The sequence below is a fragment of the Denticeps clupeoides genome, chromosome 5 (genome assembly GCF_900700375.1).
Source record: "Denticeps clupeoides chromosome 5, fDenClu1.1, whole genome shotgun sequence".
NCBI lineage: Eukaryota > Metazoa > Chordata > Actinopteri > Clupeiformes > Denticipitidae > Denticeps > Denticeps clupeoides.
The window spans coordinates 29,171,934-29,456,533 of record NC_041711.1 but is presented as its reverse complement, the minus strand read 5'-3'; the positions used below and the strand labels follow the sequence as shown (position 1 = coordinate 29,456,533).

Sequence of the window (284,600 nt, the reverse complement as noted above, 5' to 3'; positions counted from 1 at the left end):
TCATCTCTTTACACAGCTGTGCAAAAAAATGAACCTCATGCAATAGAAGAGATGACCATGTAGATAAAGATAAAGACAAGATGGTTTGAACTCACCTTGCAAAGTGAATACCCCTCATAAAGATGAAATCTTCCCTGCATGAAGACACAAGACTTGTCATTCAGTTTCCCAAAGACCAGGCGTCCCTCGTGACCAGACACTGTGGGATAAAATTCAAATGCATATACACATGTATGCATGCACGCACACACACACGCACACACAGACTAACGCTGCCTTGTGACCCTTGTATGGTTCTTCTGTTTTGAGATTTACACATTATAAGACACATTTTGGGACCTTTTCCAAATCTCAACCCTTTTGGGATTTTTCGTCCTGCAGCTCTAATTGAAATATTATGTTGGACTGTGAAATATACAGGTGTGTAACTCAGGGCTAAATTCTCCCCTAAAGAGAATTTATTACTTTATCCTATTGTCATGCAGAGCTTGTACCGTCGACCCATTGGCAGGCCTAATTTATCTCATGATTCATTACTCAGCAAAAGGACCATCTACAAAATATAAAGAAGAGAAAAAATCCCAGACGAAGAAGGAATAATGTGGAAGCAGGTCTCATTCATTGTGGTGGTACAAATCAGCAGGCAAGAACTGTATGTTAATGTAATGTGCACTGTATGTAAATTATATTAGGCATTTAAGCCGAACAATCTGTTAAATTAATTGTGTTGAGGAGAATTCAACTAAAAAATGCATATACAGGCCCTTATAAAAAATGGTTGGCTAGATTTTCATGTTAAATGTTATAGTTTATTTTTATGACCCCAAGTTCCATCTGAACAGTTTTGGACATTCACATTCACTGTGAAACCTTCTTTGCATTTTATGGCGGTACTTATGCATTGTGTCATTTTTCCTCTTTCCAAAAAGGAGAAATGAGGCACGTATGCTCATTGCTGAATTTTGCACTCAGTACCGAAACTAGTCCAGTAACAAGGAGACAAGGAAGTGACATTTTATAGACTGAAGAATCAAGTCAATCCAAGTCCATCAATCATTCATTTTGTCAAGACTTCGTTTTTTTTTTTTTACCAATCAAAATTTCAAATTCATTCTTTAATGGAACATAGGATTAGTGACAAAATGAATGATTTGAATGAGGAAGTATTAATTGTACATTTTGTACATAGTTGGCAGGTTACACCAGTTTACTATAGAGGGTGTGTAATGAGAACATCAATGAGAAAACGCATTCAGAAAAATAAAGATGGCCTGAGGGTGCTGGCCAGAGATAATGCAAACACAACCGTGAGTGCTGCCAGTGGAGATTTTTTTTTGACCTATTATAATCAGGACCTGAATAATTGCTGCCATTTTCTCCCTGGCTTTCTCCCCTCTCCAAGCACTGATAGATGGAGCTGGGATTATCAGAGGGGGGTATTACTCGCGCCATGAAATGTATTCTATAAAACATTCCGAAATTAATGAGGGCATTAACATTTTAATGAGCTTGTCCTGGTTTATGCCATGTGTCAAAACAAACATTTCATTAGAAAACAGTAAGCTATAATTATAATTTATTTGAAAAAAGCATCCAGGTATTTCCATACAAGATATGTATGTCTGCTTTTCTGAATGTGGTAAATAAAGGTAGCCTGCTGGCAGCATCTCAGGATGCTCATAAAAGCGAGAAAACTTCTCTGGTTACTCTGGTTAGGGAGTGATGTTGAAAGGGGACAGAGCTGAACTATTCATCAATTAGTGATCATAATGAACAGCTACTAACAGAGGCGCCTCAGCAGGGTCCCCCTAACCAACACTGACAAGTCAAATGAACCAGAGGATTGAATGTAAGTCTGCTTCACAAACAGAAATTAAAGAGTTGATTAAACTTCACCCCTTTTAAAGGCTGTTTCATTTTGATAATATGATGTAATAAACCGCACATCATACCCTAATTGTCTCATTCACCTAATTACACGTATGCAAAGAAAATAATGGTTTGCAAATTTGTCACATGCATCACTTGTTAAAGAATTACACATTCACCTCTGAATCATAAATATTTAAAAATGCCCAAGATTTCATAATAAGACGCCCCATGGCACATATTACGGTCTATTTTTACTCCGGTCACAATCATTTATTCATAGACAGAGTTCACTCATTTCTGGTTCATTTGGGTATAATTTGTTAGTCATACAACATATTTTAAACCCTATTGATCTCAAGGGCTCAGCATAATGACCCTGAGCTGTTGGTTACATCCCTTTAAAGTGAGAAGCTCTGTGGGCCTGCCCTCATACATTAATTAGCAACATCACACTCCCTGATCCTATAACAGTTAATAGACGATCATTTCAAACACAGTTCCACATAGACAACAGACAATAGGAGATTCGTTTAGGCAACCAGTGAAATATATGAACTCTGTCAAGGCACGACAAACTGTTGGGGTGAGGTTGGGGTGGTGGAGGATGAAAATCAGCATCATCAGTGTTAAAAGACATGTCCATTACTTGTGCTTAATGTCCTGTGGAATCAACTTACCAGTGCAAACGGGGAAATTTGGGATGTCTTCATATCGAAAAGCCTGTTTGCTGGTGAGGTATTCGGCAAGCAGACCCAGGCCCGAGCCGCACACCACTGCGATTTTTGGCCTGTAACGCGTCTGGCTCAGCAGCCAGTCAGAGGTGCGCTTACATTCATCAAAGGAGCAGCAGCTGCCATCCACAGAGACGCAGTGCATGGAAAATTCGGAACGTCAAATTAATATACAGGAACACATTCAGAGAAACAAAAAACACTGGCCAAGTGTGAAATAAAACCTACTGCACTTCTTTCCACAATTGTCAGGAGACCTTTGTCATCTGAATCTGATCTTATTCAGAAGAAATTATCCCAGAGCATTTCAACAGAACGCCGATTTCATTAAGACTGAGACAGTTTTAATTCCCACTGATGTGATTCACTGATGTGAATAAACAAAATGATCGTTCCGGTTAAATTAGCTCACAGAAACGTTTAGTCTCTAATAAAGCAAGAACAGAGGCAAATGAAAATGAGGAAAACAGTTTTCCAGAAGCTGCTGCACACTTATGAATTTACTATTCTTAAAAATGAGGCCTGAACAAAAGACACGTCAACAGACTCTACAGACTCCTTAAAATCAAATATATCCTTAAGATAAATTAAATGCTGTCGAATTTAACACATTCATCTGCGGCACGAATGAGCTCCACAATGATTTGTTTGTGCAACTACCAAATGTGCAATAGAAAACAACAAGAGTTTCAGAAAATGATAGGATTTACCACGAGTTATCACTGATGTGCATGATGCCAATGTGTGGAGTTGGTCAAAAGCCCAAAAAAAGAGAGCGCACCACAGACCAAGGAGTAGACGTTGAACCCTGCGCTAAAGATAATGAGGAGAACAAGAGTGGCTCCTTTGTCACTGGTTGAGTGAAAGGATCTCTGGGAAAAGAACAGGCTGTACCATACACGATAGGTGCGCCAGAATTAAAGGTACAGGCATTTATTTCACAACCTCAGCTGTGTTGGAAAAAAAGTCCCCTTAATTATGGAGTAAAATAAAAAAAAAACTCTGCAATTGATCAATTGATGCATAACTCCAGCATGCATTAAAAAAACACAGATATAATTCAATTAAAGGACAGGAACATTTTCAGATTTCACAGTGAATCAGATTTTTTTTTTCGTACAGCTTTGGTGTGAATCTAAGGTTACTTCTTCCCAAGCACCTTTAGAGACAAAACACTCATCGTCTCTCACATCCAGTGCAGCAAAAACAGTAAAGGTGTTTCGTGACTGATCCACTTTGTGCTGCACTCTGTCATGCCATATCTTGACAAATCTCTTTTTTCTTGGGTTCCCAGACATGGTTGGGCGTCTTTGGCTCCAGATTTATGACTTAAGCAATGGATATATTAAGTTGTCAAGCAGGTTTGATTCTGGCTAATGTAAATTTTGACTCTTTTTTTCCCTTGTGTCAACTAACCAAAAATCAATCTTTACAGTTCATGTGCAAATATTATTAACCAGAGTGTTTGGTGTTGGTCCATTTTGAATAATGCAGTGCAGATCACACAGAGGCCGGGATTGTAGCTATGCTCGTTGCTGTGCAGAAAACCTTCTGGTTGGGCAGATTTGGAAAAATTGTGGGTTAATCTGTGTGCAGGGGAGAAGGTGATTACATAAACACAATATTCACCACATGGAAAATCCTTCTGATGCTGCCTTGCAGATGGGCTCTGGTTTGAATTCTTGACCCAGATAATGTGGTTTCCATCTCCACCATGCAATATGTAATAATGACATCTAATCACTGTTATTATGAAAAACTTTGTTCATTATGCAGTAATGGATTTCAGCTATGTTTGTGTTATTATATTGTGTAATTATGCTACATATTCCTGTAAAAATGGAGGAATAAGGTAAACCCTACAAATCTATCTGTTGGTGTTGAGTACACTGAAAAGTGAAATCTGAAGTCCAAGGTTAAATCTGTCAATCAGTAACAGCAGCAGACATAAGTTTATGTAACAATGGCTGTCTATCGGTGTGCCAGGAGCAGGAAGCACGTAGCCTGGTAAGGTAGGGAATTTGGCTGGAGTAATCCAGGGGAGGCAGGCGGCTGATTATCCAGATGGATCCTGAACAGATGTTTACGTATGTGAGTGCTTTTTCTAATGAGCCCAGCAATTAGCATCCATCGTTTGACCAGAAACACTCCAGGCTTTCCATTTTAGTTCAGTTGACCCTAATCTTCCTGGTCCAAATGTGGTGTAAATCAGAGATTATAAACACTGATGCTACATTATTTTTGACTTCATTATCTCAAATATCTTTTATGCTTAAAAAACCCATTACCATGAATGCTGACATAGATCAATAATATCCGTTTGTAGCCCTTTTGTTTTATCAGACGTCATCTAACACAACTCATGAAGCTGGGGCTCATGATTGCATGATTTTCACAGCATCATCAAATACAAATATGATCAAATAAACAATAAATATATAAAGGAGACATCAGCATAGCATAATGCAGAACATCATACAGAAATGTCAAATTAAACAGCAGATTACGCCAAAATGGCTCTAATGTCACCATGTGACCATGAAACAGGAAAAACTGGCTAATCCATTAAATCCATCTATTTTTCACACAGTGATAGGACTAGAACAGGACTCACCTCAGCTCACCTCAGAGCCACAACTTCTGACGTGTTTTTATTCTATCTTTATTGTATTAAAGACAACTTTTTAAAAAATTATTTACCCTTGTATCAGGTGTTTAACAAAATATTGAAGGGCATTGTGCTTAAAGCATTTCATTTTATTCTGGTAGCTATGTAATACCAAGAATAAAAGATTATTCTTACTTGTACTGCAGGGAAGAACATTTTAGTAGAGTGGATTGATGAGTCCCAGGCAGAGAGATCGTGGTGTTTAATTTAATGCAATTCGAACACCTTACACATATTAACAATAACAATATTCCATACAGGTTCTGACTGGTTTGTTTTTAACAAACCAGTTTTAGACAAACCATTATTCAAGTTGAATTTGAACACCTTTCACATATTAACAATAACAATATTCCATACAGGTTCTGACTGGTTTGTTTTTAACAAACCAGTTTTAGACAAACCATTATTCAAGTTGAATTTGAACACCTTTCACATATTAACAATAACAATATTCCATACAGGTTCTGACTGGTTTGTTTTTAACAAACCAGTTTTAGACAAACCATTATTCAAGTTGAATTTGAACACCTTTCACATATTAACAATAACAATATTCCATACAGGTTCTGACTAGTTTGTTTTTAGAAGCAGAATATGTGTGAGGTGTTCAAATTCAACTTGAATAATGCAGTTATTTTGGTATGCATTTTTATATGTATCAGGAATAGGAATGTAACACATACTGTAAAGTGGTCATTTAAGTTGGCATATTGTTTGGCACAAAGAAGAAAGTACACAAGTGACACATCCAATCAGATACACTTACCACACTGACTCCCCCATCAGTGATGCAAGAGTAAAGAGCAGAATTTATACCAGTCTAATGTTGTGCAAACATCAATTTCCCCTCATGACGACCATCTTGCTTAATGTCACAGAACAAGCATTACATTTTTGCTAGAGATCTCAAATGATCCTTGAATAGAATTTTCTGTTGCTAAATCAGTTTTTGGCCCCAGTGAGAGGCCTGCATGGTTCCCCGGGGAAATTGCTTTCTGACAGGCAAATGTGAAATACTAGTTATTTGAAGAACCATTCTTTTAAATTCACAATGTATTGTATTTTCTCATATACAGATCAGCATTTGCCACCATCCTGATTTACGTGACCACTAAATGACCACTTTCATCAGCATAAAGAATGAAATAAGTCTGATTGCATAAGTGGTGTGATTTACCGAAAAAGAGTAAAATGTAATTGACATCTCTGGCCCTTTGGAGGCCAGGTGGATGTTATAGGCATGATATCATGGGACTTACGTGGCATTATTTTTCAAGAAAACTTCACGAAAGTCTCTTAATTAAGATGAAACCTTACAATTAAGTCTTAAGTGTGAGTTAAATTATCAGTTTTTACTATGGTATTTAGTATTCAGCATTATACTGTTATCGTCCAAACATGATCCACTCTGACTAATCTCTAAAAGGTAAAGCAGCTCTGCAGTGATGATGTGCCACCTCAACATTGGAGAAGAACCTGAGCCTCTTCAACACTTGCACAACATCATGACAATGCTTTAAGATGCCTCCTGTTTTTTTTACTTTGTGGTGGTCCAAAGAGTAAAGTCAAAGGTCAAAGCCCACTTACTGCTCCTGCGTGTCACATCAAATTTGTTTTTATTTCAAAGCTATATTGTTGTGTGTCATTCAAATTGCAGCAGACTGGCAAAGCTTCATGCTTCTGGAAAATTCACCAGGAAAAGAAAACTCTGACCTCTACTCCACATTTGAGGCTTTAATAGATTAGATAAAAATGAATAGTTGGCACTCAGTATGGGATTCAATATGACAAACTCGTCATGCAGGGCAGACAGATTAAATAGGTACATGGACCACAAATTTGTATTAGGTTGGGGTTATGGCAGAATGACAGAAAATAACATCATGCCTAGCTCAACATTCAGCTTGAATCAGGTACAAGCAATATGCCCGGAATGTAGCCATAACTATTGCCGATGAGGCAGAGATGCTAGGTTTCTTTTTACGACATGAAATCATGTGATGACAATTTGATTGATTAGACCCTCATTCTCATTATTTGTTGTATACAGGTTGATGACTAAGGTAAGATATAATGATTTAGCATCTAATTAGAGCATGTTAACCACAGTCATCTGACGTGATCTGAAAAGCTAATCGTACAATAATTGCCATAGACATGCCAAAATGTTCTCTCAAATAATCAATATATACAAAACCTGCTTCTGTCCAGCCTACAGCCCTTCACTTCCACTGTAGACCACAATTCATTTCCATCAGTGTGCTACAGCTAATTCCACTGTGTGATGCTCTCCCAAGATTTGCAGCCCTTCATGTCACATGCAATGGCTGATGGGCCCATCAAAAAGAAATGTGGAGGTCAAACTGCAACAGATTTCTGTGTGATTGTCACTGTTAGGCCCGACAGTTTAATGATGGGCTGGGGAGACATTAAGCACATCAGCCTTCACCAATCTGACAGCTGTGGAAGTTGATCTGAGGATCTGACCCAAGAGTCTGTAGGAATTCTTCACATCTGTATTTACTGCTAGTGAGGTCATTCAGACTTTTATTTTAACAGTGTTGACTTTAATGAGTTTTTACTCATCTTCATACAATTTGCAGTGAAAGGTGTCCTATCAAAGATGTGTATTTTCAATTTTGTGCTGTCAAGACATAAATGCATTTACATTTGCCATAGCATATAGATTTGACATAGAGCCTAAAATTGGGCCACTTTCCATAAAATACAATGGATTTGGCAGCAGAAACATTAACAATACAGCAAACACTTAGCTAGGTTTCTTAGCCACTATTAACTGTTTATGCTAGTTAGCTAGCACAGAACACTAGATTTCAAATATCTCACACCAGAGACAGAAAAGTTATTAAAAAAAATCGGAATGTTTTTCGGCAGTAAAAAAATATCCAGTCAACTTGTCCCTTACACATGGTTCACATTTACATTTAAGGAGCGACTTACAACGAGTTGTATGATCAATGAAGTGATCAATTCTGGTTCACCCCCAACTATAAATACAATCTTTTTATTCACTCTGTTTCTATGCATAGGTAAGACAATAAGAAGGTTACAGTTTAATCTAAATATTCTCTAAAGAGGAAGGTCTTGATCTGACATTTGAAAATACTCAGTGACTGAGCTGTTCTGACCTTGAGGAGAAGTTCATTCCACCACCGAGGGACCAAGACTGAGAAGAGTCTAGATTAATGTCTTCCTTTTACCTTCAGAGATGGAGGGACCAGGCGAGCAGTACTGGAGGCTCGGAGTATACGAGGTGCAGTGTGAGGTATAACGTGGGCTGTGAGGTTGGATGGTGCAACTCCATGTTTGGCTTTGTAGGCCAGCATCAGAACCTGATGCGTGCAGCTACTGGGAGCCAGTGGAGGGAACGTAGCAGAGGGGTGGTGTGGGAGAACTTGGGAAGGTTGAAGATCAGTCGTGCTGCTGCATTTTGTATGAGTTGTAGAGGTCGGATGGTACATAGTGGTAAACCAGCTAGAAGGGAGTTACAGTAGTCCAGTCTTGAGATTACTAAAGACTGAACCAGTAGCTGGGGGGCCTGTGTTGACAGATAAGGATGGATTTTTCTGATATTGTAGAGAAGGAATCTATATGAGCGGGAAAGGTTGCTGATGTGAGTCGAGAAGGAGAGTTGGTTGTCTATTGTTACTCCAAGGTTGCGGGCTGTTGTAGAGAGAGCTGTGAGTTGTCCAGGTAAATAGCAAGATCCTGATGTGGTGAAGAATCTGATGGAATGAATATTGTTTCAGTTTTGGTGGGATTGAGGTTGAGGTGATGGGCTGCCATCCAAGATGAGATGTCAGTTAGACATGCAGAGATTTTAGAAGCAGCATGTAGACCTGCGGGAGGCATAACAGTGGCTACGCAGCTCCTCGTCCAGGCAATGGTCATCTCCAAACTCGACTATTGTAACTCTCTCCTGGCTGGAGCCTCTGCAGTCACCATAAAACCACTCATCTTCAATCAGCCAAAATACACCCATGTTACACCTCTTCTTACCTCTCTCCACTGGTTCCCAGTAGCTGCTTGCATTGAGTTCAACTCCTTGATGCTGCCTACAGGGCTGTAAATGGAACTGCGCCCTCCTACAATACTACCTAGCTACACTCCTGCACGCTCTCTCAGATCGGCAAATGAAATGAGACTAAAAATTCCTTCTTCACGGGGTCTCCGATTCCAATCAACTCTGTTCTCCGTTGTTGTCCCTGGCTGGTGGAACAACCAGTGCTCCACACGACTAGCCGAGACTACCACCACTTTTAAGAAGCAGGTGAAAACCCTCTTGTTCAAAAAGTATTTCAGACAAATCTAACACTTACACACGCACATGTGTACACATTGAACAAAACAATACAAAAATATATATATGCATTATAATTTTTTCTTCGTCTAGCACTTAACAATCTCCGAGCATGCTCTTTGTTGACAAGTTAGGCCTTATCAGGGCTCTTAGTTTTGTAAACTCAAAATTCTATAGAAATCGAATGAGAATTGCTAGTGTCTTCCTCTTGTAAGTCGCTTTGGATAAAAGCGTCTGCTAAATAAAGTAAAGTAAAGTAACGTAAAGCAGTGGTAGGATAATCCATGTGAGGAAATGACCTCATCAAGTGATCTTGTGTAGAGGGAGAAAAGTAGAGGACCTAGTACTGAGCCTTGAGGGGCACCAGTGGAGAGTCTACGTGAGGCAGAGGTGAATCCTTTCCAAGTCACTTGGTAAGATCGCTCATCAAGGTATAAGTGATAAGTGATGCTTCCTAGTAATGTTTCCGAGCATGGATATATTCTTTGAGCACCCACCACCTATTCTTAATAAGATTGAGGTCTGGGCTCTGTGCGGGCCACTCCTGGATCTTGGTTTTGGTATACTTCAAGTTGGACTAATTTTGATCTATGCTTTGGGAGCACCACACACACTCTTTGTGTTGCGATGAAGAACTCTCACAACTTCCTGAAAACAATGACTCCAAAAGAGGCCAGGTCAGCAACAATCATATTGGCAGAGCTCCAAGCTGACATGTCTGACTATTGTCCTCTACCGATTTCTCGAAATCATGCGCATACGGCCATAAGCACCTACTATCTTCTTTCCCATTACATGCAAAGTACATTTAATGCTTAAAAAGTAATGGTTAAAATAATATTTGTGAACTGTGCATGCTTTTGCCTACGTTTGAGTTCATTAAAGTGTATTTGAAGAATGACTTGAGTAACAAGATGCATGCTTCCATTCAGAGTGTGTGGCCCTTTTGTTCTCGAAATGTCAAACACTTAAAGAATAACTGCTGCAGAGTGGCCTTTTCAGAGACAGGTCAAACTCCAAATTAAATCATAATGAGACACACAGCAAGGTGGACAAGATCACGAAAGATTAAGCCATTCAAGCATTTTTAAAAATCCAGAGCAAAATATTCTAATGAATTATTTTCTCATTTAATTTCTAATTTCATAATCACACTAATTTAATGCCAAATGTAGCTGACTTATTCATTAACATTCTATATACCCCAACATTACTAAATTATTCCGTTTTAGTCAGTGTATACTTTAATCAAGATTTACTCTGGTTGTAGTGTATGATCTTTTGCATTTTGTGTGCTTTTAGTATGATATTGAGCATCATTGTTGTTTGCGTGTGGTTGTTGACATAAAAATGGTATATTTTATATTTTACAGCTTTGTACAAAGTGACCTCTTCTTTTATATATCATTTATTTTCTAACATAGAGAACTATTTCATTCTGTTTCAACCTTAATTTGCGATTATTTGTTTCTTTACAGCCTAATAAAGATTTTTTCCCAGGTTGTACACAGTGTGGTTTGGAATTAACGTTTTAGATGGTGGTCCTCTGGTGTGACACCCAGGGGCCACTGGGCTTACAAAGCTGGTGCTGCTGCACCTGATTATGAGGCCCTGATCAATCCAATCTGAGGCCAATCAGCACAGTTGATCAGGGCTACTTAAAGGCCATGGCTGCCGCATTAATGTGGATGAAACTGACCTGGTGTTTGGTTCATGTCCTTTTTGACACACACCGGCGGGTTAATTTTAGCTACTTTTGTGTTTCCTTTGTTTTACAATAAATTCCCTTTTCATCATGTCCCATGTCTGTGCCTCCTTCCCCATCTGAAGCCAAGCCATGACATCCAGGAAGAGGCTTCAGTAAAACTCTTCTAGTAAGGTTACTGTAGTTTGGTTATGCTAGTTTGTGTACAGAAATGCACTGTAAAATCAAATGTCAGGTAATATTGTAGTAACCATTTCTTATATGGGTTGATCATTTTTAGTTAGGTACAGTGGACACAGTGGATGAGATCAGACCATGAGGAGGCAGGGCTCCTCAAATCCTCAAATCATCAAAATGTAATTGGTATGTTGGAATTATATGTTTGTCACAGGGGGAATCCGATGACGTACTTGCAGACATACTATGGGCGTGAGCATAAGCCGTCGTACCGGTAGAGGACACTGGGCGAGCGGGGCAGGAGGACTGGGGGCGCCTGGCCGGCGAGGAATGAGGACGCAATGGACGTGCTGCGCCTGGGGGGTAGTAGCCTAGTGGGTAACACACTCACCTGTGAACCAGAAGACCCAGGTTCAAATCCCGCTTACTACCATTGTGTCCCTGAGCAAGACACTTAACCCTTACTTGCTCCAGGGGGGACTGTCCCTGTCACTACTGATTGTAAGTCGCTCTGGATAAGGGCGTCTGATAAATGCTGTAAATGTAAATGTAAATGCAGCGGGGAGTCAGTTCGGGATCTTTGGGAAGTACCGGGCCAGAGGAGAACCGGAAGACGGCGGGTTTCAGGATGGTCCGGGATCTTGGACTCCTGTCTTAACCGATGGGCCAGGTAGGTTCAAGGTCAGGGGCAGGCAGAGGTCGTAGCCAGGAGGTTCCGGTCGGGGTCCTTTCGTGGTTTCCAGGGGATCAGGCAATTCTCAAAGTCGTGGGCAGGCGAAGGTCGTATTTCAGGAATCACAATTATCTTGGGGCGTGGGTGAGAGAGCTAGCGTCTCTGGCGAGTAAACTCATACAAAGAGCGGGCATGTCTCCTTGGGGTTACCTCACTTTTATACTTGCCACCGCCCGCTTCCATTTCCTCTTCCGGGTATTCGTCTCCCAGGCTGGTGAGGCGCCCTCTAGCAGGCTGGAGGCGCGTTGGCCATGACAATGTTGGTAATTGGAAGGTTCAGACAATGCAGGCAGTGTAGAAAAGTGGAAGGAAAGGGATTCAGAGAGAGGACTTACTGTTGCAAGGTATGAAGGGGAAAGAAAGATGTAAAGCTGTATAGCGAATGAGAGATCTATAGAGAAGACCAATAATAACCTCAATGTCATATAGGTGTACACACTAGTTAATTCAGATGTGATGAAGAGGGTATGATTTAAAAAAAAATAGACAACTGTAGAAGCATCACTTATTCCACAGCCTTATTGTGATAAAAAAAAAATTTCCCCTCAGAATTTTACACATAACAATCCATAATGACGTTTGATCCATACATGTGATTATATGTATATTATATGTGCAAATACCTTTTAGTACCTTTCTTTTCTCACGGCGTGTGTCCATGCAATGTTTTCATGTAGGGTGACCAGCGAATGGAGCGGCTGAGGTGGCAGAAAAGTGTTTCATTTTTTTTCCAGTCCGTCCTCCACTGCACTCACACCCAGTGTTATAATTTCACGCGTGGCCAGTCACACGCCTCGCCTGATAGTGGCTGCTGCTCAGTCCCCTCACACCATGGTAAACACAGGTGTCTGCTGTCTTCAGAAAGTGAATGAGTTAAAGTACACTTTCATCAAAATGTAAAACATGCAAGGCATTCATCTGATTTCAAAGCAATAGTGATGGGATAAAAGATTTATTTCATGCTCTATGTCTGTCAATTTTCCTTCCTAATGATGGACAGACTATTTAAAAATAATAGCCCTTACTATTTTGAGAGCACAGTTAATGGGTGATTGACAAATTCATCCATTTTAAAAGTTGGATGGTCTCATGAGCCTCTGCAAATGAGAGAAAATGATGCAATATGTTTTAATTAGTGGTTGCAAAAATGCATGTGTCTTTTTACATGAGGTGAAAATATTACAGTATTTGACACAAATTTAAATGCAGGGGTTGATTTCTGTTCTTCTGATTGCCCTGACTACCTGAGAAAGATATATACATGATTCTGGTGTTCTGCACATATGCCCTGGTGGTAACTGGTTCTCTAACCTAAGGTGTGAATATTTGTTGACGTTAAACGTCCAGTAAAGACAGCAAGCACAAAGGGAGCGATGAGGAGAGTGGAAACGGGCCAGTAATTACCCACCTCTTTGCCAGCAGGATTCTTTTCCAGCGGCATAAATAAATTTCAGCACAGATTTAGCTTTTGTTTATAGCGCATTGTTGACGGAAGGGCAGACGGTATTGGAATGAATGAGAATCCAAAGCAGGCCGATAGAAAGTTCAATACCCAGTTAATGAGTGTCATGGAATCCACAGATTAAAGTGATAACGCAGTGGAGGGATTGCATGAGGACTTCGCAAGCAATTTTAGAGACTTCATTATGTGTCAACACAGTCAGTGCTGATCTGGAGACCCTACACATAAAACATTTTTAAATACAGGGTATGGCCTGTATTTCTTGACTGAAGATGAAAGGGATTCAGGGAAATAAGGGTTTCCTATCGCAATAGGAGTTTATCATTCACTACTGTTAAGAGGACGAGCAGAAACTTAATATCTGCATGGCTATGGATCCATATGCATGAACATATATTGGATTGTTTTTTACTGAGCTATTGTGTCTTCATGTCTGTCTTATGATCATTTGACAGTGATTTATGATTTTAATGCCAAATAATAGCACAAAGTATTAATACAGACTGAGAAGTGTTGTCACATTTCTTTGGTTAGAGGTCAGAACAGAATAATGTATGGTGTAAACATTTCAACATTTCAACTAATTGAAAATGTCCTGGCTGGTGAACTGGGCCCTTTGTGTGAAACCAGCCCTCGACAGTGCTGAGGCAGTAGCTTTGGTACAGCAGCTTGCCTGCAAAATGACATTAATGGGAATGTAGCTCTTGAGGGCATGGGGTCATTTTAAATGCCTCATTCTTACCTTTCACTTGGTCTTAGTTTCAGTACCAGACCTGTAAGCTTTCTGCCCTAGAGCACAAGTGTCAACAGTCTGATCTTGCAGAAAATGTAACCCATTTCCTCAGAGCTTTCTCCCAACACTGAGGTCTTTATTTAGAAAATGAATTATTGTGAGGAGTCAAGGCCAAGAAAAGATAAGATAAATCTTTATTGTCATTGCCACTTCTCAAGGAATAATGAAATTTAAGGTGCAGTCAGTGTGAGGCATGTAATTAAGACAGGAAATAAGAACAAACACATAAAATAGTAGTAACATAATATATTGTCATGATCTGGTCCGGAAGGGGCGACTCTGGGTCCGAGATTGTTGTGTTGCCAAGTATCCTGACTGTATAATTGTATAAAGCTGCCCAGTTCGTCTCTGTTTGCTGTCGGATCATTTTTACTTGATGTCTCCCCTGTACTGTTCACCATGTATTAAAACCCTGTTTTGTTACATTGTGCGTATGCGTCCTTCTTCCTCGCCATGTCCAATCAGCGTGACATATATGCAAATTACCCCGGGAAAAAATATAAGTACAAAAAAATATAAATTTATGTGCTGATATTATCAGTGAGAAATAGAAACTGAGGCAATGATGGAATGGAAAATACTTCAATCAGTTTTTAGGTTTGAATATTTATCATTGCACAAGTCCAGACAATTGGGCCCATCCTCCAATTAAAAAAGATGCTGCTTTTAAAATTTTATTACACAAAAACATTATAAATTCATCTTTTGTTTTTGAAGTGGAATGTAACAACATACACTGCAAGTGTAATTTAATGGATGTGAAGCCTACGTACAATTTTTTACAAACCCTCCTGGCACCTTTACAAACTTTAAAGTGAATGTGAATGTACTAAACACATACCTGATATGTTCGTTTCATTCAAAATAAAATATCAAACACCAGTTTGTTGCATTTGTGTGAAGTATTTTTAATGTTTTTTTTTATAATAATATAATAATGATTTTAGTGTTTTAAGTAGAGAAGAGAGATATTGATAAAAATATTGTTTGTCTAATAGCGAATTAACAATTAATCTTACTGAAGCACTGAACCAAATAGGTGACAGTTTTCACTGTTATAATTATGAACAATGAGGAGGAGCCATCTTCTGGTGTTTATGAACCAGACTAAGATCATAATCATGAGTCTCTTAAATAAAGATGAATATAGAAGCTGGTTTATCTCAAATCGTTCACAAGTGATCAACATAACTTTTTGTAAACTTTCAAGCTGTAAACTGATCATTTGTATCCTTTTGACAATAGAGATTTCAGTTCTGTAGTCTGTCACTAAGAACGATTTTTGGTCTTACGTTCATGTTCCTTAGGGATAACAAGTTCATGGTGTTAATTTTGCCACCAGCCTTTTTGGATGTACTCAAAAGAAGATATTACACTTATCCACATTGTTGATTTCCTGTTTCTTCCAAGACTTTTTGACCGTGCTACTCTGTGCTTTCAGGACACCTTCCTTGTTGACAGCTTTAGCTTATCAAATCCAACATCAGTTGATCTCCATGGCAACAGGTGTCCCGCCTGCTTTGAGTGGAAGGTTGACCATGCTCATCCACTTTATCTGGTGTAGCAAATCCAATAGCAAGTATAGTCCACATTTAGTGGGTTAGACACTTGCCTATGAATCAGAAAATGACAGGTTCAAACCCTACTTACTACCATTGTGTCCCTGAGCAAGACACTTACTCTGGATAAGGGCATCTGATAAATTGACATAAATGTAAAACGTACTTTAAATGGGAGCATGTATAACTGTCACCTGCAGCAGCCCACGTTCTTCATGAAAGTCATGGTGTCTTTGGTCTTTATGTTGTCTATGATGTACACTCCATGTGGCTTTTGGCATCGGTGGAAGCCTACTTCATCTCTATCATGCCTGTCCTCAGAATATATTGTCCTCCCTCATGAGTGGCTATTTGCTTTCTGATGACCTGTGTAGGCCTATGTGCTCATGTGATCCAGTGCTGGCAACACCAACATTTGCCCCAAACGGTTGGTGGTTACTATACCGGAGATCATTCCTGGTACTTGGGATTCTATAACTTTGATGAGACGATTCATGACATACAAGATCGGGATAATGGTACAACCAACAACAATTGCCTTCCTACACTGACTGTTGCCTTGATGTAAAAATGGTGGCACTGTACTGCACCAAAATAGCTGGAAAGTGGTAAGTCTAGCAAAAAGTGCATCAGAAAGAGCGAACATCATTTGTTCTTTTTTCCTTATCAAAGACAGCTAACTCACTATTGAGACGGCACGGATGATAAACTCGTCTACTGTCTTGGATCAGCATTTTCCACTTACATGCTGTGCACTAATGATTCATCACAAACTTGGTCCCAACACTGAACATTTCTACTCCTGCCAAGTCGATGCCCCCATGCAACTCTGTGCCATAATGTCCCCGGTGACCTTATAGCATCCAGGAGAGAAAAGAAGTGAAGTTATGGTAATATGCCCACGGAGGCTGAAAATCCAGAGCGTCATGGTAATTCTCACCTCTCTGTCATGGCTGCAGTCAGTAAGCACAAAGTGCTGATGCAGGTCCTTCACAAATACACTGCTTGTAACAGCAGCTGCGGAATAAAAATGAGAATCAATTCTGGAAGGAGAAAACAATTGAAGCGCTATTTATTTCCCCAGTGTAGCGGAATGAATCATAGAGGTGTTTCATGCTCAAAATAAACAAAATACATATTTTATTGAGATTAAGATGTCAGGATTAAAATATGTGATTAAATTCCCAATAGAGCTGAATGCTTCTGTATAAATGTCAGTGACCCCACAAATGTGGTGCAGTATGGTATATGTACATGAAACGTGACAGTGAAGAGAAGTGCACAGCACATGGTGCACACAACAAAGTGTGTCCTCTGCTTTTAACCATCACGCTTGGTGAGCAGTGGGCAGCCATGACAGGCGCCCAGGGAGCAGTGTGTGGGGACGGTGCTTTGCTCAGTGGCACCTTGGCAGATCTCTGTCTTTATGGCTGGTTTTAATTAGTTAGTATTTTGCATTTTAATGAGGTTCATCATACACGCTAATCTAATTTTAAAACACTGTCAATAACAAATAATTACTATTGCTGACAGCCAGGTGTCTTTGTTAAACCACAGAAATAAGGTCAAATCAATTTTCCAAATGAAAATACACAAACCCACTTCCACTTTTTTACTACCCATCTATCTGAGCCAGATTGAAGAAGTGAAGTGAAGTGGACTGCAATCCCATAGACGAAGACAAAAAGATTATAACCAAAACACAAATATCAGCACAATAAGAAACAAATGTATGAGTGCATCAGTGAATCAACAGAGAAATGTTCAAAACAGGGAGAAGTAGCAGCCATATCTGAGCCTCCAGGTTATAATATTCAGCTTGAGGTGGCAGCTGCTGCTTGGCCCTGCTCTGTTGGAGAAGATAATAATGCTCATTCGGATTCTCAGGCTGTGCTGGCACGAGAGCGTCTTTGAAGGTGTGCTCTGAGCTCCATCTAGTGGATGCAAACGACACACAAGGAGATGTAATCCAAAGGGCCGCCGGCCCTCACAAGTGGGTATGAGCAGCTAAAGGTAACCTGAAAGTCCAGTATACAGACTAGCCCTTTGCAGGAAATATTAAGAGTCCCCTGGATTGGCTTCAGGGTAACATTGTAAATAGGATCACAAAAACATGTGAAATCAGATAAATTAGGTTTGCAACTGAACACTTAATTACATAGAATTTATCTAGTATTTAGTTTCAATTAGCTGTATCAGCAGACTCAAAAGAGAAGGTGCAAAGGATTCCCCAGTGATCGCTGGTAAAGCGCCCACATTTTAACCTTTCCAGGCCGACCAGCCTCATGCTCTCCGGTTTGATTTTGGCCCCGTTTATGGCTGTCCTGATGTAAACACGGTCAAACCGCAGACGGGCGGGGAATGGTATTTCCTTGTTGTCATTGGTCACTGTGTCCCAGGTGTACCTACAGTTCTCAGGCTCTCCAAGAACCTCCCATACATCAGAGATTCCTTCTGGTAGACCTCCTAGCTTCTTGACCTGTCACAACAAGCAATATGTAAATACTCAAAGGAACATGAGAATTATTCATTTGGCATTTTGAATCTTCAAATAGCCTGTAAAGAACGGAACCAGAAGCATTAAGTTATTAAATGCACTAGAGCAGAAAAAAAGGAAGATCAACCTCCCAGTCCCTCAGGTTTGTGTCTCCTCCAAAAATGACAGTCTGGTCATCTGACGTCTCTCTCATCTTCTTCCAGACCCTGCGCAGCTGGTTCATTCGCTCCTGTGAGCTGGTTTTGCAGCTCTCCAGGTGAGAGGTCATCACACACAGCTGGTGACCTGAGAAGCTCAACTGACAGGAGACAGGGAGGTCAGCACAAAACTAAAAGAAACCAGAGCCTGCAGCCAGTGGATCCTAAAATCTGGTACTTGTGAAACCACGAAACATCTCAATTAGTGACAATGACAGTCTCTTTGTCACTCTGGCAATTACTAACAGTAAAAAAGGAGGACAAATTATTTTGATTTGATTAAAGGATTAAGGACCAAACGAAGACAAAAGTGTTAAAAGCATTAATGATCAAGGTTGGATTGTAATTATTTCTGTCTTTCATGTCTCTAAAATACACCCATATATCTTCATGCAACTGACTTGTGCCATAAGCAGGTTCCGAGACATCTCCGTAGTCGGAAAATTCACAATGCTGCTCTGCTGGAGTTGTACTCTGGACTTCCTCAGCAGCACACCTGTAAAGTACCCGTCTGTGTTGCCTGGAGTGAAACGAAACGAGGAATCATGTTATCAGTCAGATTACCCCCTGAGATGCCATTACTGCATTGCTATGATGTTCACCTTGAAGAAACTCATAATCAGGCAGGACCTGCTGGAGAATCTCAAGATATGGCGGAATGAGTTCCTGCAACAGAACAACATCCGACTTGACCCTACAAAGAACAGACCAATATAAATAAATATATGCCAGGAAAAAAAACATGATAATACTTTTTTTTTTAGATGTATTATGGGAAAAATATTATTTAATTGGCAGGGTCTTAGATTAGTTCAATTAACAGTAAATAAGCCCCTCTGACATCCAGACTTGATTCATTTTAATATTGATTATGAGCTAGAAACAGAAATAGAAAAACATCCATCACAATCCCTGCCCAGGACGTACTTTCTCAAGTATGAGAGCAGTTTTGAGACACGCTCTCTCAGATCCTCAACATCAAGGCCATCTATGTTCCAGGTTAATACGGTCAGACTGCTCGGGTCTCCTTTCTCATCTTCTACAGAAGGTTGGTCCATGGGACGTCCCAGTGACTGGTCTGGCAGTGGCTTAGCTGGAGAAGGCTTGGCGGTTTCTCTCATGGCATACTGAGCTCCAGGAGTCTGGGTGGAGGCGTCTCTTGTTGAGAAGTGTCGTGTTTGCGTTGCTTGGGCCTTGCTGCTGTTTGTGAGGAGTGTCTCAGTCTGGGTTGACTGGGTAGACCAGAATGTGGGTTCCTGCATGTTCGGAGAATGACTCAGTGACCTCTCGTTCTCTGTACTGCATTTCTTCCTCCTCTGTCTTCTTTTTCTAGTTGAATTGCATTGGCTCCTGCCATTTTTCAGTGCTTTTGATGTTTACTCCTGCATTTATTCCCATAATGTCAGTGCTATTACTACAAGACAAACAGAATTCCCATTTATACAATATATCTGCACAAAACACGCTAAAAGACACACAAATATATATATACAGACATACACATGCATAGACCTAACTTGGAAGCCTAAGTTCAAGAAATCAGAAACCAAGGGCACTGGACCCTGTCATGCTAGGTACAGCCATAATCCACATGATGCATCTGAAATCTGGAACCCCTGACAAATGGACATCATCACAGTGAAATATTCTGTAACAGCTGTTTACCTTTGCAATACAGGACCATCGGCTGCTTCAGCCATGTTTATGATAAATGTCTGAAAAATAAATTGTGAAATGCTGACATCAAATGGATAATTAGACTGCACTACTATTTACAATTTATGTTGAATATAACATTATTGTAGTTAACGTCATTGTTGTTGTTCTAGACGTATAATAAATGTATCAATGTATTAACATGTACATGTTATTTTAATTATTAATCATAATAATTATTCTTTCTATTAATGCTGTGGTTGTTATGGTTGATTATAAATATAGTATTTTACCTAAATTATCTAGTAAGAGTTGATAACAGTCCATTAACTGTAGGTTTAGATCTGTTTAGATGTACATTGCATATCGGCAGTTCAACTCAGGTCACTACTTACACGTCAGCAGCCGGCGGTCAAAAACAACCATCTATCAATAGGAATGATCGCTTTAATGCACCATCTGCAACACAACTCCAGATCCTGCCTTTCTCTCTGTCCATTCGACTTTAATCTAGGTTTCGATTCCCAGTGCTGGAGGGGCGTGAGCGTGTCGGGCGTCGTGACGTCAGATCCGCCTGAGCGTGTGTGCTTATGTGTTTATGTATCTCAGCGGCCTCGCACCTCCCTCTATCCCCCATAACACACACACACACACACACACACACACACACACACACACACACACATGATAGCAGATATAACGCCTAAAATAATTTAACTATTTATCCACCCATCCATCTTTTAACCTGCTTCTCCGGCTCCGAGTTGTATCTGGTACTTTTATCAGCACACTCACACACGCACGCATACACACACACAGAACTATGAATGAACACATGTGGCGTTATGTACTTAATGAAAAAAGTGGAGACCTGGCCTCCACAGTCACCGGACCTGAACCCAATCCAGATGGTTTGGGGTGAGCTGGACCGCAGAGTGAAGGCAAAGAGGCCAACAAGTGCTAAACACCTCTGGTGTTGAACTCCTTCAAGACTGTTGGAAAAGCATTTCAGGTGACGACCTCTTGAAGCTCATCGAGAGAATGCCAAGAGTGTGCAAAGCAGTAATCAGAGCAAAGAAACTAGAATATAAAACATGTTTTCAGTTATTTCACCTTTTTTGTTAAGAACATAACTCCACATGTGGTCATTCATAATTTTTATGCCTTCAGTGAGAATCTACCAACGTAAATGGTCATGAAGATAAAGAAAACACATTGCATGAGAAGGTGTGTCCAAACTTTTGGCCTGTACTGTATAGGCGAGTTGTACATAATTCACTTGCAGAATCAGCTAACACCTTCCGTACTAACACATTTACAGCATTTATCAGATGCCCTTGCAGTCAGTAGTTACAGGGACAGTCCCCCCCTGGAGCAACTTAGGTTTAAGTGTCTTGCTCAGGGACACAATGGTAGTAAGTGGGATTTGAACCTTGGTCTACTGGTTCAGTACTGGCACTGGCCAGTAAATCGATTTGTACATACGTCTACACGATCAATGGCTATAACGTGTTACTACTATAAACAGTAATAATTCGCCTAACCATATACCTCTAACTCTAACTTGAATAAACGCAACCGAATATGTACTTATTTGTTTTTATTCATTTATTCGATTAAAGAGGTCACGTGTGTCCCTTGAGAGCCCGACTAGCATCACGCGTCGCGGCTCAGCCACGTGTCCGGATCCACCCTCCTCCGAGCCTCGCATCCAGCGTCACCGCTGCGTCTGCCGGCTCCTCGCATCCCGACAGACGATGCGCCTCGTTCTGCCATGAAGGTGAGGGGACGCCTTTTCCTGGATATTATCACGTCTAGTCACTGATGTCTTAACGGTCTGATATGATGATGATGATGATGATGATGATTGTTATTATTGCGGTTGTGTGATGGTAACATTATGTCTGCTGTCATGTCTTATCATAATCGGTATAAACTGCACTGAATCTCGTGATCATGTCGAGCGTCATTATTCCTGTGAACATTTACAACAGGGTGTTGCTTATCGACTGGGCTGTGGCCTCCATGGCAACAGGGAGCGATTTGGGGATTTCATGTTTGCACACCCGCTGCTATTGTGATAAGTGAGCTTTGTGTTTGTACGGTTTGCACAGTTTTATCGGCAGACTGGTTTAAAATGGGTGTGGATTTACTTATCTATTTATCCATCAGTTCATTTACCTGAAAGTTTAAAGTGTTTTATTATTACGGTGCATTAATATTCTAATGGAAAAGCGCAGAGATTTTGAAACACAGATCTCATAATTCCCATTAAACACTGAGACGACCACGAGTTACTTGTATATTGCTGATACAGTACATTTAATTTTTCTGAAATCAGGTTAAATAATTAGAATATATTGCGGCTTTCGGCATTTTAAAGGTCTTGCCTGTTGTAAAATAGCAAAGGTCCTTCGTGGATTTTGTCTTTGTACTTCCTTTGCACGAGTCACCTTTCACTTCGTTAAATGATATTTCCAGCAGCTCTAGCCTCCACAGCCTTTGGTGAGGGGACGAATTGGGTCGACAGTCTCCTCTGAATGAGTCATTGCGTGCTGTACTCATCCCCCTTCGACAGGATGGATCATCAGCAGACTGAGTGACTGTGCAGCCCAAATGTCAGAGCTTTGTGGGTAAATGTACTGCCAAGGCCCCTGCCATTGCGATTAAGGCCTAGTCAAAAGCAGTGAACTTTGTGAATTTGTGTCGCTGTCTTGTCTTTTCTTCCCAGAGAGACACACAGATGCTTGCCTGGTACTTCTGAACAGCCACCCAGCAAAAATGGGAGTTTTACTGTTCCTCTACCCACTTCTGCACATTCTGAGAGGTACAATGCAAAATCTATTCAATATTTTTGGGTGGTATTTATCATAACAATATTACATTTTCACCTTGTAAGTGTTGGTGTTGTAAGCATGCTTAGTAAACTTCTCCAACCTGTTAAGAGATGTGCATTACAGTCCCCAAAATCATGTGTAGCTAAATCACCATAACAGAATCACTCCTGACATTCATAATTTTTACTTTCACATTGCTCCTCACCTGCAGGTGCACTGGCAGGGCAGTGCTGGCAGGGGGCATCCTACTCAGAGACCATCATCTCCCCAGACCTGAAGAGTCGCAGTATCCTCCGGGTCCCGGATATCACCTCTTTGGCCCAGTGTGCTGGGGCCTGCTGTGACCTACCTGGCTGTGACCTCGCCTGGTTCTTTGAACGTCGCTGCTATGTCCTAAACTGTCAGCGCAAGGAAAACTGCGTCCCCAAACAGCGGCCAGGCACAGACTCCTACATGGTCTTCCTGCAGCGAGGCCCTCCACAGACCCTAGTGCTGCAGTCTCTGGTGCGAGGAGAGCCGTACCGATGGCCCCATGTCAACAGACACCATGGAGCAGAGGCCCCCTTGAAGCACCTGGCCCTGTTTCAGGGCGTTCAGGATCTCGACAATGCTGACCTGGAATACCCAGAGAATTATAGGGCTGCAGAGGAGGAAGAAGAGGGTGATGTTATGGAGGGGAGGGATTATTTGAAGGAAGGCCTGGGGCTTCCTGAATGGTCAGACATCCAGGGCAGAGAGGGGATGAACGTGTCGGATGCTGAGGAAGTTAAGAATAAAAGTGCTTTGCAGGACCTTATGGGGATGAGCTCCCCCTCAGCCATGCAGAATGAAAGTGGACAACAAGTGCATACAGGCACCACCGTGCAGACCTCAGCTGCTGTGCCAGTGAGTGTAAGTTATCTTCTTCTAAGGGTGGTGGTAGCCTGGTGGGTAACACACTCGCCTATGAACCAGAAGACCCGGGTTCGAACCCCACTTACTACCATTGTGTCCCTGAGCAAGACACTTAACCCTGAGTTGCTCCAGGGGGGGACTGTCCCTGTAACTACTGACTGTAAGTCGCTCTGGACAAGGGTGTCTGATAAATGCAGTAAAATGTAAATGTAATCTTCTAAAACCTGAGAAATCAGCACCACAGACAGCAGCACTGAGTTATTCATTGATGTACATAGTGGTGCTATGTCCTTTCATGTTTCCTTTTTAGGGACTAAAAAAATCAATACAGCTAAAGAAAACAAGGCAGGTTTGTGTTAACTTTTTTACAAGAAAAAATGGTCTTTTTCCGCTCTGTTGACTAGGAGCCTGAAAATCAACTAAACTCACTTCCGAGCCCTGAGGCGTTGACTCTTCCCCAGAACGTCACCACAGATCTTACCCAGCTGAGTCAAACGAGGAGGCCGACTCCCCCTCATCCTCAGATGACAGTTCCTACTGGCACACCCCAGGCGGCGATCATAGAGTCAGGTACTGCTGCACTCGGCTGTGCTTAAGCTCCTATTACTGTTGTTCCTGCACAAGACCGACCTCTCGCCACCACATCACTGCTGTGCGGGGAATTGTAATACTTCCTTTTTTCTTCAGCCTTACAGGTGTCCATAGGAGACCCAGTCGACTTGACCCTGCCACTAAACACTGTGGTTCTGACAGCCTGCGCTACACCAGAGGCTTCAAAAGGTACAAAATGCACAATGCTATATGTCACAGTGTTTTTTTTTCTTTCTTTTTGTAATTCTATTTCCATTCTTCTTTAGAAAGCCCCTACTTATATGACTGGAGCTGGGTTAACACTCCTGAAGACCACAGTGGGGTTATGGATGGCGAAAACAGCAAGTCGGTCAAAATATCAGGGGTATAAACTGCTACAGTTACTACAGTCTACAGCCCTCTAAAACGTCATGTCCTGTGATCAGTATTAGTGTGTCAGGCTGTACTTTGTTTGAATACATTTTAAATATTTGATTTGCGGTCTGTGTTGTGCGGCAGCTATCTGAGGGCCTTTACACAGTGAAGGTGAGTGTGACGGGCCAGACCTCTTTTGGAGAGAGCTTTGTAAACATCACAGTGAGCTCAGGTATGTGGTTGCATGGTGGAACGCTCTCAGGATCCATTTTGCTTGGATTCCATTAGCACATTATTGACCCGAACTCCAATTTTTGTGACAGGTCGTTTGAACAAGCCCCCGAAAGCCATAGCCTTTCCAGAATGTCAGGGTCTTCTTCTTCCTGCTGACTCGACTGTTGTCAATGGCAGTGGTATGTATTTAAGTTAAATTAACAAGCATGCTGTAGTAACAGTGATGAACGTGTCGTTTTAGTCCTTCGCTCATCTTTTACTTTGTCCATATTTACTTCTCACAGAAAGCACAGATGATCATGGGATTGTCAGGTTCCACTGGGAACAGGTCACCGGCCAGTCACTAGGGAACTTGACCTCTGCTGAAACACCGGTTCTACACCTGCGGAACCTGATCGAGGGAGAGTATACCTTCAGGTGTTAGTCTCATGCGTAACCTCTATATTGTCTGTTTTTCCATTATGTATTGTACTGAGACATCAATGGCTGGCTTTCATTTTCCATCCTGTCCTACTGGTTTTTATACTCGTGACAGAATCCCTGGTGAATAATTGAATTAGTTCTGACCTAATTAACTGTGTGACCTGGTTTCTCTGCAGGTTGACTGTGACCGACACTGAGGGGTTGACGGATTCCACCACGGTCTCAGTTAGAGTGACCCGCCCTAGTCAAGACAGTCCTCCCGTGGCCAATGCTGGTCTTGATGAGGTCATCACTCTGCCCCTAGACCACCTGATTCTGAATGGAAACATGAGCAAGGATGACCTCTCCATAAGCAGTTACCTTTGGACACTTCATCCCAACAGTCAGGCCAAAGCAGTGACTCTGCAGGTGACTCCACATTTTCCCATACACCTAATAACTTGCCATTATAGAGCAGTGATGGGATGTGACACCAACCACGTATGGTCCAAATCCACCCCCGGACCTTGAAGTGTAGAGTCAAGATTCTTAGGAGGACAAGACGTAGAAAACTTTTCCATCACTTAATTATACTATCTATATTCACTATCACATTTGCTAAAATATAAAGGTATAATTGTGTTATTCATGTGTGGCAGTAAACAAAGAGTTATAATGGCAGAAGGAAGACAGTCCTACACACTGCAGTATTAAGATCAAAACCAGATTCTATTAAATAGAATAACAGCAATGGGTTTTCATGCCTAATTGTATACCTTACATATGTTGTAGGGTGTGAGAAGTCCATTTCTTCAACTGTCTGGTCTACAGGAGGGTCAGTACACCTTCCAGCTGACTGTTGTGGACTCCGGCGGCCAGGAGAACTCCTCCACAATTACAGTCACTGTGCTGCCTGGTAAATGCAAATCTTTGTTTAAAACAAAACTAGAAAGCTCATTTGTTCCAGCTGAAGCTCGAGTGTACACTATAATGAATCTTTAGGGAATGGTATGGGTTTTAGGGAATGGTATGGGTCACTAATATTAGATGAAGAATCATGGGATCAGCCATTGCTGTTAACACAGGCTTTTCTGTTCTTTCTCTTAATGAAGAGAACAGGGCACCAGTGGCTGTTGCAGGGTCAGACAGGCAACTGATTCTCCCTGTGAGCAGCGTTACACTGGATGGTAGCAGCAGCTCTGATGACCAGGGAATCTCCAGCTTCCGCTGGGATGTAATCAGGTAAAAATGTCCCCATTCACGTATTTTGTTCGTTTTAAATGGCCCCGTGACTACTGTGGTTTTGTCTTGGTCTCTTGCTGAAGTGGCCCGCCTGGTGCTAAGATTCAGGATGCTAACAACGCAGCAACTGTGGTGACAGGCCTAAGAGCAGGAACCTACAAGTTCAAGCTAACTGTGAAAGACCAACATGGCGCAGCAGACAGCGCCTTCCTCGCTGTTACACTTAAAGAAGGTAAGAAGCCCAGCAAAAGACATTCAAATTAAGGAGCATTGCTTTCTGATTCGATTATTTTTGCCTTCCTGTTTCGAATGACCTTTTAGCCAAAAGTCTACCTCTTGTGGCCCACGCTAGTGGCAGCCACACCTTGACACTGCCCAATAACTCCCTGGTGCTACGGGGTTCTGTGTCCAACAGTGGCCCGGCCAACATGTCCTTCCTGTGGGTCAGAGACGATCAAAGCCCCGCTGCAGGGGTCAGTCATCTTTCTAATTTCTCTCTGTTTTTGCCCCGGTGGGACATTTCATCACACACACATTAACATAACTATCATTCCAGGATGTCCTGTACAGCTCCGAGCACCAGGCCTCCCTCTACCTGGCGAACCTGGTGGAGGGAACGTACCTGTTTCAGCTGAGGGTGACTGATGCTCGGGGACGTTCGAGCTCTGCGACTGCCACTGTGGAAGTGCGCCCTGGTAAGAGATGCTTTGCCCTGTGATGCCATTCATATATCAACATGTGGCATGGAGCAGAGTATGTGATGCAGATAATGATCATGAATGTTTTGTAATGAAGTTCCAGTGAATACTGAACATATATTGTGCCCTTTTTTTCATGACAATGATAAAAACATAGAAACCTGAATATGGTTTTTAAGCTTAACATAAGCTAATGTTTCACAATTCCAGAAGTAATGATCTGAAGCATTTTTGTATGGGTTCTACGCTGTCTACTTAGACCCTCGCGCGAGAGAGGAGGTGGAGCTAGAGCTGCAGGTGGGCGTGTCTCAGGTGAGTCACCAGCAGAGGGACACCGTGCTTCGGCAGCTGGCCGCGCTGCTGCATGTGCTGGACAGTGACATCGCGGTCAAAGGCCTTCATGGCCAGTCAGATATCAGGTAATCATTCAAACAAACAGACACACATGCACACTTAAATAAAGGGCCGAACAACTGAGTCGAGAAGTGATGCTGATGAATTTAAAAGATACTCGATTATTAATCACAGGAACATGACAGGGAAGTGGAATCGGCTGCTGTGGCCTAAGGCCTAGCGCAGCACCATTAGTGCAGGACAGTGCATGCAATATGTCCTCAAAAATACAGTAGCGCTGAATATATCAATACTACAGTGTGTGTTGTCTGTCACCTGCTGAGAATGGACTTCGACTGGGGGGAGGTGTAGTGGCAGGAATAGTTAGGCTGGTGATAGGTCCTTAACCGGGTGTTTTTTTTTTAGGCCGTCTGGGTTATTGTGGGAAGAAGACTGAAGACATGCTTTTTGGGGGAAAAATAGTTGGAGGTTGGATGTTGCTGAGGAAGTTCTGTTCCAGAGTCTGAAGTGGCATGGAAAAGTGGCATGGAAGTTTGAAGCTGGGAGGGGAGCTTTAGCCAGGTTCTTGTTTAAGCGGCAGTGAAGATGCCTCCTGTTACCACCCCTGTTTGCCTGTACAGTTCTCAGCAATAAAGATTATTCTGGTGTTCACCTGACCAACAGTCATTGGCCCATTTTTTCCCACTGAGTCACCGCAATATGCAAAATTTCAGAATTAAATTAATTCTAAATCATCCAGGCTGAAGCCATTGTGACCCTAAAACAATTTTGTGCCAAAATTTTGAAATATTTTCAGTCTGGATACCACTTGACCAATGAAAATACCAGGTCAATCAAATGTGTGCCCGTACATGGACTGCTTCAGGTTATCTGAAAAGATTTTATACACATTTAGGCTTTCCTTTTACATAAACACTATTGCTTGGTAAAACAGTGAGGACATTTGTCTTAACATGAGTTTCTTTAGGAAGGAGACTCAGGGTATTTAACAGCTCTATTGCTTTGTGTTTGTTTGTGCAGCACAGTGATGAGGTTCTCAGTCCAAGGACTGGATGGAGTGATTCCTGGGCCTAAACTCACCCATTTGCTGAGGACCCAGCTGCTGAAGGAAAAGACAGACTTTCTGCTATTCAAGGTCCTCAGGGTCGACACTGTCAGTGAGTGCCAATCAAGTTGTTAATTGTTCTATTGCCTATTGATCGGTTCCCACCAAGCTGACTGCTTCTATCCAGCAGATTAATTACCAGTACCACAAACCATAATCCTAGTCATGGCAGAGGTTTTCACGCTTTTTTCATACCCCTTTGTCATGCCACATCAGTTAGGAGAGTTTAATTTGTAAAATGATTTAACATTAATACAAGTTCCCCTAACCTGTCTATGGTCATGCAGTGGCTAGAAATGGCTGTAAGTGTATTGGTGTCATCACAAGGGGATATTTTTCTGGAAAAATGCTGATGCGACTTCCTGTTGGTGCCAAACATTGTGGTTGGTGAATGGCATTTAGTATTTACAGCTACAGACACCGAAACAGCGCATTCTGTGGAAATCTCATTGTGGGACGGGCTGGAAGTGGCTGTAATTCTGCACTCAAACTAAGACTCATATAAAAAGAAAAAAAATTAATGTTAGGGGACCTTTAATAATGAGAACATAAATACGGCTCAATGGCCTAAAAAACACATACATAAAACCAGGACGTACACAGCACAACATACACGCTTTACTGGAGATTGTGGGCCAAACACAACTGCCAATGAATTCCAGGAGCTTCACAGCATTACACCCTTAAAATACACTGATTTCATTTTTTTTTTTTATCAGAAACTTTGCTTTTGAAAGACAAGTTAAAACACTATTGGTATTTCATTTCTGTGTAAACCCTAAATGCAAAAAAAGTTTATAAAAAACTTGTTCTTATCTACTGATGGACGCAATGCTTGTCTTGTGCTGGTGATTACATCTGTATCAGTGTGCCTGCTCCACTGCTCTGGCCAAGGCCAATGTGACCCTGTCACTAAGCGTTGTTCCTGTGACCCACTCTGGATGGAGAACCCTTTCCGGCGACTTCTAGACAACGAAGAAAGCAATTGCGGTGAGATGTTTTCAGAGTAGTGGTGATATCACTTGATGGTGACAAGCCCACCATTAAATAACAAGTATACTCATGAATCGAGTAACGTGTTAATGTGCTCTGGTTCTGCAGAGTGGAGCGTGCTCTATGTCATTCTCACTGTCTTTGTGGGGGTGGTCCTCATTGTCTCCGTCAGCTGGGCCTGTTTTTGCTGCTGTAAAAGGTACAAAAGTGATACAGAATCTATGGCCTAATAATGTGATAATTATCTTTGGTTAATATAATAGTATATAATGTAAAGATGTTTTGGTGGTATCTTTAAGATAAGATAAAATAGGATAAATGGAAATGACAAATAAATAGCATAAAGACTATGCCATTCAATTAATATAACTGTATACTATACAAATAATCAGGAAATATAACCTTCTCATTCAATGTGCTTTCTTTATTTTCATGACCATTTACGTTGGTAGATTCTCACTGAAGGCATCAAAATGAACACATGTGGAGTTATGTACTTAACTAAAAAAGGTTAAATAACTGAAAACATGTTTTATATTCTAGTTTCTTTGCTCTGATTCCTGCTTTGCATACCCTTGGCATTCTCTCGATGAGCTTCAAGAGGTCGTCACCTGAAATGCTTTTCCAACAGTCTTGAAGGAGTTCCCAGAGGTGTTTAGCACTTGTTGGCCCCTTTGCCTTCACTCTGCGGTCCAGCTCACCCCAAACCATCTCGATTGGGTTCAGGTCCGGTGACTGTGGAGGCCAGGTCTCCACTTTTTGTTACATGTTTTCATTCATAGTTTTGATGCCTTCAGTGAGAATATACCCTTGTAAAATAAAGAAAACACATTGAATGAGAAGGTGTGGCCAAACCTTTGCCCTGTACTGTATGTATGTGTAAGTGTGTGTACAGAGTGGATATATACATGTATTACACATGAGAAATTGCCATGGAGTATTAGATGTGTGTGTTTGTTAGTCTATGTAGTCAATGAATGTGTGATCAGCTGCAAGGTCTTTGTTGTTGAGTCTGACAGCAGTTGGAAGGAAGGACCTTATGATATAATGTTGATAATGTGTTTTTGCAATAGGAGCAGACGCACAAAAGTGAGGAAGAAAACTAAGTACACTATTCTGGACAACATGGATGAGCAGGAGCGGATGGAACTGAGGCCAAAATACTGTGAGTTCTTCAATAAAAAGATCCTAAGGTATGCAGTAAAAATCATTATCACACAAGCTAATTCACGACATGGCACTGGTCTCCTCCAGATATCAAACACAGGAGCACAGAGCACAACTCTAGCCTCATGATGTCTGAGTCTGAGTTTGAGAGTGAGCAGGACACCCTGTTCGGCCACGAGAGGTCAGAACGGCCCAGAAACCGCTGCACTGGGAAAAATGGAGACGCGTTCAACTTTCGCCCTGTAGATGGGTGACAGCCGGCCAGTCATGGTTTTAAAATGATATCAACCAGCGAGTGTGACTGACGATTTGGAGATCGCTGCAAGTGGCACTGCGACTTACACAATCAAGCTGAATGTGTGGACTCCACGTGTTGGAGACTGCCAGGGATGCTGAATGTAAATAGGATTGTCTCCACACATATCTGACTGGGTTCCTGTGCTAAAGCTAGTCAGTTGTGAATTGCATATTTCCACAATTGTGTGCCATTTTCTTGTTTGTGCAGTTTGTTGTACGCTGGATAGATCTACATGGCTGCCTCGGCACATGATGTAATTATGAAATGGCTGAATACAGTTCCACAAAGCTCTGGACTTGACCTCAACATATATATTTAATAGATTCACAGGGCTACAACTTCGGTCAGTTTAAAACTATTGGCAAGTAATACAGTAGGAAAGCATGCAGACAGTTATGAACAGTTATGCCTCTTCTGTACAACTTATAAAAGCATTTATTTCTCATACTAGTTCCTTAACATTATTTTAGACATGACCTATAGAAAAAAAGTCAGAGTGATATAACTGATATATTCAGAAATATTTTGTAATTCTAACTAAATCGGATATTTGCATTTACAGTACAGCATGGCAAGATGTTCAAATGGTTGATAATATGAAAGGTCATATTATAACATTGTCTCCTTTGGGGTGGTCAGTGTCTAAAATCATGAAGCTTCTGATGGCAGAGCTCCATTTTTCAGAAATTAATTTTATCCAAATGTAAGAATTCTCAGGCATTTTGTTTACTATTACTGGATTTATGTGACTATGTTTTAGGCTCATTCCCAAATCTGTACAACTTATGTTCAAATCAAATATTCAAATCAAGACATATAAATAAATGAATTTCTAAATAAGCGTAATGCGTGGCATATCTTCCCTAGAACTGGATTCATGCATTATCAGAGCAAGACGATTGAAATACTCTTAATGCTGGTGAGGAGATTTCCATTAAGACATTAACATGTTTTCTCTTTGAAATGGTCAATAAAAGAATTGACAAAAATGATTTCTACAATTATTTATTTATTTTTAATTACACAAAGACAGTGTTTTTAAAAACAGCAACACAAACTTAAGATGACAAATGAAGGACATGGTTTGGCAACATACTTTCATCATATGAAAATAATCACGTTATTATTATCAGCAGAATAATGCAAAAAATAAACAAGTAAACCATCTCATTCAATCTAAGTCAGATCGTTACAAAACGTATAACAATTAATACAATTAATGATTCACATCATATGAGACACAGTGTACCAGTACACACCAGTAGCTCTATTTTAAGTAGTTAACTCTATTAGCCCATTAATGTGCTTTGTGCTTATATTCAGGTCTGCTGGTCATCTAGATCTCTGTTCTAAATGTAGCTATTGTGTACCCATAGTAACATGTTATATCTACATGCCAATCTGTGGGTATTAAAGAGGGTATCATTGTATCATTGTGACATATCATTTACCCTATTTTAAAGAAATAGAGAGAAATCTTGAAACCATGAAATCTGCATTAAAACCATTAATAGGTTGGAAGAGTTAAGAACATTTCACTCAATTTAGACAAAGGTCTGAAATGCTGGAATCACAGTGTTCTGTCACAATGTTCTGATTACAGGATGATTGCTTTTTTTATTGGATGCTCTGATTTTGTTTTTAAATGTCTTCCTCCACTGCACATAAAGGGTCGGGGTTAGAGGGTGAGACCCCCAAAACACATGTACTTCACATCCAAGTACTCATCAATGCCATACTTGGAGCCCTCTCGCCCCAGGCCAGACTGCTTGACTCCACCAAAGGAGGCCTCTGGGGTGGATAAGAGACCCTCGTTGACCCCCACCATTCCAACTTCCAAATTCTCTGCTACTCGCCAAATCTGGCTGATGTCTTGGGAGTAGAAATATCCTGTTCAACAATTAAATAAATGGGGTTTAGCTGCACTTTGGAGAACCAGACCACCAAAAAAAACATCATTTTGAATGAACAAACCTGCAAGGCCAACATCAGAAGCATTGGCAATAGAAAGAGCTTCCTCCTCTGTGTTGAACCTGCCGAAGAACAAGACAGCAGGAGAAGACAATTGGATGTGAATATATCCAGCATTCCAATTTAAGCAAATAACCCGATGTTAATGCCGGTCTACTTACTTAAGAACAGGCACTAATGGCCCAAAGGTCTCTTCACTTGTGCACAACATATCAGTGGTAACATTGGCCAAGAGAGTAGGTTGCATGAAGGATCCCTCCAAGCGCTTCCCACCCCTGATTATGGTGGCTCCCTGAGACACGGCATCCTTAATCTGATGTTCCACCTGAAAAAAGTACAGATTTACACCAGTTAACAAGTCACTTGTATGCTGAAGGAAAAGACAGACTTGCTGCTCTTCATTGGGGCAAATCGCATTGCCCATTAATTGTATGATGGACTATTGTTTGGTCCCCACCATGGCACTAAAGTCATAGAGAAGGCACTGGCTTGAACCAATGCTACATCTAAACTGTACCCACAAAGAAGGCAGAAAATGTTTCATTGATTATTATACCACAGTTAGGTGCAACCTAGTGATATTATTAAGTATCAATCAAACAGCTCAATTTGTCGTTTTTTCATGATGTGAGCAAGGCACCTTCTCAGCGGCGCGGATGTTTATGAGAGGCCCCTGGGTGGTGGTGGGCTCAAAGCCATGGCCCACTCGAAGTTCAGCATCCATGGCTTTGCCTAGCTTCTCCACAAATGCATCATGGATCCCACTCTGCACCAGGAAGCGGTTGGAGCAAACACACGTCTGCAGGTGACGAGGAAAAAAAAAAAACTTGCTAAGCATCGATGGTGCAGGTCAGGGTAAGTGTCCAGGTGCCACGGAGGAACTCTTACTTGGCCTGAATTACGGAACTTGGAAGCCATTGCTCCAGCAACAGCCTTGTCCACATCTGCACTGTCAAAGACAATGAAGGGGGCATGTCCACCCAACTCCATGGACACTCTCTTGACTGTACCTGCTGCATGTTTCAGGAGAATCTGATTCAATGGAATCAAAGACCAAAAGAAAGAGATGAGCTGTGGCAAACAAATGATAGTTTCATTAAGTTCTAAAATGTTTTTACCTTGCCAGTGGCTGTGGAGCCAGTAAACGAGACCTTCCTAACAAGAGGGTCTGTGCATAGGACCTCCCCCACTGAAGGGGTTTTCTCTCTGGAGCAGGGCACCACATTAAACACCCCCGGTGGGATCCCGGCTTGTGTGGCCAACTGCAGAGGAAGCCGTTTTCACTCTGAACATATAATATTCATCCGAGCATGAAAACATATGTCAACACTAACCTCGGCTAAAGCCAGTGCAGAAAGGGGCGTGTCTTCTGCTGGTTTCACCACAACAGTGCAACCAGCCGCCAGGGCTGCACCCACCTTCCTGGTGATCATTGCACTGGGAAAGTTCCACTGCAAAACACATTTGGAGCAGGAGCTTTATATTCAGCACACACACTCACACACACTTTTGTTGCTACACTGCATTATACATAGACACACACTAATGCAGAGGACACATTTTGTACACTTGCTAAGTATCACACTGACAAAAACAGTTATATGGAGATACTCACCGGGGTGATGATGGAGGCCACGCCAACTGGCTGCTTGATCAGCAGGATTCGACGGTCCTTTGCAGCAGGAGAGACGACGTCTCCATACACTCGACGAGCCTCTTCTGAAAACCACTCTAAGAAGGCGGCAGAGTATGCAATCTCACCGAGAGACTCCTTCAAAGGTTTCCCCTTATTTAGTTAAAAAAAAAAAAAACGTTGTTATAATCAATACCACAATTTTCAGTAAAATTATTATTTAACATTAATTACATTGTATAAATAATTATTATTCAGTAACATTATGAATAACGTTCAATGACCCGTAAAGCATTAGGATGACAGCGATAAGCACATAAATGAAACACCATCTCAGATCACTTTAAAGGGACCGTTACTCACGCATTCTGCTGTGATCAGCTTTGCAAGGTCCTCCTTGTGTTGTATTAAGAGATCGAACCATTTCCGCAGGAGACCACTCCGCTCCTATGATTTGGCAAACATAGGATCACGTGGGTATATTCAAGAGACCAAAAAATAATAATAAAATAAAATAAAAGAGGCTTTCAATTCATTGTTTCATTATCATATTTCCTGTGGACATATGGGGTGTGTAGAATGATTAGAGGAAAGTTATTATTGTTGTCATTTTAAACCGGACCTGGAAGCCTTAGATTCAGCACACACACACAGAGCAACTACATTAACTATATTCCATTTACATTTACAGCATTTACCAGACGCCCTTATCCAGAGCGACTTACAATCAGTAGTTACAGGGACATGTCCCCCCCTGGAGCAACTTAGGGTTAAGTGTCTTGCTCAGGGACAAAGTGGTAGTAAGTGGGATTTGAACCTGGGTCTTCTTGTTGATAGGCGAGTGTGTTACCCACTAGGCTACTACCACAACAAATGTTGCTGCTCATATCTGCTGTGTCTTGTTCTCTCCCCGCACTGCTGAGCGATGGAGAGGACGGAGAGGGGAAATAAAGATGTCTGGTCTTCATTTCGAAAAACACAGCATCACAATCGCTACTGCCTGACGTCACGCATGCGCAGAGCAATATCATAGTAGGCCACTGAAATGTCATGTTTTAGGCACCGTGGGACAATGTTACGCACATTTATTTTCATATAAACACGTTAAAACGTGGAAACCAGAATGCAGCAGAGTGAAAAGTGCGGTGTTGCGAGTACCTTGGCAGTCTGGCACTTCCACGACTGAAAGGCTTTATGCGCGGCTCTGACGGCGTCCTGCGCCTCTCGGGCTCCGCAGTCGGACACCTTCGCCAGCTCCTTCCCCGTGGCCGGGTCCAGAACCGGAAACGAGGACGCGGCGGACACCCAGCGGCCATCGACGAAGCCCTGGCTCCGGAGCAGCTGAGGGGAGACGCCGAGGCTGTGGTGTCCGCGCAGCGCGGTCTCCAGGCCCGCCGAGACCTGGCGGAGAAAAGCCGCACCTCTCAACTGGCAGAAGGCGCCCATCGCCCGGGCGGAGCGCTGGCGAAATTTTACGAGACCGGATGAGCGGGTCGCAAATCTGCTGCCTTGCGAGGAATGCGCATTATTTCGCGAGGCTACATTTGGCTCGTTTGGCACCTTTCTGTTCCACCTTAAAAAAAGAAGCCTGCAGTTCCACTAAGCAGCCAGTAGGGGCGCGTCCTTCTTTCTAATCTGTATTTTTACATTTACATTTACAGCATTTACCAGACGCCCTTATCCAGAGCGACTTACAATCAGCAGTTACAGGGACATGTCCCCCCCTGGAGACACTCAGGGTTAAGTGTCTTGCTCAGGGACACAATGGCAGTAAGTGGGATTTGAACCTGGGTCTTCTGGTTCATAGGCTACTACCACTTTAAAACAAAATTTAAGACAAACTTCAGCTCTTAATTGATGAAACGCTTGATTTCTGACCACACCCAATAAGACATGTCAGCATGTTCCTACTTATTGATTATCGTTTTGCTTATGCCCTAACCAAGGCTCGTTGTCCTGCAGAATTCCTCATTCGTTTCCAAACGTAGAGAATCTGATAGAAGTTGTAAGCAAAACACATGGCATGAATAACTTTGATATGACATTTGATATTCCCTGAACCCTGAAAGGCTTCCTTTCCTCCATAAGCAGTGGTGGCCTAGCGGTTAAGGAAGCCGCCTCGTAATCTGAAGGTTGCCCACTGAGTAAAGCACTGCTCCCTGGGCACCTGTCATGGCTGCTCACCAAGGGTGATGGTTAAAAGCAGAGGACACATTTCGTTGTGTCACCGTGTGCTGTGCTGTGTATCACACCAGATTTCTACCAGAATACTCTGGCATTTTCAAACTATGTCCCCATTGTTATGGCCTGTGCATCAATAGAGGCCTCCTTCCTCCTCCACCTTCTTTATTTCCAAACGCCTAGAGAATATTTTGCGAATAATTAATAAATGCATTAAAGGCTGCAGTAATATTTCTCATAAACCCATAATCTGGTCCTGGTCACTCCCAGAGTCTGATTCTCTAGATGGATTGAAATAAACAATCCGACAATGTAATTATGAAGCAAAGGAAGACTCTATATATCTCAGGGGTTATAATAAAAATAAAATAAAAAAAAATAAATTCTGGTACTCTGGCCTAATCAGTATATTCTCCTGCTGTCGGATCCTCTAGACGTTTTGAAATAAACGACCTAAGGAATTATGAAGGAAAAAACCATCCTCGCTTCAAATGTTTTTTTTTTTTTTTTAAGGTGGACCGGAAACCCGGTTTGCACTGGTTCCTGAAAGCCACGTGATTCCCCACAGCCTCGCCGACACAAAACGCTAACAATGTCACCAGCCCACGGCATAAACGTCGTTACGTTACCGCGTCCTCTTGCTCCATGTCGCGGTCGTGGAAGCGCGACTCTGATCCAGCAGCGTCCAGGAGCCGCGGCAGCAGCAACCACGACCGAGAGATCCACCGCGGACGTTCACCAGAACCCAGATCAGCGCTCACATCGAGTTACATTCATTCGGTTTTTACATTTACAGCATTTATCAGACGCTCTTATCCAGAGCGACTTACAATCAGTAGTTAATCAGGGGTTAAGTGTCTTGCTCAGGGACACAATGGTAGTAAGTGGGATTTGAACCCTGATCTTCTGGTTCATAGGCGAGTGTGTTACGCACTAGGCTACTACCACCCATTCAGTGGGTTCTGCATTTTATACGGACTTCCACTTGTGCTATAATTAATATGATTAATGTACATTGCTTTACTTTTGTATGAAAAGGTGAACGGCACTCAAAAGACACAGATGAGTGTTCCTAATATCTGGCAATCCTTACAAAGTAATGAAGATCATAACACATTATAACACCCACATAACATCAGGGTAAATACATTCTGAAAATCACATCACTTTAATTGTGGATATTTACTCTGGCGAAAGGGGAGTACAAAAAAAACAAAACAAAACAAAAAAACACTTGCAAAATAATTCAATAAAAACAACAATTTATTCACAACCAGTGATATAAATATACAACTTACAGATTTAAAGGTTTACTCAGAAGAACAAAAAACATACAAAACGTATAAAATGTTTCATAAAAAAAAAAAAAAACACATTGGAGTGAATGTGTCCAGGAGGCTATAAACAAATTAACTTTTGAAGCATTTGCATATTCACTTTCTTCATTTCTTAAATGAAGAAGAAAAAAAAGAAAAAAAAAGAAAACTGCTTTAAAAGGCATTGTCCTGTCGTTCCCCTTCAGGTGATCAACTGCAAAGTAAATAAATAGATTAATAATTCCTGCTACTGTCACATTCACAATGATGAGAAGAATAAAAAAAAAAAAAAAAAAAAGACAGCTATGATAATTATTCTCCAAACAGAATGCCAATTTATAAATTTATAAGTCAAGTGAAACCTAAAATGAGGTACTTACGCTTTTTACTGTGTTCTTGATGTACTCCTTCCTGCTGGTGAGGTCAAAATCGGGGTACATATCATAGACCTAGAAGCGAGAAAATCTGTTCATTCTGTGTGGAGTTCAGAGTCGGTAACCTGACACACACACGAGGGCCACAAATAACGACTATTTGGATAGTCATCAACAAACCAGATTACAAATGGCTTCTATTTAAACTTTACAAATTAAGATGTGGTTATTTAAATTAGGTGGCAAATAATAAAGATAAGAAAAATACTTCACTTACAAACATAGTTTTAATAAAGTTCACTGCTGATATTGTAAACAAAACGGTCCATTTTCAAACGTAAAAAGAAAAGATGGATAACTTTTTTTTCTGTAAGCCAAGGATAGCATATTAGCAGCAGTAAAACGGCGCAAATCTCCCCCCAGGCTATTTCAAATGACAGTTTAGGTACACCCCCCACATAAATCCAAAAATATCTCACTGACAAAAGAGTTCACTGCAGCAAAGTGGGATAAGTACGCTGCTTCTGGAAGAGACAGCGGTCCATCCGCAACGTAAACATGGTATTGTGCACTGGTCATCTTGATAATGTCATGAGAAATTTTTTTTTTAAGTTGTTGCGAAGCCTGAATAGGCATTTCCTTGCTTATTTCCATTCACCGGGTCTTACGTCCGTTTTAAGGTATAAGTGTGCACAATTGGTTGAGAGAGCTGTCACTCAGTTTGACGAGCGCAATTTTGAGTATAGGACATTTCGTTAGGCAGAGCACATGAGGGGAAGCACGGTTTAAGATGGAATCTGATCACCACTGAGGAAAAATAATCCCAAAATCTCATTAAGGACATCTGAATGTCATTAAGGACATTTATTTTGCATGATTTGGAGAATGAGATTCATTTGCAAGAGCCACGCCCCACTGTACTAGTTTAGTGACGGCCCGGTAAATGCGTGCAGGTTGCGGTTACAAATATGAGCGGTGAACGTTGCCGGTTTGAATCTTGAGCCGCCAAGGTCAAGATTCCACTGAGCGAAGCACCGTCCCCACACACTGCTCCCCGGGTGCCTGTCATGGCTGCCCACCGCTCACCAATTCCTGTTCAACCAAATCGACACTATGGCTGATAAATGCTCTGCCTCTCATTACATTCCACCCACACCCTACAGTACAACACGTCTGGCGACAACCTAACTCGTCGGTCACTGTCACAATTGTCGACTTTCGTCAACAACGTTGAGTAACCGTAGCACCCTTGAGGTACACCCAACGCGACCGCCACTTACTTTCTTGCAGATCTGTTTCATTGTCACTTCCTCGAGGTTGGCTTCCTTCAGAAGATCCTTGACCGTGTTCTTTATCTGGTCGTCACTTGGCGGTTTCTTAATCATCTTGATCAGCGGCTCATTGTCATCCGAACTGTCTTCTGGTTCTGGTAAAAAAACCAAACAGATCAATATGACTGACACGCAACAGCAATAGCAGTTTCGCCCCGAGCCCAGTGGATGCAGTACCTTGGATGGGCTTGCACTTGTTCGTGCTCTTATTGCTGCTACTGTCTGCTTTCTTTGTTTTGGCTACAGGTTTCGCCGGCTTCTTTGACACCACCTTCTTGTTCGACTGAGAGAAATACGAAAAACAGTTTTCACTCAGGACGCAGTGGCACGGCCTGAAGTTCTCCATTTACCGATCAATGTTTCTCTTACTTTCTCAAGCTCACTGTCATTTCCATGGTCATCATCGTCATCATCAGACAAACCGGACTTTTCTTCGTCCGCCTTTTTAGCTGCAGGTTTCCTTTTAGAAGGAGCGGCTTTCTTTGCGGAACGTTCCGTCTTCTTACTGGCGGCCGCCTTTTTGAGAACACCTGGCTTCTTCTTCTGTGCCACTTTAGGCTTGAGTTTAAATAAGAAATTGTAATACAAACTTTTACTTTGCTTTTAACAAATCCTCAACTAGGTTAAACATTTTTCATTACCTTTTCATTATCTCCATCCTTATCTTCTTCATCGTCAGATTCAGACCCTTCTTCTTCTGATGTGTTCTCTGAAGATTCTATCTTCCATTCCTGCACGGATGACTTGTTTGCCTCTTTCTTTTCAGGCTTATCTTCCTCCTCCTCCTCGTCATCATCACTGCTTGAATCTGTGACAATTGCCTTTGATTTTCCAACTAGTTTTGGCTTCCTGGGGCTCTGTGAATCCTTGTTCACTTTTCTTTTGGTGTCTTTCGCTGTGCTTTTCTTCTTTTTCTTTCTCACCGGTACGGACTAAGACAGTTCAGACATTACATCTACGGCACCATATATCTGGGAACGACAAGTTTGGTGACAGACACACATACCTTTCTAGTGTTAACAGGCTGCATGAGGAAAGACATAATCCGATCAATAAGGATGCACTGTTTTCCACTCCTCTCAATGTTGAGAACCTGACAGATGGTCCTCAACACGCTGTTTGTATACCTGAACAAGAATAAATTAAAAAAAAAAAAAGAAATTAAAAAGGGTGGATGCAATGTTTAAATGAATGTTTGAATTCAGCACTGTAGGACTGGCTATTAATATACTTCATTAGGATCTTCTTCTTCCTGTTGTAAGGCTCGCTGTCTACCTCGAACAGAAATCCATTAAACAGTCGGAGATTCTTCTTCATTGACGATGCCTGATAAGATAATAAAATGAACAATGTTAAGAGTCTAGTTTAAAAGTCAGCTTAAAAGGACAATATCAGCCACAACATTAATTCACCACTGACTAGTCAAGTATATGCTGCTTTGTTTAGTAATCAGTACATGATCTGCACTAGCTTCCCCATTCATTCTGAAGACAAATTAGAATAGTAGAGTAGGGCTGCACGATATTGGGAAAATATGCGATATGCAATATTGTTGTTGAATATTGCGATAACGATATTTCTTGCGATATAACATTTCCCTAGAGAAATGCTTTTTAAATTCTTATTATCAGCTATTAAAAAAAATCCTTTATATATGTAATGATCATACTAAAATAAACAGGTAATATATATTCAACTGATCTAATTAAATCGAATTCAGGCTAAAAAGAAACAATATGTCAAGGAAGTTGCAAACATTTAGACCTCAAAACATTATGAATGACTTAAAACCCTCAGCAGATATTCTGATTTTTTGTATGTTGTTACCATAGACCTGCCAACACAATATGAATTGCTTTCAAAGGTTCCTTTTTATTTACATGTAACCATACAATCATCAAGAGTGTCTTAAAACAAAAGCATCTTTTAAACAAAATATTTCCTTGCCTGTTTATATATGTGTGTGTGTGTGTGTGTATATATATATAAATGGAATAAGAAAATACTATTAAACAAAGTGTACAGGTCTTAAATAAATTGGTGTGTAGTGGAAACACTCCAACATCCACATAAAAATTAGGAGAAGAAAAACTACCTCCCTTTTTGTGGAATCTGGAGGAGTAGGTATTGGCTGTTGGCGCCACATACTGGCTTCCGTTCAATAAAAAAAAAAGTGTTATTACGAAACTCTCATGATTGAGCCAGTGTCTCCTTTCCAGACCTCGCCGCGACGGCTTGTCACAATAGTATATAGCATGAGATTTGGGACGCAGCATATATCTCATTTATTGCGTATACTAATATTGCGATAGCGATAATTTTCCGATATATCGTGCAGCCCTACAGAAGAGGCTGCAGGCACTGATAAAACAAGTGATGCTCCTTCTTCTGCGAGAGCTGTCCTAGTCGCTGACTATGGGGTGGAATGTGTAGGATGTTACAAGATCATCTCAGGATCAGCGAGGCTGAACGCAGGCTTAAAAAGAAACTCACAATTGAGTTCCAGAACATGAAAAGAGTGCCGATGTAGCTACCTGCTTTGGGTGCTAAATTCAGTAAATATCTCTGCAATACAATCTCATCAACACTCCTTTCCCCTCCAGTCCTCCAATAAGGTAATAATGTATTTTTGACCATTAAAAACAAAACAAAACAAAAAAACATTTGTTTATATATATTATACCTCCTCATATGTGTATAATCAAGAAACCATTCTGAAATACTCACTGCTCCGGGTCGGTCGAAGAGAATCTTGTGAAGAGGTTTCAGCAGCACCGCTTTAAACTTTCCGATGTTTAAGTTGACTTGTGCGATATCGCCCAGTTTCTCCCCAACACCTAAACAGGTCAAGCAAAGGCGTGCACACTTTACAACGTAAACTAATCCAAATGAATGACATTCCTACTACACCAACACCACCAAAAAGAAACACCAATAAATAGCTACCATTTTCAATTTTAAGTCTCTCTTTGGGCTTGCCGAGCTGTACATCGAGCCTCTGGACGGTTTTCTTTTCTCGCTTCCCTTCAATGATCTCGGCCTCATCTGGAAACACAGGAGCGGGTCACTGTCTGAACTCACGGTCACTGTCACTGTCTGAATTCGGGCCGCCAGTGTCCACACGCGTCACTTACACAGCCCGAGTTTGGGTCTCTGCGCCCGCGGGCGCCCTGCCCGCCGGTCCGCCTCTCCGTCGCCTCCGGCCGGGGCCTGGTCTGCCATGTCAGTCTCCTTGCCAGCATCCGCTGACATGACCTGGGAAGAAGAGCGGGACTCTGGCTCAGCGGCAGAAGTCGGATTCCAGCGGGTCGTGCGAACAATAAGAAATTGGCGCGCTGCGGTGTTTACATGTCGTTAGCCGCTTAGCCGCCCACGCCGGGCTCGCCTGTTCCGGGGCCACGCCGCTCGACTAAAGCGGCAGCCTCTCGGCGCTTTGCAAGAGATTTAATGTTGTGGCTGGAGGGACTGTCCGGCGGAAGAGGAGCGTGCGGACGCGGTGGCGGACGGCGCGTCGGACACGGGGTCCGACTCGCTAGTCAGCGCCGTCCCGCCCACGCGTAACGCGCACATTTTCACGGGCGCTCGGAGAACCGCCGCACTCGCCGAACGCGGCGGCTGCTGCTCTCCCGCTAGGCGCCACCGCGACTCGAAGCGCGGAGGAGAACGTGTGTAGTAACTACCTTGTCACGCACGCAGTTTTCAGCGGGAAGAGAATTCAGGCAGTTTCAAAATGGCGGTTAGACGGAGCAGGCGGGCTGCGATAGAGCGAATCGGGAGCGGCGTTGTGACGTCACTGCCGACGCCAATCATTTTACACGCGCTCGCTCTACACACACACACACACACACACACACACACACACACACACACACACACACACACACACACACACACACATATACATACACACACACACATATATATACACACACGCACACACATACACACACATATACACACACACACACGCACACACATACACACACCTATATACATACACACGTACACACATACACATATAAACATACATATATACACACACACGCACACACATATACACACATGCACACATACACATATACACACAGATATAAACACGCACACACATATACAGTTACATTACATTTACAGCATTTATCAGACGCCCTTTATCCAGAGCGACTTACAATCAGAAGTTACAGGGACAGTCTCCCTGGAGCAACTTACGGTTAAGTGTCTTGCTCAGGGACACAATGGTAGTAAGTGGGATTCGAACCCCGAGTCTTCTGGTTCATAGGCATGTGTGTTACCCACTAGGCTACTACGACCCATATAAACATACACACACATATACACATATATATATACACACATACACACATACGCGGTAGCACAAGAACAAACGAAGACAAGGCACTGAATCAAGCGCCCAGACCACCTCCAGAGTCGATTGAAGAGACCACCAGAGATCCTAGTCCCTAGCAATGCACTGCTGACGAGATGACTTAGCATGAAACGAACCAGAGGGACACCACAGCCACCACCACCGTAACAGTTAAAACCTCAGGGTTTTCAAATGGACCAGTAGCATAATAATAGACATGCAATTTACACCCTGACACTGGACTAAACAACTACTCTGCACTGTCCAGTACCTCCAAACATGGACAGATGCTCTATACTACACTTTGGACCTTTCCACCACTACACCTGTTGGGCTTTTTTAATTTTCTTGGACAAATCATCACAAACCCTGCACTGTAACCACTTGCAGACTCACTCTACCCTGGAAAGGTGTCCTGCTCTGTATCACTCCTTCCCAAGGGTTATTCCCTCTTTTTCTCTATGCTGAAGTTTCTTTTGTGTGGAGTTTTTCCTTGTGTGCAGAAGGGTCAAGTGTAGGGTCTGTTAAAGCCCATTGAGACATACTGTATGTGATTATGGGCTATATAAAATATAAATGTTGTTGTTGCTATTCTATTCTATTCTATTCTATTCTATTCTATTCAGTTGACCAGTACTTACAGAGACACCGGGTTCAAATGTTTCACTTTCTGGTATCAGACACAAGGTGGCGCTGTAGCACAAGAACAAATGAAGTCAATGGATTACTGCGGAGTTCAGATTTTTAGTTTGAAGGTATTAAACGCTACACGAGATCATGGTTCAGTAAAACAACGTTAATAAGCAATGTCATATGGTCCATGGTTTCGTGGGCTGCATGATATCAATGAAAGCCTGATGATATAGTTTAATGGCGCGTTATCCAATATGTTAACACGACGGTCCACGAGAGGCAAAAAAAAGTAGGCATATTAGTGTTAATCATTTACGAAGCCTCTAATCTATTTTAGTTCCGAGGGAAATAATCGACTCCATGTGATGGGGATGAGGACGATCAGCGGCGAATTTCGGAACTCCGTTGCCTAGCAGCGCACGACACGTTTTTAAAGCGCAGCGCGTCGCACCTGAGCGCAGATGCGCCGAAACGCTCGGCGATGGACGCCGGACTACCGGTGGACCTCCAGCACTCACGGACATCCGCTTCGAGTCACATAAAGAGGACTGGACCATGGGCGCCAACTTATCTTTCATCTCTTGAGGTGAAGGTACGACGTTTTACGCCACTTGCGTGCATTTTCCGTGGCTTAGAACTTTCCAGGCTCCCCGTCTGCGACTGTATGGAAATGTCATTGCTTGGAAACGATCCACTCCACGTTTGACCCGATGCAAAATGTGCGTCTTTGTGCCCTGCGTGTTGTTTTACTGTGTTCCACCAATGTAAATGATGTAAAAGCCTCCTGCCTGGACACCCCGGCAAAATACAATCATCGGCACGATCGCGCTATTGTACGTGCTGTTTTCATTTTTAAAACACTTTTCAATCATTCGTGTGGGCACCAGGAAATATGACCGTTTACCATATTTATTCACATTACCACGACACGCTTCGTTATTATTAGTCTGTTTTTGTGCATCCCCTACACTTTGGCTTCCTTCTGATATTTTGGTAATGGTGTTGAAATGATTGTATTCAATATTCCGGCCTGATACTTACAACAACAACAACAACATTTATTTCTTATACATTTACATTTACAGCATTTATCAGACGCCCTTATCCAGAGCGACTTACAATCAGTAGTTACAGGGACAGTCTCCCTGGAGCAATGCTCAGGGACACAATAAGTGGGATTCGAACCCGGGTCTTCTGGTTCATAGGCGAGTGTGTTACCCACTAGGCTACTACCCCTATTGCCCAAAATCACATACAATAGGTCTCAATGGGCTTTGACAAGCCCCACACTTGACCCTTCCGCACACAAGGAAAAACTCCGCACAAAAAAACCCCCACCATGGCAACACCAGCAAAGGGAATTAATGATTACAAGAATAGTAGCATCGGTTCAATTAATTAGGGAGAGCAGCTAAAATATTTAAATCTCGACAGGGCGCTTTGAGGAAGTAGGACACCGCCGGAGGCTTTTTTTCATCTGACGCCTGATCAGCCGCTCGGCAGAGGAGTCGTTCAGCGAGCCGCTTCTTTCAGCGCAGGGAACTGCATGGCTAGTCGTGAATTCTCCTGCGCAGACGTACGCAGACTCCTGGGGGGATACGTGACACTCGTTCCACCGCTCTGTTCGTCCTGAGCCACAAAGCCGCAATGGGTGGCTGAAAATCAACGCCGTGCCAGTTCCTCACATTTATGCATTTTCTTTCTTTTCTTTCTCCACTGAGGGATCACGCGTCCGCCAGCGCCTCAGAATGGCCTCTGGTTCGTCTAGTCCGGCAGAATACTACGGGGACAGTGGCTCACTGATGTCCCTCGACTCCAGCGTTTTCTACAGCGAGCCCCCGCCGCCCAGCGACGAAGCCGTGGACTTCTTCATCATCAACGTCGGCGGCAGCCGCTACATCCTCTCCCACGAGCTTTTGGCCTCCCACCCCGAGACCCGCCTGGGCAAGCTGGCCCTGTCCACCCGTGACTCTGCCATGGACCTGTGCGATGATGCAGACTTTCTGGAGAACGAGTTCTTCTTTGACCGCAACTCCCAAACGTTTCAGTACGTAATGAATTTCTACAAGACGGGCCACCTGCATGTGAGGGAGGAGCTGTGTGTCGTCTCCTTCCTGCAGGAGATCGAGTACTGGGGCATCGATGAGCTGCGCATCGACCCCTGCTGCAGGGAGAAGTACTATCGCCGGAAGGAGATGAAGGAGACGCTGGATGTCCAAGGAGAAGCGGAGGTCATTGACGACGAGGACGAGGACTTCTCGGGGGTGATGTGCCAGGACCTCCGACAGAGGCTGTGGGACCTCATGGAGAAGCCAGACTCCTCAACAGCTGCAAAGACGTTTGGAACCTTGTCCATGTTTTTCGTAGTGGTCTCCATTGTGAACATGGCCTTGATCTCGCTGGACTTCCCTGTGCTCGGCCCACCTTTCCTGGACACGCTGGAGTACCTGTGCATCGTTTGGTTCACTGGAGAACTGGTGCTGAGGTTTATGTGCGTCAGAGACAAGTGCAAGTTCAGCAGAAGTGTGGTGAACATCATCGACCTGCTGGCCATCTTGCCCTTCTACATCACCTTAGCAGTGGAGAGCCTCCACGGGGGTTCTACAGAGCTGGAGAACGTTGGCCGTGTGGTGCAGGTCCTAAGGCTGATGAGGTCACTCAGAATGCTGAAGCTGGGCCGTCATTCCACAGGTAATGTGATTGGATTCTTTAAGGTTCTGTCATTGTTCACATGTTCTGTCACTCATGATTAAACTGTTTGAACTGATCTGCATATGAGGTGTGCTGAGATATGTGCGTCATTAGAATGATTTTGATGCTAAGCTTCAAGAAGTAAATGGACGTTTCCTGCACGTGTCCTCAGTCTTTGTTCGGCCACCATCACCGTAACTCCTTCACTTGATCTGAAGTCTTGATCACTCTAGGTGTGATTTCACATGAATTTGCTTTTGTTTTCCGCCCTCTCAGAAACCACAGATTTGTAGGGTGTCAGTGATTGTTGTCCCATGTCCAGGGTCTCTCATCACTTAAGACTTTAACTCTTTCAGAGCTGTGAATATCAGCCCACTTTAATCGTATTTGTTCTACACAAAGCTCAGCAGTTTGAAACACCCAAACACAGTGGTCTCGAGGCAGGTTATTTTTCCCAGAATACCCAGGGGGTTCCCAGGGGACACCAGTTAAGTGGAAATGGAAAAACAATATATACCACAACACATTTATTAGTTGTTATGCATCTTTAAATAAAAAAAGCATTGGGAAAAAAAACAATTTCTACATGACAACCCAGAGTAGCCCATTTTTTTGTATGTGCAAAATAAATGTAATAATTCAGATTTAACCTGTTTCCTCCGGAGTTTAGGAGGCGACAGACCTGCCACCAGGAAAACGTCCCCGAACCTCGTTTGACTGCCTTTGACTGCTTTTTTTGTGGAGCACTAAAGATCCCACTTTGAGTTACAGCCACAGAATCATGAATAATGAAAGAAAATGATGTCACAGCTGTAACAGGTTCCACGTAGTGGGCTGTGCACATCAATCCCGCTTTATTCTGCAAGGATAAGAAAAAGTTTATGAGATCTCTTTCCAGAGGGACAATTGGATAAAATGAGGCTCTGGTTTAAGAAAGCTCTTTATTAGATATGAGGTGAGATTCGCTCTCATCTTCAAATGAACTACATGCTCCCTTCCAGCAAGTGTTAGATTTCATGAGACCCTGGAGACAATATATTTAAAGAGTCTTTTTCATAGCATTGCAGCAGTTCACCGACATTTACTAAGTCCATTATGAGAGTATATTACATTGTACGTTCCCCTGAGCATTGCCTTGCTTTTCTCGCAAAGAGACTGCACCATAGTTACAGAGAACAGAATTTAATATTGTCCACCACATGCTCCCTTCACATTTCATCAAAAGCAGAGTGAACTGGAATGAACCAGGATAAAATGAAAAGAAGAGACTAATAAACAAGCAACGTAACAATAAATAAATGAATTAAGTAGTTAAGTATAGTTCTGGGCATTCAGACGTCCTGATACCTTTCATATGAATCAGAACAACAGAATCAATTTTGAGAAAAAAAACAAAAAAATCGTAAAAGTTGTCAAAGGTGCCCCCACTTTTTGGCACAGCAAGATGTGGGGGCACCTGATGAAGTGACAAATTCAGTAGGCTGATTTACTTTGCATTTGCCAGTAGAACAGCATGACAAGAACTAACCAAATGTGCGGATGCTACATTAATAACAGCCCGTTCACATGCTGAGAACTCGGGCATGAATCTCCAACGCGGCAGAAACTCATGATAAAATGTAATTTTGGGGTGTGAAGCCGTCTCCCCTCTGTGTCAGATCGCTGTTGAACAATTTTCCTCTTAACCTGATGCAAGATTCACACCCCATCAGAGCTGTTAAAATGAGACGAAATAGCAACATTTACCTTTCTGAGGATCAAAGTCGTCATTACACAAAAACTATTAAAAGTTAACTATATTTAAATATATTCAATACCCAGTGCTGTATAGGGACCTGATGATTTACATCATTTTAATTTGCACTGACCATTCATTGACCCCCATGCCCTGTGGATATAAAAAACACCCATTTTAGTGACCAGCTGAACAAAAAACGTCAACTTGCAGAACATACATAGTTCAGTGCACTATGCTTTCCATGGTGCAAATGTTTTCATAATTCACACATTCAAAATCTCGACTAAGCTCCCATTGCCCTAAAAATAGAGATGACTGAAATATAGAGGGGTAGTGGCCTAGTGGGTTAGACACTCGCCTATGAACCAGAAGACCCAGGTTCAAATCCCACTTACTACCATTGTGTCCCTGAGCAAGACACTTAACCCTGAGTTGCTCCAGGGGGGAACTGTCCCTGTAACTACTGATTGTAAGTCGCTCTGGATAAGGGCGTCTGATAAATGCTGTAAATAGATGTTTTGAGGTCAGGGCTTTGTAACACACTGAACTAAGAAGTGCTGTTCCTCCTTCATGGTTTTTCATCTCAGTACTGATCTTTGATTAAATGTGAGAGATCTTCTTCAATCCCCTTTAATCAAGGGGACCCCCTGGGGAAAAAATTAGCAAATGGACGGGAGGGGATGTCAAGATCTGTTCCTGACTATGAACATGTCCGTCATCAGGTCTCAAGTCTTTGGGCATGACAATTGCTCAGTGCTACGAGGAGGTCGGCCTGCTGATGCTCTTCCTCTCAGTTGGGATCTCCATTTTTGCCACGGTGGAGTATGCTGTTGAGCATGACGTGCCGGAGACCACCTTCACCAATGTGCCCTGTGCCTGGTGGTGGGCCACCACCTCCATGACCACTGTGGGCTACGGTGACATCCGTCCCGACACGGCCGTGGGCAAGGTCATCGCATTCCTCTGCATCCTGTCTGGCATCCTGATCCTGGCACTGCCCATCGCCATCATCAACGACCGCTTCAGCGCGTGCTACTTTACGCTGAAGATGAAGGAGGCGGCGCTCCGGCACGGCGAGGCGCTGAAGAGGCTGACCCGCAACTCGGCCTCCGACGTGACCGCGCTGGGCGTCAATCTGCGAGACGCCTACGCCCGCAGCGTGCTGGAGATGCTGCGGCTGCAGAGCAGGGAGCGGGCCAGCACGCGCAGCAGCGGCGCAGATGATGTGTGGTGGTAGGGCAGCGCTGCACCATCACTGTACAGAGTCCACAAAAAGAGATCAAATTACTTCGCAACTGCAGCACAGGTACAGCTCATGTGTGCAGTTAACTCTGAACATACAGAATTTTTGTAAGAAATGAAAAATAAAATTCTCCTTCCTGAGATCCTAGCCATCATGAAAAAAAAAAAAACATGCAAACGTACACAATACATTTCTACATTTTTGCATGATATGACAAACGTATTATGTTGCATGAATATTATACTACTGTTTTTCAGTGTTGCTTTTAACATTTTAAACATGAATATGTGTCACAAAAACAGTTGCATAATAAAGATGCTTCTTGTCCCCTGTCCATGAGCTGTGGAACTACAGGCCCTTTGAAAATGTCACAGACGCCTCTTGAGAGGTCAAGGTGACCCGCGGCAGTCAGACAGCTTGCAAAAAGAAGCTCACTGCATCTAATTTAGGGGTCACGTGCTGTTTCCTTTACCTGAATGCATTGTTATGAGGACAAAAATAGGCAGAAGGGGACATTCATGTTTTTACAAAAGCTTTCATCTTAAAAAGTGTGAAAGTGTCATGGTGAGCACAGACAGATGTTCAACAATGAACACAGTGCTCGTACGTTTCAGCTGCTGTAGCATTTCTCAACATTGTAGTTTAACGGAGGTTCATTTGGAGCAATCTGAGAAACGCTTTGAGAAGCTGAAGGACGCCCCCTGTGTTCCTGACCAAATCTGGGTCAGAGTAAAAATCCTCCAGACAGTAACTGCACAGCAAGATGATTTTCAGCATCCTCTTTTCCACAATAAGGAAAAGGTTTTCATTCTGGCAGTCAAATTGCTAATTTAAATGAATTAATTTACGCTCCCATTTACTAACGAATGGCCACCAATGACCAGATTTACACAGCAATTACAGTTTAACAGAGCTTACAGCACTAAAGTCAAAGTGCCCGAAACATCCAGACGCATGGAGAGTCATTTTGTGTTGCGAGTAATGACACCAAATGTAATAATTTCACACTGTCGTTGATACAACACAGTAATTTCTACTGACCATGATTCCATGTTTTTCTCAAGAAAAAAAAAAATTATAGTAAAACTAATGAGTGGTAGGTGTGTGCAATGTTACTTGCAAAAGCATGCAATGGATAACAATACATATGGAAACTGTTTTTTTTTTCTCTTAACAGAACAGAAAAATAATGCATATCAGTAAGATGAAACATCCAAAAAGTAACATGAAAACAACACTTAAATTAGGGCAGCATAACACTGATTCATGTCCCAAGCCTATTTGTGTCAGCTATCAGTCAGAGAACTTTAAAAACAGCCTTGGCTGACAGTTGCACATCCTTACACTAAACGGATGCCCTAGATTTCTGCATTTGGAATGATGTTTTAAAATAGGTTGGAATAATCACCAGATTTCTGCCCATATTTGTAAGGATTCTGTCTCTCTCTCTCTCTCTCTCTCTCTCTTTCTCATTCTCTAACACCATTGCTCAGTTCTTCAGGTCATCTGCACCGCGCCCTTTAACCTACTTCACAAAGCGCTGTCCAGTCCTAGCACTTCAGAGAAATGAGCTTCATATAGACCAGCTTCACCCTGCTCCTTTAGACCAGCATTTTTAACATGGAAACGTGGATCCGCTTTAATGAATACTGCGCTCTGAACACTAAAAAAATATTTATTTTGCAGGAGCTCTGTTCATTTGTTTATTGGATTTATGATATCATGATTCGCACAATAAAATTATTCACCGCAGGAGAGTAAATATGACAGCTGAATAAAATTTAACAACAAACCTGGAGCGTGTTGCAAAAAACTAATACAAGCAACTGCATTCAAATAATCCAGCTGGTTCATATATTTATTGTAAAGAGGTTTTTGGCCCATCATATGAGGGCATTTACTGGAGTTTGCTTTTATTTACAGTGGGGAGGCCTGTGCTATTGTGTTATGGTTACAGTATTAACCTGTTTGGCATTCAGATCTCATTTAGATTTTTTGCAACAGATTGATTATGTGGAGGCATAATATAAACTGTTTAAACTGCAATGGAAGTTAGGGCCAGGATGGAAGACAGCCTGCCTATTTCATTCTCTCCCGGCATAATTTATTTTACCATTCCTCTGGGCAACAGAGTCGATGTTAAATCAGAGTTACACATCCTGGGGCCAGCAGCTGTGTTTACCGTGGAAAGAGTGGTGCCAGGGGGAGACGTCTGGGAATAATTCTACCTTATTTAACTCAAGCAGTAGTAAAATGAAGAATAGACGTCTTCTCGGATGAAAAAAAAGAAAGAAATTTCAGCAACCAATGAAGCTTCATTCAGTTTAAAATAATGACAATTAAAATATACTAAATAGAAATGTATTCCATGCATTCTACTAACATTTCCAAAATATATCATTTACCAGGTAGCCATGAAACAGCTATTTTCACCTCCCTTGTAACTTACATCATAATAATGAAAAATACTTCTTAGACAGACCCTGTGAGACCAGGTATTAGCTCACAAATGGGTCAGGGTGGCGGGGGACAGGTAGAGGGGACTACATCAAAGACAGACAACTGCACAAGGAACAGAGGATATTAATAATCCCTCTGCACGCAGACACAGGGCCAATAACATGAATAATATTATAGGAGACATGCTTTTGATTTGTTCAATAATCAATTATAATTATTGTGTAATTTTGTGATTATGACTATTTCATACTAGACAACTCTCTTCTTATACACAACCTAAACAGACAACTTGCCAGAAAATGACAGAGAATGAACCTCAAAGATGACCAGATCCAGAAGATGCCATTGATGTAACATTTGTGCCTCATATGTAACATTTACCCTCATAAAGGCCAGACTCAAGGTCTAAACATACACTTATACATAACATATTGCATAAATGTACAATACTTACTTAAACTCACAAATGGCATACAAATGTCAAATATCTATATAGCATAATTAAAAATCATTCAAATGTTTATGTCAATTAGAGACATAAATTTATACACAAGGTTCCTGAGTGAAGCCTGAAACGTGGGAATATTAGAAGTCACTAATTAAACTGGCACTTTCCCATCTTGGATACTTCAACAAGAGTCTAAGAGCAGCAATAGAAAGATAGATTCAAATCCGCGTATACTGTGAGGTATTAATATTTAAGATTGTTATATAAGACATACAGACAATAGAGATTAGACTCAGTAAATATTGTTGTTTTCCTGTGTGGATTCATGCTGCATGTATAAAGTTGAATCATGTAACTGGTCCTTCCAGGCAACCTCAGCTCAGAGCAGGTTGCATGGTGTTTTATATAACACTTCCCGCACACATTAAGAGAGCTCATGAGGAAATGCTCCCTGAGGAAAAGCGCAGATGCATGCTTTCTTTACGATATTTAATGTTACTGCTTTTACCTGTGAAATGTACCGGTCTAGCCATTTGGACCTTCTGTGCTTCTGGTCTGTTTGAGCATGTCCGTGTATTTGACTGCATCAGTGATTAGTGTCTAAACAGGTATACCCTTGGCATTGTCCTTGGAAGAATTTACACACATATGTCGGTCTGTTTAAGATCAGATGGAAAGACCACTGAAGCATCACAAAAGTTCTTTTGTCAGTCAGGCGATAAAAAAGAATTCAGTTAACTTTTTAATAAAATGCCTAAATGGGAACAGAATAGACCAGAACATACAGCACAGGGCATAGATTTGAACTGACATAAAACACAGCAACAATTCAAGGTAGGTCAGGCTATTAATGCTTACAAAAGGAGTGCAAAATGGAATATAATATACTATGTAATTAAGTCATGGAATACTACTACTACTAATACTAATAGTAATAATGCCAGTGCTCCTTTCAGAGTGTGAGGGAGAGGAAGTTAAGTGGTGTAGATGGTTTGAAGCCGATGTCTGAGATCTTGGAATGACAGGTTTCCCAGCCTCACTGTGTTTGAGCAGCGGTAGGAGTTCTTTAGGACTCCTTACAAAAAGCAGCCTCGACTGATCCTCCTTGGTGTTTCAAGAGGTGAACAAATTTAAATAACTCATGTCAATGAAGCGGCATAAAACAAACTAAAAACCGGCACAAACGAAACACGAGAGTTGTAACTGGATTTTAAAACTCCATCAAGAAGGAAATCCAACACAGGTCATAGCAAAATATGTTGGTGGTATAGAGGAAACTGGAAAATTAGAAGACCAGACCATGGAAGATGTCAAAGCAAGATGAAAACTGAAAGGAATGTGGCTTGAAAACAGAAAATGCTCAACAAAACAACCGAACAACAAGTGGGAGGAAACAGGAGTCTTTTGTGAAGGAACTGTAAGAAACTGACTGAATGAAATGGGATTATTGACAAGCCAAAAACAGAACAGAAGGAAAATGAGGTTAAACTGAGATAAAGAGATGGAGTCATGGAGAGTGAAACAATGGATGAAAGCGATGAATTATGAATCTGTTCTGACCGAGATGATCCTACAATTTTTGCCTGCTGTTGTTCTAAAGAAACAAAGATGACGCTCATTAATGGTTTGAGGTGCATGTTCCGTAAATGACAAATGGGATTATCCCCTCAACAGTAAATGCAGAGATGTTCACTGAAAAGTTGCTGACAGTAATCCAGCATGATAATGCGCCTTCCTGCAAAAGCTTTTCCTCAGGAGAATGCATGGCAGCAGACTAGTTCATCAATGATAGTGGAAATTTAGAAACTAGTCCGGGATAAAGCTGGGCCGACGCGTTTATTCTAGCAGTGTGATGGGCGAGGCCGTCTCATACATCATACATCCATGGCGCTGGTTCGTGAACTGCTGCAGTGGGATGTGACCACTGTGTCCAGCCATTCCATCACTACAGAAGGTTGTGGCATTTCATGAGCACTTGTCGTGAGCACTGTACTTTAAAACAATGATGCAATATAAAGATTTATACTTGAAATATGTGTGTATGTGTGTGTGTGTTCAGTGTGTAACAGTTCAGGTCTGTGTGTAAGGTTGAAGTTTCTTGGGCAAGGAAAACGTTGAAAAAAAAAAACCCACTCTTGCGCAGAGTTTCATCCATTTATTAACTTCTGGTATATTATCCTGACTACACCTGGTTGAATGACTCTGTATGTTCAGACTTAAGACAATACAGAGGTCACACGTTCCTTACGGTACAACATCATTCTGCTTTTTCGGCAGCAGGAACATACAAAACTGGGGACATGTCTGTGGAGCTTATTGACAGAAGATATAACCACATTTTCACATGATTTCTGCAGTTATATAACTACTATTAGCGTGAGTCCAGATAAAGTTGTTTTTGTAAAATGGTTTAGCGGTTTAGTCCAAAGGACATACATTCAATTATGTTACACAATTTTCATAATTTTATTAAGATCATTGAAATGTAAAATGAAAATTTTTAAGACTAAGCAGTTTCTGAAAACACAAACAGAGTTCTGGTGATTTTTTTTTTTTTTTTTTTGTGGATTAGCCACTCAAGCCATAAGAGGAACTAATTAGTGGTTTTGTATGAAACATGGCAGAAGAAACATGGCTTTCCGTGGGCTCTCATGTGAGTCACCACATCCCTCATGTTTTCGGAAAGGGATTTGCAGTTTGAGGGGAGGATTTCTGTGCCAGCTGGGCAGAGAGCAGAAGTCGTCTTGTACATACCGTGGCCCTCCCTTGGGCTGAAATCTGAGAGACGGGCGTGCCAGAAACATTCATCCCCAACCCTGAATGGCACATCATGATGGAAACCCAAAATTATCTTACGTACCTCAGCAAGAGAAAGTTGCCTTTCAGCTCATTTGTCTATCTTGAGGTGGTAATTCTTAGTCAAAGACTTGCCCCCAAGACTGGAAAAGACAGTTTGGGATTTATTACAAGCTCTGATCAATTATCCAGCATAATTCTGTAGCATAAATCTACCATCCGGCCCCCAGTGAAATGTAGACCATTGAAGGGGAAAAGCAGGGTGGACACGTAGAAAGCTAGACAATTATCGAGCTGCAAATGTGTTGCACTGGAGTGATGCCCATGCGTCTGGAAATGGGCCTGCGTACAACGATTAGCCGAATAAAATGTTAATGGGGACTCCTTCAAGAGTCTTTTTACTGGACCCGGTTTAAAGAGCGCTTGTTTACTTTGACGGCTTCTATTCGTTTTGGGATTTGCAGTGGAGCGGAAATGAATGAGATCATCTTTTGAAGCCTATTAGCCACTGATATTTTGACGCTTTATTCCGCCGGCAGACAGGTGTAATAGTTCCCTCCATGTCCGACCGCTATCTGATCTAAAAGACAGTGAGGTGGGTGTCACCTCACAATGGCCACTGATTGCAGGTAAAATGTTCGCTCGGCCGGTCAATGACGTTCTGCTCGGTTTTAGGAGATTTTGGCTTTCCAACCAACACTGAGATCGAGTGTGAGCTCTGACTTTAACACAGCACAGAATTGTCCGGTATTTTAGAACATTGGCACGTCTAGTACAGGCAAAGCAACGCGTGAGAGGCGTTTTACAAGAAACCGTTTATCTTTCTAGCGTTGCAGCACTTTTATATATTATTTTATTTCTGTAGCAGCTTTCTCTCTCTTGGCTGGTCTAGCCATGGGCAAGAGCAAAGCTGGAACATTATGAAAACCCATCCAAGGCCCTAACGTTTTTCTTTTTTCTTTTCTGTTTCTTGTTTGAATGTCGTTTTACATCCACTCGTCCCTTCTCGTCTAAAGGAAAGAAGGTCAGAGCCACGTTGTTTGTACAAACCCTTGAAAAAACGAGGTTTTACAGCGTCCCCTGGCGTGCAGAGGGGGAACTACAGCACATTACCTGCTTTCAGCTGTCTCTGTAAATACATTACACGCGTCATCGTCATCGTCATTGTTTTTTTTTTTTTGTTAATGGAAGAAACCCTGGTTAAGAAACTGTCTAAATGTGATTGCTTTCAATTGTGTTTCTGTGGGTGAAACAGTGGGTGTGCATTAGAGAGGACGGTCTGCTGGGAGACTTGCAAACGGATCAAAAGATCAGAGAATCAATCCGAGATCAAATCGCCCATTTCAGTGCTGCGATCAGGTCTAAGATGGGCGTTTATGACCAGTCGCAAGATAAAAGTGGAAGAACCAATACACATGAAATATGGATCGGTTGCATATATCTGTGTTTACTATGTGTTTTAGTGGTGCACACAACGATGCGTGTCCTCTGCATTCAGCCCATCACCTTTAGTGAGCAGAACCGTCTCACGCCTCGACTGTTCGGTATCGGATGTGTTTTGTGTGGGCCTTTATTAATAGACATGTGCACTCTCCACTGAGATGAGCCCTGACCCTGCCCCACCCCACCAAAACCCTACAACGTCTAGGCGCACGGTGGCGTCCCCACCCTCCGGCGTTCTGACGTCGCCCGTGGGGGGCGTGGCCAAGGTCTCTGTTTCGTTCTAAAACAACGTTTGTTTACGGAACCGCGTCATTTCTTTTTTTACGTATTTATTGTAAAAATAAAGGGGGACGGAACAGCAGCTTGCAAAAGGGAAAAAAACACTTTATTAAAGACACCGAATCCCTGAAAAAACAGGAATAGAAAATACTTCGTTGCGAAGCGTACATACTCAATGTTTCAGAGGGGGGGGGAAACAAAAACAGAAAACGAACTCCACACCGGAATCCGAAGATTAAGCACCACAGCGTGTCATTGGTGGCAACCCCCTCGGTTTTTTTTTTTTTTTTTAAACAGAAGAGATACACACGTTCATCCCAGACCTAGAACACACAGAGAACGAGAAAGAAAACAGCCAACGTTGGTCTTGTGAAGAACCATTCAGACCCCCACGTCGAATTCAAACGGAAAACGACAGACGCGTGACGAGGCGTCGGTAAAAACAGCACCGGGGATCGGCTGCCAGACGACGAACAGGCCCCGGCCGCCCGCAGTTAACATAACTGCCGCCGGCGTAACAACGGAGTACTGTGGTGAATTGTAAACAAGGCCGTAACGCAGCCCTCCCTTTTTTTGGTGTGTGTGCCGGTTACCAGCTACCAACAGGTTGGGGTTTATAATTAAAAAGAAAAACCGACACCGATGGAGATTTAGCCACATGCGCTTTTCACCAATGGTCGAGTCACAGTAATACACACAAATACAGACGGGGGTCTTGCTAGTTTCGTACACAAACGTGTCCGTCTGTGTCCTCCTTGCAATAAAGTATTTTTTTTTTATATATATATAGAAAACGGACCCATTCGTACAAACAACTCAAACCCACATCCTGTACATCATGTAAAAAAAAAAAAAAAAAAACTAAACAAAAGAGAACATATTAAAGGTGACACGTCCTGCCGGCTAAGCATGTCATGGCTGGCAGGGTTACAAACTAGATTATTTGAGTCATTTTGAGTTCCAGATTGCATCGTTGTTCGCCGTAACACAATTTCATCCATCCGACGGATCATTTGAAGTCCTCGCCAGCCGGCCGTTCACAAGCACTGCTGGCCGTCAGCGGCCTTCGAATGGTCGCCACGTTCCGACGCAGAAAACTGGAGTCGCCTGACGGCCTCTTTTATCAAGTTGCCCGACAGTATCAACTCCTGGAGTAGCCGGTGCGGGTCGTCGTCGTCGCCCGTGATGCCAGTCCTCTTTCGGTTCCAGGTCCTGACGTGGTCCCACTCCTGGTCGCTGGAGCCGGGGATGTTGTACGGGCTCGATCGGCTGCGCTGGCCGCGGCTGCGCAGCCGCATGCAGCAGCCGGCGCGCCGGTGGTGCTGGGCCGCGGCGTGGCCGCCGCTCTTGCTGCCGCAGGTCTGTTTGACGTTGCCGTGCAGACACGCCATCGCTTTCTGGTTCGCGCTATTGTTGTGCAGCTGCAGCGCCTCGCCGATCTTCGTCACCAGCGCGTCCACCTCCTTCGAGTCGACGGTAACGGACTGTTCCAGCAGGATGTAGTTCTCCTTCCGGCACGGCATCTTGGTGCCTGTATCCGCGGTCCGGGCTCGGTCGTTTCTGTTTTTTTGGGGAATGAATGAGAGCGCACGGTCCGTCTCACCCGTCACCACGCTGCCCGACAGAGAACGACCGCTGGGCTTGATTTGTAAACAATAGGTGACGCGGAATCCGGAACGTACCACTCGCGCGGGGAGTGCCGGTTTAACTTACAGTATTCCGCGAGCCCAACCTTATTTAACTTTAACGTTTAACATGGACGCATCACCAAGAAACGGGTTTTACGCCGTACTATTAAGTCACCTTCATTACATTTCTGTCTAAATATACGAGCGGGACGAGCAGGACCCCTCGTTCGTAATGGTTCAGCCCCTGAAGCTGAAACGCGGGGCCATTACATAATTGTAACTGCATGTGCTCAAGGAACCGATATAACTGTAAAACACCGAAACCCTTTAATCAACAGTGTGGTCAAATGGCTTTATTGGCTCGCTGTGTTCGTTTATCACCTCATCCGGTTGTTATTGCGTACTGTAGAAAAAAACTGCTTCAATGAGAGAACAGCAGTTACGCCGAATTGCACGTTTCCTTTGCCGGCTTATGCATGTGTGCGTGCTTTATTATTATTATTATTATTATTATTATTATTTTAGTTTCACGGATCCGCTTTCACGGATCCACATTCGAGTAGTGACATATCGAGTTATTCTCGGCGGTGTTCCTGTGTATTATTAGCGTTCGTGTAACTCGGCGAGCCAAATTAGTGTCGGATGCGCCGATGGCGCGCACATTTAATGGCCGGCCCGCCGACGGACGTGTTGGCTCGAGGGAGCATCAACGTGCCCGAAATGTACAGCCTGTACGCGGTGTTCTCGGAATCGCGGTTCTGCCGCTTACATCGAAGGCGTGTCCGCCGGGGCCTCGGTGCCCTTATATGGAGGCCAAACATGGCCACGTGGTCTGCGCGCGCGGCGCTGTCATGGTGATGTAGCAGCTAGCATCGCAATGCTAACAAAAAAAAGACAAGCCGAACCGTTTGTAAGAGAAATAACATTAGAGCCGCATGGGAGTTCGTGAACACCGGACAATGGCACAATTAGGCTTTAATGGAGTAAATTTAACGCCAACGGCTTCACGTCTCTCAAATTGTCGAGAGTGATAATGGACTTGGATGCGCAGTAGTAGTGCGTGTACGCGGGCGAGTGGGGGTGATGCTGTAGTACGCGTGTGTGCCTCTGAGGATCAACTTTATCGGGACTTGGAGCACTGCCACAATGGAGGAGGGCAGAGAGTTCATGCCTCCAGAAAAAAAAATACCCACAGTGCTGTGTTCTGATTATAACAACACAGACCGTGGTAGTTTATTTACTCTTTGTTTGCAACAAGCCTATATGATCATGTTCGGAAATTCATACGTTTTGAGGCCTCTTAAGCTCATTTCCTTTAAAAGGCCCAGTGAGTGTATGCTTAGATGTTGCCGCACTCGCCACTTCCTTCACAGTTCAAGTAAACACAGACAGTGATTACTAAGAAATTATCTTTCTCCTCCAATTTTACAGAGCACACGAGGTCACATGAAACAGCATTCGACGGTTTATTTAATCACACAGAGAGGCAGACGCTTGCTGCCAGAACACACTCGTGCTTGGACACTATCTGTCTTAATGTCTTATCTGATGCTGTATTAATTGTATTAAGACTGCTCTGGGATAGTTACTACTGAAAGGAGATGGGCTCTCGTGTCTAACAGCGCTGCCCAGAACTTGTTCCTTAACTGCATTTTGCACATGATTGCAACATGTGCCACACCCGGCAGTGCTTCCTTTAAGCGCCTCCTTGAGACAGCAGACCCCTCCTAGTTCACCACGTTGACAAGACTTCACTGTATATGTATGAAGCAACGAGACCGTGCTGACAACCGGTACAGTTACATAATACATGCATACATAGACCTTTAGAATACCCTTTTACAGCCAGCGCACCAGTTGTTGGCCCTGTTTTTCTTCCCCCCAGTGAATGGCACAGTCTTGTGGGGGGAGGGGTATGAAGGAAGTCAGCATAATTGATGGTTATTGGGGTTGTTAAAGAGCAAGTTCCAACAGCTGGTCTGATAAGGGTCATATACAATATTTTATGTACTTATCGTAGGGACACATGCCCTCAATAACCTCACTCTCCAGTGGAAGATGGAGAGGAGAGGAACCTGGTGAGAAGTGATGCAGCAGCCGTGCTTTTACTCTATGTCTCCTACATTAGCCACGTCCCCAAAGGAGTTCGCTTCTCAGAAACTTCTCAGAAATGAACGGGCCTGGCCGAGACTGTTTATATTGCACAGACTTTGCGTTCATCTGGTTTAATTCAGTTCCAGCTGAAGCTGGTGGGTGAACTGAAGCTGAGCTATAACACATTCGTTTGTCCTTCACATGTAGGAAGGCTGAAACGTGGACATTCTGTTTGTTGGCTTTGTGGCTAAATTATTAATGTGCTTCAAAAACAGAGTGGTTTCTGTGTACGTTCATATGTTTCAAACACAGTGGCTATGCACTTGACTGTATTACCTGCACTTGTTTAATCCACTACTGAAACAAATTTTGGATATTGTTTAATGTGGTACATTAATGTCCACGATTCACCTTTGATTGTCATTCAATCATTAAACATATGCCTACCAAGAATGCCATCCATAAGAGAAAGGGTAAACAGAGGGTAGAAAGGAACTATCTGTGCCTGCAGATTTGTTGCCCTGTCCTCTTTTTAGCAGTCGGGGGAGAATAATAGGCCTATTGAGTGTCTCTGGATGGGGGGGGCAGATGCACTTTGTAGTGGATGTGGTGAATACAAACTCAACGAATGATACAGTACACTAGGCCAGACCAATCGCTCTCTTGCTCTGTGTGTTTGTTTCAATCTGCAGAATCAAAGGCATTATGAAGGGTAAAATGTAAAAGTCAATTTACATTTTTTGGTGAGAGTAGAAATCAGAAATCGGTAGTGCCGATATGGGTGTGAAGGCTGGGCCAGATGTGGGTGGTGAGTGTGGTCTTTATTTCTTTCAGTTTGACTGAATATAATAAAGCTGGGAATGGGTTCCTGAAGATTTACATTTACATTTACAGCATTTATCAGACGCCCTTATCCACAGCGACTTACAGTCAGTATTTTACAGGGACAGTCTCCCTGGAGCAATTTAAGGTTAAGTGTCTTGCTCAGGGACACAATGGTAGTAAGTGGGATTTGAACCCGGGTCTTCTGGTTCACAGGCGAGTGTCTTACCCACTAGGCTACTACCACCAGATTCACTGCTGATGCTTGGACAAGTGTGACAAACATCTATTTTGGAAGGAAAAACAGCATAGCCTAGTGTACTATATTCTAGCCCCACTGTAAGATCAGACAGGGCTCAAGTGGATTGTTTGTTTGCATGTGTGGGTGTGAACCCGATCGAGGTGGGGGTGGTGCTCTATTTTATCACCAGCCATCAGCGTGTTAAGGGTGCCACATGGTGTCATCTTCTTCAGACAGAAGTAGCAACACATGCAACTCGACTCAGCAGGCCTGGGTGGGGGCAGGGGATGGATTAGGACCAAGCTGTCTTTAGGGTTCCTTTCTTCTGTGGCTCTCCTTGTCACTCTGCTGTTGTAAATCCTCTCCAAGCTAACTTTGGAAGCTGTGATCCTGAACTGTGAGATTACAAATGTGCACCGGCAGCATGTTCGCTCTGTGAAACATGCCTCAAGTCTCATATATGGATAGTGTGAAAAGAAACAATTAGCTATATGTGCAAGTTATGATCATTTCTAGGGAAAAATTATATGAATGTGTTACGCGTCTTACTTTGTTGAGTCCAATTACAGCACATAATTGTTTTGGCTTTGGCCAAGGCCACACTTGTCACAGTCAGTTACTATTTCTGAGAATCCCGGGCCTTAGGGGTGGGGTGGGGTGGGGCACGTGTTTCACAACTGCCCTGGTTGGCCCGTGTGACTGAGCCTCTGCCGAGTGTTTACGCTGCCTGCTCCTTTCTCTACTCCCTTTTTCCTTGACCCCGCCCCCATCCCTCACCCCACCGCCCTCCTGGCCAGCCTCCAACCCAACCATCGGGTCTAGCACTGGGACTACAGCCATTTATTTCGGAAGCATACTCCTCTGCTGGGCGTGCTCTGTCCCAGCATGCCCTGCTCAGGCCATGCGGTGCACGCGGTGTGTGTTCAGTGTGCTTTGGACAGTAACACCTGTGCCAAACATAACAAAGTGTGTTGAGAGCAGTCATGGAGGTCAAAGGTGGGGGCAATTAAATCATTGAGTGAGCATTTTGAAATAGTACACTGACTGCTATTTTAGGGTGTGTGTGTTTTCTTCTAAGAATAGGAGGAGTGTGAACACAAAATGAAAGAGCGATACGATGCAATAATGTTGCATAGTCATATTAAAGGTAAAGAGTGAGATACAGTTTTAGCACAGATTATAAACTGCACAATGAATCAGACTTACATTTGCTGTCATGAATTAATGCAGTGGATGCTTTAGTTGTAATAACAACCAAGTCACTCTCATTTTGATGATTCACATCTCGATAGAGAATTTGTGTCGGTGCTTAAAACACAGACAGATCATATTTGCACTTCTACCAGTGTCCTCCTCATCTCTATGAAAATTATTTCCTTAGATATACACAAATAGGCAAAAAGATAAATGTCTTTGAAATGTTGGTGTTTTTTTTTTTTGCTGTCGCACAATGATTGTAATTGGAAAGACACAGATCTGATTTTCCTTATTAGTTATGAATTGCTAAAACATTTAGAAAACATACAAGGAAAATTCTCAGCATCTTTGTGTGTCATCATGCATCTGCAGTGTCTAAGATGTATGATATGTATGGCATTTATGTATGCATTTATTATGTATTGTACTATATTTGAATTATGCCACACACACGCACACATTCTGTGTTTACCAGAGATGACCTCCCATTTCCTATTCCAGAAAGATATTTCTTACAGTCTGTTACTTTTATTGTGGCCCACAGCTTTGAGCATTTACGTAGCCCTTCCATAATTTGGTTGGGTGACGGTTGGCATAAAAATGAAAACGGCTTAATTCCTTAAGCACATTTTGACAGTTTACCACACATGGCTGAGGGCTGAGAGTGTGTGTTTACACGCCAAAGAGCACAGTAAAGATCACATAATAAAAATGATGAATTGGCATTTTTGAACATTTTTATATCCTCATGGTCACACCAGCACACTTCAATCTGTGCTTCCACAGCCAAAGATAAGAACAACAATATCTACCCTCTCACCTACATGGAATAAACTCCACGCTGGTTGCCTGTTTTAGTTCAACAAGCTCTGTGATTGGGTAATAATTTGTTTGAACACAATGTTGGCCAAGGCCTGTGCTCTTTTTAGATAGTCATCCTGTTTTGTGCTGTGCTGTGTGTGACAGCGATGAGTCTCTAAATATTCCTACTCAGACGACACACAATGTTTACTCATGCTTGTGCACATGTTGCATTCTCCCAGAACCGTGAGAATCTGTGCAGTATACAGTATACATCCTTTGATTATGTGAATAATACAGCACAACAAACAAATGTACTTAACTATATCATGGGCCCAATAAACCCGGCACGATGGTTCTGAGATACAGAAAAGAGATACCGAAAGTATTTCCTACTGTCACTAGAGGGCAGAAGATACCAAGATTCTCAGCTGTTCTGTGGTTCGTTCAGTACTCCATCATGCTTTCCTGTTAAAAACATGTATTGTCTGCATTGAGCAAGGCATATTTCTAATATATTTCATGTTCATATCAATCAGTGAGCTCTGTGTTTGTAAACGTAAACGTGTGGACCAGGAATTTTGAGAAATATCCACTTATTGCAATTTCAGGGTTGGATGCCTCCTTTGGATGCAATGGACACATGCTGTTTCATGAATAATGCCAGGATGGGATGCAATCTCATCTATGTACTGATATGAACCCAGAAACTGGACATTGTGTTGCTGATTTGTGAATATGTCCTCATGTTTTAGGTCCATGTTTCTTTCTTTGCCTATAAGAAATGAAAAGTATGTTTTAAATGACCAAAATCTTCCATGTTTGCGTGTATGAACTGATGTAAGTTGGTTCTGCTTGTGTGAATACAGAGATCCTTGAGTATGACCAGTGTTGTTTAAGGTTTCGCCCCTGGCTCGCTCGACATCACCTCGGTGCCATAAATAACCTGGCTCATTCCCAGCCCTGTCGCCATCCGGCCAGCTTCAATCAGCACCATCCGTAATCGAAACAAATGGGCTGTGAGAGCCCATAAGTCCAGCCCACCCAACACATTTGCCACGGTGTGGACACAAAGGTCTCAGAGATTTTTAGATCAAGATTAACAACTTCTCGCTGAGCAGCCATAACATCAATTTTGCTTTTCTTCCTATATTATGTTTTCTTATAGTTTTTTTTGTGCATACTAATAATTACTATTCACAAACTAGAATCTACTTTTGTTCTGACTTGAAAAACAACACATTGAAATGTTATCTAATATTATAATAGTGATATTATCATCTTTACTACATTGTAAGACATATAGGAAGTGGTAGTGGGTGGTAGTAGCCTAGTGGTTAACACACTCGCCTAAGAACCAGAAGACCCAGGTTCAAATCCCACTTACTTCCATTGTGTCCCTGAGCAAGACACTTAACCCTGAGTTGCTCCAGGGGAGGACTGTTCCTGTAAATTCTGATTGTAAGTCGCTGTGTAAATGTAAATGTAAATGGAAGCAACATTAAAATATGCTCCAGCCAAATGACTGGGGAGTCTGGACACGCCTTTTTTTGTCTGGTGCTTGAAGTCATGACCTTTTGACCCTAGCTTCCTTGCCTAATTGTGTGTGCCTTCTCTTGTTTTTCACACATATTTCAGCCAGTATGTCAGCCTGCATCATGTGTTGTGTACAATTATCACATGCAATCATCAGCATTGCTCTACAACAAGTGATTGGCTTGTAGACAACTAAAAAATTTTTTTTCATTAGTTGTCTGAACCTGTAGCTTTCTTTCTTTCTTTATTCTGTCTCCAGCTTCCCATCTCTCCTGCCCAGGTATCCCCTTGTTATCCCTTCTCATCGTGTACTAGCTGCTGTTGCCCCTGGGTGCTGCAATGCCAGCACAAAACTCCACCCATGAAAGACCGGGCTATTTATAGTGAGTGCAGATATTGAGCACAATGGCATCAAAGCCAGATGCTTTCCCCCCTTTCTGCATCTTCCAAATGTCTGTCCCGGTCCCCTGTCCCTGCTCTGTCTCTCTTCCCTTTGGTAGCTTTAGAGAAGAAGCGCATTCTCTTTTCTAATGCGTTAGTTTAGGTTATAATGGTTTTTGAATTCGGCAAATTTCTTGCCTTTTCCTTCCTTCCTTGACACACAGCTGAACATCTAAGGAGATTTTGGAACAATGTCTAAGACAGCATTTCCACATCCAGCATTAACCCCAAATGATGGAAAACCCTCCAGTTAAAAAACAGGGACCATAAAATCTGTGACAAGGAGCACTGGATCTGTTGTTCCATGACGGCCGGCCCTCTCCCACAGGCTAATTCAAACGACTTGACGTGGATTCCTGTCTAGATAACTCTAAATCCCGTCCGAACTCACATAGCAGGAATCTGGCGTAGGAATTTCGGCAACTCCTTCATCCAACATCTCAGAAGCCTCAGAGGCCCCCGTGAGTGGCATCCCTGACATCCGAATCAGTGCTCATCACTGGGGTCTGTGTTCTAGCTCAGTTCTGACAGCGCAGGAGGTAGTGGTGGTGTAATGAAGGTGCTGAGCTCTTTCTGCTGTGATCTAATTTAGTTTTGGAACTGGGTGTGATAACCCGGAGATTGGAACAGGCACCTGCCGCACACTTCCTCTACACCCGTGTCACTGTCCGTCAGCTTGACGTTCCCATGTTCTTTTCATCCACCTGTCTTCCCATTGCTCTGGTGCAGTTTCTCCTTGCGTCAGCTTGTTTTACTACCTGTCTACTTCTACTTTGTGTTGTATTTTTTCTCTCACTCCCTTTCCCATGTTGTTTGTAGTGAAAGCCACCAAGCCTCAAACCTCAAAGGTGTCACATCAAGTGGCTCTTCACTACTTCTCACTCTCGTTTCCGCATATATAGTCTTGTCTCTAGAGAGCCAAAGTCCTTATTTAATACTCTTAACCACATGCACATTCTGATTTTTTTTCAAACAATGTCAATTCGGAAGCCTTAAGTCCTGTGCATTACTACAGATTATATTAATACAGACTGCACTGGACACAAGAGTCCACCACTGTGCTCTGTCAGATTAATTGTCAGTTGATTTGGTCTCACATATCACACTTTAAGTGATCCAGCAAAATTACAGACATTTATGTCGTGCATTCTGATTGGCCAGTTGGCTCATTTCAGTTGGGGGTTGTAACTGTGGATGGCTTTCAAGGCCTCATCAAAATAAACCAGCCAAAACTTCATCCTGAATTTCCAAACAACTGCAGGCCTCAATTTTATCCAGCAGAATGTGAGTATGAAGCCACACAGCCATAATACCATTGAGGGAGGAGACTCATGCTGTCTGCAATGTATGAACATGCTTTGGTGTTCATAGCACAAACCAATCCCACATCAACAGCAAACAGGAGAAACAGGAGGACAAAATGGAAAGGAATTTATTTACGTCAGAGCACACAGTATACAATACATTTAGCACCAAATCCATATAACCTCAAAGGTAGCGAGGATGAAGCCCCTGCCACATAATGAGGGCCAGTGGTGGCCTAGCGGTTAAGGAAGCGGCCCCGTAATCAGAAGGTTGCCGGTTCGAATCCCGATCCGCCAAGGTGCCACTGAGGTGCCACTGAGCAAAGCACCGTCCCCACACACTGCTCCCCGGGCGCCTGTCATGGCCGCCCACTGCTCACTCAGGGTGATGGGTTAAATGCAGAGGACAAATTTCACTGTGTGCACCGTGTGTATCATCGTGTGTGCTGCTGTGTATCACATGTGACAATCACTTAAAATTTAAAAAAAGCAGGTTATGTGGGGACAAAGACCTTCATTCTTTGAAGAAATGTCCCCTGATTCAACGATGGAGGGTAAGTCTTCTGACTCAAAGAACACCATCCTTGCCATGAAGCATGGGTGTCAGATTACTTGCCTGCATGATGAAGAATCTTAAGAAATCAGATTAAGTTACAGCCTGCCAAATGGACAGTAAACCCGGGCAAATGGTGGCAAAATGCATAAAGGACAGCATGGCAACACTGTCAGGCACTAACCTTCTGATCCACTGGGACTGTGTGAAAAAAACTGAAATAAACCTCTAACTCTCTCTTGCTCACATTCTTACAGCCATCCTGTAAGAATGAGAATTTAATTATTCAATGTCCAATGTTTAAATTGTGCGTATGTTACCATTCGACTTCAACTGAGGCTTGCACATGTCCCACATAGTGTTTGTTGTGCTATTGGAGTCAGTCACTCAATGACACGAAAATGGGAGCTCACAGGACAAACAAATTCAGCATCAGATACAGAGCAGACTCAGGGGGGCTCGGAAACCCACGTGAATTATGCCTCCATAAAATGACAACGAGCAATCCATCCGCTGTCCAGGAGGGAGTGTATGCTCTGAGTCCGGCCTGCCAGAAGTGATTGGATTCTCATTGCAGGAGGTGAAGGCCAAGCAACACAAAAAACCCAGACAGCCTCCTCCGGGTCTGGCCTCGGGGGACAAGCTGATGAGCTCATCACTGTCAATAAGGCAGATACCTCAGTGCCAGAGTTTGCGCAGCCAAATACTTAAAACCAGTCAAAGAAGTGAGTTGAAAGGATTGTGCAACACAGCATCGCATTATAATTATACCCTCAGTGATTATATAGTGTTATCATACATCTATAATTATAGAGCTTTGTTCATAAGCGGATGAATAACTTTTATAATCTGTTGTTTAGACCTGTGGTCACATCTACAGCGGTCACATGGGTTTATAACCGGCAGGGGGAGACAGAGACTCACTCTGGATTTTCCCCCCCCCCATCTCCCTTGCTAACTCATTCTCTGCCTGTATAATTATAGATTCGTGTTGCACACTGGCCACCATATCTGCCTTGCCCAAGGCACAGAGTTAGAGAGAGAGAGAGAGAGAGAGAGAGAGAGAGAGAGAGAGCGAGAGAGTATGCAAGGACAGCACACTCACAAAACACATACAAACATAGTTCAGGCATCTCACTGCTGCTGGAGTTGGATTTAAGTTTTCTAAGCACATTGGAGAGGCGATGTTAATTCTCCATGTCAGATTGGTGGGATTTTCAGAGAGTGCATCATCCACTCAGCTTTTGATTTATTACTGCTCTGAGGGGTCATGCTTGAGGTGACTTAAAAAAAAAAAAAACATAGATACACACCCTTACTCAGAATCTTGTACTAATATTACTATTACTATATTATTATATTGGGCATCAGACATATAATTTTCTTAATAAAGTGAATTTTCAACGCAATGCAATTGTGCTACACATGTGTATAATTTATTAAACATTTTTACATTTTACATGGGTACAAACATGCCAACACACACTCACACTTAGGCCACTGCATGAAAAAGAGACTGCAGCAGGGGCAGCCCCAGGTCCAGACAGCCGCTATGGCTCCCTGTGGGTGGAGTGCAGGTGAGGGGTCGCATTTGCAGCAGGGTAGCAGATTTAGGTCGCCGTTCTTGATGACACAGCAGGACACAGTGTGCTCTGCAAGAACCCCATCAGCACTTTGCCACCAAGTTTGGTATCTGGTGCAGGAGGCTAATACCCCTACTTAACCTCTGTGTAATATGCTGAATTGCCTCATAAGATTACAAGAAAGACTTAAATTTGAGGCCAAGTGATTGCCATGGTTGGCGAGGCTTAAATTTGAGTTGCTCCTGTCCTACATACTAAAATCCAGAGTGACTTAAATTCACAATCTGTCCCCATGGGGCCAGCAACATAGGCTTAAGTGTCTTGCTTGCAGCATCCGTGGTGGCAGGAGAATTTTTAAGAGCAAAATTTGAACTATTGTTTGTTGGCTGGTTGTTCGTTGTCCAGCAGGCTTCCAGTCTGAAAGGAACATCTGTCTACTGCGCTGTCCCAGGCCCTATCTTGCAATAACTGGCATGTGTATGAGCCATTAAAATGCCTCCTGATCCTGTTCAGAGTCCATGCAAGCAAATGGAGCATGTCCAGTGCGGCAAGAGAGTCATTGTAGGCATGATGTGACACAATTTGGTCCAAAACAAAATGGAACGTTTTACCAATGCTGCATATATGGGTATATATTCAAAACATTATCTATTTTATAAGGGGCTGTTCTTTTTTTACTTCCCCTTTACCACCTTTCATTTGCTTTAGCTCTTTCTCTATCCAAACCTTCCCTCACCTCAACACCTCCATCTCCACTACTCTGAGAGGGTCCAACCTGTGTTTCCAGGGGTCCAATAGAGTGTGAAAATGTATATTCTGCTTCGCTCTCCCCTGTCAGGGTTCAAAAACAATTCTTATGAAGCGGAGGGAAACAAGCAGGAAAAAAATGAACTTGGCCTGTTCGAGCAGCAGAAAATTTGTCACTGCCAGCAGACGTGGCCAGTGCGGTGAATCTGGTGGGCTGTGCAGAATGCTGATCTCCTTCACTCTCCCTCATGCTCCTGCTTTGCTTGTTTGGTTTTCCTTCGTCTTGGTCTCGTTTTTACCACAGGCTTTGGGATATATTTGGGTAACAAAAGAGGAAAAAATATCAGTGCTTGATGAATTAATGTTCATATCAAGACTTTCAGTAAAGCTGAACATGTCTTACTGAATCAAACGTTGCACAGAGCAGCTACATCTGGCTTTTTGAGCTGAATAAATGTGCAAATGTCCTTAAAGTAAAGATTTTCTTTCTTCTGGATTTCATGATTCTAGAAGCGACTGATGAGGGGACTGTAAACGGAAGAGTTTGAACAAAACTGTATGTCTACAGTTTTACTATTTTACTAAGGTGTAGTGAGGTCAGGGTTAGGTCACAGGATGATTAAAATGACATTATTCTATGCATCCACAGTCAGTAATGTCTCTAACCTATTATCTATGCAGTGGTAGCTGTACTTGATATGTTATGTAGCTCCTCATTATGCCAGCTCTCTCTTTTTTTGGATTTCAAAACAACGTTTGCCCTGCTTCACAGGAGCGAAAGTCATCATGGAAGCAGATTGCACTACAATTAAAACTGTTTAAAATTCTGCGCAGTGCTAAAGGATAAAAGGATTTGTACACCTTTTTAAGCTGGTCATGTGGTGATGAGTACTTTAGCACTTTGTGTGTTAATTTTTTCATGAAATTGTTACTATTGGCTGAGGAGACATCATGAGAGAAAACTATCACGTGGTTTGAATGTGGTGGCTTTGAATGGACTCTGAGCACATACACTCTTCGCAATGTCACATCTCCTAGTGTGCACACAAGTCACCCATATAGGGCCCCAACTACCTCTACCTACAGTACAGGCCAAAAGTTTGGACACACCTTCTCATTCTGTGTATTTTCTTTATTTTCGTGACCATTTACGTTGGTAGATTCTCACTTAAGGCATCAAAACTATGAATGAACACATGTGGAGTTATGTACTTAACAATAAATCACTTAACAATCATTTTACACTTACACAAATATAAGGTGAAATAACTGAAAGCATGTTTTATATTCTAGTGTCTTTGCTCTGATCACTGCTTTGCACACTCTTTTCATTCTCTCGATGAGCTTCAAGAGGTCGTCACCTGAAATGCTTTTCCAACAGTCTTGAAGGAGTTCCCAGAGGTGTTTAGCACTTGTTGGCCCCTTTGCCTTCACTCTGCGGTCCAGCTCACCCCAAACCATCTCGATTGGGTTCAGGTCCAGTGACTGTGGAGGCCAGGACTCCACTTTTTGTTAAGTACATAACTCCACATGTGTTCATTCATAGTTTTGATTCCTTCAGTGAGAATCTACCAATTTAAATGGTCACGAAAATAAAGAAAACACATTGAATGAGAAGGTGTGTCCAAACTCTTGGCCTGTACTTTATATGATGTCATTAGACCCGATAGACATGACCAAGACAGTAGCCTTTTAACTCCATGACCTGACACAAATTTCAGACTGCTCAATTTTTGAATACTAGTCGAACATTTCAAGATGACTGGCATAATTTTGAAATGCTGGGATAGCAGATGCATTATTAAAATGGATACCTTCTCCGTCTGTTTCTTTCTTTCCTTCTTTCTGTGTTCTTCAGATTTCAAAACAACCCCTTGTCTTTGATCAGTGCTGCACAGCAAAACCTGCCTACCTCTGCCTCATTTTTCATGTGTGTAGAGAATTCAGCAGATACAGCAGGAAATAAGAAGCCCATTGATTATGAGGTCAGATCATTACTTCATTGTTTCATCATCAGCGGCTCCTGTTTTCGCACGTCTTGCCTTTGCTGATGTGCCTCTTTTTGGCCATATTTCTCGCGTAAAAAGTGAACGCTGCCGGGGCTGCGGCGGAAGGTGCACGTTGTTGAAGGCCAGAGTTGCCTGATCTTTGCAGTGGACATTACGCAGCCATTATTAAAAGACCAGTGTGTCGTCTCTGGCCATGTCCACTGCAGCAGAGGAGAGGATAATTAAACACAAAAAAAGCAAATAACATAAAAAATGCAGCAAGGCTGAGTTGTACCCCCACCAGCTGCCAGCATCCAAATGAGACATGTTGGCATTTAAAATGTGGGGTGAACGGCCCAAAAATCCAGGAGGGTACATGAATAATGAAAGTGGAGAAAGTTCCGTGTGTGTGTGCTAGTTCCCTTTGTCATCGTAGCAGGCAAGGTCACGCTTTCAGCTCGCAGCTCACTCTGGCAGCTGTGGCAATCTCAGACTGCAGCCCTGGCGTCTCCTCCCTTCCCTCATTATGCACCTCGGGCCCTTCTGGGAGCCTCGCTCTTTCTCTCTTTCTTTCGCTCTTTCTTCTTCGCATGCCCTTAAATATAAATGTATTTTTTTTATTGTGTTTCTGAACAACACATCCTCCTCCCTCTTTCTGCTCTGCAGCAGCATGGGCCATTAGAGAATTGGAATCTTCCTCCTCATCTGGCTGCGTCACCACACCCCTCATTAAGGCCAGGACAGTCGCCTCCCTCCCTGTCTGTGTGTAGACCAAGGTCATGGAGAGGTTTCATTTCCGGGTCATTTTTGTCAAAGTTTTGCTTCATCCTCACATCTGGTGCTGTTTCAAGAAAAAGGCCATAGAAGCACTGCAAATGAGTCAAGTTAAAGAGAAGAAAAGCAGAAAGAAGTTGCTTCGTATCAGGGTAGGCAGAGGTGTGACACCTACAGCAGCAGCATGGCTGCAGATGATGCTGCACTTTTGAGAAGACATTTAGCAAGGGCCTGCAGAGGCACTATATTTAATCACTGAGATCGCCAGGTTAGGTCTAAATTGGGGAACAGATGAGGGCTGGCAAGGTCTCGGTCACTCTGGGTATTTTTAAAAATGTGAGCTGGACACATCTCCTGTCCTACATGCCACTGTTAGAGTTATCCGTCTTATCCAACACTTATAAAACAGAGAGATATGACACGAAGCAGTTGAGCTCTCTTTTTACTTGCAAGGAGAGCGATCAGAGACGACCATGCCTCCAAAAGCTCTGCCGTCTCTTCCGCTTCCTCTCTTTTTATTTAATAAAGGGCGGTACATTCATCACAGGATCACACCATATAAGCTTATAATTTGCATGTAGGGTTGTCTCTTGGTAGACGCTCCATCGCAAGGTCTTCTTGTTTTCTTGCTTCGCTGCGGCTGCAGGCCTCCTCTTATCAAGTCGCGGTCATTCTGTTCTGCAAACAACCTTTAGCCCACCAGTTTCTCATCCAAGAGACTAATGATTAAATATAGTGCGCATATTAAAAAGAATAATACAGTTTAATACATGTGAGATATAAATGTCAAAAAGGAAATAAAAGGTAATTGCATGATAACTTATATATATTTTCCAACAGCCAGTTTGCTCCAGTTGGGTTCAGTAGGGTCCTGAAGCTGACCTGGAGCACGGATCCATCAGCTTAAGTCCTTCGACCTCGTCATGCCTAAAGGTTGTGACAGAAAGACCTGACCGCGCATTTGGACGCAGCCGAGTCGTGACTCGCCGGGAGGACGCCGCCAGCTTCCTTGTCCCTGGCCAAAGCTGGCTTCATTTTCCGCAGGGTCCCGACCCCTTCCTCTCAGTCCCGTGTCTGGTGGTGTTGAAGGTGAGGAGCGGCCATTCAGCAGGGCGAGCCGGAAATTGACCGTGAGCGGCGGGTGCCTGCTGACGTCGGACGAGGTGCCGGTACCACACTGGCCTGATGCCATCTGTGCAGGACTACCACCGCTCGTCCATCGTGAATACCGGACCAGTCATTCATTCATTTACCATTCATCTCAGCTGTTCATCTTTTTTCTTCTTTTCTCATCTCGTCTCAACTCGATTCTACTCGCCTAATCTCATCGTCCACTTGAATCATTAAGACTAAGTGTATGGACTTCCCTCCCTCCTTCATGGACTGCTTTGCCTGGCCCGCCAGGGGTCGTGCCTAGGAGGGGGGGTACTGTCATGATCCAGTCCGAAAGGGGTTACTGTGAAGCTATTCTGGTGCCAAAAGAAACCCAGTTTATCTGGGTACTCAACAAATGTACTTGAGTTAAAGCAGAGATACAAATGTATTTGCTATCAAATGTGTTTAAGTACCAAAAGTAAAAGTATTATGGTTCTAATGTTCAATTATTAGTTTTGTAAGAGAGCTCTTACTTAATCAACAAATTTTAGTTGAAAAGACTGTCACTTTTAACACAGCCTTTAAAAGAAAGTCTATCATTTGCCTGACATTTCTTAAAATGATCATAAGCACAAAATATTAAATATGAACAATTTCCATTAGGTGAAACACAGTGACTATTGAATACAAGTTTAGTTACAAACCTGGCTAGGTCAGATTTACACAAGACTCAAGGTAACATCAGGGGTGGGGCTTGCAGTGTTTGTAGGTGTAGTGTTTAGCTGTTAAACGTGAAGCTGCTCTAAACCCAAGAGAAATGCTTGCTTTATAGTTGTGTCATCTTGAAAATCTTTTTTTTGCTCTGCCCATTTTAATGATCATCAGCAAACATACTACTAACAGCAAACATATTTCTCAACTATATATAATTACATTAGATAACATTACAAACAATAACTTTACTTATAATCCACTGTTTATATGCTTCAATTATATTTTAGAATGATAACATCTTCACCTTTACATGCTCTTTGTGGAAAATGAATCTGGGATTCATTTAAAAAGTCGCAGATGCACACTGACATTCAGTGAACAAAAAAACATCAGAGATAGATTTGGGGGGATATAGGATAAGAAACAATTATGCAACAGTTATGTCACTACATAATGACTCTGTCAGGCATCCGTTAGGGCAGGGAAGAAAAGATGTAATTGTTTACAAACAGAGCATTTTAATCAAAACATGGCACATTGACATCGACATACACATCACAATAAAATACTACGACTGGATCCGGACTAGACACAACCAGGACATTTATAAACATGACAACAGGCGCACAAAATCAGGAAATTAGGAACACGCCACTAAACATGAAACTCCTGCCCAGAACCCCAAAACGTTAGGATTTTTGACAAAATCATGCATTTACCTTGAAATGTAGTGGACTTAAAGTAAAAAGTCTCTCCAAATGGAAATACATTAATAAAGTACAGATTCATGAAAAAAAACTACATAGCACTCACAGACACATAATGTATGACAATAATCAACAAATTGTACTGTACAGCACAGTACAGCAAGTGCAAGTGCAATGTGAGGCAGTCGCTGTGCTCTGAGCAGCCCATCTGTGTGTGTATTTGTGCTTGTTCTGTTGTGTGTTGTGACCATTGTATTTTGTTCACATACAGTACATCAGATAGTGGCGAGTGCTGCATCTGTTTGTGTGTACAGCTTGTTGATCTGTGTTTGCGAGGAGCAGTAAGTGTCTGTCAGCATCTGAGAGCAGCAGCAGGTCTGGTGCAACAGCAGGTCCTGTTGCTGCAAACGCAGCGCAGAATCTGGGTCTGAGCTGCTCAGAGTAGCTGATTTAGCATCTCTTCATCAGATTATCCTGAAAGCAGGGAGACGCTACTTTAACAAAAGCGGGAAAAGGTGTCTTGCATGTATTAAACGCCCCCTGCTCTGTAATATGCTGGAATTCATCCGTGCTGCTGCTAGTCCGGGATTGGAGGACAGGATGTCCAGCAGCTGAAGAGTTAATGGCTGGAAAAGCAGGAAGCACACCACTGCGTGTAATGATAGGATTAGTGAATGGCAGAGTGTTGGGATAGGGGCTGAATGGGGCTGAATTTTCTTCCCTCTGCCATTAGGTATGGTTTTATACAGAGGAACCTCCTCTGATGTTTGCGTCTCCATGTGTAGTCGAAGGCTGCGTAGCTTAGTTCAGTGTTTGAGATTGTTTTAGTACATACACCAGCCAATTATATTGTACCATAACTAAGTTTTGGTTGAATTAGCTGCTATTATCTACACTTTAAAGGCTAAAATGACAGGTCATTTACTGTTGTGACTGTTGGCCATATTAATGCAATTTGACGGCCCCATGCAAAAGGCACTTGTTTAAATCGTATATCACAAATAAAACCCAGATATTTCTAAATAACATTGTTGAAATATTTTACTATGGACATATGAGACTTGGAGGCCTCTGTCAGTCACGATTGAAAAGAACTGTCTCAAAAAGATCATTTGTAGATGTAATACCCTGTTCTGGATGTGCTTTGCTTGAGCCTTGTTCAAATTAAAACTTGGTTTAAGTCTTGGTTGCATTCATGTTATTTAGACCTAGCAGTGAAACAGCGATGATAGTGCCGGTGCTGTGTTGGCAGTAGAACAACATATTGAACATACATTTATCATATGTAAACAATTTAATCTTAACATCTGGCACTAAAGCCCTAATGCTAGAAATCAACTATGAGAAAATATGAGAACTAAAAATGGTACAAGAACTGATAAAAAGAGTAGTTTCAGTGACAAGCAATAATACATTAGTAAAGTACAGATTCATTACATTTACATTTACGGCATTTGGCAGACGCCCTTATCCAGAGCGACTTACAACGTGCTTTCAAGTTACCATCGATGAAGAGATGAAGAGATCAATTCCGATTCATGAAAACAAACTACATAGCACTCACAGACACATAATGTATATAGACAATAATCAATAGTAATCAATAGTTTATTTTAGCATAGCTAATGCTGAGCACATTTTTTCTTTTTGGTATGTTGTTTATTTATTTATTTATTTATTTATTTATTTGAAACGCTCCAAATGAAATTGACTATTCATTGTTTTCTTTTTATCTTCCCAAGGAATAAATTGAATGGGGCATAAAAAAATAAATATAAACTACATTAAAAAGTGATTTCTGCTTGCAGGGGCTGTAATTTCTCATTTCAGAATTTTTGTGTTGCTCCTTGTTTGGAGCCACAGTTGTAATGAACATCCCCAGGACATTTAGACCCATGCTGGTTTGGGGGTTGGGGGCTGTCGTGTGTCACTAGGCATTCCCATAAGGCTTTCTACACATGCATGCACATAATGTGTGCGTAGCACCTAACGCAACTCCACAGAATGTTGCTGGTTGCTGACCTGGTGCTTCCTGGGTTGAACTAGTTTGCTGAAGATATTTGTGGTACTTAGGGAACGAAGGAATCATGCAGCGGGGAGAGGAGAGACATAAAAAAGCGAAGCTGAGCGGTGCTTATGACTGGCGCAGCTGAGATTGTTCTGCAGAGAAAGATGCTCATACAGCCTCTCTTTGCCATTTAATGCTGCTGTTTGTGGTTTGTGTTTTTGGTGCTCCTTCTCAGGTGAATACTGAGTCCTCAAAGTGTAAGAGACGTATAAGAATATGACAGAACAAAATGGAGATTTTGTTTGGAGGGGATATGCTTACGTGTTTGCCTCTGTGCATATGTTTTAGGTACACAATGAGTGATCAGGCAGTGGGAGGGGCTTATGGTCCAGTTGCGTATGTCCTTAAAGATGGGTTGTTACATAAAGGTACATCCTGAATGTGTCACTTTTAAATGTCTCTTTATCTCTGTTTACTGATGCACTGCTTTCCTCCCATCTTCCCCCTAACCCTCTTCAAGAATGACACTTAAAAAATGAAGAATTTTAGTTAGTATGAATTTCTTTTCATATTTGTAATCAAGTCTCAGGGTGCCCTCTCCTCAGCATAGTGGCATGTTTTCCCACTTCTGACGTGGTGTTATTTGCAGAAATTGCACAGAAAATTCAACTGTTAGCTAGATTAGCAATAGGAGTCCTTGATTATCATTTCCTACATCCTGTGGCGTGCCTCCAATCAGAAGGGAAGCACCTATTGTGTCTAGTTGCTTAGAAACAGGACTCCAACATAGACTTTGTGACAAATAAAAAGCTTGTTATATAGTTATGCAACCGATCCTCAAGGATCTGCTCAATAATTCATAGATATTATGGTTGCACACTGGGCCCTCATTTCGCTATACTTTTGTATTCAAATGCCTCAACCTAAACACATGCAAACCTGTATTAATTTTACATGGGCAGAAATATAAATATTTTTATTTAATGTATTTTAATGTATTGTGGCACTGTTTCACAGCATCCTGATGCTGGTAAGTTGCAGGCCCAAAAGTTAAGAATTGTGGGCCCAGGATGACTGGACACACACAGCTAATGCCAAGATATCTGTTTATGGAGTCTTAATCAATCCAAGCTCAATCCAATTAGGCTAGTTTACACATGTCAAACTCGGCCATGTCTCGCAAGATCACCTTTAATGGATCTGTTGTTTGGGCCTGGTGATATGACGCACTGGTGGCGCACGGGCTGCGGATCCCATAATGCAGTGCACTGAGCGCTCTACAAACTGAGTTCACACAGCACTTTGATGATTTTGAAGGAGTTTGAACCCATTTGCCATCAACGTAGGAACTGCTTCTGTACAGATTCAGCTTCGGTTTGAAGATCAGCAAGGCAACTGAAGTGCTGCATTGTGGGATATGTAGTTTTCGTGTGGTTGGCACTTTGTGTCGCTGGGACATAATGCAGTGATCTCTTGGGATGTGGTCCGTGGGCCATGAGCCTGACACCCCTGGGCTAGATTGATCAGGGCTCCACAAGAGCAGTCAGTCGGCATCTGACTGTCGACACTGACCTTATTTACATGTGGTTTATGTTCACTTTCCAACTGTATATGTTGCACACCTGCAGCTTAGTTTTTGTTTTATCGTGTTCCCTTTTTTTGAGTGTATTAAATATTCGTTTCCCAAAATGTCCTGCTTCTGTTCTTCTTTCCCTTCCAACCCCGAGCCATGTCAAGAATGCTCAGTTGTGAGAGATTTGTTTCTCAGCAGTCATCCCCATTTAGAGCCTATTTTTAGAGGGGTGGTTGATGTAGCCAATGTCTGAGTAAGACTTTTTGTTTCTTTTCCTTTTTTTCTTTTCACGTTTTTGTCTTTTGTCATGTGTTTTATCTTTGCTTCTTATTTCATTTTTAGAGTTTTTGGCCGTGACTCATTCTGTTCACAATAAAAATTTTGAGCTTCACCATTTTTTTTTGCCTCTCAACTGCCTCATTCCACCAACCTCATAGACCCCCAACACTCATGTATATTTGAATTTATTGGTCGAAGTAATTTTGCCACAACGTAGAGAGAATTGCTCTGGACAAATGCTACGTGAGGCAGACCAAAATAAATACGAGGTAGAAGGTGTGACATGCATGTATGTGCCATTGGAAGGAAATAATGAATACTGTCAGTTTTTAGGAGAGAGGCCATGCGTGTGGACATGGCTGGATACATCTGTGGTGCGGTGAGGGTGCAGTAATGTGTGTGATTTTGAAGGTGTGAGACGTGTGTGTGCCTGGTGTGACTGCTACGTGCCGGCAGCTTTGCTGGATGGACACCATTGGGGCTGCTGCTGTGTGGGTGTGCTGCTCACAGCCCCTGTGGCTGAGATAACCACTTTCACTCCAGTGGATCTGCTGTGACAACAGGTATTAGGATATGATTTTGCTGCTAAGGCTAATGGAGCTCAAATGCACTGGCCCTGAGCTAGTCCCCTGACTGTCTGTCCAATCACATCAGGTGCTGGCTGGTGTCACTGTTGCACCACTGACCCTGTACAGCCCATACAACATGCTAGTGCTCTAGGTTAATTGCCAAACCTTGCCTTCATGTTCATGCTCACTATGTTCCACATCAAAGCAACAATGGTTAATCAGGCTATAACATGTTTGTTGAAAAATGATCTAACTAATGTTAATAATGACTGACATTGGTTGGAGGGAGAGGAATGATGGATGCTGAGGGCGAAGGAAAAAGGAACAGAGTGTATTTGGACCATAAACAAGGAATCATTAAAATGAAGAATCAGGCCACCATGCCTTGCGCTAAAAAAAGGGGGGATTTCTTCTCTGTTCAACCCGCTGTGTTTGGCTGTTTCGGCACCACTGAGAACAGCTCTGTAGACTCCAGATCGCAGAAGGCTTTTGTAGGGGAGCGGCGTAGACACACGAAGCCGCACCTGGCACTTGTTACACTGGTCAGGAACCCTATCCGAGGAACCCTAACCCTAACTATGAAGGGAACGTGAGAAGGAACCCACAACCCGGAAGAACGAGAGAGGTAATAGCAAGTGCACACTACGGAATTTGGATTAATCAGGAGCCCCCAGCTACCAGCAGCACGACATGCACACTCAGGGGAGAGGGAGCATTCCATGGGGGGAAGCTGGTGTGGATGTGGACTATCAATTATTTCCTAATTTGGGGTTGTGGTGGTCCACAATATTTCCTTGGAGTTCAGTAAGGCTGAAATCTGGTGACTGAGGCTCATTTGATTTGGACACCCATCCGTAATACAAAGATGCTCGTACCATATGCATTGGAACAGTCTGGCTGCCCTCAGGACAGAAATGGTTCATCAAAGGATACATGAGATTGCTTACTATAACTTTGTATTCATGTAAGTGTGACCAGCAAAATGTCTCTTGCAGGACAACAGCATCTACACTCATTATTTTTCATTACCCTGTTATTCAGGTTGGTCTTTTTTTTTTACCCATCTGTACATGCTGTAATGTAAAAGAAGAAGGCAGGGTGAATAAGACGAAGTGTGCAGTTCCACTGATTTGACAGGGCAAATGGAGGCACCTCTGCATCATGCTGGAAATATCCACGAGTCATTAGGGGAACTGTCAGTGTCCGTCCCTCTGCACACACGTTGGTCATTGAACCACTAAGATCCTTCAGTCACAGCAGTGTGAGTCATTATCCTTCCAACCAAAGCAGACATGTGGTGTATGACTCTAACAGTTAACAGATGGGTGTCCTGTCAGTCTCCTTCCTCTGTCTTTGTACCTGTCTTCATGCACATCTGACTGTGTGCATGTGTGTGTGAGTCTTTCTAAATTAGAGTGACAGTTTTACCCCCGAAGACCCTATCCCTCTGATCCCCAAGCCTCTGTGATTCGGGATGGGAGCCCAGTTTAAACATGATGCTCCACGCTATGACTATGGAGTAAACGGCTACAACATCTGGGCAGATGGCCCTCCCCAACAGCCCTACAGACATCAAATCATCCTGCATCCAAACTCAATTAAACTGAAGAGAAAACATCTTTGGGAGAAACGCTCTCAACTTTCACCTAGTGATGCTGCTTCCACCAATCTGGCACTGCTTTGGATCTACACAGCAAGCAGGCAGCAAGCAGCAAGAGACAAAGATCAAGGCTCCAGATGGGTTAACCCAGTCTGGAGTCACAGGGTATTGTCCTTGACAACTGGGGTGGACTCTTCCTTTCATCTAAAATGAAATGCTGTCACATTAAAGGGGAATAGAAAACAATTGTATTAAAAATTATTAAACGCGATGGTGCTCAATTTTAAATAATAAATAAATTGAACAAAACAGTAATTCTCTTTTTTGCCATCTTGGAGTGTCAGACTTTGTTATTAGCTTTGATAAAAAGATAAAGCTGCCTCATAAGTCTTTGCTGATGAATGGTTATTTCTGAAATATGTTTTTAAGTCTAGCAAAATTGCTTGTCGTTGGGGCTTTTTTCTAGCGGGTGTTCAATGCAGTCCATTTTGTGGGCAGTATTCAAGCATGAACTTCAATTTACTTTTCATAAAGGGATTACGCCGCCAGTTGCATTACCTCTTCCCTGCGTCTACCTTTTACTTGCGAAGCACAATTGCATTTTGATTTCCCAGCACCCATTTAGGCCCTCCAGATTCCATTCTCCGTCGAGCGCCGTGATTCAACTTATTCTGAGTAATAAAAGTGCGGCCAGTGCTGTAATGATTACTGATAGATCCCAATCCAAAGCCAGGGTCAGGAGGTTGAGCGGGTGGAAAAGTTTGGGGCCGTGTTGACTGATTGATGCTCTCTTCTCTGGACGTAATGGTAAGAAATGACTTGTCGGTCTGTCAGCTTTCTGCAATAGTCCGCGATGACCAATTTATTGTTTCAAATTCAAGTTCTCCTTTCTATGTTCTTAATTTGCTTGGAATGGCAACTTCAACGCACAAAATATTTAAAGCATTAGGTGGACGCCCTTATCCAGAGTGGCTTACAATCAGAAATTACTGGGAGACACAAAAGAATTGGGTTCATTTCTAGAGACTAATGTAATTAGCAATTAAACACCCAAAAATTCCATATTTATACTATTACATTTTATTTCAGGAACCTTATTATAAAAATATAAATAATAGCCTAGAATACCAAAGTGTACCGTTTTATGAGCTCCCTCTGAATGTCTCGAAGGAGTGCTCATTTACCTTTCACCCCAACTTCAAGGTTAACCCTTTGGCCACTGAAAGGTGACCCAGGCATCTAATGAGACAGACAGAGGTTCCCACTGTAGGCCAAGATAAAGCATGGGTTAAATGGCTAATCAGGCTTGTCACGGACACCTCTACACCAGGGTTCAGCCGATCTTGTCGGAGCCAGAGCAGATGTTTTGTATTACTGGTCATGGGGAGAGCTGTCACTAGGACATCAGAGGGCACTCTGTGACCACGTGTTCTCCTGGAATGCCCTGGCCTCCTTGCCCCGGCTGGACGTGCCACTCTATTGGCTTTAAGATCCAGCCAGCAGCAGGTTGATGCTGACAGACTCAAGCGCTGCCTGATTAGCCAACTTCCTCTGAAAGTCTGGCTCTTTACCTGATGTCAAAATAACGACTGGCTCGTGGAAATAATTATGCCCGATGAATCGGCCGCATTGTGCCTTCGCCTCATCACAATAATTACTGCCTTCCCCCTTTCCCCGCTCTCTCCAGCATTGAAGAATTTCTGAAATTTCCTCCCAATGGTTGGGTTTGTTTTGACTTTCGCTCAGCATAATTGAATTTGTCACAGGTGTCAATCAGAGAGCCTTGCTCTCATTACGCCGCAGAATGCTAACGGCTCGGGCTGGAGAGGTCGGGTAGGAGAGGAAAACCGCTATTATTTGCTTGTTTCCGTGCCGGGGTTTTTGGAGGAAGGCGGATTTATTTTTCACGAGCCTGCCACAGGCTAGGTGTGATTTACTGGATTTTTCTCTACCTCACTCATCTGGGCAGTGACTGACAAACACTGTGGCGAGTCAGCCCCAATGCCACTTAATCTGAGACGTTTTACGAATCATAATGTTTCCTCCCTCCTGCTGGGCTTATTTTAGCTCCAATGTGTCTGCTCAAAAATTGAGCAATCCAGGGAGGAGAGTTGCATGTTGGCTGAATGAATTTGTGAAATGCGCTTGGGTTGGACTCGTAAGTATGCAGCCTGGCATGTGCTAGAAAATATTTATTTAGTAGTTCTTAATGGGCAATGATATGCCCTACTTGTAAGTGTTTCTAATTAAGTAAAAAGATTTATTGCACATGATGTAAACTTAATCCAAAGCAGAATTTGTTGCATTGTATTATACTAATATAAACTGCAATAAGGTTATGAATGTTTTTCATTCAGACCACTCTTTCTCTGAGTGTCTGTCTCTTTTTCTGCAAGTTGACACCAAACTCCTTCTTGTGGACGCATATGACCCAGATCCTCTGCCTTAATCCCAGAGGTGATCCGCTGCCTTCACCCTCAGACCTCCTAAAGGCAAGTCCTCATGAGCACCACTCTCATTTCCACGTGTCGATTCACACAATTACCACCGCATGTGGTCATATTGCAGCAGAGCCTGTCACCCTGTTTTCCAAATCTCCCATTGCGTCGATCTCTCTATCAATTTATCTACTTAGCAGACTTTTACTAAACAACTTTTACAGAATTGTTTAGTGACCATCAACATGGGACTCAATCGACATGGAAATGAAAATTTGAATCATCGGACCAGAACATGTTCTCCCAGTTCTGGTGTGTGTTTTTGTGGTGGACACAGGTCCGCATGGGCATCCTGACCAGTCTTCAGCTACACTGCCCCCTATACAACAAACTCTGTGCTCCCCACATGCATCAAAGATCCTTGGCCACTCATGACCGTGTTGATTACCTATTTTTTATATATTTTTTCAGTGCTAACAATGTCTGTAAATTGTTTCAATATCTGTAAGTATATTGTCACGATGGCTGGACATGGCGAGGAAGCAGGACGCATACGCACAACGTCACATGACAGGGGTTCAATACGTAGCTGACAGGACAAGGGAACATCACCAGACCATGACCCGACGACAAACAGACACAACAGGGAAGCTCTATACACTCATATAATTATACACAGGGGAACACGATCAGGGAACATTACACATGACTAACATGAAACTCCGGGCCGAACTCCGGACCCGGAGTAACCCCTGCCGGACCGGATCATAACATATATGTATGTGATTATGCAAATTCTACATAATGTGTCTCTTACACATATAACTTCTGAGCATATGTCTGGGAGTAGTTTGTTTATTTTTACTTTATATATTTCTGTATTTCCACACATAATTGTTCATTGTGCCATTATGGGATCAGGATGGAGAAACATTTCATTCTTACTATGCTAATCCGCTATCCATATAGCAGCCACAGAATTTCTCTGTATAACTCTGAGTATCAACATCATGCCTCATAAGTGCAATTTGAACCTTTTTAGCTTGTTTCCTGGGAGCCTGGAAAAAATGGATTTGGGAGAAATCCAGGAACATGAAACAAAACCCACCTAGCTAAACATGCCGGGAATAATCTTTTTTCACTGCTGCACATGGAAATTACAATCTGCTGGCTTCCTGTGCTATTTATGTGTGTGTAGTTGGAGACACAAAAGCTTGTGGATGTCATCAGGACAATGCATGAGCATGCAGAGACAATCCAGCGCTCCTGGCTGTACTTTGTACGAGCAAAAAACTTTCTATTATTAGACAATCCGTTTAAGATGATCAGTATTTTTCACTTGGAGCAATTAGATAGATATCTTCAAGGGTTTGCACTGGAGGTGCACAGAAAAATAAATGTCACGTTCAGAAAGCCCTGCCCTGAAGTCTTGGCACATTTCCTACAATGTACAATACGTCCACTGAGCATTGCAATTCCTGTTTTGTCTGCTTTCAAGAGACAAGAGCATTCCAGTATATTGTTTACATCTGCAACTTTTAATTTTTGCATAAAATCGCATAAAATGTTATTTGGTTGGTCTGTTGTGTGTTTTTATTTATTTATTTTTAATATATATTTCTACATGTAATTGTTCATTGTATGACCATGGATTTTACAATCGACTTATAATCAGTAGTTACAGGGACAGTCCCCCTGGAGAAACTCATTAAGTGATTTTGAACCTGTGTCTGGGTCTTTGCCACTAGGCTACTACCACACCCAAGTACAAAATCAATGCCAGATCAGTGTGAGTTTCTCAGAGGCGAAAGTTTTTGCTTTGCTGAAACAATGCAGGCTGGTGCCAGCCCGGTCTGGTATTCGTTATTCATTACAGGTACAACAAATGATCGTTTGTCTGCAGCGACGCTCACTGTCACAAGTTGTTAGGCATTAACCAGTTCCAAGGGGCCTCCTAAATGGAGCGGACCGAATTAGAAGGTGCTTTTCATTGATTGCAATCAGAGAGACCAGGGAGATTTCCACCGCAGTGAGTGAAGGAGACGCAACGGAGCATTGATGTGTGTGGGAGAAAGTGTGTGTGTGTTCAGGGTTCAGGTACGTGTGTAGCTTGGGGGTGAGAAACAACGCTGATTGCTGGTAAGATGTGTGATCTGTGTAGCGCTGCAGGCGGGTGGCACAGGCCTGAAAGAGTTATTTACCTGGCTGGGGCCTTGTGTCCTTGCAGTCGAAAACGGCGGCCTCTGCTGGCCAAAGCTGACATCAGTAGATGTAGAACAGCACAGAGATGAGCTTTGCTTAAACATGCTTACATGCTTTTGAGCAGTGTAATTACAGGGAACACAAAAATAACACATCCTAGATCTGAATGCAAGAACAATTCTTATTAAACACTTTGTTCTTTACATAGTTGAATGTGCTGATGTACTGGCCTGGTAGGACTTCCATGCTCTGGAGACTACACTGACAGACACAAGAAACCTTCTTGCCACAGCTCGCATTGACGTGCAGTCCTGGATGAGCTGCACTACCTGAGCCATTTGTGTGTGTGGTAGAATCTGTCTCATCTTACCACCAGAGTGAAAGCACCACCCGCATTCAAAGTGCCCAAAACATCAACCAGAAAGCAGAGGAACTGAGAAGTGGTGTGTGGTCAGCACCTGCAGGACCACGCCTTTATTATGTTGTGTTGTGTAAGTGTTCCCTTTATTTTTTTTGGAGAAGCGTATATTAATCACACCAGTTTATTAAAACACTTTAATGTAATGATGTGTCTAATTAAGTTAGAGTTATTATATGGAACAACACTGAAGACATGTGTTTGGAGTGGTAGTAGCCTAGTGGGTAACGCACTCGCCTATAAACCAGAAGACCCAGGTTCAAACCCCACTTACTACCATTGTGTCCCTGAGCAAGACGCTTAAGGGGGGGACTGTAACTACTGATTGTAAGTCGCTCTGGATAAGGGTGTCTGATAAATGCTGTAAATGTAAATGGATTAGATGAACACCAAAGCACTTAGCCAAAGATCAGAGGTTTTGATAAAACTGTAAAGTAAGTGGCACTGGCATAAAAAGTAGAAGTATGAACTATGTGTAGAAAATGAAACAGTCATTGATACACTGGGTACATACGTGATTCGATTCACGTGTGTCAACTCCAGAACTCCATACCTGCTTCGGTAAGGGAGCCTTTGATCAAAACAGCCCATCTGTCACTGCCTGGCTTAGTCTTGTGTAAATCTGGCAATGCACTTGAGGAGAAGGACATGGCGGTTTGACAGGGCCATGCACAAGCCTCCATCAGGCAGATGACCATGGAGAGTGATGCATCAGCTCAGAAGATTGATGAGTGGACTGTTCTAGACAGAGAACAGGGTTACAGAGAGCATCTGTAAAAATGCTGGCTTGGTCTGCATATAGCTTATGCTCTTTAAACTATTTCAATTTTAAAATGTTTGTGACATTAACTCAGATCAGGTCCCTGGTTTTCGTGTTATGTGTAATGTATATTACTTTATCTGTAGACTTTAATCTTAGTATGTGTTCAGATCTATGTTACAAGACACACAACTCATCCCTTGAACTGGGTATAAGTACAACCACAAAGCTTCAGATTCAGCTTGATGCTGAAAAGTCAAATTTAATATGTACAGGTTGCTGCATCAAAGATGCTTAAGGTATTGAGGTAAAATTAGGGAAATGAGGGAACTGATGATAAAACTGAGAGTTGGGTCTTAGGCAAGAATGCAGGGCACAGAACGAAAGAGACACTGCTAAAATCATAGAAATGTTAGTTTTAAGGTTTGATGCAATTAAATTTATTCTAGCAAATCTTTTTTTTTTACTGGTACTGAGATTTGCTTTGTTGGAAAAAATTGATGTCATGATGTCATAATCCCTTCTAAAGGTTACTTGAATTAATTATATGTTTTTATGCATTCTATGATTTAACTTATGCCTAATAAGACTGTCTGAAATGAACATTGCCATCTCTGTTATGAACAGACAGATTGCAATATTAGTGCTCCACAATGCAATGGCTGCGTATTGAGGCATGATCCAGCACTTTGTAGCAGGAAAAAGATAGGTGATGTTTAATGAAATGTGAAGTCAGCTCTCCATGCTTCTGACTGACAGCATGTAAAGCCTCTGAGTGGAGATTGAAATATTATGCTGGGAACAGTGTTAAGAAACATAAGGACTGAGGCTACCTGAAAAAGACAACTAAGTTGAAATAAAACCTTGTTTGTCAAAGTAAAGTGATCTGAATATAACCAGCCACAATGTTCATACAAAAACAGCACACCAAAAGGCAGGTTTAAATTGAACACGAAATGCTGGTGACATTGGCCACATCAGTTAAAGAAGCAGAAATCTTGCTTTTTCAGGTGAAGACTGCTGAAATAGCTGAGCATTCTAACATGGAGAGACAAGGCTGGGACTCAAACCCAGAATGCAAAGCCCTTTACCTAAACATGTTATACATAGCATATTATAGATTAATATTTTACATTCATTTTTTTTTATTATTTAGTTTGGCCATGCGAAACCCTGAAGAAAAATGTCGACATGATTTCCTGTCTGTGCCACACATTATGGTTGGTGAATGGTGTTGATGATGTAATTTCAGCAAATGCTCGATCCTCCTCATTTACATTTAAAGGTACGGCAACCTTCTGATTATGGGGCTGCTTCCTTAACTGCTAGGCCACCACTGCCCTGGGGGACCACTAAGGGGACCACTAAGACGTATAGAAAAGCAAAAAAAAAAAAATATTAATAGGGGGGGGACCTTTAAGCAAGTGAGTATTTTGATCTTATCATCAACATATATTCCAACTCCATATAATTTTGAATGCTTATTGTATTGAAGTATTTCAGGTAATGTGTGTAATGAGGGAGGGTTTGGCCTAAAGAGATCAACAACCTATATCAAGGTGTGCATAATTATTAGGCAACTTCTTTTCTATTAGCAAAATTGGCAAAAAGAGACCTAACAAACATTTTAAAAAATTGTATAGCTATAAGTCTTTCATAGGGATGATCACACAATTTTTGTTGCAAATAGTCTTCGGCCGGTCTGTGTGTTTACATCAACATGGAATAGTGCAAGAACCCTGTGCTAGTCTCTTGCTAATGTTCATGGTGTGGAGTGTGACTGTGAGATGCAGAGCCTTTTGTTTATCACGGGAATTCACCTCGGAGCGTACGTGTGTGCGCCGGACTGTTCCTTGTCGCCGGAGATTTCAACCGTGCCAATCTCAAGTCAGTTCTCCCTAAATTCCATCAATATGTGGCGAGGGAAAAGTGCACCGGATCTTGTTCACAGAAACATCGCTGGTGCATAATGGGGCGGAGCCCTGCCCCATCTCTCATTTGGAGCCTCACTGCCAGACTATGCAATGGCTTCTTCCCACAGGCCGTCAGGCAACTGAACACTCAGGGTCTTTCCTTTTTGGACTGACACAAACACACTTTATGTCAGTATGTAACTATGTTTAATCGTGTAATTGTTACATGTAGCACCAGGTTCCAGAGAAACGTTGTTTCGTTTCACTATGAACATGTATGTAGCTGAAATGACAATAGAGCTCAATTTCAACATCATCTTAGTTACATATTATAAGCCATATTAAAAGTCAATGAACTTTTTTTTTACAACTAAAAAATTAAACAGTTGGAAGAATAGCCATCATTATTATTTTTTTTTGTAATGGTTATGTGTCTTTCATTCAAAAGAAGAAGCAAAGGTCCATGTACTGTGTACTGTAACGATGGGGGATTCCACCATGTTCTCAGCACGCATTGCGTGCGTAGTTCGGTTATAAGTAGTGGGACCAGTGGGGAGTGCAGGTGACCTGTTGAGTTGGTGGCATGAAGGGCTACTCGCTACGTTAAGTAGCCCAATCAGTGCTGTTTAAGGTGAGTAGTGCTTGGAAGTTAAAGAATTCTTCAAGTAGTCCTCATTCTTCCATTCAATACAGAATTCTGTTCTATGCATCATGGAAGAACGAAAGGCCGAATGCAGCAGCTCAGAAATGTCAAGGTAGTTCATGTGGTAAGCCAGGGGTAAGCAGCGCGGATGGGGAATAGGATATTCATAATTCTGCCGGCGTGAGCTCTGATGTAAAACAGATTTGCGGTGTCCACGCGGACGCCCCTCACACTCGGCTTCCTTCGGTGCTTTGTGCTCGTTGGATTAGGGGAGCCTTTGTGTATCATTCCACATCACTGCTCCTTCCAGCAAGAACCGAAGAGCGGTAGGAAAATAAACGCTCCCCGGGAAGGTGAGGCGCTCTCAGCCGAACCCTCGGCTCCAGACACGTCTCGCACAAATGCAAGCCGTGCTCACGTAACGCTGAATATTTATTTAAGCGAGCGCGCAACCATTTAAACCAAAGCCACCATATCTGGAGCCATGGGAATGTATGAATTCTGCAGCGAACACGCGTGTGTGTGTGTGTGTGTGTGTGTGTGCGCAGTACGCCAAGGCGGATTTAAAAAGAGTGAAACGCACCTGGCCTTTCCTTAACATTTCCACTTGTGTTAAGCACGAAGGTCCAATCACAGGAGTGGCTGCACACAGCGCAGGGATACGCCCACCTCAACTTTCCCGGAGAAACCCAACGCAAATTATAGCAATTTGCCCCGAGAGTGACTGCGACGGGGGAATTGATTTCTAGCCGAGTGCCATGTCACACGCATTCACGCCAGTCTTTCATCATATTTTGGTATGCCTCTCTGTGGAGAATGTGACAGGGATGGCGACGGGAGAGAAGCAATCTTGTGAACTTTTGAGTTTTTCTGTCTAAGGTCAACACAGCCGACAAGCCCTCTCGCTCTCTTTCTCTCTGTCTCTTTTTTTCCTGCATGACTGTCGCACTCAATCCCTTTCTTCTCTTCAGTCTTTTCTGTTTGAACGTCCCTCACACAGACACACACACACACACACACAAGTCCCCCCCCTCTCTTTCTCTCTCCCTCTCATTCTCTTCCCCCTTTAATCTGATCACTGACAGTCAAATTAATGCCAGGTGAAATCCCATCCCTGCCTGTCACATAATTCAGCTGGAATGATGCCTGTGTTCCCGTGTCCCCTCCCGGTGCGAGGAGAAACGTCTCCACGCCGACCGTGTGTGCAGGTGATCGCCATGAATCGGGAAGCGGCACAAACGCTTGTTTCGCTGCTGTTCCAAATTACACAGTCACAAGGCAAGTGGGCATTTTGAGGGTTATCTGTGATGCAGAACGCAGTGCAGACGGTCCACCCAGAACGTTAACACGACTGAAGCATGAATGTTTTGAAAAGGAAATGTGAGTGTAAATATTCTCATGTGCACAATTATTAGACAACTATCATTCTGCAGAATTATTATGCTACTAAACGGAATTATACAATTTGACAATTTCACCATTTTTTTTTTACATCCGTTAAAATGAGACTTATTGGCTCAAATTTCACAAATAAACATTTCTGTAATTCAGTGACCAATATAGCCACCCTTCTTCTTTTAATAACAGGAATCAGTTTTTTCCTGCTGTAGCTACTATACCTTCCCAGACACAGTTCAGAGAGGTGCACTGCTTTCCAGGACAGTGAATCTAACAGTTGAGGATAGGGATTAGGTCTGGTGAGGAAAGGGACCATGTCAGTATTCTTTCAGCTTGAAGACCTTTACTGGCTAGCCATGAAATGGAGTACCAAGATGCATACACTGGAGCATTGTCCTGCAAAAAAAAAACATGGTTTTCATGAAAGATGTGGACTTTTTCCTGTACCACTACTTGGAGAAAGTGTCTTCTAAAAAAATGAGTTCATTTTGAGACCTTCTAGAACCCAGAAAGGTCCAACCTTTCTTTCATTTCATGGCTGTGTATCACATGTGACAATCACTTCACTTTAAACCTACACATCTTTAATGATACTAGCCTACTGTCACGTCCATGGGGGCATGACGCGCCGGGTGAACGGAGAGGAGGACGAAGAGTGACGAAGAGTGACGAGGAATGACGAGGAATGAAGGACGCTTTCACCTGACATCACGAAACCGGGGTTTAATTAGTGAATCACAGGACAGGGGAGACATCCGAGACATAGACACTGGTGAACATGGAACATAACGTTAAAGACCTGACAGCGGACAGAAACGAACAGGGCAGCTTTATACAATTAACACAGGTGAAAACGATTAGGGAACATTACACAGGACAACAATGAAACTCCGGTCCGGATCCTGTTCCGGACAGGAGTAACCCCATTTCGGACCTTCTGCCCTACTGAGTCAAATTGGAACTCTGTGCCTGTTACTGATCCAGCCACAAGCCCATCCATCTGGTCCATCAAGAGTCACTCGTACCTCATCAGTCCGTAAAACCTTTGAAAAACGTGTCATGACATTTTAACTTGTGTCTTGTTCAGTGGGGGTTGGGTTTCGGCCCTCCTTATCTTGGCTGTGTGTCTGAGCATTGAACACCTTGTACATCTGGGCATTCAGACTCGCAGGTCTGGAATACGGTGGTACTGGAGGATAAAGGGCTACTTGTAAGTTCTCGCTTGATTCCTTGTTAACTTGCGTTAACTTGCGTCTTTTTGCTCAGTGTGGTTCACAGGCCGGCGCCGAGGGTCTTACCGCACGGCGCTGCATTCCTGTTGTTGATTTATGTCTGGCTAAACAGGTATGAAGATCAGATATTGGCTACAAACCACTCATGAACGTCTATCCTTAACTGCTTAGTCGTGTTGCTCTGGCTCACAGCTGCTGGGGCCGATCTGGGGACTCACCCAGGGCGGGGTACCAGTCCACTGTAGGGCACACACACACACACACACACACTATTCACTCACACACTCACACATACAGACAAGTCACCAATTTACCTTCATGCCCTCAGGAGGAGCCCGGAGACCCCAAAGCAAAACCTGTGTCAATACGGGGATGCAAAGTCTGCACGCGCAAGGTCCGAGCCCATCTCACAACCTTGAAGGTGACAGCTTATTGACAGAAAATAGTCAAATTATTGAGGCGGATGGGGCTCCACATTCCCCCTTATTTAAATGACAACATACCATGGTGTCCCTCCAGGTAGGAGTATTGCTTCATTATTATTTGCCAGCAAGCATGATGCATCATATTGAAAACAGGAAGTTATTAAGCATTTGAAACGTGAAAGTGAAGTGATTGTCATTGGGAAACACTGCAGCACAGCACACGGTGACACTACGAAATGTGTCCTCTGCTTTCAACCATCCCCCTTGGTGAGCAGTGGGCAGCCACGACAAGTGCCCGGGGAGCAGCGTGTGGGGACGGTGCTTTGCTCAGTGGGCACCTCACTTTCGGATTACATAGCTATAACAATATCGCATTCCACAAATAAATGAATTGTATTCTACCACTGTTAACCCCGTTCGAACCAACCCGCCCTGTTATAACGACAGTAACGAGCTCCGAATAAGCGCGGCTGCCCCCAACGTGCGACACCACCCTTACCGGGGGGGGCGGAGCCCTGCGGACGGCTCGTCGCCGATTGGCTGCACGTTTTGGGGGCGGGGACAACAGTACCACATGGAGGTTGTGCCGCGGCGTGTCAGCGACTGGAGCGCCGCTGCTCTTGAGTGATGCTCTTTCAGCGGACGCCACCAGACTTCACACTTTCTTCTAAATTTATTTCATGTTGTTTGTTTAGTAAAAAAAACAACTTATTAAAGTGTGTAAAACAGTTGGCTTTTAATTAACAAAGTCATCAATTTAATGCGTGTGCCAAGTTTCACACGGAGCAGGAGTGACTGAGAGCGGTTCATTTGATGGAACCATGAAAGCGCACCGAGGCGCCCGACATTTTCTCCCGCTTTTCGCCTTTGCTTTATTTTGTGCGGTCAGCGCCAGACGCCCGGCGTATCACGGACAGATCGCGGAGGACGCGCCCGTGGGCTCCGCGGTGGAGGGCTTACTTTTGCCGCGGCGGGCGGGCTGCGCGGACTCGGACCCGGGGCGGGACGCGGGCCGTCCCGCGCTGCGTGGCGCGGACGCCTCGCGGTTCCGCCTCGTGGCTCGGCCCGGGAGGGGGTTCGCCGTGCACACCGCCGAAACTTTGGACAGGGAGTTGAGGGCGAGCTACGCGCTGCGCGCACTGGTGCCGGGGTGCGGCGCGGCGGAGCTCCGCATCCAGGTGCTGGACGCGAACGACAACGTCCCCCGGTTCAGCCCGAAGCACCTGCGCGTGGAGGTCGGCGAGCTCACGCCGGTCGGGACCGAAGTGGTCCGCTTGCGCGCGGAGGACGGGGACACGGGGAGGAACGGGACGGTCCTGTATTACGCGTCCCCGCCGAACACCTACCTCCACGTGGTGGCCGAAACCGGCCAGGTGGTTCTCGCCAGCTCCCTGAAAAGTGTGCGCGGCACGACGGCGCTCATCTACGCCAAGGACCGGGGCGACGTCGCGCTGGGGAGCGAGCCCCTGGTCCTCCGCGTCGCCGTGACGCCCGCCGTCCTCGCCAAAGCCAGGAGTCCGAGGGCGGCGTCCGAGGACGTCCGCTACGCCGTCACCGTGCCCGAAGGCGCCAGGGCCGGGGACGTGGTCTTCACGATCCCCGACCAGAGGTTCGAGCGCAGGTGGTTCGAGCCGGTCCCGCGGCCCGGGTCTCCGGTGCAGGTGGAGCGCGACTCGGGCCGCGTCTTCCTGTCCCAGCGGCTGACGGCGGGCGCCGAGGTCGCGGTGAAAGTGCGGAGCGCCAGGGGTGAGTCTTCGTGTCGGAGCCGCGGGAACTTGTGGAATATGAGCTCTGGCGAATTGAAATGTTCATACTAAAAGGAAAAAAATGCCATGAATCCATGATTGTTTAAGTTATTGTATAAATGTATAAAGCCACTCCAGGAAGACCAATGTCCCACATGCTGGTCTGTGCAGGTGATGGAAATTGTACATGGTCAAAGGTGTCCTACAAGCTGTATAAAACCACTGAAACATGCACATTTTTACTCCCCCGGCAGCCTATGTCCCTGCTACCACGATCAGAAGTGTTTATTGCCGATGGGTCCTTCCCTGGCCAAAGAGAATCAAAGAGTTTTGCAAAATAAGCAAAATGCAGACATGCACAAATTTGCAACTGTACTCTGACATTTGCATTCACTTGTTAACATGCTTCAGGGATGAACGCAGCCTAATGCTTCATTGGATCAAGCTGACTGGTAAAACGATTTGCTGTGCCAAGGCACCGCGGTTTTGTTCGTGGTCGTGGCGAGGCCTGTTGAAGGATCCGATCCGGTCAATCACAGAGCCTGCGTCGACTGTTTGTTTGGAGGAATTAGGTCTGTTTACCCATGTGGACGGAGCAGCAGACGGAGCACATGTGGGCCAGCACCTCCTGGCCAGTCGGCCAGGGCGGGCTTGTTCAGGTGGAGGACGTGAGGGTTTGTTTATGTAGCACAGGGCCCATTCATCACTGAAGCAAAATGGCAGAGAAAGCCTCTGACAGCCTGGATTCAGTCGGGGTTTGTGCCTGTTTAGTGGAGGAAGATGAAATATCAAAGATGAATTATGAGTGTTTACAATAAAAAAAAAAAGCTTACTGGGTAAATATTTGAACCTTGGCGGCATACAGGCTCATTAATCATCATATTTAGTCATGCGGTAGCTTGACTAACATAATTTGCCTTGAGCTGATGACTAGGACACTGCTGATCTAGTCGGCTGATTTCATACGCAGTGGGAAAAATTCCGACGTTGACACAATGGTCAGTGGCAGAGTGGTGGGCTGTGCTTATTTCTATATCATATTTCAATACATTTCTGTCTGTTTTAGTTGAGGGTACTGAGGCTGACATCATATTCTTGTCACACTGATCTTTGTGTCTAAGGCTCTATATTGAGTTATAATTTCATTATTGTCTACGTGGACGCTGTTAAGAGATAGAATAATAATAAAACTTTGGCAGTAAAACTCCTGAACAAGGCTGTAACTTTGGTATCCTGTTTGGTCTCTAGATGCACTCATGGATGGATGTTTCCCCAAATACACATGTGGGGGAGACAAGCCAATGCAAAGGTCTTTTGGGACATAATTATTCTTGAAACGTTGTCTAGCGTGTTCTGTGTGAGGATTTTGAAGTGTAATGTTTATTTTCACCTGATCAAATGGGAGCTTTTGGATGAAGTGGTCCCATCTGTGTGCGCCTGGCTGGATGCTCTCCCACTCTGCATCACTCCTCCCTCTTTGTCTTTGAATTCTGACACTCAATGCAGCTTCTGAAGCACCTTCTGCAAAAGTAGGACAGACATATACTACTTTTTCTTTAAATTCCTTATTGTTGGAGCAAAACACTACTGGCAGAGCAACACACACAGATAATATTTCATTTTTGCATTTTAGTTCTACTCTGTCCTATTGCTAAGACAGTTATAAAAAGTTTTTGATTACTATACACTGTTTGCATTAAGGATGTGCGTTGTGTTTATTTTTAGGTTGACTATATATGCATGTGTGATTCACCCTGGTGTCAGATAGCATTTAATTAACAAGCCACTCGTCCAGTAGCTTAGAAGATTGCTCTGCAACCTTTAAAATTATGATGCAGTGTGCATTTGCGTGACTGCAGGGCAAAGCTTTAATCCTCCCGAAGGAGAGCCCTGTGGTGCTTCCATTGGCTTGGCAAACACTCATAATGGCTGGGGCGCAGTATGGGTGGAGAGATATTTGGCATGGTTCATCGAGCTATTACAAGCATTTCATTCCCACCCCGGAGGTTTTGGTGCACACGTGGAGGTTTGAAATTCACACAAGCAACAAGTTAGTCTTTGATAAAAACAAAGAGACTGCGATTAGCTGAAAAAGAACAAGTAAACCAATATGATGAAAAATGACAATTCTTAATTGTTATGAAAGGCCGGGTGAAAAAAATCCCATACTCACCAAAAATTGCCACAGACTCCTCAAATCATCTTTCTGATAAATCAAAGTATTGATCCTTACAAAGGATGCAAGAAGACAACAAATTTGTGTTCGTTTCCACTGTTTCTAATGGTATTAACCAGAAAAAGAAGGCCCCTCCTACTATAAAGCACATGGGTGGAGCATTAATGTCCCATGATCTTTGGGGTAATTTGTACATGTCAGTGTCATGAATAATACATTAAATGTCCCCTGATATTAATTTTTTCGCATTTATATCAGCCTTTGTGGCCCCCTAATACTGTATTTGAAGTGTCTTATTGAAATTCAGCCTTGGTGCAGAATTACAGCCACTTTGAGCCAGTCCCACGATGAGATTTCTCCAGGACGCGCCGTTTTGGTGTCTGTAGCTTTAAATGCTAATGATTAGGAGAGTGGTGGGACGAGGAGGAGAGTGGCCTATAGAAGTTGTGAGAACACCTTTCACCAACCACAACGTTGTCTGCATTTCTTCCATTGTGCCGCTCTCTGAACGGCAAAGCAGAATGGCCAAAGCACTCTTTACACCTGTCGCCATTTCTAGACACTGCAGGTCCAAAGACAGGCCAGGGGAACTCTTAGAAGAACATTTGAACTATATCTTCACATTAGGAAATAGTGCAGATAAGTGTGTTCAGACATTTGCGCGCTACACAGACTTCTTGGAGACCAGGGTCACCGGTACTCAATACATTTTTAGTTAATGAAGCACTAATGACTTACAACCGAATATGGACTAAATTAGGTCTGTTCAGACTGAAGGCGAGTGGGTCTTGATCCATCCCACCCTCCCGCCCACTTATTTGATGCTGTTGTCCTGCTCAGGCCCAGCACTTGCTGCCATGATGAAATAAATGGCACAGCCGGTAAATGACACAGAAATGAAATGACTGAATGCTTTCAATTCTTCCTCATGTCAAACATTCATGTGTAGATGGATTAAAAAAAAAGTATGTATGAATATCTGATTGGTCAATCAGCTGGACTCATACAACACTTCAAAGAGCAATTTTTCCTTCAAGGCAATATCTGAGGATAGGAGCACCGAGTTGAAGGCCGCCTCGCATGTGACACAAGTGATTTATAAAATGTGATTTCAATCAGTTCTCCAGCCGAGCTGGAGATATGTGTAGATGCCACTTCTAAACGGTATGAGAAGCAATCGTATAATAATCCATAGAGACGGAGGTTTTTTGTTTCCTTTGCCTACAAACCATCTTAACTTTGTCACAAGTTTCTCAGGTGTTCTCTGTTTACTCCGTCTTTGTTCTTCCAGGAACGGCTACACTCTGCTCAGGGTTTCGGTGGCAGCGTGTGATGGCCGAACTCCTGATGGAGCTTCCTCTGTGACGCGAGCTCCTCTCAACCCCCAATTATCTTTCAATCCTGCCTCTCTCCCCTGCTGGCCGCCTGACATGATGAGTGTGCTGTAGGTGTAATTAGGCCTTGTGCCCTTTTGTCTCCCACGTGCACTCAGTCACTCACAAGAGCGGCTCCCCCCCACCGCGCGCCCAGACTAGCGCTCAGGTCCGCTGTCACCTCCTGTTAGGCTGCAGACACCCGCACCAGCCAGCGAGGAGCTGGGGGACCAGCAATAACGGCCTCGGTGGGACGCGGTGGGCCAGGACGTTAGATGTTCGCCGACGGGAGTCCAGGTCACTGGTCAACATGTCTGAACTGGGCGGACACTCTGTAACTAGCTCTGTGTCTAGCAACTCTGTGTCTAGCATTTACATTTACATTTACAGCATTTATCAGACGCCCTTATCCAGAGCGACTTACAATCAGTAGTTACAGGGACAGTCCCCCTGGAGCAACTTGGGGTTAAGTGTCTTGCTCAGGGACACAATGGTAGTAAGTGGGGTTTGAACCCGGGTCTTCTGGTTCACAGGCGAGTGTGTTACCCACTAGGCTACGACAACCCAATCGTAGCCTAGTGGGCTCCAGTCGACTAGCCGAGACTACTACCACCTTTAAGAAGCGGTTGAAAACCCACATTTCAGACAGATTTACACTTACACACGCACATGCACACACACTGCACAAAAAAGAAAAAAAACATATACACATACATACATACATACATACATACATACATATACACACACACACACACATATATATATATACATTTGGATAAAAGTGTCTGATTTTTTATTATTTGCTGATTAAACGTGGCCAGTGTGATTCCGGGAAGCGCCCTCCGGCCACGTTATCCTCACCGTGATTCACTGTGCGCCAAGGTAGAGCGACTCTGTGGGGAAAACGAATGTGCCGGGAGAAGGAAGTGCTCTTTCCGTGAATGTCACATTGAGATGACAGGCTGAATACCCGATCCTGTTTATTTTATCCGCTCGGCCCGGCTCTGACTCGGGCTCCGGCAGGACCCGCGGCGTCCCGGCCGTTCTGCTTTTAATTCGTACAATTAGTCCCTTTTCACATCTGCTGCGTCGGGGCCCGAGGACACGGCGAGAAGTGCGCGCGCGTGTAGATGTCCATTATACCAACGTGCGAAACGAGGGGGATTCATTCTGGCTGTGCGCGCAAGCCGGCGGGGGTGTGTGTGCGCATTTTAAGGCAGGGAACGCTGCAGGATGCGGAGGAACGGCACCATTACAGAATAGCTGCGAACGGGGCCCCGGAGAGCCGCCCCTGGTCAGCTGGCATCAGCGTGCTCCGAGGGGGCAGCGTGGAAGAGGGGTGGCTGCGGCCGAGGGCCCATCAGGCCGATTCGCTCCGTCCCCCTATACCTGCCTCCCTGTACCCTTTTAGAAACTTTCTTGTTCCCATTCTTGCTACTCGGCTTGATTAAGTGAAGTGATTGTCACACGTGATACACGGCAGCACAGCACACAGTGCACACAGTGAAATTTGTCCTCTGCATTTAACCCATCACCCTGAGTGAGCAGTGGGCAGCCATGACAGGCGCACGGGGAGCAGTGTGTGGGGACGGTGCTTTGCTCAGTGGCACCTCAGTGGTACCTTGCCAGATCGGGATTTGAACCGGCAACCTTCTGATTACGGGGCCGCTTCCTTAACCGCTAGGCCACCACTGCCCCAAACATGACGCGTGCTGAGTGGGAAGCGCTGCTTTGTTACAACACCGCGTCCGCTGAGAGTAAATGCAGTTCGCGGCACTGTAAATGAGGGTACTCTATCAAAAGCAGCCCCATGCCGCTCGCTCTCTCTCTCTCTCTCTCTCTCTCATTCCCGTTCTGTCCATCCCTCTGGCCCTGTCTGCATTTTCTGTGTTTGTTTTGATCCCTTTGTCCACATCCTGTCCTCCTGGTTAATTGAACTTCATGCCACAGCAGAGAGCCCAGCCCACCCTCGTGTTATAATAGGTTATTGACAGGGTACACAGGGTGGCCCAGGGGATGGCATTTTTAATGATGACACAGGACAAGGTCGTCGGTGTCCCCTACCAAAACCCCAGCCCCCCCCCACCACCACCACCAAAACAGCAAGCGCTGCGGTGAGCTGTTTACTGGGGAACTCGAAGCATCCGCCATCACTTTCACTGCCACTTTTGATCTTAATTGTTGAATTTGACATGCTTGCAGGGATTTGTGTTAATTCCCAGAGAGCAGCAGTGTCACCGTCACTCTGTATCTCTTCCCTGCCTTCCATCATCTCTCCTTCTCTAGTGTTGTAGTTTTTTTTTTTTGGGGGGGGGGGGGGGGGGGGGGGGGGGGGGGGGATCTCTCGCTCCCAATTGAAAAAAAGGAAATTGCACTTGAAACACTTTCAATTTAAACAACGCTGATCTGGGATTTCAGCGGAAAATTTGTTTATCAAAGCTGGCGATGGCTTCTGTGAATCCAATTGAAGAAGAATGCGAAAAAGGATAAAGGCAGCGGGAAAAAAACCAAAAAAAAACCCAAAAACAGCCAGCAGACAGTGAGGCATTTAGAGTCCTATTCCGGCCTCGATGCACTTGCTTCCATTAAGAGATCAATGAAAAATGGATGTCCTCTTTCATGTGGAGGCCGAGGCTGGTGGAAACACGGCATGTGTGAAAATTTAGCTTTGCCGCAGAAGTACATGAGGGGCGGTTTGTTGCAGTTGTTGCATTGTGCGAGGTGCGATGTGGCTCAGGCTGCAGTTTAACCAATGGCTTTTTGTGAATCATACGGAACGCTGGACACTTATTCCACCACCTTTGATTGATGCTGGCCGGGAGGAGGAGTCGAGGTACGTTACACTAGAGTTACAGTCATGGGGGAGTCTCTCCACGCGGCTCTCTGTCATGCCCAAACCTGGTTATTCCACGGGCCTCTGCTTTTAACCATCACCCTTGGTGAGCAGTGGGCAGCCATGACAGGCGCCCGGGGAGCAGTGTGTGGGGACGGAGCTTTGCTCAGTGGCACCTCAGTGGCACCTTGGCAGATCGGGATTCGAACCGGGGCCGCTTCCTTAAGGCCCCCACTGCCCCACCAGGCCACCACTGCCACCACTGTCTCACCAAAACCCACCAGGTTTAAGCAGATAGGACTTTAATTAGATCGTTTAATATGTTCAGTCCACTGCTCTTTGGTGGTTCTTAATCCCACCCGGTGACTCCCGCTTGCTTATCTTTGTCCCTGTTTAACCCGAGTGTGTGAATGGAAGCGGGTTTCTCTGGCCATTGTTAGTAATGCAACTAGGCCGGAGGCATGACCCAAATAGCCTATGAACACCTGGTCTTCTGAGCTCAGTGCTCACGGCTGGAGGCACACCTGCACCATGGAACCATGTACAGTCACCCCCCCCACCCCACACACACACACACAGATCCTCAGAGTGTATATTTTACATATATGCACTCCCCACTCTGTATACAAAAAAACCACACACACACAGAGGTACATTACAATGTAAATATTCACACGCTTTACTCTTCCCCTTCCCTCACCACCCCAGCTGTGTTCAGAGTGTGCAGGGTGTGTTCAGAGAGTCCGATGGCCTAATGAATGTAGGGGATAGCTGGACTGCACATCAACCCGTGTGGAAGTTCCTGGACTGCTGAACCGAGATGGGAAATCAATATTATGTAAGGACAGAAGTTGAAATCCCTTCTGTGTTATTACTGATTTCATGCGGGACGGCAATACAGTCAGAGTTCTATTTGCATACTGTTTCGGAGCTCTCTTTTTGAAATGCCAACTTCAAAGGGGAAATAAAGTGGCAGAAAAAAGGGCTCGTTTAAAGATTTAAAGGCTGCAGAAATCAATTAAGCAAATATGCAAGGAGCTCTTTGCATATGCGCGGCAGAAAATCAACAAACAAACGCGGCTAGTTGGAGGGTTCACATTCAATTCAAGGCTTTCTTTTGGAGATGTGAGCAAACAGCGCCGATTCTCCGGCCCGCCCTCTAATTATTAAATCAGCACACAGCATCTGAGTTGAGTTTTTTTGTCTGTCTAGATTAATCTAGATTAATCATCAATGTTTTGAATTCACATGAATCACATCTCATTTGCATACAGGTTTGAAATGACTTTATTGACCATTCAGGAAGCTCGAATTTCTGTAAAAGGTTAACACAAGTATGAGTTCTAATACTGATGACTTAACATTCCAAGGCTAAGAAATTGCCAGAAATTCTTTAGGTGCAGGTGAACAACTTTTTATAAAGACAGCTCCAATTTCACCCCCTTTCTTGCCTTGTATTGCAGTGTAGTGGTCTTTGGCGATCTGTCAAAACTACACACTTTATGAATACTGTAGTCTAGTTTTAGCCAATTACATTACATCTGAGTATTACATTGACATTTTAGTACCAACAAACAATTTGTACATTTTGAATGATGACAGTGTCCCATGACTGCCAACGAAGAAGGAGAAAAGTAATATTAAATGAGTAATTAAATCCTAAAAAAGTTAGTGAAACACACTCTGGAATGCACACCAAATAAAGACCCGAATGAGAGTTTCACAGAGGAGAATGCTGTCGAAAAACTATACGTTTGTGAGAGTCAGGTCACAGTGGATACAAACACAACCAAGGACAACCAAAACTCTTTGGCGATAGCAGTTATACTAATTCCAACAACCATTGTAATAACAGCGAAACAAGAGCAAATCCAAGTTGTGCCCTATTCTCACTGTCACTTGAAAGGAACGTTACAAATATGTTTTAATGTTGTAAATTTAGTTGTAGCTGGATACTCTACCGTCAAAGAATAGTAATTGTTTTTGTCATTGTATTACATAGCATAGCACAGCACAGCACATGGTGCACACAACAAGAAGTGTCTTCTGTATTTAACCCATTACCCACACTGTGCAGGGGACCAGTGTGTGGGGACGGTACCTTGCTCAGTGGAACCCTAGTGGCACCTTGATCTTTCAGGATATGAACAAGACTTCGATTATGAGTCCATTTCCTTACCTGCTAGGCCACTACTGCCCACTGGAAAGGTCTAGAGCATATTTCAACTGTGGACCAAGGTGAATCAGAATCAGTCCCTCCAGACCAACATGTGTTGAGGTTTGGGCAACTGGTCTGAGATGTTTCTCAGGTAGTTGTACAACACAAAAGCATCTTCTCTCTGCTGCAATTTTTCCCACAAATCTGTAATTATAGCACTATTATCACAGTACTGCGGGCTGGATGAATGACACTGGTGGACCAGAGGGAATGTAGCCTAGGCACAAAGCTCCAGCACCCACGCGCCCTGTTGCGTCTCAAAGGGGGGGGGGGTGGTCAGTCGTGTCCCATCACCTCTGTCCTCTGTGTTTTTCTCCCTCATCTTTCAGTACTCTTGTTCCCTTTACCTCTACAACTCTTCCAACGTCATTCCTCCATCTCTCTCTCTTTACACTGCTCAGTCCTCCCATCTCGCTCCGTCACCCCATCACTGATCTGATCTGCTGGCTGGGCCGGAACTCAGGAGGACTTTTTGCTGCACAGCCGCTTCCCTCCAGCACACTCATTCCCTGCCATTTATGAGGCGGCGAGGTAATCACGTTGCAGCAGGGGCTGCATCTTCCCTCTTTATCTTGAGTGTCAGTGTAAATGAATCCCCAGCTCCTGGCTGCTGTCCTCACACGTTTTTCCAATCAGCCCGTCACAGTGGAGGGCTAATGACGGGGCATCTGTCTGTCAGCTCGCACCAGTCAGCATTCGGCGGCGCAGTGAGGCAATGTACTGTCCAAACAGAACCATATGGCAGTCAGCATGGCGCAGCAGCATCAAAATGGTGCCGCCTTAAATCGGCACCGTATGTATTTATTATCGCAGACGTGATGCGAGATGAATGAAAAAAACACGTTGGCCATATTGAGTCTGGTCAGCTTTACACAAATGAATGCAGAGTACATCAAAATGCCCCACCCCCACCCCCAGAACAGACCGTTTATCACTAGGGGCCATATCCAAATGCATGGGCGAAGTGCTCTGAAGACAGACAAACAGCACGTCACTCGACCTGTGAGCAGGTTGTATTTTTATGGAGTTTTCTGTCTCTGTATTTCATAAAAAGGGTGGTAGTAGCCTAGTGGGTTAGACACTCGCCTGAGAACCAGAAGACCCAGGTTCAAATCCCACTTACTACCATTGTGTCCCTGAGCAAGACACTTAACCTTAAGTTGCTCCAGGGAGACTGTCCCTGTAACTACTGATTGTAAGTCGCTCTGGATAAGGGAGTCTGATAAATGCTGTAAATGTAAATGTAAATGTAAATGTCATACAGTTATTTTTTTAACGGCCCGGCTTCCCAGCAGAACACATCACATTTAAACAACACGTGCAATAAAGTGCACACATTACAGCAGCCCTTGATCAGGGCTGGGGTCTAGGAATGGACCAGAAATGGGGAAAGAGGGGTTACCACGTCAAGCAGCCTTATGCCGGTGTTTTTATGGTGTGTAAAGGGTTAGGGTTGATTTATGGATGGGTGGAGGAGAGGAAGGTAGGACCCTTGAAGTTTATTCCAGCCCTCCTCCTGCACAGTTAAGATAGGAGATGGAAGACTCTTTGTCTTCACCTGGACTTCAAAAAACGACCTCTGACCCCCTTCAGCCACTCCTGCCCGGGATCTGCTTACACTCCGTGCCTTCTGGCTGCTTGCTCGGGTCTCCTCCCTGTCTCTTAATCACAGGAGCGTGGGCGCGAACCGCGATTCATGGAGCAGTGGGTCTGGGAGCTGCCGATTCAGGTGAAGTGTTTGTCTAATGGAAACACAGCGGTGTTCAACGTGTACGTGCCTCCTGTGGAGATGTTCTTGCTCTTGTTTGGAAAAATCGATGTACTCCTGATTTTGGGTTACAAGAACTAAGCTTTTATTGCGTAAGCCAGAATGGGGGGAAAATAAGAAACCTAAATCAGAGAATAATGAAGGGAGCCTTTTACACCTCCCATTGTAATTGGAGGCTACTTGGTTTAAGTGAATGTTTTACATTGGTTTCTGTTGGACAGCTAGAAGTGATTGGCTGCCTGTCCATCCTGGGCAGTTTCTCCGTGTCTCCGCACAGAAAATGAAAGAGAGGGCGAGATGAGGCCTGGGGAATTTATGCCTCCTATCACAATCCTTTCATCTTCTAGTGCACACTGAAATAATTGAAAAGCATAGTTGTCACCATTTGATAGCACTTTTTGAATTAGACAAGTCTCTGTCATCAATAATTCAGTGTTCAAATGAGATGGCATTCATTACAGGGATCAGGGATTTTCGTCTCAAGTAGTCTAACTTTTTTTTTCTTCTTCATTTTTTTGTGCCTTTTTGCACACAGGGGAGGGATGGCTTACTTTTTAAAATGTATAATCCACTTAGTTAGAACAGTACATTAAATATGAGACTTATGGAAGCAGGACCTTCCTCTTGTCTTTCTGCCCGCTGGATGCAAACCTATTAAAAAGTCTGTTAGACACGCTTCCTGACGGGCAGCAGCCATGAAAGTCCCCGTCCACGTGAAGTTCTTTAATGTGCAGTCTTGCATTGGCCATAAAATACGGTCCTCGTGAGAACCAGATGAACAGAAGCTCTCTTGACCTTTGAACCTTTCAGGTGTCAGACATTGCTGGCCCTCTGGCCCAGTTGTGCGAGGGCGTCGAGGGAAAGGGGTGAAATGGGAAGCCCAGGGATATTTTGTGGTTGAACGGCTAGCTCTGCATGGGGGAACGGAGCCTTTTTTCTGCTCTCCGCCACAGTCTTTTGCTCAGAAAGCGTGTTAGTGCTGGGGCTGGAGAGCTCTGTGGCTAAAGGGCAAGAGCTGCCTGCCAGACAGAAGATCTGAAGAAACCGAAGTCCCTAACTCAAGCCTACATTAGTCTAAATTTGGCTGATGAAGTCAATTGGAATTAAATTGATGACTGATTCACAAATGTTATATTATTATCATTAATATTATTTAATTAATAGACACTTTAGCTGACTGAAATGAAACATGCATGTCCTTAAACATGCTCGTGACTAAAACTCAAGTATATTTTCCTATAAGTTTCTGTTTGAGGAAGACACTAATTAGAACTAAAAAGTTCTTCATATGACCTCTGAAGTCTACGCCCCATCTTTCTTATCCCGTAAAAGAACGAGATGATTTGTAGGCATAGAGAACCTTTCAACTCAAAGCAGAACCATATGGGAACAATATGGCAGTGAAAAGAGTTTCCTTAAGATCAGAACTCTTGGCCATGCTCAGGTCTGAGTGGATGCCTCCTCTTTCATGCTTTCATTCTCCTGTGTTCTCAATTATCAGAATGCAGGAGACAATCTTGCTGTAGTATTAGATGTTGATATAAGTCTGAATATTGGAATGAATTACAGTTACTGCTACATTATTCCTGTCAGATCTCATATATTTATTTACACCAATCAAGTTTAATGGGTTATTTATTACAGGAAACAGGATGAGACTGAAATATAAGGTCTGGACCAATTAGAAACTGATTAGCTATTTTAGATTTGAATTTTTAAAATCGAATAGATTTTAATGTAGCTTGAGCAAACAAAGTCTCAGTGTGCAATCGGAGTAGCTTACACGTTTGTCACTATGATAAAAGATGTGAGGTGTTTGGAAGATCCCAGCTAAACCCTAAAAATATATGTGTTCCAAATATTCTAGTTTCTGACAGCAGGTGCATCTCCGTGGAGCTGCAAACCGGCTGCCAGCAGTTGCTAGCTGTAAGATGATTCTCTGATTGTGGTTGTTCTGTGCCCGGCGTGTGTGTTTATTGTGCTTCTTGTCAAACCCCCAGGTGTCATGTTAGATAGACCCGCACAATACTGCTTTCCATAACTTGAAAGCACAGCTGATCTTTCATCTGTTTCCTCATTCTTTCACATTTTTCACTGTTCACAGTTGTAGTGGCTGTAGTAGAAGCGTGAGGGATGGCTCTCATGGCATGTACATACCCGTACCTGTGTCCCATACCTTGAAATAATTATTGCTCACCCACTTAAAGACAACGTTTGCTCTGCATCTCCATGTGTAATTTGTGGCTTGGAAAGTGATAGGATCAGAGTGAACGTTAGTGACTCGATTGTGTTACAGTGGAAAAAAGATCCCGGCTCATGCAAAACACACACAGACACACACAGACCCACTGCAGGAGGTGACAGATGTCGACTGGAGCAGCAGGACATAGGCGGAGCCCAGAGTTGACAGGTCACCTCTAACACCAACCCACCCATACATTTGCACAGACTTAGTTTAATTAAGCAATGAATTGAATGAAAGTACAAACACACACACACACACACATGCACAGAATACACACAATCATCTCTGGCTGCATTTGTTTCCTGTGTGTATGTGTGTGTGAAAAGTGCCACCCCAATGTGTGTCATGTCCACCGGCTTAGATAATACTGTGCACTAGTGTCTTTGTTTGCACTAACGTGTGCCCGTGAACGAGGTTCTGCATTGATTAGGTTCTCCCTCCACTTTCTCAGTTTGGGGAGATGAAGAACAGAGGCGTTTTTTTTTCTAGCAGACCTCTTCCCATTGAAGTCCTCCTTGTTTACCACCTCTGTTAAACACATGAGTCTTCGCGCACTAAAAGCAAGACACATACACTCACGCATAAGTGTTCACTTTTTGCTTTTATGCCAGTGGTCAGGGGGCATACGACCAGCAGCAGCATTAATGACATTTTCTGGGGCGCCAGATGAGGATTTTACTGCCCAAAGCTCCCCGGAGTCAACAGAGCGGCCAGATAACAAAAGCTCGGTAGCAAATAAACTCAAGATCCTCTTTCATTATTTTTCCGCCCACTAAAATGGACGTGACGACGCGGTCTCCAAAAAAGATGCGTGAATTAAGTTTTTTTTCTTTCTTTTTAACACCCAGAGGAAATGACAGATATGTAAGACATTTTTTTTTTCTTTTTCTTCTTCCTAAGCATTCACTTTTAATTATGGCGTAGCAGTCAATTTTCAGGTTGAACTGCCGAAAAGAGCAGCATGAAAATTGCCACAGAGTATTTGGGGCGTTATCTTGGGCAAGGTTTAGCTGAACACACATATTTGCAGTGAGTAACAAGTCCAACCTTTGAAGTCTTCGCGCGAGGGGCCGTCTTTGATGTTCTCAGCCTGCCGCATTTCTGCTGGGAGACCTGACAGTGAGGAGCTCGATGGAGAAGACATTAGCTCCCTCCTGGCCCCGAGTGCAGCGAGATAAAAGGCAACGTGCCCGTTCCGTCTCGCCCAGTAACGCAGCTGCCGTGCTTTGGTTTAAGCTGGGTCGCACTGGGCTATAGGGAGCAGACAACTGAGCTGGGACAAGAAACTGTGTTCTTCTTTTGAAGCCTACAATAAATACAATGCTGTCAGTTCTGTTTAACATACGTTTGGAGTGAGTAAGGTGCCAAGTGAATGCTTTTTCCACTCAGCGTTCTTCCCATAAGCCTTTGCTCATTGCCTGGGCTTCAGACAGGTCCAGTCTGATTATTAAATGTCAGCAAATGCATGTCAACCACATTTATTTGTTCATACATCTTTTAAGACACATAGATTAACATTCATTGCACCTCGCGGCCACTCAGCTAGCCAGAGGTTTGGCACATATCTTGCAGAAAAATAAAGGATGCCTACCATAGCAGGGCTTTGCCACCATAACTTTAACCCACGGTCTCAATAAAGTATGGCAAATCCTACCATATATCTGAAATTCAGTATTAAATCTGGTAATGAAATTAGCATCAACCTTTGCATTATATTAAATTTGATGTGTGTTGCAGAGAATGTTCACCGGCAAACATATTAGTTTTACTATTAGTTTTGAACTCTTTTTTCATTAATATATTTGAGCCATGCATTTGAATCCCCCCACCCGTGCCTGTACTTTTACAAACTCTTACTGATCCTCAATGCTCCACTACAAGCTTCCATTTCTGATAGGCTCAGATTCTGCTTGTATTACCCAATCATCCCATTAAATCAATCTAGTGGCATTTTCATACTAAACAGGGATGGGATGATGAACTCGCATAAAAGGGACAAAAAAGCTCTTCTGTCAAACAAATCCAGGTGGCATCAAAAAAGTATAACAATGCGAAAACAATACATAAACTGAGCTCAAAGCTCAAAAAGGGCGAAATAAAACTGTAGTGACGGGAGGATGGGGGATGAAAAGGATGTCAACATGTAGTGAAATCCATGTTGAAGACGTTTACAAAATTACAAAGCAGACTAACGGCAGTTAAGTGAACACAACAAAATGTGTCCTCTGCATTTAACCATCACCCTTGGTGAGCAGTGGGCAGCCATGACAGGCGCCCGGGGAGCAGCATGTGGGGACGGCGCTTTGCTCAGTGGCACCTTGGCGGATCGGGATTCGAACCGTCAACCTTCTGACTACGGCGCTAGGCCACCTCTGCACTGTGTTACGATGTTTGTTGTAATGGTGCTATGAGCTGTGTGCAGGATGTTGACTCCAGCTTTAGTCATGTGTGTGGCACAGCGAGGTGCATTGAGCCTCATCAAGATGCAGCTTGGCGCGCAAGGTACCGTGTTCCACTCGTGCTTTTATTTGTCTGTTTGTTTGCTCATCTAAGACTCCATCTCTCCCAGAGTCCCCTGGCATGAACTGGAGTTTGTCTTTTCCTCTGTATCTGTATTCCAATTCACTGCACCGCATGTGTGTGTGTGTGTCTGCATTTGGCTCAGCATCCTTGTTCGTGGAGATCCTGGAGAATCCCTTGGTGATGAATTGTTTGGCCGGAGTTTGAAGCGAACATTTATGTAGCTGCTCAGTCCACTGGCAATTGCACTCGATGTTGTCTGATGTCTTTATCACGATTTCCACAACTGTAATTTTTGACAGGCTTCCAGAAAATTGAACATCCATATCTTGTTTGTAAAGTGCTCTTGACCCTCATGAAGCTTCACCTGTGGAGATGTCTGTTTGTTCACATGGACCACTGGAAGCACGGAGGTTCATTCAGGCCATGTATAATTTACTGAGAATGGCAAATGATATGTCCAACAGGGAATATCTCTCACTCACTCTCTCTCTCTCTCTCACACACACACACACACACACACACACACACACACACACACAATTAAAGATAAGGGTGGTAGTAGCCTAGTGGGTAACACACTCGCCTATGAACAAGAAGACCCAGGTTCAAATCCCACTTACTACCATTGTGTCCCTGAGCAGGACACTTAACCCTGAGTGTGTCCAGGGGGGGACTGTCCCTGTAACTACTGATTGTAAGTCGCTCTGGATAAGGGCTCTGGTAAATGCTGTGAATGAATGTAAATGAATGTAAAGATAAAACACAAATATGGTGGCTACTTTGCTGTTTAGCCAGCTCAGCGAGGCTTGTGAGGATGCTGCATCCAAGCAATGATGAACAAGGTCATTATTGTTACGAACAGGATGTGTGTAAAAGAATATTGCTTGCCAGAACCAGTTCGAAGTGGAGCGCAGATTTAATTTCAATTTGAAAGATCCATTTTTTTTATTTTAAGTTTTGCATTAACCTAGTTACAACACTTATTACAACTCTAGATGCGTTTCTAACCACCTGTGCATGTCTGCATGGATTGACACGTTACATTACATGTGCATGTTTGTATGTGTGATTGTCCGCCGGCGCGCTGTGTACTGTCTCCTCCTGCACAAAGCCTCTTTTTCCCCTCTTCTTTGTGGATCCTCTCCTGCCTTGTTCTGACACTGATCTCTTTCATGCCGCAGCAGCAGAGAGCAGGCACATCTCCATTTCACAGACCCCGGCATCAGACCGAGGTTGTGTTGTGTCCAAAGACCTGCCAGATCAAAAAAAAAAAACCCGACTCCTCACTTCTAAAAGCACTCCAAAGCTGCATGACGATACCGAGCTCGGGCAAGCCCCGGAGCGCCAAAAACTGCACACCAGTCACCGCCGCCATGCCGAATTTTGGCATGAGACGCCCCATTCCAGACACTGACAGGCCTCTAAGTCTAAGGCCTCTCTGCCTGAGTTCGTAACGCGGCCTTCGCTGTGATGTCCTCAGAGAGAGAATTAAACTCGGCTTTGCCTCTTTTGTTTTTATGTTTCGTGGGTTATTTCCGTCGGATGTGTAAGAAAGCCCAGCTGAGGAGTAAACCTTCAGCTCTGCGCCGATGTCTGGCAGGGAAGTGTTTCTGGAAGGTTCTTAATGGGAGACAGGTTGTCCTTTCATGATGACAAGAGCTAATGTTGTAAAAAGATTTACTGACTTTGGGGGATTTTGGGACTGAGTGTGTTTGAAGATGATGAACCCAGACTGGGATTGGCTGTCTCAGTGGTTCACTTTCACTGGTGAAGATGGTGAGGACCCATTCGCATGACATTTACAAAACACTGAACATAAGCACACATAGTAACCTCAGACAGGACACACCGCCAACATGACAAGACAAAGACATGCTACGAACTGCACACACTCGGGAATCGAGGCAACACTGTCCACAGTAAACTCTGGTCCAGACATGGATCCGGAAACATGGGTGTCCATGACACTTCCACACAATGCACAATCACACAGGACACCCAGACATGCATGAAAACTAGTCGGTGGTTTGCATTATATTAAAGCTTGTAGTCCACTGTGTGTTGCAGAGAATGTTCACCGGCAAACTTTACAATTAGTTTTGAACTCTTTTACATTCATTTCAATCCCCCCACCCGTGCCTGTACTTTTACAAACTCAGTGACGATTCTTACTGACCCTCAATGCTCCACTACAAGCTTCCATTGCTGATAGGCTCAGATTCTGCTTGTATTACCCAATCCCTAGTCCTTGCACCCCAACAAATCAATCCAGTTGTTTTTTCATACTAAACAGGGATGGGATGATGCTGCATTTATCACAGCTCGCATAAAAGGGACAAAAAAAGCTCTTCTATCAAACAAACCCAGGTGGCATCAAAAAAGTATAACAATGTGAAAACAATACATAAACTGAACTCAAAGCTCAAAAAGTGCACCAATAACACCCGGACATGCATGAAAACTAGTTGGTGGGCTTCACACAAGTGTATTTCAAGATCACTTTTCTCCTAAACCTAAATTTGTTGAAATAAAATCCACTTCTGCTAGATTTTTCCAACAGACTGTAAAAAGTGTGTGCACTTTGTAATTAAATTATGTTGCACGGGAGCCGACTACACTTGTCACTTATACTGAGTACACGTCACACATCGCCATCATTAGCTTAGCATTCCCAAAGAAACACAACTCACCGTATGTTCCGTAAAGGTTCATTTATTAACTCCACAACAACAGTGAGGTACCCACTGCTTCAGCTCCACTATTCAACCATAATTTCACACAATTACGCACGGGGAAGAGATATGTGCGATATGTCTTGTGGGTTATGGAAGAGTGGATTGTGAACATGTGTGTGTGTATATTGCTGGAGTCACCATGATTGATGACCACCTGCTCACCCCATTACGAGACGGTGGTGGGGTGTATTTAGGGGGGACAGAGTAGTAAGGAGAGGGGCTTCGTGTCTCAAGGTCAGGTTGGTGTTCGGTTGACTCGATGTATTGTTGTATTGTTGTAGCAGCTTGCTTTGAGGCTCGCTGTGTACTGATGTTTTTCTTTTTCTTCAGATTCTTGTTAAAATCTTTGAGCACCTTCCCTGCACCTTGTTCCGGGTTTGGGCTCTTTGGTGGCAGCGCAAGTGAAGACAGGACACGTACGTCCCTGCTTCACACAGACCAAATGCTAAAGTAAAAGAGGCTTGGCAGCCAGGCCGGGCTCATTTCATCTTTAATTATAAAGTACAATGGAAGAACTCTGCAAGTAAACATTCCAACTCAACTTCATTAAACTGCACATTCCACCTCCCCCGTCTTTTCCTCCTGTTGTTTCACTTCAGCCGCTGTGTAACACACTTGACTGGGCTTGAAACAGGGAGGATAATGAAAAGGGAGGGATGGGGGGGTGCTCGCACACACACACTCGTTCGCGAAGGAGGGGACCGCTTCACCACCCACACCGCGGGTCAGGAGGGTCACCCGGATACTTGCCATGCGCGGCTGTGGGGCTTGAGAGAACGTCTCAGGGGTGATGAGTGAAAGGGGTCCACTTCCAGTTACAACGGTGGTGGCCTCAGTTACAAAGGAGCTTGTGGGGGGTGGAATACGGGTTGTCCAGTGTGTTTTTTAGCGCTGATGCCAGTCGTTAGAAATCTAGGCGACTGATTTATTTAACATGAAACTTGAAATCCAAAATGAGTGTACTGTAGGCCCAGATGAAAAGAATAATGGCCTTTTTAGTTATTTAAAAAATACAAGAATGAACTAGGTCATCTCTGGATCTGTCAATTTACTAAAAGTAAACAATGAAGTGAACTAGTTCTATAATAATTGTTCTTTTTCAGTGTGAATTGGCAAAAGATGTTCTTCATTTCCTCATCTGCACCTTTTATCATTTGAATTCATATCATCATCGCCTGTATGTGATTTGATATCATATTTCAGTAAGTGACACTGACTTGCATCCACCGGATTTGCCTTTTTTCTTCTCAATTTACATAACATTTTACCTCCGTCAGCCATTTCTCCCAAGTCTCTGCTTATCAAGCAGATTCTCCGGGCTCTGGTTTTCACAAGCGGTTTGGATCCAATGCAAGTCAATGCGCTGATCGCTGAACTGGGATGCCCCCCGTCTAAAGTACCTAGCCCACCTCGTCCTCCTCCCCGTGACTGTCCTGGATTGGGCAGACAGGTCGTGGCCACTCGCTGTGAACCCCCAGCCTCTGTCCTGTCGCGAAACGCTGCCGCGTGCGGACAGGCCGCGGCGGCGGTCCCAGAGCAGGAATAATCGAATGTGAAACTGGGCCGAGAAGCCGCGCGACAGTCCGAACAATCCGCCGTGACAGGGCGGACGGGAAACCGCCCTCGGGGGGGGGCGCCCACCCTAATCAGGTGACCGCCGGCTCGTTCCACATGACCAGCTACACCTCCAGGGAGCCGGTTCACCTTAGTGACTGGGCTCAGGTTGTGACGCGGTGGAGGAAAGGCCGCGTTCAGATTCGTGTTTGTTTGTCCCAGCGGCGCAAGGACACGGGGAAAATTGGCAGCGCGGTCAATCGTCCTGAGAAACACACGTGTTTACTTATTAATGCCGTCACATACCGCTCCTCCTGAAATATGGATGCCCTGTTTTGAAGAACTAAGAAATGAGTGGAGGCGGGGGGGAAGGATCATTCGCTTGCGATGCCTGTTGGCTGGCGCCGGTGTGATTTGTGCTGGTTTGATGGCACGCACGGAGCCATTGTCACCAGCGCTGTGCGGCGCTGGCCTTTGATCTCCACCGGAAAGAGCCGGATCGCTGGATTCTTTAAGAGACGTGCGGAGTGAAAAGGCGCGGCTATTCGCTATTCGCAGGTTCCCTCATTACAGCCTGGCTGTGAGCTTTCTGGTTTTTGTACAGAATTTGCGACTGTGCCTGTGTTCCGAGCGGAACAGAATTCAGCCGTCAAGGCGGCCCGTGCAGATCCGAGCAGCCTTCCGATGCGAGAGTCCATTTCAGGGCAGGTGCTGATACCGGCTGCCTTTCACCGGAACAGGATGCGGGAAGCGGTGGTCAGCCAAGTCTGACGGGAGAGCGCGGGATATGTTACTTATTGTTCTTTCCTTTAAATAAAGAGAGCGCCACTGTAGGTCCAGAATGACGGAATCTTTCTCCAGTGGTCACTGGGCAAGATGTGTATATATGATTAGAGGCAAGCTAAATTTATTCTAAATTATTTTGATTATTATAGAACCTTTATTACAGTTTAATCGGTGCAAGACGTGCAGATTTCCTGGGTTTTTTCAGAGTGTGGGCATGGGACGGCGTGTAGGGGACTGTGACAGGCCGTTTAGAGACCTGTGTCAGGAGCGCGTTAGTTCTGCTCTGGCTTCACTCACACAAGCTGCCCTGCACATGGTGACTTTTACACTGACATGATTTTTTTTTTAAGATACTTTTAGAGCTGGTTAGGTGTTTTTTTTTACCATGAGATTAAGCAGCGGAGTTATTTTTTTATTTGATATGAAGTCATAATTAATGTAACGTAAGATAATCTTCACTTCTTCACTTGTTCACTTCATCATTTTCACTTGTTACAGCAGCACAATGTGAAAATGATAAAAATCTTATGTATTTATACTCTCTAAAACAGGTTGAGCAGTGTTATATTAACCTACTGTTAAAAAAAGTTGGAATTATATGCAGAATTATATGCACCTTGCTCTACAGGTGAAGTGCTTTGTAGGTAAAGGAGATGCTTAGGTTCCTCATGCTTTGTGTACGAGATGATGGATGGAAGATAGCTTGGCATCTAACTGTATTAGATGTACTTAACATTTCAGAAATGTCAAGTACTTCGATGTGCCGGGTGCTTTACTGAAATTGCTGTTTCTGGCATGGATTCTGTGTAAAATCTAAATTCTGCGTGGATGGAAAATGGAAAGGCAATTCTCTCCCCAGAGATGGCACTTACCTCTGTCTGTGGAACCTTCTGGAATGTTCTGCCAGCTCTGACGTCCAGCCAGTTGGCCAAAGAGGCACGAGGACAGCCGACAGGATCCTGCAGCTTCCATGCTGTCCCTGCCACTTCCCATAATACACAAAAGAACCACACTGGTTGTCACATAAGAAAAAAAACACCAGACCAATAACATCCCACAACATGCACACACACACAAAGACACATTAAGTCCAAATTTTCTGTGCTGTGTCCAGATTCCAGCCTGGGGACGTATTGCACAGCAGTGCTTTATTTAAGCTGAAATCTGGACCTGACTGAATATTTTTTTAAAGTAAAATTTTAAAGGGAAGTGATTGTCACACGTGATACACAGCAGCACAGCACACAGTGCACACAGTGAAATTTGTCCTCTGCATTTAACCCATCACCCTGAGTGAGCAGTGGGCAGCCATGACAGGCGCCCGGGGAGCAGTGTGTGGGGACGGTGCTTTGCTCAGTGGCACCTCAGTGGTACCTTGGCAGATCGGGATTCGAACCAGCAACCTTCTGATTACGGGGCCGCTTCCTTAACCGCTAGGCCACCACTGCCCCATGGACATGGACATGAGTGACATGAAGGAGCGGCCAGTCCTTTTTACTTTTACGACTCGCTGCTCAAGTTGTCTAGAGTGACAAAAACCCGAAGAGTGACCCTCTATCCACCTTTTTTCCCACAATGTGGCATGGGAATTCAAATTTCTGCATCTTCTCTGTCTTTCTGCTCAACACTTGAGACGCCTGTCCCTACCTTTGGGAGGAGATTCGATTTTGACCCATCGGATCCAGACACCCATCAGATCTGTGGATGGATGTGCTCAGATCAGAGAGACCCGGTGTCAGAGGTGGCATTAGTGTCCAGGGGTGTGCCTGATCAAGCCCATATGCTCTGGCCCCTCTCCATGGGCTCTGCAGCGACCGCCGGCACCAGCTGAGGGGATGCCTGACTGTGTCGTGAACTCTCAGCGAGAGTTGCTTTAATGACCTGTCATAGTGCTTGTTTTGCTGGGGGAACCTGAGCCCGAATATGTTTGTTATTAGCGTCGGCGAGAAGAAAGGAGAAAGCCGGGCAGGAAAAGAAGAAGAAAGGGAATACCAGAGCGGAGCAGGAGGTGATGGGGGTGCTGCCTGCAGGCTGTGTGTGCATCAGCAGGCGTTAGGCGGGGGTTGTTTGGCTGAGGATGTATTTGTGCAGGGACCCCTGTCCCTTGCTATGTGCTTTTTTCTGTGTGCGTGTAGAATCTGCGTGTTAGGGGGGTTTTGTACATGCAGGAAGTAACCGGCTCCACGGGGAATAGGTCACAGAGGGCTTTGGCCAGCGCCGCCTGCGGAAGCATCTCAGTGAGCCATGAAGGAGCAAATAAGCCTCGCAGGACCGGCTGGACGTGGCCCACAATGTGCCATTATTTCTCCCACATCAGGGAAGGGAGGGAGCAGAGCAAAAAACATCTCATTATGCGGCTATACGCCATTCCTGGCACCCGACGTTAACATGCCAATTCGTTTTTGGTTTAGGCGTCGTTCTAATTTATTTTAAGGTGAGTTGTGTGTAAGTCGGCCGCCATCATTATGCAAACCAGCATGTGTCATTGAAGCAGGCAGAGATTTGTTACCGCTGTCACGACTACGGACTTACGAGGGAAGGAAGCGCAGAGGTTTGACATACTGGGAACGGGGTTTTATTAATACAAACAATAAAGAAATACAAATAAACAGCGGCGCGGTGGCCGAAAACGATTTAACTTAAATAACGAACTGAAACTAACCCGTAGGCGTGTGGCGATTGCCAGAACTCAAAACACTCATAACAAAACCAGGTCAAGTTCGTGCAGAGTCCACGAAAATGCCAGCGACCCCGAACGGGCGGAAACTTCCGGCATTTATGGGGCGTCAGGATTAAAGTCAGGTGTGGAGGCCAGCTGCAGGCAATCCTGACAGAGCCCCCCCTCCAAGGGCTACGTCCTCGGAGCCCCAACAGTACCATCAGTGGAGGCGGCGGGGCGGACGGCGGCAACCACAGGGCTCCTGCCCTGCTGTATCCTCCCCTTGGAGGACCCGGTCCCTCGGGCTGGCTCCCCGGCGTGGTCAGGCGTGGCGGCCACGGTCCCTCGGGCTGGCTCCCCGGCGTGTTCAGGCGTGGCGGCCCCGGTCCCTCGGGCTGGCTCCCCGGCGTGGTCAGGCGTGGCGGCCCCGGTCCCTCGGGCTGGCTCCCCGGCGTGGTCAGGCGTGGCGGCCCCGGTCCCTCGGGCTGGCTCCCCGGCGTGGTCAGGCGTGGCGGCCCCGGTCCCTCGGGCTGGCTCCCCGGCGTGGTCCCGCTTGGCGGCCCCGGACCCTCGGCCTGGCTCCCCGGCGTGGTCCCGCTTGGCGGCCCCGGACCCTCGGCCTGGCTCCCCGGCGTGGTCCCGCTTGGCGGCCCCGGACCCTCGGCCTGGCTCCCCGGCGTGGTCCCGCTTGGCGGCCCCGGACCCTCGGCCTGGCTCCCCGGCGTGGTCCCGCATGGCGGCCCCGGACCCTCGGCCTGGCTCCCCGGCGTGGTCCCGCATGGCGGCCCCGGACTCCCGTAACCTGCACACAATAATCAGGGCCGATCCATCTGGGTACGTGTGGGCCCTGTCTCCACATGTCCCCTCTGACACGTCTTGTGTCACCCCCCTGCACCGCGCAGGGAGATTGTCCCAGAGCCTCCGGCGACTGTTCCAGGCACCCCAGGCTGGTGCCTTCTGGGACTATGCAGCCCCTCTCGCTGCACGGCCCTGGTGCCAAGGGGGGGGCATTGCCAGACCATCCGGCTAGCCCCTTCTGCGTCCGTTGGGACAAGCAGGCCCTCTTCCTGTCTGTCCCAGCTGGGTCCTCATGCCTACCCGGGGGCTCTATGGCGCTCCACCCCTCTGGAGGCAGACGCAGGCCCATGCCTGGCCCGCCCTCCTCACTGGCTACCGGAGGACCCAGCTCCATCGCTTCCCCACCTCCCCTCCCCTCAGGAGGAGTCCCCAACCCGAACTGCACCCCCCCAAAAAATTCTTTGGGGAGCACCCCCCCCGGCTGGACTTAGGGGTACCTTGGGGCTTGTCCACCTCGCCTTGGACCAGCACATTCGGGTCAGGAACCTCCTCCCTGGGGTTCGGCTCCGCGGCTGGGTCGCCATCTGGTGGACACAAAGAGGGGAAGTGGGGGCGACATACGGACACATATGTCACACAGACACACACAGACAGAGACAGACAGAAGAGAGGGTCGTCTGGCTCCCTCTCTGGGCTCTCCAGGACCTCCTCAGGGGGGCACAGCCAGGATCTCGGGAGGTGCGACCTTCTCGTCGCCCGCCAGTGCTTGGTCTTCTTGCCCCGGATCCTGACTGGCGCTGGACGTGGTGGAGGGGCAGAGTTCGATCCCTGGCTCAGGCTCTGGCCGATCAAACTCCGCCCTCAGTCTCTGCTGGAAGTCCCGAAAACTGCTGTCTGTCTCTCCCTGTTGCCAGAGGGCTGCGCTCCAGCCCCATGCTGACCCAAGCAGACACGAGAGGATGGTGGTGGTCTTATCAGTGTCTGCTGCCCCACTGAAGGGTCCCGGGACAATTGGGCTGTCCCACATGGGGCTGGGCACGTTGCTGGAGATGGTGGTAGGTGTGTGGTGTGGAGGGGGGTGGACGTCTTCTCCAGCAGGTGTGGACGCTGGTGCTGCGCTGCCTTTTCGCTGGGGAACGTCCGGGCAGAGGGAAGGCGGGTCGGCGACTGGAGCAGGAATGGAGGGATTCCCTGCGAGGCAGTCCCGGCAGCGCAGTTGCTGGCTGGCGACATCCCGTCGCCCTCTTCCACCAGCTTTCCTCACACTGCTGGGAGGGACGTGGGTCTCCACGGACCTCGTGACGATCCTGGTCGTCGTCCGTGTCAACCTCGTACCCCCGGAAGTCACATGGGTCATCACGGACGCCGCGATGATCTCGGACGCGCACGCTGGGCGGAGCCATCCCGGCACCGACCGCCCACCGAAAATCCACGTCATCATCGCTTTCGTCATCCGTGTCCTCCCACCGGTGACTCCGAGGGTCGTCCACCCTGCGGACATCCTGGACCCATGGCGCGATAAGCTCCCATGGGCAGTACTCTGGCCATTCGGGCTGGAGGCTGCCCACCTCCTCGCTGGAGGAACGCCGTCGTTGTTGTTGCCGCTTCTCACCCCCCTGGAAGTGACGTGGGTCCCCACGGACCTTGCGACGATCGCAGACTGGCGCGATGGGCGGAGCCCAACTCTCGTCTCCCGTGCTCTCGTCGTCATCCGTGTCGTCCCAGTCCACGGGGAGCCTTGCCAGCAGAGCGCAGAGTTCTTGGCTCGACATGCCGAAGATCGTGGGGGTCGCATCTTCTGCGCTCGCTGCCCACGTCACTTCCTCGCTGCTGCCGACGCCAACGTCCTCGCTCCGCCTCCTCACCCGCCGACGTTGTCGCTTCCGGGTTTCGCGGAGTTTCCCGGGGGTGACGTCATCACGCGGCGCCGCGTACCACGGCTTCTCGGGGAGAAAACGCTCCACCAGAACGGGCGGCGCGTCTCTCCCCTGGCGTCCGCGTTCGCCGCGCCGGGCTGCGTCCTTCGCGGCGTTTCTTCTCCTCTGCTTTCCACCTCTGCGCTTTTGGGTGGGTCGCTGGCATTCTGTCACGACTACGGACTTACGAGGGAAGGAAGCGCAGAGGTTTGACATACTGGGAACGGGGTTTTATTAATACAAACAATAAAGAAATACAAATAAACAGCGGCGCGGTGGCCGAAAACGATTTAACTTAAATAACGAACTGAAACTAACCCGTAGGCGTGTGGCGATTGCCAGAACTCAAAACACTCATAACAAAACCAGGTCAAGTTCGTGCAGAGTCCACGAAAATGCCAGCGACCCCGAACGGGCGGAAACTTCCGGCATTTATGGGGCGTCAGGATTGAGTTCCGGTGTGGAGCCCAGCTGCAGGCAATCCTGACAACCGCATGTTTAATTGATTTCATACAGAAAAATTACGGAGGAAAGCGGCTTACGTGCTCCTGCTAGCTACTCGGGGGAAGAAGAAAAAAAAAATGTAACGCTGTCCCAAATAATTACAGTTGCTGTTCTCTCTCGGCTAACCACCCACCCCCCTGCCCACTGTCCCCCTTCTCCCCACCCGTCCTGTGCCAATTACAGTAAACCCCAGCCCAAAATACCAGGCCTTGTAACAGGATTAACGCGGCGCATTTAAGAGGGAGAGGAAATAATTAGTCTTATTACTGATAAAATTAATCAGGTTAACAGCCCAGCCTCATTATGTGTTTTTGGTCCCGCCTCTCCCACTCTTCCTCTTTCACTCTCCTCCTCTTGCCTACTCTCTCTCTTTCGCACTCATTTTAGATGATCTCTTGGAAAACATCTCCTCTACCCACTCTCTCTCGCAAAATCTCTCTGGCTGATGGGATGAGGTATTGGTGGTGTGTTTGTGTGTGTGTGTGTGTGTGTGTGTGTGTGTGTGTTTATGAGCGAGTGTGGGGCAAAGCAAACAGGATCATTGGGTGGACCGACCAAACGTCAGAGTTAGTTTAGTTTTTAGTTAAGTTTTTTTTTAGTTCACCGTTTTCATACTCTCACAATGTGCAATTTCATAATATTGAGTCTGCAAATCAGTTGGCTGCACACAAGGAAGATTCTTGCATCCTTGAGTCCTGGTGACATTCTTGTGTCACCTGAGGACCATCACAAGCCCTGCTGTGACTAATAAAACCTTCAAAGTGCTTCTCTGAGTAGTGTTCTGTTTGGACACTGATGACAGAGGTGCGTCAGAGGAAATAATGGAGCAACAGCAAGTGTAATAAGGTTTGGTAATTGTTGGAGTTCTGTGGAGAGTTGAGAGAAAATATTAAGAAATTTAATATGGGTGGTAGTAGCCTAGAGGGTAACACACTCGCCTATAAACCAGAAGACCCAGGTTCAAATCCCACTTACTACCATTGTGTCCCTGAACAAGACACTTGTTGCTCCAGGTTGCTCCAGGGGGGGGACTGTCCCTGTAACTACTGATTGTAAGTCGCTCTGGATAAGGGCGCTTGATAAATGCTGTAAATGTACATTTTTATACAATGACAGCCGTTTAAAGCCACATTAAGCCACATTTATTACACATAAATATATAAAGTAATGATTTCAGCAATATGTGTGGGAGAGAGAGAGAGATGAAAGCTCAATGGGGCAGTGGTGGCCTAGTGGTTAAGGAAGCAGCACCATAATCAGAAGGTTGCTGCCCTGCTCACCAAGGGTGGTGGTTAAAAGCAGAGGACACATTTCGTTGTGTGCACCATGTGCTGTGCTGCAGGGTTTCACAATCACTTCACTCTGCTAAAGAATGCAGAGCCCCCCCCCCCCACTCAAATCAAGCCTGGTGACAAGCACGGTGCTGCAATATACTCTAAACTGGATAAAATATTCTTTCAAGCGACTCCTAAATTGATCTTTTTTTCAAGGTAAACAGCCTTCAGCGAGAGGCGTTATTGAAATGTGCTCTGAAATTTGTTCCTGAAAGATGATCCCAATTCAACCTCCTGTGCCTCCGACATTGACGTGCGGCGGATTGAACAGCATTCAGCAGGTGGAATATTTCACAAATTATGCAAGCAAACTGTCAGCAGCGCTGGTGAAAGCATGTTTCTCAAGTAAACATCTCAATGCAGTGTTGGAAGCGAGGATTTGGGATGTACGGAAGCTGTTGGTTTTATTTTTTAATTTGAGTACGGATGGCTTTAATCTCAGCCACTTGGATGGTATTGCTTAATAGTGTTTTAATGGATGAGCTGTGAGCAGCCAAATCCAATCAGTCCTGTGTAATCCGGTTTGCCTGGATGAATTTGACACCCCTGGGGCATTACACAACCATCCCATACCAGGTCACCATGTTGTCTGTACCACCAAAAACTGTTCCAGATGGACAGAGCTTGTCCTCATTTATATAAAATAATAATATGTTTACCAGTGGGCAGTTTGTGAGTCTGTTTCTGCCTGTGTCTGCACATGTGTGTCCATATTGGCTTGACAGATTTGAGCATTTGGCGCTGCAGGATTACTGGGGTCTGGATGACAGGCCTGTCTGCGCCCTGACGCCGTCATCCTTCTCAACTTTCTCCCCTTTCTCTTCCCTGTCCAACCCTTCTCCCATGTCGCCCATTCAGCAGGGTGCCCTCTGGCCCTGGGGCGTCACTCAGGCTTTGAGGGTTGGCGAGGGGTGTGAAGCAGGGGCTAATGGCCGTGACTGAGTAGGGAGAGGGCAGCCGTGGGAGACACGATGATGGACAGCAGTGTCTCATCGCCTGCACTCACCTCCTACTTCTTCCCAGCCAATCACAAGACGATGGGACAGGAAGGAGGAGGGGTGAAATGGGTGTTAATGTGGTGTGACATCCCTCTCCACCAAACATGAGTCTGGACCTACAACCTGCATTTTGCCAACAGCCTCGATATGTGACAGTCTGATAGTCTAGCTGTCAAACAATTTGACACATACACTCTTTTGTGAAGTGAAAAGTGAAGTGATTGTCATTGTGAAACACAGCACAGCACACGGTGATACAACAAAATGTGTCCTCTGCTTTTAACCCATTACCCTTAGTGAGCAGTGGGCAGCCATGACAGGCGCCCGGGGAGCAGTGTGTGGGGACGGTGATTTGCTCAGTGGCACCTCAGTGGCACCTTGGCTGCTCGGGATTTGAATCGGCTTGCTTAACTGCTAGGCCACAACTGTCCTGGTAGTAAACAACGAATTACATTTACAGCATTTATCAGACGCCTTCATCCAGAGTGACTTACATCAGTAGTTACAGGGACAGTCCCCCCCTAGAGACACTTAGGGCAAAATGTCTTGCTCAGGGACACAATGGTAGTAAGTGGGATTTGAACCTGGGTCTTCTGGTTCATAGGCGGTTCATTGTGTTACCCACTAGGCTACCACCACCTCCAGAATGAATAGTATTAGTAGTATTAGTATACACATAGTAAACAACATGTAGTAAAGAATGCAAAATGTTTTATATTTTAGGCCTCATTTGGCTGCATTCCCTTCACTCATGTAAATGAGAGGTTAGGATGAACATAGTGTGCAAAGCAGCCATGAAGAACTCTAAAGAATCTTGATTTATGAACCATGATTTTTTTTCCTGCATGTCTTATAATGTTTAACTGGTGCATGTCACATACTTTGGCCAGGAAGTTGCAGTGCAACACGAAATTCTCTCTTTTTGATATGTATTTATTAATTATATATTAGATTGCACTTAGAGGACTGGTGCAAAGCGAGCAGGTTTGTGATTTTGGCTCCTAATGGGGGTGATGCCTCTGGAGTGGTGCAGGTGGGTAGACCTGTTGTTGCTCTGTGACTTGGCGTGGGCCGTGACACATCCCGCTCTCTCTCTCTCTCTCTCTCTCTCGCGCGCGCGCACGTTCTTTTTAATCCTTCGCTCTCTGATTCTCACTCCTCCCATTCTCCTGTTCAGTCAGCGAGTTTGGGGGAGCACTGTTCCTCCTCCTGGGTCATTACTGGTGTAATGTTTCCATGCCAGTGACAGAATATGCTGATGGTGTCTTTAGTCGGCCTCAGCTCTGGCTCCCACTGGAATTGCGGCGCTCCGCAATATCGGCTGCCAGAACACAAAAAGGTTTTTGCCCTCAGTTTAATTAAAAGAATTAAAAGCCTTGTTTCCACACTGTAGCCACCGCTGGCCTGATCAATCCTCTCCTGAATTGTTCTGGCTCTGACTAATTGTTTCACGGGGCAGTGGCCAGATCAGAGGGCCACTGCAGTAATTGGCAGAACAGAGCCGGAGACAGAGAGCTGCAGAGGAAGCGACAGCAGTTGAAGTCGCCCCAAACTTTTAAGGCACCGGCAGAATATTCAGAATGTGAAGAAGTACGCGTGGAGCGTGCTAATGTTGTCACACTCGAATCGAGCTGGCACAGGGTTAGGTTCGGGGACACAATGTTAGGAGGTGCGACTTAAACCTATTAATCCGTGGATCATATTTACAAGAAGTTACAATTTGGCAAGGGGAATAGATATCCACATAATAATATTAGAATGTACAGTGGGTATAAAAATTGTACACACCGCTGTTAAAATGCCAGTTTTTTTGTGACCAGTCATTTCAAACGTTTAACCTGTTAAGTCATTTGGCATCAATTTATACAGAGTACCAGATGTAGATACACTTTCTGAAACAGAAAGTGGAAAATGAAATTGGAAGAAGGAAAATGTGCATTTTGAGAAGTACCAAATGAGGCAGTGCAGCGATGTGGACTGCACGGTTTCCTTGAATAATTTATTGTTTTCATCAATGTCACTTGGAATGATGCGTTTGTCATTGCTATGTTTACTTGAACAAAAATGACAGTGGCTTTAATTGGCCCACTTGCAGAAGGATGTCATCTAGGAGCCTTGTCCAGGGCTGTGGCAGTATTTTGAGGCTGTAGCCCGTGGGCCTCTGGGCCTCCATAAGTCCATAATGTCTTTTATATGGCCAAGGCTATATTGATTTCTCCTGCAATCAAGGCTGAGGAACATTTCCCCTCGTATTCATTATTGAACCCCCCAGCTCTTCGAAAGCTAGTGGGGACTGTGTATAATGAAAGGAAACTGTGTCGGAGTGGCACAGCAGCCCTGCCTATCGCCATTCAAGCCACAGTGATGAATAACCACAGAGCTGGTTATCAAATTGAAGTTTTTATTTTTATTTTGTTTGGTAGGAGCAAGCCCAGTGACTATGTTGTTGCCCCTGGGGTTAATTGCCTCAAATTGTGGGAGGTTGTCCTGAAATCCACCATCAGTTCTCCGAAGACCTTGAGACATGGCCCCTCACCCCTCACAGAGGACCTGTACGCCCCTCCCTCCTTCTCTGATGGAAGCCTCTTCTGATGTTTGGGAGCTCCTCCTGTTCTTTAGCTATTATTCAGCCCTTGTTGTGCTGCCAGTGCTCCCAAAGGCAAACACGCATCAATCATGGCTAATTCCCTCTGTAGAATGAAGATAAATTATACACTGCGCTCTCACTGCTTTAATATATGTAAAATTAAGTATGGTGTCTCTGGGCTTCTGGTGAAGGTTGTGGGCCTATTACATTTATTTTTCAGCTAATATGCAAACATATTTCTCCCCTTGTTATGAAAATTTAGATTTAGGGTGAAACAGGTATGAATTTCATGCTCCCTCTCCCCCCTCTCCAGCCCTTAGCTGAAATATGAGATCTGGAGCAAACAAACAAGCTGAGCAGGGAAGGTAAATGAAGTGTGGAAATTTCTAGACGGACGTAACCCCTCATACGCTTCTAACAAGGATCTTGCATTTTTTATACTTTAAGGTGAAATGGATTTTTCTCTCTCTCTTGCTCTACCACTTCCTGGCAGAGTTATGGAAGAATAATTGATAGGTAAAAAAATCGAGTGAGGGAGGGGGAAGGGAGTCCATTTAATCATTAGGACTGTTTTTGTTAGGACTCGCATGACCTCACTGGAGGTGTTGAATATTAATAGACTCAATTATAAAACTTAGGAGAGCTTTAATGGTCTGGTCCCAGAGACCTGGAGACCTTCAAGAGCGCTACTCTTCCATGGTCCATCTCTCTCTCTCTCTCTCTCTCTGTCACTTGTGTTTTTGAAAGCCGGCAGATTTACTAGGATACATTATTCCCGCCTGTGTTTGGTGGAAATAATACATTAAAAGATCCCTGTAAATGACAACATGTTTTGAAGAGTTCTGATTCGGTAGGAAACCTGCAAGCATTACACTGCCCCTTAATATCCACACAGCTCTCCCAGTAACACAAAGGTTGCCACATGACCGACTGTGCCGCTGTAAACGAATTAAAAGGAAACTTTTAGGTATGTTGTTACGGGCAGTGTTTCAGGAGGTGTGACAGTAGGAAAGCACTGGTAATGAAGAAGATATTAAGAAAAAACTGCTAATGCAGATGGATGGGCATCCGCCACAGATATCAGGCTGTAATTAATCAACGGCAGTGGAAGGAAGCGTTGGCGGGCGGGCCCTTCGAAATGAAGACGCTTGGAGTGTCTGTCCTCCCCGTACAGTGCACTACATAATTCATGATGCACCTTGTAAATGTGTAGCCTATTATTGGACTATTCTAATCAGATTTTGCTTGTCGCTGATGTACAATAACACATGCATTAAGGTGCAGAGGGTGTGTGCAAAAGTTGCACCTTTTTTCATATATCTAACAAAATTATGGGCTCTGGGCTCAGAATATAGCATCTTATTAATTCCACACATTAGTGAAGTTGTCATTAAAACCAGCAAGTGCTCAAGCTCCAGGAGGGAGAACTATTAACATAAAACTCTGTCTGCCTCTCTTTGCCTCTCATTACTGTATCTCTCTCTCTCTCTCTAACATCCTGCACTCTGATTGAATTGCAAATGTTCCGTATGCCAAAGAATGGGTTTCCACCTGTCCATGCTCCACCGTCACCACTAGTAAAAAAGTGCTCCACATGGTCTTTCTGTTTTTGACAGCTTGAGACAAAGTCGAAGCGCAATTACAAAGCAAAATGTAGCATGTATGACATTTACATTTACACCATTTACGCCCTTATTGAGCGACTTACAATCAGTAGTTACAGGGACAGTCCCCCTGGAGACACTCAGGATTAAGTGTCTTGCTCAGGTACACAATGGTAGTAAGTGGGTTTGAACCTGTATCTGTCATTTCAGTTTTGTCCCTAGCTATAGGGACAGACCTAAGACTATTCCATAAGTCCTCCTGTGTCTGTCCCAAAAAAATGCCATTTTGAGCATTCTGCTCTATTACAGCCCACCATTCACGGCAGGAATTGGGAGGAGTCCAGTCATGGGCTGATGAGGAGCCACCCTGCAACATTACAGAGAGAGAGGAGGAGAGAGAAAGACAGACGCACATCACACCCATAATATGGTAGGGCACAACGATCTTGGGAAGAGCATCAGGTCTCAATCGCAGAGTCTTCCTTGTCCAGCGAGACAGAGAGCTTCCCTGGATGCTGTTTACTTCACAGCTTCAACATCAAGTGGAAATGTTAAGCACACTGGTGCCACCCGAGGACAGAGGAACTGAGAGATCCTTCGCCGGGTTGAACTCCCTGGGCATCTGGTGCCAGGCCAGGATGAAGACCCTGCTGTATCAAAGGCTACCTTTAGAGAGATTGCCTCATTAGAGAACATGGCGCTCCATGGATTCTTTAATTATCCTACATGTACAGATCAATTATTTGCTCGAGAGAGATTACTGCAGCCTTGATGGCTGCCCCCCACTTTTACAGTTTTATTGGACGTCTGTGTCTTCAAACATATTCCAGTGTGAAGACTGGTTTGCGAAAGGAAATTACAATTTCAACGAAATGAAGAACGATCCGGGAGTGAAATGAACTATTTTATCAGCAGAATAAGTTGGTCGAGAGATGTGTGAAGGATTTGTTCCCAGCAAGTGCCTTTGCGGTTTTAAATAGGTGAAATCCACTAGAGCTTTTAATTTGTTTCATGAAACACTTCAGCATTTGTCAGATATCTCTATAAGTGAACAGCAGTGAGTACAAAAAAGAAAGGAGAGAAAGCAAGAGAAAATAAGTGTGTGGAGAGTAGGGGAGGGTACAGATTTTTCCTATTTGGTGGCAGGAACAATGATACAATATCTGTGTGCAGCCACACTGCTAATCACTGCAATTCCCAGGGTGGAATCCAGAGGCTGTGGTTTAATCCCAAATCTCCACGGGCTCAAGGCCTCAAAGTTCCCCGCTCTCTGAGAAAAGGCAAGGAGGGAGAGGGAAGAAGATGGATGGAAGATGGGAGCGAGATTCAGAAAAGCTCTTTTAAATTAAGGCTAGACTTGACTTTTTCCCATGGTGCCTCTCTCTTCCTGAAGAGGAAGCTAGTTTGGTGACTCTTTGAGATTATATGAGATTTACGGATTTGCTTGTTATTTCTCATGCCCCCCTCTATAAGAAGGTCCCAGGATGGCACCAAAAAAAATGTAAAGCTCTGAATATTTTGACCCATGTCCATGGTCAGCTTAGCGCCCTTTATTTAGCCTCTATTGGAGACTATTTATTCAAACAATAGGGCTAAATCTTCTGCTGTGATCACTGGGCCATGTATTTGGTCCTGAGGGGTGTGATTGTGTGGTGAGTGGGAAGGACGGGAATCTGTGCATTACAGCTGAGATGCTAAAAGGAGCGCGACGTGGCTCTTCAGCCCCCAACCCACCCGCGGCAGCAGGTGCTCCTTCCTTTATCTTAAGTAAACACAGAAGGTCTGTTTTCACCATGTCGGCCATATTGGAAAACATTGGCATTCATGGCACGCTGTTAGGAGCCGCTGTTTGTGTGGGCGAGCTCAGTGGGTCGCCTCGGGTCCCAGAGCCCAGGATGTAGCACCTCTATACAGAGCCACTTGAGTGGAAAATCTTGTTGTGATGGAGGCTATTTCACCTGAAAGGCACTTGGAGCCCCAGCATTAGTGCTTTAGAGACAGCCCCCTGCATTTGCCCCCCCCCCCCCCCCCCCCCCCCCCCCCCCCCCCCCCCCCAAAAAAAAAAAATCTCTTCTACCTTCTTCTCCAACCCGACCTCGAGCGTTCATGCTCCATTTGACTCCCTAATAAGTGATTAAAGGCACATGCATGCACATACAAGCATGCACACACACAAGGGAGGGCTCCTCCAGCCTTCCAGGCAGGCTGGGATCAAGTGCGTGGGGCATCAGCCATTCATCTCTCCCTCTCCTCCATCAGTACTTTTACACAAACAGCTCAAATGACTAGAGCGCTATTCCCTGTGTCCTCCATGCTGTTTCATGTGCTGCATTCAGGCTCTTGCTCTTGATTCATGTGGGTGCCCGGGCCCCAGCAGCTGCTTAGTGGAGGGGTGATGAGAGATGAGGAACGGTAGTGATTTGCTCACAGCCCTCTGTGATCTGGGGCTGCATGGTAGCAAGGAGCCACCCAGACATATCATGACATATTAAAGATGAATAAAAAATGGATCTAACCAAGCGGCACTCAATACCGCTCAGCATCACATCCGCTGCACCGGAGAATCACAATGAAGCTACAGTGATGCTTTGGTCAAGCTTGGATGGTCAAGCATTTAGATGGTCGGACAACACTTCAATGCACTTGATTGATAGAATGGCTGGTTTGGTTGCTGAATTCAGACTCCTTCAGAGTTGCTGGATCTGTGTACACTTCAAAATATTAAAAACTCTGGCGCCATTTGCTGCCCAGATTTTTTACAGAGATCACAATCAGGAGCCAGGACCTGGAGCCAGGACCTGGCTGAGACAGTTCCTGGGAAGCTTGTATCCACACCCACAAAGAAACTCTGATTGTGTGTGTGTGTGTGTGTGTTTTAAAGGAATTTCCTGGTAAAATTCATGAATAAAGTATGATCCCTGGCATTAATTTTTCATAGTTTTATTTTTAATGCTGAACAAAAGTTTTCAGATATACATAATTTAAGTGACAATTTCTGTGCTTTAAATCCAACTGTTTCACTACCGCCCAAGAAATGAGGCGCTGAGAAGATTAGTTGGTAAAGAAACCATTTCCAAAATAGTTTTCACACATGGGACCTCTGTTGTAAATGTGAGGTCTGTTAAATTATTGAGACAGGGTCTTAAGGGTGCTAAGCAAATTATCGGAGCTGCTATAGAATGAGTTCCTTTCTGTGTTCTCACTCCGTCTCTTTCTCCCTCGGTCTCTATGCCTTGTTCATTCTGTCTTTGAGGTAAGTTTACACAACACGAGGCGGAGAGAAATTGAGCCAGTTTATCGTATACGGTTTGGTATATTGAGCATATCTTCTTTTTCATTTTCGCTCATCGTTATGCTGTTTGGCCCCGCTTGTCTCGTACCTCTGACGGTGCATTCATTGTTTCAAATCCACTTGCTTATAGAATGCAAGGGAAAAAAAGGCAGTTGATCAATGATCTTGATTAATCAGATGGCTATGTCAAGTGCAGTGCTTTGTCGGGGGGATGTTGTCATGGCAACAGATGGGCAAGCTCTTACACCGCGGCTGGCAGGGCAGTGGGTCTCACGTGGAGTGTAGCACCGGATGTGTCGTTTAAGCCCACCATGTCTGAGAGGAGCATTCGCCTATCTGTCCGCATGCTTAACGGAATCCACCGCTTGCCCAGTGCCGCCTCCTCCTCCGCACAGTGGCTTAGCGCAGCTCTGTATTGAAATGAGCTGTCTTAACCCTGACTGCGGGAGGAAGATGAGGCGCTGAGGAACTCACCAGACCGTAAGACCCTGCATCTATTTATGGAGGAGGCCTGACAGACCTGTCTCTCCCATCAGATCCAGCGTTACCTGTCCTGGGTTCCCAGCCTAGAGGAGTGTGGCTGATTATCCACTGGATTTTGAAAGGAAGGCAGCGGGGATACGGCTCCAAAGGTGCAGTTTGGAAAAGTCTCCTGTGGTCTTTGTGGTTAAGAGATAACTTGGCTGCGGGAATTAGGTTTCCACTGAAGATAAATAAACCCAACTATGGAGAGGTGGCATCAAAGGGGTAGGGTTTGATGTTGACCTGAGATCTCCCTGCTGCAACAGTGGGATTGATTGGATTTCCATGAGCAGACTGGAAATCAAATAGGTTGAGGCTGCTGATCTAGGCAGATTGACCTCGCCTTTGGCTCCAAAGCCATTGCCATTACAGATCTAATGGCAGTAGGCTCCTGTTTTTATCCTTCCGTTGTGGAAGGAAGTGAGATTATGCGTTTACCACCTGAAAGTTCCATCATTCACAAACAAGATGATGTATGAAAGCTGTTAACTAGATTGAGGGATTTGCTTCAGCGTTTGCTTATTTGATCGCTCATATTGTGCTAATTGCCACACGGCATGGCAGGGACCATCTGGTGAGTTATAGCTGCTGCTGACTAAGTGCCATGGAGCGAGTGTTGGAGAGCATAATGTAGCGTCGCCTGGCAGTGCCAGCTGACTGTGAGGCTTTGTCGAAGCGAACCGCAGTGTCAAGCAAACACAAGGCTGTCTGGGGCTGTCCTGATAGTAGAAGGTGAGGGGAAGGCATGTGTGTTTTGCACCTCCACTTGACAGAATGGAAGGAGACGTCCACGGCCCATAGAGGGCTGTAATGATCCCAGGTCTGAATTTAAAGCCAGCTGTGATAATGAGGTAGCCCTCAGAAATAATAGCTCTGCTCCCTCGATCAGCAATGGGTGCGTGCTGTGTCGCCCACTCGACCCACGGCTTCTTTTGATGGCAGTGTATCACTGATCACGTCATAATCTGCCCCGTCTTAGACCTTCTTGCTGCGCAGGACTTGGCAGGGCAGCTCTAATTAAGTTTTAGTGTCGCCTAGAAGGGCTCACTTGATCACCAGTAGTCCAACTTTGAATTTGGATGAGAAGAATTGAGAAGAATCAACCCTTCAGTGTGTCTCAGAGATGTCTGATCCAGTCACATGTGGTTCAGTGGTCTGTTGGCCAAGTTCTTGTTTAGAGAAATGTGGGACTTAGTCCAATCCAGGCACGATTTCCTCGATTTCGCACGATTTAACAAGTTAGTTAAACGATTGTGTCATACCAAAATTTTCTGTTTCCAACAACTGTGTTCCATACAAAAAGATAAACCTAGCCATAGCCACCAGCAATAACAGTTATCACCACTGAGAGGTGAAGTGTATAACACTATTTATCTGTTTATAACAAAGGCACCTGGCAGTGGGTGGCCAAGTAGTTATAGCTAGATATCTGGATCATACTATCTTGTGGGATATTATGTATTCGGCCAAAAAACAAAAATGGTGAACCAGCATCATGGTCATGGATGGCCAAGACATGCGGCTGGCCTGTACTGTCAAATCCAATAGAAGAGCTGCTGTAGCTCAAACTGCTGAAGAAGGCTAACGCTGTGTCAGGGTGCCACTGCCAGATGTGCATGCAGAGCAGGAGCACAGAGCGATGGAAGCAGGTGGCCTGAGTCACAATTCTCAATCCATTCAACCATCTGTGGGATGCAATGGAATAATCTGCTGACTGGAGCCATGTTCCACAGTCCATGCCTTGATGTGTCAGAACGTCAAAAGGGGGACCAACATGGTGGTCATCATGTTATTGCTTACCGCTGTATGTCTCATTGTTTTTGCATAGATAGTCATTTAAATGTGGCTGTTGGTATAGATCACACTAGCAGCTAACATTTTATATGTACACATATTTTTTTGCCAAACAAAAGTCCTCAAAATGTCAAAGTTTGCAAAGATAAAGAATACAACGATTTGTGACAGGGACTCCTCCTGAATTTTTCATAGCAGCAATGCTGAAATCCTGTATTCATTATTTTCATAGGATCTCAGCTTCACAAACTTGTGTCTGAGAGTGTGTGTCAGGGTCCCAGGGGGCTTTGAGTGTGTGTGTGTGTGTGTGTGTGTGTCTGCTGCTTTCAGTACTACATTTATGTGTAGACATGGGAACTGGGAGGCAATCAGAGGGTCACGGTGAATTGCTGCTACTCAGGAGTACCCTCAGACGACGAGACAGCGGGTTCTGCCCACTCATGGGCGACTGCTTCTGGTGCACTTTATTGAGTCCAGAAGCACATCCACAAATAGCCTCAGGTGAAAGTGAAATATTGGTAAATTTAAGAAAAAAACATTCTTACATTGGTACGTTTAGTCTATAGACCTACTAAATATTAAAGGGCTGGATCCCATCTTTAAAGACTAAACTAAATGTCACGGTCTTGCATGCTATAAGGCATGGACAATGAAGTGCAAATGATTACACTTCTAACTCTCAGCTATCAGCCATGAATAGGCAGAGTGTCAGTAGGAACATAATTGGAGCTCTGAGGAGGTGTGTACAGCATAATGCACAGATGTTTGCTTTGCAAATAAAAAAGTTTCCAGAGCAGAAAATATAATTATATCTGAGCGTCTCTCCCATCTCCAATGTACTTTTATTTGGCCTTCATTCTCTCTCTCCTTCTTTCTCTCGCTTATCAGCAATGAAAATTGTGCTTAATTAACAGTGTGCCTTCAGGACCCTGTGTGTGTGTGTGTGTGTGTGTGTGTGTGTGTGTGTTTGCTCTGTGTGTAAAAGTGGGCCAGTCTATAAGATCGTTAATTAGGATGCCGAATGCCTCGAGTCCATCGACTCTGGTGCATGGAGCAGATGGGAGGCAGTGGTTCCCAGCCTCTGGAATGGGGGACGTTTGGACTCCTGCCTCCCTGCAGGGCTGGTCAGCTGTTCTCTGTTGCCCAGGGCTGAACCTCATCCCTCTGCAGCCCATCTCATTCATTAAAACGCATTCGTCCTTCTCCAATCCAATATTTAACCTTATGCAGTTTGAATCACACCTATGTGTTCACATGTGCAGGAGTCTACGAATGTGTGCACTAATGCATGGTTTTTATATTAACTTACTTTTATATACTTTTTAGCTCACATTATTTATTTTATTCTTCAAAGTGAAGTGATTGTCACATGTGATACACAGCAGCACAGCACACGGTGCACACAGTGAAATTTGTCCTCTGCATTTAACCCATCACCCTGAGTGAGCAGTGGGCAGCCATGACAGGCGCCCGGGGAGCAGTGTGTGGGGACACCTCAGTGGCACCTTGGCAGATTGGGATTCGAACCGGCAACCTTCTGATTACGGGGCCGCTTCCTTAACCGCTAGGCCACCACTGGCCACCATTAACAATTAAGAAATTGTTGCAGATGATACATATCACACACCCATTATGCAGATATATAGATGAATCCAGAAGTATTATTCAGTGTGACTAGTGTGCATATTCAAGCCTGTCTGATGGAATGTCTGCCCACATATTTCTTTCTTGCTTTTCTCTGGAGGAATTTAAAATTGCTGGTTGTGGAGGAAAAAAGAAGAAGAAGAAGAAAAAAATAGACAAAGGCCCTTGATTTGAAATCTTAATTATACCCCTGGAAATACTTGTCATCAGAACAAACAATGATATATACATCACTGAGTAGTTAATTGAGCGTGAAACGGGGTCTCTTTTAATACTGTGGTGTGAAATAAAAAACACTCAGCCTGGCTCCCGTGCGGCCTGCAAGGACGGGCAATTATGTGTGAGCGCCGAAGCGCTGTTTAGATGTCACAAAGACTTAACCTGCACAGCGGAGACCGGACTCAGGGGACACCTGCGCCGCATGAGTCACCATGACAACCTCCCCCGCGCTGTCAATCACACAGACACCTGCGAGCCTCTCCCAGCGCTCACATTTTTCCTCGCTTTACCTCGCTGCCATGTAATCGGGGGGTGGGGGTCACATGCTGACCTATGGTCAAACTCAAGCGCGTACATGCAGGGGTGGGTCGGATGGCGATACCGGCCATCCATCTGTAAAAATCCCTTTCCTCCAGACACGCTCGCTCCCTGAGCCGAGACCTCGAGAAACAGCCGCGGGGTGACAACTCTCCATTCGCGGCCCTCTGTAGTGGGCGCAGGTTAAGTGTGGCTCTTGTCTCCCCAACTTAATTGCAGAGCCATTGTTGTCAGCGATTGCATGCGACAAAGGCATCTTTTCTATTCATGTATTCAACAATTAGCATCATCATGTCTCATCCGGTTCTCTCTGTCTCGGTAGCTGTCAGTGATGCAACGGGTTACGTCCTGTTTCCCTTTACATGCTGATATTTGCCCGAGGACCCGAGAGGCTTCAGTGTTTCTGGTCTGTCTGGCAGAGGCCTTATGATCACTTGAATGCGTTTTTAAAAACTGCCCCTTCTATATCAGTCCTAAGCTATTCCTCGTTGTGCTTTTTTTTACATAATTTTTTTTTATCAATTCACAGACTCAGAAGGAGAAAAAAAGGAAACCGAAAGCAATTGAAAGAGACGGGGAAAATTGTGCTGTCCTGAAAATATAATTTCCTTTTTTCACCCCCTCTCCTTTTTTTGTGTAACAATCCGTGACATCTTTTCTATTGGCATTCAAATGAGAACAGAGCTTTGGACATTTATATTAAATTCAGCCACGGTTTATACATAGTCCACATTATATCCGGCATTTCGCTTCATTGCCATTTGGGCTTAGAAGGATTAAAGCGGCATAAACAAACGCATGTAGCGCCTGCGCCTTCTCCGGAGCTTTTGTCTCCTTTATCTCCTCGCAAAACACCGATGCTGGAGATCCGGGGCGGCTTTTGCGCTCTTCTGGCTGCTGTTTTTCGGGGTGACAGGCAGTAGAACAGTCGCTCTTGGTAAACGAGAGAGCCTTTTTTTTTGTTTTTCATCGAGCGGGAGAAAGGCGCATCCAAAAAACTCCCCAACGGCCTTGTTATTCTTGTCTCTGCGAAAGGCCGAAAGCGGCTTCCCCCAAACAGACTTCACAGAGCGAAAATCCGATCCCCTGTCGCCTTTCTTGCTGCCGCCGGTTCCCAGAAGGCTTTTTTAGCTGCCGCTATTCAGAACTGGACGCTAAGTGGTGGGAACAGTGAGGCTCTGCTGAAGAAGGTCTGCGACCCCCCCCCCCCACCGACCGGAGTGGTACACCCTTCCGCTGAAAGCCACGATCACGGCAGGGGGGGTGTTGATACAGGCTGCAGCCAATTACCTTCTCAGGTGTGTGTGTTGGAGGTCAGCTCTTCATCTGAGCAACATCTGGAGACCGGAGTGACATGCTGGTGGTCTATCCAGAGGAGGCCAAGACCCCTGTTGGGAGAGGCATAAATTCCCTCAAATATGTGCATGTGTGTGTGTGTGTAGAGTAGAGTAGAGAGAAGCCTCCCAGCAATTTCTGTAATTACATAAAACAAAACATCGGCCAAAAAAAATCTATTCTATAGACCGGGGGTCCTGCCCCATGTCTGCCCCACCCGGCCCAGTTAATCAGCAGCTGGTGGCAGGAATGTGATAAAAAAAAAAAAAATCCATCCTGCCTGTTGTGTCCTGATGCCTGGGCTGACAGACACTGGTCTAAACTCACTTATTAAGTTCAGGGTCGCGGGGGGAGCGGGAGCGCAGCGATCTCCCTGCCCGGCACTCCGCAGGGACAAGGCTGAAAGGGGAAGAAACACACGCATGGCGCAGTCAATTCCTCCTTCCCTGTCTCGTGTACATTTACAGCGTTTATCCGACGCCCTTATCCAGAGCGACTTTCAGTCAGTAGTTACAGGGACAGTCCCCCCCTGGAGCAACCTAGGTTTAAGTGTCTTGCTCAGGGACACAATGGTAGTAAGTGGGGTTTGAACTTGGGTCTTCTGGTTCATAGGCGAGTGTCGTGTACTGTGCTTCACGATCACCCAGCCAGCCTCGGTTGTCCTCTTAGCAAGAAAAAAACCACCTGTCTACATCAGCTCTGCTGAGCATGTCAGAAGTGTGGCGTGGTCCGTCAGTGCCGATTGGTGATGGCCTCCGCGCTGAAATCGCTCGCTGAGCCACGTTTAAGGCGGCCGCTGTTTAAACTCATTTCTCACTGCACGCGTTAAACGCACTCGTCAGGCGCGCTGCGTCTCATGAACCGGTATTATTGTGCAGGATCCATGCGCATCGGCGTGGAACTCAGACGACTGTAGAATTTGAATTTGAAAAAAAAAAGCAAATCTGGTGCGGCTCGTTGGATTTACATGCATTTCCATATGAAATGCGAGCGTGTTTGTTGCCGTCTGCCTCGGCGCGATTCCGCCATTCCCTTTGTCTAGTCCATCTGAATGCCGAGCAACGCTGAGAAGACAAGTGTGTGTGTGTGTGTGTGTGTGTGTGGTTGTTGGGGGGGGTTCGAATGGCTTGTAAATAATAATGAGACCTCGCCGCTTTCTCCTGATTCGGGCGTCAGCTTTGTCTCAGGTTAACACGGGCACCTCGTGGTACCTTCAGAATTGCGGCGCAATGGACCCTCAAGACAACGAAGCACGCACTAAGCGCCTGACTGGCAATAGCTGTCAGGGGTTCTACCAACCCCTCTTGTCCCAGTCCCCCATCCCCTGCACGGTTTTTTTCTCACCGCGAGTCTCTGCTGACAACTTCCAAAAGCTGTGGGCATGAAAAGGCAGGAAACAGGAAACAGCGGTACCGTCCCCCTTTTCGTCTCCTGGTTGCGTGAGATGTCAAAAGCAACACGCCGCAAGTCTGAAAAACAAACAAGGCGGAAAAAGGGGGTGAAAAAAGACGGTAAATAATAAAAAGGAACGCACAGCCCAAAAACAATATACAGCAGATATTTCTGTCTGTGCAACGTCCCCTCGCAGCGTTGTTGCTTTCTGTTAGATCTTCATAGAGCGTCGTGTCAGAGAGTCTCGCTGTCTGTCAGAGCGTGTGCTTCCAGAGAATATGGCGATGCTGTGTTATACAGAAATGGTCCCCTTATCCACCCATCTTCAAGGTTACTTGGCAGGAAACCGTGGTGAACCAGAGGCTCTTTATCCTTTTCAATTGTACATAAAATAAGTTACAGTTGCATTTAATAGATTGGATTGGAATGGACGGCTGCGTGTTTGTTTGATTGGTGCGTTGATAGGGTGAAACATCCACAAATCAAGGAGGACTGTGGTATGAACAGAAAAAAAAAACCTTTTCGAGTCACATCACCAATATTTTCCAATCATGTAGATTCCTTCTCCACAATATCAGACGGATCCGCCCTTATCTATCAGCACAGGCCACCCAAATCCCTGTTCAGTCCCTAGTAAGACTGGATTACTGTCCTTCTAGCAGGTCTACCTCTGAATGGCAGCTGACATCTGCAACTAATACAGAATGCAGAGGCACGACTGGTCTTCAATCCCCCCAAAATTCTCCCACACCACCCCACTGCTGCGCCTCCTCCACTGGCTCCCAGTCGCAGCCCCCGCATCAGATTCAAAATACTGATGCTGGCCTACAAAGCCAAACATGAGGTAGCACCATCCTACCTCACAGCCCTTATTACACCTCGCACTGCACCTCGTATACTCCGAGCCTCCAGTACTGCTCGACATTTCTTCTTTAGACAATACTTAACTAACTCTTTCTTGTAATCTGTCTAATGTAATAAAAAATCACGTTTTAAGATGCTCTGCTCAATGCTGTGAATGAACATGTACATTTAAACACAACAGTTATGATTTCATTGCTGTTTCAGCATTAAAGACATTTCGTTTACATGATTTTTATTTATCATTACCCGTCATTAAATTCATGTCCTACCCTGTTTCTGCAGGTGACGAGTGGTACCTGTGCCATCTGACCCTGAGTGTCCCCAGCCTGTCTGACCTGCAGTGGGCCATGTTCCCGCACCCCTACCTGGCTGCGGTGGAGCCTGATGCGGCGCCCGGCTCCATCGTGTACCTGCTCAGCGTGCAACGTGGCGGTGTTTCTGTGGGGATGCCACAGTTCTTTCTGGTTGAGGGTGAGTTTACAGGCCGTGTCCCCATTATTGGCCACGGAGACCGCATGCGCGATCTGGTGGTGGAGAGCGGTGGAGTGGATAGGAACGGAAATGGAAATGCATCGTGGAAATATCATTAGCTGCTGCACCCCTACAAGCCAACGCACAGACAAAGGAGCGGTCGGAAGGCGGTAATTATCCCTGCTTCCGTCGCGTGGTGACTGAGCAGGCTTCGCTGCCCCAGATGTTGTAAACAGTGCGTTTGTTTTTTCATTCTCGTTCTGAATTTCAATTACAGTCAGGGAGTAGCGACACATGTAGCGCAAGCAGAACATCGCTTTGTTGGCATAGTAATCACTCCCCGATGCTTTTATAATGGGGAAGGAGGGGGTATCCCATGTGGAAGCTGCAGCTAGTGGGGACTGTAGGATGGGGAAAGCCACGTCTTTGTTTTGAGCTAAAAACTCGGTGTGGCCTGGAGACGAGTGGTCAGGATTGACTAGGTCTCATCTCCCTCTTCACTCCATTTTACACTTTTGCTCTTTAGGCCATTAGAAGATGCCATAAATGTGATCAGTGATATAGTCATCATGGGACCACTACATTTACATTTACAGCATTTATCAGACGCCCTTATCCAGAGCGACTTACAATCAGTAGTTACAGGGACAGTCCCCCCTGGGAGACACTAAGGGTTAAGTGTCTTGCTCAGGGACACAATGGTAGTAAGTGGGATTTGAACCTGGGTCTTCTGGTTCATAGGCGAGTCTGCTACCACTAGGCTACTACCACCCACTCCCAATCCAGACATGCATATAGATTATCACTGTTACAGTCGCCCACTACGCACAAGCTATGTTTTATATAATGCCTGCAAGTGTTTCCCATAAAAATTTGTAAAAATTTCAACAGTCACCTTGAGTATAGAAGCTCTAACATCTAAAAAAAAGGTTTCAGACGCCACTTGTCAGCCTAAGTTAGTCGGATTGGAAATGAGTTGCATCACAGAGCCAAGCAATTAACAGCTGGGTGGCAGCAGCTAAATGTGCCTCAGTACCGTCACGGCACCATTCCAGATCAGCCTCAGGTAGATCTGGAGAGCCGGGGCTCGGCTTCCACAGCGGCCGTGCGAGGAGGAGGCAGCTGGTCGTGTGGCAGGAGAGCTGCAGCTGTGGCTTGGTTGGGTTAAGCAGCTGCCTTCCTCCTCCTCCTTCTCCTTGGGTGCTGCTGTTTTGCCCGTGAGGGAGCAACATTCGGGCTTATTGATGTCTTTAAATCGTCCTTCAAGAGTTTGTACCCATGGACACATCTGGCAGATGAGGATCTCTGCCTGTGCCCTGCCAGTGTGTGAAAAGACCTCAAGGCTCTGAAAAGACAGCGAGGCCTTTTCCAATTGCTCATGATCTCTCATCCCTTTTATCCCGCAAAACAATTAAAGGAAAAACTTGATTTACTAATGTCAGTGTAAGGCCATTCACAGCATATTTCTGAAAGAAGACTATCAAATGTACAGTACAGGCCAAAAGTTTGGACACACCTTCTCATTCAATGTGTTTTCTTTATTTTCATGACCATTTACCTTGGTAGATTCTCACTGAAGGCATCAAAACTATGAATGAACACATGTGGAGTTATGTACTTAACAAAAAGTGAACTAAAAACATGTTTTATATTCTAGTTTCTTTGCTCTGATTCCTGCTTTGCACACTCTTGGCATTCTCTCGATGAGCTTCAAGAGGTCGTCACCTGAAATGCTTTTCCAACAGTCTTGAAGGAGTTCCCAGAGGTGTTTAGCACTTGTTGGTCCAGCTCACCCCAAACCATCTCGATTGGGTTCAGGTCCGGTGACTGTGGAGTCCAGGTCTCCACTTTTTGTTAAGTACATAACTCCACATGTGTTCATTTTTGGCCTGTACTGTATGCTCAAAAATGTTACCATCATTTGGACATGATCAATGTTGTGATATTGTAATATTCTCTTGCGTTCAGGAGGGGAGGAGTGCTTCGAGGTGGACCGGAACTCTGGCGAGGTCAGGACGACGGGCCACCCGCTGAGCCCCAGTAAGGAATACGTTCTCACAGTACAGGCTGCGGACCCCCAGGACAGGAGGGGTCATTACACCACCGTGTCTGTGCTGGCCGGCTACCGCCCACCGCAGTTCACAAACATCTCCTACACAGTCCTCATCCCAGAGAGCACCGCTGTGGGCCAGCCGTAAGTACTACAGCCTACAACTACATGTGAGTCTGCGCGAGTCTGAGCAAGACAGAGTGTGTAATGTGGTCATGGGGGAGAATGCATGTGTGGTTATGTGTGTGTTTGGCAGGAAGTTAAGGTGAGGGCTTCACTGCCATTTTGGCTCTTTAGATGGGAAGCAGAGGACTGTGTCTTCATCACTCTGTGTCATCTATTGAATGGATAGATGTGGCCTGAGGAAGATCAGAGGCTGTGAGGGAGGAATGGAGCAGGGAAGGATGCTGAGGGAGGTGTCGGAGGTGGAGGGTTGAATGGAGGACATACATGCATCGTTTTTTTGTGTGTGTGTGTTTGTGTGTGTGTCCTCGGGCTGAATATTTTTGGTAGTGTTCAAATTCAAAATATTTATTAAAAGCAACTTCTGGAAAACCATGAAGAGCAATGTTTGAACCTGCCCCCTCCGGCTCTGGCACAGAGCACAGCGCATTAATCTCTGCACCTCTCCATGTGAGCAGGAGCACAGGTAATCAGGGAGAACGTTCCTCCGCCATCTCTCTTTCTCACTAGTGAGGAGAGACTGCTCTTTCCTCATCATCTTCTCAAGCGTTCAAGTGCTCCAAGCGTTCAAGTGCTCTACTAAAAACCACTGGAGTCACAGTGTCTGCAGATACTCTGTTTTGAATAGGTGAGGAGGGAAGAGTAAATCAGATTCTTCAAAATGGATTATTGCCACTATATATATATATATATATATATATATATATATATATAAGGAGTATTTATAAAGAGTATATATAGTGGCAATAATCAATTCCTGATTCTCTCCTTTTCCATTTGATAAACCAACGAAAATTCATATTCATTTTATACCAATAATGGAGGAAGATCTATAAAATGAAAATATGAAATGCATGCAAAAGTGAGTCAATCTGCCAATATAGTACACTCTAAATACACTTACGTTTTATTGAAATATAAAAAGAAGTGTTTCATATCAACACAAAAGACCTTTTTATAATTAGACTATAATTTGACTAATATCGAGTAGCAAAATGTAAATGCACATATTGTTATTAAAAAAAAAAGAAGCTGAAGGTCCTACTTAATCTAACATTGCTGGTATTTTTGCTGATGTGTGTTCTGTGTTGCTCTATGGCAGCATGGCGGTGGTCCAGGCTGTCTCCTTTCAGAAGAAGACTCTGTCCTACATGCTGCTGATGAACCCAGGAAACCTATTCAGCATCAACCAGGAGAGCGGAGCGCTGAGCCTGACCCACGGCGTGGACTACGAGAGCGGCGTCCACCTGCAACATCTGCAAGTGCGCGCCGCCGAGACTGACACGGGCCTCAGCAGCGTGGCGGAGGTATGAGATATCACACACACATGCCATACGTGGACAAATGAACACTGTGTCACTTTACACTATAGACCCATCAAATACTTCACACACACACACACACACACACACACTTAAAGAGACTTGCACAGGAATATAAACCACCACTACAAATGACTGATGACATGTCTCTTTTTCTCCGACTCTTATCACACACATACACACGCACAAATCAGCAGCATCATGTCTGCGCCCAGGATCCTGGATCTTGATAGTAGGTTACCGTGCCTCATGGCCACCAGTTCCCTGAGCCCCAACGGTGAGGGACTCCTTAATGACAAATCCCAACCGCAGGAGGGACGCTAAGGTGCAGCTTCAGCCCTGAGTGTTAATGCCAGGCATTACAGAGCCCTCCGTCCGAGACGGGATCATCACGTGCGTCTGTGGGGAGCAGGACGCTGCGGTTCTGCGCGGCTTCTTTCTGTCGGCTGGCCCTGCTGGTTTGACTGTGGCATTTCGAACACGGTTCTTCAATCTGGAGATTGGCAGCTGGATAGTTTCCAGGGGTGTGTGTGTGTGTGTGTGTGTGTTTGTGTGTGTGTGAGGTGTCTGTAATTGTCATGGGCACTACCCTGTACTCAACACGTGCCATCTGTGGATAAATATCTTCTATCTCTTTCTCTCTCTCTCTCTTCTTCTCTCTCAAAACAAGGTTAATACCACGAAATTCTAGTGATGAACAATTAGCCTGGATGATAGGAATTGAAAGTGGAAAGTGGAGTGATCGTCATTGTTATACACTGCAGCACAGCACACGGTGACACAACAAAATGTGTTCTCCGCTTTTAACCATCATCCTTAGTGAGCAGTGGGCAGCCATGACAGGCACCCGGGGAGCAGTGTGTGGGAACGGAGCTTTTTTCTCAGTCGCACCTTGGCAGTTTGGGACCCGAACCGGCAACCTTCTGATTACGGGGCCGCTTCCTTAACCACTTGGCCACCACTGCCCTGTGACCATGTTATCTCAAGTGACCATTTATGAGCAATAGGTTTCTGTTTAAACAGAGATATGGAGATTGGATGCCATTTTATTGGGATGCCACTCATCCAAGCACAGTGTGGAGTGACTCAGTGTCCTCTCAGTGTCTAAGTCATTTAAGTAACATTTTGGACATTAAATATCTTTCTGCATTTCAAACCTGTTTTGCGTACCAGGCACTTGGTTTGACATCAAAGTACGTTGGTAGAATGTTACACTAAAACCACACAAAAAGCTCGATAATAATGAGTTTTCAGTCAAGGTTGGGTTATTAAGTATGGCAAATATGGCACATTAACAACAACATAAGGACTAGACAGAATCGTAATTCCTTTGATGGAACAGATGTTCGTAAAATAGAATGTAATCAAGCGATAAACACCCAAAACTTAAAGGTCTCAGGGAAGGTTTTGACCCTAGCTCCTGAAAATAATAAAACACCTCCAGGGAATGCTTGGAGAAAACATTCACATTAGACAGGAACCTACAGAACAAAATAAATGGAGCTTTCTGGAAACTTGCAGAAAGTTTGTCTTTATCTCGGGGCTTGTAACACTCAGCCATGACCCAGACCCTCTCCATCCTTCCCCCTCTGGCGGGAACGGTCATCCATTTTTGCGTTCTGGGCATTGTGTGAGGGAGTCGGGCTTCACGCTTGGCCCCACACTGTGTTTGCGGTGCGCAGCAGACAGACGCTTCCTCCCTCGTGGCGGGTCTGCTCCTCAGAGATAAGACGCCCATCAGCATGACTAACTTTTACCCTCCGACTTCAGATCCCCTGACTCACTAGTCGTCTTTATTTCTTCCTTTCTCCTCACACACACCGGTCAAGGGATCCTGCGGACCGGAGCTGATCTGCTCAAAGCAGGAGGAGCGTCATGCTAATGGCTGTGATATGACAGTGTCTTTATTCAGATAAGCTCTTCACTGGCCAGTAGACAGAGATACAACCAGCACAGAGAGACGGTTTTGAGCTGGTGGCGGGTTGAGATGAGAGTGTTGCTGGACTCCTGGAGCCCTTCAGCATCTCTTGTGCTGAATCAACATCACTGGTGTCCACCCACATGTTTTGTAGGTGTGGGTTCGGTCTGATCTTTAAACTGTGTATCAATCAGCTGACAGTCTGCTCTGTGTGCTGCTAAACTAAGGGTTTAGTGTGTGTGTGTGTGGTTGAGGCTGCAGCTGTTTTCCTCTCCACCCACGACCTCATTTTCATGAGCCCCATCAGCACGCCCCAGATAGCCAAGTCACCAATAAACGGATGTAGTCGGAACAGGCGGCGTAGGCCAGCCGGAAGCTGAGAAGCTGAGATTCTCTACTCTGCTCTACCTCTCTCCCCTCTGCAGGTGGTGGTGCACATCACCGACGAGAATGACTGCACTCCAGAGTTCATGCACGCCATCTACAGCCGGGACAACGTTCCCGAGGCCACGCCTCCCGGAACCTCCCTCCTGCAAGGTGAACAGAACGACTCTTTACTGATGGACATTAATAATGGGAAAAAAATCTCTCTCTCTCTTGTTTCCTCCGGAGTGAGGAAGGTGCTCCGGTAGCACCTCTCCAGTGTAATTAAAATAATTCATTATGGCAGGACTTTCAGGCCTGCTAGAGGCTCAGAGGCAGAGGAAGCTCCACTTTCTCTCACCATCCGCTCAGTCCCAGCGCTGGTTACTCAACTGCAGACTCCCTTCCGTTGCTGGACAGCATGCCGCCACAGAACAGAGTAGATTTGTCTATGTATGAATGGATATAGCGTGTGCATGTATGTGTATGTACTTACTGTGTGATGCTTTTATTGCATGAGTCCACAGGGTTTCTGCTTTATTGTCTGTGTGTACACAGCATGTGTGTGCGTGTGTGTGCGTGTGTGTGTGTGTGTGCCTCTGTTAGCATGCTGCCAGCAGTGTGGTGAGTTGTGAGCGGTGCTGACCCCCGCTCTGCAGTGATCAGAGCCGATAGGATGGGGCTGTGGACAGGGACAGAGGAGAAGCTGACCTCCTCTAAGCATGGTGCTAATGGGACCCAGCCAGCCGTGGCCCCCGGGTCCACCCCACGATCCTATCGCAGTAATTGAAAGGGTTTCGCGGCTCTTAAAAATGGATGATGTGTTTGGTTTTGATTTTTCTGGGAGGGGACAAGGCTGCTACATACACAAATACACACACACTGTCACGTTAAAATTGTGTTAGGACTGTTTTATTGGGAATTTAGAAGTAATAAAAAATATGCTAAATTAATAAAAAAGAGGGAATTTTAGGCAAAAAAAAGTTAGGATTGGGTAGGTGACTGGGCGGTTCTGTTTTCGTTTCTGGAAGTTGGGAGAAACCGTACAAAAAAAACAACAAATTGACACACAAATGCACACTTCTAACACTAAATCTGCAAACAAATGTAAAAACAAAACTTTTGTGAAGAAAACCCGTTTTTGAAATTTTTGTCGCCTTCTGGTCCTTGCAAGGGTATGTGGTTGTAATTGAGACATAACAACAAGGAGCGTGTTTAAAATGAAGTGATTGTCACATGTGATACACAGCAGCACAGCACACAGTGCACACAGTGAAATTTGTCCTCTGCATTTAACCCATCACCCTGAGTGAGCAGTGGGCAGCCATGACATGCGCCCGGGGAGCAGTGTGTGAGGACGGTGCTTTGCTCAGTGGCACCTCAGTGGCACCTTGGCGGATCAGGATTCGAACCGGCAACCTTCTGATTACGGGGCCGCTTCCTTAACCGCTAGGCCACCACTGCCCCACTGTACGTGTGTCCGTACATATATACAAAATAAACACCAAAGCAAGTAACATTGTAAAAATAGGTTCCTACAATATTTCAATGTCAATTTTTGCTTGTGTGTGTGTATTTGTCTGTGTAAGTTTGTGTCACTGTCTGCATAAGTGCTTGTCCATGCATGTTTGTGTGTGTGTGTGCATTTTTTATGCGTGCTACACTTTTTGCATGTGTGTGTGTGTGTGTGTGTGAGCAGATTTGTCCATGTGCATGTATGTACATCTGTGTGAAATAGAGCTCAGTATGTGAATGCTGCTGATATAAGACTGTCACAGGAATTTCATTCTGACTGAACGAGGGTCCTGTGAAAACGAGAGAAACGGCTCAGTAAAAACACACACCGTTCACACCAAGAGCATCACCAGTGACGAATGATCTATCTTTCACTCAACAAAACTCCCCCGCTCAGTGTGGTCTAGTGGACGGCATGCTTTGTGAAGCAGATGCACACATTTGGATATTACAGATGCATTCATGAAATTCAATTATGTTTACATATTGCTGCGTGGAGCAAACAAATGAACGACTCCTCCTCTCCAGGAGCATGCAGATGGAATAATTTTTTTTCTTCATATGTACAATTGGAAGACACCTCTATGCTTGGACTTTTATTTTTCAGAACAGGAAAATGCAGGCGGCACATACAAACACCAGCTTTGCTTATCAAATGCGGCCTGTTGTGTTTTGCGAGCGCGGAGGAAGCGCATACGGAGCCCCGACTGTACGGCAGCATGCAATCTCGGGCCGGGAGAGGAAACGGCAGAAGGAAGGAGAGATTATTATTGTTTACCTTAAGTCAGGATTATGCTGTAAATTGGGACCACGCTTTTAATAGGCGCTACCAGGGAGTATGTGGATGTGGTGGTGGTGGTGGTGGTGGTGGGGGGGACCCGCTCCAATTATCTCCGGAAAACTTCCCAGAACGGATTTAGCGGAGCAGCAGTGCAGACCCCCGAACTCACTCAGGCTAACCCCACCGCACACACAAACACACGCCGCCCCTCTCTCATATTTAATTTATCCGCCACTGCAATGCCGGCGTGCGCATTAAAAATAGTAATAGCTCGCCTGAAGAGATTTTATATTAGTCGGTGTATTTTTAATGAACCTTCTGTTTGAATCCTGTCCATGAGTCTTTGAGTCATATTCTTACATCAGCCGACACATGCAACACGCGCACACGCTCTAAAAATTTTACGGCTCCATCTTCCAAAAAGTCCCAGAAAGCTTAAGGTTGTGGATGAAGCTGGTGAGTGGGGAGAAACGAGAGGAGAAATGGGTGGATAGGGGTTGCGTGTGTGAGCATCGGCACATCTGCAGGCTCTGCACTCGGTATTTGCCTTTGAGATTAGGGGCCTTCATCTGCCTGCAGCGGAAGTCGGCGCAGGCCGGGCGCGGTGACAGCTTGCCTGAGGTGTAATGAAGGAGACCCTCTGACTCTGGCTCCCTGCCTAATGACAGCAAACCCTTCTTTGAGTTTTACTTTTGATCTGAGCGAATCAACACCAGCTTTCTCGCCCACTCTGACAGATGGGCTCTTAAATTTATCAAATAAAGCGTTGGCCTACCCAACATAGTTTTAATTAATATTGGCTCTCTTAACGTGACAGAGTGCTTACTATAAAGAGAAACACTTACTGTCTGGAAACCAGTGGAGTCAGGCCTTTGCACCTCAGCCTGCTGTCTGGAGTTACTGTTCTTCAACTCACAAAAAAACTATCGATACCTATGGACGAAGTGCATGTGGATTCCTATGAAGAATCAGAGGAGGACGATCGGTTCTTCAACCTCAGCAATCTGGCACAAAGCAGGTTGAAGGAGGCACCAGTTTCAAGGGGCAGTGGTGGCCTAGCTGGTAAGGAAGCGAACCGGTTCAAGTCCCGAGCCGCCAAGGTGCCACTGAGCAAAGCATCGTCTCCACACGCTGCTCCCCGGGCGCCTGTCATGGCTGCCCACTGCTCACTAAGGGTGATGGGTTGCAGAGGACACATTGTGTTGTCTGCACCGTGTGCTGTGCTTGCTATGCTTCACAATGACAATCACTTCACTTTCACTAAAGGGGGAACCTGAACTTATTCTCTGGTGTTCTCTGTACATTTTTGGGTGCAAAATGTAATGTAATCAGAATGGCAGGATCTTTTTTGTTGGGGTGGTAAAAGCACAATTTTAAATATACTTAAAATCTTAAGTATACTTAAATATACATAAAAACTCTTTTTTTGGGGACATTTATCTACAAAGTATTCAGAATAATAATAACATAATAAAACATATGCTTGATATTGTTGCTTGGGCTTGCTAATTAGGAGATGTGAGCTTTCATGTTAGACATTTTTGGACATGTACATTGTTGTAATGATTGATGGCTTTTATGCATTATACTTTCATTATTGTGTGATTCACTATTACCAGTGACCACACGTTTTTCCAAATATATTCTACACATCTTTAAGTTATAAATAAGTGTGGATTTGTTGAAAAAGGGTATTGGCTTTTCTATTTTGTCTATCCTGACTTTTGGCTAAGGTGTGAAATGAATATTTACGCATGACTGTGCCGTGCCATCTCTGTGGCAACCCTTTTTGATTCAGGACAGTTCAGGACATGATGAGTCAGTTGAGTGTCTGCATTTATTTTCAGTCTCTGATTGGGGGCAGATCACCACCAAGGTTACAGTGACCATAATTCATCCAAGGTGGAACTAACTGTAATGTTCCTTCTCTCTATTTCTGTCTCTCCCTGTTCCCAAAATCACAGTTCTGGCCAGGGACTGTGACACCAACCTGAACGCGGAGATCTCCTACTTCATCCAGAGTTCGCACTTTGACATCTCAGCCAACGGCGTCGTGAGCCCCCGTCAATGGCTGGACTACGAGCGGCCGAACCACATGTACGAATTTGTGGTGGTGGCTGTGGACAAGGGCACCCCGCCCCGGACCGGCACAGCCTCCATCCGCATCCGCATGGCCAACTCCAACGACGAGGCTCCCGTCTTCTCTCAGTCTCTGTAGGTTCCTCCTTTCAAGGTTTTAAGATGCTTTACTTGTCACATACACAGTCGTGAAAAGTAGTCGGTTGAGTCTCTTAACACTGAACCGCTGTTGTCTGGCTCATTCCTTGCGTTCAACACTTAAACACAGTCTTGCGGTCTCCCGGCAGTGATTCCTGGAAAGGAGCTTACGGTAGTCGTTTGCAGCCAGCACCGATAAGCCTCGTCGGCTGGCATCCGTAAAACGTAGCCAGAAGGGGGTGCGGGCATTTAGACAGACCCAGCGTCATGCCAGCGGTGCAGAAGGCACCATAAGGCAGTATTTGAGGTTTGCTCGGAGCGAGGGTTAGTCTGGAACACCGGCGCTCCGGGTGAGCCCGGACTCTGGAGCACGCCGTGGCGTGGTAGTTAGGGAGCGTCATGGGAGGCGCTTCAGACAGCTTGTGTGGGAAACAGATGGTGGGCTTGTGAAGTGCTGAGGCTGAGCTCTCTGTTCTCTGTCACTCTCTCCCCCTCTCGGCCTCTTACCCTCCCTTCTCTCTCACTCTCACTCTTTCTCTCTCTCTTTCTCTCTGACATTTTTCTTTTCATCCCTCTGTTTTCCCCTCCATCCATTTTATCCTGACTCTCATCCCTTCTCTGTCTCTCCTGCCTCGTAGATATAAGACCTTCTTGTCCGAAGACGCTGGTCCGGAGACGCTGGTGGCCATCGTCCATGCCAAGGATCCAGATGGGGACGGGGTGACGTATGCCATCACTGGGGGCAACGAGGACAGCAACTTTGAGCTGGACAACCAGAAGGGTGGGTAGTATTTGGCATGGTGGAGGGACATCAGAATACCCCGAGGCGCACACACACAAATACACACACACACACACACACACACACACACAAGAGGCTGGATGGAAATCCGGAAAAAGGTTGCTGTGGTAACTGGGACAGGGGATAAAGCTGAGTTGGAGCCCTTGGGGAAACAAATCTTTTAACAAGGACATCTAAACTCGACAAAAAAGCACGGCCCCCCGCCCCCACTCCCCATCCCTCTCTTCAGTTAGCTCGACGTTTTTGTTTGGCGGTTCATTGCTAGTCTTGCTAGTCTTTGTGAGAAAAACAAAAGCCCTTTGCATTGTCTTGATACAAACACACACACACAAACACACACACACACCTGCCTCTACTTACTTCCAGCCATGTAAAGAGCCAAGTTGCGCGTGTGAGTGCGTCTGAAAGGGTGTGTGTGAGTGTTCGCTTCACAGTCAAGGTTACTTTTGTCTGCAATCTCCAGTTATCGTTTGTTTACACGCGCCTTTCGCCTTGGAGGTGGAAACGGCACCTTATGCCGAGCTCCTCGCCGCCTTATCACCAGCGCGGCACCTCGGCTCAGCCGCTCCACCACCCATCCCATTACAGGCCAACAAAAACAGATGGCCCCTGGCTCCCTCACTGTTAAATTGTAAAAAGTTGTCACTTCAAAGACTTAGCGGCATTCTATTTTCTCCCCCACTCCCTCCCGCCACCACCACCAGCAGTTTATTTATTTCTGCTCTGCCGGTGCAGCGCATGGAAAATGCATCAAAGATGTATGGCAACCGCGGCGCCGCTGGTAGCAGACTGTAAAAAGGGTGTTGAAGAAAGGCAAATGTTTTCCTTTGTGTGCACGTCTTTGCTGTGTGAGGTGGATGGGAACGAATTCCCTGTGCTTTTCCAGGAATCATCAAACTGCGCAAGAGTCCCCCTCCGAATCTGCGTGGGCCGCAGTATGTCCTCAACGTCACGGCGACCGATGACAACGCTGCGGGCGGGCCGCTGCCCCTCAGCAGCTCTGCGCAGGTCATCGTCGGCATCAATGACATCAACAACAACAAGCCCGTGTTTGACAAGGTGAGAGGTTCTTTGAACCCTAAATATTACCTCCTCTGACATCCGGTGAGGTTTCTTGTTAACAACAGATATGAGGACGTCAATTAAACCTAAACTGCATTAGGTGCTGTTTGTCCAGTCTCATAGCTTTTGTATGCAATGGATAAAAATGTGTCCACACCCCAGAAGACCCAGGTTCAAATCCCACTTACTACCATTGTGTCCCTGAGCAAGACACTTAACCCTGAGTGTCTCCAGGGGGGACTGTCCCTGTAACTACTGACTGTAAGTCGCTCTGGATAAGGGCGTCTGATAAATGCTGTAAATGTAAATGTAAAATAAGTACAGTTTTTGATTCTCTGCCGATATTCATGCACTACTTGCAAAAATTGGTAAATAATTATTATTTTGTGGTATACCTATGATGAAACATACAGAGCCCTCCATTCCTTGTAAGTGGAATATATCAGCAGTTTTTCAGATGTCATAAACAAGCGTGTAACAAGAGTTTTAAGTGAGTGAGGGTGAGCAAATATTGACTTTTCAGCATGGGGATTGACTCCTACCCAAGAAGACTGAATTAAATCAGAAGGTGCTTCAACAAAGTATTAGTTTTCATTTTCTAATAAAACTGCCATGTAATGTTGTCCTATACATGTGAATTAATCCATATTGCAGACATCACGAGGCTTATACCTGTGTACTGAACATCTGAATTGTTGGATGAATGGGTTCGATTGTTACATACTAGACTGCTCATGGCCTCCCAACAATCGAATGAAGACAGTTTAGAGGCGAGGAGGTGAAACGTGTGATGAAAGGGAAGTGAAAGGAAGTGAGCCTGAGAAGGAAAGAAGAGAGAAGGGGACGAGATGGAGAGATAGAACTTGAGAGAGTGGGCTGTAGACAGCTGGTGCTGGAACATCTGAGAGGTTTTTCTTGGGCCCATGGGGAGCAGCTCCACTGAAGCCTGTTCAGGGCAGGCCAGACTGAGGAGTTGGGGAGGCCAGAATCCTCCGCTTGCCTCCAGGCTTGGGGCTGGAGATGAATATTTCAGTGGGGAATTACCCAGAGGCACTGTGGATGCATATGAAAGAGGAGCACTAAGTGTCCCCGTGAGGAAACATCTGGCTGCTCTCCAGCCCTCCTCCTCTGGATTCGGGTGGCTGACCGACACACACTGTGTGTGTGTGTGTGTATGTCCCGGCTTCCTTGTGACAGCAATGGGACAGCGAACTGGGCCACAGGAACCAGGGCATCAATCCTTCCCATCAGCTCCCTGATAAAACCCCTCTTTGTAGTCAATAAGTTGCTGCTTGTTATTCCTAATTGTGCAATAGATTATAGACTATCTGTTAAAGCATTTTCCCTGGATAAACCTGGAAAATCCCCAGCTAAGCTCCAGCATTTACAGAAAAGCGTCCTGCACACAGAAAGCAAATTAGCGGCAGCGAGACCCTGCACTCTACGCGAGGTCCTTTCTATGGCTGTTGGATAGAGGCCATGCAGTATTGATCCAATTACTTGATTAATCACCCAACTTTGACAAGTCCTGTCCTGAGCTTCACGATGCCCGGATTTACCCTGAGCTATCCAGACAGTTTTTTTTTGAGGGTGGAAAAGCTGCAGTGAATTACAGAAAGGGCGTTCCAGAACAGAGCTGGTCAGATACGGTCAGATACGGTCAGATGGATTCATTTACTAATCTGTTTTAAAAAGTGGCAAGGAGTAGCATTAGGAATATATGGCAATGAAAATGTTGTGAATAAATATTTTTATCTAATTATTAACTGTATATTTGTATATGATAAAAAGTTTTTGTTTGAGGGAAAAAGATGCAGTGCTCAACTGAAACAGTGGTCAGTGGTCACACGGCACAAAAAGTAAACCCAAAAACTATTTGAGCTATATTTTCAAGGTGCTATGGGCAGTTGTGCGTCAGTTAGTGACATCCCCTCCCTGTATTGGCACGAATACTTTGTGTTGCTGAACACCATTTGCTGACTTGTTCGTAGGTGTGAGTGTGGGAGTGAATGGTGTGTATAGTATGTGTGTGTTTGCCCAATGACCCGGGATGGACTCTTAACAGCCATGACCATAAGTAGTACTGCTCAGTTATGGAAAGTTAGTTTAGTAGACATAGTGCATGGAACTTGTTCAAGTCAAGTATAATCTATGGATTAGCATGATTAAATAAATATTGGTATAATAATGCATTGCACCTCAAACACAATTTTTTATTAGATTTTAATATTAATATTGATTAATGTTTAAAGATAATATTGATATTGATGATTGAGATCTTATCAATACTATCTGACTATCTTAATAAAAACTGTCAGTAGACGTCACAAACATAGACAAAACGTGCAGATATATTATCATTGCATTTATTATTAAGGAGTAATATGACATTCCTGAACCCATCCAATGTGTTATGTCCTCACATTCTCACATGAGAATGGTGGACACATTGGTTTTTAATAGCAATTATGGCACTAGTCATGACAGGGATGAGGACAGAGATAAGTGAAAGTGAAGTGATTGTCATTGTGAAGCACAGCATGTAGTGCACAATAAAACATGTTCTCTGCATTTAACCCATCAACACTGGTGAGAAATGGGCATCCAGGGAGTTGTGTGTGGGACGGTTCTTTGCTCAGTGGCACCTCAGTGGCAATCTTTTTTAACGGGGCAGTGGTGGCCTAGGTGTCACTGAGCAAAACACTGTCCCCACACACTGCTCCACGGGCGGCTGTCATGGCTGCCCACTGCTCACTAAGGGTGATGGGTTAAATGCAGAGGACAAATTTCACTGTATGCACCGTATGCTGTGCTGCTGTGTATCACAAGTGACAATCACTTCACTTTTATCTTGGCGGTTCAGGATTCGAACCGGCAACCTTCTGATTACTCGTTTGCTTCCTTAACTGCTAGGCCACCACTACCCACATGTGACCAGCAATCTGCATGTGTTCATGCGACAGTGATGCTATAGAATGCTATAATGATTTGGAGTAGTTGAATATTTGAATGTGAATAACACAATGAGGAGCTTTGTTTCCATTGTTCCCAACCCTAGTCCACAGGAAGCTGAATGAATCGGGGACTGAAGTTCATCAAGAGCAGCTTCATTTCCAGCACCCCAGCACTCCATCCATTCTAATGATGCTATTTGTCCAGCTGCTATAATCTGAGATCTTAATGTTCTTTTTTACAAACTTGCTTTCCTTCTTACTTGCGGTTTAATTTGCAAGTGCCATATGGGTAGCAGTCGCAAGTCAGGCCACAAGTGATCATTCAGACAGCAAATATAATGATTTAAATTACACATTTTAAGTGATTTCCTCTAGAAATAATGCAGGTGCTGAACTGCAAAATGACTGTTGAGAGTTGCACATTTGTTTGCAGACTGTAGTCATTTAGTGCTGTCCTCTCTTTTCTCAGTGCCTCAACTACAGTGTTAACGCTTTGGTCCTGGAGAACCAGCCCCCCGGGACATTTGTTTTGCGTGTCCATGCTCATGACGCTGACATTGGGGTAAATGGAGAAGTGAAATATGGGATCATGCAGCGGGACGGAGCTTTGTCTGGTTTCACCATTGATGTTGACACAGGTAGAAACCCAATGATGCTGAAACTCGGAGACGGATATTGTTCCACTTGAATTCTGACTTATTTTTCAACCTACACGTTGCATTTTTATTGTGCTGCTTCTGAATTTGCATATGGCCTTTGGCCGCAGGCGTGATCACCACCACCACGAGCTTCGACCGCGAGAGGCAGAGGGAGTACACCCTGTCCGTCACAGCGACTGACCTCGCCCAGGAGCCCCTCATCGGTATCTGTCAGATTATGGTCCTCATTGCCGACCAGAATGACAATGACCCAAAGTTTGAGAACAGCCGCTACCAATGTAAGTTCTGCTGCTGCTGTGTGACAAGTGTGTCTGTCACAGTATTCACACATGCACCAGTATCACACTTTTGTGGAAAGGGTTGTGACCTCTTGTATTTACTGTATTTCATACTTTTCGTACTTTACTCTATATAAGTGTTAAATGTTGGCTCAGTGTAGAGATTTTGGATGGATTATTTGTATTAGTTATTTTTGAAGACAGTAAACTCTAAAATCATTTCACCTTTTTTATTAAGGCTGATGAGTCTCACGAATCCACTTTAACTGTCAGGCAAGTTTAGTGCTCTAACATACTTCAACGTACTCATTTATAATGATCAGATTCAATTTCGATGTTTGCGTCATAATGTCTCTATTAGACCTGATCATATAATTGAAAAGCTCGAACTACTAAGTGATGCTCTTTTAGTTGTTTTTTTTTTATTTTCTGTCACACAGCCAGCAGGGGCCTACTAAATTTGATATTGTGCTGTATTTAAAGTTTTATTTCATAAATCACAACAAAAGGTCTCCTCAAACCCTGCACAATTTACAGGCCCTGATAGGGAGAGATTGAAAAGTTCATGCTTGACTTCCTTGCCAATCGTTAAACATTTAAAAGTGGCCTTGCTGTATGACATTAAGCAGCAGCTGCCTGCATTTCTGCTGGCTGAACGAAATTTTTGATCAGACGGAAGTGATGGCGATTAATGTTTAAAATCTCAGTGGATTTTCCTAGAGGCTGGAATAGCAGCAGGCCGGTCACTGGTATACTCTTTGAAAGCACTCTGGAGTGATGAAACATTTGTCCCTATCGCAGATTTGTATTTGTTTACCAATGCAAATATCCGTTTGATAAGTTTGATGTCAGAATTCCTTTTCATCATATCAAAATATGTGTCTGGTGTGGTTTATTAACTATTTATCAGGGAGATAGAAATGTTTCTAGGACACGCAATCATTTCTGCAGTTATTTAAATTTTTGATGCCATCAAGGCTTTTCTGCCTTTTTGTTGCCATTGTTTTGGCTGCCACCATCTTTTTTTGACACGTTAACCCTTTCCTCATCCAGACTACCTGCGTGAGGACACCCCTGTGGGAACCAGCTTCCTGCGGGCGGCTGCTCACGACGATGACCAGGGTATCAACGCAGCCATCACTTACTCCCTGTCCCAGCAGCAGCCAGCCTACTTCCGGATCAACCCCGCCAACGGCTGGATTTACGTCAACCACCCCATCTCACAGGTACCAGTTGACCTCTGAACTGTACACCTGCTTCTGCCTTAACAAGTTCTCACACAGTCCTTACACAGAAATTGTTCGGATGATGATGAAGATTAAGACCTCAAGAAGACTGTAACACATAATGCTGGAAAGTCAGTTTATATTAGTCTGCTTGCACAGATGATGCTGCTTTATTTGTTCTGAGCTTTTAGGAGACACCTCCACTTCCCTTCTCCTCCTGCTCCCGCATTCTGTCTCTTTCTCAGCATGTGGAGATGAACAATCCACAGCTGGTTGGTCTAGTACAGGTGTTTCTTTTCTCCTCCCCCTCGGTGTGCATATGTATGTGTGTGTGTGTGTGTGTGTGTGTGTGCGTGGGTGTTTGAAGACGTGTGTATCTTCTTCCTCCTTGATACCCTCCTCAGAGACCCGTGTTCACCTCTGTCTTTTGTTCGCTTCCCATTGCGTTTGCATATTAAACATGGCAGAGCTCTGAATAGCATGGACTCTCTGTCTATATTTATCTACATGTCTTTACTGGCGTTCAGGTGGTGCTCTATGCACAATTTGTTTATGGAAAAGATTTCCAGTGGTTGGTTGTCTTCCTCCAGGCAGCTGTGACATTTTATAAGGTCTGTGCTGTACCTGCTGTGTTTTTTTTGTTTCTCCTTCATTGTTTTTTAGTTTCTAGTGTGGTTCCTCGACTCTGCTGCTAGTCAGCATGTATATCTGTCTCTGCAGAAATGTCAGCTTTCCGAGTAGGGGCTTCCAGCATTGTCACTCTTGTACAGGTTATGTAAAATCGAAAAGGGCCATCGCTTGACATTAGGAGGCATTGCCTGACATGCTCTGTCCTGGAAAAGCAGACTGTCCATGATACTAATTTGCCTGGGTTGTCATCACATTTCCTCATCTGTCCCATCACAGGGGTGATGGAGAAGGGATTTGTCTCTGTATAGCGAACCGCATGAGATCTTCAGTCTCAGAACACAAGCCATAGCCTTCAGGTGAAGTGTTACACAACCTGAAATATTTATGCAGAATTCCCATCCAACACCTTTTAGCTTTTAAGTTGTCTCTGTCCTGTTTGACAGAAATGATTCTGGACGTGGCCCAGAGTGGAATAGGGCCGATAGGGCCCCTCCCCCATCTCTCGCGGCGTCTGTCAAGCAGCCGCTCCTTTTCCTTCTGTCTCGGCAGGCTTAAGGCAGCATGATTAGCTTGGTGTGGGTCATTACGGCGGGTGCGGGTCGGGTGTTTTTCATCATGCAGGAGTTGTCACCTCGCATCCCCCCATTTATCAACAGAGATCGGCGCGGTGAAGCCAGTAGATGTCAGGCAGGATTATCTGCCCTGCTTCAGATGAAAAAATGAGCTTCATCACTGGCTGGCCTCCTCCACCCCCTTCCTCGATCACTCATTCAGGCTTTTTTTTTTTCTTCATTTTTTGGCTGACTTAAAAAGAAGCAATATTTGGAATCCTGGTTAAGTTTTTACTGCTGACTCAACTTCTGTCAGTAGTTTTAATATTAATGACACAGAATAAAATGTAGTTAAAGGGTGCAGTTCTCTTTCTTTTCCTTGGCATTGGCCTTGAAGGTCAAATTAAGAAGCAAACTCTGTAATGGCATTGAAAAAAAGATCTGTACCTCCACACAATATGCTGTGGAAGTGATCATAGTAATAGTAATATCCTATTAATATACTATACTTTCCTATTAATTTCCTTTTTTCTGTTTTCTTCTGATGATCATTATCACCTCATAGGGTTGCTGAATTATTGAGAGCTGGTGGGGATATGCAGTGCAGGGAGTGTTAGTGCTAATGTCACATTCAGTATTACGTCAATAAGAAAGCTTGAATAAAAGCACTGATAATCTGTCTACATGTAAACATGGCCTGAACATGGCTTTGAGACTCATATATTGACAGGAGGGGATTTGCATTATTATTCACAATATTACACATAACAAAGAACAACACACTGTTACTTAACTAATAAAACAAACAAATATTTAAATATCAAATATTCAAATATAAAACAAACAAATATTCAACACTAAGAAAGTCAAATGCATTGCCATTAAAACTGCTGGATGCCAAGATCATGTGTGATGGGATCCAATTCTTATGGTCTTCTTGTTCTCGCTCTGGCAGACTTCACGCATCAACCAGCAGATCATCGCCACGGATGGGGGCAACCGGAGCAGCTCTGTGGATCTGACTGTCATTATCACGAATGTCCACAACCAGCCTCCACAGTGGGAGCAGTCTGAGTACTGGGTCACTATCCCTGAAAACACTGTCAGGGACACTAAGATTGTGGTAAGTGCTATAAATTATTTACAATAAAGTTGAAAGTAACTGGTTGTTCACAAGCAGGTCTAATTGTCTTTGTGCACATATTTATTGTAATATGTGCAAATATGCACAACCATTAAAAGTTCAAAAGAAAAAGTGATTTGAATAGAAAAACGACCAAAAAAATTATAACAAAGTTTGAAATAATATAGTTAAACACACATTTGTGGGTGAACAGTCCAACTGTTTTCAGCCAAACTAAGATCATTGAAAAGGGTTTTCCAATAACCAGATATTCCGACTGAAATTTCCAGCTACAACATGTACAACATGTACAACAGCTACAACTCGACAGGAGTTTTGACCAACTTGATATCATTTTAATGAATTTTTTACTCTCAAAAATAAGAACATTTGTAAATGGCCTAAAAAGTAGGGTATATGTAAATACATTGTGTAGCAGAAATATAATGTCCATAGTTCTATCACACTATCAGGTTGTATTTTGGTATAAAGGGCTATAGTTGAAGTTGAGCTTTATTGTCATTTCAGCTATATACATGTTAGACAGTACACAGTGCAGCGAAATAACGTTTCTCTGGAACCTGGTGCTACATGTAACATTTGAACTATTAAACAAAGTTACATACTGACATAAAGTGCACGTGTGCGACACAGATAAACTGGGCTACATAAAGTGCCAAAGACAACAAGGAGACAGACACCACTAAACTAGTGGAATGAAGAACAAATGTGAAAAGTAAAATAGTGCAAATAGTGCTGTGCCAAGTGGAACAGTGCGATAATAGATAATAATGTAGAGGTAGTGTGTGTGTGTGTGTCAGTCCAGAGTGGAAAGTTCCTGGGTTTTCAGGTGTTTGATGGCTTGTGGGTCGAAGCTGTTGCACAGTCTGGCAGTGAGGACCGGTACCTTTTTCCAGATGGTAAGAGGGTGAAGAGTGCATGTGAGAGGTGTGTAGAGTCCTTCACAATGCTGGTGGCTTTTTGGATGCAGAGTGTGTCCTTTAGAGAGAAGAGACCCTCCGATGATCTTCTCAGCTGTCCTCACTATCCGCTGTAGGTCTCAGGTTCCGATACGGTGCAGTTCCCAAAACAGACAGTGATGGTCAAAATGCTCTCAATAGTCCATCTATAGAAGGTGGTGAGGATGGGTGGTGGGAAATGGGCTTTCATCAGCCTCCACAGGAGGTAAAGACGCTGCTGGGCTTTTATAGACTCTTATTTTCGCACTCATTGACTTGTAACTTTCCGCCATCAACTTGACTTCCATTAAGTGGTGCACCAGCAATCTCTGAGATTATATTGCAGATTCACTGGTTTTTGGATTTAAATGTAGAAACGTCTCAATGTATTACAGTGAATAATCTAACTTACTGTGTTATTACAGCATTGACAGTGGATGACACTTTGTAATTAATAATATTCATATTGGGAATAGCCTCCTGTGTAAAAATTTTCAGAGGTGGTACCACTGAGGTTTGTGATACAGTCACAAACTGCAGTCGGATTCCTTTCCATGACCTTTTGTTTCTACGAGGGAACCAAGGCAGAGTCCTGGTTCCCTTGAACTTTGTCTCATACTTCATTTAGAAAGAAGCCAGCATTCAGAGTTGCTTCCCCACAAGCAGCCGATTCATCAGTAAAAAGAAGGCCATGAGGAGCCCTCCCGTAAGAGACTCATTTCCCCCTCATCAGCATCTTTCTCTGGGCCCTGCCAAACATTCTGCAGCATGCACAGCCTCGTGTATTTATCACACGCGTCTGAAACAGCACATTGCCACATTGCTCCGAGTAATTCTCCGCTTTTATGTTTTGTGCGCGGTCAGAGCCGGGTTGATTTGCAGTCTCTCCAACCGAAAGTGGGGCACGAAAGCGGAGTGTTAAAAAATGCTAATGGCTAATGATGAGAGGGAGGGGTGTATTGGAATGGCTTTGTCGAAAAGTGTCGAAGAGTGTCCTCATTTGGCTTTGCTTGTCATTACCGATAATTTGTTTGCAGAGCACTTAAAGGCCTCTGCCCACAGTTGAGGGACCAAACCCGCTCCAATGACGTTCGTGTTAGAACTCGGTGTGAACCGGAGAAAACGAGCACAGAAAGGAGAGACGTGGAAAAACGCGTCTCATTTCTATACAGGGTAGACTGGGGGGAGAGTCCTTAATTGTGGTCTTCATTTCCTGGCAGCTTTTCCTGACAGATAACAAATGCCAGTTTAATCCACACGCAGAGCCCAGTTCTTTACATATTTTAATGCACTCATATTTTCTCTTTGTCTTCAAAGAAAGAAAGGCAGAAAGAAATAATAACAGGCAAGGTGTAGTTAAAATTATGGAGGAAACCAAACACTGCTAACACTAATGATATGCAGTGACCATTTCCTTTGCAATAACATGTGCTTCATTGCCTCACATTGACTTTGCACTAAGACACTTTAAAAGGTAGGTATAAATTGCAATTATAATTGGTTCTAATTAGTAACTGCTTCTAAAAACCTGAATATCAATAATGTGGTGATATCGGTTCTGTTAATGGTGTTGAATACTTAATGAAATAAGCAACTGAATGGAATAACTGAATATAGCTTATCATCAGACTTTTGGACTAGCTTCTAATTGTCTTACAGTCATGGTACTCTAATCCTTACTGGTAACTGGAAGAAACACCAGGTGACAAGCAGGTGACATTTCAGCTGTTTTACTCGACTCCAACAGTTCCGTTCATCGGCTGATATCGAATTTTAAATAATATTATAATACAACAGACAGACAGCATTAGCTATTCTTAATGTGTTATTTTTCATGCAGATTCATAAAACAACCAAAAGAGAAAACAACCCCCCCCCACACACACACACATACAAAAAAAAAATATTCAGAAAAAAGGTAATCTAAAATTAGGTAATAATGGATGAAAGAAAGATTTTACAACTTTGAAGATCAAATAAACAGCATTTTTTAAATTTACATTTCTGACACTGTTCAGGACATGAATTAATGAAAAATGACTGCCAAATGAAGCAAACCTTATCAGGGCTGACAAAACAGAACCAAACAGCGGACTGAGTAGTTTCCTCGAGAGAGCCTGCCTCCTTCCCAGCTGTAATTATCGGGGTAACCTGCTGTTGTTTAATATTAGCAGCACCAATATAATCTGGTAAAACAATGCATGGGGCTGATGGGCAATGAGTGCTTCCAGAGACCTTGCCCTATCATTTAATCAGGGTTGCATGCTTCCATATTGTGACCAGCTACTGGACATGTCTCTTTCACTTGGTCATCAAGCACTGACCACTGAGTTGAATAACCGCCATGCAGTTATTTCAATTTTTAGTCGTATTGCTTATCATGTTTTTGTTATTATGTCTTTTGACAATTGTGTGATAATCGGTTTCTAATGGCAGAGAAATTTAAGTTACTATCATTCATCTCTTGTGTAAGATGGGAAGTCCATGACATTCTGCTTTTTTGTCTTGCGTAGAGGTTCAGTGTTCTTTGTCAAACGGCCTTCCCCCGAACAAGAGGCGTAAAAAGCCATTTGTTTGAGGTCCCCTACTTTGTCTTTGTCGGGCTACGACACCCCCCAATCAGGAGACGCCAAGGGCGTGACAGGGCGGAAACAACCAATGGACACTTGTGGACACTTGGCACTTCTTTTTCCTCTTCGTCGGGAGCTGGGCCGATTTCCCCCCCAGTTTCTGGGCCTTTGCCTCCCTGTTTCTCCTGGACCAGGTGACCTCTCTGTAGCTTGGCTCCTGGCTTTTGTCTTTCTTCCGCTATCCCTTTCTCTTTTTATATTGGGATTTTCTGTAACATTGGTACCTTTTTACATACAATATTTACATGTAACTACAATAGCAGTCTAAAGGTGTTAATACATTAGAAACTGTTTGTTCTTTTAACCTTTATTGTGCCTCTTTCTGCCAGGTAACGTCAGATTGGAGTGGTTTTACTACAGTGCTTTCAGTCCTGTGTAATGTTTCCTTACGTCGGGTCTTTGTTGTGTCACACGTTCGCCAGTTGCCGGATGCAGGGACGGGTTATGGGTCGTGTGGGCCCCTGGGCAAAATGTTCGCGAGCCCTAGTTACTAGTTGCTGGGCTAGTTGCTACATCACCATGCCACTTGTGGGTAAAAACTAGTGCAGTGTACCGTGTTGTAAAAGCAGAATTGATGTTGACAAAATCTTTTGATGCTTTTTACCTCGGAAAATGTGAAAAGAAGGTGGCTTAAGTTGATCCAGTAAGTTGGATCTCAAATTATAATCAGTACAGCCTAATGCCATTACCTCACGTTAATGTTAGCACCAGGTTACCCATCTCTGTTTAGCACACATTATTTGAATGTCATACAATTCATGCTCTAAATCAAAGCACTTTTGCTAATCATCCCATTTCTATTCAGCAGCCTGGTTATTACCATGGGAAAAGGTTGGTCTCTCCCCATGATTTCCGCATTGCAAGTTCTCCAATGTGAAAAAAACTGTTTGCGTTGCAAATTGTTTTGGGCTAGGGGCCCCACAGGTCCCCTGCACCCCAACGGCCCCTGGGCAGCGGCCCCGCTGACCCGGTCCGCAATCCGTCCCTGGCCGGATGTCTCCCCTGTCCTGTTCTACACTAATTAAACCCCTGTATCGTGACATTGTGCGATTACATCCTTCTTCATCGTCCAGTTTCGTCATCATCTCCGTTCACCTGCCTCGTCATGCCAAATGGTTGTGACAGGGTCAGATATGGAAACCTCCACCCATCTTCACTACATCATAACTGATTGTCTACCCCTGCTTGAAAGTTTTAAAATAGAGTCTATAGACCAACTTTTATATGCCATATTATACCATACTATATTTTATTTATAAAGCACTTATAAATAAAACACAACAAATTAGCTGACCGAAGTGTTGTACATTAAAGAAAAAAAAAATGTATTCCATTACCAGGGACATGACCAACATGGACAACATGTTCATTAAAAATAAAGCGAAAAAAGATAGAATAAAATAAAATAAGAGAGAACATGCAGCAATTTTGAGCAATTACCGTTCATTGTTAATTAACATGCCCACACTCAGGATTGCACACTCGTTGATGCAAACTTGTGCCCAATAATATGACCTGATGAACAAAGCTGTTCAGAACAATTCCATGAGGCTTTTTTTTCTCGCGTCTAAGTACAGTATTTACTCCCTGGTGGGGAGTAACTGTTGCAGCTGATGGTTAAAATCTGTTCTGTGCATTGGGAGCTTTTGCAGTAATTTATCCTTAGAACTCTAAATACAAATTAGGCTTGTTAAACAGTATAATGCATTCATTAGCAACACTGAGCCGCCTTGTTGTGTGCAGTGTTCCTATTCATCCTCCCACCATCCCCTATCTCCTCTATCCACCTATCTGTCTATTCGTCTCCCTAATTAAAATTTTAAATATCAGTTGGCTCATTGTGGAATTATCTTAAGGAATGATAATTAGCCAGTTTCAAAATGCAGTAATTGCAACCTTGAGAAAGTAATTAAGAGGCCTTGTATTCATGCTTTGATGCCATAATAATGGCAATATCATTCTCATCATGCTGCACAGTCACGTATTTGGTGCAGGGTGGGAGAAATGAGAAGGGTTAATCAGGTATGTCCCGGGGTTCAGACACATTTTTATTGAGGGAATTGGTTCATTTTTTTATATTACATCATGTATGTTAAACAGGATGAATCTTGCTGAAGAAACAATATTCACTTGAGTGCATGCAACATGGGAAGAGAGCTTCATTGGGACAGTTGCCTGGCATCCTGGGAAATGTTTTCCAGCTCTGGCGTTTATGCATTGAGTGTTCTCCACTCAGTTGGAAAGCGCCTCTGAGAGCTTTTCTGTGTTATATCAGTGACTGGTATTTCCCCCATCACTGCCTCTACCCACTCAGGAAGGGTAAATGACTTCCAGGGCAGCACAACCATTTACAGCTTTCAACACCCTGAGATGTTGCAGTCTTTAGAAAGTAGAGGATGAATTTTACACAATGTTTGTTGGAACCACACAAATGTAATATTTGGGTGAGTGTTATGTTATGTTAGCATCTGATCATCTAAATGATTTGTTAATTTAAAGTGAAGTTATTGTCACATGTGATGCACAGCACACTGTGCACACAGTGAAATTTGTCCTCTGCATTTAACCCTTCACCCTTGGTGAGCAGTGGGCAGCCATGACAGGCACCCGGGGAGCAGTGTGTGGGGACGGTCCTTAACCGCTAGGCCACCACTGTCTGTGTAGAAGAGTCTGTGTAGATGTGTGTCTGTCTGTCTGTGAGAAAATGCTGTCCTTTTACTTCAAGTGATTTTTTTTTTCATATCATGTCATTTCATTTAACCTGAGAATGTGAAGTTAAAAAAAAAAAATTACATTGCAGTACAGTAAATCTCAGAACCTGGGATTAGGCTTTATTGAACAAGAATATTTAGATAGAGCTTCTGCTCCCACAAACTATTAGACTCTGCATAAATATGAGGAATTGAAATATAATGAACATGTAGTGGCTGGTTATGGTATTGATTATATACTCCCACTGTGTGGATGCTATGCAACTCGCCTCCAGCGTTTGGCTGATCCAGCCAGCCACCCTGTGATGGTGAAGGTGGTGAAGTAGGTCATCATGTGGGTGGGCAATCTCAAGCCAGAGAGCCCTGACCCATAAAAGCAGGAAGCGGCCAAGTTCTGGTGGAGCAACGTTACACGGGCCGTGGCTGGACGACCTTGCCCTGCTACCGAGCTGCAAACTTGACAGCTGAGCACCGCATCAGCCACGGCTCAGTGAACTTCCAACTCGACCCATCATTCCCACCCTCCCTCACATTCTCTTACTCCCTCTCTCTGCTTACTGCTGCTCTCGGACATTAACAATTGTTTGAAAGCTTGAATTTCTTCCATACCTCAATGTGGCCATGTATGGTGTGGAAAAGTCGATGAAACTGTCCTTTGCTCTGGACTCAGCATCCTGTATTCCATCGGCCTTTCCAGCAGTAACTGTTGCACTTCTTTGTTTAACGCTGTTTTTTGTAGTTAATCGGGGGGGTGAAATGAGTTGTGAGGATAGCTTTGGACTCTTGAGGTTACAAAGTTCTGAACTTGGGCAGCTCAAACCTCTGCAGCATACAGAAAACTGACATCTTCAAAAAGAGTGCCCGTCTATTCACAGAGCTTTTAAGTCATAAATCATATCTCCTGTTGTGCTTCATGCACTGGGAGGGGGGAGAAAATCCTCAGGCGGTTTGCCTTCACTTGAGCATCATATGAGCAGTGGGTGACATCAAAAGGTGCGAGACCATGTCTATGAAATCTCATTGGTGAGGGCCTTTGTAGCTAGGTTGTGTTCTACAGCGATATCTCTTTCCTCTGTCACTTCCTGTCACTTTGGTTTCTCTCCCCTCCCTTTTCCCTGCCTCCAGAAGAAAGCGTGGCAAATTCCAAAAAAAAACTCAGGCATGAAGTTTCGATTAGGAAAGAGTCCAGGGACTACACTGAACATCCACAACATTAAAACCAGCACCATGGCACAGGCACCCGGGCATAAGCACAAGACACTTTTAGCTCTGTATGTTCAGACTCAAATACTCAGATTGGTGCATTTGAATTGAACACTTTGAACTTTTTGTCGTTCTCCTCAAACCAAACAGTACTGTCCACATGAATTACACAACCCAATATATGTTTCAACAGACCAGGCCTCCTTCCATTGGTCAGTGGTATTATTTTCACTGTTTCCTGGTTGTCCTTTCTTGGACCACCCCACCAGTTCATTTTCAATTATTTGACCCTTGAGTTACTTAGATCCTCAAAACTGCCCTTTTTCCTCTTTCTAACATACTGCCTTCAAGAACTGACTGTTCATTTGCTGTTTAATATATCACTATGGTAACCAAATTATCAGTGTTTTTCATCTCAGTTGTCAGTAGCTGTCATGTTTTGGCTAATGTGTGTAGTTCAGGACAAAGTTACTCTATCAGTGTCAATATCAGTTCAATAGCAAATGACATGGATCGCAGGTGGACGGTGGCTAATGTATTCAAGGCGTGGAGTCAGCAGTGGTGTGACTGGCATTTGTGCTGATTTAGGATGCCCTTTCACAAATAATGCTAATTACCCTTAGTGGGCTTTGGCAAAAGGTCTACTTTTCATGGGCTATGGCACTGTTTCATTGTGGACAAAAAGAAGGAAGAAGGAAGAAAGAAAAACTGTGTAGAGATATTGCGCATCCAAGCAATTCCTTTATCACACACGCTCTGGTAGGCCTACATGCCTCCACAATACATTTTAACACTGTGCACATTCACAGTCATACACACAACTCATATACAGCAAGAGGAAATTAGATTACCAATAGGTCCACGGTACAACTTTCAATCCATAGGATCGACATGAAGAAAATGCAGCTTTGGCAGATCATGTTGGATCCATATTCAAGTAACGCTTTTCTCCACCCACAGACCATAAAGGCCACCTCTCCCCTTGGAGACCCGAGAGTGACCTACAACCTTGAGGAGGGCCAGGTGCCAGAGACCAACATGCCTGTGAGGTTTTACATCAAGCCCAACCGCGGTGATGGCTCCGCCTCCATCTTGGTTGCGGAGCCGCTGGACTATGAGGCGACGCGGTTCTTCACCCTGCGCGTGCGAGTGCAGAATGTGGCGGCCGTGCCGCTGGCCTCCTTCACTACCGTCTACGTCAACCTCACTGGTGAGATCTTAGCTCACAAATAGCTCAAAAGCCACTAAGAAAATAGGCAACTGAGAGTCAGTGGTTCAATGTGAACCCACTCTCCATCGTTCAATGTCTGCCTTTCAGTTTGTTTGTGAATCCTTGAGGTGATTAAGTTGGTGGAACTAGAAAAAGCAACGCTGGCAGCAATGACACGTAGTATCATTCTTAATTGTACAGATTGTGGAAGTCTCTTTTGTGTAACTGATATCAAATAGTTTTATCACAAATATCATATAGTTTTAATATAATAAATTGTAAATTGGAATTCTGTAAATACGTGATTTGGCAGCCCTTTCTGCAAATTAAATGCCATCAGAAACAATGTTATTGAGGAATTATTTGTCATTTAGTGCATGAAAGCACTGATGAAACAGCTGTCTGTAGCTGTCTGCAGCTGACAGATAAAAAAAAAACGTTCTCTTAATGGGTGCAATTTACACTAAGAGCGATCAAGGTAACTAAACGGGCCCTTTTCTGCTTATCACGTTATTAGTAAATAATTTATGAGATTTAAACTAAATAATTTAAAGTAAATAATTTACAATGAATTTTAATATCACACTAGCATGATGCATTATTATTATGCATGACTTATCATAGTTTTTGCTAATTTTTTGCTAATTTGCATATCCTGTGGGCTGATTTGTGTGTATATGTCTTGTTCTTTGTGGAGTTTTTAACTGGGGGGAAAAGCTCAGAGGTGCAGTGGATGTTGATGCCGGGATTGTGGATGTGGGGAAGCAGCAGGTTAAAGGAACTGGTGGGCTGGGGTGGGGGGGCCTTTCAGTGCGGTACAACACTTGAGATAGCATCAGCATTAATTAAGGGGAGAGAGGAGATTGAACCATAATGAAAGGGAAGACAAAAGCCCCTTGGAAGCTCATTATGAATGTGGAGTAATCAGCCAGCCACAGAGAACAGCAGGCCTCCTCCCAGTCTCACTACCTCGTCCCACAGATGAAGCCTAAAAGCCTCTCCAACTGCTACATTCATTTATGTTTTTCATCACAGGGCTTTGTGGTTCAGTCAGAAGAAAGAGCTCCGATCTTTTTTTTTTTGTTTTATTTGGCTCATTGAAGTCTCTTTTAAAGGTTAATTATGATCCTTGGTTTCATCTGTAATTTTCTCTTTCTCTCCTCTCTTTTCAGATGTGAATGATAATGTCCCCTTTTTCATGTCCTCCACGTATGAGGCCACCGTGCCCGAGGGGGCTGAAATTGGCACATCAGTTGTCCAGGTTTCAGCTACAGACTTGGATTCTGGTCTGCATGGCATGGTGAGATCTTTAGCGCAAATCCATTTTCAGAAAATTGACTTCTGCCATCCCTGGCATTGCAACACCATCGGCAAGGGCCATCAGATTTCCTGCCGTTTCACAGGTTAATTACATCATCTTGAAGGACCAAAGCGGAGACTCACAGTTCTTCAGCATCAACACCTTCACTGGAGTCATCCACACCAGGGCCTCCTTCGACCGTGAGCAAAAGGGCTCCTACCTCATCGAAGTCCAGTCCCAGGACAGCTCAGAGTCGGCACGGCCAAGCCAGCAGGGCCAGCCAAATACAGGTATGCATGCGTTCCTCCTCTCTGCACCCGAGCTGGCCGGATGCACTTCTTTCATTAGGACATGGCCGATGCATTCTTAATGGGGTTATAATGAGATTTTGTCAAGATGTTTATAATAAATTAATATATGTCTGGCAAAGTGCCTGTTATATCACTAGATTATATGTTGCTCTCAAATGATTGCCCCAATGTGCGAGACACGTGCTGTTAATCCTTAATATTCCGTGAAGTGGAGATGTGTTGCATTAGTGATGAATTTACTCCTCTCACGGCTTTAGACACTGCCTATGTGCGGATCTTTGTCACCGATGTCAACGACAACGCCCCGGCTTTCTCCCAGTCTGTGTACGAGATCAGTGTGGAGGAGGACAAGGAAGTGGGCTTCATCGTCATCACTGTCACCGCCAACGACGAGGATGAGGGTGAGAGCCCTGGGCATAATGTAATGTAACGTCAACTGGGGTGAGAGGGGTACTCATCATGCATGAGTCACTGATGTTAACTGGCTGCCGGAGAGAACAATGTAAAGCCCCAAACTCAGCACCAAGAAGGTTTTCAGTGTGTCCCCTCTGAAATGGGGGTAGTAAAGCCTAAACCACCACCAAGACCGGGTTTTAAAATCAACATTAAAGCTGCCGCTTATTAGCTGAAATAGCTGGGAATGTAAAGAAGGGAGGATTCATAGGATCTAAGCGCATTTGTCTTCCTGTCCAACCAACCCACTTAGAAGCCACAACAGTTACGTTTGTGAATAATTTAGTTTTAATCAGTCCTATTTAATTTTGACTTTTTGACATGCAGATTTTAAGACAGATGGAGTAGATAAATCAATGAGCAAGGTCTGTTATTTATTTGATCATCCATTTCTTAATTCTCAGAGCTTGTTAGCATATCTCTGTGGTGCACGTGGGAGTAAAAAACTCAGCCCCCTGAGGCAATTTTTTGATGTTCGTACCTTTGTTTTGGTTGTCCCAAGTCATTGGGGAGACGAATGAACAAATGAGAAAGACCTGTTTAATTACAGTGGTAAAGAACCCTGGTGTAATTTGCACAAAATGTCAGTTTTCATGAGGCAGCAAAGATACTGAGTCTCAAGTCTTGAAGGATGAACGGTGATCACATTAAGTGATCACTTTTTTTTTATTGTTGATCCCAATTTCCAGTCCTGTCCTGTGCTGTGCTGCATTGTCTCACATCTCTATGGGGACGTTTAGGCAGCACAGGGCAGAAGCATAGCAGCAGGAAGACAGTAAAATAGCAAACTACAGAAAATCTGTAATTCCATCTCAATACCCCGGCTAATCCCGCCGCCTTCTTCAGACTGCGCCGCCTCGGCAGCCTGCCCCATTGTTCCTCTGGCTAATTAAGAAGAAAAGGTCCCTTCAAAAAGAAGAAGCTGACAGTAAAACACAACTTGCCACCCCCCTCCTGACTCCTTCACTTCTCGCAGGTGTCTGACCGGGCAGATAATCTGTATTAGGATGAGATAATCCATAAAACATGGCACGATCCCATTAAGCAGCAGCAGCCTTGCTGATCAGGCATGTCTTCTGGGAGGATTTCAGGCTTCTGCAGCTGGGTAGTGCACACGAACACACACACACACACACACACAGTCTCACTTCCTTCCTCGTCTCATCTCATCCTCCGACCCTCCTGTCACTTCATCCCTAACACCGTGCTGAGTTTCTGTTTGGGAGGGCTATATTTATGCTAATCTGGTGTGTGTTATTTGTTTGATAAAGGGGCTGTTTAGGAGATTAAATGTGAAGAACTTGATAGCGGCGCGCTGTAATGTGGGGAGATTAACTGCTGACACCGTGCTTTACCTCAATGCCATGCAGAGCTTGACCTCCGTAACCAAACGCTGCTGTTATGTAAATGTTTTATTTATGTCTTTCGAGAGCAGGGTATCCTTCAAACCGACTCTGGCCCTGTGAATTAGCTGGGGCGGGCCAGCGAACGCAGCCACGCTTGATGTTCTGCTCATCACGCCATTCACGCTGAGATTGACTGATTTAATGGCCGCTTGTTCTCAGAGCGCTTTGATTGGTGAAGTTTAGTAGTCATCACACACATCTCCATGGAGCAGAGGGCCCCACACACACACGTGGACATACACACTTACCCTGTTCATCAAGGCGAGACGGCCTTACACAAATCACCTCAGAGTCCAGTGTTGCATGGCCGCCTGCCGTCCCTCGCTTGTCTGCGGCGCTCGGCGAGTGGATTACGCCGCCTAATCTCTCTCGTTCCGCGTCCGGACAAAAGGTTACCCGCGCTCCCCTGTCAGCATGACGGTAGCACGTCACACTCGCGCGCGCACACGGAATAACAACAAAACAGCAGCTCGGATTACACACACTTGACAAATAAGGCGCGGCACGGCGCCCCGGCAAGGTGGTCGCGCCGAACTCGACGGGGGAACTGCGATGACAGCGAGTCACGCGGGGGTCCGAAACCTCATTAGAGAGGAAGACTTTTCTGCAGGCTGAAGGTGACAAGGGGCAGGATGCGGGCAGAGGGTTTCAGTGCCGGGCCCATCTGACAGCTAATGGCTCACGATTGCCACGAGCTGAAAATGCAAATAAGAGCCAAGGCCCCTCCGTTTCTGGCTTCCGCATCGACCATGAACGGCCTCCCCATTAAATCCTGGTGTTTCGTATTATGCTCAGAATGAAAGTGATCCAAGGGGGAATAGATGAATTTTATGGTCCCTTTAAATGTTTCCTAAAGCTGATTAGCTTTACCCTCATTTGTCAAAACCATCCATTTAGCGGTGGACTGCTTCATCAGAGTGGAAAATGTGAAAACTTTCCATGTTTTTTTAGGGCTTTGTCTGGATGAGAAGGGATAAAGGGGTCAGGGGGTGAGAATGGATGGTCCTTGCTCAGATGACTTTGTCCAGAGGCTGAATTTGGGGGCACCAGCCGAGGTGTTTTTAACAGCAAGCCATTAATCCTCTATGTCTTGAACTGGAAAGGGTGGCATGAGGGGGGCACCATATGGTTAGGCTGTTCATTAAGCCGGCCACTTCGGGCAAAAAGCACTTGAGCTCCCCTCAGCGAGTGTCAGAGCACATCGTGCCCTGTGCCTCTGACAGACGTGCCAGCCGAAGCAAGCACAACACGTCCTAATGAAATCCTAACGTGGCTCGCCCAGATGGAGTTTGTCTCGTAAAATCTGCTCCGGACTGGTAAACGGAGCCAAAGCAAGACTCGTGTCGGAGAGATATTTCCCACCGCCCTGCAGTCAGGACAAGCAGGTTTGTTTCGGGGGTATCTCCCAGGTTATCAGTCACCTCCAGCCACTCCACACTAGCCCTCGACATAATCGGGTCTTGTTCTGGAGAAGTGTCATCTTCAGCAGTGAAAGAATACATGCATTCTTGAGCAGCCTATAGAAGTGAGTGGGCATTTGCAGAAAGGGCATCATCAACCCCATTCACCAACCACAATGTTTGCGAGTTCTGTCAGAGTTAAAAAAAATATATATAATAATAATAATAATAATAGTTCTTCAGAGGCTCACATGACAGAACTAAAAAGAAAAAAACATTTGTTTTTTATATCCAGTGACCTAGCAACTGCAATGCTTCACACGTTTTCAATCCATGACTGTTTCTTTTAGGGGAAGGGTGGGAAATTCTCTGGGCGGACAAAGCATGAGAAAGGGGAGGTAATCTTTCCCCTTATGACTACATAAGGGGACACATTCCACATCCAACCGTCTGAGCTGCCGTTCTCTAACCAGCAAAGCAGAATGGCCAAAGCACTCTTTACACCTACCACCATTTTTAGCCACTTCAGGACCATATACGGGCTAGAGGAACTCGTATTAATGTTATATAATCTCACAAAGTGAAATTTACATGATGAGGACCTTTAATGATCTTATTCATTCAATAGGTGCCAACGCAAAGCTGCGTTACCAGATAACCTCTGGGAACACCATGGGCACGTTTGACGTGGAACCTGAGGTTGGCACCATCTTCATTGCCCAAAAGCTGGACTATGAGTTGGTGCAGCGCTACGAGCTACGGCTGGTGGCCTCTGATGGAAAATGGGAGAACCAGACGACAGTGGTGATCAACATCATCAACCAGAACGATGAGGTGCCCATCTTCACCCAGACAGAGTACCACACCAGCGTCACAGAGGAGCTGACGGAGCTGCCTGTCCTAATACTAGAGGTCAGGCGACATGATTGCATGTGCTGTGTAGAATATCATGCCAGTGACTCAGGATTAGTCTAAGAGAGAGAGAGAACATCTCAAGTGTAGAGACAGGCGTGAAGAAAAACCGCAGTAGATTCCAGCAGGAGGGGAGGTAATCCTTCAGAAAGGAGCCTTCTACACAGTCATTTCCCCTGAGCTGCAATTGATTTGATGTGGGGTCTAATGTTTTAAATTGTTTTGGCTTTGTGGCAGGCTTCCTTGAAATGCTTTGTTGTGTTTATTAATATGCTCCTAGTTTATGGGAGAGCAGGAAAAAAAATGAAATGAATATTTTGACACACCTGGCCTCGGCTGTCATCCTCTTTCAGAGGATGACTGTTTGCCGTAATGTCAGGAAGGAACAAAAAAATCTTCAAAGGGTTTGTGTAAACTGGTGAGAGGAGAGAAACGATGAAATACCTATTTGCTCTGTCTGTTAACTTTTAATTGCATTCTTTGTTCTTTGATGGCTGTCCTACGCAAGGTTCTCTGGCTGGAGAAGACAAAGAAAGTTGCTAATACAGGTTCTTAATGCACCAGAAGTGGCTTGTCTTTTTAATGTTTTTCTTTTGTTGAAGGTGTCAGCCACTGATCCAGATCAGGAAGCAGATCAGAGTGCACTTCGCTACTCCTTACATGGACAGGGTGCTGGGAGCGAGTTCACCATCGAGGAGCTGACTGGACAAATCTATGCTCAGAAGCGTCTGGACAGGGAGGAGCGTTCGGCATGGCGATTCCTGGTTCTGGCAACAGATGAGAATGGTGCAGGACTAACAGGGTTCGCAGATGTTCTGGTGGAGGTGCGCGACATCAATGACAACACACCCATGTTCCTGTGCTCATCAGACAGCTGCTTTGTGGGCAGTGTGCCTGAGAGCTCCCCTGCTGACACCTCCATAATGGAGATGAGGGCTACTGACCTGGATGACCCCAAGGCTGGCAGGAATGCTGTGCTCACTTACCGCATTGTCCAAAATGTGCGCAACGATATCAACTTGAACCTCTTCTCCATTAATCCTTCAACAGGAACCATCTATACCGTGCTGCGTTCTTTAGACAGAGAGATTGAAGACCGATACTTGGTTGTTGTTGAGGCCATGGATGGAGGTGGGCTTTCGGGCACAGGCACCGCTACCATTGTGGTGTCTGATATCAATGACCATGCCCCTGTTTTTACCCAGAAGGTATATATTGCATCCATGTCTGAAAACCTGGACATCAACAGCGAGGTTCTGACTGTGGCTGCCACTGACGGAGATGAGGGTGAGAATGCCATCATGACCTTCAGCATTGTCGAGGGTGATGATGAGCGCAAGTTCTTCATTGAGACAGATAAAGTGAACCGCCGTGGCATAGTGAGGCTGAAGAAGAAGATTGACTTTGAAAAGCCCCATGAACGCACATTCAACCTGACTGTCAAGGTGGAAGATGCTGATTTCTTCAGCTTGGCTGTCTGCATCATACAGGTGGAGGACTCCAATGATCATGCCCCCGTCTTCTTCCCTCAGTTCTACGAGGCGGGTTCTATGTTTGAAGATGTCCCTATTGGGACCGTTGTGGCCCAGGTTACAGCTATGGACCTTGATTCAGGCCAAAATGGTAAATTTTCCTATAGCATCTCCCCAGAGTCTGACCCCTACCATCAGTTCCTTGTGGACAAGAGTGGCTGGGTGGTGGTGGCCAATTCCCTGGACAGAGAGAAGATCTCTCAACACAGACTTATGATCCATGCCACAGACATGGGGTCACCATCCCTCACCGGCACAGCCATAATCATGGTAACAGTACAGGATGTGAATGACAATGGACCTGAGTTCGAAGCACATTATCAACCCGTTGTGTGGGAGAACACAGCTGCACCTCAGGTGGTTCGCATGAATGACACATCACTCCTGCTTCATGCCACTGACCGCGATACCTCACCCAACGGTGGCCCCTTTTCCATTCGTCTGCTCATGCTGACCTCAGATGCCACCAACTTTAACCTGACAGACCTCAGGAATGGCAGTGCTCTGATAACGGCCCTACGTACTTTTGACCGTGAGCAGCAGAAGCAGTACCTCCTCCCCATCCTGATGATTGACAGCGGTGTTCCTCCAATGAGCTCCACCAGCACGCTAACCGTCATCATTGGCGATCGGAACGACCACCCCCATGCACCAGGTCACTCAGAATTCATCGTCTACAGCTATGAAGGTAAATCACAAATGAGGAACCACTAACCATACCTCTTACTATCATTTATTTAACATTTGTGCTATCTGTCAGCTCTTATAAAATCAAATGTGCTTGGAGCAGATGTATTTTTAGTGCTTTGTTTTCTGATGGAAAGACATTAACCTTCTAATAAAAACTCATTGTGTAGCTCAAAGCAGCATGAAGAAAACAATTTGCTTAAGTTAAGGCACAGGTTTAATAGGCACATAAACTGGAGCCATTTTAAAAGCTGTTGATTTCATGCCCAACGGGATTACAGCATCACATTTTGCTTTTGGAGTAAAAGCATACATGCATATTAATAGCTTTAACACCTCCCCACCACCCACCCCACAGGCTGTGGTGCATGCTCACCATGTCCATCCTAGCAAAGAACAAGCAATGGCTTTCTGTGATCTCTCTGAGAGATGCACTCTTCTCCTGCTCTCACATCCCTGGGAGATGAAGAGGCAGTATGTGGCTTTCTCTCGTCACTAAATGCATTTTGCTGTGATTCCCAGGTATTCTCCCCACTACTGTACTTGGACAAGTTCAATCCCCTGACCTTGACGACTGGAATGAAAAGGTTTACAGATTTAAAGGCAAAACCCCAAGGTACTTTGATCGTCTATTGAAGTTTTTTTTATTTGTGGAGGGTGGGACATTGAAGGGACAGAGAGTAAGTCAGGGAGGTCCAGTGAGAACAATAGAAAGATGTCGAGTGTATTGCCATTCGTCACAATTTCATCTGCGGCCCTCATCTATATTAATGCATCATAAAGGCTTGCCTTCAGAATTGAGATGAAGAACCACAGGTTTCATCAGACGACTCATGCTCACTGTAATAAGCTGCCTGTAATGTGGTGGAGAGCTCAGATTTATCCCGCAAGTGACAGAGATGATACCACTCGACCAAAACTACAGAGAGACACTGAACAAAGCAGAGATTATGCTCAGCAGCCTCTTTTAAATCCATGGGGCTGCTTTGAGTCACTTGATCAGTCACTTTAAATTCCACTCAAAGCTTGAGTAGGTTTTTTAGATTTTTTTCTGTGTTAGCCCATGTATTTGCCCTTGTTAATTTGGTTAATTACTGTATTAATATATTAGCACTTTAGCACTGGCTGGTGTGACAACCCTTGGCACCCACCACGTAATTTCGATCCAGCCACTGTTTTATTTGCTTGCTTGGCAGTTAATTACCTAATTTGGCACCAGAGCTGAAGGTCACCACCAGCGTGGAACTCAGTTACTGTTATGTGAACATGATTGCGCCTTTTAAAATCTCATTTGGAAGCAGGCCAGCATGAGTTTGCTGACCTTGGCGTGCCCTGTCCGGCATCTTGACAATCAGAATAGCTATGCACCAGCGCTGCTGTTACATCACAGGGCGTTATGGGATTCAAATGTCACAGGCAAACTCAATGTGCAATCTGCAGTGCAGCCTTTGTTTTTTTTTTCCTGCCACAGAACAGATATTCCCCATCAGGGCCTGTTTTTTGTTGGAATTTGAATCAATCGGATGGATAAAAAAAATGAAAAAAGGTCCGCAGAACTTTCACCGGAGCAGAAATACTTTAACTGGCATGAATATTGAATGTAAAACAAACTGCGCGAGGGCCTATTTCTGATACATTTATATAACTTGCATTAAAACCCATTGGGCAGATGGCATACACTGGCAACAAAGAGATAGCAATTTATGCACAGAAAGATAGGTGGACACAATCATAGACAAATGACCAAAATCAGGTTTTCATGGTTCCAGCATGACAGGGGCATTTCAGTTAGTTAGTACCAGTTTTGTGCACAAAGAAGACACAAGAGAACAAAAAAGAGAAAGTCAAGTTATGTGCTCACTGAAACATATATTTTTTCTTGTAATAGCTCAGATGTTAATTTAGATTCATGATCTTAGGAGGAGGATTTATCTAAAAACTGAAGCTGGGATTTTTCATCACTCCTTGCTGTATGATGGCATGATGGATATATGATGGAATTTCTTGCTAAGCTATCCTTTTGTTTTTTTTCGTTTATCTATTCAGGCTATTCAATCTAAACCAGAACTCAGGTGAGCTCAGCATCCGGGAAGGAGCCCCAGCTGGCACCTACAGCCTGCAGATCCATGTCACTGACAAGACCTGGCCCGACGTAACCTCTACCGTGGAGGTCATCATCATGGATTTGAAAGAGGATGCCATTCTGAATGCAGGCTCTGTGGTGCTGTACAGTGAGTACTCCCCTTCTTTTTTTCTTCCATTTTGAGCTTCAAGCGTGATGGCTCAAGGATGATAAAGGTCCCGATTCAGTCCTGAGTAAGAGCATTCCCTGTCTCACCCCCTCGCTGGCAAACAGACCTCTCAGCCGAGGAATTTTTCTGCGCTCCGGCGGGTCAGGAGAGTCGTTACACTCGCTTTAGACGGATGCTGTCCGAGATCCTGCAGACAGAGTTGGACAACGTCCACATCTTCAGCGTGGCCAACAGCAGCCAGCGGGGCAACCGCCAACTCAGCTTGTGGTTTGCTGCTCACGGCTCACCCTACTACAAAGCTGAGAAGCTCAACGGCAATGTGGCCACTCACAAGATCAAGGTAACACCAGAGTACAGACTCACACTCGTCTAGAAAGCACATGTGTAAACCAATAGCAGGATTTATACATAAACTATATGCTATATAAATAACTGACGCACATTGACACCTACATTATATACAAATATGAACATGGACCTGTAGTTGGTCGATCGTGTACACCCTACTGCAGCCCCCCCATGGAGAACATCAGGGAGGCATTTAATATTTCACACCCATTTAAGGTAGAAGGCAGCGGCGGGTGAGTGCAGACCATGAGACGAGAAGGGAGGAGGAGGGCAGCTGTCTCCTTATAAAGAATTCACTGCTCAATAAATCAGGCTCCGGAGAGCGCGCTGTTTGAGAGGGGCAGCATTGCAAATGGCCTGATAGCGTGCCGCTGTTTACTCACTTTACGGCCTTGAGAAATTCAAAATATCCACTAACTCTTCTTCATGCGCATTTCAGTCCGTTTGGAGCGTCGTGTATCACAGGCCATGCCAGTGTTAATGGGCTCTTTCTTTCTCACGCAGCTGGAGTCGGCCCTGGGAGTGAGCATCTCGCAGGTGGGAGTGGATGAGTGTACGTACGCAGACTGCAGCCATACGGGGGGCTGCTCCAGCAGGGTGACATTCAGTGACACTCCCACGGTGCTGAGCTACGGGAACACTTCCCTGGTGTCTGTGGCAGCTACTGCCAAAGCCCAGTGTGGATGTTCAGCCAGAGAGAGCCAGCACCTGTCCTGCGCCTCCTACCCACGTAACCCCTGCCTGAACGGGGGGACCTGCATCGACAGTGACCTGGGCTACAGGTAGCAGAGACAGACTTTGGAATGCAACATTTGCAATGATGCTTAGAAAGATGGCATGGATGCTCCATGTATTTATTTAACATTCCCTACACGCCATATGCATCAATCAGGGGGTTAAAGACTCACTAGAGCAGGGTCACCAACCCTGGTCCTGAAGGGCACTTGTCCTGCACATTTTTGTGTTTAACTTCATTTTGCACCCCTGATTCTACCTCTGTACTCATTGTCACACAGTTTTTGAGTTGAATGAAGTGTGGACCGTGGAAAGATCTAAGCTGTGCAGGACTAGTGCCCTCCAGGGTTGGTGACCCCTGCATTATAGCAACACAGTCTCCCAGTAATGTTCCTGTGGGTGCAATGGCCTCTGGCTGTGCAGTACAGAGTTGCTTAACCCTTATGCTCGCCCAGCACTTCTCAAATTGTGGCGGAGCGATGCCAGGGGGGAGAGTGTGACTCCGGGGAACATGATTTTTTTGACCTGATTAAAGTTTGTAGTGACTTCTGTATTTGACAGTTATTATTAGAACTTTGATGGATTTTCTCTTAGTCATTAAACAAAAACCTAGAAATCTCCACTTTCACAAAGTTATGTATTTCTGTGAACTTAAACACCAACACATGTTGTTGTTTTTTTCAATTGCTGCAGCTGATATATTGTGAAAATGCTAAATAATACAGCTCTTCCACTAGCTGCGCTTTTGACAGTATTGGACATTTCAAAATAAAAGCTCCAAATGGAAAGACAAGGAATGGTTTAATATACGTTAAGGTTTTATTATGAAACGTTACATACCGTCAAAGTGCAGTGAGTAGAAGGGGGGAGGGTGTGAGATGTTTACTTCCTAGCTGGGGGGGGGTGCGCGTAGACTATGTGCTAGACTCTGATAAAGGCCGCTTTTACACTGATCCTGATTTTTGCTGATGTTCTGCATAGAAAATTACTCTGTTATACTAAGAGCATATTTCTTTTCGTTGTCAGGTGTAAATGCCCCCCCATGTTTGATGGGCCTGAGTGCCATCTGACAAAGCATAGCTTCCATGGTCAAGGCTATGCCTGGTTTCCTCCTTTAAAGCCTTGCTTTCAGAGTCACATCTCTCTAGAGTTCATCACTGAGTCTGCCAATGGCCTGCTGCTTTACAATGGCCCCCTGGCACCGCCTCAGTATGGGGAACCAGAGGACTTCATTGCTATTGGTAAGAGTGGCACTGAATGTATGCTGTGTAGTCTAAAGTTAAGCAATCATTTTAAATCGTTGGCATCATTATTTGTACTTCGTTCATACCAGAAATAGATTTTTGAAGACAGAAATAAATAGCAAAATAAAAAGCATAGCTTGATTGTCCATAAGAGATATCTGTACGTGTATAATTATTGAACCAACGATATGTCCCATGCAGTGGGAGCAGGAGATCGATCTTGACCACAAATTGATTGCAGCAAAGCATTTTTCAGTATTCCTGTTCAATACAGTTTGTGCCAATAGTTGTGAAGGTCAGTTGGGTCATTCGTCATACATTAATGTAAGCAGCTCTCAATTTGTACCCGCCTGCTGCATATGAAGCTGGGGTGAGGAAGGGGACAGTTTGTAGGTTAAGAGACATTTTTGGAGGGATGCCCAGTTTGGGATTTATGCTGTGTTACTGGAAAGTGTAATGATATATGGTAGTGGGATGTGTCTCTTCACAGAGAATGGTATTACTAGCCCTGAATGGCTTCTGTAGGGAGTTTTACTGTAACTCTGCCTTAATGTAATGGGTTCTCCTTGAATTTCTGTCACCCAAACAGAACTGAAGAATGGGGTTCCATCTCTCAGCGTGAACCATGGTTCTGGCACCCTCACGCTGCAGCTGCCTCCCAGAGCCACTGTCTCCGACCGCCGCTGGCACAGACTTGACATCATCAGTGATGGCAAGGTCTGTCCATGTCGAGTCTATAAGTGTACAGAGATTTACTGTCCTGGCACTGATATACTAATAGATTGTTGCGTCACCAGGAATTATTGTGTGAGTTCAGGGGTCCATAGCATTTCCTCCTTCATAATGTCTGTCCAAAAGAAGCTGTGCCAAACATTGCGTCACCTTACTGGCCATTCATCTCATATGAGCTGCTTAAATTGTATGAGAACCTCAATGTCCTTCATGCGGCTTCGATCTTTAACTTGATTTGAGGAACTCAGACAGGAAGTTATACGCTAATGGAAAATGCTAATCTGTCTACTTCTGGTTAATCAAATACAAATACATAATGTAACAATAAGTAAAAATAATTTTTGTCCAAATTATATCAAATTATAATGAGCTTAACTCGCTCAAGAATGAGCTAAACCGTTTATCTGAATTTACGTTTTTCCACAATTACATTTAAAGGAATGTGTTTGGTGTGTCATGTTTAAGAAGACCAGAATTCATCTTTATTCCTGCTTTGCTTTAGACAGTGCAGCTGATCTTGGACCACTGCTCCGGTGCTGCTGTGAATGAGGTGGAGGGTCTGGGGCTGGAAATGCCGGAGACGGACCAGTCAATATGCAAAGCCACTGGAGAAACACCAGGACCACACAGGTCAGCAGGAGTACACACAGCATGTACTGTAAATGTTATTCTAGAATTTAGAGTATTTTTGGAGTATATAACTATGGATGATCTCTTTTCCAGGTTCCTGAATGTGAACCAGCCTCTCCAGTTGGGTGGGGTGAAGGAGACACACCCACACCGGCGCACTCATCCACACTACAGGGGCTTCGTGGGCTGCATGCGGAACCTGGTGGTTGACAGTCAGGTAATATGTTAAATATTTATTTTACTTCCACCGCTCTTCTGCTCCCTCTAATAGCTTATTGGTAGAGATATTTCAGTTTGCAGATATGTGTATGAGAGAAATGGGTAAAAATTAAAAGAAAAGGCACAAATTTGCCTGGCTGTGTCTCCCCCATAAACAACTCATAAATAAAGAAGTATGCATTGCTGAGGCTGGATATTTGACACGTCTGAAAAGGAGTAAGAATTTGTAAGTAGCACAGAAAGGCTTGCGTCTATTCAGGCTCATTGCTGTGTCAGGGGAGCATGATGTCAGCCCCCAGCACTTCTCGACAAGAAGTCAATAGGGTCAGTGAAGCTCTCTAATGTGCTGAGGTGGACTGTTCTGTGTGTGTGTGTGTGTGTGTGTGGTCAGGTGTACGACCTGGGCAGCCCAGCAGAGAGTGTAAACAGCACGCCCGGGTGTGGTCTGACTGATGGGGTGTGTTTGACGGCCGGAGGACCGTCATGCGGTGTCCATGGCAGGTGCCTGGGGGAATGGGGCTCCTTCAGCTGTGACTGCCACCCTGGCTATAGCGGGCACAAGTGTGACAAAGGTGAGCCAGTGAAACCATGGTTTTGTGACCGTAAACACTAGTGATCGGAGGCAAGCACATATAACTGTGTACATGGAACTGCTGTGTCAAGTACAACAGATTTGGATGATTCATGAAAGAAGTTAGTCTTCATTTATCGGCAGGCAAATAAAACTGTACTATACGTTGTTTAAATGGTGAGATGTAATAATAGCAGTAACTGAGTATGTCATTGTGAATATAATGTCGCTGTGATTACAGACGTCATATGTGGCTAAACTGGATACCAGGACTTATTGCTTCCGCCACAAAATATGCTGCAATCCCCAGTGAGCCTGTGCAAGACGTATTTTTAATTTATCATCTCTTGTGTTTTTGATAATCCATAGCCTTACCCGAGTGGTCCTTTGAGAATGACAGTATGGTGAGATACCAACTGAGAGGAGGCGGAAGCCCCCGCCGGACCCATGTCCAGCTCCTGCTGCGCACCCGCACCTCCTCTGGGACCCTCCTCAGCATGACCTCTCGTGACTCTAATGAGTTCATCGTGTTGGAGGTTAGTGATGCTCGCCAAGGCCGTCCACATACATCTGATAGCTGTACAGTTAAGCATATGGATTTACTGCGTTTACTGTGTTGTTATGTGTGTTTCAGATATCAGATGGGCGTCTGAATGTACGAGCAAATCTAGGGGATGGCACCCACACTCTGCGTCTGAGTAGCCAGCGTGTGGATGGTGGCCAGTGGGTGCTGGTTAGCTTGAATCGCCATGACAACCTCTTTACCCTCCATCTGGAGCAGGGGGGCGGCTCTCGAGAGGTTTCCAGGGCACTGGGGCAGAGGCGTGAGATTGTGGTGCACCCATCCAGCATCCACCTGGGTGGCAGCGGAGCCCATTTGCCCAATGCTAACTTTCACGGTAAGCCCCCTGTTGCCCCCCATTAGATCACAGATTGTTTTGCTGTCCCAATGTCTTTGGGACACATTTTTACTCCACGAATATGAGCTGTCCTGTATATAGGTGACCTGATCCACCAAAATAGTCTAGATGCATGTCATTAACACAGAATAAAAACAGTTTGATCATAAATTTCAGTTTGGACACAAAGAACTACAGTACAAATGTAGTCAAGTCTCTAAACCAATGCATCACTCTTATTTGTAGCACATTGCCTATAATAAGGCATTATTAAGAACCTCTGACGCAAATAGTAGTTAGATTGCCAATCCATGATCTGAACATCACCTAGTTCCAGGTCTGAAAATACACAGTATACATGTCCTGTTCCTTCATTAACTTGCAACCGGTTTTGCTACTTCTGCCGTGTTGTTATTCCTGAATAAGTTGGTCCGACTGATCCCTGATGTGTCTGTCATGTCTGCAGGATGCATGCGGGACGTGAGGTTGAATGGACACTTGCTGCCTCTGGACGGACAGAGCGCAGAGTTTAGCACGGTGCTGGAGCGGCGTGGGGTCCAGCCTGGGTGCCACTCGGACGCCTGCAGCACCAAACCTTGCCTGAGCCCGCTGTACTGCGTGGACCTGTGGAGGAAGCATGAATGCCGGTGAGGCTCCTTTCAACATTGCATTGAGCTGGAATGTCTTTGTCCAGGTCTGACTCCTCCTAGAGAATAATTACTGCTTTCAGATTTGACTGTGCTGTGTTAAATATGTAACACTGTAAATATGTAAAAACTAAATTCTTTGACATGTATCACATAAAATGGTAAGACTTGAAGCTAATGTCCAGCTGCAAAGAGAGTAAATGTAATAGAGTATAATGATTCTTTGTTTAAATTGCTGCTATTGAGCGCCGTGGGTCTTGGAAAATACACTGTTTGTATGGAAGTGGCTAGAAGCAATGGTGCCCAGGATGGGAGGGGTCAGTAGCAATAATCTTTCCAGGACACTGTCTACCCTGGTGAAGCATCTGTAAATGTAGTAAACTCACCAAAGATGGCTCTCCAGGAGGGAGTTTGCTGATAACTGGGCCCAATTAACTCTCTGCCCATCTATTCTTATTCAGGTGTCCAGCTGGCCAGGTGAGGGTGACAGATGAGGTGTCAGGTGTCCAGCGCTGTGCCCCATCACCGTGTGGACCCTCCACCTGCCGTAATGGAGGCACCTGCCTGGCTCATTCTACCAAGAGCTATCAGTGCCGCTGCGCTGACGGCTTCAAAGGCCAATGGTGTGAGATTGGTCGCATCAGAGCCCTGCGCTTGGCCACCCTAAGTCCCAGCTCTATTCTGGCCATCAGCATGTGCCTGCTGGTCTTCTTTGGTAAATAACAAACTGCTTACTAACATCCTATAACTTTATCTATCTGTCTAGAACAATTGTCTACATGGACACAAATATTCTCCTTATTTATGATATTCACCCTTTTATGTGTACTCTATAATGAATATTGTGCACGGCTTTCTTGCTTTATGGTCTGTGCATGTTCACATAAATAGATCTGACTAAGAATTTTTGTGATTCAGGAGAAAAACGTAATGTTAGCTTATTTCAACAGAGATGCATCTATGCACACTTATGTGGTAAGGTGTACACACACGTCTGTTTAAACACCGAGTTTACTGACACTATATTCTACGTGTGATCATGAACCGGACGGTCTGGAGAAAGGCTGGTCTTCGCGATTTGTGGTGAAGCTGGGCTTGTTGCGTTTGAGGCAGGGCCACTGAACAGTGAGAAAACCCGAGGGAGGCTGCGAAACGGTTTGAGGCAGAGCGACAGGCCGAAAGTCTGAGCGAGAGTGAGCGGGAGAGAGATGAGAGCGATGCCGCTGATCGGATGAGCGCTTGCCTCTGACAGGTGCTACGTTGATGGGCTGGCATTGCCTGCAAGGCCCCTCTGCCAGCGCTGATGCCCGTATCAGCCAGATCACAGGCTGGTATGCCAGCAGACTGGCAAATCCCTTTAAAGCTTTACGTTGTGCCCGCCAGAATGAAGAACTAAAACAAAAAAGTGCATCAGAACAGACAGGCGATGCACTGCAGTCGGCCCTGCATCCATTGACAGATAATCCGATTGGTACAGTAGACCCGCAGTGGAATAGGGAGGCTGTGTGTCACTCTGCCGGAGAAGAGCCCTGCATCTCCAGGCCTTTTTTGCTGTTAATTGAAAATTGGAGGAGATGAATGAAGTGAAGAGCTGAATGACTAGAACTGGTGCGAAGGTGAGAAAGAGAAAGGCCTGGGTTTTTGAAGAACCGTTCCGGTTCTTCCGACTTTATGTCCCTCTTTTGCATCTAACCTTTCAAAGTATTTTTTTGTATCTAACCTTTCACAGTTTTCCTACTGTAAAAATTAAACTTAGCCCTTTTCTGGGTGAGTAAGAGTAAATCCAGTATAGGACAAGTCTGTCTATCTCCTGCCCACTCCTCAGACTTAATTTAATGCCATTTTAATTTGTCATTCACAGCATTTCCCTCTTCTGTCATTATCTGCTGTCTTGGATAACTATCTTTTTAATCTCTCTTTGCCACTTTATCATATCTGACCTATTTCTTGGTACCCCTGGCAGCTGTACTGGTTGCTGTGACAGTGTGGAATCAAAAGGGGAGTCGAAATAAGTTCCGGAAGCGCGGTGTTTACCACATCCCAGCGGAGCATGAGAGCTGGGAGGACATCCGGGAGAACATCCTCAACTACAATGAGGAGGGAGGGGGCGAGCAGGACCAGGTACATGCAGCCCCACATAGTATTGACATTAAGCACTAGGGGTCAACGGAGTGTCATTTCACTTTGTGCCCTAAATCATACTCAGAGTGTTAAATGCTATGATATGTTGTAAAGTGTTGAGGACTTAATAAGACAGTATTGAGCAAAACATTGTTGTGAATATAATGATCTTAGAATTGGTCTTGGCTAATGGTTGGTTCATGAACGGTTAGGTCCTTATTAAAAGTACTGAGACCTGAATGGGACTGTCACGCCCAAGGTGCAGAGGAAATGATGTACGCCGAGGATGAACAGCGTTTATTTAACCCACAGGAAAATGAATTAAGGTCCTCGGCAGTGCTGCAGTGTGTGTGTTACTTCGGGGTGCCAGGCACCGCTGCCCACTGAATAACAATTACAAGCCCAACGCCTCACACATCGTGCTGAGAATGTCCCAGTTCAGTGGCAGGTGACACTCTTTGTGACTACGAACGCTCCTGTATGGCACAAACACACACACAGCACTCATGGACAGACGTGAGATACAGGGAACACCTCGGGATTCGTGTAGGTTCTTCGGATCACACGGGCCTAAATAGGGGAGCGGATGAGAAATAACAGGCCATATCTGACACTCGTTTCACCGTGAGGACCACCATTCATGACGAAGAGCCCTACGGAGGGAATGTGACAATTGAACCACAATCTGGAACCAATAGACAGGAATGCCAAGTGCACACAGGACTGGGACTTACCAGGAAGTTGGTGGCCACACACGACAGGGAGGGGGAATGTGTAGAGGGGGGCGGAGCCAACACGGATGTGACAGGGAAACACAATCTTTTCAGTATTAATCACTTCAAACACTGTCTATTCTTGATGGAAGATGAATATGAATGTTATGTATTATTCCCCTCTATTTGCATCTATTGTATTTGTCAGAAACGTTTAGGCACTAAGATCTGAACTGGTTTGTGGTTTGAGGAACAGTGCAATTCAGCCATGTTTGTGTTTGTCCAACAGAACGCCTACGACATCACAGAGCTGAAGAGGCCACTGTGCTCCAGTCTGTCTCAGTCCTCGTCCTGCACCACAGCGCCCCTCATCAAGTCCTCTCAGGGCTCCCAGGAGGAGGTGCACCCCACTGCCGGAGCAGTCACTGCTTACCACCAATCTGCCAGCTGCCCGGCCCACTGCCAAATGGACTTCAAGAGCTACGTGACCCGCATCATCTGGGAGGCAGACAACGACAGCCTCAACTTCCCAATGGACACCTACCACGTGTACTGCATCGAGGGCGTGGGCTCGGCCGCTGGCAGCCTCAGCTCGCTGGGTTCCGCCATAGCCGAGGAAGATTTCAGCTACGATTCTTTGTGCCGCTGGGGCGCCAAGTTCGAGGACCTGAGTGAGCTCTACTACAGGCCTGAGCTGGGCCTCACTTACAAGGAAGCCATTCAAAGCTCGAACCCGAGCCCGAGCTCCAGCCAGAACCAGCTGTGAAAAAAAAACCCAATTCATTTTAGTGGTCTGTGTGTGTGCATTTTAAACATCCTTAGTTCTACCGGTCTGAGCACATTTGAATCAGCTGAAGGAAGGAGGCTTTTCATACCTCTTTCCATTCATGACTGAATAGCAAAAGCTTTACCAGCAAGCGGGCTTCAAGAAGTCAAACGTGTGTTGTTCTTTTTAGAATGAGATCTTATTTATTGAGTGTTTGCTGTGAACGATTCAATGTACACTATTTATTTTAGCCTCCAACAAATTCTTTCTACAGGGAATCAAGCCAGTTTCTGACTGAGTGCTTTTCTACTTTCACCGGGCTGGAGTATTTTATACAGAGATCTGTGAGCTTTTGTGTCGTAATGCCTTTTGTTTGTGCTCTGACAAATGTGTTTTGATCATTTCAGACACAGTGCTGGGCAAGTCTCAGATGTGTGGCTGTATGAGAATTAAGCAGTTTGTACAGCCGATTCTTCTGTACAACTGAAGAGGCCAAATTAACACAAACCACTGAAAAATCAAGTGGGGCTCAGAAGTATATGACCACTTGCGATAGTTTCTACTCATCAGCACTTCGGGCAGAAGAGTTTGGTCTTTGTAATATGTATGTGTATTTGATGACCAAGTGCACTCTGCCTGGCTTTCCCACATGATCCGTGTTTTCCCAAAACGATAATGATGTTGTGGTGGAAAACTTTCCATATCGTTGAAAAGGGTTAACACAAGCCTTTCCGTCCATTTCCAGGTTTCATTTAAACCTATTTTCAGTCTGGTTTCAGATTTCTGGACCAAAGGAAACAAAGATTTACACAGACATGGTGATGTGTGCTGTGTAGTTATATGACCTCCCGACAGGTGAATTATTTTTATACTCCATAAAAATCTAAATCCACCCATAGGTGTACACTGTGTTGGTGATTCTTTAAGTCTGATTTTTTTCGTGGTGCCAATCGGTTCTCACACTTCCTGAGTCCTGTGCTCTGAAACAAGATAACGCAGTCAAGATGAATGCGCCATTGATCTGTCAGGAAAATTGAGCAAAGTTCTCATTTTGGGTCCATTTTGAAGTGTATAGAGTGTAAAGACGGACCAGGCGAAATATACAATCATGAAGAAAAAAAAATCAACATAGATCTATTTTTATTGCCATAGTCGACATAGTAGCTTTCCAAAAAATACTTTAAGATTATTTTTTTATTAAATGAGCAAAACACAAACATGAAGGCTAGACCCAACAATTGAGTGTATATGTGTATAATACATGTATTCCTTTTTTTTCAAAGAGCGAGGACACCGGAACTAAATAACTTAAATATAAGTGGCACAAACTCAACATGGGCCTCAGTGGCTCTTTCTAGCAACATGTAGGACAGAGTAGCACTCATGCTTCTTTGCAATATATTTAACCAGCTGAACATGAATGTCATTTGGTTACTGCATTTGGTACTGTATTCTATATTGAGAGAATATTATGTGTAGACAGTGTAGAGTTGACCTCACACTGACCTCAAAGCAACAAAATTGTTCCTTTCTTTTCCCATTCTATCAGTTGTACATGAACTGTGTTCCTGTTGTATATAGAATGTACATATATTTAAATTTTCTAGGGACCTAACTTCAAAATACTCCTTTTGTATATGCATTTTAATAAATAAAGGATTTTCCTCAAAGTACATAAAGCTGTATTTTTATTATATTATTTAAGATGAGTAGGAGAACTTGCAAGGTTAAAAATATATTGTCCACAGGCTTTAAAGCAGTTGACCATTTGCACATGTTTATACCCAGGCTGGGTTTAGGCCAGGTTTCTGTCCCCTTTGGAAAGAGTGCACATTGGATTTGAATTAAATTAAACGTAATTTAATTCATCAGACAAATTGTCATGGTACAATGTATAGTTAAATGTTTAGATGCCTCATCCAAGGGTTGCATACAGCGTACATACAAGCAACATACATATAAATATAGATATTATTTAAAATGGAGGGAAATACAAGGACTGTCGTTTAAATAAAGAGTAACAGTGTTGGACATTCATAGAATATATGTGCAGCATAAGTAGAACTGATCAAAAATATGACATAGTATCTTCATAAATCTAGATATATTATATGTGTTCTCAGGTAGGGGTTGCTTACACAGAAATAATTATGTTCATAACGTTGTCATCCCAGAGTTCAGCTGACCTTACAATTGTTACAGTCATTTTGTTACAATTAGGATAAAAAAAATGAGAAATATATCACAGCACAACATTGATTCTGTGATTATTATTCGAATTAAGCATCTGTTGTTCCAAGTAGTTGAGAGGAACACACAGTCATACTGCCACCTGGTGGTCGCTGATACACACATTACTAAATAAAACTTATTTACACACGTTATCACGTTTACCCTATTTACACACGTTATCACAAAAATACAGATTTATAACAATATTTATAGCCACATAAACTGCTGTGTTCTTGTGATACAACGATGCACTACAGGCCAATAGCAGTATAATGTAAATGTATAATCAGTGGCTCTTCACTTCATAGCTTAGATGTTAGATGTCACAGAAGGCAATGGCAGCCTAGCAGTTGTGGATGCGGAATCATAACCGAAAGGTCCCCTTGAGCAAGGTACTGTCCCCACACACTGCTCCCCACGTGGGGAGCTGTCCACTATGGCCGATGGGTTAAATGCAGAGGTGTGCGTCATGTGCTGTGTATTGCTGTGTATCACAATGACAAAAACTGTACACCGATCAAACTGTTCAATTCTGTACACCGATCAGCTATTACTATTGAGGAGGTTCCCTGACCTGTTGGGACATGGTAGACATCTCTGGTAGAGCTGTTAATCTTAGCCTGGTCAGGTTGCAATCATGCTCAATTTCTATCATTTTAGTCGGGATTCTGTTGGGCCGGTTCAAAATTGCGCGTTAATGAGCAGTCAACAAACAGGAACTTCCAGTAAATTTTTAAATGAAATATTAATTTCTTTTGCAATTCTCGATCACCGTCGTCAGGTGATGCATTTTTAGTATCGTGAGAGAGATGAGAAAATGGATGCTGAAGAAATTAAATGGAGGCTAGCCTTAGGTTGTAAACACACTCATTTTACTGCACATTTTCTTTCCCTCTGAGTCTAGGCGACGAAAGCCGAGATTTTAAAAAGCTGTACTCGTCAGATTCTCTCGGGCCTGGGGTGGGACAGGCTTAACTTTATAGTCCTGATTACTGTGCAAATTCCTGGTACCGAGCCATCAGTTGCAGACCAAATGTGGTTTGTGCTTTAAATGGTGGGGTTTCAGTGAATCACATTTGTTGCATTATCCTGCTGAAAGCGGGCACTGCCATCAGGAAACAGTTTCCATGAATGCATGTACTTGCTCAATACCAGGTAGGTGGTATGTGTCCCAGTAAGAGCCACAGGTATACAGGACCCAACGGTGCAAGTTGTAGTTGCTTTTGGTGGTAGACACGGGTCAGCATGGGCAGCCTGACTGGTCAGCAACATTTTGTGATGCACTATTTGTTTGACACCTTTCAATAAGAACCAGCAATTTTTTTTAATGAAAGTAAAATTTGACAGGAGCTATTCAATTGGATTAGACAACACAAGCCCCACTGAGACTTCACTGACTTTCTGTCCTTGGACTTCTTTTGGTAGGTCCTGAGCGCTGCAGGCTACTGCTTCGGTAGGTCCAGAAGAGCTGCAGTTTTAGAAATGCTATGGCCCACCTTCACACAAGTCCTAAAAATGGCCATCGATTTACAGTCTCATATATCTCATCCACTGTCAGATGCCACCATAACATCAAACAGAATTTAAAAATAATCAATTGTACATCGGACCTCTACTAATATGTACATATTGTGCCATTCTTAAACATGAACAGGTACTGTTTGATCCAGATGTAAAAACTAGATGCAGAAATACAAACTTGGTTATAACAAGGAAATAGGTAAGAAAAAAACTATGTAAAAACAGTGATTAGAGATAAGGAGACCCACAATTTTAATTCATTAAATTAAACCCAGCCACTGCGGATGCATAAGAATGGGAGGGCTGTCGGATAAACCTTTTGCCAAGTCTTCGTCAAGTCCTGGATCATTGTTCGACTCAAGTTTATGTAGTTTTTGCACAGGTTCCACATCCCATAAATTCAACAGGTTATTTTAAATAGAGCAATACTTCAAAATCCATATTGCTTACATACATCAGAATGCAGTATTTGATTGGTTAAAGTACCAGAATAATGAACACAATGAACAAAATCACTATAGATTGCTGTTAAATAAATAAATAAAATTATAGGGGTGGTAGTAGCCTAGTGGGTAACACACTCGCCTATGAACCAGAAGACCCGGGTTTGAATCCCACTTACTACCATTGTGTCCCTGAGCAAGACACTTAACCCTAAGTTGCTCCAGGGGGGGACTGTCCCTGTAAATACTGATTGTAAGTCGCTCTGGATAAGGGCATCTGATAAATGCTGTAAATTTAAATGTAAATCCCTAAACATGGGGTTGTAAACTTAGCATATTGCAATGAGTTTATTAGTTAGGATGCTTGTGTACATGTAATAATTAAACTTATGAGCTCAGTTATTTGTTGGTCCCATCTGGAGAAGGGAGAATGTTGGAATCATATTGTTATAAACTAGGCCACTAATTATAAAAGTTAACATCTTGTTTGGCTGCGCATGTAGTTTGGGTGTCTCTTTTGTCTGGGACGCCTTTGGGCATGTGCAGATGAATGGCGTGGGGGGGGGGGGGTTTCAGCCATGTGTGTGTTTGGCGGGGGTTGCGAGAGGTGTAGTTCCCAGGACCATACAATAACTCACAACAACAGACGCTTTGTGGGACTGGGGGCCCACGACCCCTGCAGACAGCACACGCTCGGAACCAGCCAGCCGGCCGCCGACTGCACACGAATAATATTACGCTCCGCCGCGGCCCTTTTCACACTTCTGCTTCTTAAATCCACACGAGTCGGTCTTGTTACTCTGACATCCAGATTTCGGGTCTTTCTATTACGCAAAAAAAACTTGACACTCAAGTGTTTATACCAGTAAAAGCTGTTAATTCACAGCATGGCAAAACAATCACACTACCGTGTGAATCATTACAGTAAGATTGTGTTTCTCCTGTTCTTTGGGAAACTTTCACACCAGCCCTACACTTACTTGCAAATGTCCCCAACCTTCCTGAGAAAAGTGAAATGCCACTTCACTCAGGCAGCTGCTTTATCAAACAGGCCTGTTCTAATTGGGTTAATGACTTTGCCGTCGACAGAACTGGTCCTGTTCATCAATATCGAAACATCCAACAAACCATGGAAATAAATAAATAAATAAAAAACCAGCAATGCTGCACAAGGAGTGTGTTCAATCCAAATGCTCACATTAGATGAGTTATATATATATATATGTGGTACAAAACAAAACAAGTGGGGGGGATTGTTTTTTTTTTTGTTTTTTTTTAATGTATTGACAGTATAAAGACTACCCGACTTAAGGGCCATTACAAACTTTACATTAAAGCATTTATACATATTCACAAATTTATGTACATGTTGAAGAAATGTAGATTACAGATCACACACAACTGCTTTTGAAGACAGACCACCCATACATTTATTAAAAAAAAAATTTAAAAAAAAAAAAAAAAAAAAAATTCACTACTAGACCATTAAGTCCATCATACAGGAGGTAAATTCATCCCGAACTGATCGGAGGTCAGTATAAAACCACAAAGCCTCAGACTAATACTGCATTTTACAGCTTTCACTCATTACTCTGCACAAAGCACTACATTTCATAAATAAGTCTGTTGAATTAAATATTAGCCTTTGGCAGTATTTTTAAAAGACACAAATTCATTAAACTAGGAAATGTACATACAAAAGCAAAAATCAATGCGATATTCTAAAATAAATACAAATGCAGAAAGCCTGCAGATGTTGGTCTCAAAGTCAAGTTATCCAGGAAATTAAAATTGCAACAATATAGTGTGGACAAATGTAAAAAGGGACATTTTAAATGCACACAAATGTGCTGCAAGTGAATGAATTGTCCCAGTGCCACCAAATACTTGCAATTTTCTTTCAATATAGCACCAGTATTACAATATAGCACCCAGAAAAACAAAACCTCTGAACCTCATTGGCATCATTAGGTCGTTAAACTAACTATGGCAGCAAGATCCCTTTAGCTGCATGTCAGCAGCACACACACACTTGACCATTAATGCCTGGTGTTCTAGTCAAACAAGAACACACACAAACAAAAAAAAAAAAAAAAAAAAAAAAAGGTATGGCACCAATACAGTCTGCCACAAACAAAACTAAAAAGATATGACCATTAATGCATGGTCAGAATGGAAGCACAACAGGCAAAGTCTTCAGTCTTAGTCTTGGATGGAACATTGAACAGAGCAGGTGCTTTGGAGGTGATCGACTGCCATGAATTGCATTCTCCCAGTTGCTCACTGATTAAGAGGCTTCTCTGTGCTCTTAGGTGGAGTCAGAATACCACCTACTCCTACAGGAGACTGGGGGACCAGCGGTTCATGCTGTCTCAAATGAGCGTCATTCTGGATGGAAAGGAAAGACATTTATTCACAATGGACTTGTGAGTTAGACATAGAAAGACTACACAGGAGAATAAAAAGCAAATTACCAGCATGGTCAGGTAATCCACATGAGTCTGGATGTTGTGACTGTCTTCTGCTGCTACCTTCTTGAAGTCTTTGAGCTGTACCTGAGAGCATTCACTGACAGTCCTCACAAACGGAGTCATCCACCTCACACAGCTTTCTATGCTGTCCCATGTGAGACCTGCAGTACACACACCCCATTAGTCACATTGTTCATTTCAGTAATTCATGTAGGTCAAATAAGCATGTATGAACTGACATACCTGATACTTTATGAACTACATCAAAAGAGGAAAAGTGCCAAAAAGCAGCTGCCGCCAACACTCCATAATGGTAGTCCAGGGATTCGATGTCCAGTATACACAGGTCCAGCAGCTAGAGTGAAATATATTGAAGTTTAACATTTGACCTATATTAAGCCAGAGAATACTACATGTTTAAAAATATATATATTTTCAAAGTATTTACTTGTGTAATTTGTATGAAAGTGTCCTGAGAGAACTGAGGTATGAGAAAGTTGGATCCATCTTTTAAAGAATCAACTTGTGAATAGAGTTTTAACCAGGAAACAACCGTTTCAGGGCACAGTTCCCAGTTCAATGCCTGAAAGAAAAAGAAAATCATAAGTGTGTGTGTGTGTGTGTATATATATATATATATATATATATATATATATATATATATATATATTTTTTTTTTTTTAAAAGTTACACACGTGTATGTGTAATATAATGAAGGAATCAATAAATGCTTTTTGGAAAAATAACATACCTTCAACAATATGAGCTCCATCTCAAGGATTTCATCTTCATCACAGGCGCCATCTGTGACATAGGCAAACTCCTGAAGTTTGGGAGGGTAGATTTCCTGAAATCCAAACATTTCAGTTTAGAAATGACCCTCAGAAGTAAATGCAGACAAGTTTAAGAAAACAAGGGCAGTCTGAAGATTACCTCCATCTTTGAAGCAATAAACAGGGAGGTAATTCCAATGAGCTGCAGGCGGTTCTTGCTCACATCTTCCTGAGTCAACATGAAGCGGTCAAAGTAGTCCTGAGCCAGGTAAAATGTCTCCCGGTGGAGGGTGTAAACTTCACTCACCTACACAGAGAACACATGTTACATTTCAATTTTATGTTATGTTAGTTTTACATGGATGCAGAACAAAGACACACAATTTGACGCAAAGCAAGAGAAACGTCATACCTCCAACAGCCAGTCCAGGAGTATAGACCTCATCTTTGGCTGTAGGTTAGGGTGGCGTTCCATAAAGCTCTTATCGTGGACATACTTCAGCTCTTTATTCAGCATCTTGATCCAAACGTCATCTGAACTGGCCCAGCTAATAGGAACATATTGCCGATAAATTAGATTATAGATTACACCTACATGAACAGTTGACAAAATCAGACAATTCCAAATAATGACATACCTAATACAAGGAAGAGGCGAAGGCTTGATGAAAAGGTTCCGAAAGCGGTATCTTTTGAAGCAAGAAACGTCAGTCATCTCCACTTGTTCTTTATGAGGAGTCTCAATGAGGGCACAGGCACTGACTTCACCTTCAGGCCACCGATTCTGAAGAAGCACAAAAGTTGGACTTCAGAAACAGAACAAATACCCTGCTTTAAAGGGGAATATGTAGAACTACTCAAAAAAAAAAAGACAATTAGGCCAGTAAAGTACAGTAATGCTGAAATGGAATAAGTTAACTGTACTCTCCTCCCCTTTCCTGGTGAACAATGACTTACAAACTGCATGATGATCCCAGCTGGGAGGGACCAGACCAGTTTAGCCAGGTTTTTTTTTTGTGGGGTTAAATTAAAAGGCCTTGTTTTTTCTTGCAGGGGGGATGTCTGCAAGACTTTTACCTGAATCTCGTAACTCTGCTTCTTCGTAGCATCTGGCACCTTCCGACTGCACTGCTGCAAAATAGATATTTATTTAATTATGTAAATGTACAGACGTTACAACATGAATCTCGTGTTGGCTAGGCGTCAGTAAACCAACCTCTGGCTTCCTTTTTCTCGCCATCCTGACGTTCACATCTGGTGCATTTTCATCCCTCACTTGCAAAGTTACACGCTCACTAAACATGGAAAAAGGAAATGAAATTAATGTTGACTTATCTGACCAAAAACAAAAACAATAAATTGACGATTGTTTTAAAACACGGCATATAATGTTATTATTAAAGAATAAAAAGCGGTCAGGGAGGGGTTCGTACCTGCGTCTTGACATTTCAGATGGCGAGGGAGTCTCCAAAGCCTAAAGAAAAAAAATGCGCAAATCTTAAATTCACGGATAACATGTAAAAAGCACACATTCATGTAGTCGCCACGGCGTCTTTAAACGAAAAGCTCCGAGTCGACACATTAGGAATATTTATCGCTTCTAAAGTTAAGGCGGCAAAAGCTGCTAAGTTAGCCAGCCAGTCAGGACCTGAGGACAAGGAGCTAGTCACCAACCCCCAACCAACCAAAGCCCGCTTTAAAAATGCAGATAAGGGTAAAGAAAGACGATATTTCTTTTTAAAAATGAACACTTCGTGAACAACAGCTGCCCCCCAGAAAAGCATCTTAGGGCACCTTGCCGCCTAGAAGATTTGGTAAGTTTGGTCACCGCGGCTGATAGTCGGGGAGTCGAGCTACGCGCCAATTTACATTAAGCGGGAGGGCGAGTGCAACAGCGGCAAACATACAGCCCGCCAAACTAAAGAATCGCCTTTATCCGCGCCACATCTGCGGCCGGACGGCCCGCGTACCAACTAGTAACGTTTATTCGCGCGTTTGTTTAAAGAAAATCGACGTGAAGCGGGCGCCCTTTCCGTAGATCATGGAACTAGCGCGGCTAGCTCAATTGTCTGACTAAACTACCTCGACATTTAAAACAAGGGAGAAAACACACCACGGCCGCCCGATATAACACACACCATCCGCACAGGATAGCGACTTGGGTCCGTAAAAGTGCCCGTTTTATACCGCAGTGTGTTACATGCCAGCCTCGCTCCATTATCTAGCTTGCAGATTCGCGCGCCCGCGAAGCGGTACGTTTTCGCGGCGTCTTTTATTATTATTATTATTATTTTTTAACAAACTACATTAAACCACTACCAAGCCTCGCGTGGCGTCAAGATCGGGGCAGAACGAGTAAATCGCGCTGGAGACGAGCAGTCCTCCCTACCTTCACAGAAGCGGCGAATGGAAGCATCAGCTGGCGCCGGCGCCAACCCTTATATCTGGCCGGAGCGCGCGAGTGCGCATGTGTGTGCGCGGTCACTCTTTGGCTCCAATAAACCGCCGAACGAGCGAGAGAAAGTCCGCGACGTCGCGTCGTCGTCGTCGTCGCCGCAGCAGAGTACGCCGGGTGAGGCGACGCGAGCGAGAAACGTGCGCGTCTGTTCGGGGCTCGCTGGTGGATTCGCCGCGGAGTGGGTTCGGTGCGAGTGTTCGCGGCTCGTCCTGCTTTTTTTTAAAGAGAAGGGCGCTTTCCGCATTTTCCGGTTGAGCGAAACGGGGCCCGGACGGCCTGCGGCGTCGAGTACGAGCAGAACTGCGGCCGCACGTCGAGGTCTTGCTTTATTTTAGTCCACTTTTTGACTCTTGTCAAACACTTCCTGGTGACACGTGCTCTGATGGGAGGGGCTTGGAGGCCAGCTGGCCAATGAGGATGAGGATTGCAAAAGCAACGTGCTCCTATTCAAAAAGGTAAACAAACCAGAAGACAATTGCAGGGAACATGACTTACGAACACGTGGGTGAATTTCACAGGACTGCAGATAAGCTGTACATTTATATCAACGCAATAGTGAAAATGAGGATCAATACTGAATTGAAATCCCGCCGTTTAAATGAATGAAAAAATTATATTTGCTTTAAATTGTTTGCTTCAGTTAGTAATTATCTATGCTTCTGGTAGAATTAATTATCATGATTTATGGGACTTAAATGTATTATAAAACTGACTTTGTGACAACTGTCGTTTTATCTTCTCTGAAACATACAGTGTACCCTGCATCCTTTGGCAATATACTACACGGAAGATTTGAGCATTGTGTATAGTGATTGTCTTAGCATGGCAATCTTTGCATGATTTTTCTGTGCAGTGTTATACCTGAAGTGAAGAAATTGCTGCCCATTTAATGCTTCAACCGAATGCAATTTTTTTGGAATGTCACATGGTTAGTTACTGTGTGATGGAATAGGTGCACCCACACAGCCCTGTACCACACATCTTCTAAAATAATGTTCCTAGCACTACAACTGGACTTATATACACACAAAATAGTTGTCCTAAAGTCACCAAAAAACACATGTGAAACTTTGATATTTACATTTTTACATTTACAGCATTTATCAGACGCCCTTATCCAGAGCGACTTACAATCAGTAGTTACAGGGACAGTCCCCCCCTGGAGAAACTTAGGGTTAAGCGTCTTGCTCAGGGACACAATGGTAGTAAATGGGATTTTTCTTTGGTTCATAGGCGAGTGTGTTACCCACTAGGATACTACCACCCCTAGATATATTGCAGCCATTTGCTCAAGTTCATTTTTTCCTCATTAATGTGCACACAGCATGTACTTCTTCAGATCCTTTCCAGCTCTGGCAGGTTGGATGGTAAACGTTGGTGGACAGCCATTTTTTGGTCTCTCCAGAGATGCTCAGTTGGATCTAAGTCAGGGCTCTGGCTGGGCCATTCAAGAACAGTCACTGAGTTCTTGTGAAGATACTGTTTTTTTTTGTTTTTTTTTTGTAACCTTGGCCAGATCTGTGCCTCACCACAATTCAGACACTTCCTTTAACCTCATGATTTTCATTTGCTCTGACGTGCATTGTGAGCTGTAAGGTCTTATATAGACGGGGGGTGTGGCTAATCACGTCCAATCAGTATAATCAAACACAGCGGGACTCAAATGAAGGTGTAGAGCAGAAGAAATGGACAGAAGCTGAGTCACCTCAAAGGGTCTGAAAAGGGTCATGTGATATTTCAGTTTTTCTCTGTTAATAAATCTGCAAAAATGTCAACAATTCTGTTTTTCTGTCAGCATGGGGTGCTTTGTGTGCACTAATGAGGGAAAAATTAACTTAAATTGTTTTAGCAAATGGCTGCAATATAACAAAGAGTGAACAATTGAAGGGTCAAAAGATCAAAATAAAATCTGCCAATAAATAATAATGCTGCTTAATTAAATTTAAAATACCTGAATGAGAAATAGATAAGTAAGATCATGAGACACATTAGACAAACAAGTAGCAGCAGTAGATCAAAGTAATGAACATTTATTGAAGATTGGGAACATACATCATGGTAATTAACAGAATAGAACAGGACACTTTTTTTTTTTCTTCTAATTTTAACAACTGTGAAACTGTAAATTATATATTAGTACTGCTTCGACAACCAAAAAGTATTTTTTTTTGGGGGGGGGGGGGGGGGGGGGGGGGGTGTTATAAATAAACACTTGATATTAAAACCCTACACTTTGGGCAAAGTGCTGTGTAATTCTAGTAAACTAAAAATTAGAGTATAGTCTAACACATAGTGGGAAAAAAATGCCACAGATGTTTTACTTCACACATTAATAAAAAGGTTTGCTACATTTGTGTACAGAGGAAGTGGCTCACAGAGAAACTGAACCCTGTGCATAGTTATTTGCATTTACGTTTGTCTGTGTCCCTTTGGACTGTTCAAGTTCTTCAGAAAAGGAGTTGTCATACTGTTTACCTGGAAGGCACGTTTTCAAAGCAATTGCAGGCTAAACAAACGAGTGAGACAAAAATCCCTGTCAAATCCCAAGTGAGAGGTTCCAGCATTATAAAGGAAACACATAGCCATCGGTTACCCTTATGTCTGGACAATGTGACTGAAATATTCATTTAATCCAGCAGCATCTCACATTGTTGATGCTTCTATCAATAAAGTGAGTAACGTCTGAGTTTAAGAGATGAAACAGAACACTACAGCTAGTTATAATGCTGTTTGTGAAAACCAAATAAGTGAAACCCAATTACAAGTATTCATATTCAGCGGTGCCAACAAAGGCCTTTACTTTGCATCATGTGGCATCATGATGTGGGTTTCATTAAACGACTTCAAATATTAATAAGACATTTATCTGAATATGATGACATCTGCACTGAAATTTCTAACAAAACATAACTAAGCTTCATACATACAAAAGGTTTTAATGCTTACAGTTGTAAGTAATGCTGGGCATAATGTCCACCAAAGACAACATAAAAGAAATCAAAAAAAGACTATACAAAAAAAAACAAAAAAAAAAAAAAAACACCAGGCATAAATATTAATACTAATACTAATTTTGGATTAAATAAAATATCAACTGATATGCCACAGTAATGTAACTACATAAAAAAAATTAGGCACACAAGCGATGGAAACAACTGTACAAAACAAATACAAAAAAAAAAAAAAAAGTACAACAGTTCTCACTCCACCTAAAACCAAGGTTAACAGTCGATTGGAAAAAAATATCACAGTCTTCAAGCAAGCAAGCAACTTATGTTCTGCTTTAGAAGGTTCAAGACTTTCATCATTTCCACAAAGGATTTTGTACAGGTGATTATATCATACAGTTCTTGTTTTCCCCCCATAGTATGTACAAAAACAATGATCAGCCATCACACAATCTGCAGTTTAGTGAAGAGTAAAGATGCACTGTCCTAACCCTGAGAAGTGTACTGCAGATTTACAACAAATATTAATGACATGTTCAATTTTTTACCAGCCTGTACTCTTACACTACACACACCTACACAATAACACACGCTCATATACCAGCTCCAAACTGATATGTAATATATGCTGTTTTTCAGTTTTTTAAAAAATATTTTTTGGAAGTTTCTTAAAAATAGATCTGACATTTCAGTTTATATCTACTAGACAAGGCATCTGTTATAACAAAGAAAAATCAACGAAAGCTTCCGTTGTTATTTTTAAAATGTAAAAGTACTCATTTGGATCACAGACAGGATCGTTCGTATCTAGAGAGGTGGCGCTGCTCATCTGAAGAACACATTATGGCTTTCAGGATATTTAACCACACAGGGGTGTGTTACGTACGCCCTTATTATGATGCACTCACTTCCGGGACAGCGCACACTGTTAGCCAAGCCATGGAGACACCTAACAGAAACAGCAACTCTGAGAAATACAAGCGATTTCCATCACAGACAGGGTGAAGCCTGTCTCTCTAGGGGAGAATTTACCTGCTGAGAGTAAAGTGACCTATGCCATTAATTCTGATTTCATCTTTGTGAAAGACATATTCCTGGCACGGAGGTGGCGCTGTAGTGACAGGGGGAGGGAAAGTATGAGAGACGGGGATGGGTGGGAGGCGCCACAGCATTAGTAATTGAAGTGCCTCTGTCCTGGCTGGTGAACGACCCCTCCCGTGGCTTTGGCCTGCCTGGCACCTCCATCTCGATGCTGGTTGAGGCGGCGCAGGGCTTTGCGTGAGAGCTGCTGACGATCAACGTTGTCTCGAAGGCGCTGGGTTAGTCGGCCTGGCTTGGTCTGTTCCAGGAAACCACCAAGGGCACCGTAAGTGGCAGCATAGCAACCAGTAGGATGACTCTGCCTATGTGGTTCAGTCCTAAAGGAAAATAATAAATAAGCTTATACAATAAATGTCGCTTATAGTGGGCAAAACATTTGCCTATGACCAAGAAGACCACAAAGTCAGAGGTTTAAAACCCCACTTACTACCATTGTGTCCCTAACCCTGAGTGTCTCCTGTAACACACTGTGCTGCTGTGTATGTGACAATCACTTCACTTTACTTTAACTACTGATGCTCTGGATAAGGGCGTCTGATAAATGCCAGAAATGCAAATGTGTACAAAGTGGTAAGAACATACAGACCTACGACCTTTTTTGGAAAACTACATGGCCACTGTTTCCTGTAGTCGGTTTACCTGAAGAGTGACGGGTCATGGGAGCGCTCCTTCTTGGCAGAGTGGTGTCGTGGGGTGTGCACAGCATAGACAGACATGCTGGGGTGCTCGATCAGTAGATTTTCCAGGGGGCTGGTCTCCAGGAGGATAGGGCCTTTGCCCCCTGCAGTGAAGCATGGTGGCGGGGTGATGAACCAGCTCTCCTCCAGTGAGCAGTCCGCATCAAGTCGCAAGAAGCCCCCATCCTCTGGGTCAGAGTCCAGGGAGGAGCAGGAGGAGTAGCGCACGGGGCAGTCAGGACCAGTGATGTCCTCGGAGCACACCTCCACCAGGCCATCGACACAGGAGCCCCCACATGCCTCTGCTGTAGGCAACGTTTTCAGGTCAAAGGTCAGAAATAAACATGAACTAGCCAAAACGATGCTATGCTCCTTAATGAGAAAACACATTTTAATATAATGAATTTAGTGTGTTATTCATTATAGTTTATTCATGAATCGTAAATACAGCGTACCTTAGAACAAGCAAGACAGGTTATGGTTTGTATGACCTGCCATTTTACCAACCAGTAGAACTACTGTCTACCTTTAGAGGGCGCTGCGGGGCATTACACATGCAACTCAAAAGTTATCAAAACAAAAACCTCACGTTGGTGCCAAAAATAATTTATTCACAGAGCTCAGCCACGCCCTGGAAAAAAAAAAGTGTGTGTGTGTGTGTGTGTGTACGGCATAAGGGAATTTCAACTTATATTCTCCCAAACCTTGTTTACCGCTTAAACCAGTGCATTGCCTTTCTGTCCATCTGCCCTTAAAGCAATCACAAGCCCACTTCCCTTTCTGTCACAGACTTGTAGATAATATAAAACTCGCTACCCTGCCCATACCAAAACATTTGGGTAAGATTTCCCATTGTCCTAAAAACACTAGGCTTACAGCACCTTGTGTTTTGGGATGACACATTTCTGCTGCCCTGAAATAGAGAGCAGAGCCCTTAGGGCAGTGCCAGACAGACCGGCTGTGTCTCTTGCAAACTAAGCATGTATACGAGTATGAACTGTAATTCAATCAGAGTTATATTTACGCCAGACACTTTTGTCTGAGAAGCAAACAGGTCTGCTGCCAATAAACTTCTACATTGTTGGCATCAACAGACTCACCTTCTGAAGGAGAGTCGGCCACATACCCTGTGCACTATGTCCAGATGAGTCTACAACGTGAAAGATGAAGCTTTGGTCATCGTTCTCTCTTGGATCAGTAGAACCACCTTTTAAAAGAGGCACTAGGGGTTGTCCTGGCGTGCATTTCCTTAATGAAGGCTGAATATAGAAACGCGGGAGGTCTTCGCAGTGCACATGACTATGAAGGCAACACCCTGTAAAGGTTAGAATGCACTGCTGACCATATTACTCTTCTAATCAATACAGAAAAATAAGCTAATGCAGGAACGCAGATCGAAACAAACGGTGCAGAGCGAAGCCGTCTGCACTGTGTGTGCAGGGTGATGACATATACTGCTGAAATGTGGCACCTTTTTGTAAACTAAATCCTTGGGCCTTGGCCGGAGGGCTCGGCGGAGGTGTATGGAGGATCACTAACCTAAATAGTCGACCAGGATCCACTCATCGTTGCCCTCTTTCTCATCAAAGACTGGATCTGGAGGGCATCTGTGGACATCCTCCGCCACATCCCCGAACAGTATGTTTGTGAACCTCTGGAACATGGCTGGATCCGTCCAAGAGGGGTTGAGTGAATAAAGGAAGGGGTGCTTTGGTCATCAGCTTCTGGAGCTGCTTAGAGAAGCTTCTGGAAAGGTGCTGAGGCACATTAGGCTTGATTTCTCATCAGAGGAGCATTTGCTGAAGATCAGTCATGTTTCTCACCATTTGTGCAAATAACAACGGCCTGTGGGGGGAAAAGAAAAGAAATTTACTTTGAATCACAGTATGAAATTCCTCCATTGGCCACGTATGTGAGTGAACACATAGAAGGAATTTGATTCTCTGTACTATATACTAAAAGATAATCCAGGAGATGAGACTTCAATGTCCTCTGGTCCAGTAGCTCTTAACAAAACATCATATTTGTGATTTAGAAGGAGTAAAAGATCACATTGTATCATTTTTGTTGCTGAAGTAGAGATTAAATAAATATGAGAGCAGCTATCCCAAAACCAGTATTTGTGCTGGAAAATGCAAATTGGCAAGCAAAGGAAAGTGGACAAACAGGACTGTGCAAATGCTGATCCAAACAACAAGGTATTATTACAGGTATCCCGAATATGTGCTGCAAAGTGGATCTCAAGGAAGAGCAAAAAATAACAATAATAAAAAGCGGCCTATCTAATAAATAGAAACGAATGGAAGCTGCATCGATGGGTGTCGTCGATCCCTGTCCAGCGTATGTAAACATATATGCATTTAATAATAATTTATGACTTTTTTTTTTTTTTGAACTGAGAAATAATAATGTTAACGCGCAAAAAGCACGCATAATTTACCCAAATCAACACGCACGATGAAGAAAGTGAAAAAAAGGCGTCGGGGCGCTTGTCGGCCCGAGATGAGGGGGGTCGCGGGGTTCGGTAACTCTACACCCACGGGGCGGGCCGCGGCGGCCGTCGTCAGCTCGGTCTCGGCGTGAGACAAAGAGCCCGGGCTCCATCCGGACAAACTGTACGATCCGAATCGAGGCGAGTACAAGGCCGTTCCTGAAAATACCGCCCTGAACATGTGCACCTCCAAACACGCACAGATAAAATACAGATATTACAGACGAGAAAAAAAAAACACGAATTTACACACATTCACCTGCTCTGTCGTGCATCGCGGACGATAGTACTCGCGTTGCTGTCGCGATAATGAGAACTTTCACGAAGCCGACGTCTGAAGCAGAACACAGACAAAGAATTACACCTCACCTGCGTTAAGAAGGCGTCGTAAACAAGACTGGAAGATCTTGAAGAAAAGTTTAAAGACTTTGAGGTAGACTCGGAGCTCGTTTAAAATAAAAACAATACTAATATTAACAACGTGCTCTTCCCAGAAGAAACGGAAAGCTTGTGGAGCCGCTCTCGGAGCTGCTCGGTTGTCTTGTCAAGCCCCCGCTAGGTCTCAAGTGCTCCCTTTGTTGTTGTTTCTGAACATTAACAGCTGATCGGCGTGACGTCACGTCGGCCTGCCCATGGGCGGGGCGTCCGCTTGCGCTCTCAACCAACGAAAGAGCGCGACCGCCACTGAGTGACTGTCACTAACGCACGTGACCAGCGCCAGAGCAAGACAAGACCGGGCAAAGAACCGAGACATTGCAGAGTGTAAAAGGCCCAGCATCGTAAACGTGCAAAAAAATTAATAAAAAATAAAACTCGGTAAAAGACAGTTTTTTAAATAGCAATAAATAAATACATTTAAAAAAATCGCCATTTGCTCCAGTAAAAGTATTTAATATTAACAAGTATTAATTGATGCAAAAAGCATTTTAGGCCATTTAAAATATAGTTATCTCTTATGTCTTACTGTTATATTAGCAGTGCAATTGTCTGGCATTGGCAAAATGTAGATTTCTTTTCGGTCACAAAGAAATAAAATACTTCTGACACATGAGGTCTCCTAAAGGGCCAGAATGTGCGACCTCTGACAGATCTTGCAAACAAAAGGGATCAGTGGTTCCTTTTCTACATGTAGGTCACTATGTCAACTACAAAGAACCTAGAACCGACGGCTGCATAAATGGGTCGCGACGCACGGTGATGCCCTTTATGCTGTAACCCTAACCCCGTCAACCAATACGGCTGACGAAAGCAACATTGTGGGAACCATGTTCAATACTCAGGGTCACTGTAGTCTTTTCACTTTAGATTATACATTATCCAACCTCACTGTTGCAGACGTATAAATGCAAGATGTATTAATGTTCAACACAACACAGCTGTGGAATATGCAACAGAGAGGAAGCCAGCAGCATGAAATGACTAAACCTAGCCCTTCCTGTGTCACCTCAGGTCTGTGATGGCACGGCATTCCTTCAGCTGACCATCTGAAGTTTCAGGCCATGGCATAGTTAATATTTGCATAACAGGGATGCTTTTTTTTCCACTTTAGAAGGCAACATTTCCCCCAGTATTTTTTCCCCACCAGTTGCAACATGATGTAAGTCTGAATCAGGACTCTCACACTGTCATGTGACATGTCTTTTGCAAACAAAAACAAGGCCACACCTGAAGTTCAGCACAGCTATCTCACCGATATGTTATCACCCTCACCAAAATGGAAAAAGTGTGTTTTTGTAGATTTGCCTTTAGAACAGATAGTCAATAAATCAATTATGAAATGTCAACCTTTCTGATGGGAAGCTAAGCATAAGTACTTCAATTATGTTTGTTCAAATTCTTGTGGCTGGAATGGGGTAAAAAGAGGCTTTATGGTTTAAATGAATGCATTACATTAATTGAAATAATCAAATCTTTGACTGTTACCAGAACGCAGTGTACTGAGCATAATTTGTCATTTGCACTCCAAGACATAACTCATAACAATTATATCCGATCTTTCAGTCTGCCTCTAGTCTAAACCATTCCGAATGTTATGTAATGCTGTTAATGATTAGGACATGTTCAGGACATCCTGTACAATGAAAGTAAGGCAGGTTGAATGACCACTATTTGGTTCGGTCACATATTTTGCAGTGTCTAACATTCACAATGCGTCATATGATGTGATGCTGATCAAAAGCGATCTCTTGCGTACAGTTTTTTCATCATAAAAAAAAAATATATATATATAAATAAATAAACAGATGCCATGAAAAAATGTATACATATAAAATGTATAACATACACAATAGACATGATAAACAAATGGTTTGCTACTCCTGAAAAAGTACATTTTGTATGTACATGTAGTTTAACCCAGACTTTTAAATTGTAGGTCAATAGCGCAAAAAATAAAAAAAGAATCTGAATTTCACAACCATGTGCAGACATTTGAGTTAGGAAAACACACCAAAATAAATGACAAAAAGTAGTTGACATCTGGGTGGAGGGTTGCATCAGCCAGGCAAAGGACACACAAGTGGGTGGAGCAGGTATAGATGAGTCATTTGGGCGGTACAGCCAAACAATTCACTCTAGTTAGTTTGGTCACCCCCTTCCCCACAACACAAACAAAATACTGACTAAAAGCCAGGACCTAAATCTACGATCCCCTTCTCCATTTGTTAAAAGCGATACAGATGGCTCCTTCAGTTTCACCTGAACACCCAATAATTACCTGGAGCTGCAGAGCACCATCTGTCTCTTCAGCCATTTTATTTTCAGTGTTTCTCTGCTAGCCTGGAAGGTGAACAAGGGAGGCCGTAACAGGCTGTTCATCGAAAACATTTTTATCTTTCAGAACTGTCAATACTAGCAGGCATAAGGCACACTTACTGTATTACAGGACAGCATGATAAGCATTGAAAAATTCAATAGGCACAAAGTGAAACCAGATTAAAACAAAATAGGGGGACCATGTTGACAAACCAAACTTTGACATATTTCATTCACTTTATTAGAATCATATTCATGGACTCAACTGATATAGTTTGAAAATGGTCTGCATTCAAAAACAACACTTCACATGCTCAATCATAAGTTAGAGGAGATGCACAGCATGCTTCAGGTCCCTCCATTTAACAAATGTTAACAATTAGTATTTTATTACACCCCTTCTCAATTATGAAACTTTCTGTAATATTAATAACTTTCTGAGATCATTTAGAACCTACTTGCAATCAATGTTCAATTCTGTCTCCCCTGCGGCTTTAAAATAGGGCAAAAAAAAAAAAAAAAGTCATAAAGTGTGTTTGGAAATTGTGCTGACTGCAGTTTACTGTAAGCGGTGACAGGTTGAAATACCCCAAATACATGATATAGAAATGCATTTAATCTAAACACACAGGGATGACAGAAATCGGAAAAAGTTCATTGTAATTACGTCAAAGCTCGAGGAATGTGAGAAGTAGAAAATACAAAGTGGTACATCATTATTGTACTAAGGAACCAATTTTACAAAAATCTTCAAATGCAGAATTACAAGCCAATCAATATGATTTTTTGTTTGCTAAATAGCTCCATGGCACCTATAAAGGCCACTTGTCTTTGTTTTCAGTCAGTCCATGTGTTTGTATAGGAGTCCTCTGCATTACAGAGAACACCCTGATCTGTAAATCCTGTGCAGTCTGCAAGCCAACTGCAGCTGTTGAGCTGATGAACGGGGGTTGTTATAGAAACCAAGAAAGGTTTGATTGATGGGCCCTTGGTCATTCCTTCACTCTGAAAGGCAGTGATATTCTCACAGCCATCCACCTGCATTATTTGCCTGACATTTTTGTTTAGTTATAAAAGATTTCCAAATATAAGTAAAACACTGAAATAAAGCATTGATTTTTTTTTTTCAACAAACATGTTACTGTATTGACTACTCATAGTGTCAGTCACAGCTGCTTAATGGACAATAGAACAGAATTGGAAAACGTCCTACATATAGTATTGTTCACATCAGTGGTCCTTGGACTGACCCCAAAAAGCCAAGAGGACAAGGGCTCCTGGCTCCAGGGACAAAAGGGGTGGCCAGCCTTACTGAAGGATTCTTTCTCAGCTGCTCAGACTAACAAGGCCTGTCGCTAATGAGTACAACATTCAGTGTACGGCTCCGCGCAAACATCTGAGAGGTGCTCACTGAGGCAAGAGCCTCTATTTAGGTACACAGCACAATAAATTCACTCTTTCCTCCCTCAACCACCACCCAGCTGTAAATCCCATCATGAGGAATCGGATTCTTCCAGTTGGAAGTATGTCTTGTTCAGTTCCAGTTCCTCTGTCTGAGGCACCACTTGGCTCACCCCTCCATTCAGCTTCCCCAAGGGGGTGTATGAATAGCCCTGGCGATGCGTATGCCACTCCCACTTTCGACATGCTTGCAGCATATTACCCCCAACACTGACCAGCAGCAAGGTGAATAAGACTACACTGATAATGAGCCAAGTCTGTCTGCAATAAAAAGAGTATGGGTTAAAATCAGGGAGATTAGAGCAAGTAGATACAACCTTAAAATACGGAACAAAAAAGCATTACACCTCTGTTGGCCCATTGTGAGAACCAAACAATTTAACTCAGCCTGAAAAAATAATAAAATTAATAAACATACTTTGGTAGAGGAAAAAAAACTAAAATAAAAAATTACAAGTGGCAGAGCCTAACAATACCACGTTCATTTCCATGAACAGTGCCGAAAATCCAGAACACCCTAAAATTCTATTTCCCTGACAGAGATGCACAGAGAGATCTTGTCCACTGGACACACATCTCCAGTCTGCTGAAGACCAGTGGCCAGAGGTGGGCACTTACTCTGTAAGATAAGGCTTAGGTGTGTGAGCTTCCTGCTCCTGTTTCCACGTACTCCACATCTGATTGGCCACACAGTGTCCCACTTCAGACAAAGAGCAAACAGCAGAGAAAAACAAGAGCGGGCGAGTTAGTTAAGTGGCCAAAGCACGTGAACTGTTTGGCCTGAAAGTGACATACATACCCTGCCTTTGCCTTTCCCAAGGAGATAAAAGACAAATCAAAGTGCACCAGAGATAAGGGTGTTTTCCACCCAGTGTCTTAGCAACAGGTGAATGTCATGAACAGAGCAGCATAAAATTCACTGGCAAAGACATGACGGTGTAGCTTTGACAAGGTATTGGGGCGGGGCAGAGTTTTTGACACACACAAAGATGAGCCTTTAAAAGGCTGAGGCAGACCCTTCTTGTTTGGGAGAAGGGATGAGTAAAGGGGCTAATTTTAAAACCCCCATCGGTGTTCGGGGCGACAGCAGGTTGGCCTGTCAGAGCTGATAACAAGGTTGAGCCCAGCAGAGTCCAGGCTGCTGGCTGCAAAATCGGCTGGTCATCAGCTGCTGTCGGAGTGGCCTTTGGGCTGAGTTTCAGGTCATTATCTTCAATCATAGACGTCTTTGACAAGCCAGGCTTTCTTCCAAAATGTACAGGGAGAAAGGGATTCTTTTCTTAGTTATGGAGGGAAGGTCAGAGAAGATGGCAGAAGGTAAAATTGGCAGATGAGTGAAGACTCCGCAGTCCAGGCAAGGCGAGCAAAGCTGAGACATGGAGACTGTGTATAATTCTGGAAATTCTTATTTGATTCCTACCTTAGACACTTGCCAGCAGGCACGATAAAAACACACAGCTATCATGTGACAGCAGAGCAGCCAAACCCAAAGCGGGAGATGGTGAGGGAAGTGAGGGATGCACAGATAAAAACATGGACTGTGTGTGTGTGTGTGTGTGTGTGTGTGGTGAGGTAGGAGCAATAGACAGACTGCTGTAACAAGTTGCCTACACATCTATGTTCACCCCTCCCTATAATGGAAAACTCTAAACCACAATCATAACCACATAAATATGATCAAGCATGTCATGTTGTTCAGCATTCTCCACAGTCGCCACAAGTGTGACGAGACTGGGGGAACTCAATGGAAAAATTACATAAATCCAACAAGCTGGAATGGGCTGGAATACACTCGCACTCACTGAGCATATTTATTACATTTGAAATAATAGTGTTTGTGTCTGTAACACAATGTGTGTGTGTGTTTTTTTTTTTTTTTTTTTTATAGCTTAACAATAAATGTTTCCTGACTGAATGAAACACTAATGACAGACTGTGACCTCAGACAGACGTGGTTTATCAGTACCTCTGTCCAACGTGTTTTTTATCGCTCCCTTGTACGTGACGTTGCAGCTTCCTGTTGTCACATCACAGGGGCACATATCTGGACACTGGCACAGGTGTGTGCAGTTCAGTCCATAGTAGCCCAAAGGGCATTCTGAAAATTAAATCAGCCGCAACACACACAGATCACACAGAGATCACACAGAGATCAGCCCTGGTAAGTTAACAACAATCATTTAACAATGTTTGGTATTAATCTAGAACATTTTTAAACAGTTAACACCCTTGATGCCTTTACAGAAAATAATGTTGTAAATGGAATTCTTGCATCTCTAAAAAGCACAGTTTAAATGTGGTAAAGGAAAAAAAATACATGGTGACTGGGGAATAGGGAGAAATTAAGGAAAACGAGAGGAGGATCAATAAACTGTTCAAACCCACCTTGCTCGCAAAAGTCTCCATGGAAACCAGCAGTACAAGTACACCGACCATGGACTGGGTCACAGGAGCCCCCGTTCGTACATGAGCATGTCTGGTTGCAGCCATCGCCATAGAAACCCAGTGGACATACTGCCAGACAGCAGTGTTCAGGATCAGTGCACAGTGTAATGCATTTGAGACTCAGATTCTGAACTTCCAATAGAAAACGTGCATCAAGTGCTGCAAAACCAGACACAACACTACAACACCAGACCGGCCACTAGCAGTTCTCCTTTGTGCTGGAATCACGCCTTCCTATGGCTTACCTTGGCTGCAGTTTGAGCCCATCCATCCTGCATCACAGGCACATCCATCTAAAGAAAGGAAACGCAGCTATGAGACACTTTACCGATTACACACTTTGTAACACACGTTCTGATCATAAGGGAACTACAGCTGTACTTAATAAATAACACACCCACTTACACTCAGTACAGACCCCGTGATCACCATAGGCAGGAAACTGGCTAAACAAATCAGTGCATGCTGGTCCTGTCCAACCTGCATGGCAGACACACTGCCCCTCCACACATCTGCCATGTCCACTGCAGTCCTCAGGCTGGCACAAGGGCTCATGGACACACAGGACAGTGGAAACGCTTCGTGGGCATCTCCACATATTATCGAGACTGTGCGGTGAACAGGAGAGAGAAAAGGCATTCATGTTTATTTAAGTAAATGAAAGTTCACACGTCCATAAACACCTTATAAGACGTTATCTATGTTATAAGAACCGCTATTATCATACCTGGTTCCTGGTGTACCTCCATATGCCCAACGAAAACAATTCATCTATCAACCTTTTTTAACCCGACTTTCCATTAGTAACCATAGTAAATGCAGTTTCACATTTAACCAGTTGTGCAGTACAACAAAGTGCAGACTAGGATATGGTGCAATAGGTAATACGTACAGTATTCTAATAATTTAACAAAATGCATAAATTATGTGATGTTGAAATTTACACACTTAATCCTATGTTGCACCAGCATTACCATACAGTTCAGAAAAGAAATGCAACATCATGTACACACCAGTGGTCGGACGGGTAACTGGCCAAAGACCCGTTGACAACATAGGTGGAGGAGCCACCACCGTCCAAGTTAATGGCGTTGATAACTTCTTGAGTCTTCAAGAACTCAGCGACCTCCCACAGGTTCATGCTGTGGACATTAGAATTTACAACAAGAACCTTCCAAGAGCATAAACACCTTCCTTTGATTCAACAAATAACAAATACACACCAATTGTCTTTAACATTAGAATCCCTCAATACTTAATTCTGACAATGCAAATTCAAATTCAGTCACAGACAGAACAATAGGAGCCAGCAGGGATCGGATCTCTGCTTCCCTCCTGCATTCATTAGGTCATTTGTGGTTCCATAGGCTCTCAGAGAGGGGATCAATAGGAATGCCACTATGCAGGAGTCTCTATCACAGACCAATCATCTGCATCCCCTCCATCCCTTGCACATGTCTTACCCCCTGATGCCTGTCTGTCCATCAATGTGAAAGAGAATAAGGCGTCCATCTGCATTGTGACCCACAGCAGTCCTGGCAGATATCACATCCACGAACTCCCGGAATGACCCTACACAAATTAATGCATAACAAATATCATTTTCAATCACACTGAATTAATTTTCTGTTTGCCAGTTATATTAAATGAACAACATCAGTTTGAAACTGGTCGTGTTTAAAGTGTCGCATGCATCTTAATGCAATAGTTTTGTGGGAACTGGATTGTGTTGTGCATTAAAAAACAATTAATGTCCAAACTGTAACAATTTATGATCTGAGCGAATATAACTGAGATTTAAAAAGCTTTATGGAGATCCCTTCTCTTTGTGTGAACACTGTAAGCCATCATACCGGTCTCCTGAGATTTGCTGCACTCGGCCTGAATGCTCTGCTCGATGTAGACCTCTCCCTTCCTCAGCAGCCACACCACGCCGCTGACCAGCTGTACAAATGGGTTCTTGTGATCATTCACATCATCCTCAGACAGGTAGCTGCATGGAATCAAATATAAGAGAGGTCACACAAAACTTAGCGTATTAGTATTCTCTTTTCAAGTTAAACAAGTCTACAAGTCAACACTTTCTTAAGCACGATTTACCAACCGTGGATCCAGGAAAACAGCTTCAGACCATCAACAGTTCATGTCACACAATGAGAAACCATTTTTTTGCTTACTTTCAAATTTTGATTAATCAGTCCATAACACTTTCCAGTATTCAGTAGTCCACTGGTGGCATTTCATGGTCAAGACATCAATGTCTGTCAAACTGGCAACGCTTTACAGGTGAAACAGAGACTTGCGCAGTAAGACCACTATTAAGATGTGGTCCTTTGAGCTGCTCATCACACAAGCTGTTTACTCTCAGAAACTTGTCTTGTCTTAAAAGTGGTCGGTCTCACTTTCATTGTTCATTCCCTTTTTCATTTTTACACCAACCTTCAACATTCTTCAGGAAAATACTCCACTGTGTGCGCCACACTACCTCTTCCCCTTATGTCATCATAAGGTGAGCGGTTACCTCCCTTTTCTCATGCTTTGTCCGCCCAAAGAATTTGACTAAAAAACAACTCCACCGACCATCATGCAAAGCATTGGAGTTGCTTGGTGATTGGATGTAAAGATAAGCACAAATATAGATTTTTTAATTCAGTCACATGAGACTCACATGACTTGCTGTCAGCGCCAAACATTGTAGTTGGTGAATGGTGTTGATGGCGTAATTTCCACAAAGGCCCGCTCAACTTCACTAGGACACTCTTCTCCTCGTCCCGCCTCTCTCCTCCTCATTTGCATTTGAAACTACAAACACCGAAACAGCGCATCCAGGGGAAATCTCATTGTGTGACGGGCTAAAAGTGGCTGTAATTCTGCACCATAGCTGAATTTCAGAAAGAAACTGAAGTATCTAAGACCTAAATAAAAGCCAAAAATGTTGTTAACTCATTTCATGTTCCAAGAAAAAGGACTTTTCAATTTTTTCCCCCCAGTCTTGAATTACCTTGTTTTTTCTTAACCTCAGGTAATTCACCACTTACCTTTGTACCATTTCAAGCTATTCATAGGACTTAAACTGCTGGAATTTCAAAAATAAACACACAAAACTATATATATATATATATACACACACACACACACACACACACACACACACACACACACACACACACACACACACACACAGAAAGTCTTATTTTCATGGTATATCGGAAACTTTGGATTCTGGTCTATCAGACCCTTAGAAACCTATCTGTGGTGGTTGAATTACGGGGACACTGGCCCTGTCCCCATAAACCCAAGTGTCCCTGTAATGTCGGCGTGTATTCAGGTCTCTGTAAACCACAAAAACCAACACACACATACATACATACATGTACAGCTATTTATTCTGTTACTATGATTGGTTTTAACACTATACTATTTTATAATCATCAGGTCCACACAAACATCAGACAATCTGATACAGTTGGAGCAAGGGCATAACCTCTGAGCATTTAGATGTAGACAATGTTTTTCCTGTAATTTTCATTTTTCTTACAATTCTGTCCAGCTCTTTGCCATGTTTGCGAAGAACACTTTTCCCACCTTTTCAAGATCTGAATAGCCACCAAATGCTACCAAGTCATAGTGAGGGAAACAAAACATCTTGCATAACCGGTCCTGTTTTTATAATGCTGAAAAAATTCAGATCATACTACATGGTTGAGCACCACAGCTGTTACATTACTATGTCTGATTTGGCAAGAAAACCATTCACTAAAAGAGCCACTTCTCAGAACATAAAGTTCTGTTCAGTTAGAAAACAGGCAGGATTTGAGGAAACAGACATATGATGCAATGCTGTTTTTAGATCTGCTGAATGTTTCTTCCAGTCACTGTTTCCCTTAATGTTCTTTTGCATGTTCAGAGCTGCGATTTGACACAGTGTTCAATCTGAAATTGTATGGTGTACCATAGTTGGTAGGAAACACTAGTGAGCACAAGAAGTCAAAGAGAATATTAAAAAGAAACTTGTGGGCTTTAGTTCTATTGAAATTTTGGCTAAAAGGAATGTCTTTTGGTAAAATATGACCAATAGAAATGACAGGATTCTAAGATTTTTGGGTGTTAAAAATAGAGTAAGAGTATATGGAAAAGTAAACAAATAAGATGTGTGCATGTCAGTCAATAAACACAGAAATCTCTACTAATGTATTGTGAATCGTATTTGTATAAAATAACAATTGCAGGAAAGTCTTACCCGAACACTAAGGTCCCATCTTTGCGGATCCCAAACTGGGCGTTCTGCAGTCCCCCACCATTGTTCACCAAAGATCCGTCACTTACAATATTTCCTAAACACGCCCCATTACTGGTGTTAAAGAATCCTCCATTCTGAGCAAAGAGGCACTTTCTTGTTCTAGCAGTTTCCTCCACAGTGACTCTTCTGTTCCCTGCACAGCCTCCTGGACCACCTGGTTCTAGGATGGACACTGTCCTCAGTGGGTCATGGACAACAGTAATGTGGCCACTGACCCAGCTGGATTTGCCTTCGGTGTGGGTAATGTAAGAGACAAAGTTCTTGGATTCAGCCACAGGTGATCTGGAATTACTGCTGGCAGCATGAGTCTCATGGGTGACATTGCCATGGATGATGGCCTGGCAGTCTCTCACGTGTCGATGTGTATGTGCAGATCCATGGGATGTAGAATATGGTAAGAGCAGGTCATCATCTAAAGAGGATCTGTCAGAAAAGTTATGAGCACTTTCATTATTACAAAACGGCACTCTGGGAAATATGAAGGTATTACTGAGAACAACAAAAGATACCAGATTATTGTTCAGTATCAGTTTATCAATGCAAATGTCAACAATGAAATGTCAACATTCATAAGTCCAATCAAACATAGGGGACAAGTTTTTGTTTGGAAAAACACTGCCACCTACTGATGGCAGATTCTAACAATCTAGCATATGCCACCTTGTATTGTAAACTATGTGCAATGGCACCAAAAGACAGTAAAACAAAACGGCAGGTGTATGGACGTACAATAACTGTTTCTTTGCTTGGGTCAGGTTTAGTTAAGGGAATGAATACTATAGTTCCGCAGCTACAGCGAGAGTCGAAAAATAATTTCTGATCATTTACATCTGTAAATTTAGATTCAGATAGATTAAAAACTTTATTTGTACTTTTTTTTGTATCTGTACTTCCATGAGACTGCCTCACTACCTCGCATAGCGACATTAGCTCTGCAATTCCCTGTAAGCTAACAACGACCCAGCCGAATAAATACACGTTTTATCTACCGAGCACAAAGTTTTGTGAAGGAGCTTACCGTGTATCCTTGCTTTCTGCTAGCCGAAAACCGATACATGACAGAGTGAATAATAAAAAACGAACAAAATGGAAAGTTAAGGCCATATGACAGAGAGAGGAAGTCAGGCTGCCTTGGTGTCCGTCGCTCTTTGAGTTTGACTAGCTGAAAGCTAGGCGTGTTTACTGTCACATGGTAGGTCGAGTCACATGATGCACACATTCTGTTCGAAGTGGGGGAAAAAATGCTGGTGTAGATGAAAATGTTAGGAATTTGAAGGTGAATTCATGCAATTAAACAGCAGTGTAGACAAGTTATTATTTTAAATGCACATTTAAATGTTCTTTGAACATGCCTTAATTTGAATGGCAATTTAAATTTGATGTAAACATAACCTTTCCACTACCTCCTAAAATGAATTAAATAATTCCAATACATTTCTGGATTAAAAACGTGTTATAACGAGTCCTTTACTAGAGTAACGCAACTGGGGGAGGAGTAACACAAGGGGTAACAAAGGTTGCCATGTGCGCTTATTTTAAGCACTGTTTGTTTTTTCTTGCTTAATAATATTGCAATAACAGATGTCACATTTTACATTTTAGGACATTATGATTTTTTATTAATTTTGGCTACGTGATTCGTGATTGGTTATAAAGTCTTGATTAAGGTTATCATCAATGCATGCCATTATGTACCTGTGCGTTAGGGGAAGTACCGTCTGTGTTTATGTGCGAAAATATAGTGTGAAAATTGCCTGATCCTTTTGCAGGTCAAACGCAAATGAGACGAGATCATTACATCTGACTTTGTTTGGATGGACAGGATGCTTCATTTTGGTTTGTTTTCACAGATATCGTTTCTTTTCTTGTTGAGATCTGGCAACAATGCGGGGAAAGGTCAAAGTTGAAGCTGAATAATATGGCACAGTCAGTCAGGTTAAAGCATGGATCTTCAGCGATTATAAACGCGCAACAAAGGAAGATTTTTTCCGGGGTTCTATGTACACAAAGACCGACTGGAGCGAAATGTTTGCGGACGTCAACAAATGCAACAAAGCAGCATGACGAAAAGTACTGCCTTGATCTTGTAAGGTGAGAGCATGTTAGCTAATGAACGACTTCTAGTTTGTTTTTAGCCTCTTTCAATGTCATTGTCAGCCAACAATTTATCCTGACTCGTGCAGTAGTTTACTACAAAATATAACAAAATAAACCATTTAAGATTTGTTCGTACAGTGCGTTGAATGCAATGACTGTTTAGCACTTTCAGGTTTATACATGCTATACATTAGACTGCGCACATTGTGCATTATGAAAGGAATCTTGCCAGACTTGTGATTTTTTTTATTCATATTTTTGCATAATCACAGATCTCGGGATTACGATGGATTTGTGTGCTCCCTGCTATTCCCCGACGCGGCACGCCGCGCCTCCCTGACTTTGAGGGCGTTTAATGTCGAGCTGGCACAGGCAGGTATCCATGTCTCACGTCAGCCTGCAGGCGTGGCCCGAGAACCTCGGTACAGTCGGCAGTGCGTTCTGTATTCCACAGACATTCACGTATCTTACCTGGACTTTCTCTCACGCTTTAAACCAAAAATGTGACACACTTTGTATGTCATATATACAGTACAGGCTAAACGTTTGGCCATGCCTTCTCATTCAATGTGTTTTCTTTATTTTCATGACGTTGGTAGATTCTCACTGAAGGCATCGAAACTATGAACGAACACATGTGGAGTTATGTACTTAACATAAAGTGGAGACCTGGTCTCCACAGTCACCGGACCTGAACCCAGTCGAGTTGGTTTGGGGTGAGCTGGACCGCAGAGTGAAGGTAAAGGGGCCAACAAGTGCTAAACACCTCTGGGAACTCCTTGACTGTTTGAAAAGCATTTCAGGTGACGACCTCTTGAAGCTCATCGAGAGAATGGCAAGAGTGTTCAAAGCAGTAATCAAAGCAAAGGGCGGCTATTTAGAAGAAACTAGAATATAAAACATGTTTTTAGTTAAGTACATAATTCCACATGTGTTCATTCATAGTCTTGATGCCTTCAGTGAGAATCTATGAATGCAAATGGTCATAAAAATAAAGAAAACACATTGAATGAGAAGGTGTGTCCAAACTTTTGGTCTGTATGTCTGAACTCACTCACACACGTTGGTCTTTCAATTGCTGCGATAATGTGTGAAAATGCGATATAATTTAGCCACTCGCTGCGATTTTGACTGTATGAGACGTTTCAAAATAAAAGCCCCAAATGAAAAGACTGGGAATGATTTACATTAATGTCGTACCTTTCAGCTACATGTGTAAATCCATGTACATCGTGCACTTCTACGCTAGGTGTGGGGTTAAGGTCGTGGTTTTATTTTGTTACGTTGCATACCATCATGCAGCAATTGAAAAACCAATGTGTGTGTGCACTTCACAGAGATACATGACTTTGTTAAATTGGAGATTTTTTTTGTGTAATGACTAAGAGAAAATCCAGCAAAGACTGAATGTCTGTTCAATACTGAACTCACTGCTCAGATTCCCTGAGATGTCTTAAACAGGGGGTTGAAAATCTCTGTCTCGTACTTCTAATTTGTATATAAAGAGGTTGTTTTCACCTTTTCATCTTTGTAGGTGAAGGACTCAGTGTCTCAGAAAAACATAGGTCTGATGCGCATGCAGTTCTGGAAGGCCGCAGTTGAGGATATATTTAGGGACGATCCTCCAGTTCAGCCGGTCAGCATGGAGCTCTGGAGGGTTCGTCTTTCTCTGTAATTGTGTAATTTAAGTTTTTTTCTTACATTGATGATTCAATCCTTGATAGTATGGTGGATGGCATGTCCCTTGTGATTGTGTTTGCAGGCGGTCCGGAATCATACCCTCACCAAAAGGTGGATGCTGAGAATCATAAACGCACGGGGAAGTACATCTTTTATTTGATCAAATCCATGAATGCAAAAATGCAGTTTATAAATAATACAATATTGTGCCATTGCAACAATACTAAAACCAATGGTTCTTAATAACTTTGCAAATATTATTTAAATGCTAAAAATAAAATATAATGACATGCAAATGAACTCATAATTCCTGCTAGATTAGTAATATTAATGAAGCAAGAAAAGTGAATTCATTAATTAAATCTATACTTTATTATTAGTAGTATTTTTTTTTACCTTTGAATAATCTATTTGTGCACAAAACAGGGATTCCTATCCTTGTTCCTAGTTTTTGAAACTCCTGGCATGAAACACCATGCATTTATTATTAACTGTTTTAGTCTGTTAGTTTTGTATGAATTTAGAAAGGGATGTCTGCTGGTGTCTCAACAGGAGAAGGATCTGGATGACAAAGCTTACAGAAACCTACAGGAACTGGAGACATATGCTGAGCAAGTGCAGTCATCACTACTCTACCTTCTCTTAGAGACACTAGGTGAGTTGTAACTACCGTACTTCAAAATAATTTAACAGTATGCCTGTGACCCTTTATGCAGGCATATAATGTTTTCTGTTGTGCTTGGAAATCATTGAATCTGTCTATGTGATAAAGTGGAAGTGAAGGTGCTGCCAAGGTGCCGTCCTCACACACTGCTCCCCAGGCGCCTTTCATGGCTGCCTACTGCTCACCAAGGATGATTGGTTAAAATCCAGAAAATCCAAAGGACACATTTTGTCACTGTGTGCTGTGTGTCACAATGACAATTTTACTTTCACTATATTAAATAGTATTCATTCCAGATAAATAAATATATAAAAAAGTAATATTTATCATTTGATAAATTAATTAGAAAATTTGTATTTCGAGCCAGTTGAACATTGTCATGACTGCCTTTAAAATATATGAATTGTAATGCTTTGTGTTATCCACTGTCTTCAGGAGTCAGAGATGTTCATGCTGACCATGCTGCAAGCCACATAGGGAAGGCTCAGGGCATTGTGACATGTCTCCGAGCCACTCCTTTCCACAGCCGTCACCGTAAAGTTTTTCTTCCCATGGACATCTGCATGCTGGTGGGTGCAGCTCTTGTCCTTGCCTTACCACCAAAGTTATAGACATTAGCCTTCTGTGGTATAGCGGGGGAAAAATGCATGGTCAGTGAACATTTACATTCACTCGGGAGATTTCCGATTTTTATGTAACTGGGGCAGTGGTGGCCTAGCAGTTAAGGAAGCAGCCCCGTAATCAGAAGGTTGCCGGTTTGAACCCCAATCCGCCATTGTACCACTGAGGTGCCACTGAGCAAAGCACCGTCCCCACATGTCCCCTGTCATGGCTGCCCACTGCTCACCAAGGGTGATCAGTTAGAAACGGAGGACACATTTCATTGTGTGCACCGTGTGCTGTGCTGCAGTGTATAACAATGACAATCACTTCACTTTTCAACATAATCCATTACTGAAGTAACTTTATTTGGACAGAAGGTGGCACTGCTGTAAAAATGGGTACACATTTTTGCTCAATCTATTTTGGGTTAAATTTAGCAGGTTTAGTTGTGTTTAAGAAATTGTTTTGGTGAGTTTTCACGATCAGGACATGGATGCTTTGAAAAGGCAAAAAGCAAGCACTGGAGTCATGCATATGAACATTATTATTAAATATGTACTTGCCAATACCTTTCTGAATCTTTCTAAGTTACATTAGTTTGTAACCTGTATGTCCCCACACTTTATTCCATATGTTACTCACCAGTCCAGAATATTGAAGTCACTGTTTAATTATTTAATAATCACCATAATCATTTTTAGTATTGCTAAATTAGCATTTGAGCACAATACAGTTGAATTGGAACCAGATGCACAGGTTTTTTTTTTTTTCTTCTTTTCTGCTTCATGCCTGATTTAATCTTTTCTGTTTAGCATGGGGCATCACAGGAAGATTTCATCCGTGGAAGCCGGGAACAAAATGTGAAAGATGTGGTGTATGACATCGCAAGCCAAGCCCATGTCCATTTACAGCACGTATGTTGTTTTCTATCTGTCTGTCTCATTCCTTCATTAAAACATCAACTAAAACAAAACACATTTACAGCATGTACGAAGCGCCCTTATCCAGAGTGACTGGATAGTTCTGATTGACTGAACCACTGTAAATTTCTTAAGTCGATGGTACACAGGGTAACTTATCTCGCCGTATTGCTCAGCTGCAGGGTTGTTAGGCCACAGGCCTAGTAATATTTCGCTACTATGTTTATTTAGAGGCTTTGGCCAAATTGGTGTGATCAATGATGAGAACCATTGTGTTATTGCTTGTACAAAAAAACTCTCCATTTTATATACTTGCACATTTATTTGAACAGGATAATTAAAGTGTACATTTAATATTCCAAGTTTTTTTTTCCTATGATTCTTTTTGTCCCTGTAGCCTTACTGAGCACAATCTATGGACATTATTCTTCCTATAGAAATGATCAATTAAAAAGTATCCTTTCACAAATAATTATTTTTATCACCCAGCAAATTCAGAAGGCCAAACAATGTTACTCTGGCAGCATCTGATCACTTTTATCACAATTAATCTGATTACATTTAGTGACAAATTAATCTGATTAAATTAGTTAGCACTGATGCAGTGTATTGTAATGATGAACTGTTCATAAACTTTTAGCTACCATTTCTGAATAGTAAAAGCCAGTAAAGGGTGGTTCTAAATTCTGTTAACATTGGTCTGAGGTTTTTCTTTTTCCCATATATTTATTTAAATGATTTTTTTTTGTTTTTGTTTTTTAGGCCCGGTCATTCTGTAAAAACGTTCCTGCTGCAGCAGTCCCAGCATTCCTGCAGACAGTGAGTTGTTGTTGTAGTCCCCTCTTTGCCATTTGTTATTTAGTTCTCCCTGTTGGCATAAGGAAAATCTCTTGATGAACCGTTCCCTATCCTAACAGCATCCATACTACCATCCAACCCTATAGATGAAAAAAAAGCTGCACTCTTATTACTGAAATAGTGAAAACAAGGACCGACCAGCTGCCACAGACCTTCCTCTGAATGTGTCTGTGAAGTCAAGTGGTTGTCATTGTGCTCAGCTGCAGCACAGCACATGGGTGACACAATGAAATGTGTCCTCTGCTTTTAACCTTCACAGTGTGCAGTGGGCAGCCTGGTGGCCTGCCTCTCAGAAATGTAGGGGCAGCACATTATAGGAAGACGAAGGGCTGGGTTTGGGCAGGTCATGTTTAAATGCTCAAGTAAGCAGAAAATGACAACCAAATCTGAGAGCAAATTCAGGGGACAGTTTTACACACTACAACCTACACATATCCGGACGCTCTAGTCATTCTAATAATTGATTGTAAACTCAGAAGGCAGCATAGATGGAACATGTCATCCATTCAGTATTTGGTAAATTTCCTTTAGCACATTCAGCTTTCTCCTGAACATTATGGTCTCCAACTCACATAAAAGCAATAGTTGTGTCATTATCACCGAGAACCAAAATGAATCAGTGATGACTTGTTCTTTACATCATATGCTGTGCACATTGCCTGCCTCTGGCTGTTAATATGTGAATAGATTTTGACCAAATGCTTTTCTGGTTTCAATTCTGCGCTGTCCTCTTATTCTATTCTGATTTCATTTAATAAATGAACACTAATACTTTAAAAATATGTGAAATACAGATCTGCTAAATGTTAAACATAAATTGTTTTCTAAGATTCAAATTAGAACTGAAGTGTATGTGGCTGGTAAATTGAGTGTTTTGATCCTTTTCAAATATCTGTTTTCCTTGTAGGTGGTTCTGGAGGACTTTCTGCAGCGAATAAGAAAGACTGACTTTGATATATTTCATCCCAGCATTCAGAAGAGGAACCCCCTGCTGCCAATTGAGCTTTATTTAAGATCATGGAAGAAGCAGACATATTGAAGTCTGGTTGATTAATTTTGTAGCTTTGATAATCCCACCCTTACAAATGAGTTATACGGTATAAATGATTAACTTGATATAAATAAATAATGTTGACACTGCTCGCACCATTTTCCCTGTAGTTACTACTATAATCTTCTGTGTGTTTTGCTCACAAGTTGTTTAAAGACCATCAGCAGGAGCTTTCATTACGCTTACAGTTCACTGTCTGTCTAAGAATAACCAATAAGATTAACAGATCCTCAAGCTCACTTGGAGCTTTGAGTCATGCACATCTCGCGCCTAATTGTCCAATCCTTATGCTGCCTTCTGTCCACTTAGTCCACTCAGTACTGTACTACACATTTAATAGGAAGGTAGTGAGTATGTTTGAAGCGTTTAACGTCTGTTTTTTGACGAGAAATTGCCTTGATATACCTTACATGGATATTGCACTTGAGTCCGTTCTGTTGCATGTCTCTGAAAAGAACATGGATGACTAGTTTCCATTTACTTTCCATTTACTCCAAATGAAAGACAATAAGCACAAAGGTACCCTGATTGAAACGTGATCCTTCTAGATTATCCAGATGCAACATTTTAGGGTGGTGATGGTGAGTGTGAACAAATGGTAGAAGCCACCCCCCCCCCCTCACACACACACCCCTGAAGAGTGTTTCCTGGCTTTCAGATTCCTGTATGATTATAAGCAGTGAGCACCTTCTGCCTGCACCCTCCAAAACAAAAGCAGCAAGTCCATTCAGCCCTTTGCAGCAAACCTCAAGCACCACACCACCATTCGCATACATGGTTTTACATTCAGTCATTTTAATGTGTGTTAAGATCTCAATAATGTTTTCTGTGTACACCAATACATTTCATTTCACATTTCGTACAGCTTATAAACACTCTGTCTGCACTAAAGCATGAGAGAACATTCGCAAAAAGTGTCATTTAATTTTAAAACCTTTCACCAACAATACCTGAACAAGAAACTGCAGCTTAAAGACAACATGAAAGCCTGTGAGGTCAAAGCTGTGCCAAATCACACAAAGCTTCGATGGTTCAGATGTGTGAATTCATTTTTCATTCTTTTTGTATTCACACATTGTTAGAGACGCTTCTCCAAATAATTCTCCGCTTTTATAGATATCATATTTTATCCTTGAAGTTTCTTTCAGGTAAAAAACCACATCACAAAAAATGCAGTCATATGAATGTGGTTGGTCATATGAATGTGGTTGGTCATATGATTTGTTGTTGCAAAGAGGAGGGGAAAGCATCCCTGCTTTTATGATTTTTTGTTTTGTTGTCACAAGTAATGGATGGACGATTTCAGAGTCCGTTTTAAAGTGCCTAGCAGCCCCCTTAACTATGCAGCTCCAAAATGCTTTCGTCAGAAAGATCAGTTGAGGTGCAGAGATTACAGTGGAGTCCATCTTAAATACAGAGGAAAACGGAACACTCTGCTGACCATCTGTACAGGAACGTGACTGATGTCTGGAGGGTTTTTCTCATGGAGGGTTTTTTTGGTGGTGGTGGTGGTGGGGGGGTATTTGCTTGCCAGATGCTCTGTGAACCCTGCTTGAATCGTGCATGGCCATCTGTCTTCCTCCTCATGCCTGATGGGATGTAGACAGTCTCAGGTCCAACACCAGCCTAAGTGGATCTTGAAGACCAAACGACTGGAGATGAAATGGAGTGAAACACGGATAAGGATGCAGACACAAGATCACATCTGGCAGGGTTTACATTGTTTGGACTCACCAGCATGTGCTGTTTTATGCATGGCTAGATGGAGTTGTAGAAATATTATTTCAAGTTTAATAAATAAATGTAAAAAATCTAGTGTGACACTGATGATACATAATTAATGGTTTCATGTGTTTATGAGCAAACCAGAACGCTACATATTTCAACACTATGCCCGGAACAGGCCAACATTTGCTGCACAAGAGCTTCATTAAAACGAAAAACAATGTGCTAATGCAAAATTGGGGGACCTTCAACCTTGAGGCTGTGGTGGCCTAGCAAGTAAGGAGGCGCCCACGTAATCAGAAGGTTGCCGGTTTGAATCCTGAGCTGGCAAGGTGCCACTGAGGTGCCACTGATAAAAACACTGTCCCCCCCTGTCACCAACGGTGATGGTTAAAAGCACGTAGTGTGCACTGTGTGCTCTGCTGCAGTGTTGCACTTTAAAATAATCCATTTGTGACTCCGGTGGTCCTCAAGTCTCTTCAGCGCATTGGACCATCGTCAGGGGCAGTGGCGCCCTAGCGGGTAAGGAAGGGGATGGACAGCATCAAAGCACCATCTCCACACACTGCTCCCCAAGGATGTCACGGCTGCCCACTGCTCACAAAGGTTGATGGTTAAAAGGACACAGGATATGAAGGATATATATGCGCCTGCTCATCATATAGTGCTCAATATATGCAGTTTTAAACCTCTCACGTTAAAGTGTGCAGAACAGAATCGGTGCATTCATAATGAAGGCAACATTAAATGACGATTTACGGTTCGTTTACGTGGAAAAGCCCTCCTCCTGCTGAAAAAGGCCCTAGGTCTGCTGCTGGGCGCTGGGCGCGTCCTCTGCGCCGGGCGAGCGCAGGAGTTGGTGCGCCCGGTGTCGGAACTTCTGGTCCATCACGCTGTAGATGATCACGTTCCAGCAGCTGTTCGTGGCCAGGATCCAGAAGGCGAAAAAGGAGAAGTTGCACCACTCGTTGCCAACTACGTTCCCGACGACGAATACTGCGATGGGGGTGAAGGACACGGTGAAGGCAACGGTGAGGGTTCCGATGGTCTTGGCCGCCTTGATGTCGGAAAAGCTGGGCTTGGAGGAGCTCTGGCAGTCCGCGTTGGCGAGGTGCTTCCTCCGTTTCGAGCAGCGCCGGATGGCGGAGAAGGATATGATGTTGATCACCACGGTTCCGCCCAGCAGCGTGAAGTCGAAGGCCGGGAAGAGCAGCAGGATCTTCCACGCGTGCGAGGCGTGGTCCGCGCCGCCCGGCGCGTAGTTGCACATCCTGCTGCACGGGTTGTACTCCAGGACGATCTCGGCGCTGGACAGCATGGGGGTGACCGCCAGGAAGAAGCTGCCCGCCCACGAGAGGGCGATCAGCGCGCTCGTCCTGCCCTTGGTGACCACCGAGCCCTTGTGCAGCGGCTTCAGGACGGCGACGCTCCTCTCGATGGCGAGCAGGAAGATGGTGGTGATGGACACCAGGGTGCACCCGGCGAACACGGGTCCGATGAAGGCGCACGGGTGGAAGGGCACGTGCTGCGAGGTGCGCGCCAGCCACTCGGGCGTGGACGCGTTGGCCAGCAGCGACACCTCGGTGTAGACCGAGAGCGGCACCACGAAGACGCCCACCACCAGGTCCGCCGTGGCCAGGGACGCCTTCAGGTACCCCTGGGGTGTGCGGAAGTGCTTGGTCCCGACGACCACCGCCAGAGTCACCGAGTTCCCGAACAGGATGGCGAATATCAGGAGCGTCAGGAAGATCACCACCAGGATTCTATTCGCCGGCGTGCAGCAGCACACGCTGCAGGTCACTTTCTCCGGGGCCTGCAGCATCTTCTCAACTCCGGTGGGGAGGTCAGCCCACCATGATCGCAGCGCCGCTTCCAAACTTCTTCTGTATCACGTGGTCCTTTAAACCTCACACCTCGCCCGCCGACAAAACCGGGGGAGAAAAATACGAAACTGAAGAGCGATATTTATTATACAGGCCAATTAAAAAAAAAGGAAAACATCACTAAACAATCACTGCAATAAAAAAAAACGCGCACTTCGGATCCGAGCGGCCATATAGTCACAGACGCGAGCGACAATGACAATCGCGTTTCTCCACCGGAGGGGGACACTTAACGGAGAGTGACGTTATGAAGTGGGCGTTGACATTCTATTGGCCTATTTATAGCTAATTAGAATTCTCCGAGTAACAGGAGGGCCTGTTACTCGTCGCTCGTAACGTTTATTATAATAGGGGGGGATATGATAAATTAGATGGAAATGCTCTGTTTGGTCCCATGTTATTGGTTAAAATATGGATTGATTAAGTTTGGAGTGCACTTTCTCCTGTAAAGACTTATATTTTTTGTACATGTAATACAATACAATACATGTGCACAATAAAAACACACATAAATCCATTCAAAGAATAAACATTGCAATTATGCACAAAAATAATATAGACAATTGTGAAGCATTATTTATTTTTAAACATCCAAATTGCAGCATTTTCCATTTAGAGCTGTAGCATGTTCCGACAGAATCAATTAATCACATCTGAATCTTTGCGATTATTGAGAAGCCAAAATCCTGTTATATTATTTTTTTTAAAAAAGCTGGTTAAAACATGATTCAGAACCGCTTTAGTGACAGTGAATCTTTAAGATTTCATTACTTCCTGTTCACTGGCTGTTTCACATCCTCTTTGACATTACTTCAGCCCCATAGTTTTACTTTTCTAAAAGCAAAACTCACAAAATGTAACTGTTAAGAGGACTGGTCAAATATGAATAAATACATAAACCGAAGCAGACATGTACTGTAACTGGCCGTGTGCTGGTCATGTCCTCTTCTGCCAATCGGAGCCTAGCAATTATAATATGTGGCTCGTCTAAAGAACAGACTCGAAACAGCTCCTCCTGTCCGGAACCAGGCGACTTGCTGAGCAACGGGGGCGAAGAACAGGTGTCTTCACGCCTCCATGAACCGCTGGCTCGGTGGAGGGGTTTTTCATTTAAAGTGGAGCCGACTTCACCACATAATTGCCATTTTACTTAATAACGGGAAGTCGGGGTGTGTCACGTTACGCTGAACTAACAAGACGTCATCTTACACTTGAAATTACCTCTTAAGTACTTATCTCTTATCTTAACGCGCGTTCTAAAATGTGCAATGAAGGCCTGTCACACTTACCACGCATCACACAATCCTCACATTTGTATTAAATGTAATAAAACTTGATTATTACATTTACAGCATTTATCAGACACCCTTTATCCAGAGCAACTTACAGTCAGTAGTTACAGGGACAGTCCCCCCCTGGAGCAACTTAGGGTTAAGTGTCTTGCTCAGGGACACAATGGTAGTAAGTGGGATTTGAACCTGGGTCTTCTGGTTCATAGACGAGTGTGTTACCCACTAGGCTACTACTATTGGAATAGCCACAGGTTTTGTTTTCTACATTTGTTCTCTGAAGTCAGACTATTTGGTATTAAAGGCCTGAGACTGGCGTTTTTCCATAGGTTAGATGTCCCTTTCTTTCTTTCTTTCTTTTTCTTTCTTTCAAACAGAGGTATCTACATGAGAAAGGCTTCACACTCGGCTGAGAAGAAATCAGTGTGGAATAAATTGTGACGTGATGGCCGAGAACCAGAACGGTGGAACTTTGCGGGAGAGTCAGAGCCAAAGGGGACGCGAATGAATGCACCGAGGCTGCACTCTGCGACTGCGACATTCTGACACACGTGCGACACCGGAGAGGACCTTTTTGTCGTTATAAACAGGATATACGAGAACGCCGCACTCGTCCCTTCTGCCCGAAAAGCTGCCATTCTGGTCGAGCCGCTCTCAGGTCGCGGCGACACTCCTTTCACCGCGACGCGTCGAGCCGAGCCGGGAGAGGACTACCGCCCGATACCCGGGAACAAGCTTCCGTCCCGCGTGCCAAGCAACCCCGACCCGGTCTCGTCCCCGGGCTGGTCCCCCCCCCGGAAGGTCTCGTCCCCGGGCTGCCCCCCCCCCCCCCCCCAGCTCCAACTCTCTCGTCAAGTGACGCGTCCCGTCCCGCTCGCTGCCATATTGTTGTTGCCTGCGGAGCGCCGAGGAAGCCCCCTGTCTGGCGGCGGACAGATACGAGGCGAAGTTGGGGAAGAAGAAGGTGACAAGTTTGAGAAAGTCACGACGGAGCTGCCGGTCGCTTCGAGGGCGCTCGTGTGCGGGGTACGTATTTCGGGGACGCCGAGGGCTGTTTGCAGTAGTAGAAGTGGTTAGCGCCCATGCTAAGCTGGCTACGCTAGCGCACACTTGGAAGTTGGAAGCGAGTGCCGCGCGGGGGCTGACGCCGCACTCCTCGACTCGACCTCGGCTCGGATACGCGCCACACGGCGATCGGCTTTCTACGTGGTTCGACCAGGTGCGATCGTCTGCCGCCATTTCGGCGTTGGCCTGCACTTTTGACTTCGTCGCGGGGTGTATTTATTTTATGAAGTATGAAGCTACGACGACGACTGCCAGCACTAACCAACGAAAATACTTTTTTTTTTTTTTCCTCCATCGTAAATGACAAAAAGTTGGGGCCGCGCGAGTGGAGGCTGAATTTGCTATTGAAGGATTCGCAATAAGTAAATCAACAAATACACACTATTAACTTGTATCAGTTTGTCTATATCAGTTAACGCAGATCCAATGCTGGTCGATGAGTCCTTATCCTGTATTAAGTTTACACATTTTTTTTTTAAATTTTGGGTCAACTCTAATTTCTTGTTTTATATGCATTACTTCGCAATCGGCAAGCAGGAACAATGTTGCCAGATCTCGTTATGGCAACACGCCGAATAAAGCCTCTTTTAAGAATTGCAAACTCGGCGACTCGACGTCGTGTCTTAGTGCATGCGTAGTTAAGACAACTATTTATGTACTAGGATTGATCCGAATGGACTATTAAAAAAAAGTACAACGTGACATTGACAATGCTTCGACAAAGTATGAAAAGACACCCCCCCCCGCTTAAAATAAGCTTGCCTGGCAACAATGACTGAGCCGCACGGAGCTGGAATATAAATACATGAGAAACTAGTCCGCTTAGTATGCTGAGCATGTCAGTAGGTCCCAGACTACAAAGCTGGTTAACTTTAAAGTTGTCTTGCAGATTAACAGCTTAGTTCCGGTTACTGAGAAAGGTGGTTTGTTTCCGGTCAGGCCATGCGTGCTGAGAACTGAGGATTAGTTATGTTAATAGGCAGCCACGTTTAAAATGTTAATAAGTCCTTATAAAATATCTGATTTTGCTGTTAAAAATAATGTGGCTACATGGAGGCTTCCTCCTGTGATTCCTCCAATCTTTCCAAAGTCCTTATAGTAGTGAGTCATGCCACAAACCTCTGAATGACTTCTACTTAATTTGCAGGCCTCGAGTTGCCTGTAATTATGTGCGTCTCTCTCTTTACTGGCAACTGACCAAAATAAGTATGCAGCTGTGCTATATTGTTTACGTTTTGAAACCATTTTTTTCTATTTAAGTATCGTACATGAAGTATGCATGCATTAGTATGCATTAGTAAGAAAGAGAAATCACTGCCTTTTGCTGATCTAGCTGCTTTTTGCCCAGCTTTATTATACTCATAAAAAGGCTAACGTACATGTTGTCTGAGTGTTTCACTTTTGCATTTATTAATAGATATTTCAGCTCTCACTTTCTTCTCATCGAATGTGGTGCAGCTATGCTTCATCGTGACATAATCTGAGGATAATACACACACACACACACACACACACTAAACCAAATAATTGGTTTTATATTCTAAAATAATTTGCTGTTGAAATGTACTCAACAGAAACATACATAATTAAACTAAGAAATAGTTTTTCATATGATTGTACAATATAATAAGTATAGTTTATCCAGTGAAAATATGTTACTTTTGGGTGTGGTTTCAGTCTCAGACCTCTAATTTGTTCTAGAGAGAGTTAAGTACTATTCACTGTCTTTTTAAAGCTTATTAAATATTTTGGTTGGTTGTGTGTAGCTGTTATTTGGGTTCGTGTTGGTCTGAAACTGCTGTTGCAGTATGTTTGCAGAGTATTGTTGTACACATTCATGATGAATTCATAATGCAGTAGGCTCTTTAATGATGTGTGGGGGCGGTTCAAGTGCTGCTCTTTTGTGGTTCATTGGATTTGGCATTTGAACCCAATTTGACCAAGAAATGATGCCATAATGGCAGTTGTTTTTGGCTGTAACTGTGTAGATTGATTTAGTTTTCATGTCTCTGTTTGTGAGTGGCATATTGTAAAACTGTAAATGTGGCTCTAGTGAATTATTCATGTTTACATTGGCTAGTTTTGTATTCGCAGACATGCTGCACAAAATCAAAATAGATTTCATATTTGTAATTCTTTATAAGTAGAATCTGGTATCTTGAGTTTTTTTTCCTGCTTGGTTTCTTACAACGTGTGTTTACCTGGTCACTTATGCCATGCTGTCTACATATTGTTTTCTGTTAAAATGTAATTTCACATGCTCTTTTAATGCACCTTTTAATTGTTTCATAGGAACAAATAAATGAATATTTTAAATTGATATTAGTGTGTTAGCCATGGCCATGATAAATCCTGCTGTTGGCATGTCAAACTAAGCCCGGCAAATAAATAAACATTTACACCACGATTTTGACACTACAGCTCATTCAGCAGAACAACACAACTTGTACATCATTGTATATCCTGTGTTGCAGAAGTGTGTGATAAGTGTGTGAATGTGTGATAATCTGGCTCATGTATCATGGCATCATTGGAATTTGAAGTTTTGTCATGACAGCCATTCAGTGGCCAGAAAAAGCATGTGATAATTTTTGGTTTTCTGCATTACTTTGTCATAACATGTGATCAGATCACAAGTCAAGGGTATTGACATATTAAGATATTAAGACAAAAAAAGTTTTATGTCTTTTTGAGAGCAACCATAACAATTTTTTTTTTTTTTTTGTGCTAGCCCTTGGAGTAAATTCAATTGGAGTATTGGACCATTCAAAGAACTGCTGTAGCTAATATTAAATATTAATTAGGGCTGCACGATTTGGGGAAAAAGACATATTGCGATTATTGAGATCAATATTGCGATATGCGATTGCGATGTGATAAAGGACACTTGCTTGTATATCAATGAAAAGTTGCATACTAATAGTGAAATGTTTAATTTCAAAGTGAAACATACAAACTACTTAACAACCTGAAATGCCCAGTGCTTTCAAAATATTGTACAACATTAAATAAATCACAAAAAGCTCTTTTACATTACTGTCGAACGACAAACCCTGGTAAGCCTAAACTGTTTTGATTATATTTGGCCATTATAAAATCCCGTATTATAGTTCTTACGTTTAACCAAAACGTTGTTTGGAGGCTGACTTGAACACAGGAATGCATAGCTTCGCTAGCTTAGCCTAGCTTCACTAAGGTTAAGACTTATAAAACGGGATTTTATAATGGCCAAATATATTCAAAACAATTGTCCAGCATTACCTATGAAATGTAATCCCCGGGATCTGGTTTGGAGCGTACAGCGGTTTGTACAGCCCCAAGCAGCACAAGAGTGAGGCTTTTTATGCACTTCTCTCCATAGACATGTATATGCTTCACGCCACAGCAGAGCCTATCGCAATATGGCGGCGACGTTGACGTACGATGCAGCGCATCATGCGCCGTCTACCCATATGTCTCCGAATCGAAAGTCATGTGACCAAACACGTCACATCCGACTGAGATGTGAGGTGTGAGACTTCTCGCAAACTTTGAGAGAATGGATCAGCAACATATCCGATCCAATCCATGTACTAATCATTTAAATCGCAGCTTTTTGCGTTCATGTAATCGCACAGACTGACATCGCGATTACGATTGCAATTAGATTCATCGTGCAACACTAATATTAATATAAAATATTCTTTGGACGTCTCATGTGCATGTCTCTCCTCCATAGCATCTCTATTGGGTTGAGGTCTGGGCTCTGACTGCCTATCCAAATTTAGTTTTTCTGAAGCTATTCTGTTGTTGGCTTTGATGTTTTGATGGCCACTATTCTGTTGTATCTCCCCACTTACAGAGTTTAAGATGAATTCCAGTAGGGGGTGTTGAAACATATCATATAATTGATACATTTTGATGCAGATGAGGGACGATTCACTGCATCGATGCATAATTTATTACATCATAATACAGGGAACGTCACTATGGAGACTCAGAGACACAATGGTAGTAAGTGGGATTTGAGGACACTTTGGAATGAATCTTCCCCTCAATGATTGTAAGCTGGGCAGGCCCAAATCATGGTGTTTTTTTTCTCCACCATAGTTCATGGTTGGGATGATGTTTTCATGATATGCACAGCCAGGTTTCAAAATGTTCAGTCTCATCAGTCCACAAAACCTTATTCCAAAACAGCTGTGGAGTGTCAGTGTTTCCTTTCGTAACTTCAGGCATGTGTTCTTTTTAGTAGTTGCTTCCTTCATGGTGTCCTGTGATAGACAACATACGTTCATGATAATACCATTTAATTTTTTTTGCACAGGGAATCGTTATATGTATTATATTTTGTACAAAAATCATGATTGTCTGGAAAATGAAAACAAAACGAAAATTTGCTCTTTTAATTGTTCTAAGGCATTTAAGATGGGTACTCATAATGTGGAACATCATTTAAATTCAATGTATTTCAAAAACCGAAGGATTTGCAGACATTTGAAAGACTGTTACTTCTTACGATTTAAAATTTGTAACAATTTCAATGAAATTCTAAGCAAATTATCATAATCCAGACATTCAAAGTTCATTTTATATATGCTATAGTGCATCAGTCTTAATTAAAATATTCATACAATGCACCACATTTTAACTCTTACTACTGGCTATCACATGTTAAACTTATGTTAAACTGGTTTAATTGCATAAATTGGTATTGCATACACATTATTCTATTGAAGTGTTGCACAATTACAGCCATTATACATTAAAATATTTGGTCCCAGAATTTTATTGTGGAAATGTGTTTTAACAAGTGTCCTGTGAATCACATGGCAAGTTTTCAAACTGCTTGTGTGGCAGTCATAACTTTATATTGGGGGCAAACATGGCTGGAAGTAAAGAAGCCGGCACCATGCTTAAATCTGCTCTCCCTGATCAATACAACTGGCTTCATGGATATAAGACGATTCATCTGTAATGTATTCAGGCTGGTTACATTTTACATTTACGGCATTTATTAGACACCCTTATCCAGAGCAACTTACAATCAGTAGTTACAGGGACAGCCCCCCCCCCTGGAGCAACTAAGGGTCAAGTGTCTTGCTCAGGGACACATTGGTAGTAAGCGGGATTTGAACCTGGGTCTTCTGGTTCATAGTCGAGTGTGTTACCCACTAGGCTACTACTACCCCCATTTTTTTCCAAGGTGAAATATCTTGTTAATTCAGAGAAACAGAGCAGAGAACAGCATTGGTACAGCAATTTAGAGATCTTGAGATATTTATTGTGTAATATGATATAGCTTAAAAGTATTGCCCAGCCCTACTGTAGACCCATGGACATTGATGTTAGCCAGTTCCAATTATGCCTCATTCACAGATCTATTGTGATTTAGTTTTTTGTATTAAAGCATAATGAATATACAAAGATTTCACCTTGTACTGTGAAAGTATATTCTTTTACATTTTGCAAGTAAAATGTAAACGTACATATTCTATACCTTGGAGCAAGACATGAGAGTAAATTTAAAAAAATGAAACGAAATACATTCATGCTCCAGGCGTTATAGGTGTCCCAGTATTTTATTTTAACTAATGTCAGGGTGCATGATGGCAGTCGCTGTATTTAGTTAAAATGAATACTGCCAGAGGCCAGTCTGGTCATCACATCAAGCTAATTAAAAGTAAAACTATCTGATCAGTGTTGCACCACATCACACCCTATTACAGCTTCTGTAATCTTTTTGATTTCCTAATGTCTTCATTCTGTGGATTCATATTTTCCTCCAGTGTCAAATATTCTTACAGAGTCACGAAGTCAAATGAAGGTGACAGGGCTGCAACAACAAGTATGCAGACAAGTTTGCAGGACAAAGGTACACTTATGAGAGAGAAGGAAAATGATTTACCAACATTTTGCCAGTAGTGTTTGAAGTAATTCCAGGGAATACTGCTGAAAGTTCTGTCCGTCAGAAATGCGTGGCAGGAGAGCAGGGGCACAGATAATCGATCTCAGCTGGAATGAGCCAATTTAGTTTGAACATGTGCACACATGAATGCCTTTATCGTATTTTGTTTGTTTCTGGGCACACTTGGCTAAGTTGGGGATTTTGCATAGAGGGGAAGTAGATGAAAAGTGTGTGGAGAAATGTTCTTATTCTTTAATGGATCATGGCAAGACTTTTAGTTAAATGTTTTTTTAAATGATTGCACCCAAAGAAAGAGAAATGCATTGAGGGATAGTGATTGTTTAGTCTGTTGGGCAAGGGACAAATGAAGTAAAGGCAGTTGTCAGATTATTAAAGTGCTGGAATTGACATGGCCGAAGTTTTACGCCAGATACCCTTCCTGAAGTGAAGTGAAGTGATTGTCACTTGTGATACACAGTGCAAACAGTGAAATTTGTCCTCTGTGTTTAACCCATCACCCTGTGTGAGCAGTGGGCAGCCATGACAGGCACCCGGGGAGCAGTGTGTGGGGACGGTGCTTTGCTCAGTGGCACCTCGGCGGATTGGGATTCCAACCGGCAACCTTCTGATTACTGGCCCACTTCCTTAACTGCTAGGCCACCACTGCCCCTGACGCAGCCCTACCAATTTACCCGGGCATTGGACAGGCACCAAGAAATGCACAGTCACATGCGTCTCCAGTGACATAAAAAAAACAAAAAAAAAAAAAACAGTGAAGTGATTGTCACATGTGATACACAGCAGCACAGCACATGATGCACACAGTGAAATTTGTCCTCTGCATTTAACCCATCACCCTGAGTGAGCAGTGTGCAGCCATGACAGGCGCCCGGGGAGCAATGTGATGGGGATGGTGCTTTGCTCAGTGGCACCTCAGTGGCACCTTGGCGGATCGGGATTCGAACCGGCAACCTTCTGATTACAGGGCCGCTTCCTTAACCGCCCCGTGGTGGCCTAGCGGTACTTCTGCCTTTAATGTGAACAGAAGTAACTATTTCGGTGCTTTTCGCCCTCAATACATTTAAAAATGTATTTCTCTTTTCTAGGCAGTCAGATGCCTAGAAATAAAATTATTTGAATTAATGATTATAATTAGGTGAAATAAACTACTTCTTGATTTTAGATTTAAAGTTTTGCTGAGACACATCGGACGGAGATCACAAGGAAACCCAGGATCAGGCTGGTCATTTATAAAGAATGGACCTAGCTAAAGCCACCCACACAGATGGAAGCTTGTTATTTAGACCCATCCTACACTGCCCCACCACACCTCCCTGCTGTATTTCTGAGTGCTCAGAGAGTGATTTCATGCCACTGGCTCCTATGCAATGTGTTATCTCTGCGTGAAAAGTCATCCTTCCCTTCTCTTAGGCTATTATTTTATGTGTGGCTCATGTGTCTGACCAAACCCAGATTCAGTGTCAGTGTTGGTGGGAGGATCTGGTTTCTTGGATGGTTTTCATGGCTCTGCCCAGCGTGTGTTTGAGTGCCACCGCACAGACGGTGCCTTCCACCTGCTGTGTTTCTACCACCTGCTCCCCACATACCCTTCGAAAAACACACAGACACCACGGAGCCTAGCAGGTGGTGTTTCATCTAACCAGGGTGTGAGTGGCCATTATGCTCTCTTACGTTATAAGATTGTTCTTGGACGTGTCTGGGTCTGTATGTTGATGTCTTGCCATTTGCTTGTTAAATGAAGAAGCATTGGAGATACGAGCATTAGGGCTTCTCTACAGACCCAGCAGACATGAGGTCACTGTACAATGCTCGTCATTGAGACGATTGTGACACACTGAGTCCTGAGTCATACCCTCCACCCTCTATCCACAATGGAAAGTGAAGCCTGTGGGAGCTTGGCCAAATGCTTTAGAAGGAATTGCAGAATGTTTTTTTCCTTTACTTACTTACTAGTAATGCAAGTTCTAACCTAATGGAACATAAGCATCGAACAATATCTGGATAAAAGCTCACTCAGTAATTCTGAGTGACTGATTATGTAACATTGGTACCAGAGAAAGAAGGGCAAGAATCCAATGAGTCAAAATATTTGACTCAACAATGTGTAGGCTGGCCTTCTGATACTATTTGCACCAACAACCATCTCCTCTCTTACTTCTTTCATTGTGGTACTGATGGAATAAAAATAGTTAAAATATACTTCTGTTAAATTGGGTAACATGCATTCCACAAAACCCATGTCTTAGAACCTGTGAGCACCACTGGTTATTGCAAAAAGTTTTCTGCCTACCTACACAGACTCTTAAAAGGATGCTGTGACTCATTTTCAACTTTAATTGGTATAGTGGGAGTAAGTATAGTCACAACATGGAAGAGAGTTGTGTGGCAGTTTGATCTTATCCAAACTGCGACCAAAAGTTCATTTAAAAACAGTACGTTTTAGCACACAACTATTTTTATTGTTAATTAAAATGTCAGATACGGCATATTTTCCAGCAGCAGAAAAATTATTTTCACTCTGTAAATAGCCACCATATCCTTGATGTGCTGTGATTTGGCACACTCAAATGGTCAATCAGTAGTAGTTTGGTGTGAATTAGAGGGCCGAGCTTAGTCAGTCTTCACAGTGTCAGTCTGGTCAGTCTTCACAGTGCTTCAAGTCCATATTTGTATTGGTCTTTTCTGGAAAGGTATGAATTTAAACTTTGTCTACTGTCTATTTATTAGGGGTGTGACAGTAGAATTATACCATGTACCTTGTTTTTTGGGCCAGGGCTTTTGGATCTTTTTCAGGCCATGTTTTGTGCATAAAGACAACAATGCGTGGGTTGTTTTCTTGTGTTTATTCTCTGAAGCATTTTTGATAGACAGTGGTCATTTCACCGAGTTTTTTTAACAGAGGTGAAATGTACTTTTAAGACATTTAAGGTAATTTCTTCCCTTCTCGTTGTAATCCATGCAATGTAAAAAAAAGATGTCGCTACTGTTGTCCGCCTCTCAGACTGGGTTCGCATGGACGTGATGAATGTGTTTCCTACTCGCTGGTGAATTGAATTGTGGGACATTGTTTTCCATTGGTTTTCATGTGTGGCGTGAGCACCGTCCAATGAAATTTTTTTTAATATGAATTATCTTGCACAAAAGCTGCCATTCTGTTCGGTTACGCAGACTTGGCACCCAAACCACTTCCAATTGACAGAGGAGACATAGCTAGACAAGCTCTTCAACTAATGTGTGCTGCTTGTTAAGCTCAGATTATTAAAAATGTGCATATTTTTAATAAAAGTATTTTAAATAAAAGTATGTTAGACTTTGTTTGGTCAATAAAAGCTCTAGTTGCAGGTCTGTATAAAATGATAGAGACATCCTGCTGGATTCAATATCCAAAGTGCCATTTGCATTGTAAATGTTTGCCTTCTTATCTTTGGCAGGGCACTTTGGCCTGACCCTCTGCACGGGCATTTTTACCCTTTGCGTTTTAAAAACTAGAAGTCACCAGCCACTGTTTCCATGCAGCAGCCGGTAAGCTTTAAGCGAATCATCTGATGTGCCATGTTGCAAACTGTCGCCTCGAGCGGTCTGGATGAGTGGCTAAATGAAGCTGGCTGCTGGGCTTCTAGTGTCCAAACAGGCCATGATCTTTACAGCTAATTATGGCAATTATTGCAGCAGCTGCAGATGGGTGCAGTCTACAGTGGCACAACTTCTGTAAGCGCGAGACGGGCTGGGAGATGGCCTGAAGTGTGCTGGTGTGGTGTGGCTGTGTGAGTTTAATTATAAGAACTCATGCATGAGAATAGCCGAGCACAGGAAGCTCTTCTCCGAATAAGGTCTTGACCTTTGAATGTCATTGTCTGATAGGTTTCCTTTTGGGTCACTGCATAATTACTCCACACAATAATATTAGTCACAGGGTCAGCAATGGATAGATTATTATTTTTTTTTTTATTCTCCCATAGTGGGCCTGAGTTACCTGATGCAAACTGAGAATTCCGACTCAAAGATTGTACTTCCATTACTCTGAGTGGCATATTTGGTGTAAAAAGAAGTGAGCCTTGCCATTTCCCTTGTCCTTCACACCTCCCTTTCGCTTAAGGCTCTGCGCTTTATCCATCTTGTGCTCCCTCTTTGCAAGCCTGGCTGAATTCACTTCTCCCCAAGGCTGGAGAAGAAAGCTATCATTTGTATTTTCAGCTTGGGTGTACAGGCATGATGGTTATTTGATAAAGCTTATTTATGGGGCACAGCTTTTGTGTGAAAAGTAGAATGTGCATGATCTTCACATCTAGTCTTGTTTTTTTTAAAAATGTATTTATTCTTAGATGGAGTTAATCAGATTAATCCTACGCAGTATGATAGGCATCTTGTGGTTCAGTAAATGTGGCGAACACAGGAAAACAAACAAGGGACTGAACATGGTGTACATCGTTGCAGATCAGGACGCCCACTTGCCTGAGGTACTGAGGGGTGCCAGTAGCCTAGTGGGTAACACACCTGCCGGTGAACTAGAAGACCACTTAACTTCCATTGTGTGCCAGAGCAAGACACTTAACCCTGAGTGTCTCCAGGGGATCTGTCCCAGTGCTTTGTCATGTTATGTCTTGACACTTGACAAAGTGACTCAGTGGCGGTCACCAGACTTGGCTGTCCAGCAGTGAACCCATAAACAATCCTGCTCCCCGAACCTGTAATAATGAAATCAGCGTCTGGTTTAGAATGTGGCGTCGGTGGCACCGATTTCTCAGCAGTATGCTCCGCTACACCCAGTGTCTTCCATTTTCCATTTACGAAAGCAGGTTGAACGCTGGACAGGCTGCTCTAGATACCTTCAGTACTGCGCAGGCAGGTCGGTGCAAGTCCGGCAGTAACAAATGGCTCTTTCTTTTGGCACACGCGGATGGGGTTTCTCTCCTAAAACATGATTGTTTTTCCCAGGTTTTTTTTTTTTGTGAGATTGATGTCTGTCTGACATGCTCTTCTCTCTCTGTGATTGGCAGGTGGCTTCAAGGAAAAGATGGTGGACCGTCTGGCTAACAGCGAAGCCAACTCAAAGCGCATTGCTGTGGTAGAGGGCTGTTTTGGCACGGCGGGTCAGCCCCTGGCCATCCCTGGGCGAGTTCTTATAGGGGAGGGGGTGCTGACCAAGTTGTGCCGCAAGAAGCCCAAAGCCCGCCAGTTCTTCTTGTTCAATGACATCCTGGTGTACGGCAACATCGTCATCCAGAAGAAGAAGTACAACAAGCAGCACATCATTCCGCTGGAGAGCGTCACCATCGACACCGTGGCCGACGAGGGCGACCTGCGCAATGGCTGGCTCATCAAGACACCCACCAAGTCATTTGCCGTGTACGCCGCCACGGCCACGGAGAAGTCGGAGTGGATGAGCCACATCAACAAGTGCGTGTCGGACCTGCTGGAGAAGAGCGGGAAGTCGCCCAGCGGCGAGCACGCGGCCGTGTGGGTGCCCGACTCGGAAGCCACCGTCTGCATGCGCTGCCAGAAGGTGAGGTTCACGCCAGTCAACCGGCGGCACCACTGCCGGAAGTGCGGCTTCGTCGTCTGCGGCCCGTGCTCCGAGAAGAAGTTCCTCTTGCCCAGCCAGTCCTCCAAGCCGGTGCGAGTGTGCGAGTTCTGCCACGAGCAGCTGTCTAGCGCATCTGGCTTGCCCCCGCGCTCGGACTCCTACAGCCGGCCTCGCTCCAATTTTGGCTCCAACAATGTGTCCGAGGACGACGACGACGATGACAGCAGTGACTGAGCCCCCCCTGTTTCGTTAGGAATATTAACGTCCCCTCGGGCTTTGGTTTCTCCTTTTTCCCTCATATTTCCTTTACACCCACCAGTGGTTGAAACAAGCGGCGGCTTCTCGCGGCTTCTCGAATTCTTCTAGCTGCCATGCAAGCAGGTTCTTGACACGTCGCTACCATTCCTTTGCGGGTGAACTGCTTGCTGGGAGTTGCTCTTCTTTCCTGTGTATGAAGTAAACACTATATACAGAGCAACGTATTCCTGCCCTTTCTGCTGATTCCAGGCTGAATGCTTTCTGCTGACCGCTACATGCTTCTTTTATAACAGGATTTGTTGACCGTCCTGATTCTTTTTTTTTTTTTTTTTTTTTTTTGCCATAGCCGTATATTTTTCTACCAATGAACCGTAAGCATGCCTGTCATGGTGATGCTGATATTTATACAGGGAGGAGAATGTGCGCTGACATTTGCTCTCTAGTTTTGTAAGTGTTTTTTCTAGCCTGCACCTTCCCCTTTATACGCATTAAAAAAACCATCCAGTGACAGGTAACTGAATGCAGAATGTGGTGAGACTCAGTGGGCACGGCACACTGCACAACTCTACTAGTTGTACTGATTATTATTATGATTATTATTATTATTATTTGCTTATGACAAATCGTTATGAAGTGTGCAGGAGTACACACAAACTCTTATAGGGAAAGCAGTTTCCAAAATACATCCTGACAAAGAGCTTACTGCCATCGTGCCTTCTTATATACAGTCCAGTGGGATTTAGTATTTCTTACAGGTAAACACCACCATAAACATTCAATTAGAGAAAGAGAACATCCATCTTCAGTAGTCCATACCGACCGAGAAAATGACTTTTTTTTTTTTATTTTTAGGAGCTTTCTGAACATGGGTATGTGTAACAGACAAATAATTTATATATAAGTTATCGTCATAGATTTAAAAAGGATTAAGACGGGATTCTTTGAATTCTACACGCTTGGGCCAGTGTTTTAAAATAGCGCTCCCCTGTTGAGTTTTTAATGTCTGCTGACTTTTTAATGCCATGAGGGCTGTCTCAGGGCTATCTGCTCCCTCTGTCTCACCCCTCAGATGCTGCTTGCTGTCCCTGCTGACAGAGGACCCCTATAGATTTTTAGGCGTAGGCCAGAGATCTGGTGCTAGATCAGCAGTAAAGCAGTGAGTGTGAACAGAGGAAGTGAACAGGGGAGAGCTCAGGGGAAGCGTTCAGTGCTGCTTAGAGATGAAACCGGTCCTTCAGCTTCTGTTGTCTTGCCTGTGTGCACGTGTGTGTGTGTGTGTGTGTGTGTGTGTGTGTGTGTGTGTGTGCTTGCTTGCTGTGGTCATTCCTGTTGGTATCAGAAAAGGAATTGAGAAGTGTAGCAGCTGTATTTTTCTTTTGTGTCATTGAGAACCCTCCTCTTTATTTTATCATTATTTTTTTAATGAATCACAAAAAAACGCATTCTGGACTTGCTAAGATGATTTCTTTTGCTGCATTTTATTTGGCTTTAGCCTGCTACAGCATCGTCCTGTTTTCATGCAAGTGATGAGAGGCTACACATTAAACACACAAGAGTAATGTGAATTTAAAAAAAAAAATAGCTGCAGATCATTGGATTTTCATAATGTCGAGAAGGTGAGTGTGTGTGTGTGTATTTTGCATGTATGTGAACTGACATTTGAAAAGGGACTGTCTTTTCTAACATTAGTATTAAAGTCATTAGAGCATTGACTGTTAAATCTAAAGAGCATCATAGCAAATAATCAAGAAATCATGAAACGGCAGGTACAAGCATCGATCCTAAGTAAGACTGAGCAAAAGTGTAATTCTATTTAAAAAGCAAGTGGTGGATATCTTATCTTCATATAGTAGTTGAATATGAATTTACATGAATATATTGTGTGTATAGCAATACAATACGCATTTTGACCTTCATGCAATAAGGTATCAGATTTTAACATAAAAGTGAATTATCCTTCTCTTCTGGAAATTCATGTGTAACACACATTAACTAATAGTTGTAAGTTGAAGATAAAATATCTAAAAGAGAATAATGATTTGTCTTCTGTGGATTTTGGCAATAGACCTCAGGTTTCTCTTCTCTGTTCTAGCTCTGGAACATATTTCTGTATGTTACACCATTTATCTTCACCCCAGTTCTCCTGATGTTGTGTTCATCCTGCTTGTGTTGTGAATTCTGTATAGTATGTAATTTGATGTTCCATCACTCATGTGCTGCCCATGTTCTCATCCCGAACACTTCTGGAAAAACTACCAGCACTTTACTACCAGCGCTCTCATCTGCTGCAGGACTGGGGTGGCTATTTATGGATATAAAGGTCCATTCTGGATTGTTGCTTCAAGACCTGAATCCAGTGTGGATTTCTAGACACATGCTTGTTGGAGGGATGGCTTTTTACGCAACCTGAGATTTACTTTTCGTCAACACAATCTTAAAAATTGAACTGAGATGAGAAAAAAACCTGTGATCAAATCTTTATTGAATACGTTGCTCATACACCTTTTTTGTTTTGTTGGATTCTTCAGATTTAATTTATAATATCCTCAAATTTGATTCTATATTTTGTGATCCATGTCTTTTGTCTTTTGATATTCTCCCATAATATTCAATGAAAGGGCTTCAACCTGAATGTAATCCAGCATATCATTATTAGATACTAATTTCATCTGAAAAAATATAATGGATTGCTTAAAAAAAACTGACCTGTTTCTTGTTTTTGTGAACCAAGAATTCAAAGTTGCATCATTCTAATGCAATAGTTTCCTTGGAAGTAGCAGGAGGAGTTCCTGAAGAGGGTGGCTTTAAAGCATATCGTGACAGTTCATCAGTGTGAATGATATCTGTGTCTAAAAGCAAGTAAAATTATGTCTCTGGATGTTTTTTTTAATTTCATGAATGATAGGGTTCAGGACTATAATAAATGATTTTTGCATTTCATTTGATTAGCAAAATCCAATGCATTACTACCTGACCCTTCTTTTATAACCATGAATCTTCTGATGTATGTTTGGGGCTATTTTGACTATTTTGATCTCTGCTATTTTTGATTGACTGCTTGTTTTTTCTTTTGTGTCACACAATTGTGTGCTCATGACATTATGAACATCTTTTAGGGCCATTTCCGAGTTTTCCCTCCAGCAAACGAATAGATCAACAGAACATTCTGCTCCAAATACTCACTATGTAGTCATACAGAAGCTTTGTTATTCAGAAAACTGCAAAAATGAAACTGGGCAGTGGTGGCATAGCAGGTAAGGAAGGGGACCCGTAATCAGAATGTTGCAGGTTCGAATCCCGAACCGCCAATGTATCACTGAGGTGCCACTGATCAAAGTACCATGCGTCACACTGCTCCCCGGGTGCCTTTCATTGTGTCTGCTGTGCTGTGTTTCACAATGGCAATCACTGTTATAAGGATGAAATGTGAGACATAATTTGCCATAAATCCTTTACCATTTTATTGAAACATACCTGCAATAACATATTACCTCATGACAACTGTGAACTGCAATATGAACAAGATGAATTCAGCAACCTGCATTCAATTTAGAAAACTATAACGTATATTTTACAGTAAAAAATACTGACAAGTTACATTCATTCAAGTCTCAGAGTCAGGAGCCCTGCTGATATTTGAAGATGGTTGCTCTTCTATCAATTGGATAAAATGGGTGATATTTTTAACCCCAATCCTGCAGGGAAGGTTCGATAAGGATAAAGAGTTTGTGCTCAAAAACACAGATACAGCCCCTGTGATGAGCTTTGAGGGTTTATAAATTAATGTCATTGTGAAACAGCACAGCACACGGTGCACGCGACGTGTCCTCTGCTTTTAACCCATCACCCTTAGCAAGCAGTGGAGCAGCCATGACAGGCGCCCAGGGAGCTGGCAGAGTAAATATAAACTGGTGAGTTACAGATATGTTGGTTTTACTTTCAGTGCAATGCAGTTAATAGCAGCTCGCATACACATTGCCTGCTGATTTATGTGGATTTATTAATTGCTGGGAATTTTAATTGGAATTGACTTGATTAATCATTAACAACATTTCCTTATCTCCCTGCTCCCTAGAGTTTTATGGTGAACAGAACTCTGGAATAATGTGTAACCAAATGTCTACATGGATGCATGCAATGTAATTGCATGTCTGAGTTAATTTTTTTATTTGTAAAGGTTTTATTCCACCATACGCACAAAACGCATGAGTACAACAGACCCAGTACAATGGCCATGAGCTTCACCCATCACTCATTCTGCATGATGGAGTCAGGGGGCTAAAATGAATCTGGTTTCAGCCTCAGTGCTGCCCCCTAATGATGGAACGCTTGTGGTTTTGTGGGTCAGTGCTTTCCACTCAATGCAACTATGGATTCCATTGCATTCATTCAGCAGGAGGATATATTTATATAGCACTCAGAAACCTTTTTATAAACATATAGAGTGCTATAACTTTCCATCATTCCATTGTGAGCAAATAAGAGCATGAGCATGGATTGAGCATTTTATTATAGGGTTATTATAGGTGCTCTCAGAAGATATGGGTTGGAATGCCTCACTTCTGATGAATGTAAATAGCGGGTTCCACCCTCAGGGAACAGCAAACAAGACCATTCTATCTGTTGTGCGGCGACCATGTTTTGGTCCTTTAATAGTGTTGGAACTAGAGTCATGGCCATCGCCATTGAACCAAAATAATCCTTAGAATTCTGAGAAGCATGCTGTCACCAGGAGAGTGACAGAACAGTGAGCTCTGTTGCCAACGGTTTCCTACAGGAAGAAACTTTACCCCCGAATGATCTCCTCGTCTTTACCCCCGAAAGCCAAACATCTCCAGAATGATGACGCAGCATTCGTGTTCTGCGTGACATTAATGAATGTCGCTGGTGGAAAAAATGTGTTAAATGTTTGTGCCAATTGTGTGTTGTGTACATTAACAATAATGTTCCTTCAATCGCATGTACACATGAATGTGTTTATTGTATTTATTATATACAAGTTTTCTCACTTACAAAGAAATTGAGAGATCTGTAAGTTTCATTGTAGGTACACGTCAGCTATCAGAGACAGAAAATCACATTGTATGATTTTTAAATAATTGATCACTTACCAACCAGCAACCACACGTATTAATTTAAAGGTCCCCAGACATTAGTTTTTTTAATTGTTTTTATATCGGTCTTAGTGGTTCCCTAACACTGTATATGAAGCCTCTTTCCACAATTCAGCTTTGGTGCAGAAATGCAGCCACTTTTAGCTAGTCTCACAATTATATTTCCCCAGGATGCATTGTGTCGGTGTGTGTAGATTTTAGCCCTCTACTAGGGCTGCAACTATTGAAAGTTTTTGTATTAAAGTACTCACATAACTCCAACTTTTTTTTATTTAAACAACTATAGCATTAGTGTGTTATGCAACATGAAAGGCCTCTTAAAATGAGCGAGCAATTTTCTGTTAATACTCACAAAAATAAAACACTTTCATTAGATTAAATCTTAAAACCTTTGTCTTACAGGCTCCAGAATAAGCCCATTTAGTGAACATTTATGAAGTACATTTAGAAAAAACCTATAAAATACAACTTCACAAACAAAGGTTAACCTATTTGTCCTTGGTTCTATTTTAATGCTATAACCCTGCTATAGCCCATCTGAGTACAAAGGTACAAAATAGTAAAAAGAATATAAATAAACAATGAAAGTATTACTGATAATACAATTTACAGTTCAGTTTCCAAGTGTATCCAATTTCCATCAGATTTTGACATTTTATCTCACTTTCAATTCCAAACACAAATTTTCTTTTGGTATTGAAACAATGTTTCTGAATATTTTGAGTATTTCAAACACTTATTTTCCTCACTGTATATCAACATGCATGTATTTGGATATATGCGATACTGAATAGTGTAAATGGTTGATTTATGTTTATATTGGGTTGTATATTTGTTGCAATTTGACTTGCAGAGTACTGCTTGAAATTGACCTCCTACCTGTTATATATTTAATTTTTAACAATTAACTTATTAATAATAAGACCATCTGGATCCTGCTGTGGAGCCCAGACTCACTGAGACTGTCGACCAGATTAATCTCTGCACTTCCTCATTTGAGAAGGGCACACTAATGTCCATCAGGACACACTCTGCTCTGTCATATTAAACTAATGGTATTTGCAGCTCATGTCCTAGTGAACCAAATGAGGGATCACAATGACAGACATCTTAAAGCACTTATGTAAGTCGCTCTGGATAAGAGTGTCTGCCTAATGCTGTATGTAAAGTTCTCTCCACCAACACAATTTTATATATTTTGGACCTTATACCTTATACATAAGATCCAAATTAAAAATATTAAAAATAATCTAGAAATCCAGATTTACAATAAAAAAATTCTAAACCAGATTACTGAGGATCTTGGATTTAATCCTAGGAGGCTGACCGAGAAACTCACAACACCAATTAAGACACTTACAGAAACTAACAGGATCTAAACAGACTAAATATCAATAGACATAAAGCAGCACCAGAGGACTCCAGCAGGGGGTGCTGGGTTGCAGGCTGAGTAAATTATTTCATGTTTGTCGGAAGTAAAATTTTACGTTTTACGTTCCCATTTTTGTCATTTGGCAGATACTCTTATCCAACGTTTATCAATCAGCTTATATATTCTGGTACTCAGCTGGTCTGTTTGCACACTGTTAAATACTGTTAAGATAATCTCAGTACGTGCAAAAGAGATTGACAACACTCAGTGACTCCACAATCGAGGTCAAGATGCATGTCTTCCTTGTACCATGTGCATCCAGTCGATCAGCATTACATACGATTATATTCACCATAGCCACATAGTGAGAGAGGTCATCACTCCATATGGCTCAAGGAAACAGAAAACAAAAGTGGACAATCATCTTAGAATTGTTCAAAAAGTAAACTGATCAAAGCTTTAATTTGAGAAGATAACTCATTAGCATAAAAATCCCTAAAACACCTTTTCAAAAAGCACATTAACTTTTTGTGGCTGATATTTCTCTCTGCTACACACAAATACACAGTAAATCAAATGCCTCCGGCAGGCAGGATGTTCTAGGTGAGAAAAAAAAAAGGAATTAAAACCGGTCTCTTCTCATTCATTCCTCAGTGGGCCTGAACAATGTCGTGCTTCCGAGTAATTTAGGTGCCGCCGAGCCTGTAGAAGAAGCGACTGCATGGCTTTGCATTTTTCCAAGTACAGCATGATTGATTCCTTATGTGAATAGATAAACAATGTTGCCTGGCAACAATGCGACTGAATGGTGTTCAGTTCATGATTCGTATTTATGCCAGCTCTCCGAGCGGAACCTGGTGCCACACCTCCTGTGTGCTGGGGAACTTCTGGCAGCTAATGGAGGGTCTGCATTGCCAGAAATGTGCATTTTTCTTAGCTGAATGGGCTGACACCTGGATGTTCAGACTGGCCATCACTGTTTTTTTTAACTGGAAAGTCCCCAGGCTCCATATTATTCTGAGGCTCCATCAGGGCTCCATGGGCTTTCATTTCACTGCCCATTGTTAGTTCAGACAATGGCAGCACAATATAGGAATATAGGCTATATTTGGATGAAGTAATTATCAGGTAATTTAAAAATTGCAGTCTTAAAGTCAGAACAGTAGGATAATATCAATAGTGTAATATATATTTTCATTTTATAGGTATTTTCATTCAGCAATTGCGTGTACTTCCTGTGGTGGCTGCTGGGTTTATTATTCATCTCAGGCCATTCATATTGCAGCGTTGGACATTTGTATATTTAATGATGGATGTATTATATTTATAATGTGTACTTAATAATGGATGTGTTGTCTGTCTGTATTTTAGTGTATTATATTTCAGCAATGAGTACACTCAGCCACATTCATCTTCTGACTGACATTAACTGGTGGCCCCGTTAATTCATTATATATGAAATGCATTAAGCAAATGTACACCTTTGGCTGACCCAGAACAGAAACCAGTGATATAATCACCAGCTGCTGAAGCAAATGTGCTTCAGATTCTCTGCTAATTGGTTTGTATTAAATGCTCCTTTTACCCCATGTGCATTTATTATCAAAAGCCAATTTGCAATATCAAAAGGTAATTTGCAATAAAAACGGTAACACAAAACAACACTTCATCCAAGCTGAAGTGAGGGTTTTCATCCATCTCTCAATAATGCATTTTCTCACTGAGAGAGCAGCACTAAATGGTGTTGTCAGGGGAACCAACAATATCGTACTTATTTTAGGTCACAAGAAAAGAACATTGGTTTCAAGGATAACAAATGTCAGCACACAAAGTCGTACAGTTCACCCTCTTTACAGCTCTGTTGGAATGAGGCATTCAGCATTCACTTAAACTGTAGCATAAATATTATCTATCTGCAGGATATTGTGACAAGAATTCACAATCCATGCTACTGATTTAATTACATGCAAATTATCATCCAGCAGGACATAATAGCTACTTGAAAAGGGGCCATGAAAGAGAGAGCAAGCCAGGGTCTGCAATTAATTGCGTTATTCATTTTTAATCATTTTATTTTCTCTCCCCTGAATAGCTTCTTCTTCTGAGTGTCCCAGGCAGGTAGTTGCTTGCGCTCACTAATGGTCTCTTAGTGAGGACAGGTCAAACCAATCACAATGACTTTAGGCATGGCCTCTGTTTAATTACAACTAAATCAAAATAATAATTGTGTTAATTATATAGCTCTTTCAACCAAAGAGGGGAAAGAAATGTGTCAGTAGGAATGATCTCCTCGGCAGCATGACACAGGGAGAAACAGATGGGTGACAGTGAATTGCCGTGCCACAGAAAACAGTGAAATTGGCCGTGTCTGTCTGACTATATTCAGCCGCTAATTAATTATTGCCTCATCACAGACGAAGGCAGCGTCATCAGTCATTATGGGTGAGAAAAAGCCTACTGGCCACATCTGTCCTGCCAGTCTGATCAGTGCACAGATCAGCTGCTGGGGTATTTATGTGTTTGTCACCTGGGGCAGATTCATGATGGATTAGGCTTTAGAGGCCACTGGGGGCACCAGTGACCAGCGTTAAAAAGCACATAGAGTAATTAACTCAAGCTCAAAATAAGAAGAAATAGTATGCAACAACATGAACATGGTACATGCCTTTGTAATCGGTACAGATCCTTCTTTGCTTGGTTCAGAACTTGCAACAATACCATATTTTTGTAATGTTTATACCGTAAGGTCTGAAAGGCTGTACCATCACCAATGATGTATTGTGATCTATGTATTATGCTTGATTTATGACATTTATAAATATAGGTGATAGAAAATAATTTTAAAAATGCATAAGCCACTTTCAGGATCATTCTTCTTCTCTCCTTGACAACACTGTTCCTCAATCACAGCATTTATACAGAAAATTGTTAACCACATATCTGACACACACACATGCAGGAGAGATATACACAGGTACTGCTAAATGAATTAATCTGTAAATCTGCCTTAGTTTCATACCTTCAGTCAGGCAGGTAATAATGTTCATCTGTAGATTGGGATCTGTAGGTTTCTGCAATGTATCAGGCTGCCCCTGCACCCTGACAGTCCATCACAGTGTGAAAACATACACAACCACACACTTTACATTGTTACGAGGGACCTGGTAATACCTACCAGTGTAAAAACTACCATTATATAACAAGATGCAAGAACTCTTTACATTTTTTATTAGATTTTCTTAAGTTAAAGTTAGTAAACAGTCTCATCTTAAGTAATGTGCAGACATACTCCATATTCAGTGTATGGCAGAAGTAATTAAAATTATTACATTATTATAATGTATGAAATATAATTATTCACTTAAGGTATTGTACATAGCAACAAAATTTACATTATTTACTGAACAATCTATTTGAATTCAGATATTAAAGGTGCTCTTTTATGAAAATTTTATGAAAAGGGTGGTAGTAGCCTAGTGGTTAACACACTCGCCTATAAACCAGAAATACCAGGTTCAAATCCCTAAACAAGGGACTGTCCCTGTGACTACTGATTGTAAGTCGCTCTGGATAAGGGCGTCTGATAAATGCTGTAAATGTAAACGTAAAATTTTGCTTTGTGAGATTATTTAACGTTAATATGAGTCCAAAGCTAATCTACTAATCTAAAACACATGAATGCATGCTACCAGGAATTAGCCATTATAAAATATAAGCACATGGGAAAGACACTGAACTATCGGTCAGTCACAAAACGGACATTGCCTTAAGAAAAAAATCAAGCTCCTTATACCTTTTCATCCTATATATTATCCTTATATACTAACACTGCTCTTCGCCCTCCTTTGGTCAATTCACTTCTTTTCAACTCTTTGTTGAACTCTTTGGATGCTTTGCCATGTTAACTTGCACCAGATTTACCTTCCCTCATGTTAGTTTACATGAACATTAAACATTGTGCATGTTTAATTGTGCATTTAACATTTCTTAAACACCCACCATTCAGCCAATCAGTATCAGCCATTAACCCAGATCAAAACTGTCCAAAAACGAATGCCTCAATCCTCACAGACAAGCTTCCCAGTGCTGCAACACCACTTGTTGTCTGCCTTCACACTTAAAAGTGATCGCAGAATATGCAGCCCAGAAGAAGAGGTGAACGGTCTGTGCTATTTGAACAAAGTAATCAAAGTTGTTACTCTCTCTGGTGAACCGCAGTCCAATTAACATTTAATAATATGCTGGAATTTTGACCTACTCTTCCCCCAAGGATACAACTTACTGCATGCCGCTTTGGCATAATGAACAAGCTTAAAATGAATACATGCTGGAAATCACCTCACTGTCCAGTTCTTGAAACAATGTTCCTGTGTGCATTTACTTTAGTACATTTTCGCGAGATCTGACAAGTTTTGAAAAGTATACTCACACATAAAAATATTAAAAGCAATAATTGCACAATAAATCAAAGATTTGCCAATATATAATGTACAGTGTGCAGTAGAGATTTAAGATTTAAATCGGTTCTCTCTGTAGATGCTCTCAGGTTCTGGGTCTCCTAGCAACAGGTTTCAGTTAATCAATTTCAAAATGGCTTAAATCTGATCAGAGGAGTATACTTTACCTCAACACTGTACCCTACTACAGAGTGGTGTTTGAACTGTAATTTCTGACCCATTCAGGCAACAAATGGTGTGTGTGTGTGTGTGTGTGTGTGTGTGTAAAAGTAAAAAAAAAATGTTGCAACCCCAGAATGGAAACCACACAATGCAAGAGCACAAACTCCAGCTCTGTGTACAGGGTCACACATTTGCATGCAATGCAATTACAGATAAGGTGGTGTCAGTGCACAGCAGCATGGTAACCTTGAAATATACTCAAAAATAAAACTGCTAAACGACTGAATCATGGATCTAATTAGATGGGTCGCTTTTCTTCAAGTGCTGTGTTCCTGTCAAGGTAAATCAGTTTCCATTCAATGTCTGCTTCACGTTAACATGTGCTGAGGCACTACTCTGCCAGCTTAACTATCAAACTTTCAGAAATGTAAATTATATTTAAAACTCTAAACCTATATTTAAAACTCTAAATTATATTTAACTCTAACATGTCTTTTTCAGCTGATGCGTTACAGAGTTTCACGTAACTGCTCATTTATATTCTTATTGTAAGAATACGATTGCTAAAAGTTAAAATGTGCTAAAATGCTAATTAAATTAGTAATTCTAATTGCACCTATACAACCATGATGTAATATGACCAAAATATACTGTACATACAAAGACACGTATAGAGCATAATACATTGAAATGGCAGATCATTACTGAACAGAAAGTAATGGTTCCTGGATGTGAACATGCATTTAGAAGAGGCCACTGACAACGCAGACATTGGTCCTGGTCCCAGTTCTGAGACGATGTGTGGACAGTAGAAAAATACATCTGTTATATGTAAACACAATAAAACTCTACATCGCTGGGCTTCTATGCATATATAGAAACAAGCATATATAGGGTGGTAGTAGCCTAGTGGGTAACACACTCGCCTATGAACCAGAAGACCTGGGTTCAAATCCCACTTACTACCATTGTATCCCTGAGCAAGACACTTAACCTTAAGTTTCTCTGTCCCTGTAACTGCTGATTGTAAGTCGCTCTGGATAAGGGCGTCTGGTAAATGCTGTAAATGTAAATGTAAATAGAAACACTGGAACATATACTTTTGCCATTACATAATTTGTAACTTGAACATGTGCTTTTAAAAATCATTTGAACTTCGATGCATCAGGTAGATCAGATAAGCTGGTAAAGGTAACTTGGCAGAGGGAGAGACATGCATAGTCCCTCATTTATCCTATACATTGATGCTGGCATCATACTTAAAATAAATCATTTATACAGCAAATCACTCTTACGTTTGCAGAAAACAGAATAATTAGCTAACACGTTGCAATCCAACAAAGAGTAATATAGAATAAAATAAATACACTGTTGAATATTATACCGGAGACTAGACCTAGGAAGGGACTAATGTTGACTGAACAGTATCACAACGTAGTAGATGCGTAGTAGATATTTAAAAAAAAGAATGAATTAATGATCTATACTTAAAATGACTGTCCATTCATGTTGACACCTTGGGTCTTTTTATGTAGTAATTTACCATTTACTCTCATTCATTCTTTGTGGATCCGTAACATCAACGTAACATAGAAAAACCAAAAACCTGCAGTGTTGGTCCAAACAACACAACAAGGGCCATTAAAAAAATATTCAGGTGTGTTCTTGTATCTTTTATTTGATTTTCTTTTATTTGCTAATCTGTAAATATGTAAGACTTTGAAATAAAATGTCACATCTTACATAACTGAACCTTCTTTGTTCTCCGTTCTTAGCGATTCGAAACACAACCAGTCCTCATCTAATGGACTCACTGGAATCTGATACATCCAATGCGAGTGAGTGTATAGTGATTTTGTGTTTGTGATTGTCGCTGTTATTCCTGGTGAAAGCAGATTCCCGTCATATTGAACCGAACGTTAGTCTAGTGCAGCCTGACGAAAGCTTGCGGAAAAGAGTAAATGGCGTTCGGTCGGTCATAATGGACTTTATACAACCAGTCCGTGACTGTAAAAATTATTTTTTTCTGCTAGTGCAAATGCATGCACACTTATTTTCTATCACTTGGAAATAAACCCTTTAGTACAAAAGAAATTGAGAAATCAAATGTTTCTCCCCACACTCTACAAGTAATATATTCCAAAAGATAAAAAATGACACTACAGAGGACACGTCAGATTTATTAAATCAACGATATGCTGTCTTTAAAAAAAATTACCAAGTAAACATTAACAAGAAATACATAAATGTAAGATGTTATTTAGCTCAAACTATTTATTATTGAACAACGTATCAGGTTTGTGTGTGTGTTGACTTAAAATGACTGAAAAGGATCTGTGGGTTTATACAAAAAGTTGCTGTAAATGATGCGCCGATAAAGGCAAGGTGTGGTGATTTTGATTTAATGGTTTTCAAACGATGTTGCATTACATTTTGACTCTAAGCCTTAATTTTTATGTTTTCTTGTAATATCATTTTGATAAAGCATAAATATATATATATGTTTTTTTTAATTATCTAAGGGAGATCTAAACCTCTAGCCTGTGGTGACGTTTTTTTACTTAAGTCAGTTAAGGTCGCTGTACCACATAGACACCCAGACACACAAATAAATTTCAGTGCTGGAGTATCTAAATAAAGTTTTTCCCCAGTGTCTCCCCAATCTGCACCACAGCCTGACATTTCCACAGGAAGTGACTCACGGGAAGTGGCTCCGCTGCAGTTTGTTGCTTAACAAATTGAACTTTTGCAGAACACAACATTGGCAGACGTTTTGTGGGTATTTGTTGTTGTGAATGCAGCATTAGAGCGTCTGACATGCACAAACTGTGTAGAGAACGATTTCTGAGAAGAGAAATGTTTGAAATGAGGCCACAGATACTTTCATGCTGCACCACATGTCTCCTGGATATGAACATGAAGATGACTTCTGAACTATGAAATTGAATGTGTTATTTATGTAGGTAGGTTCAGCCATTTCAGTCTATCTAAAATCTGTGACGGACAACTGGAGGTGCATCATGAAGGCACAAAGATGGTGGCAGCCCTCAGTCCAGAGAACCAAAAGGAAGTTGCTGAGCATGTATGTGAACACTTGCAGTGTGGGAAGCTGCATAAGCTGACAAACAAGAACAACGAAGAGCTCAACAACTGCCTCACCAACTGCACCTACAGAGACACCAACCTGCACAACTGCACAGAGGCTGCAGGCAGCATCTGCAGGAACCTGACAGAAATTCAGTGTGGTGGGTCTCAGCAGTGCCATTCCTCTCCATGATCAGTGCTGTGGATGCCTGATGCGTGTTGTAAATTGACGTTATTTTTCTATTGCTCAGGGCACCAGGTTGTCCGGCTCAGTGGCAGCAAGGACGAGTGTGAGGGGCGGGTGGAGCTCTGGGGAGAGGAAGGATGGGGCACAGTGTGTGACGACGGGTGGGACCTGCAGGATGGCCATGTGGTGTGTGCTCAGCTGGGCTGTGGCTTTGCTCTCCAGGTGACTGGTGAGAAGGGACAGTTCGGCCCGGGCTCCGGTCACATCTATATGCTTGATGTAAGCTGCATAGGCAATGAGCAGAACCTGTGGCAGTGCAGATCCCAGAGGAACATGACAATCGACTGTGGCCATAAAGAGGACTCTGGCGTGGTGTGCTCAGGTATGAAAAAATATGATATGTCACCTTGGTGATAATGAAATGTGTCCACGTGATGAGCAAAATTGTTCAAGTACACTAAACCATAAATGCAGTGGATACAAAAATTGTCAATTTGGATCTTTAGATAGATTTTTAGAATGCCTTGGTGGGTCTAAGTGGGAAGACACAGTCAGACCAGACATGCTAATGGAACCAAAGTGATTGCTATTGTGAAGCACAGCACACGGTGACACAACGAAATGTGTCCTCTGCTTTTAACCATCACCCTTGGTGAGCAGTGGGCAGCCATGACAGGCGCCCGGGGAGCAGTGTGTGGGGACGCTGCTTTGCTCAGTGGCACCTTGGCGGCTTGGGATACGAACCGGCAACCTTCCTTACTTGCTAGGCCACCACTGGCCCGAATGAGCACTACGGCTGAACTTTGAATTGGAGTAAAGATGATAACACTTGTTTATTCCTCCCTCAGGAAATAAAAGCAGCCCGACCACCCCGGCTGAGACGACTCAAACATCCTGGTCCACGGGTGATGCATGTGTCCTCTCTACACTTTATTAATCCAGTGAAAAATATATGCAAATAAGGCATTGCAATGCTAAACAACGTGTGCGTTTTTTGTTTTCTGATCCTAGAGTCAACGGTCATCGTGGTTGCCGCGGACTCGCACCCTCATGACCTGCATGCAGCAGAGGCAGGCTGCGTTGTCCTCAGCATTGCTCTGCTTGCAGTGCTCGCCTACAATGCAGTGCTCTGCAAGCGTTACAGGAAAAAGACCGGTGTGTGACAGTTTCTCGTCTGCCCCAAGGGGAAAAAAAGTCCAACTTTATAACCAATAAAACAGCAAATACATTTTAACAATAATTTAAGAACCTATGAGTGCCTTGAGATTTCTATTATACTGTGTTAAATAATACAATGGATGTGTTGGATGTGCTTTTATTATGAAATGCTCTTAATGTCCAGTTAATTTAATGTTTTGAGCACATAAATTATTTCACTTGACAGCAGGTGAGATGCAACAAAGCGTCTCCAACACGGCCGAGGACGCTCAGCAGAACGAGCAGGAACAGGGTCTGCTCCAAGTCCCGTCAGAAGGCCCTCCGCATCCGGGTGGGTCTGACTGCTGTTTGCCTTTTAAAATATTCCGCTTGAATGACTTGTATTGAGCACGAATGTTTCTTTTTTTTAAAGACGCTTCAGACGATGCCAGTTTCCACCGACCCGTGCATCCTGAGGGCAGTTTAACCAGCTCATGCAACTCAAATGACCAAAACTACATTATCGCTACTGAGGAGGAGGAAGTAGATAAATCCAGCATACCTCCAGAAAATACAGCCACCGTCTCCTGTCAAGGTTCTGTGTTTTTTATTGAAGCAATCAGGGCAGACGTGTAAGTGAACTGTGAACGTAACTTATTTCAATCTGAATTAACGCGTTCACAGAAAGAGCTCCAGAAAATGCTGCCCTCCACCGACAAGTGTCTACAGACAGCTCGACCAGCTCATGCGACTCCAGCTACGCCTGGCCCGTTGTGATCAGGCAAACTTTATCAGGTGAGTTCATTTCAGATGTTCTTCAGTGACCTAAACAGTAGCTACAATTTCAGATTTAGTTCGTGCTGCATTGATATTTCTGTTGATTACACTATCGTAACAATTGCTGGAAATCTTGGATAACAACCTGCTTCTGTTTTACTTGAGCAGTTGAACCCTCAGACTCATCCTCTGAAGATGACTATGTAAATGTTGGCCCAAAGGCAGACTCCCAGATAGATCCAGGTGAGTTCAGATCAGAGTTCAAATTCAAGGGCCATTGTGCTGAAAATGAGCAATTTAATGATGTTCACCCATTTCCCTGAAAGATGATGTCGGTGCAGATGAATCACTGCAGCCATTTCCCCACGATGAGCCAGTGAACGTCCCAAGGACAAGCACCGGTGAGTGTTGGCCCACTTTCCACTTTTTATTTCAGCGGTGAGTGGAACTTCTGTTTTCTCTACTTCTGTATTCTATGTAGTTATACGGTATCAAGCCATGAAAACACTGACTATCCTCTTCAGTACTGTACTTGGCAAAAAAAAATATTCCCTAGAAGATGCAATAAAAAAAAATAGTTAACCAAGGACGATTCAAACTATAGGAAAGACATACCTTTCTTGTTTCAAAGAAACTTTATTCGCATGTACATTTGTATTTTCAATATTTTTCAGATGGTTTTTATAGTGTACGTTTGACATGGTACCTTTGGTATAGTTCGTTAAAATTCTATTTATTTTTGTTACTCTTATCTTCTACTGTCCACTTTCTGAAGTGGAAGTGAATTGAATGTCATTGTGAAACACTGCAGCACAGCACACGGTGACACAGCAAAATGTGTCTTCTGCTTTTAACCATCACCCTTGGTGAGCAGTGAGCAGCCATGACAGGCGCCCGGGGAGCAGTGTGTGGGGACGGTGCTTTGCTCAGTGGCACCTTGGCAGCTCGGGATTCGAATCGACAACCACCTGATTACGGGGCCAATTCCTTAACCCACTAGGCCACTTTCCGCTGTGACTCAGCAAATTTCTAACTTGTGGGACAAATAATTATCCTACCAGTTTTCAGGTTAATCAAATTCATGAGTATCGAATAAAAAAAAGCTGCTCACCGTCTTGAGCTTTTTCCAGTTCATTTTGAAACATGCTTCATAGCTTAAAAGAGTCATCTTATATATCTGTGCTGAATATCAGATCACGTGTACAGTAGCATACACAGCTCATCTTTCTGAGCGTAATAATGACTATTCTTCTCTACGGCGTTGCAGCTGACTCTTTAGGTTCATTCAGCTCATCTTCTGAAGACGACTACGAGAACATAGGCCCTGACGTGGAGACCTTGCTGAAGTCAGGTTGGTATAGATACATAAAAACAGCCTGTAAAAATGGCATTACACAAACAAAGCAAAATTACCTAAAACAGGTTTCCTTTCCCCCCCCCCAAGAGTTAACCAGCACAAGCACATGGAATTCTGAGAAAACCTCACCAACACCAGACCCACCTGGATACCAGGATCAACTGAGCCACTACAACACCAACCACCTCTCACCCATCAATCAGGGTCTTTATAGCTCACGCTGATTCAGTAAAGGATTCTGAAGAATTGAGTTTTATTAGAAATATACTAAATCAACAAAAGCTCATAAATTAAGAAATAAGCCATTTGAAACTAACTTTCTTTCTTTACAAAACTTTCTACATTTTTAAGAATTTTCTCAAACTATCTGGTAAACTGTATTACACAATATGGAATGTAATATGAATATGTAATTTTTAAGGCTACATTTTAACAAAGTAAAAAAACTATGTTCTGTATAGATACAGCTTGCATTTGAAATAACATTCTTTTCCCTCGGTCTTCAGACAACGCAAGCAGCACATCAGAGGAGCTCTATGAGAATGTACCAGAAACGGAAGATGAAGGGACAAACCCCACCCTGACAGAAGATCTAGACACATCGTCGTCAGGCAGTGACTATGACGAGGTGCCAGAATGACACGACACGGGCCTCACACAGTGATGAATCCGATCAAAAGTACTACACACAGCAACTCGGCTACAATTATTTATTCACATAACATACACAGTCACACATAACTTAACTCGATCCATTCACACAGAGTTCGTGGCTAGCTCCAGATGGTAGTAAAAATGTATTAAATCTTTTCCTGTCAGTGGAGTGTGTGTGTGTGTGTGTGTGTGTGTGTGTGTGTGTGTGTGTGTGTGTGTGTGTGGTGCCTCATAAACCGAATGTTCTTTTTTAGAAAATGATGCTGAGAATGTATAAAGGTGTTTTACAGTACATGAATGTGAATTGTGAATGTATTAAAGTTTTCACACAATGAATAATGACTGTGTATCTTCACTATGCACTAAAGTATTGAAATAATAAGACTATTAATCACTTAAACGTTTCATGGTCACAAATTTCATACAGAAAGAGATTTGAATCAGACATGACTTGATTAATAAGTTCACTGATATTTCTGCCAGTGGGAGAATGGAAAAAGAAGGAATGGAAATAGCCCAATGGGGCTTGAACGTCAATCAAGTTCAGGGGGGGCGGTTTGTCACGTCTCATGTTTGCCACAAACCCACTTGAGCTGCTGCTGATCCCTCAGGTCCATGAGGCTGAAAGCGGAGTGCCAGCTACACTGGCATGCATACGCCCGTGCCCCCCGCTTGTACTTCAGTTTGCCCCTCAGCTTGTCACAGTCAGGCATGTTATTTCTGTAAGCAAGAACACACAAGCACAAAAAATGAATATGAAAATATGGAAACAAAAGGAAGTTCATCTGTGTGCGGATCACTCAAGCCCCAGATATCTACCCAATCAGCATGAGACTTTCCACTAAACTAAAAATTTCCCCTAATGGCTCAACCCCAGCTAATAATTTCTATATTAAGCAGAAGAAATCAATTCTTCAAGCAGTTACAGGCAAAACGTATAATAATTTAAAAATCTGAAGACCTTAATGAATTTCTGTGTTTTTTCCAATGAAGGTGGAAGTAGATCAGACTACAACTGACTTCCGTTGAAATTCTCAAAAAGTCGCGTTGATTGTGCTCTGCTGCTTGCATCAGTTGCACAAGTGGAGATGACAGCAGAACAATTGCAATGAATGCAGACATTTAAAAGACTCATCATGCGTTTGATGGAAAGCCTTAGACCGTAAAATGGTGGAGGAAGATAAGAAAGTACAGAAGACAATGGAAAAAATATTTCTAGCATTTAGGTAACTTATTTTGTTTGTTAATATCTAGACCAACTGCACAAAATGAGACAGCCCCCCCCGCCAACCCCAACTTGTAAATTCAGAGGTCAGAAGTGATACATATATGCATGAATTTAAATGTGAACAAAAAATACAGTATGTTTTCGTTTGAATCGTGCAGAGTTTTGATTATCCTATTAGGTGTGTTATTGTAATTTTATAAATGTTTACAAATATAATCTTTTGTGAAATTAACCGGAGGTGTCATTTTAACACCATGTAACACTGCCCCCTTGTGCTAAAAAAAAAAAAACCACAAGACATGGTGAATTCCCTTTTGATGTGCCTTACCTAAAAAAGAGGTAGTCACATGAAGGGTCCCACTCAAGATCATCAAACGTAACAATGCGAAAATCACACGATGTACATCTTAACTGGTTGCATGCTCTGCAAATGCACACGCACAAACAGTGAACAAACCGCAAATCATATAATGAACATGAACATGGTGATGTATGTTCATGGCTGACATGACATTACAGCAGAGTAAATAAAGCAAATTGTTAAATATGGCAATATTTTATTCAGGTACTGTGGAAATATTTACCAGATGAAATGATTTAAGAGTACAATGTAATAAATTATTTCACCTTTGTGAGTTACTTGTTCCTATGCCATGTCCTATGGCACTTCCACCAAGAAAAACTGGACAGCATCTACAAGGATGCAAATAGTAGACAAGAAGAGAAAAACTTCACTAAGAAGCAGTCAACACCAGGTATTTTCATGAAATGTAAAACAAGTAGCTTGTTTCTGGTTCAAACGTAAGGAGCCAGTACTACAACCCTGGGATTCTTCCGAACATCTTTACTCAATATATTGATGTATTTTATATGACTACTACAACACCCATCCCTCTCTCTACGCCTGCTTATTCCTGATCGGGGTTGCCGATCCTTGGAAAATGCGCGCAGAGCGGGATGCCAGCCCAATGCAGGGCACACACACACACTCTAATACCAAAGGGCAATTTTGAGTTGCCAATTCACCTTGTGACATGCCTCTGGACGCTGGCAGGGGACCCACACGTCACTAACCGCCGTGCCTCCATGTGGTGCAGTACATATCCATTAACAATCTTGCTTCAATGTTTAATCAAGTTTAGGGGAACCTACATGTGGTTTTGACTAGATAATTTACTAGATACATACTTTCGCTTGCTGGACTGTGCCACTGACAACTTTGGTCCAGTTCGGATCGCTTGAGGCATCTACACGAAAATGAAAAGTATCTTATAGTTATAGTGTGTTAATCTGTATGACATATACATAGTCTTTAAAAAAATACTTTCATACACATTACCGAACTGTCATCATCATCCAATATGTCCTCTAAAAGGTCGTCAAGGTCATCTTTCTCTGGTCTTCTACAGGACGTAACACTGCTTCAAAAATCAAACATCTGACAATATTCAGCATCAAAATCTCAATGAACTTCAGTCACGAACAGCGGCAAAGGTGCAACTTTGCATGAATTATTTCTCTGCCATATAAATAAAGGCGATTTTCTCAGGCAGGCAGAGTTAATAGAATAAAGTAAAAAACACTCCATTATGTACACATTATTTTTTCATCTTTAGAGAACCCCCCCACATACAAGTTGATCAAAGTGGACACAGAGGCGTGTGTTAGGGTTCCTGATCACAATATGGGGTCCTCGACAAATGTACAACACATTTTAAATACTACTATGTGCCCCTAAATCGCTGTCATCTCTCTCAATAGATAGATAGATAAATGAATAAATTAGGTCACAATTAACAGAACTGCGTTTGAACTCGAACTCCACCCGTCTTTTGTGCGTCTGTCCCCGGACTGCGCAGACATCCGATCCCCCTTCGGAGCGGTGCGGCAGAACTTCGCCTCCACCTCGTCCAGCAAGTCGTCCAGGTCATCGGCCATTCTCTGCTCATCTACGGTCCTGTAAACATTCAAGAGACGCGTGCAGCTTCTTCGCTGCTCAGAGTATGAGTTTCGCGCAAAAGGCATTACTGCCCCCTACCGACGTGGTGAGCAGAAGCAGCGAAGCCTGCATTAAAGGAAGAAAGAACGTCCAGTTGCCATGACTCAACTTTCAGACAAATTCACCTGGATGACTGAGAATCTTCACAGACTGTAGACATCGCATGATGTCTACCGACATACACCACCAGGTTAAAATCTACCCCTTTCTAGAGAGAAGACATCAGTAGTACATAGGTTTGTTACGCATGAACGTGCAATGTTATCACTTTAGTTAAATTTAAGTTTAGTTAAATATAAACAAACGTAGGTACTTAGATTAGATCATATTAAATGTATTCTTGTTTTCGTTCATGACAAATGGGTAATATCAAAATAGACCGTACTGAGGTTGTTCGTTCTGAAGTTGAATTCTGAACTGTGGAGTCATTCAAATGTTGCTTTGCCCTATATCAAATCCTTATAACTCCAGGTTTGAAAAAAAAAAGTCCGACAGTATACGGAGTGCCAAAAACGAACGTTGTCGGCAGGATTCGAACCTGCGCGGGGAGACCCCAATGGATTTCTAGTCCATCGCCTTAACCACTCGGCCACGACAACGACACATACTCTATACAGCAAAGCTTCCTTGACATCGTACATGTAATTCAATTCATTTCCACGTTCTTGTTCTTTTATTTCAATTTTGGCATTTTTCACCATATCCTTGGATTCTGAGATGTAACAGAATGGAACGGGATTTAGGCCAAATGGAAAGTGGCTTTTTAACCACCAGCGTATTTAGCGAGCGCTCCGGTCCACCGTAAATCCTCCTGTAGTAACTCAACGTGGCCAGTAGAGGGCGCTGCAAACACCAGCAAGCAGAAAATAAATCTGTTAATCTCCGCACTCAATACTTTATTCCATAGTGTATTCTTGTCTTGATTAACCGTAACCGTAAACATTTCAGACCACGTATTTTTTTCTTTTGTTTTTACTGCTTGATACAATTCTGTACAATGCATCCAGGATGCATTTTTCTGGTGTGTTCTTTCAATTGTCAAATGGTCAGCAACTCTTCTTTGGCACGCATATCTGCCATTAAAAGACATTCTGACAAACACACAAAGCTGTGCTGCATTCATCAGATCAGTGAACTCATCAAAACAGTAGAGCCCTTTTAATAGTGACTTTCGGCGGCGGGATACAGCGTGAGGACAGTCCAGCTCCAACATCTGAACAAGGTTTTGTACATACCTGTAGGCATGACAATTTACAAGTTACTGTAATTTAATTACAACTACAGTAACGTAACGAATTACAAATATATTTTATGCGTTATATAATTAACTCGTGAACTCCCAGTCCGGTTAAACATATAACCCATAGCAAATATCACCTGAAATCTTGGCTGCTTAACACGTTTTAAAACTAGCTGTGATGAAATTTATTCTGCGTCACAGCTTTATTGTAAGTACGTATATTTGCGTAGAAATGATCGTGCATCCGTTTTTTTTCTGCCGTACACTCGTGTGATAAATGTAAAAAATATTTCCTTCTACAAAAGAACAGTTTCCCTGACCGGGAATCGAACCCGGGCCGCGGCGGTGAGAGCGCCGAATCCTAACCACTAGACCACCAGGGAAGCGACGGGAGGCACCACGTTTAATATCTTTCTTAACTTTCTTAAAACCACAAAATCAATCGTAGAAAACGCGTTGTTTAACCAGCTTGGCAATTTTTTTTATTTTTTTTTGGTTTATGACACTTGTTTTGCCATTTAAATGTGATCGAAGTGCGAAGACGTGTGCAGCGTTCGTACTGGTTTGTAGGTCACTGGGTTCGCCAGCAGGTGGCGCTACTGCGCCCCCTGGCGTTAAAACCCGCACGAAAACAGTGGCAAACAGAAGAGCAAGACGGAGCCGTGAAACTTGGTGTTATTCGAATTTTCAGCACAGCTTTTGGTACCAAACAGTCGTGTTGGTACTGGAGGTGAAGTAAAACAAGGCGCCGTTTTTTGTGGACTATTTCAGCATGCCGCGTCAGATAAAGAGACGCTTCTTGGGACTGTCTAGCTGGTTAGCGTTGCCAACGAATGCGTCGTTCTACGCCGATAAAACCGATATGCTGCGTCGTTAGCCTCGCATATCTGAATTTATGACTAAAGCCCTGACGGTGAGCCAGTTTCTCCAGCTTACTGCGGACATTAGCTGTTGACAATGATGCCTTTAACGAGCCAGTTGGCTAAATGCGCCGACGCGAACGCCCGTGACCCTGTCGCTGTATATATATAAAGAAAAGCCGCAAGTCGCCGGAGGACTTCATCTCAGTGGCGAACCGGCGCCCCCATGTCCTCGTCGGACCGAGCTGCTGCTCCCTCGGGGGCACACGGCCTCCTCCGGGGCTCCCGGGCGAGGTCCTACGGCAGCCTGGTGTCTTCCCCCGTGTCACCGGCGCGGCAGAAGCGGATCGAGCACCAAATTGAAGCCGGAGACACGCTGCAGGGACTGTCGCTGAAGTACGGCGTGTCTGTGAGTAAAACCTTCTCATTTCTGTGACTCGCCGGGCTGCCAAACTGAAGGCCACTCTCTTCTTTTGCAGATGGAACAGATCAAAAGGGCCAACCGGCTTTACACAAACGACTCCATCTTCTTGAAGAAATCGCTGTCCATCCCTGTGCTTTCAGAATATGATCTGCTCGGTAACGGGGAAGCGGTTCCCCACGATCGGCGTGAAGGAAGCAAGGAATCTAATGCGGACTTGAGTCAGAGTAGCAGGGGACGTGTGCCAGAGAACGACCAAGTGGCTGAAGATTTGTCCCCACTGGATTACTTAAAAAGGATGGACGGTTTGATCAGCCAGTCGAAGCAAGCCGCAGCCGTGAGATGCCAGGATCTGAACGTGTGAGTGCGTAGAACCGGGGTCACCAATCCGGGTCCTCATTGAACACATTTGATTCAGTATCTCTGGTTGTTACCATGCTGTGGGCAACAATTCGTGGTGACCCCTGTTGTCATGGTTTTAGGGACCGCATTAACACTAAATTTTTTTTTCTTTTTCTAGATTTCCTGACCAGGAGACTGATTGTTCAAGCAGGCCACTCAATGGCCACCTGTCTTCTCGAGGCCGGCAGCCAAAGGCTGTTGTGGGGACGGTTCCCCTCACCGTCACCAAGCGCATCAAGAAACTGAGGGAGACGGAGGAGGAGATTTTTCAGCTTTAATACAAATCAAAGTGTCAAAATTTTCCTTTTAATTGTGATAACACCCTAACATGCCTTTCACAGATGGTACCGGCAAGTTTTCTGATACCTTGGTTTTTCCTTAATGACCACATCAATCATTCAGATCTCTACAAAGTGTGTAGAATAGCAATAAATTGTATGAAATAGAAATATATCCAGGGTCAGAGTGTATACAATGTTAGATGTACTACCTCGTTTTTTTTTTTTTTTTTATTATACTACTATTTATTTCGAGATTGGTCTCTTCTTACTTCCTGGGACTGCAGATTGCTTTGTATTTGTGTGTTTTAGATTGCGGTTGCCATGACATGAACTCTTTGCATCTCGTGGAATTGCTATTGGGTCTACAGGGTGTGAAATATGGCATTAAAATATCCCCTTACCGTTCTGAAATGTAATATGAACGTCATTGATACACTGCAATTGGGAGCAGCTATCAGAAAGGCCCTGTCTTAGTAATAAGCTAATCCTTCCCACAAGTGGGAAATTTGCAAAGTGCAGGATTTCTGTGAACTACTTTGTAGAGCCTTTTTTCGTGTTCAAGAAAATATAAATGAATCATGTGTTTTACTGCAAATAATAATTTAGATATTTTAAGGTTAAGTCTAACTTCCTTCAACTCCTCTATTAGGAGGCCCACTGCTTATCCAGAGCAACTTTGAGGTTGAAATATTATCAGTAATAGACTTGTTTATTGTAGGTTTAAGGAAACCGCTTAATACCGCAACGACACTGCAGTAAATGACCTGCTTTTGAAGCAAAAGCGAATGTTCTGTTTAGTCTTCCACTAAATCAGCTCCACGGGCTCATTCTTTATTTTATCAAAATGTGAGATGGACCAAGTTTAAAGGATCTCGGATCATAACAGAGGCAGAATAAACCCAAGGCCTAAAGAATGCAGTGTTACAACTACAGTGGAAATACAAATTTATTGTATCTACAGAACCTGACATCTGTCACAATTGTCACATTTTAATCGAGGCCAGCGTAGGGAAACATGCTGGATTCTCACACTGCCGTTCACTGGCCCTTACATCAGAGGCTGATCACTTGAGTTCGTGAAGGGTTTCCATATTTGCAGCTGCGTTTCTGGGAAGGTTTTCCAGCACGAACACGCCACTGTGTGCCCCGAAGTGCACTGCGATCGGCTAACACTAGATGGCAGTACCGCCCTGCACTTTTTTTTAAAATTCATTTCAGTCAACCATTTATGAGCGTTTGTAACAGATTCCCCCAGATCATTATGTTTATGAAAGCATGTTTTTTTTTTTCAAATAAAAAATAAAGATTTTATAAAATAAACAAGCAGATATACAAGATGAGCGTGTGACAGGTTTCCTGCTTTGGAAACATTACAAGAATTTGGTGAAAAACCTCCATCCAATGCAGAGGTGGTCCAGCTCACAGGCAGAACTGCAAGCACGTCTGTCCATTCGAGAACGGAATGTTGGGTGTGGGCATCGTTGTACACTGAGGGCACAGCAGGTGGATTGAATATAAGTGCAGCAGGCCGTGTCCACGCTCAAGATGGGAGTGGCACCTTCACCTCCTGTGCCATGTCTTTTGGTCCGACACAGCGCCTTGGATCTAATAGCACCCAGAGTCTTCCTCTGATGTGGCGTCCTCATAGCTTGCCCTCCTCGATTAGTTTATTAAGGCCGGCGCAGATCTTTGCGAGGTTTGACTGGAAAGGGCCCTCGGGGTTGTAGAGCTGCATCAGTAGGTCTGTACTGGCATAATAGTTAAAGACGTGGTTGATGCGCCCGTGGGACTTCTGCGTCAGGTGGGCGTTGACCAGCTTCAGAAGCATGTCCCTGCACTCGATCAGGATGTTGGACATCACTGATTTGTCGAAAGTGAATTCCACCTGCATTGATCGCAGAGAAAAGAAAGCTGTCATGCAGCAGGAAGCAAGTGCAAGTTACAAAAAGCCAAAAAAAAAAAAGATCTACAGATAAAAGGTTGTCCATACTGAGCTTTACCTCATGGAAGCTGATAGCTGTCATGGCTCCTTGATGCAACTTCTTTTTAAAGTTCTGTGCGAGGCTCAGCTCCTCGTCGCTGAAGCGGTTGTGGCGGAAGAGCACGCCAACCTTCACGGCTATCTTTATCATGTCCTTGATCACCTTCTGGGCCTCTGTGCGGTTCCCACTGTACTCCTTGGAGACCCGATAGAGCTCATCCAGGATCTCGCTGCTGGTGTCGTCGATGAACATCTGCACCACTGACTTGTTTGCCAGTTGACTAAGGAATTTTTTCTGGACTTTCATTGCCATGTCCTTGGAGCTGAAGGTCTCCATTTCTTCTGTCTGTGGTGCAAAGGCAGGAAAATACAGAAGAACTGAGTTAGTTATTAAGTTCTTTTGGACGAAGAATACAAAGAAATAATGACTTCAAGTTTCTGATCTGATCAAAGACTCATATTGAGAAATTCTGTGCCGATTCCCTCTCTTCTGTATTTGGCCTGAGGGAACGAGGGAGTCTTGTCGCCTGTACAAGCTCTGCTCATGAGGGAGTCAAGGTGCCCTGCAGGAGTTCATCAGTGTGCCCACATCACGTAAACACCGACATCTGTTGCTCTGCATATTACACCAGTGTGCAGGGCGATGGCTTGTGATCTGTTATGGCTACAGACCTCAGTGCGACATGAAATCGTACTGACAAGGTCTGTAGGCTTGTTACTGTTGAAGATTTGTTTCCAGGCATCTTCGGGAAGATCAGCTCTGTCTGAGGGTTCTACACGTTGTTTTCGAAATTATTGCACAACACTTTTTTAAAAAGAAACTTTAAAGATTCCACCCTTGTCCGTAAAGCCACATGGAGAAACAAAGAAGTGAGAGAAAATCGGGAGTGTTTGAGTGTAGCTGAGAGACCGAGTCACATGTGTGAATGGCGGGTGGGGAGGCAGCAGAGTTGTCTGCATGTAAAGACAAGCAGGAAGAGCGGCTGCTTGAACACATAGTTCACACGAGTCGGTGCATGTACCGCAAGATTTCATTGAAACGACTCCTTATCAATATCTATCCAAAGGCCAGCATTGCACGTTCGAATTTTACATTAGATTGTACAAAGAATAATGAGGATTGTGTGTAATAGTTGCTCACAAAATAACACCTGATAAGACAAGAAGATCTTGTCTTGTTTAGCAGTTTAAAAATGACTGCTGTGTTACATCAAAACTGTCAAAGGAACCAGAACCACGTGTCTGTAATATTTGCCATTGTTTTCTATGAGCCAACTTTTCCTCTTCTACCTTAACACATTGCCGGTCATTGCTGAAGAAAAGTAGCTCCACAGCCTCATTATACCCCCACAAAATGGCAGGTTTGTTCCACTGCGGTGCCATACAGTTGTCAAGGTCAGTTTTTACATCTTAAAATCCAGCGTTGCAGGCCCCTTCCTGCAAATGATCTTCCACTTTTCACTTCTCCTTTAACTTTAGCTTGGTTGTCCATCATTTCATCACTAACTGCACTGTCTTTACTTTTCTATGGTCAGTATTTCTGTTTTATTGAAACAGCTTTTCAAACGATGCTGGTCTCAGCAATTAGAATCCATTAGGAAATTAATCAGATTTGCCATGAAAACCAAGGAATGATCAAAGAAGTACTGAACAATGTTCCAAAGTCGTTGCTGCCCCAAAGAGTCTCGCATCTTTATCTGTTGTCATACATCTAAATCCCTGACGATTCCATGGCTCCACAAAATAAATGAAAAGAAGCAGGATGAGGGTCTGAAATGAAGCCTTGTGGAAAATCCCATTGATTCATGCAGCAAGTGTGAGATTTCCGGAGGGGCACTTGAATAAAATATACGCAGCTGGAATCAGAGCTCATTCATTAAATTAAATTCTCATGCAGAGATAATGGTAGTGGCACAGCACAAAGCCTATTTAAAAGTGTTTTGCTCTAGTTCCATGCTAGTTGTTCCGTCAGGATTTTAAAATGGCCTGAACCTATCAGTGGATTTCCCTGCTTCATTAGGCTGGATATGTGCTGGAAACGCCATTTTCAAACCAGCAGTTGCCACATCTGACATGTGCTCAGTGCTGGATGAATGTTCTGTGGTTAACAGAACTGTGCCACAGTCGTCGTGACATGCAGTCCTGGTTCTCAACATCCGAACATCTGAAATTAGCTTTGAAACATGGAGAACCATGACTAACTGGCCATTGTGGACCCTTATCTCTTAGAAGGTACTGATCACCTCCATACATCCTGAATCGAAGGATCTGTGAGGTTATTCCATGAAGCTGTCAGCTTAAAAAAATATTGTTAAAAAGCAGCTGGACGAAAGCGTGGGTGTGATGTGGTGAGCTGATTGTCCACCGGAGAGGTAAATGTTTAGCATTCCACAGATTACTGCAGCATGTAGCCTGGGGTGGTGGCGAGGATGTAAAGCCTTACACTTTCACAGGCTTTTACAGGATGAGAAGAGCCTCATTGTCCTGCATTGCTGGAGGTCACCGATAACCCCATCATTATAGGGCACCAGGCCACACCATAAGCCTGACTGTCACCAGTGCTGAGCTGTGCAATAGCCATTCACCGGCTTGGCACACAATGTGACAGTAATGGTCGGTGGGGCGGGGGACTGGAGCTGCAGCTATTTTTTTTTGTATTGTCCCTCGCTTAAAAAAAAAAAAACATTTTCTGTGTTGGTTGCTCTGTTGTGCTCTTTATGCGTAACTGCGCTGCGGAACATGTTTGGCTTCTGGAATGTTTGCACACAGATGCATGGACTCAGGCCATATGATTTGCAGCATGTATGATTTTCAGATGTATCTTCTTGAAAAGGAAGTGAAACTTGGATCTGCTAAGCAGTCAGCACAACGTTACAGTTTCTCCATGATCTGCTGCAGCGTCTGATTTTTTTCTCTTGCTCTCTGTCGCAGGTACAAAAAAAAATCAACATAGTTGACTCAACCAACTAAAACTAGGTCAAAACTGGATGAGAAAGTCCACTGAAATTTGGGTTGTGTAATTTCAGAGGCGCCATTTGACTGAGTGTGTCAGAATGGCAGCCCCTGGTACCTGTTCCAGCTTGACTGGAAGTAGTCCCTCCAAAATAACGCTAAAATGGAGAAGTTGAACCCATAAACCATCCGCTCATGCAACAAGATCTTTCTCTTTCACACAACAAAAAGCTGGCATGGGTGTCATTGTAATTACATTTAAACAAGAGACAGTGAACAGGCTGGAATCTTTCATAGAGATTCTGAGGGCACACGTCCAAAAGAAATCTCACCTGTTTATATATTTGCTCACCCTCCCTCCTCTTCTTCAGATATCAGCTGTGTGTTGATTTGATCAGGGGAACCGCATGAATAAAATCCTTGCGAGAAAATCCTCCACGCGTCTGCTGCGACACTCAGTGCTCACCCCTCTGTTTCAAGATAATTTGAGTTGTACTTCCTTGAGGAACTAATTGTTTAAGACACACCCCTCTCTCTCTCTCTCTCTCATTCACTTGTCCACACACACACACACACACACACACACACACACACACACTCATTCTTTCACTGTGTATCTGCTGACATAGTGACTCTGCCTGCCCTGACAAGTGAAACCTCCAAAAGTATTTTGCAATAATCCAGTGATGCGGGGCACTGGCAAGAGAAGAGCTTAAAAAATACACATATATATATAAAAAAAAAAACCCAATGCAACTGCAGTTAACCTCCCACCCCGTTTTTTGATTACGAAATATAAATCTCATGGTAACTAACTACCATTATTATCATTACCTTGAGGTCTGGAGGTCTTCACTAACTTGCAGAATGACAAGCAGATCCAGATCAGCAGCAGCCTTTTTTGCTGCTCTTTCTCCGTGTTTTTTGCTAGATAAACCCGAATTAGTATTTATATTTATTGGGTTGTTACTGACAACTGTAATGAATGTGATTAGAGTGAAAGAATATACAGGCAAACGTCGAATGGCTGCCTGACTGGACAAATGAAGGGAGCTTCCTCACGCGGAAGTGCCCTCATTATCCATCACACTGCTCAATGACGAATATATATACGGATACGGTAAACTTGTGAATGTCACTAATCAGGAATGGGGGGTTTGGCGAACCTCCCTCCACCACATGCATTCAGACTGGAGCAGCACTGAACATGCCAGGCTTCTTTACTTTCTGCTCTCTCTAGGTCATGCCTGAGACTGCGTTAAATGACACAGGAAGTGTCGTTTAAGCGGTTTCCTGAACGCTTCCCCTTTATCGTTGAACAGCATCTTACACGTTAAACTGTGCAAGCACTGTTTTCTGCACTTCGTGTCCCCCCCCAACTTAATGAGTCACTGGCAAATCATTGGTCTGCACTGTTCCCTGTTATCTTGAGGAGCACGACCACATGCATGGTTCTTCCAAAACAGGTTCTGGCTGACAGCAAACTCGAGCAGGGCACAATCAGCATCATAAAGAGGAAGTGCCCTATTCTGATGTATTTTCTAACAGCTGCAAAGCCTGGTGGTTTGTGCCAGCCACTTGAAAAAGAAACAGGTCTGCGCTGCACTGCTTTTGTACCGTGGATTAAACCCCAGTCTGCACAATAAAACAGGCAAAGTGTCAGGCTGATATGTCACCATGACTGGCTTTCGCCGAACTGAAAGAGGAGGCAGTAAACGTGACTATCTGCAATCGTTTAACTGAATGTTGTGCTTTATGGGGTCAATGTACATGTGATGGACCAGATATAGACCCAGGATGTGCATTTCAGTGAATACAGTGTTGGGGCCAGTTGGAGTGTGCATTCCAGTAACTCTTTTTATGGGAATCTACATTTCAAATTAGGATTTGAATGAATATAGCATGCAAACCCATTTGAAAGGTTTACTACAAAACAAAACATAGTAAGCTATCACTGGCACACGTTAGTGAGTAAACTAATTTCGACTGTAAAAAAAACTTGGAGCAAGGACGTGAAGGTCAGGTTTTGTTTTTCCAATTAAAATCATCCGAACGATAGATTAGATGTTTAATCTTGATAAATTTCCCTAAACCACAGCATACAGCAGTTAGACTAGCATCAGTGTAACCAGTAGCATCTCACCTTATCATTGCAGCTTGTCCAGTAAAATTGAATTAGTTCATTTAAAATTGCTATGATAAGATTACAAAACTCACCAAACATACTTAACAAAGCAGTGAAACAAACTGCGTTTCCTTCAGACTGACGTGCTAATTCATGGCTAGCTGTCCTTTAGGCATCATGTCTGTCACATGTTTTCTCAGCTGTAAACCTGGAGGCAACAGCAACTATGGACCTTCAGTGCATCTACAGAAGGTCTGAATCAGTCAGTCTGCAGGAAAAGCATGAAAAAAACTTCAAATGGGGATTTGACAACATACAGGCCAGTTCATGTAACCCTTTCCACCCGCCCTCATCATGCGCTCAGAGAAGAGTGCAGGCAGCGCTGCGCATTGGGAGGCTGGTGGGTAGCCTCCTGTACTGTTGTCTGAAGCTGAGCTTCTTGTTATTTAGCTCTGGACCAGTGTTCTCTTGGGCACCCGAAGGTGGGGCGCTCTCCTGAGCAGAGCTGGAGGTGTTCTCCGCCTTTCCTCGGTTGCTTTTGGTCTTTTTGATCTTCTCTTTGTCTTGGGGTTCGGTGGCGGCCGTGGCAGCCTCTGTCGTGCCCTCGAGAGTCGGTGCTGCATCAGGGGGAAGGTCGGTCGGAGCTGGCTTTCCATCAGCCTGCTCTTCATTGGGAATGTTAAGGTTGGAGGTAGAATGCTTGGTGTTGGTGCAGGTTGAGCTGTGAAAATGAAAGAAGGGCCCTTACGTAACGTGACTTATGCAAAGATTCATGCACGTTGTTATGCAATTGTGACCTCGACCCGATCCACCCACCCATTTGAGCTGCGGTCCTCTGAGTCCTTCTGCTCGCTGCTGTACCTCAGCTCTGCAGGGGTCTTAAAGGAGAGGTCCTTCTTCCCCTTCAGCCAATACGTCTTCATGTAACCTTTCCCCTGAGGCAAGGCGAGAGTGAAACGAAACACAGTATTCACTGAATGCATACATCCACCCACGGTGCAACTACTTCACAAGCGAGACCAGGACAAGCTGACCCAAGGATTCGAAGATCAAGTAAATTCTGACGAAGCTGGTTCGTTTGTAGTTCGGGAAACTTGCCTTCACAAAAATTTTGCCTCTCTCCTCGATGATGTAAGGTTCATGCTCCAGGTGGTCTTTTGTGGTCTGGCTGATGTGGATCTGCATGCCCTGTAAAGACAAAGACAATGTGACCCAAGAGACACCCCAATTAACATGTCTTTTTTTTATCTGCATGTTCTTCAAATCAAGCTTTTTCAGCAGATTCATGTTCCTTAGTCTAGACAAGACTACGATGACCTTGTGAAATTAAGTTCATTAAGTTTTTTTTCGTATTATTTCTACAGACATGCCTTAATGTGCAATATACACTGGAATTTCTACATTGGTTATATTAATTATAATGTCTGTATATGCGAATATACATGCATGATTATCCTGCTAGTTGAATTTCTCATTAACTAGACAACATTAAGCATTAAGGTCTGAAAGGGATGGTGAAGTTCCAGTTGGACGGATCTGAAGCTGCACCATGTGTTCTTCATACTGAAGTCACCACTGCTCACCACCCCGTTGCTTTCCATGCGAGAAGCCGTGTTCACAGTGTCGCCGAACAGGCAGTAGCGAGGCATCTTCAGCCCTACTACACCTGCTACTACCATCCCAGAATGGATACCTGAGGGGATCACAGAGGTGTGCCATCAGCATTCCTGAGTTCAGGGAGTGTTCAGAGAGACAGAGAGGGAGGAACCGGGACAGCGAGGCTCTTATGTAGAAAATTGCTATTTACCAACTCGAATCTGGATGTTATCGCCGGTGGAGGGGTCTTTCAGATGGTCAATGGAACTGAGCATATCCAGTGCCATGTCACAGATATGGTGGGCATGGAAGGTGGTTTTGTTTGGTACCCCAGCGACCACCATGTAAGCATCTCTGATGGTCTCCACCTGGGTGTAAAGGATCCTTTTAGAAGAAGAGAACTTATGCCAATCCATCGTTATAGTAAAAACATTTCATTTCCAGTCACCTTGTAAACATTATGTTTCTCACTAAGCGTGTCAAAGACGATGTAGATTTCATTCAGCATGTCCACCACTTGCATTGGAGTGATGTGGATGCAAATCTCGTTGAACTTCACAACATCACTGAACAGGATAGTGACGTCAGGGAAAACCTAAAATCACCGAAGACATTGGAAATCAGAGTTTGAGAAGGGTATTCACAGACATGCTAATGCCTGTCCCGCCGTGTCATATCACGTGGCCTGTGAGAGCTTAAAAAGCATATGATTTTCATAAAACCATGCAGTCTATGCTGCTTTAACATGATAAATTAAAAGGAATTATGTTCAAATATCAAATGTATAGCATGTATCTATGCAAATGCTTACACAATATTTCAATATATAAAAGAAATAGAAATGTAATATAGAGACAGTTAATTAACAATATGCTGAGGAGTAGTTATATTGCTACCATCTTACCTTTGGTAGCAAACTGAAGGCACCCATAAAGCTGACGTGGCCCTCAGTGAAAATGAGTCTGACTCTCCTGACTTAGATGATGTTTTTCAGAAAGTAACTCGGGTGTCTAACAAAAGTTCTACGCTTTGGACGGAAGAAGGTTTGAAGCTTGACCTGAGCAATGTGCTCCTACCTGGCACGTTTCCAGGGCAGTGATCCCCTTCCGCAGCCTGTCCGCCACCGCTTTAGGGATCATAGCGTACAACAGCGAGTCACCTCTCTTTTTCTCCTCGTCCAGTTTTTTAATGATCTCCTGGAGTTGAGCATACTTTTGCTGCTCCTGTGGTGCAAAGACAGACAGACAAAGCCCTCAGCCCATATCGCAGATCAATATACACCCAAACACAGAACCAGTTCTACAGGAGGTGTAATTATGTTCTAATCCATATGAACTATGGTGAAAATGCCCAGTGCCTGTTCGCAGTATTGATGGAGGCTTGTGTGTTCCTGCACTTTTCTACTTATACCTGATCCAGGGCCAGCTGAAGCTCAGCTGACTGCTGTGTTCCAGCTAAAATCAGCTCTCTGCTGGAGTCGTGCAGGTTCAGGTCGTTGACATACACTCCCATCTTAATCATGTCCTCCACGGTCTCAATACTTTAAGAAGAGAGGGCATTACAGGCTTAAAGATGTAAGGCTACAATACACATTTACACAATACACATATTTTGGATGAATTTGAAATATTGGCATGTTTATTACAAATTTTGTGTAAAAAAAAAAAAAACATGACTGAATGTGACCCCTACCTCTGCAGAGCCGAGAATTAAGATAGACTTACATGGGCGTTCCGAGAAAGATGAGGGAGTCCCACTGAGGAACATACTTCATCTGCCCCTTTAGATGAAGAGGCTTTTTTGGTGGCTCCCTCATATCTTCAAATATAGTTTCGCTGCATTTCCCTAAGGGGTAATTTTCAAAATGCGTCAATCAATATTTTCTGAAGCTAATTTATTGTTACTAGATGATATCCTAGCAAACTCTGATATGCAGCCTTATATCAGCCTTGGGTCTTGCAGCACAGCATAATTTCCCATGGTGCATCATTATTGTTTGGTCTGTATCAACAGGGCCTTGGCCATAGTTGTCAAGAAAAACTTAGCACACAAATGCAACTGTGTCTGGACAACTGTGAGAACAGATGCATATGGACACAGGATCTCTCACCCGTTACTGTCTGGAAGGCCAGCAGCTCAATGTCCTCTCCGCCGGAGTTGGTTGAGCTGTTGTACTGAGTCAGAGTGCTGCTGTACTCCTGGTCTGTACCTTTCATTTCCTCCAGCGCTTTAACATCTGAGAAGGCAAAGGTACAACCCGTCCAATCATGAGACAGGGTCCTCCTCCCAAGCCTGACATTATTAGCTTTAGCCTTAGACATCTTAAAAGGACAAGTGCACCCTCTAATGCCCAGGCCTGAGTGGTGCAGGCCTTTGGTGTGCTGGAATGGCTCTAATAATGTCCCCTGAGACACTTTCAGTGCAAAGTGAAAAGGTACAATTAAATACAAGCTTGTATAAAACTGCACCTTTCTCATCTTTTTTAGGCTTCTCACTCTCTTCTTTCTCTTCAGGCTCCTCTTTGCTCAGTTTTGGCATGTTGACCTTCTGTTTGCTCTCCACCACAGCTTTGGACAGCAGTTCAAACACGTTGTTGAGGTGGGTGTATATCTGCAGACAGAACCATGAAGCATGTATGGATGTGCAGCGGCGGTGTGGTAGTGTAAATATTAAACTATTCCCCATGGTGAATAATGTATGAGATGAAAAAGGCGCTTTGCAGAAATCACAGCCACCCGCATCACCTACGTTATCCCAGGTGAATTCCAGCATAGGCCGAACCAGGGTGAATTCTTCATTCACTTTTTTCCCTTGCAGGTCGGAAAAGACCTCTTTCAGCCCATCCCCAATGCGGTACATGGTCATGTCCCTGCGGAAGATAACGCTGAAGGGGAACATGTCAAAGAAGATGCCCCTCTTCATGGGCAGCTTCTCGTAGCCAGGGGCAGTCTTCTGCTGAGGCATTCGGTGCTTGAAGGCAGCATTGTCAAAGTTCATCTTGTAGACCTATGGCACAGTAATAATGAGCGATACAAGCAATTGGCACCGAGCATCTCCTGTATGACACCAGCTGCTCCAAGCATAGGAAACCGTTTTCCATACCACATATGTCATTTTTTCAGTCTCCTCTTTGGACAGGATTTCCACCTCTATATCTGTGTTGTAGAACTGCCTGCCGACTTGGGAAAGCTGCCCTATTACAGGAGGGCGCACAAGCAACAATCACAGAGCAGAAAGACATGCAACAAAATCATCCAGGCTGTAGGAAGTGGTGGGGACCTTCATTTTAAGAACGACTCATTCTATTTGAACACACTATCAAATTAGTTGACGGGACACTACGCCACTTTAGGTTGTCAGAGAGTTGTATGGACACTAATGTTTAAAAGTGTAGAAGCATTTAGAAATGTTCTTGCTTTCCATTACATTTACATTTACATTTACATTTACATTTACGGCATTTATCAGACGCCCTTATCCAGAGCAACTTACAATCAGTAGTTACAGGGACAGTCCCCCTGGAGCAATTTAGGGTTAAGTGTCTTGATCAGGGACACAATGGTAGTAAGTGGGATTTGAACCTGGGTCTTCTGGTTCAGAGGCGAGTGTGTTACCCACTAGGCTACTACCACCCATTAAAAATGGAATAGAAAAAATGTGAAAACTGAGAGAATAAAGAAGTCATTATCTAATTTTTGACAGAATGAGAGAATGATGCTGGCCTACAAAGCCAGACATGGAGTAGCCCCATCCTACCTCACAACCCTTATTACACCTTGCACTGCACCTCGTATACTCCGAGCCTCCAGTACTGCTCGCCTGGTCCCCCCATCTCTGAAGGTAAAAGGAAGACATTCATCTAGACTCTTCTCAGTCTTGGTCCCTCGGTGGTGGAATGAACTTCCCCTCAAGGTCAGAACAGCTCAGTCACTGAGTACTTTCAAATGACAGCTCAAGACCTTCCTCTTTAGAGAATATTTAGATTAACTTGTAACCTTCTTATTGTTGAACTTGTGTACAGAATCTACAACAGAGTGAAAGCACATTGTAAGTCGCTCTGGATAAGGACATCTGCCAAATGCCTTAAATGTAAATGTAATTAATAGTCATTGATAAAGTTAAATATAATGATGTGGTCGAGCCCACATTTACCCAACTAGTCTGAAAAATGCCAGTTGCTTATTTACAGCAGCTCAAGACAAATTGTTGCTCCTCTATAATTGATCATATTTGCAGCTTAATGTACAAATATTTTGGACAAAAATTAGGACATTTCTAAAAGCTAGTACTGTCCTATCAGTGGGACACGTACACTCACTGTGGAAGACCTTCCAGTCAGAATAAAAATGCTTCTCCATGTCACATCCTCTACTGCACCTTTAACAAACTGAGTGAAGCCCTTCCTGGTACTGCGGTAATGAAGAGTTAGGCTGGTCTCACATTCCTCCTCCACGCAGAAGCTGGGCGGCTGGACTTTGGGGAAGGAGAAGCGGAAGTACTCGTGCAGGTTGTCCAACTCATTGATGAAGTCTCGCACGTTGCGGCCAAGCACCTGATACATGCAGGCACGTTAGTGTACAGTGATATGACTGCGTCTAGTGCTATATGTAGACGTAGATTTTTAATAAGCAAAGTATCTGGACACCTTCAAAATTCGTTCATAGCCATAATTCCCGATTCTCTTGACCATGTAAACCCCAAAAGCGTACATCAACTCATCATGAGTTTTGCCCAAGACCTCTCCAGCTGCTTTAGCCAGACGAAGGATCAGATTGTCGCTGGAAAACAAAAGGCACTATTTTACCTTTTCATTATTCAAATTAATCTACCGTTGATTGAAGTATTAATCAATATTATTGAGACATTTCCCATGGGAAAATGTGCTTACTTATACATCTGATGACGAACAAACTTCAGGTGTGGTATCTCTGCACGGGCTTCAATCAGCCTCCAAACATCCTCCCCATAGGACTCGTTAATGTAGTCATTTACCGCTTCCAGATAAAGGCCATACATCTTTAGAGGGGTTGGAGCCTATTAAAAAAAAAAACATATAAATTCCCATAGCTAACCAGAAATAAAAAAACTTTTTTATTACATGCATCCTTAATTGAATAAATGCCACACATGAGGGAGAAAATGCAGGTGCTGCTTACCTGAAGTCACTCAGTCCAGTGTAACACAGACCGCCGACTGACTGGGTCTCTGTCACAGTGGTGTCCCTCACTCTCCCTGGACACCTGTTCATGGCACCTTGGCCTCTTGAAACACTCCTCTGTCAGGACAAGGGATGTCAGAGGCAAAAATAGGCAGAGCATGTTTCTGGCAGGCGTGTAAAAACATCAAGATATCATGACAAAAACTAAACCATACTACTAACTTACAGATACGTTAAATAAATATATTTAAACAATTCTAAATAAACTTGGGCTGTTAATTATCTGCATGATTTCAAGAAAACTGTACTTAATGGTGTTGTTTTGTTGGATAGTTGAAGTATTGATGGCTGTAAAACGTATATGTATCTAATAATAATAAAATAATTTACTATTAGTTTTGGATGCACCTACTCATTTATGGATCTTGCCATTTTTACATTATAGAACAAAACTGAATACACAGGACTATGAAAGGACTAGACACAGTTTAACTGTCAAATAAGGAACATACAGATAGCAGATGCATCACACACAGTCTGTTTTTATTTGTTTATTTTGGCTGCTATTTCATCCTTAACAGATGTCTAACCAGACTGCGCTTAATGGAACTATTCCACATACAGGCGGCTGTCCTTTGAAACCATTCGTGAATCACCATGTCAAAATGATAGCTGCTGTAATGATATTAGGAAACATAATTTTCATGTTCATTCCACTAGTGCCTCAGAGTAACAACGTGTATATATATTTTTTTACGAGTGAGACACTTTATTTCCCACATGCCCAGTGTTTAATCTTTCAATGCTCAAGAGTAGTGCAGTACCCACTACTGCGGCAAGGGGGCAGTATTGAAACACTGTGTTTGGTTCAGGAGCAGCATTCAGAAACCTGTTAAATAGGCTTTAAAACAACAAAAACACCGAAACACATTTTTTTTTCTAATTTGAAAATATGTCACATTAGTCATTAAACACTAGGCAAACACATCTGTGATCTGATACAACTGCCCGTGTGTACCCTATGTGGCATTGTGTTTCAGAGAAATTATTCTATTTGACAGAACAATTTGAAAATCCAACCACCTGAAACAGACGCAAACACACATTAATCCACATATACAAATGTACACACAAGCAGATCCCTGACAAAACAACACACACACACAGAGAGAGAGAGAGACAAGGTAGTACTATTCAGTAGATATTAAATAAAGTCGATAAGACACGAGCTGTCTTTCCTGGGCCACATTTACATTTTATATCATGCCCTTAATAAACCATTTTTATTAGATTATTTTTATTTTTACAATCATATCTTTAGTCTGTAAGCTCTAGCATCATGTTAAGTCATTGTTTTTACAACTACTAACAATGAAATATTTATTTTTTATACATGTGTTTTGGCAAGTGTCTGTATGTCTGGAAAGGCACATGGAGATAACTCTTATTTTGTTTGTGTTATTTTATTTCATAAGTCTACCTAACTCAATAAATCTTCAATCTTCAATTCAAGTGCTTCTCTAGCTCCAGTTAAGAGACTATACTGGCATACATCATTTTCAAAGCTTTTCATGGCAACACCCACAAAACCTTCATAAACTGACTGTGTCCCACACTCTGCTCACATGTTGTCAGATTGTGCCTGTAACTGTCTAATCCCTGTCCGTATGGGAACCCCACTTTGCAAAAGTCTCTATCCAAAAAAAAAAACACTGCTAGACAATTATAGTGTCCAACCCAACTATTTGTCAGGAATGGCCAGCGACTGCCAACTTTCTCCACACATCACTCTCCTCTATGGTTGCCACTGCTGCCTAGGAATAACCTCTTTCCTGATAGACTGAACCGTCTCCAATTTAACTACCAGTATGTGAATCCAGCAGTACAGAAATTGGTTTTTGCAAAATTAAACAGCTTAAGGTAAAATTATGAATTAATATGGCAGTCCAACTCAATTTTAGCATCTCCTAAAACAAATTGCACTTTAACCCCAGTCATCGCCATCAAATAATAATTGGATAATAAGATAGATGCTTTTCTAATGCCACTTGGCTTCAACAGTGTTTGATTAAGTGAGGCCCTAAGGCTGGGATTAATTAAGCATGATGTCTGAATGGCCCTTTTTTTTAGCTATAAAACTTTTCTGAACTGCGCCGTTAATGTTATCTTTCTTGCTCAGACTGTACCTAAAACATGTGTTTTATGTGAGTCACAGAAAAATTAAAATATTCATATTGCAAGTCTGATATATTTCCAGCTAGCCTTCACTTCTGGGACAGATGGGATCGGATACCCGTGTTGTTTAATAGGAACGTGACCGCACAATGGGAGTATGGATGATTCACACTGTGCACATATGAAAATCCCCTGAACAGTCTGGCCTCTAACTATTGTGCCCTGGAGTTGAATGCATAATACCGGTCTTCATCCCTCTCCCATCCCTCTCGCCTCAGCGTCCCCACAGTTCAGTGCCGTGCCACAATTTTTGTATTTTAGATTCCCATGATACTGCTCTCTTATTGGTTTTACAGTGCACACAGCGGCGGAACACGGCCTGAATGTTAACAGCGATGTGGCGCCTCGCCTTCAGCCGCCTTACAATCATCTCACTCTTCGCTCCACCCGCCGCCCCCATGCTATGTCCTTAAAGTAATGAAGCAGTAGGTTACACAGCTGAAGGTCCCACTGCGTTTTAATTCAGCTCTCCTTCCTTACACTCTCATTGCATTAGCTTAATTGGTCTACCTCTGTGCTAGGAATGCACGGGCTCACATCCTGTCGCACCCTGATTTGCACAAGAGTGCTGAAGACGGCTGAGCTAATAGTCCAGAAAATCACACAGCCCTTTCTCCCTTCTCAGTATCTCCCTAAGAACAGGTCTTACAATCTCCACAAACTCCAGGAACAGCAGAAATCGAGGAATGCCACCACAATGGCGACAATAAAATGAGTAATAACAGACAGAACTGCACAGAAAAAAAAAAGAAAAGAAAAAGGAACCAGGAGCCAATGCATAAATATTCCATTAACTTCATATTATCCTTTAGCAGCACACCCATGCATTCAGCCTGCTGATTTGAAAATGAAATTACACCACAAAAGGAAAAAAAAGGCCCTTTCCGTTTCCAATTCCCCCCGTTTCCCTTATTCTGCCCTTCACCTTATCAAGAATGACACTAATCCATTTTGAGCTGTGTTAGTGGTAGCCCTAATGTGGTTATGTATACTGATTCCCCTCGGCACATTCAAATTCTGCCTGTGACGTACTGTCTTTATGATTTCTGTTTCGGGGGGCTCTATAGGTGTGATGTTATTGCTGTGTTACTCCGGACACAGCCGCCTGCCTGGTACAGGACAATTTCACGCAGATTTTAGCGAATCAGCCCACAGGAATTTGATGTACCTGCACCACTGACATGGCTAACCGCGCATTTAGAACCTTTCCGTTTTACAACACCAGGCGCGAAACCTCCTGCGACCTTACACCGTGCGTGGGGGGGCTAAGATGCAGCGATTGAGGTCACTGACTTAGGCTCAAACCAAACATGGGCTGTCAGCTTGCAATGCTGAAAGAAGTATTTGGCTGATGTATGCCGTCTGTGTTCCTCACCAATAAAATAGACAATAAATCACACGGCGGACCCTGATTATGCACTAGCACAAGTTGCACATTAATTGTTATTATTATAACATTCTAATGAGAGTCTGGGAAAGTAATTATCCTGGCCTGGCTATTTTCTCAGCAAATGACAATAGAGATATAGTACAGTAGTATGAGGCAGAATTACCAAAGTTGCTGCCTGTTCTAACATATAACTTATTCCAACAAGAGTGATGCCAATTTAAACATTTAGGCAACCTAAAACCTTCTTTCTAAAGCAAGAAATTAAGAAAT

The 284,600-nt window shown here is 43.6% G+C and overlaps 19 protein-coding genes and 2 non-coding genes across 43 annotated transcripts in view; 7 read left to right on the top strand and 14 right to left on the bottom strand.

Annotated features, from left to right (window-relative positions):
* Positions 1–3,458, bottom strand: part of pnp4b (purine nucleoside phosphorylase 4b) — a 10,254-nt gene extending 6,796 nt beyond the window's left edge. Inside the window, exons 1-3 of the mRNA XM_028980352.1 lie at positions 3,314–3,458; positions 2,550–2,722; positions 96–199 (exon numbers count right to left, since the gene is read on the bottom strand). Coding sequence (XP_028836185.1) covers positions 96–199; positions 2,550–2,722; positions 3,314–3,336 — 300 coding nt within the window. The 5' untranslated portion in view covers positions 3,337–3,458. The remainder of the gene's footprint in view (positions 1–95; positions 200–2,549; positions 2,723–3,313) is intronic.
* An 11,162-nt stretch (positions 3,459–14,620) lies between these two features.
* tdp2a (tyrosyl-DNA phosphodiesterase 2a) lies at positions 14,621–20,861 on the bottom strand. 4 transcript variants are annotated; one of them, XM_028980097.1, is made up of 9 exons: positions 20,770–20,861; positions 20,384–20,433; positions 19,646–20,132; positions 19,321–19,412; positions 19,120–19,238; positions 18,649–18,819; positions 18,434–18,503; positions 16,965–17,041; positions 14,621–16,877 (listed from the first exon to the last, which is right to left on the bottom strand). In XM_028980097.1, the coding sequence occupies exons 3-9, from the start codon at positions 19,978–19,980 to the stop codon at positions 16,821–16,823; spliced, it is 921 nt and encodes a 306-aa protein (XP_028835930.1). In that variant the 5' UTR covers positions 19,981–20,132; positions 20,384–20,433; positions 20,770–20,861; the 3' UTR covers positions 14,621–16,820. The 4 variants fall into 4 exon arrangements, 3 of the variants coding, with proteins under 3 accessions (XP_028835930.1, XP_028835929.1, XP_028835928.1); XM_028980096.1 differs by having other exon boundaries at positions 14,621–17,041; XR_003749781.1 differs by having other exon boundaries at positions 14,621–17,958; positions 18,434–18,819.
* Positions 20,862–22,028: 1,167 nt separating this feature from the next.
* kiaa0319 (KIAA0319 ortholog) lies at positions 22,029–32,532 on the top strand. Of its 7 annotated transcripts, none has more exons than XM_028980680.1 (22): positions 22,029–22,154; positions 22,856–23,003; positions 23,106–23,201; positions 23,423–24,102; positions 24,510–24,675; positions 24,793–24,885; positions 24,963–25,060; positions 25,195–25,282; positions 25,374–25,463; positions 25,569–25,701; positions 25,884–26,115; positions 26,479–26,602; positions 26,799–26,928; positions 27,012–27,160; positions 27,250–27,401; positions 27,485–27,623; positions 27,886–28,045; positions 29,001–29,137; positions 29,953–30,075; positions 30,187–30,277; positions 31,152–31,243; positions 31,333–32,532. In XM_028980680.1, exons 3-22 carry the CDS (start codon positions 23,156–23,158, stop codon positions 31,497–31,499), a joined length of 3,090 nt encoding a protein of 1,029 aa, XP_028836513.1. In that variant the 5' UTR covers positions 22,029–22,154; positions 22,856–23,003; positions 23,106–23,155; the 3' UTR covers positions 31,500–32,532. The 7 variants fall into 7 exon arrangements, 6 of the variants coding, with proteins under 6 accessions (XP_028836513.1, XP_028836515.1, XP_028836510.1 ...); XM_028980682.1 differs by having other exon boundaries at positions 22,856–23,007; positions 23,423–24,096; XM_028980677.1 differs by having other exon boundaries at positions 22,856–23,007.
* aldh5a1 (aldehyde dehydrogenase 5 family, member A1 (succinate-semialdehyde dehydrogenase)) lies at positions 32,533–36,738 on the bottom strand. Its single transcript, XM_028980683.1, has 10 exons — positions 36,306–36,738; positions 35,511–35,594; positions 35,130–35,300; positions 34,849–34,965; positions 34,633–34,776; positions 34,403–34,546; positions 34,155–34,313; positions 33,676–33,839; positions 33,518–33,576; positions 32,533–33,433 (listed from the first exon to the last, which is right to left on the bottom strand). The coding sequence occupies exons 1-10, from the start codon at positions 36,591–36,593 to the stop codon at positions 33,222–33,224; spliced, it is 1,542 nt and encodes a 513-aa protein (XP_028836516.1). The 5' UTR covers positions 36,594–36,738; the 3' UTR covers positions 32,533–33,221.
* A 1,835-nt stretch (positions 36,739–38,573) lies between these two features.
* On the bottom strand, positions 38,574–44,150 carry dek (DEK proto-oncogene). The gene is made up of 12 exons (XM_028980772.1): positions 44,030–44,150; positions 43,484–43,604; positions 43,296–43,394; positions 43,077–43,186; positions 41,581–41,675; positions 41,356–41,476; positions 40,991–41,281; positions 40,719–40,907; positions 40,527–40,632; positions 40,299–40,444; positions 39,025–39,093; positions 38,574–38,858 (listed from the first exon to the last, which is right to left on the bottom strand). The coding sequence occupies exons 2-12, from the start codon at positions 43,599–43,601 to the stop codon at positions 38,847–38,849; spliced, it is 1,356 nt and encodes a 451-aa protein (XP_028836605.1). The 5' UTR covers positions 43,602–43,604; positions 44,030–44,150; the 3' UTR covers positions 38,574–38,846.
* Positions 44,151–45,746: 1,596 nt separating this feature from the next.
* kcnv1 (potassium voltage-gated channel modifier subfamily V member 1) lies at positions 45,747–51,190 on the top strand. 2 transcript variants are annotated; one of them, XM_028980852.1, is made up of 3 exons: positions 45,747–45,937; positions 47,067–48,036; positions 50,497–51,190. In XM_028980852.1, the coding sequence occupies exons 1-3, from the start codon at positions 45,827–45,829 to the stop codon at positions 51,009–51,011; spliced, it is 1,596 nt and encodes a 531-aa protein (XP_028836685.1). In that variant the 5' UTR covers positions 45,747–45,826; the 3' UTR covers positions 51,012–51,190. The 2 variants fall into 2 exon arrangements, with proteins under 2 accessions (XP_028836685.1, XP_028836686.1); XM_028980853.1 differs by having other exon boundaries at positions 45,802–45,937; positions 46,780–48,036.
* A 7,337-nt stretch (positions 51,191–58,527) lies between these two features.
* gbp (glycogen synthase kinase binding protein) lies at positions 58,528–60,106 on the bottom strand. Its single transcript, XM_028981245.1, has one exon. It carries the CDS (start codon positions 59,964–59,966, stop codon positions 59,481–59,483), a length of 486 nt encoding a protein of 161 aa, XP_028837078.1. The 5' UTR covers positions 59,967–60,106; the 3' UTR covers positions 58,528–59,480.
* Positions 60,107–94,760: 34,654 nt separating this feature from the next.
* On the top strand, positions 94,761–190,231 carry LOC114790349 (neural-cadherin). Its single transcript, XM_028980338.1, has 33 exons — positions 94,761–95,872; positions 140,148–140,336; positions 142,305–142,530; positions 143,672–143,876; positions 146,235–146,346; positions 150,433–150,682; positions 151,324–151,466; positions 152,374–152,546; positions 155,973–156,141; positions 156,270–156,440; positions 157,494–157,666; positions 159,803–159,970; positions 168,434–168,683; positions 169,856–169,983; positions 170,087–170,273; positions 170,552–170,695; positions 174,182–174,465; positions 175,068–176,685; positions 177,207–177,300; positions 178,731–178,915; positions 179,041–179,276; positions 179,789–180,066; positions 181,046–181,260; positions 181,853–181,980; positions 182,498–182,625; positions 182,719–182,842; positions 183,236–183,416; positions 183,785–183,951; positions 184,050–184,314; positions 184,781–184,961; positions 185,423–185,676; positions 186,925–187,082; positions 188,085–190,231. The coding sequence occupies exons 1-33, from the start codon at positions 94,948–94,950 to the stop codon at positions 188,559–188,561; spliced, it is 8,586 nt and encodes a 2,861-aa protein (XP_028836171.1). The 5' UTR covers positions 94,761–94,947; the 3' UTR covers positions 188,562–190,231.
* A 4,746-nt stretch (positions 190,232–194,977) lies between these two features.
* ccne2 (cyclin E2) lies at positions 194,978–197,471 on the bottom strand. The gene is made up of 11 exons (XM_028981302.1): positions 197,435–197,471; positions 197,218–197,296; positions 197,079–197,132; positions 196,640–196,785; positions 196,414–196,549; positions 196,162–196,308; positions 195,980–196,075; positions 195,677–195,811; positions 195,472–195,583; positions 195,232–195,389; positions 194,978–195,145 (listed from the first exon to the last, which is right to left on the bottom strand). The coding sequence occupies exons 1-11, from the start codon at positions 197,446–197,448 to the stop codon at positions 195,038–195,040; spliced, it is 1,185 nt and encodes a 394-aa protein (XP_028837135.1). The 5' UTR covers positions 197,449–197,471; the 3' UTR covers positions 194,978–195,037.
* A 3,002-nt stretch (positions 197,472–200,473) lies between these two features.
* Positions 200,474–206,288, bottom strand: tp53inp1 (tumor protein p53 inducible nuclear protein 1). 2 transcript variants are annotated; one of them, XM_028981099.1, is made up of 4 exons: positions 206,046–206,288; positions 204,725–205,030; positions 203,148–203,487; positions 200,474–202,825 (listed from the first exon to the last, which is right to left on the bottom strand). In XM_028981099.1, the coding sequence occupies exons 2-4, from the start codon at positions 204,846–204,848 to the stop codon at positions 202,579–202,581; spliced, it is 711 nt and encodes a 236-aa protein (XP_028836932.1). In that variant the 5' UTR covers positions 204,849–205,030; positions 206,046–206,288; the 3' UTR covers positions 200,474–202,578. The 2 variants fall into 2 exon arrangements, with proteins under 2 accessions (XP_028836932.1, XP_028836931.1); XM_028981098.1 differs by having other exon boundaries at positions 203,148–203,490; positions 206,046–206,287.
* Positions 206,289–208,648: 2,360 nt separating this feature from the next.
* On the bottom strand, positions 208,649–217,789 carry nagpa (N-acetylglucosamine-1-phosphodiester alpha-N-acetylglucosaminidase). The gene is made up of 11 exons (XM_028981097.1): positions 217,655–217,789; positions 216,577–217,059; positions 214,190–214,329; positions 213,800–213,908; positions 213,350–213,478; positions 212,742–212,944; positions 212,582–212,629; positions 212,277–212,405; positions 211,858–211,989; positions 210,510–210,591; positions 208,649–210,152 (listed from the first exon to the last, which is right to left on the bottom strand). Exons 1-11 carry the CDS (start codon positions 217,738–217,740, stop codon positions 209,924–209,926), a joined length of 1,770 nt encoding a protein of 589 aa, XP_028836930.1. The 5' UTR covers positions 217,741–217,789; the 3' UTR covers positions 208,649–209,923.
* Positions 217,790–218,513: 724 nt separating this feature from the next.
* On the top strand, positions 218,514–224,604 carry ndufaf6 (NADH:ubiquinone oxidoreductase complex assembly factor 6). Of its 5 annotated transcripts, none has more exons than XM_028980623.1 (9): positions 218,514–218,727; positions 219,006–219,105; positions 220,268–220,390; positions 220,496–220,552; positions 220,966–221,068; positions 221,513–221,646; positions 222,493–222,594; positions 223,363–223,419; positions 224,366–224,604. In XM_028980623.1, the coding sequence occupies exons 1-9, from the start codon at positions 218,555–218,557 to the stop codon at positions 224,495–224,497; spliced, it is 981 nt and encodes a 326-aa protein (XP_028836456.1). In that variant the 5' UTR covers positions 218,514–218,554; the 3' UTR covers positions 224,498–224,604. The 5 variants fall into 5 exon arrangements, with proteins under 5 accessions (XP_028836456.1, XP_028836458.1, XP_028836457.1 ...); XM_028980625.1 differs by having other exon boundaries at positions 218,581–218,722; positions 219,006–219,109; XM_028980624.1 differs by having other exon boundaries at positions 218,586–218,727; positions 219,006–219,109.
* Positions 224,605–225,324: 720 nt separating this feature from the next.
* Positions 225,325–228,296, bottom strand: LOC114790762 (beta-1 adrenergic receptor). Of its 2 annotated transcripts, none has more exons than XR_003749866.1 (2): positions 226,244–228,296; positions 225,325–226,161 (listed from the first exon to the last, which is right to left on the bottom strand). XR_003749866.1 is itself a non-coding variant. In XM_028981084.1 (2 exons), exon 1 carries the CDS (start codon positions 228,054–228,056, stop codon positions 227,037–227,039), a length of 1,020 nt encoding a protein of 339 aa, XP_028836917.1. In that variant the 5' UTR covers positions 228,057–228,296; the 3' UTR covers positions 225,325–226,161; positions 226,994–227,036. The 2 variants fall into 2 exon arrangements, 1 of the variants encoding a protein (XP_028836917.1); XM_028981084.1 differs by having other exon boundaries at positions 226,994–228,296.
* A 1,666-nt stretch (positions 228,297–229,962) lies between these two features.
* Positions 229,963–242,494, top strand: plekhf2 (pleckstrin homology domain containing, family F (with FYVE domain) member 2). 3 transcript variants are annotated; one of them, XR_003749946.1, is made up of 2 exons: positions 229,963–230,432; positions 231,889–232,135. XR_003749946.1 is itself a non-coding variant. In XM_028981896.1 (2 exons), the coding sequence occupies exon 2, from the start codon at positions 241,394–241,396 to the stop codon at positions 242,135–242,137; it is 744 nt and encodes a 247-aa protein (XP_028837729.1). In that variant the 5' UTR covers positions 230,006–230,432; positions 241,377–241,393; the 3' UTR covers positions 242,138–242,494. The 3 variants fall into 3 exon arrangements, 2 of the variants coding, with proteins under 2 accessions (XP_028837729.1, XP_028837730.1); XM_028981896.1 differs by lacking the exon at positions 231,889–232,135 and adding an exon at positions 241,377–242,494 and having other exon boundaries at positions 230,006–230,432; XM_028981897.1 differs by lacking the exons at positions 229,963–230,432; positions 231,889–232,135 and adding exons at positions 239,841–239,901; positions 241,377–242,494.
* A 10,919-nt stretch (positions 242,495–253,413) lies between these two features.
* LOC114790993 (T-cell differentiation antigen CD6) lies at positions 253,414–260,798 on the top strand. 3 transcript variants are annotated; one of them, XM_028981456.1, is made up of 14 exons: positions 253,414–253,606; positions 255,042–255,104; positions 256,230–256,511; positions 256,602–256,919; positions 257,386–257,442; positions 257,549–257,692; positions 257,925–258,026; positions 258,108–258,269; positions 258,359–258,469; positions 258,617–258,694; positions 258,778–258,852; positions 259,719–259,802; positions 259,896–260,012; positions 260,315–260,798. In XM_028981456.1, exons 1-14 carry the CDS (start codon positions 253,555–253,557, stop codon positions 260,446–260,448), a joined length of 1,779 nt encoding a protein of 592 aa, XP_028837289.1. In that variant the 5' UTR covers positions 253,414–253,554; the 3' UTR covers positions 260,449–260,798. The 3 variants fall into 3 exon arrangements, with proteins under 3 accessions (XP_028837289.1, XP_028837288.1, XP_028837287.1); XM_028981455.1 differs by having other exon boundaries at positions 257,922–258,026; positions 258,620–258,694; XM_028981454.1 differs by having other exon boundaries at positions 257,922–258,026.
* Positions 260,045–263,829, bottom strand: cfap418 (cilia and flagella associated protein 418). 3 transcript variants are annotated; one of them, XM_028981457.1, is made up of 6 exons: positions 263,516–263,829; positions 263,030–263,111; positions 262,879–262,937; positions 262,318–262,383; positions 262,019–262,114; positions 260,045–261,182 (listed from the first exon to the last, which is right to left on the bottom strand). In XM_028981457.1, exons 1-6 carry the CDS (start codon positions 263,713–263,715, stop codon positions 261,023–261,025), a joined length of 663 nt encoding a protein of 220 aa, XP_028837290.1. In that variant the 5' UTR covers positions 263,716–263,829; the 3' UTR covers positions 260,045–261,022. The 3 variants fall into 3 exon arrangements, with proteins under 3 accessions (XP_028837290.1, XP_028837291.1, XP_028837292.1); XM_028981458.1 differs by having other exon boundaries at positions 263,030–263,108; XM_028981459.1 differs by lacking the exon at positions 262,019–262,114.
* Positions 263,830–264,206: 377 nt separating this feature from the next.
* On the bottom strand, positions 264,207–264,288 carry trnas-aga (transfer RNA serine (anticodon AGA)). The gene has a single exon. It is a non-coding gene; the product is annotated as a tRNA-Ser (tRNA).
* Positions 264,289–264,864: 576 nt separating this feature from the next.
* On the top strand, positions 264,865–268,144 carry lysmd1 (LysM, putative peptidoglycan-binding, domain containing 1). Its single transcript, XM_028981680.1, has 4 exons — positions 264,865–264,911; positions 265,964–266,198; positions 266,269–266,570; positions 266,731–268,144. Exons 2-4 carry the CDS (start codon positions 266,016–266,018, stop codon positions 266,888–266,890), a joined length of 645 nt encoding a protein of 214 aa, XP_028837513.1. The 5' UTR covers positions 264,865–264,911; positions 265,964–266,015; the 3' UTR covers positions 266,891–268,144.
* trnae-cuc (transfer RNA glutamic acid (anticodon CUC)) lies at positions 265,241–265,312 on the bottom strand. Its single transcript has one exon. It is a non-coding gene; the product is annotated as a tRNA-Glu (tRNA).
* On the bottom strand, positions 267,073–272,407 carry tnfaip8l2b (tumor necrosis factor, alpha-induced protein 8-like 2b). Its single transcript, XM_028981681.1, has 3 exons — positions 272,159–272,407; positions 268,894–269,220; positions 267,073–268,778 (listed from the first exon to the last, which is right to left on the bottom strand). Exons 2-3 carry the CDS (start codon positions 269,209–269,211, stop codon positions 268,536–268,538), a joined length of 561 nt encoding a protein of 186 aa, XP_028837514.1. The 5' UTR covers positions 269,212–269,220; positions 272,159–272,407; the 3' UTR covers positions 267,073–268,535.
* Positions 272,408–274,311: 1,904 nt separating this feature from the next.
* Positions 274,312–280,563, bottom strand: LOC114789952 (soluble guanylate cyclase 88E-like). The gene is made up of 16 exons (XM_028979442.1): positions 280,436–280,563; positions 280,193–280,325; positions 279,925–280,099; positions 278,650–278,741; positions 278,296–278,553; positions 278,016–278,157; positions 277,658–277,783; positions 277,272–277,392; positions 276,958–277,087; positions 276,624–276,770; positions 275,996–276,142; positions 275,759–275,915; positions 275,535–275,644; positions 275,050–275,139; positions 274,768–274,886; positions 274,312–274,672 (listed from the first exon to the last, which is right to left on the bottom strand). Exons 1-16 carry the CDS (start codon positions 280,561–280,563, stop codon positions 274,312–274,314), a joined length of 2,436 nt encoding a protein of 811 aa, XP_028835275.1.
* Between the last annotated feature and the right edge of the window lie 4,037 nt (positions 280,564–284,600).

Coding starts and splice junctions, on each gene's coding strand:
- tdp2a (XM_028980095.1), bottom strand. CDS start 19,980: ATGCAGGAACCCACATTCTGGTCTACCCAGTCAACCCAGACTGAGACA. Junction 18,820..19,119: donor GGAACCTGCTTATGGCACAA/GTCAGTTGCATG, acceptor GTCTCCTGTCAG/TTGAGCTTCTCAGGTCACCA. Junction 18,504..18,648: donor CAAACCTGAGGGACTGGGAG/GTTGATCTTCCT, acceptor TTGTTGTGACAG/GTCAAGAAGCTAGGAGGTCT.
- kiaa0319 (XM_028980680.1), top strand. CDS start 23,156: ATGGGAGTTTTACTGTTCCTCTACCCACTTCTGCACATTCTGAGAG. Junction 24,886..24,962: donor TACACCAGAGGCTTCAAAAG/GTACAAAATGCA, acceptor ATTCTTCTTTAG/AAAGCCCCTACTTATATGAC. Junction 28,046..29,000: donor CATGGCCAGTCAGATATCAG/GTAATCATTCAA, acceptor TTGTTTGTGCAG/CACAGTGATGAGGTTCTCAG.
- aldh5a1 (XM_028980683.1), bottom strand. CDS start 36,593: ATGGGCGCCTTCTGCCAGTTGAGAGGTGCGGCTTTTCTCCGCCAGGTC. Junction 35,595..36,305: donor GGAAGTGCCAGACTGCCAAG/GTACTCGCAACA, acceptor GCCAAATCATAG/GAGCGGAGTGGTCTCCTGCG. Junction 34,314..34,402: donor AGTTCCGTAATTCAGGCCAA/GTAAGAGTTCCT, acceptor CGTCACCTGCAG/ACGTGTGTTTGCTCCAACCG.
- dek (XM_028980772.1), bottom strand. CDS start 43,601: ATGTCAGCGGATGCTGGCAAGGAGACTGACATGGCAGACCAGGCCCCG. Junction 41,477..41,580: donor AAGAAGAAGATCCTAATGAA/GTATATTAATAG, acceptor ATTCTTGTTCAG/GTATACAAACAGCGTGTTGA. Junction 40,908..40,990: donor AGGATGGAGATAATGAAAAG/GTAATGAAAAAT, acceptor TTTAAACTCAAG/CCTAAAGTGGCACAGAAGAA.
- kcnv1 (XM_028980852.1), top strand. CDS start 45,827: ATGGACGCCGGACTACCGGTGGACCTCCAGCACTCACGGACATCCGCT. Junction 45,938..47,066: donor TTTCATCTCTTGAGGTGAAG/GTACGACGTTTT, acceptor TTCTCCACTGAG/GGATCACGCGTCCGCCAGCG. Junction 48,037..50,496: donor GCTGGGCCGTCATTCCACAG/GTAATGTGATTG, acceptor GTCCGTCATCAG/GTCTCAAGTCTTTGGGCATG.
- gbp (XM_028981245.1), bottom strand. CDS start 59,966: ATGCCGTGCCGGAAGGAGAACTACATCCTGCTGGAACAGTCCGTTACC.
- LOC114790349 (XM_028980338.1), top strand. CDS start 94,948: ATGAAAGCGCACCGAGGCGCCCGACATTTTCTCCCGCTTTTCGCCTTT. Junction 156,441..157,493: donor TGAGAACAGCCGCTACCAAT/GTAAGTTCTGCT, acceptor TTCCTCATCCAG/ACTACCTGCGTGAGGACACC. Junction 184,315..184,780: donor GCCCAATGCTAACTTTCACG/GTAAGCCCCCTG, acceptor TCATGTCTGCAG/GATGCATGCGGGACGTGAGG.
- ccne2 (XM_028981302.1), bottom strand. Junction 195,584..195,676: donor CTTTCATACAAATTACACAA/GTAAATACTTTG, acceptor ATTTCACTCTAG/CTGCTGGACCTGTGTATACT. Junction 195,146..195,231: donor TGGATTACCTGACCATGCTG/GTAATTTGCTTT, acceptor CTTTCCATCCAG/AATGACGCTCATTTGAGACA.
- tp53inp1 (XM_028981098.1), bottom strand. CDS start 204,848: ATGTTCCAGAGGTTCACAAACATACTGTTCGGGGATGTGGCGGAGGAT. Junction 203,491..204,724: donor GATCCTGGTCGACTATTTAG/GTTAGTGATCCT, acceptor CGTTGCCTACAG/CAGAGGCATGTGGGGGCTCC. Junction 202,826..203,147: donor CATGACCCGTCACTCTTCAG/GTAAACCGACTA, acceptor ATTTTCCTTTAG/GACTGAACCACATAGGCAGA.
- nagpa (XM_028981097.1), bottom strand. CDS start 217,740: ATGGCCTTAACTTTCCATTTTGTTCGTTTTTTATTATTCACTCTGTCA. Junction 214,330..216,576: donor GATGGGACCTTAGTGTTCGG/GTAAGACTTTCC, acceptor GATTCCATGCAG/CTACCTGTCTGAGGATGATG. Junction 212,630..212,741: donor TCACGGGGTCTGTACTGAGT/GTAAGTGGGTGT, acceptor TCCTTTCTTTAG/ATGGATGTGCCTGTGATGCA.
- ndufaf6 (XM_028980623.1), top strand. CDS start 218,555: ATGGCACAGTCAGTCAGGTTAAAGCATGGATCTTCAGCGATTATAAAC. Junction 221,647..222,492: donor CCATGGACATCTGCATGCTG/GTGGGTGCAGCT, acceptor TTTTCTGTTTAG/CATGGGGCATCACAGGAAGA. Junction 222,595..223,362: donor CCCATGTCCATTTACAGCAC/GTATGTTGTTTT, acceptor TTTGTTTTTTAG/GCCCGGTCATTCTGTAAAAA.
- LOC114790762 (XM_028981084.1), bottom strand. CDS start 228,056: ATGCTGCAGGCCCCGGAGAAAGTGACCTGCAGCGTGTGCTGCTGCACG.
- plekhf2 (XM_028981896.1), top strand. CDS start 241,394: ATGGTGGACCGTCTGGCTAACAGCGAAGCCAACTCAAAGCGCATTGCT.
- LOC114790993 (XM_028981454.1), top strand. CDS start 253,555: ATGGATCTAATTAGATGGGTCGCTTTTCTTCAAGTGCTGTGTTCCTGT. Junction 256,920..257,385: donor CTCTGGCGTGGTGTGCTCAG/GTATGAAAAAAT, acceptor TTCCTCCCTCAG/GAAATAAAAGCAGCCCGACC. Junction 257,443..257,548: donor TCAAACATCCTGGTCCACGG/GTGATGCATGTG, acceptor TTCTGATCCTAG/AGTCAACGGTCATCGTGGTT.
- cfap418 (XM_028981457.1), bottom strand. CDS start 263,715: ATGCCTTTTGCGCGAAACTCATACTCTGAGCAGCGAAGAAGCTGCACG. Junction 262,938..263,029: donor TGGATGATGATGACAGTTCG/GTAATGTGTATG, acceptor ATTTTCGTGTAG/ATGCCTCAAGCGATCCGAAC. Junction 261,183..262,018: donor TGTGACTACCTCTTTTTTAG/GTAAGGCACATC, acceptor TCTTGCTTACAG/AAATAACATGCCTGACTGTG.
- lysmd1 (XM_028981680.1), top strand. CDS start 266,016: ATGTCCTCGTCGGACCGAGCTGCTGCTCCCTCGGGGGCACACGGCCTC. Junction 266,199..266,268: donor CGCTGAAGTACGGCGTGTCT/GTGAGTAAAACC, acceptor CTTCTTTTGCAG/ATGGAACAGATCAAAAGGGC. Junction 266,571..266,730: donor AGATGCCAGGATCTGAACGT/GTGAGTGCGTAG, acceptor TTCTTTTTCTAG/ATTTCCTGACCAGGAGACTG.
- tnfaip8l2b (XM_028981681.1), bottom strand. CDS start 269,211: ATGGAGACCTTCAGCTCCAAGGACATGGCAATGAAAGTCCAGAAAAAA. Junction 268,779..268,893: donor CAGCTATCAGCTTCCATGAG/GTAAAGCTCAGT, acceptor CGATCAATGCAG/GTGGAATTCACTTTCGACAA.
- LOC114789952 (XM_028979442.1), bottom strand. CDS start 280,563: ATGTATGGCCTTTATCTGGAAGCGGTAAATGACTACATTAACGAGTCC. Junction 274,887..275,049: donor GAGGCAAAATTTTTGTGAAG/GCAAGTTTCCCG, acceptor GCCTTGCCTCAG/GGGAAAGGTTACATGAAGAC. Junction 274,673..274,767: donor GAGGACCGCAGCTCAAATGG/GTGGGTGGATCG, acceptor TCATTTTCACAG/CTCAACCTGCACCAACACCA.